Below are 288,358 nucleotides of genomic sequence, written 5' to 3' on the forward strand. Positions count from 1 at the left end.
GGCCCAGGAACCGTCACAGGGATCCTGAGATGGGTACGTGGTCAGTTTTTCCTGGCTTGCTGGTCCCTCCCCTGGGCTCAGCCATGGCCGTGAGGGTCACAGCAGCCTACCAAGGAGTAGGGAACAGACCCCATTGCATCCGCTATACAGAGTGCACAGAAGTGACGTGATTTACCTGGAGCCCCTCCCCCTGAATGCTGTGGCCGGGTGCCTCGTGGACGTAACCCAGCCCCGATGCTGCTGGTAACACTCGGCGAGCCTCGGTGGAAGCTGGAGGTGAAACAGGCTAATTACTGCCTCAAAAATACCAAGAAGCCAGACTTCCAAACCCATTTAGGTTGTCGCTTCTTGCCGGCAAAGAAAGGTGGCATCCCCTGGTTCCTAAATTCACGGGGCCGGTGCCAGGTGAGGCACATGGTAGCTGGAGATGAAAAGAAAAACCAGTGACTCTGATCCTGTCTTTACTTAAACTTTTGGTATTTGGTCACCATGGATTTTTGCATTAGTTTAATTTTTTAAATACTGTTTTAAACGTTAGTTATCTCAAGGATTGATTTTCTCATTGCGTCACTGTCCTCACCTTAGTCCCAGCCCTGGGGGGCTGGTTTGGCTTCAAAAACATTTCTTTCTTTGAAAGGATGACCTGCCATCTTCCCCCAGCGTCCACGCTTTAAGACGATGAAACTCACAAAAAGATAGAAAACCAGACTTTTTCAGCTTTCCTGTGAAAGGGTGGGGCTCTTCCTTGGCTGTGGATGGGTCACAGTTCCCCTGCAACTTCTCTCCCGCAGCGGCTGCCCTGGGACCTCGACAGCTTTGCTCCTGCCCTGGGCTGTGCCGGCAGCTCAAGGCCACCCCGCTGAGCCCTGTTGTCACTGTGAGGTGGAGCTACCTAAGGGCCTGAGGCCGTGGAGCCGCTGGCCACATCCACTCCCCGTGGGCTGGGAGCCCCCTCTGTCTCTGTCACCTAAAGACACCTGCACACGTCACTCCCGCCTGGCGAGCCTGTGTCTCTCCCTTTATCGCTCCTGCACCGTCGTGGCTGTGGATTCATCCATTTTCACCCAAAGCCAACCTCAAACTTCTGACTATGATGCAGAATTCCCTACAGTGTGTGCATGGGCTTCCTAGGGCCGAATTTCCAAATAAGGTACCGTTTACAGGTACCAGGGTTGGGCTTGGGCACATCTTTCTGGGAACACAGTTCACCCTATTATGAGAGGTCAGGCTGCGTGTTCCTCCCACGCGGGGGCTGCAGCTCGGACTCCGTTTGGGGCCCAGAACCGGGAGGGAGGCACCACAGGAAGAGCTGCCACCAGAGGGCACTGCTGCCCAGGGTTTGTGCCAGGCCCGGGTTCCCTCCTTGCTGTCAGCCAGGAAACCTAGGGAAACTGATCGGATATGGAGTGGAGACGAGGGGGAGCCGTTTGCCTGTCAGGCTGGAGGGTCTGCTCCCCTGCATCCTGTGAGGAGAGCAGCGGGTCTGGCCTTGGCCTCAGTGCTGGTCTCTGTGTCCCGTCTGGGTCGGGGCAGGTGATGGTCATCGACAAGGGGGCAAGGAGGCAGCCAGGGTGCAGGAGGTCACAGGAGGGCCTAGGGCAGAGCAGAGGGAGGGAGCTGGGGAAGATGTCGGGGCCAAGGCGCCAGCCTTGCTCAGTGCCCCGAGGGTGCGTGCACACACGTGCACACAAGCGCACACATACATGTACACGTGCATGCGGGCATTGGGAGTAGACTTCAGCCCTTGGCCCTGTACAGTGTGTACCATCTCGGCGCTTGTCACCCTACAGTGTAGACCGTCCCGGCCCTCGTCACCCTGCAGTGTGGACCTTCTCGGCCCTTGGCACCCTACAATGTGGACTGTCCAGGCCCTTGGCACTCTGCAGGGTGGACCGTCCCAGGCTTTGGCACAGTACAGTGTGGATTGTACCCCAGGGTACAGCCCGTCGGAGATGTAGGGTGGGAGACAGCCCGAGCCTGGGGTCTGCCCTGGGGGCCTGACCTGTGGTCTGGAGCCTTGTCTTGGCTGGTGGTTCCAGATCTATCTCCCAGCCCGGACCTGCTGGTAGGCTCACGTCTCTCTCAGGACTGACACATGCCACCTGACCAGGTAACAAAGCCCCATTCACCCCACATTCACTTTTATGACCAATATGTGGTTTCCTTGAGGATCCAGCCACTTTGATGTGAATGTTTGTTCCTGTGGATCAGACACTGTTGATCTGAGCAACGGTCCATCCCCTACAGGCTGAGCTTCCTTGACTCCCTGTCCCGGCAGCAATTCCAACAGTCTTTTATTGCTTCACAGGTGCCTGCAGCCAGATAAACGGGGCACAGAGCAGTTATTGATAAGGACATTTAATCCCTAACAAGGCTGGGGAGCTTCCGCAGGGACTGGGCAGGGGCACGGCTGGACGGGACCCGGGACCCGGACCCGGAGAGCATGAAAAGGGTGATTGTGAAGGCAGGAAGCCGGCTCACCTGTGCCTCAATTAGAGACACCTGTGTTGACTTGTCCTGTGAGGGGAACTCATTTCTCAACCAGTGCGATGCTTATTTACCTGGGAAGACCAGCATCTGCACTCGCCCCTTTTCATCAGGAGCCGACGGCACCCAAAGACGACTGTTTTCCTTTTAATTTGGGAATGTGGCTGAAGCGAAGCAGTCTTAGCTGTGGTTCAGCTCAGACGGCGGTGCTGGGGCTGAGCTGGGACCAGAACCACGACGTGGGCTCCGGGCCGAGTTCCGGTGGGCAGGTCCCCGGGGGAGGGGCAGGGGTGCAGGCGCCCCTCCTCGTCACCTTTGTGCAGGAGTCGCGGAGCAAAAGCGGCCTCTTCTGGACGTCTTCACTGCTGCTCCTCCAGGTGGCTCTTTCTTTTCTTTGTGGCTCAAATCTGCCGGGGTCCTTAAACCTCGGACAGCCCCTGAGCTTCTCCTACGTGTGATGATGCAGAACTAGTTGGCAGACCAAGGCTTTCCCCTTATTTTTATTACATAGCCTCCAAGTAAAGGTAACAGGTTCAAAGAACGGGCAGTGAGGCCCTTCAGCCCATTTCTGACAGTCGACGCACAGACCATTTCGTGGCAGAGGTGGCTCAAGGCCTGCTTTCTCACATGCTCATTCAAGTTGAGGGTGGGACGTGCGTGGCTTCTCCAGGTACTGGTCCGAGGTGCTCCCGGTGGTGAAGAAGGAGCTGGGCCACCAATGCCCACACGTCAGGGAACTGGCCCCTGGCTTCAGCGATGCCCAGGGCTGGACCAGCCATGGGAGACACCAGTGTCCCCAGCAGTCCTGCGGGGCGCCAGCCGTGGGAAAGGCGGGGAGGTGACGCAGAGAGTCATCCTGAGGACCTGCCCCCTCCCCTGGTCCAGCTCCGGACACACACTCCCTGTCCCCCAGAGGCTGCTGGGCCTGAACTGATGGAGAGCCGGCCCAGAAGGGATGCAATAACCAGCTTGAACGTGCACCCAAAGCGGAAACAGCTCCAGGCGCCAACCGCGAGGAGGGAGGGCATGTGCTCCAGATAAGGGGGGTCAGGAAGGGAGTGGACACGGGTCGCAGCGGCCCGGCTCCCTGAGCCCCACTTCCTGGGTGACACGTGACCGCGACGCGGCCACGCAGAGCCCGAGGACAGAGCCGCCCGGGGGTCCAGCCCTGACCTGCCTGCCCCCGGCAGTGGGGTGGGCTTCCCCTCCCTTCTTCTATCCAGAGGGGACAACTCGGGGACGGACACCGATCAGAGGGACCCCGTGAGGCTGGCTGTCGCTGAGGCAGCAGGAGGGTCTCCTTTGTCCATCAACGCTGGTCACTTCCCTCTTCCTCAGGGGACCTAGAGCACACCTCTCCTTGGCCGGGCGTGAAAACCGAAACCCAGCACATCCCTCCTGGGTCCCCTTTGGCAGTGGCTGAAATGCCAGGACACTACAGTCTGGGGATTCCAGGCGGAGGTCTCGGGCTGTGCTCTCTGAGCCCTCGGGGTGCTCAGGGGCCTCAGGGTCGGTCCCTGGGCGAGGGCTGCCCCACCTCCAGCCTTACCCCAACCAGATCGCCGCTGGTTGAAGGGAAAGCCTTGGTTGCTCATCACAGGTCTCAGGCCTGAAGGAAGCCCCATGCTGACCTTGGGCCAGCCAAGCGGACGACCCGCAATTCCCTGGGGGAGGGGCAGGGGCGCAGACCCACCTGCATGCAGCCCAGGTGCTTGATCAGAGCCCTGTCCCTGTGCAGGTGACAGTGTTGGGACGCAGGTCCAACCGGGTGGATGTGAATCTCGGTGCTTTCCTGCTGTAGCTTCGGGCATTCGGGCGATCCTCTGACTCTGGAGGGATCAGTTTTCTTATCTGCAAAATGAGCACAATCGTACATGCTTCCCAGGAGTGTTCCAGTTAAAGAGAGAGATGTTCCCTGAACACCTTGTGGGGGCTGAGGATGGGAGGGGTTGCCCCCGCTGGCGGTGGGCCTCCTGAGCTCCCGCTCCCCAGGAAGCCTGGAGCAGGAACCCCTGGAAGGGACCAGAACAGCCCTTCCCAGAGGGGTCTCCGCTGGACCACCCCCAGGCTCACTTGCTTTCCCTTCTCGGGGCCCCTGAGCCCTTTCTCCCCAGGCTGGTGTGGACGGGAAATCTGGGTTGCGAAATCCACAGCCCTGTTCTTTCTGTAACAGCACAGTCAACAGGCAACCGTCGGAGGGATATTCGAGACAGAAAATGTTAGAAGCGTGTTCTGGAAGGGCAGCCGTGGACATTAGTCCTCGCCCAGGTGAGATACCACGTAGGGAGGAGCTAAAACGTGTGGAGAGTTGTAGAAGCCAAGGGGAATTCTCAGGTTACTCATGGTGGTGTTCTTGTTTGGAAATGGCCTGTGGATACCCAGTGATAATTCAGTTGTTAGTCTGGTCTCATATCTTAAAAGCCGAGCTAACCACCTTTAATTTCAAGTTTCCTTTTAAAATTTTAAAATGAGGAGTTGTCTCGGGGTGACGTGACACAGACCAGATCCAGGTGTGGTCACCCTCCCCAGCTGGCCTCTTTGCTCAGCCTTGACACTTGATACGTGACCGCATCCCTTGGCCATGTGACGTTGCTCCTAACAAAGTGATTCAACATGAACATTCCCGCCTGCATTTCAGAGCCGCATAGAATGAAAGGTCTGATGCCAGCCCCAGACTCTAGGTCCATCTGTTTCTAGAAGTGGGCGATGCAATTGAACAATTAAAAAAAGCAGTTTTCCCTTCTTTTAAAATCTTCCTCTCCATATGTCTGTTTGTAAACATCTTATCAAGGTAATGGTGTCCATACATTGGTAATTTATGATATCGAAGCTAATACATCTTCTCCCAGGGCCTCATAAAATCCGACATTTGTAATCTCCCTGTAGTTGCAATTCAAAATGAAAGGCGGTACCGCCGAGCGGCCGGCACATGTGCAGATGGTTAAATGCATTTTTTAAATAAAGGCATTTCTCAGGGTTTTTTGTTGTTGTTGTTACGTTTGGTTTTGCATTTTCATACCACAGGATGCTAAGTAATCTGTTGATTTAGTAAAGTATGTATTTAATCCTCAAAGAAAACTCTAAAAGGGTTAGCATAAAAAGCAGTTAGGGCATAGGACTCAGTTCAGAACCAAGGCCCTCAGGGCTCCCATCCCCTTGGAAGGGGCTGTGTGTGCAGAGGACGTGGTGCCCTTTCCAAAAAATCTGGGGTCACCGCACTGCACCGACGCAGGTGGCCTTTCTCTGAAGGTTCTCTTGAATTGGGTGGGCGGAAAACCCGTGTTCCAGAGGGGACGGAGGCAGACAAGCCAAGGTCGCTCTACACGTGTCGTCACGCTGACGTTTCTGGTGGGCATTTCTGCTCTTTCCACCCACCTTCAGCTGCGAAGTGAGGAAGAAACCAGTGAGTTCTCGAATGCACTGCTTGTGTCTCCTCTGGACGGTGCCTTTCCCACGCTGGATGTTGACAGGGATGTGTTTCTCCTTGTCCTTTGACACCCAGGTCACCTCGGCCAGCACCCACTGCCCTTTGCTTAGCAGAACCTCAACGTCTATATGGTGCTCACCCCTGCACCCCACCAGGCCACACACCGAGAAAGTGTCAGCTGGGCAGAAAGGGTCCCTTCGGCTCACCTGGCCTTTCAGGTGGGTCATCACCCACAGGCAAGCTGTGGACTTGTCTGTGGATTGAGATGTGTGAGAATTCTCTTTCTTGCTGTCTAGTTTGATGAACAGACCTTTCAGATTTTCTCTTGTCCTTGAATTAAACATGTACACGTTTCACGCACCAGCGTTGCCAAATCCTGCCAGGACTTGGTGAGCTGAGCCTCTCTTGCGAGGTCGTCCTGTCCCGTCTCTGACCCCAGCTGATGCACGGTCTGGGGGACGTCAGCGGCCCCGGATGCCCCTATTCCCTTGTGGGCGAAGCAGAGGACGTCCTTGCTGGCCTCTCACAGAGCCGAGAGGACTGTCATGAGCAGCTGCTTTCAGCCAAGTCTGCTTCCAGACGCCTTCCTTGACCACCGGACACATCAGCATCAGAATCAGAACCAACCCCGAGATGAGGGACTTAGTTCTGTAGCAGACGCTGTGGTCACCTCCTCAGCGCCTGTCCTCCCCCTCAACACCATGTTTCCTTCCCAGCAGAGTGCAGGATTTGCTCGGACACCCCCGCCCCCCTCCCCAAATGAAACAGTATGTCTCAGAGGAAGCTGGTCTCTCCCCAGCTTTGGGGTCAGCCCAGCTTGTCCCATGCAGGGTTTCTCAAGCTTAGGAATGTGGACTTGTGGGCCAGGGAGCCCCCTGTCTGGGGACATCCTGTAGTCTGTTACATGCTCAGCAGCCTCCCTGGAGCCTCTACCCTCTGGATGCTGGGAGAACCCCCCTCAGTCTCCAGACACTGCCAGTGTCCTCTGGGGACTGAAGTGACCCCCACTGAGAGCCCTGGTCCAAGCCAATGATGACAATCCCCATCTCCTCTCCTGAGACCATCTCTGAAGGTGTTCTTGACCCATTCTGGACAATGAGATGTGAGGAAAGTTTTCCGGAGACTTCCTGGGAAAGGTGTTTTTCTCTTAAAAAAGGCATACAAGGAAATGTTCCCTCTTTCTGCTGAATTTTGTCGGATTCGGGGTGTGGCTATGTCCCGTGGGAGCCGTTTGCTGCCATCCCGACAGGACACGTGAACGGGACAAAGCCAAGCAAGTCGAGGGAAGCGGAGTCCGAGCTCACCTGGGCCCCTCCTACCGTGGACGTCTTGTTAGGTAAGGTGTATTCGTTTACAACTGCCACTGTGACAAACGGCACAAACAGGGTGGCTTAAAACCAGATGAATTCATTCTCTTACAGTTCAGGAGGCCGCAAGCCCGAAGTCTGTCTCACTCGGCTGGAGTGGGCGTTGGGCAGGGCTGGCCCCACGGGAAGCTCCAGGGTTGTCCCAGCCTCCTCCCGCTTCCAGAGGTGCCTGCGGCCCTTGGCTTGTGGCGCCTCCTCTGTCCGCCAAGAGCGTCACTTCCACCTCTGCTTCGTCCTCCTCATCACACAGCCTTCTCTTCTTTTGTGGTCACATCTCCCTCTGCCTTTTTCTTACAAGGACCCTTGAGATGACTTTTGGGGCCCACCTGCATAATCCAGGGCAATCACCCTGTCTCAAGAGCCTAAACGCCATCACATCTGCAGAAGTCCCTTTTACTGTTGAAGGTGACACTCAGAGTTTCCAGGGATGAAGGCGAGGGCACCTCTGGGGGGGCCGCTGTTCCGCTCACCACACAGGGTGAGCTCTTTCTTCAACGTTCAAGTTCGGGGGTGGGGTGGGTACCGCTGAGCATGTCCTGCTACAAACCTTCCATGTTGATTTCCTCGTGGCACTAAAATTCCAGGGGTGCCTGGCCTTTGCTGCTGCTGGTGCCTGGGGTCAAGCCTGAGGACCCTTATTTAGAAAGTTACCTACTTCCAGGCTTAGACTGTGGGCACTTAGCACAACAGGCAGCCACATCCATTCCAAGGAGATTTGGGTCACATAAAGGAGGTGTGAGTCCCTTGCTGGGGTCCCATCTGCACCAGACGCCCTCCCCCCCTGTAAACAGTAGGCATGACATGAGGTCATCAAGAACAGCGCCAGCCAGGGGCCCACGCTGTTTCCCCTGGCATCTTCACGATGCCACTGACTGGTCACTGGACCGGCCGGCATGTGGGTAATGACGCCTGTGATGGACAGGGATGGCTCTTTGCATTTTTCTTCTTATTTTTAATTTGGAGATGGACCAAAACTCATGTCGGTTGCAGGGTTGGGTTGAGGCTCCACGGAGAAATAGATAAAATAGAAATGGCCCAGGTCCCTTCTGCTGCTCTGGACCCAGCTGCAGGTGCTTGCTCTGAGATGCTGTTAAATCCCAGCACTGGGTCAGGTGACATCTCCAAGGGTTGCTGTAAACTCTAAAGTGCTGTGGGCCCGGGGCAGGACGCTCTGAGCTCTCCATGGGGGGGAGCTGCCTTGTTATGGTCGATCCCGCTGTTCTCTCCTCCCAGCACCAAGTCCAGTTCTGCCCGTCCTCCAAGGAGCCTGTGCTCCTCCCCTTAGAGGCCGTCAAGAGCTCCCTTCCCACGAGATCAGAGGTTGGCCAGCACTGTGGGTCCTCGGGGGGTCCCCACGTGGCACCCGGACGCCACACCTCTGCCTGTGCCGTCACTGTCTCCTTCCATGGGCTCTGTGGGTGCAGAGTCTCTTTCGCCTGTAGCCCCGGGGCCAGGGCCTGGCTCCCAGGAGGAGGGCAGTGACGGCAGAGTGAACAGATCAGTGAATGGAGGAGATGCGGTTCACACCTTCTCCTCCGTGCTGTGTCTCTCCAACCTCCCTCTTCAGCAGACAGCCGCCTTCTCCAAGCTTGCAAACCACTTAGGACTAAGCAGAAAGTACCTCACATCACGAATTTCCTTAAACGTCTCTGCTGCCCCGTCTGCTCCTGAAGGAAGAAGCATGTCTCGGTTTGCTCATCATCCCGGACCTGGAGCAGCCTTGGGTCACAGCAAACAGCTGGTAGACGTTTCTGGGAGGATGAGTACAAAACGGAGTGGGGTTTTGACCAGAGGTCAAGTGAGTTCATTTGATGCTGAGGCTGTGCTCTCCCTGTGTGTGTGTGTGTGTGTGTGTGCGCGTGTGCAGGTGCAGGTATATGCATGTGTGTGTGTGTGCACATAGGCTCACTGCTCCCTCCTGGAGCAGAATTCATATTCACACAGTAGATACAACAGCAGGGGAGGTCTGGTGTCATGGCAGATACAAATGGCATCAAAGCCCCCAGGACCTCGACCGGGCTGACACAGGGTGGAAGCCTCATCACCCCCACTGCGGCCTCACAAATGGTGCCTTTGTCAGCAACCCTGCCCCAGCCCTGCCGATGTGTGAGGAAGGCCACTGTCCGCGGTGGGAGGACAGCGTGGTAGCAGATGGGGGTCCCGGCACCTGGCCCTGGAGCGTGGTCTCCAGCGAGAGCGCCCGCCGGTGTCTCATATCTGCCTCTAAGGACAAGAGGTAAGCGGGCGGGCGGCGTTCGGACACGGAAGTATTGGCGCTGATGGTACATGTAAGAGGCTTTGCACGGGCACGGCAGAGCAGAATATTCAAAATATCAGCCCTGCGCCCACACAAGAGAAAATATGGCGTCATCTCTGCCAAAATGCACAAATTCCAGTCGGTCCGGAAGTAAAGGCCATTGAAGATTCTCCCGAGGTGCCGGTGGGTGTCGCCCACTGGGACGTGACCCACAGCTCAGCAGTAACATGCCAGGTCACAGGAGTGGCAGAGCCGCAGCGCTCTCAGCCGGGGGTGGGCAAGACCCCCGGGGCCTCCTGGGCACGCAGCCCCCTGCGCGGGAGCTCCGGGCCGGAATCAGGGCCACCGGGGCGTCCCTGCTGGGGTGTCCCACAGACGGGCCCACGGGGGGCCCGGCACCTCCCGTGGTTTCCTTTCCCTGAACTGCGCCTGGATGAGGGGCGGCCAAGAAGGCAGTGCGGGGGCAGGGCCGGGGGAGAACCGGCGAGGAAAACGGGCTCTGATGGCATCCGCCCGGCGCGCGAGACCCCACGGCCAGCCGCCTTGCCCGGCCTTAGACGGGCGGCCGCGCTGCCACCCTCGCAATGCGAACCCCGCTTCAGAGGCTCGGGTTCCCTCTGAGAACCCCGACGGTTCGGGGCAGTTAGAAGGCGCTCCGCCAACGGCAGCGTTTTCTAATAAAAGTGTGTCTCTCTTCTTCTTCATCAGCAGACTTCACCGATGGGCTCGGAACACAGAGATGGGGCAGACGGTGGGTCTGAGGGTGTCGAGGCGCAGGCGTCCCCAGTGAGCTTTCTGTCCATCAGGGGTGGAAGAGACCTGCTCTTCCAAGTCTGAAACCACCCGCAGATCATGGGCTCCAAGCTACAACAGCAACGGAGACTCAGTCCTGTGTTCACTGTGCACACGTTGTGGATGGTCCCGCGTGGTCACTATGGGCCCGGAAAGGATGGCTCCCTGATTACAAGGACGCCCAGTTTGGGGACGGCGTCTGTGTTGCTTGCAGGGCCCAGGGCCAGCACAGGGCACTTCCAGAGACCCACCACCCACCAGCAGCCAGCGCGGACGAGCAGTGAGCGAATCAGAGGTGCGCGGCTTATATTTCCCTTAAAATAAATGTATGCTAAAAATTAGAGGAAAATGTGGTTGGACAAATACATTTGGGGTTTTAATCAAGCCGAAGTTATGTGAAAAACAGCCTGAAATACTCAAGTAACAGAGACCCAGGAGCCCCGAACGGTCTGCATCAGCACGGACGCCTGAGGTGGGTTAAGAAACGAGGGCTCACGCACGTCTGCACTGCCCCCTGCGTGGCGGCCTCATCCCTGACCCCAAAGCGGGGGCACTCCTGCCATTTATGAGTGACAAGACAGAGGTCTATCTGAAGCAAGTGAGAAGTTTATAAATCGAAATCTGAAATAAACATACGCATTGATAAAAGTGGTGGTTTTTCCCCCAACTTTCCCTCTTCAGAGATGCCGAAAATAACCCTTTTGTGACATGAGGGCGGTCACAGGTGTCCCTAGAGAGTGCTAAGGAGGAACACGGAGCCGAGTGGCTGGCAGAGGCTTATTTCAAGGGGTAAGTCCAGCACCTCGAGTCCAGGCATAGTCCCGTGTCTGATAAAAGTAGACGGAACTGCTGTAAAGTGACCATGGAAAGGTAGTTTGCATCCCTGGAACACTCTGCAGGAAAACAGGGCATGTCCCTTGATTCATGTTTGGAGTGATGAGAACCCCTGGGAGGAAAAGTCATTTAACAACCCCCCGGCCCCAGCCAGCAGGAGGCGGTTCTGCCAGTTCAGCTTCAGACCCAAGAAGCAGGGCGGCTGCCACCCAGACGCACAGAGGCCTTTGGCCGAGGTGGCGAGGAGTTCGTGCCAGGCCAGGTGTGCAGCCCTCATGCCAGCTCTTCCGCCCAGCTGGAAACCGACGGGGACAAATAGCTCCAGGCCCCGAAACTGGGAGCCGTCACCCATTCACGGTCAGAGGAGCTGTAATCCTCGTGGGAACGGCAAGAGAGCCCTGTGTCTGCACGCGTGTGTGAGCGTGTGGGCCAGGGCACATGTGTTCCTGGAGGTGGCCTAGCCGCTCACAGCTGCCCTCTCAGAAACCGGCAGAATTCTTGACGTCAGGTTATGAAAGATCCCAGACTTGGCGGGAGCCGTGCGGTTCTCTGCCAGCGTTCGGCCGGCTTTGCTGGCAGAAGCCTCACCTCAATCAGACGCTCTCAGAGGCTGGTCGGGCAGGCTTTCAGGGACCCTCTGTCTCAGGCTGGCGATGTTTCCAGAAAGCTGTCTGCTGGGCACACCCCTGGGCTGATTCCGGCTCTGAGGGGAGCCCTGCACTCTACAGGCTTCTGGTCTCTTTTATCAAGAGGAGGGGTGAGGCCGGGAGAAAAGACGGGTGTGATTGAAAACCAGGTGAGCTTCCTGCAGACCTCCTTTCTGCTTCTGCATTTCGTGGATTCCCAGAATCTAAAAGTAGTTCCGTGGATGTGAACACATAATTCAGCGCAGGCCGGAGGAAACAAGGGGCGCACAGAGATGGGGCCCCTCGCTCCTGCGCCCGTGGAGACGGCCCTGTGATGCTTATCTAAGGGGGGCTTCCATGCCTCGCTTCGCAGGCTTTATGGAGCAGGGCAGCCTGAAATATTTTTTGTCCGGTTTTAACTTGTGAAGCCTATGTTTATAAAACAGCACAAGTGCAGGCATGGTTTGGTCTGAGCCACACCAGGCCTGGATGCTTCTGCTCTTCTCTCTGCCCACCCGTCCCATGCCCGCAACCAGCACGTTTGGGGGAGGGGGGAGGGGGGAGGGGGGAGGGTCCCACCCATGGCAGCTGGAATTTAAGTGTCATTTTAAATGTTCCCGTTCCGAGTTTGGATTCAGAGCTTACTTATGTCAGGGTGACATGGTACAGAGTTTGGCTGGGTTCCTGAGTGTTTCTTCTTTCATGGACAAATGCTCAGGAAGGGCGCCCTGCTGTGATGGACATTGGGGTATGCCACCCTGTCCCCAGGGCCGGTGGGACGGGAAGTTGTCGAGCAGACTTCAGCCGCCTCCCTTTCTGTTCTCCGTGGCTCGCAGGGCCCATGGCAGCGAGAGGGGCTGGTGGACACGGCGGGCAGGGGACCCCGGAGGCGCGGTGGCACATTTCCTAACACCGGCCGAGCCCGCGCTTTCCCTTGAGGTGCGCTGGCATCACGGCCGCCCCGCAGGGTTCTCAGAGCTTGTGGTCTGCACAGCCCCTGAGGGGCTCACCAGCCGGGATGTCCCCGAGGAGAGCGTGTGGGTGAGCCCAGACTCCGGATGGAGCAGCCCCGCTTTCTCTGTTCCATTTGTTTCCACTTCTCGGCTGGATTCTTTTGGAGAAAACAATCTGATTCTGAGGCTAAAGACGTGCAGAAAACCCCACTTTAGATTTTAGATGGCTGCTGTATACCTACTGTGCTAAAATAAACACTGTCTGCTGCGTGTCAACTGCACACACACCAAGTGACTGCTCACCCTCTGACAGCTGTGGGCCTCGAGGGGGTGTCCAGCCGCGGTTGTAGGGCTGTAAGAGCATTGAGGTGGCCTCGGGGCACTTTGCCCAAGAAGTGAGTTTTGAGTTGAAGAACCCCAAACTTGAAAGCCATACGAACCTAAAATATTATCGTAGACCATGACAGAGAAATACACACACGGGCACATTCAACCGTACTATCCTCTTTAAAAGTACCCATCACAGGTGGGCTTTGTGGGCAACACAAATCGAAAACAGTTTTGGTCTCTGCCCTTGAAGAAACATTGAATAATATTCTATTCTTTAAAATGTTCTAATATCCTATAATAGCATGCCCTGCATGCATCTGAAAAGTAAGTTGTCGCCAACAGTTATCATACAGTAACCTTCTTTCTGAGGGTTTCCCTCCCTCTGCCATGCATTTTGTGATGGGTGTGGGCGACACCCCGGCCTCCTGTCCCCCAGCAGCAGAGTCTGGGCCGCCCGTCGGGCCGAGGCCACTCGTCTGGGTCAGCAGTGCTGGGAAGCGGCCCCCGGCCCGTGAGTGGTCAGTCTGCTAACCCCGGCCCGCTCAGCCCTGCTGGGGCAGCTCTTGGGGCATCTTCGGCCCCGGCTCCTGTGGGCTGGGCTTTGAGGCCCCCTTACTGCCCCGCACCCCCGTCCAGCTCTCCCTGAACCCCTGGTTCGAGGAAGACACACAGGCATGAAAGCCGGGGGCACAGAGCCCCTCACTGTTGGCACAAACGCACAGCAGGCAGCAGAGTGGGCGCAGACAGCACAGCCCCGGCCCAGGCCTGCCGGTCGGCCGGTCCCGGCAGCACTGTGCCCACTCTCGGAGGCTGAGGACTGCACGTCCCACTTCAGAGTGTAATCGGAGTGACTCTGGGGTCCCGGGTGTGTGGGGCTGGGCTGTGCAGGGGCCGTGCTCACCGCAAGGCTCTTGCTCCTTCTGCAAGGGCACCTCAGCCGGACGCCCTGCCGGATGCCATCCACAGCGTGAGATTCCAGGATGAGAAGAGGTTCGGGGGTGTCTGGGCACCTCCCTGGCCCGCGGGGAGCTGAGGACCCGGGGGGGCAAGAACTGATCCAGGCGCAGGGTCCTCTCCTGACCTGAGAGCTTATTCTGCACCACGGACCACGAGTCGGGGGGACCCTGGGGTGCTCACTGGGCAGCTCTCGGCCTCTGATCTCACTGGTCACTTCAGCAGGATCCTCCGGAGCCGGAGGTCTGCGCTGACCCTCTGGTGGGGGTGAAGCCAGCCGATAGAGTGGTCCGCCCACCCCGCCCCAGTCCGCCAGCCGCCCCCGTCTCTGGGGCTGGGATTAAAGACTCTGCCGTCAGGCCCTCCCTGTCACCGGCCTTGTGTCTGATTACAAACCTAGCATGTTCGCTTAGGGAAACGAGGGTGTGGGGAGCACAGCAGGAAGGAGGAAACTCCTGTAATCCTGACACGGAAATTTCTTAACATTTCAGCTCATTTCCTACCCCATGTGCACACCTGCACATGCACACGGCAGGCCCACACACGCGAGCACACTTGTGTTCCGTGGCCAGATGGACTGAATTCAAGCCTCAGAGGAAAGTGCACTTTCTCTGCTCCGTTCTGCAGTTTGAAGATGGGGCGATCAGAACGGCAATGGCGCCAGGGCGCTGTTGAGAATGTGGGAGAGAAAAGCAGCGAGAAGCGGGCGCCCGGGCTGCCTGCTTCCATGGTGAACGCTGCACCCACACCTGCGGGACCGCACAGGGACCGCCTGCCCCGGCGCTGGATTTGAAGGTCGCCCAGACGGCTGCCCTGAAGTGTATCTCTTCCTAATCTTCTGTGTGATTAGAGCTTGGGGGCTTCCCTGAAAGCCCCCCTCAGGGACAGCGTGGGTGTCTCTGGCCACTCCCAAGGGCGCGTGGGCAGGGACACCCGAGGTTGCCCATCCGGCCCAGTGGCCTCAGCGAGAAGTGGACTTCAGGCCGGGCTTCAGGGTGTGGTCTTGCTCCGACACCAGGGCCTTCAGCTGGGGAGATGTGCACTGGCCCGGTCCTCCTCTGTCCAGGGGGAGGACAGCCTGCATCACGTCCGCACTCTCTCGGCCCCGTCCACCCACTCCTGTCTCCTTCTCACCAGAACCACAACTGTGTGCACGGGCCACCAGCTTGCGACACCTGGCCATGCTGGTGATGAGCATGAGGCTGGGCTTGGTGCCCCTGAGCAGGAGGCGTGAGGGTCTCCCTCCGACAGCCAGGCTGTGGGAGAGGTCCCCGGGGACCCCAGCCGGGGTGCTGGTCAGGGCACTCAGGGGGCTCTGAGTCAGCAGACCAGGCCCCTCGGGCTTGAGGTCCGGGCAGCACACACTTGGATGGAACCCGAGTTCTCCACATGTCACCTCCTCCTGCCCAGCCACCAGCGCAGCGTCCCTGTCCCTGGAAGAAGAGCAGGAACGGTTACCCAGTGAGGATTCGCCTAAACCCCTTGGCCGCACAGGGGGGTAGACACTAGGCCCTCCCCTGCCAACCTGACCCCCCAAATGCACTTGCCCCTCGTTTCAGCTGCTCATCCTTCACCGCCTCCGTGGGCCGCAGTCCCACAAGGAGAGGAGGGCGTGGCCAGGTCCTGCGGAGACTTTGGGCGAGGGCCTTCGGATGCAGCCGTGGGCCCTGGAACAGAGCAGCTGTGTGAGCTTGTGGTTCCCGAGGTCCTCATCGGGAACACAACTGACAAAGCAGCTGCTCCTGGTCTGCTTCAGAAACTGAGTTTGGAGGGTTCCTCCTCGTCAACGTGCATGTGTGAGGCTGTGCGATATGTGAGTGTGTGTGCGTGCGCACGGGGCACTGTGTGCCTGTCACCTCTGAGCTGGGACCTCTCCACAAAGGACCATCCAGGTGACTCTCAGAAAGGCACACGTCAGGCCAGTCTCCGCCCTGCATCCCATGGGCTTTGCTGGGAAATTGGACCAGGGAACACACGCGCTACATCTGTAATCCCCCGTAATCACTGCAGACTTGGTTTGGGGCCAAACTTGGACTTTTTTGATGTTTTGTGTTTGTTCATTCTAAGCAAATCACGAGGCTCTGCTTTGAAGAGAAAAGGATTAAAAGGCCATTAAGAGGCCTCTTTAACATTAGATAACTTTAATATTTCAAGGAGGTAAATGCAAAGAAATTGGAATCAGACGTGAGGCTCCCATCAGATCTACCTTAAACATTCAAGGGCTGAGCACGTGGTCCAAAACATGCCGAGGTTCCGAGCCCCCCAAGTGAGCCCATCCTATGTCCTCTGTCATCAGGAGGAGATACATGTTCTCGACAGGTCCACCCAGGTTTTCGACGTGACTCTGGGGACAGCAAAGCCACACGACGTCTCTCCCGGAACAGCCCTCCTGGTGGCACCGGCAGCAGCCACGTGAAGGACGGACTTTCTTCCGACTGAAGTTCATCCCACGGGATGCGATGCTCTCCCTCCCTCATGGAAGCCGAATTTTCAGTTCTGTTGCAAACTGAACATTTTTTCTTTGAGTGAACCTACTTTGCAGTATTATTGTTCAGTCATTAAAAAAAAATGTTAAAAATCTTAGGTGGGGGCCTTCCCTGGTGGTGCAGTGGTTAAGAATCCGCCTGCCAGTGCAGGGGACATGGGTTCAAACCCTGGTCCGGGAAGATCCCACATGCTGTGGAGCAGCTAAGCCTGTGAGCCACAACTACTGAGCCTGTGCTCTAGAGCCCGCGAGACACAACCACTGAGCCCTCGTGCCACAACTACTGAAGCCTGTGTGCCCAGAGCCCGTGCTCTGCAACAAGAGAAACCACCGCAATGAGAAGCCCCTGCACTGCAATGAAGAGTAGCCCCCGCTCACCGCAACTAGAGAAAGCCCGCGCGCAGCAACGAAGACCCAATGCAGTCAAAACTAACTAAATAAAAGAGATAAATTTAAAAAAAATATTTAAAAAATTCTTAGGTGGGAAGGAGAGCATCTCTGACAATAAGTAGCCCATGTTCCATGGTGCATCCAGTCTTCGTGGCCACAGTCAGCGTTCCTCACTGTGGCCCACTCAGAACACCTGGGTCTTTGTCAGACTGTGGGATCTCAGCTACCTGCCCACTCCTCACCTGCTGTCAGAGTCTCGGGGGCTGGGGTCCAGAAATGGCATTTTTAACACGTCTCCTAGGTGATGGACCCAGTAACATTTAAGAACCGTTGCCCTAATGGGTGTTTTCTTAGGGTTAACTCTTCCTGAGGAAGGAAGGAAGTTTGAGGTCCAAAATATCTTTGAGTCCTTGAGAATTATCACAGATTCTTTCATTCAAAAAATATGTACTCCTGTGCCAGAGGCTGGTGGGTGACTTCTAATATGACCTGGATGGGTCTCCCTCTCGGATAAGCCCCTCCACTTGGGTGAGGGCGGAACCTGCAGACACGACACGTGACAGACGTGACTCCCGTGATTAGGTCCTCAGTCAGGAGACTCAGTCCACAGGGCAATCTCGTGGGGGGCTGACCTGATCAGACAGCCCCTTAAGGGAGGATCTGGAGGTCAGAGTGCAGAATGCTGGGAAGACCTACCCCACAGGCCTGGAAGGAAGCCCAGGTCCCTGTGTGAACCCCCAGTGGGGCCCCATGACAGGGAGCGTGCAACCCCAAGACGTGAGAACCAGCCAGAAAAAGACCCAGATTCTGCCAGCTCCTGAGGGGTGTGGACCAGAATCTCCATCCTCCGAGGACACCTGAGCCCAGCGACCCCTTGACCTCATCCTGGTGAGACCGGGTTGGAGGACCTGACCTCAGCAGCCTCCTGATCACAGAAACCGTGAGATGCTGCTGGCGTTCATTACACGGGGCAGGTAACTCGAGCTCAGGCTCCAGGTGAGGAGCCAGAAGCCTGCGTCCTCATGGGGCTTGCAATCTAGCAGGAAGACACAGCAGAAAAGATGCCACGGTGGCTTTTAAAAAGGTTATGAAGAAAATAAACTCAGGTAAAAATACAGGGAGTAGCCGGGGTGCAGGTGACCATGTGAGATTCGGAGACGAGAAAGTGCCTGGAATGGTGACACCTGGTGGGGACACAGGATGAGGACATGTGCCTGGCGGGGCCGTGACAGGGGCGTGAGGGCGTGGGTGGGAGCGCAGGCTGGCCCCTGGCCCGGGCTGCAGGAGGCCGCCGTGCAGGCTGCAGCCTCTCTGGTTCACTTGGCCCCAGGGCTTTAAGCGTCTAAGAGTGGTGACTTACAGATTGCCCGCGTCTGTCACGTTTAATGCTCAGAAGGGCCTGGTGTTCGTGAGGAAAGATACAGGCTGTTGCTGGGAAGGTTTCGCTTTGTCTCGCCCCTGCCTGTTTCCTCATCCGTCAGACGAGGGGTCTCAGCGGTTCCAAGGCCCCTTGCTCTCCCCAGATGCTGTGGTTTGAGTGCCGCCTGCAAACCAGGAACACAGCCTCCCGGACGGAGGGGCCCAGGGTGACGCCAAACTTTCCCAGGGCAGGTGCCGGCCTCGCCTTCCTCTTTGCCTCTGCTTGCCCGCGAGGACGTGTGTCCCTTGGAGCCCTGCCTGAAGGACAGCGTGGACCCAGAGGGGCCCTGAGGCCTTCCTGTCCTCCTGTCTTGGCTCCGGGAACCTGGAGAAAGTGACGTGGGCTGGGTCGAGCCATGGGCACCAGGGCCCTTGCAGCTGCCCAAGGGTCCCCCAGCTCTGCTGCCTGGGCAAGGCCAAGGCCCTGGGGCTCCATTTCCTGGGTCCTTGTGTTTCCTCACGAGAAGCAGGGAGTCTGGTGCCCAGACAGAGCACCTGTCCCTCGGGGCCAGCAGGCGGAGGGGCCCGGGGCTGGATGGGCATGTGGACATGCAGCCCTCGGACGGGACCTAGCATCGGGGCATCCATTTCCTCCACCGACAGAAAGGAAAGTGAAGGGCCGGCCTCACGCTATGTCCTGGCCAGAAGCAGTTGGAAGTTTTAAACTCTGGGTTTAACCTGCACATGCCAGGCCGGCTCCATCACTCCCTTCCCTGCCCCGACTCCAGAGACCCAGTCCCCCCAGTTCTCTAGATGTAACTAGATAACACAGGTCCTGCTGGGGTGGGGAAGCCTGACCCAAGGTGACCAGAGTCCTGATGAGGTCAAGAGGGACGTCTGCGGGGGTAGGGCAGAGGTGCAGAGAGGCAGATCCCACCCCCGTGTCCTGGGACGGGGCCCCGCTTCTGCACCCGCTCTCACACTGGGAAGGAGAGGGCCCCCCGCTGAAGGGGAGCCGGGCAGCCTGACGCCCCCTCCGTCGGCTCCACGTTGAACTGCTGTCCACACCCTTTGGCACGTGGTCCCTGGTTTGCCCTCGTGACGATTCTAGATCTCTTTCTTCTTCTCCACCTGCCAACATCTGACATCCTCAGAGCCTCGTCCGCTCATTTGTGAATCTGCTCCAAACTCTGCAGGCAGGTATTTCTTCTTTGGCTCCCACCATGACGTGGGCTCTCACTTTCAGGCTGGAGTCTAGTCTAGTCGTTACGAGCGTCCTCACCCCTCGCTCCAAGCCCTATCGTCCCACAAACGCACGGGCCTTCCAGGCACTGGTGGGTATGCTGGTGCCGCCCCGGCCCCAGCTCTGATGGCCTAGCTGGGCTGCTCGTTCGCATGCCTGGCGGGGCCTACGGAGCCAGAGAGCAGCCATCGGGAGGTCTGGGATGGGCCTGGAGGGCGAGTCCCCGGGACCAGGGCCATCACCTCTCAGAGGGACTTCACCCCGAGCCCTGTGGGGGCGGCAGGCTCTGGACTTTCACCGCTGTCGTCTAAGCCCCCGAGACCTCAGGCAAGTCGCCTCCCCTGTGAGTTTGCCCAGCTGCCCGTCGAAGTACCTCAAATGACCAACAAAGGAAACAACAGAAACGTCCCCTCCCGTGAATCTGGAGGCTTCGAGTCCGAGATGCGGGTGTGGGTGGGCCCAGGAGGGTGCCCGGGCCATGCTCGGCCCTGCTAGGTTGGCGGCCACACCCTCCAGTGTCCACGGAGCGCGCTCCCTGTGTCTGCATAAGAACCCGGGTCGTGTCGGATTAGGGCCCTTACGACCTTGTTCTGACATGATCCCTCAGACAGGCCCTGGGCCCAGGTAAGCCCACAGTGCCAGGAGCAGGCTGGGGTCAGAACTCCAGTGCTTCTTATCTGGAGGGACACAGTTCACCCCACAATGCCCTCCAGTCTTCAGTTTCTTCCTCCGAAAAGATAAATGGTAACTAACGCATAAGACGGTTCCAAGCATTTCTTGAGATAGTGGATATAAACTCTTTAATTCTGTTCTGAACCCAGGAATATAAGTGATTCTCTCAGAGAAGTACTCAGGTCTGGAAGGTGGTCGTTGCCACAGAGACTCTGAGGCCACATGGCTGGGTTTCTGCCGCGAAGATCCAGAGCTTTAGGCCACACGCCTGATTGAGCCAAGAGCAGAAGGAACTCGAAGGAAACGTTTTAATCTGAGGTCCGATAACTGGACTCGCAATTTCCTCCTCAGGGGCTTAAGAAATTCTTGACAACATGGTTATTGCCAGACAGTACAGTCGTGGAAATAAAAATGCAATCAGGGGCTAGGACTTGTATATAAAGATAAACAGATCGGCGGGAACACATGTGTCATCACGCTGAAATGAATCTATTGAAAAACGAGAGGCCTGCGAGGAGACGAGGAATGTAAATAGACCTTGTTTTATAAATGACACATTAAAGGTCCTTCAAATAGAGCTCGCGGGCCGCCTGCGTGGGAACTTTTCCCAGGGGTCTTTCCAGTCCTGTTGAGATCAGGCCCCGGATATTTCCTGTTAAATAAAAACCCTGGGATGTGCAACAGATTTAGTTGAGCAAACAGAAGACATTGTTGAAGCTGATAACTGATTCCCGGGGGGCCGTGTCTCCGAGTGGATGGAATTTTGGATGGAGGAGCGCAGGCACAGCCAGGACGCATTGCTGCCAGAAGAGCACAGACTGCGCGATGGACCGTGATCTGCTTCTCCAGTCTCCCCAGTCGCCTCCCAGCAAAGCCCGGTGCCTTCTGAGCTTGTCTGATGGCAGTAACCTGAGCAACCAGATACGCAGAAGGGCAAACGTGTTCTCACTACGCCTGTGGATGAATGCAGCAGCCTTGCTAGTCGCAAACAGATGTGTCCTAGTTAGGCCGGTGCAGATTCATCATCATACGGGCATGAGCTCCCCGAGTTTTATCCAAGAGCAGAAATGGACATGTTAATCCATCTTCATTTTCACATCTTATGTCTCTTGTGGTCAATGAAATGCGTTTTCCAGGTGACTGACTGGGGTTGGAAGTGTCAGCTGGGGAGCAGAGGGAATCCATCGTCCCTCTGCAATGCGTTCAAGATGTTACAGGAAATGAGTACATGCTGATTCGCCTACTCAAAACAACTGATACTCCACTTTATGCTTTAACCTAGGAACCGACTCCCAGACTTTCTGTGGAGTGCCATGTTATGTATCCCCAGAGAGAGAGAGAGCAGAACCCCCTACCCCCCGCCTTGAAATCCCTTTCTCTATGTGAAGCCAAGGCAGGTGTGCCTTTCCAGTTCACTCACGGTGGGCCACCTTTTGGTCCACGTTTTAGTCACAACTCACCCAGCAGGCTCTCAGAGTCCTTCCTAGCTCCCTGAGCTGTGGCGTGGAATGCACACTCTGCTCAATGGGCCCTTATCCATGAATTTGGCCGGATCTAACTTTGTGTTTTTTCCACCATTATCCACATGTTCCCTGGATTTCTATCTGTATAATTAGAAAACTCAGGGAGGGAGGGAGGAGGGAAAGAGGAAGAGAAAGAGAGAGAGGGGCCAGTGAGTGACGGGAGCCGTGGTGACTGGTGGCCAGGGTGCAGACCGCTCAGGCTCCTGAGGCCACAGCAAAGATGTGGAGCTTCATGCTGATAGTCCTGGAGTCACTGAAGTGTTTGACCAGGCGACTGACAGTAGGAGGCTTGTGTGCCTGCTGTGTGGACAGACAGGGCTCATGGGTACAGAGCATGGGCACAGGTAGGAACAGCTGGCTAAGATGTAGTCTCGACAATCCTGTGGCTCAGGGCAATGTGGCAGTGAAGGTGTGAGCACTGGTTAAAGCCTGGATCAAGTTTCAAGGCCGAGCCAAGAGAGCATCCTAACTGATGGGGTGTGGGATATAAGACAAAGCAAGGAATCATGAGTAACTCTGAGATTCTTGACTTAAACAACGGGAAGGATGGAGCCGTCCGCAGATGATGGTGCTGTCCATGGATGGTGGAGCCACAGATGATGGTGCTGTCCATGGATGAGGTGGGTTAAACCATGGGAGGAGCAGCATGGGGGCTGAGGAGGATCGCAGGTTAGGCCTGGGTGCCGATAGACCCGCAGGGAGAAATATCCCTGGGCAACTGGGTGTGTCAAGAAAGTGGGAGGGAAGCTTGCTTCCCATCTGGTGCCTTTTGCATGTGATGAAATTTTCTTATTCTGTGTTCATTATTACTTGCATAATTTTAAAAACTGAGAGTTGTAAGAAAACAGGGCTATCTAACCCACCATTTGTTTTCTCGGTTGTACGATGAGTTCCTGGCACCCAGAGAACTTCATTGCGAGACCTACTGTGTGTGAATGCCTTAGCTCTGGTTGATTTCAGAGGAAACTTAAAAGGTAAACTAGTGACTATAGACCGAGAGTGGCTAGCGAGGTTGATTGGGGCTGGGAGTCAGCCTCAGAGTCAGAGAACCTCTGCGGGGCTCGGGAGGGGGGGCCCTGGGGAGCACCTAGACCTCGGGGAGGAGACCCCAGGATAATGGGGCAGAGGGACCCCTTGGTGCCCCCTGGATCCTTCGGGGGGGAGAGGCCCTCACTCTGCTCCCTGGAGGTGAGGCCGTGTGGGGACGTAAATGTGCTCACAGTGAATCAGGCTGGACGTCCAAGACTAAGGTCCGCAGGCGTCATTTCTGGTGGGGCCCCTCCTTCCGGCTTGCAGAGGCCGCCTGCTGGCTGTATCCTCACGTGGCCTCTCCTCTGTGTGTGGAGAGAGAGCCTTGGTTGGGGGGAGCTCAGGGTCTCCCTTCTTCTCACAGGGACACCAGTCCTATTGGACCGGGGCCCCACCCTCATGACCTCACTTAACCTACTTACCTCCTGAAGACCCAGCTCCAAATACAGCCACGATGGGGGCGGGGCTTCAACGTGAGAATTTTGGGGACCCAGTTCAGCCCATAACAAAGGCGCTAGACGTGAGCAGGAGCCCTGCTGTGGTGCAGCGTCCGGAGCCCAAGGGCCTGGGTTTGACTGTGTGAACCAGGCAAAGTTTTCTCCACAAAAGGATAGCTCTGTCTTTCACCTCATCATGATTCTGTTTGGAGGACGAAATGAATTTCAATGCAGATAGGACGCTCAAAACCAATGCTAACGCCCACAGGCCGCTGATAACAGCAGCGATAATCCAGCAGTACCGAGTGTGCAGTCGGCTGTGTGTGTCCGTCCTCTCCCCCCTCGCCCCACCTCCATCCTCCTCGGGTCACAGCCGTCCTGGTCACAGACACGACACAGCCAGGCCTCTGCTGAGCTGCAGGGGAGGGCAGTGCACACGGGAAGCATCGTTCAGACCAGGAAGCCTGGGGATGGGGACGGATGCTGGAGAGCTGAGGTGGGCAGAGTGGCCTTCCTTGCACTGGGAAGCTGGGGAAAGGGGACCCGGGTTCCCTCACAGGCATCCCTCTGGCTGGCGGGCCTGGCTGGGTTGGGGTTTGAGCTGGGCCTTCTCTCCCCAAATGGGGGTCTCTGGAGATCATCAGCCTTTAAAACTGGGGAAAAACAGGATCCACCTGGCTTTTCTTTTTAGTTATTATAAACATATGACTGCCTTTCCTAATCTCTTCAGAAAACTGCTTTCCCCCTTCCCATGGAGAGGGCTGGGGGTCGTGATCTTTGTGTGAAGAAGCAGGAGGAGGTGGTACACAGGGTCCCAGAGACCCCAGGGGAGAGCAGTGCTCGGCCAGCCCCACCCAGTCTGGGCAGTGTGATTTCACGGTGGTTCAGGCCTCTCTGTTGTAGGCACTGCTCCTGATTTTACCTGAAGGTTCTCTTTTACATCCAGAAAATATTAAACACTAAACGATTCACTGAGAAAACTGAACCATAATTACAGAATGAATCATATGCAATTTAATAAAGACTTAACTCAAATATTTATGAGAAAAGCTAAAAATATGCTGGTAGCTGCTGTGTGGTTCTGATATTCAGCCAGGAGGGCGAACGGAGAAATCTCCCCCCAACTCTCGCTTCTGTGTCTCCTGGGGGAGGGACCAGGGATCCCCAGGGTGCTGACCCGTCCCCCTCACAGGTCTGGGAAGATGCTCACACGACTCTCCAGCTCTCCAGCAGCAACCACGCGAAGTTCAGACCAAGAGGTGCCTGCCATTCAACATACTGCATCTCTCTATCTCGGTCCTTCCGTCTCTGCATTAAACAGGGAGCAGTTTCTCTTTACGAAAAGTCTGTTTCAGAATGATTCCTTCCTTCTATGTGCACAGTGAGACGAGATTTTATGGTTTTCCTGGATTCTGACAGAAAGATAAATGATACTTGAAACAGCCTGGATTCTGGAAAATGCAGAGAACTACACTAGGAGCCTCTTCAGGGCTAATCCCAAGCCAGGTGCTGGACAATTGGGCAAAAATGTGGCCAGAGAGGTGAGCTGTCTGTGACTCCTGGGTCACTGCTCACAAAGGCCACCCGCCCTCTAAAGGCGACACGGTGCCTCTGCTCGGCTCCAAAGCAGAATTCCACAGATGGGCGGCTCCCGCGACAGACAATATTCCCCCCACATCCTGGAGGCGGGATGTCCAAGACGTCCAAGACTAAGGTCCGCAGGGGTGGTTTCTGGTGGGGCCCTTCCTTCCGGCTTGCAGAGGCCGCCTGCTGGCTGTGTCCTCACGTGGCCTCTCCTCTGTGTGTGGAAAGAGAGCCTTGGTGGGGGGGAGCTCAGGGTCTCCCCTCTTCTCACAGGGACACCAGTCCTATTGGACCGGGGCCCCACCCTCATGACCTCACTTAACCTACTTACCTCCTGAAGACCCAGCTCCAAATACAGCCACGATGGGGGCGAGACTGTAACGTGTGAATTCTGGGGGCCCAGTTCAGTGCATAACAAAGGGCTAGGCATGAGCAGGAGCCCCACTGTGGTGCAGAGTCCTACCCCGTAGCTGTCTCCTTGGACTTCCCTCCCCACACCTGGGCCAAGGACTCCGTCCTTTACTGGGGTTACCCTCCTCGGGCTGTCCAGCCGACCAGCCCCCAGCCCCGCCCTGCCCTGCCAGCCGATCTCTGTGTGCCGAAGGCAAAGGAAGGCCCACAGAAGCGTCCTGAGTGCCGTCGCGTGGTCAGATGGGCTGCCCTCTGTCCTCACACGTGGGCGGCTGTGCTAATGAGGCTGTCTTAGGGGAAGGCCTGTCCCACCTGACTTTACACACGAGAGCCTTTCAGTGTCCAGTTCAGCTCTTACTTCTGGCATTTTCTTCCTCGGAAAAGCGAAGAGGGTCTGATATTTGAGGAACAGCACCAGTATTTTGGGGAGAGGAAGAACAAATCTGTAGCCCTTTGGTAGATATAAATAAAGACCGTGTCCACAAATAAACCAGGCCAGTCACTGGGAGAGCCCAGACCTGCTCCAGAAGCAAATGAAATCGAAATAATTTGTCTCCACCACTTAGAAATTATGTTGGAGGGCAAAGAAGACTATTTTTTAAAATGCTCTCTCTCATGACTCAAAAATAAAACACAATTGTTGTTCAGTCTTAAGCATGCACACAAAATCACCTCTTCGGAGGAAAAAAAAAACAAAACTAAATGGTTTCAGCCAAAAAGTTTTCAGAAAGTTATGAGTCATGTATATCGGGTTATAATGAGAGTCTGTGAGTAAACTTGAGTGCAGCACAGTATTCTGTCTTGTGTGCGACGTCACACGTGCACAGAGAATAGAGATTCTGTGAAACTGCTGCTCACTCAGGGCTTGTGTTTATCTTGGCCTGTGGTGCCTTCTGCTCCTGGCTTTACCAGTTCCTGCCTGTTGCCTGAAGACCCAGCTCCAAGTTCAGCTCCTTCAGGACCCTTTGCAGGTTCATCACCCTCACCCAGATCCGTTCATACCCACACGCCCTCAGCAACAGGCTGGTTTTTTACCGTATCATCTTGCAGCTGCTGACATATGGTCTTGTAAATATTTTCTCACACGTCCACAGGCGTTCTGAGCTTTAATCAGACTCGGACTCATCCCTGGGGTCCTTGTGTCTTTCCCACAGTGCTGATGACGCCGCTCTGAAGACAAGCGCTCCCTATGCCTAAACCAACTGCCGGCGGTGTCCAGATGTGCCGCCAGCTCCCCAGGGCAGAGGGCAGGCACCGCTGCAGCTCCTGCGAGGTGAGAACAAGGAACAGTGGTGGCAACAATGTCCCAAGAGGGAAAACAGGGTTTTTCCAGCAGATCCCCCAGCGAACCCAGTGGACAGCACGATGGGACTGCGGTGGCTTCTGCAGGTGGGGCCAGGTTCGGTGATGCTGAGCGGCTGCCCAGAGAAGGGCGCTGTGGGTGTGAGCCCCCAGGCAAAGGTCAGGAGGTCCTGGGGCTTTGACGGGGGGCCGTAAAAGCCTAATTGTGAACTGTAATCAGAAGCCAAGGCGGGGGCCATGCCTCCTGCCCTGACACATGCCTCGTCCTTCCACTCTGGGTTCTGGTGAGCCCGGGCCAGACCCAGCCGACCTCTGGAGGGCAGGGAAACATAAGCTCAGCAGGGAGGAGGGAGGTGAGGGGCTGCTTCCTGTCCGAGACTTTGGGGGATCACATTTCATCTTCACAAGTGTGCTTCAGGGGGGTGCAGCCTCCTTACTTTATACGGGGGGAGACTGGTGTCACTTGCAGCGTCCAATCTGGAGGGCATTTTGCGTGGCTTCAAACGGCTGCCCGAAGCTGCCTGGAAGTGCTGTATGATCAGGCCTGCCCCTCACGATGATGTCCCTGGCCCCCGCTCTGCCCTAAGTCTCTGTGCTCTCCTCAGGGACCCAGGGGTGGACTGAGGGAGGCGTTTGGCCGATGGAAGCAGCTCCGGGATGGCATGGTTCGGATGCACACGGTGGGCCTCCAAGTCAGATGCCTGCCTCTCCTCCCCGTGCTGAGAGCCGGACCCAGATACCCTCACTCACATCTGGCCCCATTCCCGGCCCCCTAGCTGTTCCTGGCAGCCCACCAGATGGCTCAGCAGCACCCGCTCAGAAACCTAGATTTGGGGTTACATGGCAAGGCCCTAGCGAAGAAGAAACACGTCTTTATAATAAAAGCACAAAAGGTTTTCTGGCACATGACCTCTTCCTTAGAGATATATCAGGTATGTTAAAAGTTGGCTTGAAGCAACATGTGATTTACCAGGAGGCTTCCTTACAGCCGGAGGAAAGGAAGAGCTCGCAGGACGGGTCTGAGATGACTTTGCCCACAGCCCACGTTGCTGGCGAGCGAGCGGCCGAGCCCACCTCTCACACGTGCCCACGTCCGGGTTCACGCATCCTCCCCAAGACGTCTGTTCAGCTTCGGAAGATGCCGGGGTCTGGTGCCTGCAATCTGCATGGACTGCGGGCCCCGGGCCTGTCTCCAGTGTCAGGAAGTACGCTTGGCTGGAAGGGTGGAGGGCAGGGCTTTCTCCACGTGGAGAAGCTGAGCTGGCCAGGAGGACGTCAAGTGTCCTTAAGAGAAATAAATCCGCAGAAAGAAAAATTAAGTGCCCGTGTGAGTCAAACATGCTAACATGTAGTTGCACCATTAGGGTAGATTTCCGCATTTCCTCTCCTCTTCCCCCCCACCCCCACCCCAATCTATCTTTAGAGGAAGAGATGTTAGGCCTCTGCTGAGGATTAATTCAACACTGACTTTGGAAATGTTCTATGAAAACGCGGAGACTGGGTGTTGCCAAAGACGCTCAGCACATTTTCCTTGGGACCATGTTAGAACTTTAGGCTGAAGGAGGCACTGTGGCTGGTGCAGAAACGGTGGCCTCAGAGTGTTCCGTTACCCTGGTGCACACGTGGAGCAGGCTGCAGTGTGGACAGCAGGCCTGGAGGGCCGAGGGCCAGCGCCCCGGGCTCCACCCCCAAGCTCAGCTCTGTGGACACAGGGAGCCCCCGGTGTACAATGAGCTCTCATGAATCCTGTCTTTCTCCTCCTAAATCCCCCTCCATCTCGCAAAGCAAACTTTCTTTAAGAGATGTCAAAAGCTGTACACGTCCCAGGTGGGCCAAAGAAGAGGCAACATTGGCATAAAACGAGCCAAGAATTTTCATTTGTTGATGAAAGGCAAGATTACGCACCTGGCCCTTGCCGTGCAGCTGAGCCAGCGAAGAGCTGGTTTTCTCCGGCCTTTTCTAAATACATTTGCTGTGCTGGGCTTGAACAGAAACGCTATTCACATCTGGCTGAGCAGACCTCATTTCCACTTTCTCTGGATGTGCTCTGAGCCTGGGCTGCAGGCGATCCGGTCCCAGGGAGCCCTTGCCGACTCCAACCAGATTGCTAATATTTTAGAGAGAATAAACATCTTCTAAAGTCTTTTGTCGCCTACAGCCAAGACGTGCCCAGGAGCCTTCCGAGAGGATGTGAGAGGAAGGAAAGGCATCCACATGGAGGAGAGACCAGAGGAAGAGCCGAGCAGCTGCAGGAAGCATCAGGCTCAGGTCCCAGGGAAGGTGACATTCATTGCCAGGGGCTTACCCTGAGCTCAGCTGTAGCCCCACTTGGATGCTGCCCAGGGATGTTTGATGTAGCTCAGGGACCAGGTGAAAGGGCCCCGCCTCTGCGTTCAAGGACCAGCTCACAAGATTCCTGAAATTTAACCCTGGGCTCTGCAAGCTGGAGGGCTCCTTGGCATCCAAGTCATGAATGTGCTCCCCTTTAGAGGAGGAGGAGATTCAGCAGGAGCTCAGGGACGACCCTGCAGGCACCTGGCATTTGTATTCCAGTGTATCTGCGAGACTGATGCTGTAAAGAGAAAAAAGTGGGAAAAAACTGGTCAGACTGACACAAATTCTGTGGTACGGCAGAGAGAATGAATTTTGCCTGCATTTTCTCCCCTTTACAACAAACTCCCAATGTCCGGGGAAAACACTGGGGCTGTGATGCAATGCAACAGTCACAGGACAAGGAAGAGTCAGACGCCTCCTTGGTTCTAAGAAATGGGCTGTCTTAGTCATTTTAGGCTGATAAAACAAAAATAACCATAGACAGGGAGCTTAAACAACAGACATTTATTTCTCGCAGTTCTGTAGGCTGGAAGTCCAAGATGCAGATGCCAGCAGATTCCATGTCGGGTGCGGCCTCCCTGCCTCCTGGGTCCCGGACAGCTGTTTTCTTGCAGTGTCCTCGCATGAAGGAAGGGGTGAGGAGGCTCTTATAAGGGCACTAATCTCATTCATGGGGGCCCCACCCTCCTGACCTCATCACCCCCCAGAGGCCCCACCTCCTGACACCATCACATTGGGGGTTAGGGTTCAACATGTGAATTCTGGAGGGACTCAGACATTCAGTCCATAATGAGGCTGATGTGATATTCACGGTGGCACATTTCTCATGAGGCCTTTGGGGAAATGAATCCTTGGAGTAACATGGTGTGCTTGGCTTCATAATTTAAGATGAACAGTGACGACCTGGAGTGAAGTCCCTCCCAACCCCACAGCCTCCAGCCCACATCGGGGCTCAGAGGAACCCTCCCCTCCTGTGGCAGGAGGGACACAAAAGCCCATGAGACCCCAAGGCAATAGGATTCCAAACAGAAGAAGACAGGGAAGGGCCGGCATCCTTAAAGTCTTAAAAGTGCAGGGCCTGGGAGGAGAGAGGGGGAAAGTAGGCAAGTCAGAGGGCCCAGTGAGAGGGTGTGAGGCGGCAGACTCCGGGACCCGCCGCTCCAAGTGACACAGATGATTCAGTGCACGAGGGCCCGGCCTCAAGGCTACCTGCCCTTCCTCATGTCCCCAGCGAGACTTCATGAAACCTCGGGAATGCATTTGTAAGGACTGCAGGGCTCCGGGGGGAGCAAAGAACAGAGGCCGTCAGCACAGGTCGTGGCCTCTCCACGGTGACCTTGCGGGCATGGGCATCTGTTCACCTGCACCGTGGGTTCCCCGAGCATCCCATTCCCAGAGGGGCCCAGTGACTCTGCATTACTGGACTAGAGCCACATTAGGTGTGTGTGACTTCAGCACAAGAGTCAGATCTGTTCATGCACACCTGGTCCACGCGTCCCCTTCTGCCTGGAACGTCCTTCCTCACTTTATCCACCAAGAAACTCCTGCTCGTCCTGACGTATCCACTCGGTGTCACCTCAGGCCACGTTCACCCCACACCCACGGGGGCTTGGATGCCCTCTTATAAGCACACACACAAACGTACAGGGCGTCTACTCCCGTACACCAGCCGGACATCTTCCGTCCTGGACATCTTGTGTCCTAGAATTCCCTAAAACTTGGAGGTTGAGGTTGTATGTCTTTGTTAATGATCCACTTCTACCTTACTAATCCATCTTACAAACACATTTTGAATGTCTGCAGCATGTGGTCCCAAGAGCTGGGACCATCAGGGACCCGCACAGGCAGAACCCCCTCTCAGCCCAGAGCTGACCTCCCTGTGCGTCCGCTGGGCCCCCCGGAGTGGGCGGGGCTTCTCAGGGGGCGTTCTGCACTGCAGTCCCCATGGGGATGCTTGTTCCAGACGAAGATGCCTTGCTCAGCCCAGATCGACTGAATCGGAGCCAACTCTGCGGATGGTTCCCAGGGCCCTGGAACGCTGGCCAGCCATCCAGATGGACCGGACACAGGCTGAAAGCTGGGAGCTGCTCCTCTATGGGCTCAGAGGAAGGAAGGATACTAAGGAAAGATGCATTTTCATAAACTACCTTCTCCCAGAGGTGGGAGAGCATCACAGGAGTAACTGAAGACCGGAGGAGCAGACCGCTGTGTGTGGGGCTGTGGCAGGTGCCCGGGGGCAAGCAAGCCAGGAGAGCCACCGGCTTGAGTCCCAGAGTCTCGAGCCACATGAAACACCCGAGAGGAGCAATCACTGATTGCTCCCCCAAATCTGATGTACAGTTAGCTTGTTTTTTGGTTTCGAATGGGTAATATACATGCATAGTACAAATATTAAAGAGGCCCTGTGGAAATGACACTTTGTTCTTTAAGCCAATGATTTCTGGGGTTTCTGGTTACTAAGCAACCCACCCACCCTAACTAAAACTTCCCTTAACTGAAGCTCCTCTTTCCTCTGAGAGCATCCGCAAGATACACAGAGTGAACCAAGCCATTTCCAGGACGACGTGTACTGGATGCTACCGTCTGCTGAAAACTATGGCGAGTATCTGGGGGAAACTGACCCACTGGGAGACGGGGCAGAGGGGGAACAAGGTGACCTGTCGCCGAGGGCTGGCACTCATGCCAAACCCTGGGACTTTGAACTTTGTACCATGCAATCTGTAAAACACTCGAGCTGAAGCTAGAAGGTAATGAAGTGTAGAGAAAGGACAGAGGCAAAATGGTGAACAGTGAGAATCAGCCTCCGCCAGTCCTTTACCGCCTTAGAGATGCAGTACTGTGCGTGGTGCCCGCAGCCTCTCTCCACGCGGTGCACCCCAGGGTGGGCCTTCAACCTGGGCCTCAGCTGATGGAGAGGGAACCGACTCAGAGGAAGAAGCACCAGGCGGGGGACACCGTCTGTGCGGTGGGACAGACAGAGGAGCCGGCGGACAGGACAGTTCAAGTTCCCTACAGCGGCTGGACATAGGGTGTGGCGTGGGGCACCAGCCGGTGACCTTAAAGGGAAAAAAGTCAGGGGAAATACAGGGGCCAGTGAGCTTGATTCGTGGGTCCGGGAGGAGACGGCTGGTGCTGAGCTGACTCTGTCTTTAGAACATCAGGCGTCAGCAGTCAAGATAATGAGGGAAACTTTCAAAGTTTCTGGAGGCAGGAATCTCAGATTCGGTCCTGTGCCCTACAGAGCCAGGCAGGGAGACTGGGGGCAGGCGAACTGTCACACCTGCCCTCCTCCTCAGTCGGTGTTCCAGAGGGTCCACCGTCTACCCCTCCCAGCGGCGGTGACTGGCCACCCTCCTCCTCCACGTGCTCCCTGCATGCCCCCTGTCACTGTCTTTGTCTTTCATCCCTCTTGATGGTGTACTGTTATCTCGGCTGGTTTTACCTGGCGTCTCCCCGCTGGCGGATGGCATAGGACGTCTCTCCTTGTGCTTATGTGCACTGGCCTATCATATCCTCTTTGGTGAAGTAGCAACTCATGTCTTTTGCTTATCTCTTCACTGGATTTTTTAAATGGTTCTTTTGACAGTTCTTTGCATATTCTGGTTACAAGTCTTTTCATTTGTTGGATATGTGATTTGTAAATATTTTGGGGGGGGTCGAGTTAACTCTTTTTCTCCATGATGAATTACCACCAGTGCGACATCCTATTCATTATACATTTCAGCAAACATTCACAGACTAAACAAAATTTCAGTTGATAAATGGACAGGAGTGACTGAAACTCTGTATGAATCGCACACGTACAACATGTGGCTGGCTGAAATTGTCTATCACGTAGCGTGTAGATACGAAAATCCTCATCCTGGCTGTTGAACTGCTCTCAGACAAGGCTTGGCTCCCCAGATTTTGGAGTAAACATGGGGCTTTCAGACAAGACACAGAGATTGCACTGGGACCAGAAACCCAAAGACTAAAGGGAAACTTGAATGAAAGGGCAGTGGTAAATGATGAGCATATACATAGAGTTCGAAGCGTGATGAACATGTACACAACCAAGATCCAGATAAAGACACCCTCCCGGCCCCCAGCGAACCCTCCTGTCCTGCTCATTCCCTCCCCTGGGAGAGGACAGCATTCCAAAGTCTCTGGTCTGCACTGCCCTGTGCTTCTCTAAATATGACCTTATGCCACGCAGCTTAGTTTCATGGCCTTCACTTTTATACACTTAAAACCATGTATGTTAGTACTTAGGTTGACTGTTCTTTGCTACTACAGCCAAACCTACTTATGAGTTATAAAATAATGCAGAAGTAATGCAGAGTGGGTGCAACCATCAGTAATGAGCTAGTCGAAACTTCAATTTTCCTTTTCATCTGGTCAAGGCTTTCATTGCCTGTACCTCTGACAGGACCCATAGCGATCCTCCCTTGATGAAATCCTTTTACTCCCTGTCCTCCCTCTCGACCCTATTAAGAAGCAGGAAACATCAAAATGAGGAAAAAGCAAAGGATGCAGACAATTCATGGAGTGAGCTGTCCACTCTGACTTCTAAGGACTAGATTGTCTTATCTGCTCTATCTTTCCTTTGGAGGCGGGATCTCCCTTGGGGCGAGGGCCTCATGCAGTGCCAAAAAAATAGTGGTCCTTTTATTGTGTTTGTTTATGATGCTGTTAATAAAACTCTGTTCTGTCAGAGAGCCCTTCCTAAAGAACCACTTTCACTATGTGCCAGTTCTACAAGTTTATTGTTGATGTCACTTCTACCTCAAGAACATAGAGTGACTGGGATGGTGAATTTCACAGGTCCACTGGGCTGGGCCATGGAGCCCAGGGCTTGGGCAAACAGCAATCTAGATGTTGTTGTGAAGCTATTGCTAGATGAGATTAACATTTAAATCAGTCGACTTTGAATAAAGCAGAGGACCTGCCATAATGTGGGTGGGCCGTGTCCAAGCAGTTGAAGACACTAAGAGAAAAGACTGAGGTCCCCAAGGAGGAAGGAATTCTCCTTCAGACTCAGCTGCAGCATCTGCTTTTCCTGGGTCTCTGCCTGCTGGTCTGCCCTGCAGAGTTCAGATGTGCCAACGCCCAAGATCATGTCAGCCAATTCCTTCAAATCAATCTCTCTCTCTCTCTCTCTCCCCTATATGTGTATATATATATATATATATATATTTTATATATATATATATATATTTATATATATATATATATACATATGAGCATTTGTATATGTTCCGTTTCTCTGGAGAATCCCAATTAATACAGGCAGACCTCAGAGATAGGACAGGTTCAGTTCCAGACCACTGCGTTAAAGCAAATATCACAACAAAGCAAGTCACAAGAACTTTTTGGTTTCCCAGGTCATATAAAAGTTATGTTTACACTATACTGTATTCTACTATGTGTACAATAGCATTATGTATAAAAAACAATTTTTATACCTCAATATAAAAATACTTTATTGCTAAAAAATGCTAACCGTCATGTGAGCCTTCAGAGAGCCGGCATCTCTGTGCTGGGGGAGGGTCTGGCCTCGACGTTGAGGCTGCTGCCTGGTCAGACTCGTGGTTGCTGAAGGCTGGGGCAGCCGCGGCAATTTCGTAAAGTAGGACAAGAGCGGAGTTTGCTACACAGATTGACCCTCCCTTTCTAGAACACTTAGGGGGCACTGTAGCGTTGTTACTGGGTCTGATTTCAATTTAGTCATGTCTCAGGGAACAGGGAGGCCCGGGGAGAGGGAGAGATGGGGGAACGGCTGGTCCGTGGAGCGACCAGAACACACACAGCATTGTCGGTTATGTTCACCATCTTATATGGGCGCGGTGCACGGCGCCGCCCCAAAGCGATTACAACGGGAACATCAAGTATCACTGACCACGGATCACCATAACAAATACGATAATGAAAATGTTTGAAATAGCGCGAGAATTACCAAAATGTGACACAGAGATACAAAGTTAGCAAATGTGTTTGGAAAAATGGCCCCGATAGACTTGCTTGAGGCAAGGTTGCCACAAACCTCCAATTTGTAAAAATGCAGTATCTGCGAAGCACCATAAAGTAAGCACAATAAAACGAGGTCTGCCCGCACAGTGACTCTCTACTGTTTGCTACCAAAAAACAGAATTTTTTTCCTGAGATATAAGGCTCACCACAATTGGGTCTGACCTTGGACAAGGAACTTGACTTACCGCTAGCCTTGCATGAATTCTTCTATCTGGTCATGGAACCACGATCAGCTCATACTTTCATGAACCATTTTCCTGCTAATGGGAATGCCTCTCTTTTCTTATCTAAACACTAAAAATAGAGCTACAATATGATCCAGCAATCCCACTCCTAGGCATATATCCCAAAAAGACAAAATCTCTAATTCAAAAAGATACATGCACCCCAGTGTTCATAGCAGCACTATTCACAATAGCCAAGGCATGGAAGCAGCCTAAGTGTCCATCGACAGATGAATGGATAAAGAAGATGTGGTACATATATACAATGGAATATTGCTCAGCCATAAAAAGAATGAAATGATGCCATTTGCAGCAACATGGATGGACCTAGAGATTATCATACTAAGTGAAGTAAGTCAGACAAAGACAAATATCCCATGCTATCACTTATATGAGGAATCTAAAAAAAATGATACAAATGGTTTATTTACAAAACAGAATTAGACTCACAGACACAGAAAACAAACTCACAGTTACCAAAGGGGAACGTGTGGGGGGGATAAATTGGAGTCTGGGATTAACAGACACACACACACTACATATAAAATAGATACACACCAAGGACCTACTGTACAGCAGAGGGAACTATATTCATTATATATATATTTTTTAAGATGTTGGGGGTAGGAGTTTATTAATTAATTAATTTATTTTTGCTGTGTTGGGTCTTCGTTTCTGTGTGAGGGCTTTCTCTAGTTGTGGCAAGCGGGGGCCACTCTTCATCACGGTGCGCGGGCCTCTCACTGTTGCAGCCTCTCTTGTTGTGGAGCACAGGCTCCAGACACGCAGGCTCAGCAGCTGTGGCTCACGGGCCTAGTTGCTCTGTGGCATGTGGGATCCTCCCAGACCAGGGCTCGAACCTGTGTCCCCTGCATTGGCAGGCAGATTCTCAACCGCTGCACCGCCAGGGAAGCCCTCACTATCTTGTAATAACCTATAATGAAAAAGAATCTGAAAAAGAATATGTGTGTGTGTGTGTGTGTGTGTGTGTGTGTATAAAACTGAATCACTTTGCTGTACACCTGAAACTAACACAACATTGTAAATCAACTATACTTCAATAAAAAATAAAGTTAGGGCCTCCCTGGTGGCGCAGTGGTTGGGAGTCCGCCTGCCGATGCAGGGGACATGGGTTCGTGCCTTGGTCTGGGAAGATCCCACATGCTGCGGAGCGGCTGGGCCCGTGAGCCATGGCCGCTGAGCCTGCGCATCCGGAGCCTGTGCTCCGCAACGGGAGAGGCCACAACAGTGAGAGGCCCGCGTAACGCAAAAAAAAAAATAATAATAAAATAAAAAAAAAAAAAAATAAAGTTAAAAAAAAATCCTTTGCACCCTTTAAAGTTAGTTCAAGTTCCATGCCCTCTGTGACTGTATCTAACTTAATCCACAATGGTACCTACCTTCCACTCCTCCCTTTTTTAAAAAAATAGATTTATTTATTTAATTTATTTATTTTTGGCTGTGTTGGGTCTTCGTTGCTGCACACGGGCTTTGTCTAGTTGTGGTGAGCCAGGGCTACTCTTTGTTGTGGTGCGCGGGCTTCTCACTGTGGTGGCTTCTCTTGTTGCAGAGCACGGGCTCTAGGCATGCGGGCTTCAGTAGTTGTGGCTCACAGGCTCTAGAGCGTAGGCTCAGTAGTTGTGGCTCACAGGCTTAGTTGCTCCACTGCATGCGGGATCTTCCTGGACCAGGGCTCGAACCCACGTCCCCTTCATTGACGGGTGGATTCTTAACCACTGCTCCACCAGGGAAGCCCCAGTCCTCCCTTTATAATCCAATAATCACTCCCAGAGAAACCTCATGTGTGCCTGGTGGGGACACGAAGACACAGTATCTGTCATAGCCTCCCAGCATAGAAGAAAGCTTGTGCTATAACGAGGTGGGATGGAGTGACAGGGGGCAGGGGACAAAAAGATGAGCTGCTGGGGGGCAGGAGGGGTGTGAGGGGCTGGCCTTCGACCCAGGCCTGGAGAAGCAGGGGACCAGCTGGGAACCAGAACAGCAGATGTGTTAGTCAGAGACATTCTGGGGAAATCCAGCTGGGTGTCAAGTTCGATGAGTGCCTAGACAACTCGGAAACACGCAAAGGACCTGATCTTCCACTTGGTCAGCCAAAGACACTTCTCCCAGGGACACGGATGCCTGAGGAGCTCAGACCAGGCTGACAGTGAGACCAGACAGGCCCACAAGAAGAACTGTTCCTTCGAGCAGGGATGTAGACAAGAAATGAGGGCCAGAAAATGAACCCTGGAGGGACATGTAAATTCTAGACAGATGCCCAACTGCAGATGCGATTGTATTTGTGACTGTCCGCAGCTGAACATCACTTGCACAGGCAGCTCTGAGCTGAAGGAACGTCATGCACTCCAGATGCCTGTGTGCTGAGCCCACGAGCAGGGGCCAGGTGTAGTGTGGACACTGCTGTCCCTGTCACAGCCAGCACCCAGCAGAGCAGTCACTGGTCCTGTGCAAGACTTAACAACCTGGGGAGCAGCTGCGCCCTGTCAGCCATCACGAGCTGGGACCCCTATTCTCTTTTCCTTTCCTCTCCCTACGAGAGACCAACTGACCTGTCATTTTATCCTCACAGTGTCTCAAGTCAGTCTCTATTTTTAACCAGGTGCTTTTTATCCTGCCCCCGATTCTGTGGAAAGTTATTTAAAATCCTTTTTCCCCACTGACACTTGTGACCAGCAAGGTTGCCCTCTCATTTCCTTGTCTGAATCCTGTGCAGTGGGCGTCCTTGTCAAGGGATCCCATGGGGTGGGGACAGCCCTGGTTAGGGACAGAGGCAATGACACTCTGGGACTACCCAGCATGCTGGACATGTGACATTCTCAGAGCAACCTGGTGGAGACACAAGTGTGTGTGTGTGTGTGTGTGTGTGTGTGCGTGTGCATGCAAGACACATATAGACACATATGCACTTTTGTGTGTCTATATGTGTGTCAGTGTCCATGCAGGCATGTGTGCATGTTTATGCACTTTTGTGTGTCTATGTGTGTGTGTGTGTGCATGTTTGTGTGTCTATATGTGTGTGTGTGTGCATGCAGGCATGTTTGCGTGTTTGCCCACTTTGTGTGTCTATATGTGTGTGCGCGTGTGTATGCATGTGAGTGTGTAACTCTCTTATCTCTCGTTACCCTTGCATGGCTGAGCAGCCCAAGGCCAGCCTGACTGGTGCTTCCCTGTATAAAATCTCCTTTTCCTATGGCTGTCTGAGGGGCTGTGTCCTTGCTTGTCTGCTCTGCTGGCTCCTGGGGATATGCCTGAATTTTCAGACTATTTTCCTTTATTTTTTGAGCCCTTGGAGGTCCTTTCAATCTCAGAACGTGTTTGGGGGTTCCCAGGAGAGTGTGCCGAGAGCCTGTCACATTAGCGGTTTGGAGGGCTCCCTTTTGTCCACTCTGTTTCCTGGGAAGGATGCTCAGCGCTGAGGGGTGGGGGAGGGGGTGGGCGAGCCACTCTCTCTGCAGCTGGGCATTTGTTTCCATTTCTTTATTTAAATTTAAAATGTACTTAAAATTAAATTTTATTTAAATGACAGAATCACTGCTTTCCTCAGCAACCCCATCCCAAGACCCTGGTTTCTAAGGAAACTTTGAAGACCCCAGCATCCCCCCCCTTCTCCTTCCTGCCCACCCACTGCCCACAGTGTGGTCCCAAGAGCACCCCTCCACCCCACACTCCCCTCAACAGGTCGGGGTGGGGCACAGCTGGAGGGAAACCAAGAAGGAGGTTACCTCTGCTGCTACTTTTACAAAAGTATCTTTGGTGGCGACAATCTTCTTGTCCCTCTGACTGTGAAGGACCTAGTTTTGTGTCTGTAAATATATTAGCCAGCAAGTCAGACTTGGGTAGATCAATTCCTGCCGTTTGGGCAGCAGGATGCCTGCTGTGATTGCACCGAAGGGACTTTGGGCAAGGAGTGCAGCAGTTACAGGAGGAGGCCCTGGGGTCAGCCTGCCCACTGTGGCGCCCTGCAGAGGCTGGGGCCCCCTCCTGCCTCCATCCTGCTCCCTTCTCTGACTTGGTCTGGGGGCTGGGGAAGCGGGAGCATCCTTTCAGCTCCTGGCCTCAGAGTGCCTGTCTTTCCCCAGATCTTGATGGGCTGAGGTTCCCAGGAAGCCTCCTTCCTGGGAGAGCCCCACAGAATGTGCTCCCTGGTTGCTGTGGTGAAGGCAGGGTGGGCTCTCTATCGCGACTACCCCAGGTTCCCTCCCAGTGGGGGAGAGAGAGGAGGTTTGCCTCCCTAGCCAGCTCACCTCCTGGCCCCGGGATGGAGGGGACAGCGTTTGCTCTCAGGACCAGTTAGGAAGTCCCAGGTGGGTTCTGCCCTCAGCTCCCCCACTGCCATCCCCCGACCCACCTCCTGGGGGCCAGGCGAGGCTTCTGTGACCGGGCAGTGGGGCAAGAGCAGAGGTGGCCAGACTTCGCTGTGTGACCCTGCCCTCCATCCCCTGCTCTGGGCAGTGTCAGGAACACAGCAGTCCCCAGGCCCTGGTCCTGTTGCCTTGAGGTGGAATAGTTTTGCTCTTCTGCGGGAGAGGATGGGCTTTTTGGGCCTGTGAGTTTTCAGCTATGACCAGAGCTTTCTCTGCAGACTCCAGCCTCCCGAAGGTCCCCTGCCTTTCCCTCTGCCATCAGTCAGGTCATTTCCACATGGGCATTTGCCTTCCCACTTTTGCAATCTTCCCCCACATCGTCTCCTTTTCTGCTCTCTTTTCCCTTGTAAATCTGTGGCTTCAGAAACTCGACTGCCCTCTCTTTGGAGGGATTTCTGCAGAGAGCAAGGAAGTCCCGACCACAGTCGCTGAGTGAACTTGGACTGAGGATTGGGCTGCTCTTTTGTTGGTTTCTTTTTTTTCTCTTTGCTCTACTGGGTATGTATTTCTCTTATTTTGACCAAAATTGATAAACCTAAATATAAAACAAACCCATCATTAGCTATTGCCATTGTTCCAACAGCAGAGAGCAGACACCCGATTTTATACATTTGGGCATCTCTGATGGGGATGGATCCTAAACCATTTGTAAGACTGTGTTGTGTCATGACTTAATTGGAAACATTTTTTCCTTTCATAATGGTAGAAAAAATAACAGCATGCTTCCTATTGACTGTGTTTTCTATGTTCCAGTATTTTATAGGTGGAAAATAAATTAGGAATGTAAAAAAGTACTGAAGGGTTATAAAATAACCTGACAAATTCTTAAAATGACAAAATAATTCTACAACTAAAGGACTAGAAACAGCCCCTGGTGATCCCCATCACCAACACTAAAAAATAAACAAAAAAATAAAATTTGAGGACATTCTTTTTTGGCTAAATCTTTTTAGGCATACTTTCATGCTGACCAGCATTCCAAATGATGTTCTTCAAAAGCTCAAGCACTTATAAACTCTCCCTTAATTAAACATTAAGTGGATGTTTAAGAGATTGTAATATTAATTGCATTGTCTGATTAAAGCAGATTTATTTAGTATCCTTGAACCTCCTTCTAGATAACAGATTCAATCTGAATAGTCAAGATTCTCTCCTAGTAAATCAAGATGTGTTTCCATGGAAATAGTTTCCATGGAGATATATATATATATATATATATATATATATATATATATATAGAGAGAGAGAGAGAGAGAGAGAGAGAGAGAGAGAGGTCTCCTGTGAAAATGAATGATGCACATCTTCTTATGTCGAACATCTCATAACCAAGAACCCATGTCAAGCAGCTTACCATCTGTTTTCTTCTAGGAGTTTTAGGGTTTCAGGTTTTATCTTCAAATCTTTAATCCATTTGGAATTAATTTTTGTGGAAGGTGTAAGATAGGGGGCCAAAGTCATTCTTTTTCATGTGGCTGTCCAGCTTTCCCAACACCATTTGTTGAAGAGACTGTCTTTTCCCCATTGTGTATTTTTAGATCCTTTGTCATAAATTAATTGACCATATATGCATAGGTTTATTTCTGGGCTCTTTATTCTGTTCCATTAAACTATGTGTCTGTTTTTATGCAATACCATACTGTTTTAATTACTATAGGTTTGTAATATAATTTGGAATCAAGAAGTATGATGCCTCCAGATTCATTCTTCTTTCTCAATATTGCTTTGGCTATTTGGGGTCTTTTATGGGTCTGTGCAGATTTTAGAATTGTTCTATTTCTGTGAAAAATACCATTGGAATTTGGATAGGGATTGCATTGAATCTGTACATTGCTTTGGATATTATGGATTTTTTAATAATATGAATTCTTCCAATCAATAAACATAAAATATCTTTCCACTTATTTGTGTTTTCTTCAATTTCTTTCATTAATGTCTTGTTTTCAACATATAGATCTTTCACCTCCTTGGTTAAGTCTATGTCTAAGTATTTTATTATTTTTGATACAATTGTAATGAGAATGTTTTCTTAATTCTCTTTCTGATAGTTTGGTATTAGTGTAAACAAAGGCAACAGGTTTTTGCATATTGATTTTGTATTCTGCAACTTTACTGAATCATTGATTAGTTCCAATAGCTTTTGATGGAATCTTTAGGGTTTTCTATATATAATATTATGTCATCCACAAATACTGGCAATTTACTTTTTCCTTTCCAATACGGATGACTTTTATTTCTTTTTCTTGCCTAATTGCTGTGGCTAAGACTTCCAGTACTGTGTTGAATAAAAGTGGTGAGAGTAGACATCTTTGTCTTGTTCCTGATCTTAGAGGAAAAGCTTTTGGCTTTTCATCACTGAGTATGATATTAGCTGTGGGCTTGTCGTATATGACCTTTATTATGTTGAGGTATGTTCCCTCTTTACCTACTTTGTTGAGAGTTTTTATCATAAATGGGTGTTGAATTTTGTCAAAGCATTTTCTGCATCTATTGAAATGATCATATAATTTTTATCTTTCATTTTGTTAAAATGGTGTATCATGTTGATTGATTTAAGGATGTTGAACCATTTTTGCATCCCTGGAATAAATCCCACAATCCTTTTAATGTATGGTTGAATTAGGTTTGCTAACATTTCGTTTTGGATTTTTGCATCTATGTTCATCGGGGATATTGGCCTTTAATTTCCTTTCCTGGTGGCGTCCTTGTCTCGTTTCATATGAGGGTGATGCTTGCCTGGTAAAATGAGTTTGGAAGTGTTCCCTCCTATTCTAATTTTTGGAAGAGTTTGATGAGGATTGGTATTAATTCTTCTCTGAACATTTGGTAGAATTCACCAATGAAGCCAGCTGGTCCTGGACTTTTGTTTGCTGGGAAGTTTTTATTTACTGATTAAATTCCCTTGTTAGTAAGATTTTCTATTTCTTCATGATTCAGCTTTTGTAGGTTGTATGTTTCTAGGAATTTATCCATTTCTTCTAGGTTGTCCACTTTGGCATATAATTGGTCATAGTAATCTCTTATGACACTTCGTATTTCTATGGTATCAGCTGTAACTTCTCTTTTATTTCTGATTTTATTTATTTGAGTGTTCTCTCTTTCCTCTTGGTGGGTCTAGCTAAAGGTTTGTCAATTTAGTTTATCTTTTCAGAGAACCAGCTCTTAGTTTCATCGACCTTTTCTATTGTCTTTTTAGACTCTATTTCATTGATTTCTACTCTTTGTTATTTCCTTCCTTCTACTAACTTTGGGTGGCTGCATTTTAATATTCAGCTTAGAGTAGGAGAGAGGAGGGTTTTAATGGAATACCATCCTGGCATGTGCACTAGGCTGAGGAAGGGTGAGGGGTTCCTGAAGGTAATTGAAAGTTTTCTTAATTGGAGTATCTTCGTACACTGCTTTCTGTTGGTATACCTCACATCTGTGTGGTCCACAGGCCATGGAGTGCTCCTGGCACTCATATTTCCGTTGCCATTTAAAAACTTTTTCCTTCCCCCTAAAGGCAGGTCTCACAAAAAGAAAAGATGCCTCCATTGTGGTTAATAAGGAGGGAGACTCCAAAGGTAGTTTAGGTCATCTGAGTTAGGAGGAGTTTGGCTGCTATACATTTGACTAGCTCTGCATCTCTCCACTCTCACACGCCTGCCATCATTAGTCTTGGTAGTGATGGGCTCTTTAAATTATTATTACTTTAGCTCTGTAGCTGTTATATTCTATACATTTCATATACTAATAAATATGATTTCATGAATGAAAAGGCAAAAATCGCTTCTGGATGTTCTGGATACAAACAGGTTTCAAGGAGCCTGTGCTGGCTCTTGGCAGCTGTGCCATGTTTGACCTGATGGAAGGTTGGTTCCTTAGACTGGGTTTGTCTCTGGCAGCAGAAATACATCCTTTCAGAATGATGCAGTCGTGTCCTGTCAACTTTAGAGGGAACACGCTCACCGTAAAAGTAGCAAATTTGTGTTTGGCTTTCCGAAACAGAACTTTCTTTGAAAACGTTAAACCTTACCTTGGAAAACACTGCAGTGGGATTGAAGCATCACCAGTGAATAAAAACAAATGCAAAGTGCTTTTTTTACTTGTTTGGTGGTGGATCTGAAGCAATATGCCAAGCAGCGCCAGGCGGCGATGGCGTCTCTGTGGCTCGAAGGTGTGGACGGTGTGGAGAAGGATCCAGCACTGCGGGGTCAAAGCTGGGCTAGGGTCCTTCTCCCACCACTACTCCTGTAAACCTGGGCTGGCCCTGTAATCACCTGGGCCTTATTTTTATCATCTGTAATATATGGGCTTTGCTGACTTTCCATTGAGTTAATTAGATGACTTGTATCGAACACCCAGCACATTCCAATCTATTAAAAATTTCCATAAAGTGCCTGAAAAGTGTTGTCATAATACATATCATAAGGCATCGTGAGACAGCAGAAGAAATTTGTCCACGTGATTTTATTGAGAACAGAGTCAGATTCAAGTTATCTGTTACTTAAATGTCTACAAATAGGGACAAGAGGCTTGGGTCAGGCTAAGGGTCCACCCAGTCTGTGCCTTGACAGAACCTAACCCGCTGACTTCGTCTCACGGTCACGGTGAAGGCCAGCTCCCCGAGCACTGTCTAACTGTGTCAGACCACAGTCAGCTCTGTCTGTCGGTGACCCCTTCCTTGGCACTCGGGTTTCTGGAGTTGGGGGCTTGGGCTAACAGCCCAGGACTGATGTGAGGGTCATGGGTTGAAGAGAGCAAACTTAAGGGAAGACACAGCTCATCCAGGTGAAGAGGCAAAGAAGAGGCCAGAGAGTCCAGAGACCACTGGAAACTGCCAATTCTCTTGTACAGAGGTAAACTCTGGGGGTAATTCTGAGAGTGGACAGGACACACAAGGACCCAGAGGGGACAATTATCCAGAAGTTACCCAGGGGAAAGAGAGTGAACCTCAAAGACTCTTCTTGCCAGAGTTAAGCAGAAACTGGGAGAACATATTAATAAGTGATTGACGGTGATTGGTGGGTGGGGTGACATCCAGGGCACACACACTGGCCAGGGCTCGCTCATGCCCACTCAGCTGACCCTCCGGATGAATGACTCCCAGGTAAGTTCTGTGAGACACCGAACCAGCAGGGACATTTGGTTAAAGATCTTATGCTTTGCCTATTGAGGTGGGAAAATGAGCTGACAAAAATTTTCTGGCCAAACACGACTTAGCCAGAAATAATAATTAAATTATGTCATGCCTACAGCAAGAAAAAAAAAATCCTTTTGCAATTTTAACATAGTAAAATAAATAAAAAAGTAAGCCAGTATGCCTTATACAGCATTTTGCTAATGGCCTAAGAGGGAAAGTCAGTTCAGAAATGTGAGGATGGCTGGAGTAGTGGGTCATTAGTTTCTCTTTATCATAAGGTTCATCAGTGACAAAAATTTAAATTCTGAATCCATAATCCACAATTTAGAATGGGCCCTTATCTTCACATTTCCAAGAGAAGGGAACTTCTTCAACAGGCTTGTCTGTCCTGTAGGGACTGTTTGGAAAACACTGAGCTGATTATTTCCTGTCTTAATTTTGAACTAAGTGAATGTATTCTTTCTAACACTGCACCCATCTGGTATCCATGCCAGCAATAACTTTCTTGGAGACGTAAGAATGACAGACAGACATAACTATTTCCCAGTGTTTTTAATAAATGTATTATTTTTCTCCATAAAAAGGGAAACTGCTTGTCTCCCAACTCTACTTCCAGCTTCTCTCAGAAACTAGCACTTGGCATTCAGGACCCTGTGAGAACCTCCGGCCTTAACCGACAGTCTTTGGACAATACATTTTGTTTATCTTTCTGGACTCCCTGAGGTTTTGTGGTTAATACGTGAGAGATGTGTTGAGCTTCTTGAAGAAAAAGCTAGAGAGCCACGGGGGTTTCTTTTGCCCCCTCCCCTGCTTCTCCCTACCTCAAAGGAGGTGCAGTAGAAAAGCCAGAATTGCAAGTTTTGGCATCTGGGGTCTGGTCCTGCCTTTGTTGCTCATGTGCTCTGGCTAAGACATTTGCCCTCTTTTGTTTTGTTCTTCATCTTGAAGTTGTGAGGGTGAATGAATGAACATGCTTTCAACCTTTTGACTTCTATAGAAAAGTGCGCAATAGCAAATAAGTATTTCAGCTATCGGCTTGTAGTTCTCTCAATAAAGTAGAAAGTAAAAACAAAATTTTTAGCAGCGAATGCTTTTAAAGGTTTCATATGCAAATTTTCCTCTTTGGATGATCTTAGAATTAGCAGTATGCGGTATTTACTTTGTATTTTTACCTCGATTTTTTATTAACGTTTCCCACCAGGATTCCTTAGTTCCTTCGCCATCTACAGCCGCTCTGCTCACCTGTTTCTCAGACCCAAGAGCAGTCCCGGTTTTATCATAATTTCCTTCTGAGCCCTCAAGCCAGGAGGAATGTGTTTAAGTATTTAATAGATTTTCTGGGCTCTGGAATTTGAAGGAGAATTCACAGAGCAGCCCTCTTTCAAGAGGAGATACTTTTCTTCCCCATCCTTCCATGGCTCTATGTGTGTCGTTTTCCTCCTGAAAATACCAAGATCTCTACTTCTCTTCCCCGTGTGGGACCCAGTGGTTGGAACAGCGCCGCCTTTGTCTCAACAGCCAGGCCCCAAATCTGCTGATACAGCCCTGCCCACCCCCCAACTCATTGCCAAAGCTTCGGATTAAACATGGGGTTAAAAAATCCGATTTGGATTTTCTGTTTTGTTCTTTTTCTCAGTGCCCCTGACAAGTCAATCGAAGCATTGTTCTTGAAAATCTTCACTCCTTTGGTTTTCTGTGTGAGCTAGAATTAGGGCTTTTTCCTGTAAAGCTGTAAGCCAAGGAGAAACTATTTCAGCAATGTTGTCTGCAATGGATACTGTCCAGAGTGCAAAATTCTCTTGGTTTCCCACCAGTCTCCACCGACGAGTCTGCAACCTCTACACCCCCTGTGCTTGCTTCATAAACACCTGAAATGCTTTAAAAGCAGCCACATTCCCGCCAGCCACACTTGCCCCAGGTCACTGCTACGTGCAAGTCAGACCCAAGATCTCTAGGTCCCCTAAAAGCCCCCGAGAGGATTCACCTGCAAAAAGATGCTGTAGGTGCGCCACACTCCTTGAATCTTCTGGACGGTGTTGCGTGTTGTGCTGACAGCTGCCCTTACTGGAGAGCCAGCTAATCAATCAGCAAATTTGAGAGGCGACATTCTGGGCTGGACGAGGTAGCATTAGAGCCCAGAGTTCCAGGAGACCCAAGGATGGCTGGGGACTGACCTAGGCTTCGAGTTAACTCTGTGGGATGAACCGGCCACTAGAGCCGTTCTTGCGCGGACCGGGTCAGGGCCCTGGGATGGGAGGAGGGCGATGCGCATCTTGTGGTCGTGCTGGGAGCTCTCCCAGGGTGCGCGCGCGTTGGCGTGGGCACGCGTGTGCGTGTCCGCGTGTGTGCATTTGTGTGCGTGTGTGCACGCGTGTGCGTGTGTGTGCGCGCGTTTGCGCGCGTGCAGGGAAGGAGTCAGGCGCACGCACCACCCACGGGATACAGCACAGCCCTGGGGGCCCCTCTCCATCTCCTGCTGCCGCAGACCCGCGCTGGGGCGGCCCCTCGGCAGAGCGGGCGTCCGAGCCCAGCGAGCGGGGCGCGGCGGCGGCGGGCGCGGGGGGTGGGGCTGGGGGGCGGGAGGGAGGGAGGAGGGCGGGCGGGCGGGCGGGAGGAGGATCCGGGAAGCTCGGCAGTTATTTGACAGGAGCCAGGGAAGCCGCAGAGGACGCGGAGGACCGCCGGGTGCCGGGAGGGCAGCTGCTTGAGTGCGGGCCGCCCGGAGCGCTGGGGAAGAGGACCCCGAGCAGCCCCTCCGCCGGCTCCCCGGCCGCCGTGCCAGCGCGCAGGGCGCGGCCGCTGCTCCAAGCGCCGCCCTCGCCCTCCGGGGCCGAGAGCCCCGCCGGCCCTGCGCCCGGTCACCATGCTGCTCCCCCGGCTCTGCTGGCTGCCGCTGCTCGCGGGGCTGCTCCCGCAGGCGCCCGCGCAGAAGTTCTCGGCGCTCACGGTGAGTCCCGGCCCTCGGGGACCTGGCGGTAGCGCCGTGCCGTCTCCTGCCCGGGTCCAGCGGGGTCCCCGCGGTCCCCCGCCGGCCGAAGCGCCCAGGCACGGGGAGCAGGTGACCCTCGGGGAGGTGGCGCCTCCTTCCGCCCGCGCGGGCGAAACAGGTGGGGCCTGGGCGGGTCGGCGGCGTGCGCGCGCGGGGCTGTTGGGGTCCCCCCGGCACGGGTGACGGGCCGGGGGTGCGATCGGGGGTCCCGTGCCGCCCCAGCCACGGGGGGTGGGCAGGGCCGCGCGCGGAAACCAGGTCTTGGGACGAGGGCGCCGCCCGGCGGATTGTCCGAGGGCGGCCCCGGCGGGGCCTCGGCGCCCACTCGGCCCGGTGTGTCCCGGGCTCGGCTCTCGGCGGGCGGCCGCGCGGACCGCGTGGCTCTTGCCTGGCGAGGGGGCCCTGCTCATGGGCCCCGCAAGTTTCGCCTGACCCTCCCGGAGACCCTCCCTACGTGAACTTGGAGGAAGCAGATGACACGACAAGTGAACATTGTCTTCCTTCCTGATTAGAGCAGGCAGAAATTGGGGGCCCCCGGGGGCTCCGTGTCCTGCCATCCCCGGCCCCGGGGCCCCCGCGCCGGGTGTACCGAGCGCCAGGCTCACCGCGCCGACCGCGGCGGCTTTTGCTTTCTTAGCTGCGACTTCTCGTCGGGGCCCGGCCGCCCGGCGCGCAGTGCCAAGCGCGGAGCTCCGCGCAGGGGCCGAGCCAAGCCGCCGGCCGCCGGCTGGTCCCTGGTGTCCCAGCCCCCGGCTTGGGCAGACCTCGTGGGCTTGCAGTGTTTGCAAACCCATAATTAATGCAATCTGCAGAAACGAAAACATTCCACTTAAATGTGTTTTTGAACAAGTGCTTGAGAAAACACGAAGGGAGAGAGAACACCTCTGGTGGGGAGATGCTTTTAAGTGGCCGGGGACTCGTCCTGAAGGCGTTTATTGTATCGAAAATACCGATGGGTGAGATGGGCTGCAGTCGGGTTCTGCTTTTCAGCAAAGCTCAAGCAGTCCCCGAGCCTCTTTTTTTTTTTTTTTTTTTCTCCTTTCCAGCAGTACCAGGAGGGAGTTAGTGAGTTCACGGTTCATACCTAAAATTCTTCTGGGGTCCCTGCCTTGTGTCTCACAAATGACTTGTAGATTAGAAACTGCTAACTGGAGCTTGAAGGAGGTTTTCACACGCTCAGCTTTCCCTGTAGAGCCTTTATCTCCGCAGAGGGGCGGTGGAACAAGACTTGCTCTATGTATCCGTGTGTCTATCCATCTATACACACATAGGCTCTTAGACGCCCTCCCCCGCCATAGCGCATCCAAGGCCGCAGAGAAACTGAGACCAAGTCTCAAAATGAGACCCCACGTTTCTTCCAGAGATGAAGCAGCAGGTTGTCTATGGTGGCCACAGATGTCCTGAAAGTGCCCAGAATAAACGTCATCTGGCTGCCCCCCTCAGGGAACCCCCTGGGTTGGAAAAGCAGAATAGGGCGTTAGTTATTGGAATAACTGAAATCTCTACAGGTTTTCTTCTCTTTTCTCCCCTCCACTCTTCTTAGTTAAGCATTTACTTTAAGCCCCTCGTCCTTTGCCTTCCCAAGGCTGCTCTCAGGAGTTCCCGGGTGGCAGTGATGCCAGCTACAGGTGGGCTTCTTGTGCGGAAATGGTACATATGTGGCCCCCTTTGACTGTACTTCCTGAGGAAACATTTTGCCTTAAAACTGCTTTTGCAAATAAAGCGCTGTGCTGCTTTTGCGCCCAGGAGAAAAGCTTAAAGCCACAACATATCTGGCAAACTCTCCCCCCTCCGCCACCATCTAAGACATGAAGAAGTTTTGCTGATGGGCCGTGAGGGAATGTCGGAGGTGCTGGATTTTCTGTGGTGCTCATATCTTTTCAGATCATTTCCCAGTATTTGGGGATCTCTTGTTTCCAGAGCAATGGCTTTCTCTCTGCAAGATTTACATCTGATCTTTAATAAATCAGAGAGACAGCGCCCGTCCCTGGGAGCCTGGGAGTGATCACTAGGAGTCTTCTGGATGTGTGACCCGAGGCGAGTTACTTAGCTTTCTTAATTTTCAGTGTTCTTCTCTGTAAAGTGGGGATAAAGCAATACCCTCTGTTTAGCACGTTGCTGGGATTAAAGATAAGGCTTTTAGTGTACGTACCCGGCATGTGTCTGTTCTGTAATTCACCTTATTTCTGATGGCAGCCATGCTGTTGGTCCCGATGCCATAGTTTTCACCGGTGGCTGTGTCATTCAGGTGTGGGGACACTGGCCTCACGGTGGTTCTGTCTGTCAGGGATGTGTGTGTAGAGCACAGGGCTTTGCTCTGGGTGAGTATGAGCTTTACTGAGGTGGATGGTGTCTGCGTGGACAGGCAGGTGAGAAAACTGGCCTGTCTGCCCCCTTCTGTTCCACCCTTTCTTCTCACGTAGAGACAGGAAGATGCACTGCCCCTGGGGGGTTAGAAACTTGGTGCTGGCTTCCCTGGATGACGCCTTTGTCTTCCTCTCCCTATAGTGAAAGGTCTTAGTTTGGGGGACAGTGTTGCCAGAATGTGTCAGTGGGTTTGATCACCTCTGCTACTTGCTGTTTAACTCTAAGAGAATCTGCTTTGCTTGATAATTGTGGGTTTTTTTCCCACCAAAGTTATTCTTCAGAAATGGCACCTTTGTGTGTTTTCCTAGGACTTTCTGAGGGTTTGCATAATCTCCTGGTCATCCATGAGCCCCATGTTGTTTTCAACCAGCAGATGGTGGTGTGAAGTGTATCAACACTTCCCGAATCTTGGGTCCCCCTCTATTTCTTTCTTCTTCTTCTAAGGCCGGATCATGTCCATTTTTCATGAGAATGGTTGACTTTTTAAAAAATTTCTGCTCATGGCTGAGACTAGGGAGTAACTGCCAGTATAAGTCGTCTGGTTACACAGCATTATATTCCTCAGAGGTGATCACAGTCTTACTCTGTCATAGATGCAGTTGTACGGATTTGGACAGACAGCCAGGAAACCCGGACCTGGGTGTTTCCTTCCGGGGTGTGAGGCACAATATGCCCCGTGACCCCTTCCCCAGAGTGTTTGTGGGGGGGGGGCAAGTGGATTGATTTTAGAGCTGCCCACACTGAGAACGCAGAGGCCAACGGCCCCCCTTCTCATGTGGCTTCTGGCCACCCTGTCCACTACCTGAGCTTTCTTTGCTCCAAGGGCACTTTGTGTGTGTTTTCTCGTTGATCTCCCAGCAGCCTAACCAGCAAGGCTCTGCCGTATCCATATTCCAGAGGCCCTGTTGGAGCCCCGGACACTGCCCTGATCCAGATGCTTAGAAATTCAACCCGAGGCTGTTTTTCTTCCCTAGGCAGGGCGGAGGGCTTCCCTGCACTGTCTGCTGGGTCTCCTCTGAGAATGGTCCAGCTCGACCCTGCCCCCTCCCTCCCAGCCTGGCTGGCCTCCAGCACACGGTGAGGGCAAAGGACTTGTCAGTCGGGGAGACGTGTACCGACAGAGTTGAAGTGGCTGTTTTCCACCCCTGTGTGGATCTGTTTGCTTTGAAAGAGAAGGAAGGGGATGGGAAGGCAGGATTTGCTCACATATACATGTGACAATGTGTCATTGTTGGCACAAGAGGGTCTAATGTTGATGATGCTGGGAGGTTGGCGTACCCCTCCAGCTCCAGGGCGACTGTGGACCATTCTGCTTGATGCTGTTCTCACTCACTGCCCAGGCTCTCAGGGAATGATTATGTTTTCTTTCTTCTCCCACTGCAAATGCTCTGAGTATATTTGCTGCTCTGGGAAGGCTGCGTTTCATTCATCAGCAGAAGACGGACCACGGAGGTGGTTAAGGAAAAGGAAACTAAACATCATCAAAATTTTCCAACCTAGAAGCCCATTTACATGGCGACTACAAACCCAAACATCTGGAGGAGTAACTTTAATTTTGATTTGAAATCAAGACCATAAATAAAAGTATAAGCAACTTCAGGCTATAACAAGATTGTGCAGTAAATGGGCATTGATCTAACCAACACAGGTTGCGATGGTTCAGAACAGAGCAGATTTCTAAGTAATTCTATATCAAAATAAGCCTTCCTGAGAGTCTAGGAATTTAGAATGAGGCCGTTATTAAGATTGGCAGTGGAACACTGGCGTAGAGGGCAAGGGTAATGTTTCATATTTTTGAATTAAAAGGTATGTTATTGCACACATACAAGTCACAGACTCAGACTGATGAACTTCCAGGTAGATTTTGGAATTGGAGAAGAAAAATTAAGAAATAATTTTCTGAGTTCATTTATAGGAAACTAGAACTGTCACCTTTATGTTTCCCCAGTTGATGGTGTTGGTCATGGCACAAGATCCCCCTATTAACATTTGTACATTTCTAGAGCTTAAATAACACTTAATATATTGAATATTTAACTGAAGCCCCAGAGAGGAAGGATTTCAGAAAATGAAATCTTAGTTTCATATAGGCTAAGAAGAAATTATTCTAAAAGTGATAATCATAGGCATTCTTATGTGGTTTTGTAGTCCCAGGCTGAAAATCAAAGAGCAGAGATTTGTAATAAGACACAAATAAGTAGAACCCAGTAAAATGGTAACTCACATTTATATTGTCATGATTGAAAAACAAGAAATTATAACTGGAAACTTGTACTAGCTGTCCAGATTTAATCAGAATTTTCAACATGGAGGCCCTCTCAGAATGTCTAGTAACACTATAATTATATTCAGATTTTTATTATGTAGGGCATAATGTGGGATATTAACCAGTTAAACTGGCAGTTAAGGGAAGGTGAAATGTCAGTACAGTAAGTGAACTTTTTCTTCCTTCAACACATATCTTCCCTCTTTTTACTTTCTTCTTTTCCCTGGTCATCTTTTTTCTTTATTTTTTATGCCTCTGCCCAAATTACAATTAACTCCCTTTGCTTCTCCTATGACCATTAATGTTACTATTTCTATTTTAGCCCTAGCTGAGATCCATAAGAGGTTTTCTAGTTTCTTCCCCTCATACTCTTTCCCCTAAAAGCATCTGTAGGCCCCCTCTGCCGCACTCTGTCCTGGTGGCTGCGGGGAGGCCCCTGCAGTCACTTTATCCCCAGCATCACGTTACCGGCCCTGTCCATCAGCAAGCCCACGCCGATGGCAGATTTTTAAAATGATTTTGTCGGGGGGGGGGGTAAGCCAACTCTTACCATTTGAGGTTGCTGGCAAAGAGTCTTCCAATAATAATGAAGTCCCAGAAAGCATGACGAGTTTAGATGCACACAGTCGTCTGTGGTGTGTTTGATCCCTGGTCCAGAACACTTTAGGATGCACGGCAGGATCTATTAGGCCCATTTCATTTGGGACGTTCTCACATCTGTTGGGTTTTAGTCACTGCTGAAAGAACAAGTTCATCACTTTGTTAGCCCCAAAATGCTCTAGTCTATCGGGTGATCTTGCCCAAGGTGGGTTGTTTTGCGTATTTATCTTTGTATCAGGGTATCTTGATCATACTCTGTTCTGCACAGTCAAGGCTCCAGGAGCAAATGGGTCCGGCTTACCTAAGAGATAACAGCATGGCGGACACGAGAGTTCCTTCTCGGGATTAAGAAAATCCATCTCATTTCCTGTGGCTTTGCCTGCCCTGGTCAGGTCTATCCCATACCAGCCCCCAGCGGACTGAAAAAGACAGACCCTTCCCTAGCCCAGGCCACGGTGGCTCGCGAGGAGGGGCCTCGGGGCCTTGGAAGAAGGTGGAACTGGCTCTTGTCTGATCCAGACGTGAGTGCTGACGACTGCTGGGCAGTGGACCCCTTACTCCTGCCAGGGAGCCACATTTCTCCGTTTCAATGAAAAGTGCCTAAGAAGTGTTTTTTTATGACTCGGAGGAATGATGAAAACTACATTGCCCAGTGGGAAGACCGTTGATTTTCATTTCTTAGGGCACCTTTTCAGTTGAGGACGGTGAGATTTGTGGTTACCATGGTTACCTCTGGCGTGGCTGACCAGTCTCAGGACAACTCTGAGCATGTCAGGTGGTGTCGCTCTGAGGCATAACTCACGACTGAACCCTAGTGTTGAGGTTTTTACATGGAATTGCTCTTTTCTCCCTTTCTTTGCTCATATCTAACCGTTTTTGGGGCCCGTCTTCATCTTCAGAAGAACCTAGCGTAGACTTGCCTTTTCCTCCTTGTATCTGGTTAACTGTTTCTGGTTACTCACATAACTAACTCAGGCACAGGTTCATCTCTCTTCACATGAACTCCATCCACGTAATTGCACCTTCCTTGCGCTATGATAATTTTTCTTATAACGTTGAGAAAAACAGACAAATGCAAAGACACATCACAGAGCTGCTCTGGGTCACTTCCTCAGTTTCAGACGTCACTGGGGTCCTTCCCTACGTTACGTATCAGACGCACATAAAGAGACGTCATAAGATACAGTTACGCCATTGATAAGAAACACTCGTCAGTATGGAACAGAGTACAAAATAAAAATAAAATACTTCCGTTTATGCTTATCATTTTAAAAACAATTCAGGAGATCTGAATGAAGGTATCTAGCAGAATTCAGCGCATTGTCTGTTTTCAGTTGTCCATTAATTCATTCCGCAGAGGACTTGGGTCTGTGTCATCAAGAATTTAAAAAAGAAAAGGACATTTAAAATTAATTTAAAAACTTGACCTTTGAAAGACAGAAATGACTGTCCTGCAGTTTTGTGGTGGCTGCAGGCTTAAGATGGCCGAGTGAGTGGCATTTGGGAATTTCATGGCCAGTTTTGGGGCCAGGGTTCTGGGCAGCATGGCGCCCGGTGCCCTTCCTGTGACGCGACATCAGCTTTATACAGCAGGAGATACATGTGAAGGTTTCCCTCACTCCTTCTCAGAGATCAGCCACTTAAGTGTTTACTGCCCCTGTTTTAAGGGACTGTTACCTTCTTCACAGGGAAGTGGCCGAGTCAGGGGCAGACGGACGGAGCCCAGTCCCTGTCATGTCCACCACTGGTCAGGGCTCTGCTCTCAGGGCCAGGCCCGTCTGTGCCAGAGGGGCAAGAGCTGTCGGCCAGGCCACTGTGGCTCTTGCGTTGCACGTGCTTGTGTCAGAGGAGGAGGAGAGGAAGGTCCCTTTCTCCCGTGGCACCAAACTGACCGTGACATCAGGGCCCTCGCCAAGGAAAGTCTAGGCCAGGGAGACCTTTGTCTTTGGTAAACAGATACGTGGAAAGTTTTAAACATTAAAAAGAGAGATAATGAGAAATTCTGGTGCCCTGCACTAATGCCGTTGACTATGGAATAAAATCTGTCATCAGGAGGGTTCTCCTTGGACCTGGGTACACTGGAGGACCTTGCTTATAATGCAGGCTGAGAATCATATAATCTTTAAAACTGTCGTCTACTGATGAATCAACAGTTCACATCATCTGCTTTCCTTGGGCCACGTATTTAGGTATTTAAGGAAGATCACTAGGTCTTTGTAGCCCAGATGCCCTCCGTGACTCTTCTGTATCTTCCTGTCCCGACCCTTTGCTCCCAGGCCCGGTTCTGTCTTCCCGTGTTGGAGGGACTTGGAAAGCGAGGTGCGTTACGGACATCCGTGCCCACCTGCTCCCACTTCCCACCCTCCCTCTTAAGGCGTCCCCGCAGGTTCCCCCTCTGCTTTCTGAACCAAGCTCCGCTCTGAGCTCTGGTTGGTCCACACCCTTTGACGAGCCCTCAGGACCAGACACAAGATCTCAACAGGGGAGCATGACCTTGCTTGATGACACTGGGGTGTGGTTGGCCCACTTGCCCAAGTCACTTTCTGAATCTGAGGTTCCGTTAAGCCAATTTCCCCCGTCACTGTTTCTTTGAATGTTTTGAACCCGTAAGTGGTGTATACGTTATTCCTGTTAAAACTAGATTTGCATCCTGACCCCGTTACCAGGTTGGAACTAGCCCCTCAGGCTCCCGTAAATCTGCTAAGCACTCCTCCACTTTCCTGTAAATGGGTTGGCCTGGGGACATTGAGGGATGGGCTGGGACTCACTCCCAGGAGATGAGACCCAGGGCCTTTTCGCTCTGCTGCATGGATTCCCTGCACCAGGAAATATCCCCAGGGGATTTGGGTACGTGCCCCCCCCAAAAAAAAAAGAATCGGTGACTTAAAAATCATCAAACACTCACTTGGACTCCCAAGTACGCCTCCTGTGACTCTTACTGTGTCCCGGTATTGACGCTTTGTGAAGGAAGGTGTGGGGCCCGCTGCGAGCACTCAGGCAGCACTGGCCTCCACCCGCGCAGCACTGGCCTCCACCCGCGCAGCACCGCGCAGGGCTGCCGTCTCCTGGGCACACGGACTCGGTCTCCCAGCACCGGCCTGAGAACGTCCCGCACGCGGACCGAGACTTCAGTGTAACGCAGAAACTGTCTTTACAGCCTGCACTTTTCTCTCGTAAAGTAGAGAGCTGGTTTCCGGTGCTGGTAACAGCCCTGCCAAGCTGCCCTGCTCCTTTCGTGGGTGCGTGTGTTTTAAAGTTTTGCAAACACCTCAGGTAAGGAAAGTGAGTAACACCTCTGACCTGAACGTACACGTCGGCTAAGCTGTAGCTTTGCAGGATCCACACATGATGGGCTCGTGCTCATCAGGTCTTCATTCTTCAGAGGTTTATTTTTGGAGGGAGTTGCCAAAGCGAGATCTTTCTTTTCACTCGGAGATATAATCCAGGTGGAGTCACGAATCCCTTTCTCTGGGCCCGTGGCATCTCTCCGCCTTTTACACCCGGTTTGAGACGCAGGTGCGGCTCCAGGGGAAGCGCCTCTTCCTACTGTTCCCTCTCCGGCCACACGGGGGAGCCCGAGAGCAGCCTGCTCCGCCGAGGCGGGCGGGCAGGGGTCCGCTTGTGGGCTCGGGCTCCACCCCCCGCAAAGCTTCTGCCACTTGACGGCTTGGGTCGCCACTTAGCCTGGGTTCCGGCGCCACGTTCAACTTTCCAGTTTTAGAGGTTTGACTCATGATGCAGGGACACTAAATTAGGGAATTAACAACCAAGGGCCGTTTTTATTTGAGGTTTCCAGCCACTTTCTTTGGAAGTCTGGGATACGCAGGTTAAATTCAGGGCGATTACTCAAATGCCAGGTAAGAGTGCTGTGTACCCGGGGCAGAATTTTGGCTTTAATAAATGAAGCCAGGAGAGATGCCCCAGTGGGCTGTCTGCTGGGCCCGGCTGCCGGCAGATGCAGTTCCTTTTCTGCTGCAAGTTCTGGTCACTTAGTGAATGGATTTTACTTAAAGCAGTGGCTTCCCTTACTTGCAGGCTGAGTTAATATTGTATTTCAGCGTTCTTCGGGGATGGACGTTCTCAGACATGTCCATTTTATGATGGATTTTAACCCGAAAGAACATTAACTGCAGAAAATCAACAGTCTGTGCTCAGGCTTTCAAAGCCTCTCTTCCAGCAGAGCCTTTTCCCAATAAAACCTGCAAACTCGTTTTGTTGGGGGAAGGCTCCGGGGAGGTGCGCCCCGACCCCGCTTCCCTCAGACACCTTCTTACCGACCTCTGGCCAGAAACCGTTTACATTTCTTTGCATCCAAAGATCTGAAGGCGGTTTAAAAAGTCCTAATCGGTCCCATTCAAACTCTCACCAACGTTCCCTCCCCTTGCCTCCACTCCGCGGCCGTTTTCTTCCCTTGTTCTTTTCTTACGTGACAGAGGAAGGCCAGCCTCACTGCCTGCAGCCGAAGACGTTGGGCGGAGGGGCCATGCCCATGTTCTGAGGTCCCTTGGCCGCTGTGACCTCTTCAGAACCTGGTGCTTATTTCCAGGCTCAGCCCGGCCTCGCCGTGGTCCCTGTGTCTATGAGGGGGACTCGGGGAGCCGGCAGGTGCTGCTGGGCCCCAGAGGCTTCCTGAGACTCTGGGGTCCTGGACGCCCGGCAGCGCCCCTCTGTCCCCAGATGGCAGCACAGTGGCGAGGACACACCCAGGACGTCCTGTTCTGTCCCTGAGTGTGGAATCCTCGGTGTGGGCGCACGTGCAGTGTCCCCCGAGTGCTGAGGTCAGGACGTGGGCTGTGGGCTTAGGCCTGGGGAGGGGCCCCCTCAGGCCTTTCTTCCTGGGGGCTGTTGCCACGTCAGCCCTGGTGCTCTTCTTATCCAACCCCCTAATTTAACAAAAAACGGTACAAGAAGTCCATTGGCCAAGAAACGGTAGAGAGTTCGTTAACCCCGCTGCCCCTCCTTCTCTGTGTGTCTCTGCCTCTCTCCAGCCCTCGGGCTTTCTGCGGTCTTGCCCCGGGTGCACGTGGTCACTCCCAGCCGGCCTCGCCCTTCGTCTGCGCTGTGACCCGGCCAGGCCGCCTCCTGCCCACACCAGGGAGCTCGGGTCTCCGGTCAGGGCAGGGAGAACAGAGAGGCCCGAGGACCGGGGCTCAGTGAAGTGGAGGGTCTGAGAAAATATGTAAATTAACCCAGAACTTGACTCAAAACCAAATTCTAACATTTTTTTAATAATTTACAAATGGTTTTTTTTTTCACTTTTTCTCCTTTAATACTACTTGCTGGGTTTTCCAGTTTCACTGAGCGCTCAAAACAGCGCTCTGTACCTTTGCAGCAGTGAGATCCAAGCTCTTAGGACGCAGCATCCCTCGCTGTCCTCGGAATTCCCAAGGTAGAGCAGGGGACGGGGATTGGAGGTGTGCCAGTGGGGCGCCCAGCTGTGCCTGAGGACGGGTGCAGGTAACTGACTCATCCTTCAGCCCAGCGCTCCATCAGTTTGCTTTTGGGATTCCCTTAACGCACATCCTGGCGAACGGAGGGGCTTTGATGGAGAAAAGGTAAACAAGAGCACCATGACCTGTGTAAGTAAAATCATCGAACGGCACTCGGGCTGTGTCTGGACGTGCTCGGAGGAGTGATGGACCTGACCTCTCAGCTGGGTGCCCGTCGTTGGCAAACAGGTCACTGTCCAGCGTCATGCGTCCTTTTGTCCAGCAGACACAGCAATGGACAAGGGTTGGGGCCAGTGTCCAGATGTCACTGTCAGAAATGTGGCCCAGAAGGTGGCTCTCAGCTGAGCCCTGAGGGTCTGGGAGGCAGCCAGGGGGGTGGGAGGGGGCTGGGAGCATCCTGTGCAGAGGACCACCCACCAGACAGGTGGGGGCCTCATTCGGGGCCCTGGAAGGATGCAGGGTGTGAGCGGAGCCTGAAGGGCCCTGAGGAGGGCTGGGCAGCCAAGAGGAGTCTTCCCGGGTGTCAGAGCAGAGGTGCAGGCGGGCTCCTGGAGCAGCCCTGATGCTGGGCGGGGGGCAGGCTGGTGGTGCAGGTGTGACGCTGGGCGGGGAGGCCCTCGGCCTTTCCAGCTGTTCCGCTGACTCGTCTTTACTGCAAGGCCATGTTCTCTCCTCCACCCACACCCTGGATGGGAACAGGGCAGCTGGCTTGGGGCTGGTATATGAGTTTCCCTTAAGGTGTGAAAGAAGTACACGGCGAACTTTGTGACAGGCGGCAGTCTCCCCCGAGAAGGAGCTGCAGTGCCGGGAGCCTGTCAGCCCTGGAAGGTCCCATGCGCGTCCCACCCAGCGGAGGGACCGAGGGCAGTGGCCGTGCTTCCTCCTGGCGACATCCTCCCTTGTGCTGACCTCCGTCGGGTTGGCCTCGTTTGAATTGGCAGCAAAGCCAGGCAGCCTGGTGCCAGATCAAGGTGAGATGGGAGAGAGAAGCCTCATCACCTTTTCAGGACAGTGCCTTGGAATCTCGGGCGACAGGTACAGTTGATCAGAGGAAGGGTGAGGCTTCCTGGGAGAAGAGCAGAGAGGAGGTCCCCTGAGAGTGACGGGAACGGCTGGCTGGGCCCTGGGGAGGAGCTGGCGAGAAGCAGAGGGGGCTTTAACAGCCCGCGTGGGCACCAGGCAGGGAGGTCATCACGAAGTCAAGTTAACGACCGTTGTCTTCACAGTTGTGCCTGCGAGACGTGCGCTCAGGGAAATAAAAGCGAAACCAAGGCAACAGGAATTGTAAGAAGACCCGACCAGGGGCACGATTACACATGGGAACGTAACGTGGCTATTTTTCCACGTCATGCTGGAATTTTTGTATCTGGACAAACGGTACGAAATTCGGAAGAGTGGTGCCACTCCTGGACGGCCTCGGTCTCATGAGATTTCCCCGTCACTCAACCCCACTTGCGAGCTGTCATAACCTGGGCTCTCCCGTGGGGCGTCGAGCGGGGTAGATGCTTAAACACTTTGAACCAAAGCATGCGAGGCTTCGGGTTAACTGCATCCCAGGAACCAAAACCTCAGAGCAAACGCAGCCACCGCGTGGCCGCCGCCTCCACAGCCTGTGTTTCAGGGAGGCCACGTCCTGGGTGAGCCTGGAGGCCTGGGGACTGTGACAGGCAGTGACAGTAACCCTCCTGTGGGACTCGCTAAATGACAGTGATTCATGCCCTGTGTTTGCCCCTGAATTATAAAGTGACCCGAGACACCATTTGTAGAGACGCAGGATGCTGGATTCCAGTCTTACATATGTGGTTGAAATCATCCTCTCACGGCACTGCGGTGGCCGAGGACACGTCTCCCAGCCGCCTCGGAGAGCCCTGCGGGACGGGGGTGGGATGGCAGTCTGGCCTCTGCTCCCGGAGCCCGAATCCCCTCAGGGTCTTGCTGGGACTCCGTCTGGACAGTAGGCCCGGCGGAGGGAAGGCGTTGGCTTTTCCAGAGCTTTGGTTTTCCAGAAGCTCTCTCCTTCTCTTCCCTTTAGTCTAAGAGGAGCATCCCTGATCTGTTTCGTCTCTCATTGTAGCTGTTCCTGGCTCCCTTGCCTCAGGTTTGCTGTCCTTCTCTGATAGACACTGTAGGTCCTGTCATGAGACCCACTCGGATGTGGGATTTAGGACAACTCGGGCCTCTGGGACTTGTTTGGAAAAGACTGGAGAGACCTTGTGATGATGAAATCCTGCAGGTGTGTCCCAAAGACAAGGACGTCACAGCTCTGGTGCAGGAGGAAGCCTCGCTGCGGCCCCGTCTCTGGTCCTCAGAGGTGACTAGTGGTCACGGCAGGAGGACTTAGCCGGCCTCCCCGGGGGGCGGTGGTCTCACGGTGCCCACCCATCCTGGGGATCTGGGGCTCTGGGGCCACCACTCTGGTTGTGATTCCTGGATTTGCGGATCCTGGAGGGTTGGGTGAGCCATGGGCTCAGCCTCCTGTGCTGCAGGAGGCGGACTGTCCTCTTCTGTCACCACGTGGGTGACCCAGGCTGCCCTGGTCACCTTGTCCCCCCTGGGGCTCTGGCAGAGAGTCCAGCTCCCAGCAGGGAAGCAGGGCCCCGGGTTGGACCAGCCCCCCCGGAGCCCTCCCCCCGCCTGGCTCTTCTCGGCCTGGAGGTGCCACGTGCCGTCCCTTCTGCTGCAGCGTTGCCCGACGCCTGCCGTGAGCCTGTGGTTTGCAGGCCTTGGCTCGCTTCTGCTTCTCACTCTCCACAAACGCCAGCTCTTTCCCCAGGAGGCCTTCCTGACCCTGTGGTCGCTCAGGCCAACTCCACGTGCAGGAGCAGAAAGCTAGGGGTCTTCAGTTGTATACTGTGTATACAATATTGTATGCATTCCCCAATATACAATATACAACTGTTGTGTCGTTGTGTATTATTATTACCTTTCTCCTCTTATAACTAAGAGCTCATTTGTTGGGTGCAGCTTGGGGATCAGCACGATGCAGCAGGTTAACTTGGGGAGCTTGTGAAGGGCTCCCGCTGCCGTGGTTGGTAGCGTGGAGGTCAGGGTGGAGGTGACGTTTCCTGCGTCCAGGGCCTCGTTCGCAGTGACACGCCCCCCCGCCCCTCCGCTCCCCATGCAGTGGGCGCTCAGTTCTTCCCATTTTGCAGATGAGGAACTTGGGACACGGATGATGACGGGAAGTGCCGCCTGGGCCGGGTTAGCTCCCGGCATGAGGGCTCATGTAAGAAGGTGCTCTCAGCTCAGGTTCTGTGAGTGAGGCACTCGGGCCAGAGGCTTGAGCCTGGCCGGCCACGGCCAGAGTGTTTGTGGCTGATTCCACTGGGTCCTCGGACGAGGACTCTGGGTCATGGGTGGGAAGCAAGCTTAACTTGCCTCAGACTTACAAGGCTACACCCATGCGATGCGTGCTTGAGACGCGTACAGTGAAAAACCCTAGGACTCCTCAAATGGAATAACCCCTAAACTCCAGTCCCCCAAGCAGTTTCTTAGGAAGAAATGCTGGGCTCTCCTTCTCAGGAGACGCGGGAGTTAGAGGGAGCTTTTGGGGATCTGTTCATCAGCCCTTCATTTTATAAGGAGAACCCTGAGCCCCCTGGCGGCTGGGGGCAGCCAGGTGTGCAGCCCAGGTGTCTGGACTCCGCTTCACCCGATTTCTGACATCCGCCTCTGCTGGCTGCATGTTTAAAGTGAAATTTAATGCCAGATTTTAACAAAAATGATATCAGCCTCTAAATCTTCCTCGTGTCTTACATTCATTATTATAAAGAACTGATTTTGGTGGAAACGTGGTAATAGACAGCGACAGTACTGTTTAAAATGAAAAGATGCAAAATATTGTGAATGTCATTGTGGCTTTTCTTTGGCTGAAACGTTGGTTACGTGGCAAAGTAGTGACCTGTGCCCTGGTGGATGTGGGGAAGGGCTGGAGGAGCCCCTCGGACCCTGGTTCCGACTCTACGAGTCCTGCACATGTCCCCAAGATGCCTCACACGGTGTGTGGTTGAAAGGATAAGGAAAACCTAACTGCATCCCCGATGGTGTTGAGCCCACTGTGAATTTCAAAGAATTTCTTGTAAGATCTTAGGCACTTTTTAGAGGAGACCTAAAAACAAGGTGCGCAGGATAACCTTCAGGTGTCTCCCCTTAACTGGAAGCAAAGTAAGGGTTAATCTGGTGGCTTTTCATTTGGCTGTTGTGCTCCATGTCTAATGCTTTCTTTCGATATTTAGTAAAAACCTGATGTTAAGTTTCAGTGCAACTGAAAACGTTTTGGATGTTAACTAAAATCTTTGCTGTAGTAGCACCTTTAATGCAGTAGAATCTGCACCTTTAATTCCACAGAATCCATCTTTACATGGAGACCTACAGTTCTCATCGTTAAATTGGGTAAATTAGCAAATAATAGACACGCCCAATGGGAAGCTAGGCAAGAGGTGTTGGAAACACGCCCCCTCCCATGACATTGACTCTCCGCATGGGTATAGGGTGCTCAGGCCGTCCTGCTGTTTTCTGGGTGCTGGTACTTGAAGCTGTGATGTTCCAGGTCCAGGATGTGATAGGCATTGAGATGACACATTGGTTTCTCAGAAAGGCGGTCCCATTGGCCACCACCCACCCCTGCTTTCTCTCGCCTCGGCACGGCTTCCCTTACAGAGGATCCTGTGGCAGTTTTTGTCCAGTTGACCAAGAGGCCTGAGCTGTGCCCTGCCCACACCCACTAATCCTCTGATTTCCCCCCTTCACTGTAGGCACTTCTCTGTTGCCTGAGTGACACGGGTCCCCAGAGCCCATCAGGGTAGCCTGCTTCTTGGGCAACCTAGGGATCCAGTGCCCTGAAGTGTAATGAAGTTCGTGCTGACCGACCTATGATAGGTTGCCCTCGGGGAAGCTTGGCTTTGCCATGAGTCGTGAACGCACTGGGGTCTGCGGATTGAACGGTCCTTCCTCTGCGAGGTGCGGCTCCCTCTGTCCCAGGCCCTGCCCAGGCGGCCTTGGTTTGAAGGTTTGGGGCTCCTCAAGCTAGGGCTGGGCCCTGTCCTCCCTCCCAGTGGGTCCCTTGTGGCCCAGGCCTCGCCTGCCCCGTCCAGTCATGGTGCTGGACACACATGAGGCTCCCACTGGGGCTCTGATGACCGACTCCGGTGCCCACCAGGGACGGTAAGGAAGAGGAGTGGATGGTGGGCTCAGAGGACATGGGAGGAAAAGGCTCGCCAAAGAGGCGCCAGTGTGGGACACGACCTGAGCTCAGGTGCTCCCCGGTTGTCGTGTGCACTCAGGCTGTGGTGTCCTGACGCCGCGAGGCGCCGAGAGCAGGAAGTACCCTTGGAGAAGGGCCAAGTGGGTGATGGGGAAGTAGGAGAAGCTGATGTTCCTGCAGTGGCCAGATCCACATGACCTCGTTGTCGGTTACCTGTAATACAAAAAGCCGTCTGGTACAAAGGTCCCCACGTTCATCTGAGGGCGCTCTTTGAGTCCCATGCCTGCGGAGAGCAGACGTGGGCCCCCAGGGACATGCGCTTCTGAGTCCTCGTGTCCTCAGGGGGTCACCACCGCCCTCCCCGTCTACCCAGGCCTCAGGTTCTCTGCCCTTAAAATACTCCACTGGCCCAAACCAGAAAACAGAAAATATCAACATGCAGGGGGAAATGATCTGCATATCGTTCGATAGCGTGCCCCTCTTCCCCCATATTTACCGTAAGGATAATCCCATTTAAGCGCATGGAAACGTTCGTTGTGAAGACATCAGAGCTGAGGATGCTCGCAGTTCTCGGCCGAATGAAACAGGGTCAGCAGTTGAGGCGGTGGTCTGTTGACCGTTCTGCATTCTAGCACGCAGGAAGAGTGTTCCTAGTGATCTAAAGGGAAAAGCCATGATTTCGAGTGGTTTGACAGGTTACTAAAATCTGGTAGTTTGACTTTTCCATTTGATGCGTGTAGACGGTGGAAGGCATTTGATATCAGAATATGAAGGAACATGAGGAGTTGGGGAAGGAACGTGGCCCCAGAAGGCGGTAAATTTGATGAAGTGAAGTGAGGTGTCTGGACAGGGATGAAGAAGATTAATGTCCTTCTGGGTAATATCCTGCACTCTGGGAAAGCACCAACCTGAACGTTTTTGTCTTCCCTAACCCTTCTCAGACGACCTCAGGACACAGCAGCGGGCCAGGCGGGGCTCCAGGGTGTGTGCTCAGATGGCGTCACCCGACGGGGTGGCATGAGGGTGGGGAAGGAGACTTCCCATAGTGGGGCCAGCGAAACAGAGCTGGGATTGGGTTGTGCTGTGCGTCAGTTTATCCCTGGTATTTGAAATCTGCTTCCACGTTGATAACAGCTCTGGAAGCTGGCCCTGCAGTAATTCCTTCCTAGACAATTAACTGGCATATGTCCAAAATCCACCCACAAGGCCACTGTACAGGGCCGTCTGGGTGTATTCTTGTCATCGTGAAGCAATAGACAGGTTCTCCAAGAAGGAAACCAACACTTGGGGATGATTAGCACATGACTGGCTCAGACATCATCAGTTCTGTGAATATTCCATTCCCACTGTTTTCTAACCTACCTATTCTATGTAAGGTTCAGAAACCCAAGTGTCAGGTATCACTGGCATGATGTACCACCAGCCACAAGTAGGCGGACCTGCAGATATCCTGTATCCAATGTGTAACAGACTGTTACACGTTGATTATTGAACTGGTAAGTAGTCATATTTTGCAGGTTTCCAGATTTCCCTCAGGACCGTACTAGTTACCTTTATTCTACCATCATAGAAAAGGTATCTCTGGGATAACTTTGTGTTAAAGAAAAGCGTTTGGGAAAAGAATAAAGAGCATAAAAGTACCAGAGAGCGAAATTCCAGATAAGCTCCCCAGAAGCCTGAAGTCCCTTCAAGCTAATCCCAAAATGGATTAGCTGCCGTCCTGCGGTCAGGTCACCAGGACCCCAAGGGTGCCGTGGTCTGCACAGACGGGTTGAGGGACCAGTGTTCTGAGGAGGGCAAGGGCTCCCCAGCCCACAGGGAAGCCCGGCCCAAAGGGTGGGCTGCTTATTTCTGGAAGATGCCCTCCCCATCACTGCAGTTATCAGCACTAGCCGCCCCCCCCCATCACAGGAAGGGAACCGACCAGCTTGCCAGTGTCTTGCCGCTTCATTTATTCTGCAAAAAAGTAAGCTATTTGCCAAAGCTTCAACACGCTCATTCTTCTCTTTTTTTAATAAAAACGATTTTCCCCATGGGTTTATATACTTTTTACTCAGGAAAATGCAGGCATAAATCCGGCAGCTCTCACTTTCCGGAGTCTTTTTAAAAAAATTCTTTTGGTTCCAGACCGAAGGCCAGCTTGCTCTTAACTTCTGGACGAGTCCCCCCCAGAAGTGCTGGGCTCCCCGTGGAGAGATGTGCTCCAGTTGTCAAGGTTCAGAAGCTTCTGGGCCGTCAGCTGAAAGAGTGTTCGTGGTCAGTGCCAGCTGGGGCAGAGGGTCACTCGGCTGCTGGTGGACCGGCGACCTCATGGCTTTGTGAGCTTTAAAAACCGCACTCGTTTCTCATCTCGACATTCTTTGTTCAAAGGACGTGTTTTGTGAAGCCTGATATGAAATGAGATGAAGTTGGGGTCCTTGGGAAAGTGGGGCGCCCCCCGAAGCCAGCAGCCAGGGCTCAATTCGGGGCCTGTGGTGTTGGTGGGGAGGGGCTGAAAGGACCTCTGGGCAGCGTTGGAGGGAAGGGTGAACGTGACCGTGGCTGGGTCACCACCTGCTGCATCTGTGGACCAGGAGGCCACTTTTCTCATTCAGAGTCAGGGAACCAAAGTCTGGAGGAGAAAGCATGTTTTTCGGGTCCTGTGCACACGCCCTGTGTGTGCTTCCGGCCTTTGTCCCGAGGATGAACTCTTCACCCCTGGATGCGGGCACACATGCCCTGTTCACCCCTGTGTGGGTGAGGCTCCCACAATCCCCTGCGGCTGCAGCCTTCTGTCCTGAGCCAAAGGTTCAAACCGAATAGAACTTACGTCTCATCCACGTGCGTCTCATGGCAGGTGAACTAGGCTTAGCACACCTTGTTGTGAACAGTTGTGTTTTACTTTCAGATGCCCCCCTCCTGAGTTTATTCGGACCTTTCCTGTGGACCAAGGATGCTTTTCCTTTTGATCTGCTGAGCATGGTATTGTTCTTATTTAGACTTGTCTTAAATTCAACGTGACGCCTGTTATGTGAAAGGGGTTACTGTGTATGTAATGAAACTACAGCAAAAAGTTGTAAACTAGTCTATGTTTCTGAGGAAGCACCACTAATTTTTTTTTTTTTTGTCTAATGGATGCATTTCATTAGTAATTATTCCTGAAAACCACTCCAGGGAGCTGGTAGGTTTGCAGCCTTTGACATTCCCTGGCTTAACTAAGACGCTCCCTGAATCAGTATCAACAACCCGGAACAAAATAAGGAGCTGGAAACAAAATGCTTGGAATACTGACCCGTGTTTGTCTCCAGGCAGATAAATGAGAAGCTCTAGGGCTTTCACGTCCCAGGCGCTGAGAGCAGATACGGAACGTGTGAGGTCAGGGCCCTGAGGGTCCTGCCGTGATTCTGGGAGCCAAGGTCCTACAGGGAGGGACGCCACTAAAATCACTGAGTGTTGATGCTGATAATGAAGTTTTCTAACCACAAAACCCATTTCTGCATCACAGGCTAAATGTTTCCCAAGCGCTATATTAATATTTTCACAAGTCAAGCAGTTTTATTGATGATTCTGCTTTCCTGTGTCTCAGAAGGAAACCGTAGTCATAGACAGCTGTAACCATCAAGCCTTATAAGTTAGCATTTTGTGCTAATTGCATAAGGCGGGCCTGGCTGCCCTTCCCTGGTGGGCCTGCTCATCGCTGGGCTCGGGCTTCGGCTGCTCCAGGACCAGCGCAGGGACAGGGCTACCCCCAGGCCTCCCAGGGGCCAGGCTTCCTTTCCCTGACTGTGGGCTGGCTCTTCTGCGGCCCGACTGCTAGAAGGATCTTATCCCAGGGTAAGAGCTGCGTCTTCCAGAGTTTGTCTCTGCTTCCTCCCCGCCTCATTCTCTCAGAAATCCCAGAGCAGTGCATTCCCCAGTGAGGCACATTTGGCCAAACTGACAGCAGGCGGGTTTTGCGAGGGGTAATTGAGCGTGTTTTGTAAACAGATCCTGGGTCACTAGTTTATATACACATGAAGACTTGGTTGGTTGAGCATAGAGCGGCAGTAGGATTCTAAGGGTCAGGATTTGAATACAGAAGCAATTTTCTGAACCTTTCTTTTTGTCAACGGTGTCCTGAAATCAATTAACTAGCAATTCAGAGCGTCATGCAAGTTCAGACCGGCACCAAACGCCAAATCGCATGCCTCTGTGGTAAAAATAAGCAGAGCGTTTGGTCCCTACTGGCTTAGCTGGTCACTGCAGATGACATTTCAAAGACAAAGACCGTTTACCACATTTGAATGTTGCCAAGATGCCCAATTTGCAGTCTCATCAGAAATGCTTTCTCATCTCTTCAAGAAAATGGAACGGAAATTTCCAGTTCGTTCAATGAAATTGTGCTTACGTCTTTTTCCCTTGTCTTTGGGATGGAGGACTAAATTAGAAACAATAATTTTCTCTGAGCTTGATCTGTTCATAGGAAATACATACGGAATTTTAAATATATTCATTTTCTCAAAATTGGCCTTTCTAAGTGACCGTGTGTGTGATTTAGTGCAGAATCTCTCATAGTGCGAGTCAAGGCTGGCGTCCATCAGGGCCACCTACTGTGCCAAACAGAAATGTGGGTTTGCACCCACTCTCGGTCCCCTGAGTGAAGGTCTGCAGGGTAGAGACATGCTCTTTTTGAAGCAGAATCTCCAATGATCCTTAAGGACACAAAGTTTGGGAATCACCGACTTATATTAGTTCTGTGGAAAGTCTTCTAGATGTATGGCATCTTTTCTTTTTCAAGAAAAATGATTTGCCAGTTAACCTATTTTGCCATATCTGTATAGTTTATTGTTTAAAAAAGTCCAATTTTTAAACTTGGCCACCTGTGACAGGACTTTATTTTACGTTGAACAGGGATGGCCAAACTTGGAAAGATATTTCTATTCCAGTATTCGATAAAGTGTTTCTCTGACCTTTTATTTCTTAATGAAGCCATAGTCGTTGCATCTAAGGCCACAGATGCCAAGACCCTGAAAATTAGCGAGAAGTCTGAATTTTCTCTTCCGTTGCCATTTGACGTACTTCCGGGATAAGTTTTACCAAAATATCAAAAAAGAAAAATACCAAATGTGAGATGCTGAGAGTTCATCATATATACATTCTGCTGTATCTACTTTATTTTATAATAATACTGTGATTTCCACTTTACAAATCATCCTTAAAAACCTTGAATATATGTGATGCACGTTGTAGGGTGGACCACAGACTCCCACCTTGGATTCTGGGTGTGGGCTGTTCAGGGTAATAACCCTGCCTCCTGTCTATGTGCAAGGAAGTTTCCACATCACGGTGCTATTGCTTTCGGGCATCTTGACTTGCTACTAACAGTATAAGCCTTTTGCCCAATAGATATCATCACAGATCGCATTGCTCATGAGAGAGCAGACATACAGGCATCCTTCCCTCCAAGGCTTGCATGAGGCCAGGCTGCAGAAGGAGGTCAGTGTCCTAGGAACGAAGCCATGTTTCCACATTCCATTTCTCACAGCTACTGTAGAGTCAGCAGAGAAGTCCTCACAGCTTATTCAAAAGGCCAGGACCGGAGTGTGCGTTGCGTGTTGGGAAGCGGTTCCCTCGCCTCCGCTCTGCCCCACATGGTCTCCTCTGTCCTGTGAGCATCACGGGCAGGTGGGCGGGACATCTCAGGGCACCTGGGCAGACGGTGACTCACGCACCCAGACAGGCTTCAACTCCCCCCCGGCTCTTGCCCAAGCCGGCAGGACACTCTGTCTTCTGGCGGAAACGTGCTTTGGCGTGTGGGGTTGTCAGTCCAATCTCGACACCTCAGTGTGACTACAGTCCAGGTGCTGCCAGGTTCTGGGGGACGGGACGGGGGCCGAGGATGGCGGCCTGCTGAGCAGGTGCCGGGGGGTGGGGGCGGTGTCCGAGATGCGAAGTCCTGCGCTCTCACCTGGACAGTGAGGTCGCGGGTTCAGAGGTCAGGGCCCACAGTCACAGCAATGTGGTTCCTTGCTGACCGGCTGGGCTCCTGTCCTGCATCACGGCCCTTCTTGCTATTTGGGTCCCTTTAGTGAGTCTGGGGGCTCAGCACCAACCCTTCCCGCCTCCTCTCCCAGGTGGGGAGGATGGCCCAGGCCTCTCGTGCTTCTCTCAAAGGAGGATGCTGCGTAGACCCCGAGTCTCCCTGAAGCGGCCCCCAGGCACCGGCTGGCTGGGTTGCGCAACCTTTGGAAGGTCGCAGAGCTGTGAGGTAGGGGCCATGCGACGAGCCCAGGACCCTGGCGCTCGGGGGACAGTGGAGCAGCTGGGAAGCGGGTGTGGCGTGTCCAGCCCTGCCCCCTGGGAACTGGACGGCGGCGGCTGAGCCCGGCTGATGGCCCTTCATCAGTTCATGCTGTGGGTAGGGGGTGTCCTGTAACGGGGGTGAGTGCACCCCAGTGAGTGTGTGTGTGTGTCTGTGTCTGAGCACGTCTCTGTATCTGGCACCACACGCACACACGCAGCCCAGGCTGTGTCAGGATCAGGGTGCCCCGTGTGCCCCCTGCACCGTGTCCACACCCCTGGATTGGCTGAGGCCTCCTTCCCACGCATGGGCACTTAGCGGCGTGGGGAGGGGTGGCAGGTGGCCGGGAGGAGGGCGGCCTGGCTGGTCCCACCATGCCACCCTTCCTGAGTGTGGGCTCCATGCCTTTGTGCCCAGGGGAGGGTGATGCTAACGGCCCCCTGGGCCCTAGTCCTGAGTTAGGGGGGCTTTGGGGCACCTTGGATGAGCACACAGCTTCCCTGTCACCAAACATCCTGCTGGGTGCCGTGGCCGCCACCCGCTCCTGGATTGTGTCCCAGCGCTGCCTGGTCTTTTCTGTCCTTCCCTCCGGTGCTGAGCTCTCTGTCTGTCTGCCTGGTGCTGGGCGGGGCCCTCTGGCCTCCCCACACCTGCCCTCCTGGTAAAGCCGCTCCAACCATGCCTTTTAAGACCACCTGCACTCCAAGTGTTTCCAAGTGTCTCTGTCCAGCCAAATTCCAGACATAGTACCACTGTCCCCCTGGTCTCTGCATGGCTGAGGCCACTGTGCACAGTCACACAGGCTGCGTACTGCACAACTCTGCGGGTGTCATGAGTATGTGTGACAAAGCATGTGACCAGCCTAGGGTCACGGCCCAGAAAGCATTAGTTATTGGCCCCGTTGTTGGATTTAGAAAACGTGGAGCAAGTGACCGGGTGTCAGTTGCGCAGCTCAGCTCCTAGGGCATGTTAACTCTCAGCACTTGGACATGGATGCGTCTGAGGGGGTTCAGGCTGTGAAGTGCGGCTTCTTAGGTTGCTGGGGTGTGTTAACGTGTTACTTTTAAATGATAGAAAACTAGCTTCTAGCCATAGGACTAAGGATTCAGGTACATCTTTAAAGAAAAGAGAATGTAGGATAGATGTAGCTGTAATTTCAGATTCGCTTACTTATGTTGAGTCGACACTCATGGTACAGGATTCCATCCGATAGTTTCCCATGTAAGAGACCCCAGAGAGCCTGGAATCAGGAAGATCACATCCTGGCTCTGCCGCTGGGTGGCTTTGGCCAGTCAGCCTCTTCCGCTCTTGGTCACCACTGTGAATGCGATGCTGCTCTGGGCATGCTCCGGGGAAGCTCCAGGGATGGCCCCCGGGAAAGCCTTTTCACCTCTCCAGACGTGGATGAAGGCACTCGTTTACTTGTTTATTCCTGAGACGTCTGTGAAATGACTGCCACGTGCCCGGCACACGCAGAAGTGCCGGATGGATAGACTCTGCCCATCCCGCTCCAGCCTGTGACTCTCAGGGGAGTGCCTGCCGTCCCACCCACCAGTCGGATGTGCAAACCAATGGCAGCTCCTGTAAAAGGTCCATGGAAGCCTTGGGGAGAGGAGATGAGGAGCCTGCCAGGAAGGGGATGGGCAGGAGGCTGAGGTTACGTGGGGGGAGGGGGAGGGCCCCAGGAGGCTCCCAGACCTGCCACACACAGCCACCCGGGCTGGGAGGCTCGACACGGGAAGGACGGTGGCCAGGCCGGGAGGAGGTGAAGATACACCTCAGATATGCTGCAGTTCGGGTCCAGACCACCACAATAAAGCGACTATCACAATAAAGTGAGGCACATGAAGTTTTTGGTTTCCTGGCACACATAAAAGTGATGTTTACCCTACACTGTAGTCTATTAAGTGTGCAATAGTATTACATCTAAAAAGGCAATGTGTGCACTTTCATGAAAATACTTTATTGCTAAAAAAATACGAACCATCGTCTGAGCCTTCAGTGAGTTGCAGTAGCAACATCAAAGATCACTGATCACAGAAACACAACAAATATAATACTAACGAAAAAGTTTGAAACATTTCAAGCATTACCAAACTGTGACACAGAGACACAAAGTGAGAAAAGGTTGTTGGAAGAATGGCGCTGATAGGCTTGCTTGATGCAGGGTTTCCTCAAACCCTCAATTTATCAGAATTGCAGTATCCACAGTATCCATGGTAAAACAAAGTCTGCCTGTACCGACCAGAGGGGTGAGGTGGAGGCAGGAGAGAGAGGGGATGGGCTTGGAGAGGGTGGGGGTGAAGGGGTCGGGGTGTTGGTCCCTCCAGGCATGTAGAGGTCATCCATGGTGGGGCTGTTGCCCTTGACCAGGTGGACAGGCGGGAAGAGGGGAGGTTTGGGACAGGGTGACCTTGAGGTGTCAGGATGTGATGACTGTTGTCTGCTGAGTGACCGTGCACATTGACCCTTCACATGTTTGGTGTCCTTAAACCTCCTACGAGTGCCCTGGAGAAGGTATTGTTGTTTCAGTTTTATGGATGCAGGACACACAAGTGGATAGTCCAGGAATTTAAGTATTTCTGATCCAAACTATTTTATTTTGTTTTTAGCTGTCCTAAACTGTGCAGAGGGCAGCTGGAAGTACATGAGAGTCTTGGCTACGTTTCAGAATTGGGGGAGTCAACACAGATACGGTGGTGATAGTCATGGTGGAAATTTGTTTTCGACCCACAGTTTTCGTTATATGTGATCGGTCACTCATTAGACGAGAAAGTGACATCCAAGCTTGTCCGAGGGGCATAGAACATATGTTTTCTGTGTCTTGTTAGGTGTTTGGGGTATTTACTTTCTGTTATTGCTTTTTGTAATTCATTCTTTTTTCTTTTATTACTATTGACGCGTCTATTTGGGTGATGGGCATATAGTTATATATTTTCAGTATGTTTTAAGTGTTTTATAAGTTAAAAATAAAATATATAAAACGTGATTTTTTAAAAAGTAGCTCAGGTCCACTATAGAAATTTGAAAATAAAAGAGCACATGAGGAAAGTACCAGTTTCCTGTAATACTGTTGCCTAGAGCTTAAACAGTGATACAACTTTGCAGTACTGACGTTTTGCAATCTTTCATCTAGGCTGTGTGTGTGTGTGTGTGCTTGATATGGGTATATATGTGTATGTGTGTGTGTATGTAAACGTGGGATCATGTTCTACATTTTCATTTTAAATAATTTTGTTTAAAAATATCTTCTACCTCTTTTATATGATTTTTAATGGCTTAACACATTTCTGTTGTATGGATTTAGAGTAATTTGTTTATCCAAACCTCTATTGTTGGATATTTCATTTCCTTCAGATTTATTTTGCTATTAAAATAATACTGCAGAGAACAGTACTGTGCATACATAGTTATATGCTCTTCTGATGTTTTTCATCACATATACTTTGGATGTGGGATTCTTGGGCTTCAAGATTGTAAAGGCCTCTAATACGTAGTATAGAATTAGCCAGGGTTTCTGTGAGATGGAACTTTTGGCTCCGATGGGACAGACTGCTGAAGCAAAGCACTCCTGAAAGTTCAGAATCAGCAACTTTATTTTCCCTGGTTTCTGATCTAAGAATCTATGTTCATTATAGACTTTTGTTCGCAATAATACTGATGACTCCAAACCTTTAACCGAAGTTGAATTAAATTAGATGCTTTTTGAGTCTCAATTAAGGTTGGTTCACTTTAAAAGCTCCAGGATCGGCAGTTTCATTTTCCTGTGATTCTGCACTTTTCAAATCCTCGTGTGGCCTAGGAGCAGATGAACCCAGATCCTGGAAGAACCGTCTTTCCTGTGGATGCTCCAGCTCCGAGGCGAAACGGAATTGCCCGGATCGATGGCCAAACCTCAAGCACATGTGTGACCACCTCTGAGATCACCGACCACAGCCCGCCCTGCCCTCCCCTGCCAAGCCTCCAAATCACTGCTCTTCACCTTTTCAATTTGCGGAGCCTGGAAATGCATGCTTTGGGCTTGTCACACGATCCTTATTATTAGACGTGTGCTTAGATGGACTTCCAGGCATCTGTTTCTCTCCCCTGGAAAGTCTGACCAGTTGGTATTTTTCTAACTTCCTTTTTCTGCTGCGAGAATGGACAAGCATGTTTGGAAGCTTTGGGCTTTCTTCTGTGATACCTCGAGGCCCAAAAGGAAAAAGATGATGGGACAAGAAGTGATGAAGTGTAGTTTTGCATATTGTCTGTGAGACCTGGCTGTTTGAGGTTGGGTGGCAGCTGGTGGAAGTGTGTGTGTGTGTGTGTGTGTGTGTGTGTGTGTGTGTGTGTGTGAAGGTATTGGAAGGGAACTCAGGGAAAGTACTTTCCTGTGTTGTTCTAAAGAGTTATCTCCAAATATACTTGCCTTTTTGGGATCTACTCGCAATGAAACCCAAAACACACACCAGAGCTACCTGGCAATTCTCCAGCACTGCATGTTCTGCAAAGCGCCCCACCCCACTTGGATCTTCTCAGGACGCAGTGACCATGTGTTACTGCTCCAGCTTCTCCCATTTTCTCCCAGAATAACTGAGCGTGTGGGAACGCGTGAGTCTTTGCTGAGTGGATCTCAGGCCTGCCATACCTCTGATGGCCTGCAAGACCCGTGAAGCAAAGTGGGGCCTTCGACAGCTGCTGCGTGCCCACCCATTGATGGATATTGGGGTTGACGTCCAAGAGTCACCCGCCACAGTTCCTGGCCTCGGGGGTTCAGGCCAGTTGGGAACACAGGGACAAGAGGAGAGGCCAGAGCACCAGTTGTACCAATGCGCTGGAGAGATGGGTTGTGTGGGATAAAGGATATTGTAGCTGGGGATGTGACCGTGGCTGGGGCAGCCTGAGTCTGAGTGAGTCCTCAAAGAAGTGCAGGATCTTCCCTTGCAGAAGCGGCCAGCATGGCATCGTGAGATGGGTGGGAAAGTGGTTTTAAAATGAGTGTTTCTGAAGGAGGGATGAGGGCCGTGTGCTGAATGGGGTCTCCTAGTCCAGTGCTGCGACTGGCAAGGCAGACGGGGAAGGGGGTTCACCTGAGGCAGAGAGCCTTTCCTCAACAGCCCACCCCACTGGAGCTTCAGGTGCTGCCATGTTGAGCGTGTCTCTGTCCATCTGAGCCCAGAGAAGGGTGTCAGGAGCATCTGAGGAAGTGTAGTGTCTGGTTTTGAGCAGCCCTGGTTTATAAATGGTGTTGCCATTAATTTGCAGTTCAAGATACAATACTTGATTTATATTTGTGAGTCCTGGCAATACTCTTATGTATAGCTGATCATTTCTAAACATATTAAAATGTATTTATAGACTACATTTCAAGACACCTCTGTCCCATAGGGTGAAGAGTCAGTCAATTAAAAGTGCTCGTGGTTTCCGTGTATTAATAGCAGTGAAGTTCGGAAGGCAATGTGAGTCTTCATCAGATTCAAGAGTACTCCGCATAATAGAATTATTTCCTGATATTCTGAGCAATCCGAAGCCCATGACAACTGAGCCCCAGAACACGTAGACAGTTGGGGCAAGAGTGAGGCAGCTCCTCCCTGGGTATTCTGGACGCGGCTCCTGCCTAGGATGTCATAACTGAACTTCTTACTTCTTCCTTTCTGTATGTGCCTGTAGTTCTTTTTTGTTTTCTTTTAAATTGAAGTATAGTTGATTTACAATGTTGTGTTAGTTTTAGGAGTACAGCAAAGTGATTCAGGTACATATATATATATATATATATATATATATATATATATATACACACACACATACACACACATATATCTATTCTTTTTCAGATTCTTTTCCCTTATAGGTTATTACAGAACACTGAATAGTGTTCCCTATGCTGTACAGTAGGTCCTTGTTGATTATCTATTTTACATGGTAGTGTGTATCTGCTAATTCCAACCTCCTAATTTATCCCTTCCCCTTGATCTTCTTACTTCTTCCTGTGGGTGCTATTGTTTTGGCAACTCTGGTCCAGCCGTTTCTGGCTCACTCACTGTTGACTGATCCAATGAGTGAAAGGGTTTCATTCCCAAAGTCACTGAAACCAACCGAATGGCAGAAATCAAGCATCCGGTGTCTCGATTCTCAACCCCATGGAACAGGATTCATAGTTTTTACACCCCGTCACCTTCTGTTTGTGTTCTGTGTGATGGGAGGCCTGCAGTCCCCCCGTCTCTGTGCCATGGAGCAAAAGAGAGGGAAAAAAAGACAACTTAAGGAAAAGAACTGCATTGTGTCTTTGCTCCTTATTCAAAGACTAGCAGTGAGCAGTGTCGCCGAGATCAAACTTTGATTGGCCTATTGTCAGGCTTAAAGGGCTGTTCTCTATCAAGTTCATCCCCGAGTTGCGCCCGTGGCTTCCTTCCCCAGAGCGGTACTGGCTGCGAGCATGTCCAAACCCATCGTGATTCACCATGAATCAGTAACAGCGTTTTGGAGGCTGATACATGAAAACCTATCTGATTCCCTGTTGAGTTCGTTCAGATCCTATTGTGGTTCTGCAGTGTTTTACAAAAAAAATAGTCCTGGTTCCAACTCTGCCATCCAAATCCACAGCTTGTAACATTTCATTACACAGTCAAGGTTCAGGGTGAGACCTCAGCCTACACAGAGCTGCCTTTCCTGGAAAAGAAGCATAAACAAGGGCATTGATTCCACCACCCCGCAGGGCGCGTCCATGTGTGTGGGGCCTCGTCCAGGGCGGCTCTGTGCCCTGAGGTCCTGGCCAGCTTTGGATGTGGCCGTGACCAGGTCAGGGAGGTGCAGGTACTGGAGAGTGAGCTTTTGTCTTTTTACTGTTTAGGTCACTCATTCATTCATTCATTTTTGGTTTTACCCTTTATGTACCACGCAGGAGCAGATAGAAGGCGGGCAGCTGGGGCTGGGGGCTGAGAAGGTCAGAGGACGCTGCTGGCCATAGCACGGGGCCCTTAGACACCTCCCTGCCGCCGCTGCCCCCCGCCACGTGGGCCCGTTCCCCCTGCAGGAGCCATCACGCCTGTGCTGGGCTGTGAGGAGACTTCAGGTGGCATCAGGGCTGTCCCTGAGCAGCGGTCTCTGGCCTGGACGCATCCTGTCCCCTCTCCTGGGCACGCCTGCCCGTCTCTCCACCTCAGCCGCTCACTGGTTTCTGCCACACGTAGCAGACGCATTGCCATTTGTCTCTGACTTTTCATTTCCTGCCGATGGAGCAGTCTGAGATCAAGGTGTCTGCAGGGTTCGTTCCTTCAGTGGCCGTGAGGGAGAATCTGACCCAGGTCTCCCTCCAGCTCTGGTGGTTTATTGGCATCTTTGATCTTCTCAGGCCTGTAGATGCATCACCCCATCTCTGCCTCCATCTTTATATGGCATCTCCCCGTGCTCATGTCTATGTCCAAATTTCCCCATTTTATAAGGACACCAGTCATATTGGATTAAAGGCTCATTCATCTTCCTTCAGCATGACTCAATTTAACTTATTTAATTGCATCTGGAATGACCTTATTTCCAAATAAGGTTGCATCTTGAGGGGATAGGAATTAGCATCTCACATATAAATTTTCGGGGGAACACAAGTCAGCCTACAGTGTCAGTGGGTTTGAGGTCCACTCTCACTGAGTATAACCTCATCTTAAATTGGTTCTATGTGAAAAACCCTTGTTTACAAACAAGGTCATATTCACAGGAACCAGGGGTTCAGACTGAACATATTTTTTGGGGGGACACCTTTCAATCCACAATAACACCTACACAACATACTTCCTTCCCTTAGCTTTCAAACTCTCAGCCTTGCCAAGGCGACAGTCTTAGCTTTCTGAATGTTCTTGTAGGGGGACGAAATAAGGGTCTCAACCAAGTCACCCCAGCCCCTCCCAGTAAAACTCTGTTTTAGAGTAAAAAATATTGGGGGGTGGTGCCGGGAACCAGGAGAGCTTCCTTTGGAGGCCATGGTAACGTGCATAGAGGTAACTGCTGTGGACCAGAAGGAGATGGGCTCCAGGGTGGATGGTGACCCCTGTCCAGGGCTGATGCCCCGCAGAGAGCTTCCTTCATGCCACCTCCCCTACGGTTCATGGGGGGGCACTCTGGTGAACTTGATGGAACCCGAGAAATCACTCGATGCAAGCCCCTATTTTATAAAGGCTGAAATCGGCTTTGACTGAGGGAGAGCTGTCACCTGGGTGACCAGGCACTGGCCCGGCAGAGCTTTGAGACTGCAGGTCGGTAAACACGGATGCCAGGCCGTACAGGGCTGGTCCTGCCGCACTTCACCCCACGTCTACGGTTCTCAGCGCCACGTGTCATGGCCACGGCTTCGCTGCGACCGTGGCAGCGGGGTCTGGGCTGAGGCTGCATTGGGGATTCGAACTCCCTGCTCGGACTGAGTAGGTGGGACGTGGCAGGGAGGCCGCTGCCCCTGCTTGAGCATGTTCACGGGCCACGTAGAGTAGGAACATGCCTTCTCTTGTGAAGGGTGACCCTGTGTAATTCTGGGCAGTTGATCTCTGACAACAGGACATATTTCTGGATCATCGTGTATCATTTACAGTGGGTCGGCCCAATGTATCGCATATTTTTCTCATATCGGGCCATCCTTATCATGTTTCTGAGTAATGCAGGGGTTTTCATCTGAGTCCAGTTGAAGCTGGATGAGTCTGAATTCCAAAGAGGCCAGAGGCAGACAATACTGAGCAGAAAATCGACTTTATTAAAATCACAAGTGAATTTGTGCACGTGAAGTTATGGGTGCTCAGATAAGGTAGAGAAGTTATGTCCAGAATGTTTGAAGGGTGGGGTGAGAGTAAAGGGCGAGAACTGGGAAAGGATGCTCCTGAGACCCGGACAGTCTGAGAAGGTTCTGGAAGGTGGAGGCTCCTTTGGTTTAGAGTCTTGTGATGACATCGTCCACACTACCTGTCTTTCAAAACAAGGTCAGTTATAGCCCTAAAACACTCACGGACGACTTCCACCAGAGGCAGGCCGAGCTCCAAGTGACTATCTAAAGATCAACATTATTATTACTAATAACAATAAAATGCTAATGAAAACTGAAACCAAAACATTATTTCTGTACTTGCATTAAACTATCTGCACATACTGAGACACTGCTTCTAACCATTTTAGGGCCACCCGCTCATCCTCCCTCGGTTCTCTTTCTTTGATGAACCTAATTTCCTCACTTTAGAAGCGAGTCTTCTAATTTATTGAATACCTTTTAATTAATCAATCTCTTTGAATTTTAATTAGTTTTGAATTTGCTTCTGGAATTACCAGTGAATTTATTTAAACAAAATAACGTCTCCCCCATTTTTTTACTTGCGCGTGAAACATGACAGGTTGTATTTGAAGAGAATATTTCTTGCGGAGGCAAAAGTAAGGAGCCTTCCCTTTCTAAACTGAAAAACTCAACTGTGATTAAAATGAAAGCTTCAATCTGCCGTTCATGTGAGAATACTCTTGGCCTGGAGCCAATCTTCTTAAAGACACACACACACACACACACACACGCACGCACACCCGCGCGCGCGCGTGCATGCGTGATGTTTATTTTTAATTCACAAGACTTTCATTTTCCCTACTCTGCATCCCCTTTAGTTCACCTTATATTTTAGAGGCAAGAACTATCAGAGGAGTCAAGGGAGACCCTCGTCCCCATGACCAGCAGCAGCGCCAGTGGTCAGGTTCTCCAGTGACGGGCCCATCAAATGTGGTTAATCCGAACCTGGCATGTTCCCCCTTCTGGGTTGTCAAGCCCGTGACACAGGCCACTGATGGGGATGAAACCACATGGCCGAAGTGCAAGCCTGGGCATCAGTTACACGTTTCATTGTAACCGCAGTGTGGGATGATGTTACTAAACTGCAAAGTTGGTTTATCTAAATGAACTTCTCTCTTGGTTACGAGGTGACCATGGCTGTGGGGTCAGTGACACTTTGAGGGGTAACGCGGTCTCGCAGGACAAAACGTGGACAGCGCAGGAGGCACCCGTGTGTTCTGGCCTCCCCTCCTCCCTACACGGCACAGTGTCCTAAAGGCGTCATCTTTCTCTGGTTCAGTGTCGCCACCTGCACAGTGAGGGGAAGTTTCTTGATTTGCTTGTTGAGGGCTTGTTAGGTTCCAATGAGATTATTTAGGAGAAAATTCTCTGTGTTTTGGCACGAAATCTTCCTGAGTCCTTCATAACTTTGCGTGAAGGTAGTTTTGAAGGAAGACTTCACAGATTTGAACAAAAACTAAACCAGTGGGAGATTTGGATGTGCTCAGAAGTGACCTCTTTGAAGGACAACGGGCTTGAACTTTCATCTTTATTGGTACAGATTTGTTAAAAATCCAATTTCCTTTACTTTATAATCTTACCTTGTGCAAGAAGTGGTGTAGCTTTGCACAGTGATGGAGGGAAATGTTTGGTGAATGGTGTACAAACTTGAAAGTAAGTGACAGGTTTCCAAAACCAAAGGAAAAGCCCTGTTCAGAAAATGGCATTCAAAATATAAGGGCCGAGGTATCTGTAGCATGGACCCCATTATGATAAGATTTGGTCCTGTAATAGTGTTACAATTAAACTGATAATAGTTTGATATATTAATATCAAATTTCCAGGTATATTAAATCCTGGCTCATTAAAATTAGTTTTAGATGAGCAAGTTGCCAATGCAGATATAATTTATTTTCAAAAATATATATAAATCCTAGTTTCCTTTTTCTGGTTAAAGGGCAGCTAAGGAAATCTATTTCAACTGGCTCTTTCATCAGACATGTCTTCTGGTTTTAAACTGTCTTTGTGTTGCTGCTGTTTTCACTGGTTCTTGCCCCTCTGTGTTTTCTGACGAGAACTCCTGAGGAATTTGATTCTGTGCAGTAGCCGCTTTCTGGAATTTTGCATGTCAACAGCCGTGGACTCGGTAACTTCAGAGTATTAGGAGTGTGCGATCATTCTCATGCCTTTGGAACAATCCTAAATTAAAGTTTTGTTTCTGTTTCCATTATAAACCTCATTGTTTTCTTGGTTTGAGTTTATTCCAGTCATGTTGGTTGAAATCTTGGCGAGTTTGTTCAATAGTTATACCAGATGTTATTAAGAGTAGTTTTTCCACTTAAGCATTCTGAGTGAATTTATTCTTTATGAAACGGTCAAGTTCAGGGTCTGGAACCGGGCAGCTGGACAGCAGGGAGTAGGCACCAGGGTAATCCTGTCTCTCATTCTAATTAGGAGATTTTAGGGGTACAAAATGCTAATTCACTTAGGAAATACATAAGAATAGTGGGTAGGTCTCTTCTTTTCTTCCCTCTACTCTTTTTCTGAATTTAACACCTAGAGGACATTTCTCTGGATTTTCCGTGAAGCACTTTACAAGGGTCAAAGAACCCATCTGAATCCTTTTGGTCAGTGAACACATCCTCACTGTCAAAAAGATGGGAAAACCTTATAAGTACACAGGAGATTAGCAGTGCCTCTGACCTGTTCTGCTCAGAGTTCAACTGATTTTCCTGGGGAAGACATAAATGGACAAATGTAGCTTCCTGACACTGATGTTCGGTGATTCTTTCCCTCAAAGGCGGTGGAGCTCCAGGCTGGAGCAGCAGGGGTGGAGGAGGATTTGGGAGAGCAGGACGCTGATTTGTCCTTCCCGGAGGTCTGAGCCCTGCAGGGATGGAGGAGAGGGGTCAGCTCAGCCAGAATGGGGGCACTGGTTCCGGGACCCCCAAATCCCACTGCTCATCAGCCAGCGTGTGTGTGTGTATGAGCCGGGCCTGCGTGTGTGACACAGGCTCCCTTCAGGCAGGGATTTCTGTTCCTCTGAATGAACCGCGGAATCCAGGATGCTGCAGTGAAGGGAAGGACCAGCACTGCTCCCTGTTTACCTGGCCCCCCTCTTTCAGCAGGTTCCTCTCCCCTGATGGGAGGCCATGGCTGCGACCTTGGCTAGAGTGGCCTCGGGGAAGCAGCCAGAACAAGCTCACTTGTTTAGGCCCTTTTCTCTGTCTGGCATCTGCTGGTGGCCTCACCCTGCCGGGCCGTCTTCACCTGACCCTAGGCAGCATGGTTGGGGTCCCTCCCAGGGCTCTGAGTTCTCCTCTGAAAACCCCCCGTTTGTCATCCTGTCTCCTGGGAACATTTAATTCTCTGGAAAGCATGTGATGCTTTGAGCACCTTGTGGAAAGCGGTGCAGACATTTGTGATGGGCTGAGGTGCCCATCGGGAACACCAGTTTGGAAAAGGCCGAGGGGCCTCCTGGGACAGAGGGTGGTCTCTTCCCCCTTGAGCCCCTGCCTCACCCCTGCATCCCCGCACCCATTATTCATGGCAGGGGTCAGCCTCCCCGAGGACGGGCCCATCTCACGTCACCCCCCCACCTGTCACCCCCTCCCCAGTTTGGGCTTGCTGGGCAATGATTTGTCCCCCCAGGGGGAGGGGACTTCAGGCCTGTGTGAGGGTCACACATCCCCACCCATGACTGCCGGCCCGCCCCCCCCCCACTCTTTATCACCATCTTCTTGTACCTCTCAGGTCCCTCAAAATCCTCTCTCTTCCCTCTAAGTTTCTCCTCCTCCTGTCCTTGAAGTATTTATCTTTCCTCTCTAATTAAAGGTGTGAATTTCAGGATGACTTTTTCAAAAAAATGATTCTTTCCTCAGCATTTTGTATTGGCCTCATTAATACTGTAGCCTGGAATGGAGATTGACTTGTCTTTTTGCAACTGGTCATTTAAAAATTGGGGTTTAGGAAGTGACTCACCCTTCCTCATTGCTTCCAGAGCAGCGTCTAAAAGAGCCGCCGGTGATGACAGAGGCGTGCGCTCTCACTGCCCAGCGCCGGGCTCCAGGCCCGGGGGTGCTGAGAACGTGCATTCAGCCAGTGCGGCCCAGCAGCTGCGTTTTAAATTTCATTTCACTTGAATTAATTTCAGTGCAGGCAGCTGTGTGTGGCTGGTGGTCTCCGCACGGATGGTGCCCCATGTTCCAAGGTTTGGGTTGAACTGCACGTAGGGCAAGTCGTGAGCTACCTGACCCTGGACTTCGAGTCCTACCAGCGAAATACCTCGTGTCTGGGCGACGCACACAGATGAGGGTGGAGAGCTGTCGCCCCCCGCGTTAGCACCGGGGAGAGGGCGATGCAGACGCCCGCCGAGGGCGTCGGGTGATGGACCCCAGGAGCGCTGGCAGCCCGTTTCTGCCAGTCTCCGAGATCGTGCGCGTGCACTTCGGGGACGGTGGTAACTTTGAGCAGTGATGTGCCGGCGTCGGGAGCTTCAGATGGTCCATGTCAGAAACCTGGGAAGAGAATTCCCCTCAGAGGCCCCAGGCCTTGGCTCTCTCCTAACATAAACAGGGACTCTGAAAAATGTGAGGAATCTGTTGTAACGTGTAAACCGAGGTGATGGGGGAATAGGCCATTTTCCACTTGTGCAAATGCTGACGTGAATCACCCACAGGCCCGGAGAAGGTGGAAACCTGCAAAAGAGACGACAGGGCAGAAGGGGGGCGTGCCCATGGCACCCCCTCCAGCTCCTCTTCCATGCGTCTTTCCAAGGCTGCTTTTCAAAACTGGGTCCTGTGCGCGGGTGCAGGTTGAAGCCTTTGGAGTGGGTGCCCTGGGGCAGGAAGACGCAGCCCTGACCCCTGGGTCGTGTTCACAGCCGTGCGTGATTGGAGTGAAGAGCAGGGACCCGGGCCCAGAGTCCTGGACTTGGTTTGAGTTTGTCCTGGACGAGCGGGGTGACCTCCACTGGGAGCCTCCATCTCTTCTTTGGTCAAATGCGGCAGCGGAGCTGGTGTCCCCTGGGACCCTCGGTGTCGTCATCGGTGCCCCTGTGAGCTTTTCCCACCCAGTCTCCAGACGGCATTCCATGCTAAAGGGGCGTCCTCCGCCCTTGCCCCCAGGGCGTGTGGACCAAAGGCATCTGGCTCTTATTTCCACAGAGGAGGAGAGTCAGACTTCCTGCCATGGGTTTCTTTCTCCTTGGGATTGTGGCTGTGTGGACGGTGGAGGTGCACATGGGGGAGGGAGGGTCTTCTCTGTGCCTCCTCGTTCCCTGGGGACCCCTCTCTGCCTGGCCCAGCACGGAGCGTGCACGTCCCTCAGTGGTGGACGGTGAGGTAGTGCAGCCTCCGGATACAGAGGGCTCTCAGGGCTCATTCCCTTCAGCTCCTCCACTCAGCAGATCCTCGTAAGGAACCTGCTTTGTGCTTGGACCCACGGGGAAACCCTGCAGGAACCAGACCAGTGACCATCCTGATTCTCATGAGCCCGGTCTGCAGCTAAACATCCTTACTTTCGACACCGTCCTCGGGTATATGTTTCACCCCAGAAAGGACAAGATCACGAACCCAGGAAGGAAGATGAGGTTGGGGTGTGGTTAAGGATGCAGACGATGTTTCGGATGCTGTGCAGGTCTCATCAGAGCTTGGATGTAGACTTGGAACTGAACTCTGCCCGGTCTCTATTGGGAGATCGGAGGCCCCTGGCCTTATGCGATGTGTTCATTCTCACTTTCGAAGTGTAGAAATGGTGTGAGCGCGTCCCGGTTCCTCGCCCAGGGAGCAGTTTCTCTGTACCTGCTTTGCCAGCAGACGAGACTGTCTCGCTGCGACATTTTCGCCTGTTGTTTCCTGCAGGGTTTGTCCGTCTGGTTCCCGCTTTACTCCTTTCGTTGTGTCCTCGGTGGAAACGATTCCACCCTGTAGCTCATGGTCTCCTGAGGTTTGGCTGAGAAGCCAACTATCTGGTGTCCCTGCTTTCGGATGAATTCCCCCTGCTTTGCAGGTCTCTTTAATATTCTCTAACATGTACTTTAGTGTAATTTGCTCTAAATGCTTTGAAATGAGCAGGAGCCTTAAAAAAGACACCCTGACTGAATGCCTTTGGAAACGTCACTTCATCAAGGAGCGCGTTGATCTTCCAAGGGAAGGAGAGCAGGGAGGAGCTGGGGGCCGTGTGCGGTGGGTTTGGCTGATCCAGAGACGGGGAGGCTGTCAGGGGATTTATGAGCGACATGTCGTGACAGAACCTAAAGGATTGGCCACGTCCGGACACACAGAGGCGCCAGCTTTTCTGCGTCTCTCTCCCTGTCATCCGGCCACGTGTCAGCGATGCCACCTGCAGGCCCCTCCCCGAGGGCTGGTGTGCAGAGCACGGTAGGGCCCCAGGCATCCCCACGCCCTGTCTGTGTGCACAGATGTACCAGGCACTGTATCTGGGGTGGAGACTAGGGACCCTGGGGCTGACCGGCCGCCCAGCCGACGGTGATGTGGCCAACTGCAGTGTGTTGAGTGGAGGCTTTGGAAAATGGAGTCAGACACGAGCTTAATACTTATTTTCCTGGTTGATTTACCCTTTTGTTTTTAGACACAGACAAGGGCCTCTGTATGATCTCTGTGTGCTTCAGCCTGGGGGTGTTTGAAGCACACATGAGAGCGGCGCCCGCGCAGGGGGTGGCGATGGGGGACGGGCCTTTCAGGTTGTAGGGCAGGTGTGTCTCCTCCCAACACACTTAGAGTGAGAATGCCAGGGTTTTGACATCTGTCCTAAAGTTTCAACGTCTGTCGTGGCCTCTGCTGTTTCCTAGTCCCGAATCCCTGCGCCTGTTAGTTCAGACATCTTCTCGCCCTGCCACGTGCCCTGGTAACTCCATAGCCGTCCCACCTGGTCACGTTATGACAGCTCCTCAGACAATGAACATGTATTGAGCACCAGCTGTAGACCAGATGCGGTGCTGGGCGCGAGGCCTCGGGGATGAGCTCACGCCGTCTCTACCCTGAAAGAGCTGTGGTCCCAGGTGCTCTAATGCGATCGGTCGAGGGTCCACCGTAATGTTCTCCCACATCCCAAATGTGCATTTTCTCACAGAGCTGTAGCCTGAGAAAGACACACAGCTGTTAAACATCCAGTTTGCCTCTTCCTTTGTTCTTATTGGGGTCCTGGCTGAGAACTGGCACCTAATTGTAGGTAAACTCACGAAGATGGTGCCTGCCCAAAGTCCTGTGAACCTTCCTTACACATCTTCAAGTCATCAAAAGGGTGATGGGAAGGAAGATGGTAGGCAGTTTATAGGGAGAAGTGCGAGAAATGCCACATGTTTATCAAGCTCATTTGCCAGTCACAAAGAGAAGCAGAATTTATCAATGATTTTCAAATGGAAAATAAATTTCTCCATGGCTACTCAAAAAAAAAAAAAAAAGGTGGTGACACCTTCAGAACAACTGGCATGGCTTGTATGAAAAGAGGTTCAGCTCCATTGCAGAGTTTTTAAGGCATTTGTAGAATCCACTTTCTGCAGACAAATCACCTCCGAACCATAAAAGTAACGGTTGAATGTTGTCACGTAATTTTCAAGTGAGGATCAAAGATAATTCTTGCACTAAGGTAGCGCTATCCACATGATATTTTTTTAAGAAGAATTTTAGAATAACGAAGTTCCTACTGACTCTCCAATAAACTTAAGTCTGGAGCAATCAAAACCCAGGAGTTTCTTGAATTATCTCCAAGAAGTACTAACAAGAAGAAAAAATATCTGCTTTCATCATTGAAATTAATATTGATGTGGAGACAGGGAAGGAAAGTAAATAAAAAAGAAAGGTTTGGGGGAAAGAGAAGAGATTTGCAGAGCAGGAGGTATAGCCGAGCATCTGCCCCTTGTTGTGGGACCAGGAACCGAAGCCCGCCATGCGAACGGTGACTGGAGGCCAGAGCACCAGAGAGAGGCTGGGTCTGGGACCCGAAGCGAGCAAGGACTCCGTGAAAACACTTATAAAAAGTCTTATGTCCACTCAACCAAAATGCGAAGGCAGCCCAGAAATAAAGAAAACAGTCGCAATGGCCTGCGTGCCCCGGGGGGTCACTGCCTGTCACTCCTGCCCATGAGAAGCATCTGGCACCCGCGTTTCTCAGCCAGGCTGTTGGCGCTGCATTTCTCTGGGTTTTCTCAGTCCTGGGAGGGCTGTCTTTGTGCCCTACATGAGGTGGACGACTCTCCTGTGTCCGGTCCTCCGTGGGGTCCCTGCAGCCTCTGCTGTGGCCCGTCTGCCGGGCCCCCTCTCCGAGCATGAGCACCCCCTTCCCATGGACCCTGCATGTGGAGCCGGCCTCCCTCGCTCTGTGCATCTTCCTGCAAAACCTGCTTCTTTGTCCTGACCGCCTAACTGAGCTCCCTTTCTACTTCATGCTCCGGAGTTTCGTTTTGAAAATGACCATAAATGGGAGGGTCACTTAATGCTCCTACCGTGGACTTGAACCCTTTATGACCGGGTAAAGGTTTCCCAGAGCGAATTCGCCCTGTGTTTGAATACCTGCTTGGGAAGGCTTATTCCAAGTGACAGCTGCATGCCTCCTCCAAGCATGCTCTCCTGCACTATTTCATTTCACTTTCCCAATAGCGGTGATGGGACAGGCAACAGTGTTACCACCTCCATTTCACAAATGAAGAAGCCAAGGATTATTGGGCTAAAAGGACGACCGTCCCAGGTCACATAGCCAGCTGCCCGTCTCCAAAGTCAAGGCCATTTCTTTGACCACTGAGCCCTGCGGTGCAGACCACCCGCCACACACGCTGGCATTTTCCGGCACAGACTGTTGGCCACTCTCTGTCTCTTTATTGGGTTTATAGCTTTAATCTAGTCATAAAACCTAAACAAATTCATCTCAATAGTTTGCCCTTGGTTTTTAAATTCCTACAGATGCCCCATAAATACAACAAAAAGGCCCAAAGAGGCCCAAAGTGATGATGGTGACACACGTTATCGCTACGTTGCTATCTCACTGCGTTATTTCACTTAGGGTCTTAAACTTGGTAAGACAGAGCCCCCTTTGCAGGCCCACAGTCTATTGTCTTCACTTCACATTGCTGGCTTGTTTTTCAGGTCGGGAAAGCAGGGGTGGGGACAGGCATCTAAGAGAGAGCTGAGGCCACCGTCTCTGTTGCGGTCCGGTCCTCCTGGCGCCATGCCTGCCTCGGAAAGGAGGCAGCTCCCTTGGGGGACAGACACCCTTCCCACCCGTGGTTGTCTTCATCCTGTTCTCCACAGCGTAAACCTTGTTCTTTTAGTTATTCTCACAGCTACCTCCAAGTCGGCAGAGAAAGTATTATTGCGCCCGTTTTACAGACAAGCAGATCGAGTCGACACCACACTCTTGTAATTTTGACGGTTTGCTAAACGTCCTGAGTAGCATGGAGCAATGGCAGAATCCAGTTTTCACTGGTTTCCAGTTAGCATCCATGAACGCTGCAACTGGGTCGAGTTAATTACAAAGCACTGGAGAACCGTACTAAGTGGGTTGCTTTCTGTAAGACTCTGTCCGCTGGTGTCATCTGTGTGTAACAAGGGGAACACGGGGTTGGGAGTGTTCTGGCAGTAGGAAGGGGACCAGCTACCCGGACCCCTGGCACCCCTGAGCTGCCCCGGTCCTCAGGGTGCCTCCCAGCTCGTTGGTCTGTAGGCCAGTCGCCAGACTGACCCCACAGCAGACCTGCATGAAGTCACTGTTCTTGATTTGCTTCTGGTGATCTGTGCCCTGGGATTCCAGGCCACATCCTGTCTCATTCCTGGCTTTTCCAGTCTTCTCAGATGGTCTCTTTGCGGAGCGTTTTCACAGCCCACACCAGATTCAGCGGGCTCTCCTGTAAGGCTCTTGGACACTCTGTTCTGCATCGTGTGACCTGGTGATCGTGCGTCGTCCTGCACCATACGATAGTTATTCGTTGGCCTACATGCTGTCGTGATGCCTTGTGGTGCTGGGTTTGCTGCCCTCTGGAACTTAAGCTCTGTGAGGACAGGACCGCCTTTGAACCCTACCCCACGCCCCTCCTGGAGCCTAGGAAAAAGTCCCTCAAAACTTACTGAACAAGTTCAATTCAAGCTGGACCTGACTTTTGATCTACCTTAGAAATACAACATCCTTAAAGAGTGTGAAAAAGAGGCAGACAATTAAAATACTGCAGGAGAGCATTTGTAAAACATGCACAATTGGCTTTTGTTAGTTCCAGCAAACGAATGAATGAGTGAATGAATTGATGAGAGAATGAATGAGCGAATGAATGAGTGAGGGAATGAATGAATGGGTGAATGAGTGAATGAATGGGTGAATGAGTGAATGAATGAATGGGTGAATGAATGAATGGGTGAATGAGTGAATGAATGAATGGGTGAATGAGTGAATGAATGAATGGGTGAATGAGTGAATGAATGGGTGAATGAGTGAGTGGCTGTCTCTCTCGGGGAGAACTCGGGGCAGCAGCTGTGTTTCACTCAAACGTCTCAGCTTCAGGCTCGAGGCTCTAAAACACCATCTCCATGTTTGTGTCATAGGTTTGGGTTCTCTATTCCACTAAAAAGTAGGGAACTTTTTCCTGAAATCTGAGAAAGCTCAGGCTCTAAAGTGGAGAAGTTGCCCTTTAAAGCAGGTGTGTTTATAACCGTGTCCCCAGTGTCCCCACCTTCCCCCCGAGGTACAAGATCACTTACTCTCTCCAACTCCCCAGACTCACCCATGCCCCGGACGCCCTTGCGGTTCTAACCCATCTCACCCCCAGTGTATGAGCCTCATCCTCGCAGCACGCAAAAACATGCTTACTTGGAAGCTACATTCATTTTCCGGTGGCTCATTATTTAGAAGGTTCTTGCTTTGGGGAATCTTACCGCTGCCAGATTATGTAATTCAGAAGTGTTTTTCTTAATGTTAACCCATACCATGTGTTATTCCATATTCTAATCAGATATCAGTATCACACTGAGGAAATTCACCCATATTAAGAGTGTTTTAACCCATTTCTTACATGTTTTCATCTTGTTCCCGCTTTTCCTCTGGCTTAAACCCATGCGTTTATTAAGCAGAAGACGGACCACATCTTTAATCCGTTTGCACTTGACCTACATTTCTACTGCAGGAGTCGCTTGACCTCCAGGCAGGCACCGCACATGCACGCTCTTAGCTTCCTTCTGCTCCTCCCCCGCAACGTACCTGTGCAGACAGCCCTGCTTCGTGAAAGCAAAGGAGACGGGGCCCAGGACCCTGAGGTCGTTGTTTTAATAGTGTTGTTCAAGGTGTAATTGATTTCCTTCTAAATTTGACAAAGTGCCTTTTATCTGCACTAGTTTGAAGACCCTCAACCAAGTTCTTTAGTGAACACTAAATTCTTTAGAATAGGACTATTTTATTTTCCCTCCAGGGCTTTGTTTGGCAAAGAATCCAGCTCCGTTAAAAACTCATTTTCCTCTGTACACTGTCTCCCCTGGAATTTAATTGCTGTTAAAAATGGGGAGGGGGAGAAACATGCAGAAAGTGTGAATTCCCTCATTTCTGAGAAAGAACAGTTCCATTATTTGTTCTACACCATTAAATTATTGAGAATTATGGTCAAATTCCAAGCGCCTGAATGCTCAGCTTTTTTAAAAAATAAAAAATAGAGGCTGCCTCTCTACATTTAGAGAAAATGATAATTACGACGTCTTTCCCTAAGTCATCTGCATTTCCTCACTTGGGGTTTCAGGAAATACAAATAGACCACCTCTTAAACACAAAATTTAGCAGGATTTAGGTTATTTCAGGTTTTCATCTAAAATAGAAGGGAGCTGCTTCTGGGCGGGCTCCTGTGTGCACTGGGCCTGCGAAGGTCCGGAGATGTTTCATGGTCAAGTTTGCTCCCCTGGTGGCCTCTGTCTTTGTCTCTGTCTCCATCTTTCTTTCTCTTGCACAAAACTGCTCTGTTCCAGGCCAGCTGCGAGTCATAAGAACAAGTCTATGAAAACTCAAGTGCTTGTGAGGAGAGGAACGCGGTGAGGCCGTGACTTTGTAAGGGGAGCAGCGTTTCGCGCGGATGGAGTTCCTCAGGGGCGGTGCTCTGGGCGCTCCTGTCTCCTGGGAGCTGCCGCTGCCTGGGGTGTCCCATCGTGGCTGGAGAGTTAATTCTCATGAATCAGTTTCGGGGAAAGAGAAACAAGGGGTTGAAACCCCTCAGTGACAGAATTCAATCAAATGTGCTTATGGGCTTGCTTTATCCATTTTTAGTAAAAGAACCCTTTTTTTGTTGTTGCGAAATCTTGGAAAGGTAATGATCTGTTTTCACTTGCCTCTTGGTTAAAATAACACAGATCATTTTAGCAAGTGAACTTCTTCTCAGGAAAAATGAGAGCCTGCAGAGTCTCTCTCCTGTCTCCTGGGGCCCCACTGAACAAAGAACCGTCCCCCTCCAGGCGCTCATCACCTGCCTCCTGGCTGGAGCCTTTCTCCAGAAATCTGGGAAATGGCCAGGGACCTCAGCTCCCAACTAAACACACCAAGGGATTGTCCCTCACACCCTCCCTGCCACACGCACTCGCAGCCCTTCCTCCCCAGGACCCCAGGTGGGGCTGTGAGGACCCCGCCTGGACCCCAGAAGCGATGTGGCTCCCTGGGCAGTCGTCCCCCCATGGGGCCTTCCTTGCCCTGTGGCTTCATCTCAGCTTCAGCTTCGGTAGGTCTTTACACATCACCAACTAGGTCACTCAGAGATGCAAGGGGAGAGTTTGGGTATCTTTTTAAGGAACGAAGCACCCTGAGTTTGAGAATTTCCTTTCTTTCTCTTCCTGATGAGGGAACAAGTTGATGAGGTCCCTGCAATTTTGCTAAAGTCCATTCCCACTCTTCCTCCAGCTCAGACTGGGACAGGGGAGGGGTTGCTGTGAGTAGAGCTGTCTCTACCCCTGTAAGTATTACCGGGGCAAACATGCCAAATAAACCTGTTCAAATATACACAGAGCCCAGGGCTCTACACACTGCTGTGGAGTACTGAGTAGTAACCACAGCTCGGGGTTTTCTCTCTTTCCTTTAATAAATCGCTAGGGCTTCATAAGTCAGAGCAAACGCCTGTGAAGGGCTGGTGACATTCCAGTGACCAAAGGCTCGTGATGGCTCCACTTCCCAGAGCTTGAAGCTTTATTGGATTCATCTTCGTGTTTGTTGTTTCGTCTGGGGTGAGGAGGACTACACAGGACAGAGGGTGGGACACATGGGGCTTGGGAAGCCCGGGGGGTGGGCAGGGAGCGCCATCAGCGGTCCAAGGAGGGCAGGTGTGGGAGCAGGTGGCCGGATCTAAGCCCCACTGGGAGATGCTGTGAGCTCTGAAGCCCTGTGTCTGGGTCGTCAGAGGGGCCAAGGAGAGGATGGGGACTCCAGAGCGGTCAACGGGGACTGCACGGAGGGGCCCCTGGGGCAGGGGATCCATGCTCGTACCACCCCAGCAGCCCTGGGTCCTGGGATGGAGGTGAGATTGTGTGGAACTGTCCAACAGGGAGAGACTGCCCCCCAATTCCAGGCCGGTAGGGCACTCCTGATGCCCGCGACTTCCAAGGTGATGGCAAAACCCGGTGAATGCAGGAGTCAACCAGGCACTGAATTCACAAACTCAAAGAAAAACATTGCTATTCAGACTATTAAAGGTACACAGAACACGTGCATCCCCGTGCAGACCTGGATGGTGTCCCAGGCCAGTGGTGGAGCCTTCAGGGGTTCAGCCACCAAATGCTGAGCAGAGCAGAGAACTTACCAGTTATCCAGATGTGTGAAAACTGATGGAGGTCGGAGCTTTCAGAGCTTCCCGCCATGTGTCTGGGACATCCCCTGGCACTAAGTGGCCTTAGAGAGCCTTATGCTTTCCATGGAACACTCTTTGAGATGTCTGGCTTCTTTTTTCTTTGCTCCTCCAAGTTTTTGAGAGTCGACCAAGACAAGGACAAAGACTGCAGCTTGGACTGCGGGGGTCCCACCCAGAAACCCCTCTGCGCCTCGGACGGGAGGACCTTCCTGTCTCGCTGTGAATTTCAGCGCGCCAAGTGCAAAGACCCCCGGCTAGAGATCGCTTACCGTGGAAACTGCAAAGGTCAGTTGCTTTCGATCATTTGTTCAAGAATCAGTCACTGAAATGTACACCCATGTGCTTTATTTTCATTTGGCTAAGGTTTTCTGTGTAAAATGTCAAGGGTTTATGTTCAGAGCACGTAGCGAGACGAGTCATTTCTGAATCATTTTTTTTTTCTTGTTGAATGCTCTCTTTTCTTAGAATGTTTTATGACATCATGACACAAATTTATCCAAGGATTTGAATGTTTCCAAAGTCTCTTAAAATTATTCTCACCAAAGTTTTGTTTATTGGTTCTTCCAACTCTTTCTCATTTCACCTTTTAGCCTGTGGGGAGTGTATAATAGCACCTGTGCCGTTTTCAGTGTTGTTTTTTTTTTTGGGGGGGGGTGCTGATTTCACACTTGTAATTTTCAATTTTCCTGATCTAAGAAGCAGATTTGGAGTTAATAAGCTCGCTTAGAGCAAAACATTGAAATGCTTCCCAGTTACTGGAGGGTTTGACTCAGCAAAACATGCTGATGTTTCAAGCACAAATAGAGTCAATTGCAGACAGAGGTTTAACCTTCTTTTTCTTATTATCTAGGACAAAAAGCCACACAGGTAAAGCACCCCTGAGACAGTGTCCTGCGGTGTTTAGCCGTTAGCGCCAACGAGCTGCCCAAGGGACGAAGAGCGACTGTCTCCACTCCGCGCTTGGCCAGGGTTTGAGTAATTCGCTCTTGCTTTCATAATGCAACACATCCTAGGTGAACAGGTTGGAGCCACTGCCCTACGTGACAAAGACAGAGTTTTGCCAGTCCTTGGACGTGGGCACCACTCCCGCTGACACCCCGCAGGACACTCTGCCCACAGGCGTCGGGGCAGCCCAGCACTCACCTTCCACGCGCGTCTGATTTGTGTGCCTTAAACACGTCCCTCGGAGAAAAGTTTGGATGTAACTTTATGCCTTGATTGTTGTTACACACCTCGGGTATCTGTGCTGAGAAATGAGAAGTGGCCTAAGAATGAATTCAAATATCAGGTGATCTACCTTTTAGAGAACCTTCTAGAAACAATGGCCTGTGCTGACTTAGCTTGTGAGAACAGGTGCTGTGGAGGTGGCAGTGAAGTCTGAGTTTTACGATCCTCTTTGGTGCCCTGTTCCTTTAGAGAACCCCCATCAAATGTCCTTTAGGAGGATAATTCCCATCAAACACTGCCAGAGGACGATGAGGAAGCCGCCATATGAAGCCTCTGTGTTGGCCATAGTCTCCGTGGGCGTCTGTCGTGGGTTCATTAGACAGAGGCCATAGGCCGTCCATCTGTCTGGGTGGACATTGACACCAGAGGCCTCTGTGTCCCACAGTTGAGGTCACTCTCCCGAGCCTCCCACTGCGAGCTCTGCAGAGTCCATGGTGGGTTGCTTTTGCACAGGGAGGGTAAATTGGAATTAAGTGCAGATGGCCTCTTGGTGATGCCATTGTTAGCTTATTTGTGTTTGGATCCAGCCTAATTTTTTTCTGGATAATTCCCTTGGTTGGGATTCTCACACCTCAGTGAAGAAATTTCATACCATAAATTTGTGACACAAAAAATGTGATAAGGGCCAGGACTTCCCTGGCGTTCCAGTGGTTGGGACTTCGCCTTCCAATGCAGGGGGTGCAGGCTCCATCCCTGGTTGGGGAGCTGGGGTCCCACATGCCTCATGGCCAAAAAACCAAGGCATAGGCCAGAAACAATATTGTAACAAATTCAATAAAAGACTTTAAAAATGGTCCACATCAAAAAAAAATGTTTTTTAATATGATAAGGAAGAAGTAGGTAAAAAAAAAACTTATTTCCTAAAAAGAAGTTTAATTTAAATCAAAAGGATTAAAATAAAAAGAATGCGAAGGTACCTGTAAACTTCGAGGTCAAGTTTATCTGGCGCTTCAGTTGCCAAGGGTAGCAAATATTAAAGTTACTTTAAAGAGACATTGTTAGTTGTACAACGTAGTTTGAGATAACTGGGCATCAGGTACCTCTGATACTGTAGATTTGGGGGAGTTGGAGCTCTGAAGCGTCTGCTTTCAGCCCTCATCCTGTGGGTGATCTAAGTCTGGTCCATGCTGGGGCTGCCCGGAGAAGGGCTTCCCAGTCTGCAGACAGTCTTTTCCCACAGACGCAGCCTTTCCCTGAAGCCGAGCTCTGAGTGGGAGCAGATCCTCCTCAGACAGGAGGGGCTCCTTCATTCTGGCTGATTTACTTTGCCAGTCGTTTCCCCACCCTGTCCCCCTATGTCCAGCATTTAACACCCCCCAGCCTGCCCTGGGACCACGTGGCAGGAAGTGTTCACGGTGAATGCGAGGGGACCCTGGTGCTGATGGACCAGAGACAGGTGTCCTGGCTGCCCCAGGCAGGTGCTGTTGTTGCACCCCTCTGTCCCCAAGGGCACAACCACTGCCAATTCCGCACCACACCCAGGTCGAGAGCTTTCTGCTATGAAGGTGAGAGCGGGAGAAGGAGATTGAAATGGCACTTCCACTGCACAGAATACGAATATTCATGCGCATTTGCTCTAAATTATTCCCGGTTTTGAAATTGGCCGGTGTATCGTAGTATCAGCTTGGCAAGTGTGAAGATGCATTTTTTTTTTCTTGCGGTACACGGGCCTCTCACTGTTGTGGCCTCTCCCGTTGCGGAGCACAGGCTCCGAATGCACAGGCTCAGCGGCCATGGCTCATGGGCCCAGCCACTCCGTGGCATGTGGGATCTTCCCGGACCGGGGCACGAACCCATGTCCCCTGCATTGGCAGGCGGACTCTCAACCACTGCGCCACCAGGGAAGCCCTGCTCTTAACTTTTGACCTTGAACAGAAGTGTACTGATTTACACTGATGGATTTTTCTCATGTTTCCTTAGAAATTTGTGGAGTTTGTGTTTTTAGAACTCAGCAAACACATTAATATTTTTCTTTTGATCTGAGACCATTGGGCCTGTCTTTCGTTTCAAGAAAAATCTCTGACATTGAATAAAAAAGCCAAAAAAAAAAAAAAAGGGAGAAGACGGAGAAGAAGAAGAAGAAGAAAAGTCTAGATGCCGGTAGTTCTTGGAGCTATTTTGAGATTTCTGGAAACAGAATTATAAAGGATATCTGACAGCAACAACTTCCTGGAGATTTCCGAGACCTGAGGCTTTTTAGTGACCAATGAATAAGAAAAGGAACATTGTTACAAAGTGCTTCCTGATACTCGTCGTCCCCTTTCTCATTTGCTGCCCGAGTCTCATGGTCACTGTCCTGCTCGTTATTGCAGAGCGGCCCCCTGGCAGAGATGGGGTCTCTGTGGGTCACAGCATGGCCGGCATACGAACGCGCAGGGGTCCATGATGTCGAGAAGACAGACCCCTGCCCCACAACAGGGGTTATTATTAATATCGCGGTTATGGCGAGCTTCCAGAGCCCTTGTTCTCTCCCTGCAAAAACCCTGGGCTTTCACTCTGGCCACATAGTGACTACTGGCCTAGAAACCTCAGTGTGACTTACGGGCCCTCTCTCTTTGTTGGGCTGCTGTGACCAGGCGTTACCTTAGTGCTCTCTGGGCAGGCCTGGCCCTCAGGACCGCATGACCGTCCTCTTCCCTGTGTGTGACCCAGGCCACTTGCAGGGGGCATCCTGCTGACCTGGGCCTGGTGTGCACTCTGCTGAGTTCTGCAGGGAGAGAGCTCAGGCTCCCAGCACTGCATTTCTGGAAATTCCGAGGAAGGCGTGAACCACACATGTGGTCAGCAGGGCTGTCGCCCCTGAAAGTACTGAGGTTTTCAAGCAGAATTTTCTGCGAAGCCGGAGGGTGCTTGTCACCTCCAGTTGGTATGGTACCGCCCTCTCTGAAGTGCTCTGTGTACTTTAATTTTATTAAAACACGTGATGTAAAACCTAACAGTGGTGGTGCCCACAGCCCAGCAGCAGTACCTCTGATGCGACTGGCGTGGCCAGGCAGGCAGCCGGCTGTGGATCTCCACGTGGGGCAGAGATGGGGTTGGGAGGGCGAGGTCCTGGCCTCTGCAGCTCGCAGGCTCCCAGAGGTCGGGGGACCATGGAACCAGTGCTAAGGGGCCAGGCCAGGAGGGCTCCACCTGCCTTCTCGCCTCTGAAACAGGGCGGTCGGGTCAGATGAAGACGAGGAATTCCTTCCCTCCAAAGATTTTTCTGATCATAAACGTGTGCTCCTCCCAAAGCCTTTACTCAGACTTGGAGAGCCAGGAAGTGGGCTGGAAGCTTCATCACTGGCCATTTTCCTTAGGCTTCAGATGACACTGCCTTTGAAGAAGGCAGAGCATCTAGATGTTCCCACGTAGCTTCACCTGGAGGCTTTGTTAACCCACAACGGCACCGAGGACCAGGGTGCAGTGTGGTTGCTGGAAATCAGTTAACCTGCCATCATTTTCTTCAATGAAACAGGTATTTCCATGAGAGGAGTCTATGCAGGGTGTGTGGCACGTGTGCATAGGTACACGTGTGTGTGTGTGTGTGGGCACGCACCTGCGTGTATGGGTGTGTATGTGTGTCTCATGCATGTACCTATGTACACGTGCACGCACTCCCATGTCTTCTGCCCGGTCCTCTTGGGGGTCTGTGTCCCTGCTTCCTGCTGTGTCTCATCAGACTCCTTTCGCCCACAGGCAGGCTCGGAAGTGCCCTTTACAGGTGTGGTTGCAGGACGTTTTAATCTTGCTGGCGCTTGTCCCTTGCAGGAACCGTACCCCAGTCTTGTTGACCTTAACTCCCTCACGCTGTCCTAACAGGTCTGATGGTAGAAGCGCCCTCGTTATAGACTGAAGCAGACACAATGAGAGGCAGCGCCATTGCTCTCACGTTCAAGCCAGGGCCAGAACGTGTTGAAATGTTCGTGAAAAAAATCTTTTCTCTGTTTGCTTTAGCAGCCCTGAATCCTCCAAGGTTAGTTCATCAGAGGAGCTGGGGCGAGCACAACGCGGCCTCAGTCAGTCTGCCCTGTGAAGGTTTGTAGCCAAACTTCACACAAAAGGACCCTGGGATCACTTGCACGGGGACCTAGGGTGGTGCGTTGATGACTGTGGTGATCAGTCACCACAGAGGTGCCTCTGATCAGTTGTTTCCCGGAAAAATGTTGTAAAAAACATTGGAATACTTTTATATATTTGTGCAGTCATTTGCACTTTATCTTACTCTTTTTCCTTTAGGACTTGGCCACCCCAGTTAACGTACCCTGGCTTTTCCTATTCTAATTTGTTTCTGTCTTGATGCATTTACAATGATAATACTTAAGATGAAAACTCAGTTTCTTTCTCCTCGGCTCTAAGATGCTCTCTCTGGTCAAGGGACGGTTCGGACACTTCCCGTGGCTCTGCCCAAGCTGGGCGGCTGCAGGTGGGTGGACGGGGAGCCTTCCTTGGAGACCTGCGGGTCCTTTATCACAGCACAGCCTTCTGTATCATTTATGCCATAGAACATGGCGGCACAGAGTTCTTCACTTTCCTCGGAGGCAGCCCTTCAAAATGACGGGTGGGTCAATATTCCAGCTTCTGAAACACAGGGTCTGCCTTCATTCGATGCCAATAGAACTAAAGGCCTGTCACCCTCGGGCTCTCATTTCTGCGGCCACTACCAAGGGAGAGCTGGCTTCCTCGTCAGCTTTGTTTGTTCTGACCCCAGCCTTGTCCGAGCAGCCCCTGTGCTGGCCACGGGGACCCAGCGGTGAGAACTGTGTCCCCAGAGCATTGACACCACCGTGCTCAAAACCATCACCATGTAGTCGCCCTGCTAGGTCCCGGGTCAGTAGGTCTATTGACCTGAAAAATACCCAGTGTAGCCTTTCATTGTACATTTCATACATGGGACTCTGAAGTAATTCCATATCTCCGAGGGTTTCTGCCTCAGTAAGGAGCTTGCTGAGGCTCTGTCTCTGGGGTGAGGACTCACACAGGAAGAGTTAAAGGAAACGCGATCCACTTTCTTCTGGGTAATGTTTCCATGTCATCCTGTGTGTGATGGACAGAGGACCCCACAAGAGCTCCCGGGCTCAGGGGCGGTCAGGGTCAGGACCGCCTGTAAACATCAGTGCTCCATGACCTTGTTCTGGCTGGGCCTCCTCGGGTCCTTTTAACTGTTCTTCTCCAAAATTCTTCTGCATAAAATGTGCAGCAAATCTGTCTCTTCCAATAATTGCTTAAACCTGTTTTGAGTGATTTTAGCAAAGTAGGAAACGATTTGCTTCCTGTTTAAAGGAAAACCATCATTAGAAACAACCACTATAAAACATGGCCGCTTATTTCTAGTTTAGAGCAAGCAGTGCATCTTTATAGTTTCCGTGACTAACGTATCTTGATGCATAGACACATTTTGTGATACCGTTGGAAAAGGAATCTCTTTCACTTTGCAGTTGAGAGAAAACAATTAACAACTAGGTAAATAAATTGCTTACGAAACTCATTATTACTAACAAAGAACTCATCCAAAATTTTTTATTAAAAATCTGTTGTTAGCAATGCCTTGCTAGACACAGGAAAGAAATTATTTGAAAAGCCTCTGCTCTTTCAGATAACAAAAATTTTCTAAAAAATATGATCAAATTTGCATCAAAGCAAAAGTTTTTCTTTGGTCTAGTAAAAAAATGATTGAAGTCCTTGATTAGAAGGAGCTTAATGCTTTGATTTAATTAAAATATTATAATTTTCAGTTAAGCTGGATTTTCCTATGAGGTAAAAATTGATCATAGTTTAAAAATTACTATGAACCAAAAAGTTATGTGATACCACTTCATACCCACTAGGATGGCTATCACAATTAAAAATGAAAAACACAGAAAATAAGTATTGGTGAGAATGTGGATACATTGGAACACTTGTCCATTTTGGGGCAGGAATGTAAAATGGTTCATACACTGAAAACCAGTTTGGTGTTTTCTCTATAAATTGAACACAGAATTATCATAGGACCGAGAAATTCTCCTCCAGGTATATATATATCCATAAGACGTGAAAACAGAGGTTCAAACAAAAGTTTGTACGTGAGTGCCCAGAACAGCATTACTCATAATCACCAAAAGGTGGAAACAGCCCAAATGTCCATCAGTACTAGAGCAGATACACACACTGTGGTGTGTCCGTACGATGGACGTTCTTCAGCCCTAAGAAGGAATGAAATGCTGGCACAGGTAATGCCGTGGATGGACATTGAAAACACACTGTCACACACTTTGATTCCGCTTATATGGAAAGTCTAAAATAGGCAAATCCATAGGGACGGAGAGCAGAGTGCTGTCGCTGGGGGAGGGAGGGCGACTGGCTTCCCTGTGGAGATGAGAGTGTCCTGGAACCAGATAGAAGTGGTGGTTACACAACATTTCCCATGCGCTAAACACCACTGAATTGTACACTTTAAAATGGTTAAAATGACAAATTTTATGTTTTGTGTAGTGGTCCCACAGTAAGGACAAATTATCGTGCTCATGTTTTGAGGATTTAATTCTCAAACAGTTAAAACTAAAGTGTCCAGAGTAAAATCTCAACAAGGCCCCTGAACAGTTCAGCACCTGCTTAATTTTTTTTTTTTTTTTGCGGTACGCGGGCCTCTCACTGCTGTGGCCTCTCCCGTTGCGGAGCACAGGCTCCGGACACACAGCCTCAGCGGCCATGGCTCACGGGCCCAGCCGCTCTGTGGCATGTGGGATCTTCCCGGACCGGGGCACGAACCCATGTCCCCTGCATCGGCAGGCGGACTCTCAACCACTGCGCCACCAGGGAGGCCCCCCTGCTTAATTTTTAATCTCACCACAGTAAGCGTAAAGAGAGAAAATATAATCAGGGAAGAAATGTATCACCTGTAAATTCAGCTCCAAGACTGTTGAACCTTTCTGTTCCACTTAAAAGTGATGGACAAATTGGAAAAACTGAGAATAATATAATTCTGAGGCTGTGCTTAAGATTTTGATTTCTATAAAGAAGGGCATTTAATTTAGCCTCTAGGGTGTATCTGTTAACCACATATGGTTTACAGCGATGTCAAGGGCACGGGAGCGTTCCAGCTGCTCAGGATGAGCCGTCCCGGACCTCGGCCGGGGGACACAGCACAAGGGGGCGTTAACGACAGTGCGCTGTACACGCAGAAACTTTCCGAAAGGGTCAGCCTCATGTCAAGTGCCCTAACCACAATAAAATACAGAACAAAGTAGAAAGAACACTAGGGAGATGTTACTAATTTGGGGCGACCTCCCCAGCGTGTTTCTGTATTTCCGTAGGATGGACGTGGCGGACGCTCTGCGGCCTCTTCTCAGGAGCGAAGGCCCTGCCCCTGACTAACGCTTTCCGGGATCAGGGAGTAACAGGCAGCTGGTGTGAGGCAAGGAGCGCTCCTGCCTCGTAGGCGGCTACAGACTAGCTCTCAGCGATGCTTGACACGGGCCTTGCAGTTCCTGCTGCAAAGTCTCCCTGGTTTCCTGTGGCTGAGTCCTCAGCCACGTGCCACACGTAAACCCGGAATTGAATGTGCCGTCCGTGTGAGAGGTTTGAGAGCCCTCCCGCCAGTGGCAACTGCAGAGTCTTCTCCAGAAGACTGGAGCCCGGAACGGGGCCCGTGGGTGGCTTGGGAAATGTCTGCGTTTCTGGCGTGTTCCACACTAGTTCAAATGTTAGAAGTAATTTGTAACCCCGTCTGTACCCTCGTGGAGACCTTGCAAGCTGAGAACTCATGTCACTTTTCCTTTTAGACAGTCAAACCACAGGTTATGCTAAAAAAATGAGGACCGAAGTCCAGCAGAGCAGTGATTTCTCCTCAGCTAAAACACAGGCTACATTAAAACCACATGTTGCCGAGTGCTGGCGAAAATGCAGATCAAGACGTGAGGCCTGAGCCTGCCTGGATGTGTTCCCCCTGATGCGCAGGCCCATCTTGCTAGAGGCGGCTGCCACGGGGCTTCCACAGAGTCCAAGATAAGGGTTTCCGGCAGCAGAGTCAGTATTCAGACATGGACACTGCAGGACAGGCAGCCCCGAGCCCTGGAGCTCGTGCCCAAATGGCATTTCATTGTAGCCAAGAGATTTTACTGCCAAGCTATCAGAAAGTCACCATCTAAAAATGCTGGGCAGTGGACATGTTTGAAGCACTATCTCAGTGTCCAGAGGGCCTTCCAGATCTAGACAACTTGTAATTTAAATCTGGAAACACTTAAGAAAAATGGGGAAAGCCATTCTTTTCAACTTCTAAAATTCAAAGGAGCTACATCAGATGACGGTCTAAAGAACTAAGACATGTGCCTGGGGTGCTGCCTGAGGGCGTGAGGCTAGTGGTGGCAGCCCTGGGGACGTGCTTCCCCACGGTGGATGCAGATTCTGCACAGCATGTTTTATTGGCCTGTGGTCGTGAGAAGAGGGGCCTTTATTGGGGGTTGGCCCACCTGTGTAACTCCTACCAGGTCCTGAGACAAGCATCAGGAATGAACAGGCTCTGGTACCTGCTTCAGATGGAGCGGGCTGGCGGCTCCCAGGCCCTGCCTTCCCACCATCGCAGGTCTCCACGGCGGGTCTTGGTGTCTGTTTCCTCATCCCTGCCGTCCAGAGCTGGGTTAGATGGGCTTGACTGTGTCAGTCTTTCCCTTTTTACTAGTTTACGGTGTCCCAGGGGATTCTTCCTAAGAAACAGTAGGAACATCGTGCTTTGTATCAAATCATCACGTTGTAGTATTTTCATGTGAATATGTGGAAATTTGTGCTCAGTGCGAGGACTGATAAAGATATTTGACCCTTTAATCTGATTTACTGTTGGACTTTCCCCTTGAGGTGAGAAGCGCAGGAGCCTGGTATCGCTCTGACATCCTAAGAGACTCAGATGCAGAGGAAAGAGGCCGCCGGGTGGACAAGGGTGGACCACAGATGGGACGGGTCCCCTGGGCCGCAGCCGAGGGCAGGAAGGCACGTGCCCCCAGGGTGCCCGCCTGCCCCCCTCCCTCCAGGGCAGTGCCTTCGGGCTGAGTTTCACTGTGGCTCCTAGACCTGGTCCCCACTTGGCACGTGGCCTGGCCCCTGTGCTCCGACGGCCCTCCTAGGATCCGAGTCTGTCTGTGACCGGCGGGGCTACTGCCCGTCTTGCGTTGTCTGGGAAGCAGAGTCCACATTTCACCACGGACAAGCCGAGTGGCCTTTCAGAGCCTCAGCTTCCTCGTTCACCGGACGTGGGAGAGCGTCCCTTCTCGCTCTTCCTGCCGAGGCCCGGCCTCCCCACGGGGATCCTGCTCGCCGGCCGGGTGCCCGCCGGGCGGCCACCCTCCGCGCCGGGCCCCTCGCGCGGCGCCTCTGCCGTGCATCCGCGGCCTGACTGCCGCTCTCGCCCTGTGCCTTCCCGCAGACGTGTCCAGGTGCGTGGCCGAGAGGAAGTACACCCAGGAACAGGCCCGGAAGGAGCTGCAGCAGGTGTTCATCCCCGAGTGCAGCGACGACGGCACCTACAGCCAGGTGTGCAGCCCGGGGCGGGGCTCTTCCCTTCTGTCTCAGAGTGGTTCCTCCCGAGGGGGTCGCTGTCGTAAACAGGGCGAGTCCTCCCCCGGCGCAGGTGCTCCCGTCACGGCTGTGCTTTCCCCCCTCACTGCTGGGAGACGGACCGCACGGCTTCCTCCAGGCCGGCTCACGGCTGAGCCTGCAGCTCCAGTTCAGTGTTAGTCATGGAGGAGAACGCGCCAAGGTCACGTCCAGTTTCCGGGGTCGCCTCGTTTGTCAGTGGCGGCGTCCAATCGCCCGGTGCTCTACCTGGAGTGTGTCAATAGTGTTATCGTCAGTACTGTGATTTCTTATTAAGGGAAACAAATTCCTGAAATACTGTGCTAACTGACACAGCTTCTGGTAGGGAAAAAAAACACACACACACACAAGACAGGATCTGCTGTGAGCCATCCAATAATTATGTGACTCTGTATTTTACAACAATCATTTGACCTTTGAAAGACTCAGGAAGGAGAGAGAGAGACAGAGAGAAGCTGGAGCCATGGGTGGTGCCCACGCTGGCTGGCTGGTGGTGGTGGGGAGCTGGGGCCGTGACAGGACATCCCGCCGGCAGCCGGACCGCAGTCTCCTGACTGTCCTGACTCCTTGGTGCCTGGGTTTCCCTCTTGTAAGATCCGGGCTCGGGCCCCATTGCAAACATGAAGGATTAGATACTGAACAGTTACGGGCTGGCACCCACTGGCGTTCACTATAAACACCTCTGGTCCCTTTCGTCCCTAAGGTCCCAGGTTCCAGAGCATCACAGGTTGTTTGCCGGGTGTTCAAACGCAAGGCCTCAGGAAGCATCAGGCCTCCTGGACCTGCGGTGGAATTGAGGCTGGGCTGCAGGTGGTGGAGGGGGCCTTGCGGAGGGCGGGCGCCACTCGCACTGACTGCCCCGTCCCGTCCCGTCCCTCCTGCAGGTCCAGTGCCACAGCTACACGGGGTACTGCTGGTGCGTCACACCCAACGGGAGGCCCATCAGCGGCACCGCCGTGGCCCACAAGACGCCCAGGTGTCCCGGTAGGTCCAGTTGAATTTACGAGGTGAAACTGCTACTGACATTGTTGGCTGCTTTCTGATCATCTTACCAATGTTTGCTCAAAACTGAAAAGAAATTCAGTTTAGGTGGAATTATGAGGAATGTTGGGAATGGAGTTGAGTCACTGGACAAAGCACAAAGTATTATGAAAACTTTGTTTTTAAGAGAGCTTAGGAATGGAGGATCTGGGTCTGAACCATGGTCGGTTATGGCAATTCGGGACTCTTAATGTTTAGAAATAACCACAAGGACTGTGGTCATCAGTGGGAAGGACCAAGTGCTTTCATTGGCCGAGAAAAGCGAACATTTCTGCGTTTGTATGTGGATCATTCGTCACAGACCCCTTTCCAGATGGTTTATTTGTGTTATTTTATTACTGAGGGCCTCATGTACTGAAGGTAATAATATTGGCAGGAGAAGAATCCATAAAATGGTCTGTTTTCCATTAATATTTTACCAAAAATGTTATAAAAGATTCAGATCATTTTTGTTTGAAAATGGTCTGCAGCTTGAGTTTTGATTAATTGGTAAGGGAGACCTATCAGACCATGTATGAAGAAATTTCATGATCCTTGTGTCACAATTACTAGATTAAGCTTACTAGGGAAAAACATACTGTTATGTAACAATACAAAACATCTTCCTGAATTTTCACGTAAAATACTGAAACGTGTATTTACAGTTTACTTTTAGACCCCTTTTCTGTTTCAAGAACAGGCATCTTATAATTAGAAATTCTGTTCATGATTCAGACATTTATACCAGGAGCCAAGGCACAGGTCAGAACTCATAACTGCTTCAGAATGATGACGTCCGTAATTAGCAGTAACACAAAACCTAATATTTTAAGTGACTGGTCATCACTTAAAAGCCAGGGGGTGTGCATAATGTGGAATTAAAATATACTTATTTTTAAAACTGTTTTGTCATCCAAGATCTAAAAATTGCTGTAAATATATTTTTAGTGAGCTTACATTTGCACCTAATAATTCTTTTACAAGCTCATGGAGTAAATGAAAGAGAAAAAATTAGCATAATGAATTGGCCTCTGTTTTGTCCCTCACTCTGAAAGTTACTTGCAAATGCTTATTTCATTTCAACCAAGTAACAGCATTTTGAATCAAGCTTAGCCTTATTTTACGAAGGAGACAACAGAGGAGATACCTATTTCTGTGATTTTAGTGACACCTTTGAGAAATTAAGTAGTGTCTGAAAGAACTTTCTTAGAAAACCATGAGCAAAGTTGGCTGGATTTCTTATAACTTCCCTGTAACACTTTGTTTCTAGAATCAAACCACTGTACTGTTCACTCACATTTTTTCCAACCAGGTAGCCGCAATATTTTGCTGTATAGAAATGCTCCATTTTTTTCACTGCCCATGTAGACTTTTTTGTTTCAAGTGATGGGTTATGGAAGAAAGAGTATTCTTCCCTTTTGCTTAGAATCTGGTGTTTATTGCATGGAAAATGCCAGCGGGGGCGGCGAAGGCGTGTCTCTGAGGACACTTGTGATGTGGGCAGGGCAGGCTCCCTCCCAGACCGAGACCGAGCTCCCTGTAGGAGTGCCTCCCTTTTCACCCCCGTGGCTTGGTTTTGCAGCTTGGCCAGAGTTATGGGAACATTCTATGAATCCCCAGCTGTATTCATGCTTTTATTCTGCAGAGATATGGGTGGGGGAGAGCAGGTGCCTTTGCTCGGAACACATGTGGAAACTGTGCGCTGCAGGGGGTGGTTGAGAGAATCTTGGTATTAAGGGAGAGTGTTGGGAGTCCTGAGTGCACGCACACACAGAGTTTATGATAGACTTTTGTAACACAATGTAACATAACTTCCTACCAGGTACTGACACACCCTCACCAATCTCGTGCAAGAGTGTGGCAATGAGCATCACTTTGCGAGAGATTGTGGTTAACAACGTGCATGTCAGCTGGTCACTTTCCATCTGCAAACCCCCAGGGGCGTCCTCCTCCCTTCCCTGGGACCCTGGCTGACACCTGCTGGGGCTGACAAGCTTTGTCTACTCTCTGTAGAGCGTGGGAATGATTTCCATCTAGTTTATTACAACTAGATAAACATCAGCAGTCAACAGTGGTCTTTGGCCCTGGAGTTCGCAGGGAGCTTACCATATAAGCACATTCTATAGAAATTTGAAAATCAGAAAAAGATATTAAAACTTAGCAATAAACAATAACAGTCACTTAGAATGCATGTGTGTGTTTATTATGAACTGGTACAGACACACATTAAAACTTAGCAATAAACAATAACGGTCACTTAGAATGCATGTGTATGTTTATTATGAACTGGTGCAGACACACGTTGCAACAGCCCCTGGGGAGGGCGGGGGACATCCACTCACGGCTGATTTCCGTGGAACAGAGGGGGCCCCAGCATCCACGTCCCCCAGCCCACTCCTCCCAGAAAGACCTTCAAAGGGAAGGCTTTTTTTATTTCACAGTCATGTGTTTTTAAGCCATTAACGCAAAGCACCAAATTCCTATGGATCAGTAAGAAGAATGGGATAATGAGGCCATCTAGCAGAAAAAGACAAGTCTTGAACAGGCAGCATTTTATAAATGAGGAAATTCTAGGGACCAGTGCACATAGGAAAAGGTGCTTGTGCTCATCAGTAGCAGGGAGATGCAAACCAGCCCCCCAGGGAGACTCCCTGACAGCCAGGAAGGGGCAGCAGCGGTGAACCCAGGGGGGCCCCCAACGTGCCCTCAGCTTTGCCCCTGCAGACGGGCCCGCTTTGTAGCGGGAGGCGTGTGAGAGAGTGTGCATGGCATGCTGGTAGTGATGACCAGATCCTGGAAGCCAACGAGCGTCCACTGGTGTCTGAGGGAGAGATCACGTGCTTGCTTGGCCCACGGGTAGGACAGGAACGGCGAGAACACAGAGGAGCTGCTGCAGTGAAACGCGGCTCCAGTGAGTGTGTCTGCGTGAGGGGGCCGGAGCCCGGAACACCGAAGCCCATTTAAAATTCAAAAACCAGACAACACTCAGCTTCAGTGGTCAGACTCTCAGGACAGCGGTGAGGTGTGGAACGGGGAGGACTTTGTGATGGGAAAGAGGGCTGGGCCTGGGGGTCCCTCCCCCTGCCGGGACACAGTTTCCCTGGACCGAGGGTGGTAAGTCACTGGGCTGTGCGTTTGTGTTGATGCACTTCATGTGTGAGTGTGATGTTTCACAGATTCAGAAAGTTAAAGATGCAAAGCCCATGGAAGGGGTAACACACTGATTTAAATGCTCCCCGAGGTTTTAAGTTATCTGACATCCTTTCCCGAGGATTTTGACAGAGGGAAGGTGCTGGATGTCTAGGAAGCGGAAGGGGAGGTGGGGTCAGGACGGCCCCTTCCCTGCAGGGGAGGGATGGCAGGAAAGAGACTGTAGGAGGGTTTGGGGAAGACCAGTGTCAGGGTCAGCATCTGCCAGGGGCCGTGTAGGACGAGGGGGGAGAGCAGGCCGGGAGCCCATGTCGGTGCCGACAGTGGCCGGGCTCACTCACGGGGCTGTCCTGTATCAGCGTCACGCCCCCGAGGTAGAAGTGGTATTTTACCTTCTATTTACAGTTGAGAGCCTGACCGGAGGCCCCTGTGCATGTAAGTGATGGGGCTGGGATTTAAATCTATGCTTTTGTCTCCATTGCCCACATTTTCTGCCAGATACCATAATGTGACTTCATGGGCCTTGAATTCCTTATTTATAAGAAATAATGAGTTCGAATATGTGTAACTCCCAGCTCTGAGCTCCACGACCACGGGGCCGTGTTGTCCAGGCCCCAGCGACGTGCTTGCAGGACAAGGAGGGCCACGCCCCACCCACTGCGGTGACTCCTCGGTGGCCCTGGAACCCACCACCTGCTTTAAGCAGCTTTCACCAAGTCAGCGCACTTCCTGGACCACTGTTGCTCGGGGGGCTGACAGGTAATCGCACAGATTTTCACAACGAGGGGCGACCTGCCTTGTCTCTCCTTCCAGCCACGGACTCGGACTCGTGAATCTCAGTGGAGCTCAAGCCTTAGGGGGCAGGGAGCTTCGGGGGAGACGTTGGCCCCTTTGGCCCCCGTTGGCCCCTGCTTCCTGGTGACGGGATCATTCCCACGCGGTGAGGACCCTGAGAACGGGATCAAAGCCGTCCCTTCAGTGAGCGGTAGCGGCCAGGCCCCGTGACGCTCGTCCCGCCTTAGAAACCCACCCGTCATTTCTCGTTAACGACCATCTCCACCAGCAGCATTTACCGAACCTTTGCCAGGCCAGGCGCCCACAGCCGGACCCACCCGTCGAGGACCTGGGAGTTCCGTGCGGAAGCCGTGGGCCCCCAGAGAGGGGCGACTCACCGTCCGGAGAGCGCAGGGAGGCGTCTGGAGGAGACAGTTCCCAGAGGAGAGGGGCAGAACGGTCTCCTTCCACAGCTTAGCCTCAAGGGGCCCTAGGTCTGCTCTTCGCCTTACCAAGTCAGGTGGGGAGGTGAGCAGGGGCGGGAAGGGCTTTCCCTCTTCTGGGGAAGCAGCAGCATGTTGCCCTGAGATGCATTCAGGACCAAACAGCTGCTCTTTGAGCTACATCCAGACGCACTCCCAGCCCTGCCCTGCCTGACAGCAGGCGCTCCTGGAGATGATACCCCCGGCCCTGCTGGTCTAGACCATGGGTCTGCTGTGGGGAGGGGGCTTCACTTGCACCAGGGATGCTCAGGACGGTCAAGGCAGTGCCAGGCAGCCCACTGGGTCTTCCCTCCGTCTTTCTTGCTGCTGAGGGGCCGGGTCCTCAGGTCTCCATCCGGGCACAGCTGATTTATATTTATTCTGTAGGGATTTTCTCTTGTTCTTCTTCTTTCTAAAGATTTGAAGACTGACACTGCTGGGGGCAGGAGGAGAGCTTAAAAACAAAAGACTTTTTTCCGAGGGAGGATTTCTGTAGCTGACCCATTCTCGATTAATTGGAAAGAGCTTCGGGGTCTTAATCTCATCTCCCTCTGTTACCGTGCACCCTAGCCAAGAGTTTATTCCTGGCGTGAGTACAAAGCAGTCGAAGACATTGTAAGCCGAGCCTACATGCAGGAACTCTTAATATTATGATATCCAAAGAATCTTCATATGTAACTCAGCTTGAGGTATGCGTTTGAAGTAAGCTACAGACCTCGGGTTGTAGAAGAGACTGAGCAACACCCATAACTGCGGCTTGAGATTCCGCCCGCACCGCCACGCACCCCTCTTTAAACCAAGGCCAGTCATAGGGACAATGTTTCCGGGGAAGGAGTGGAAATCTTGTTCAACCGGCCATGGCCACATCAAGTGTTTGAGGAGTTCCTTCTCGAAGTGTAGAATACGGTCTACTCATTGATTTTAATGATAGAAAGAAAGCTTTGCAGGAATGAGCAAGTCAGTGGTCGTTTCTGGGAGTTTACTCAGCTCATATGCATTCTGATGACAGCTTCTCGGACCAACTTCTAAATTTGGGTTTTGGAAGACCTGGTTATAAATGACAGAGAAACTTGGATTAGACTGAATAACTTTTCTATATGTTATTTGCATTAATTGAACTATGATCTTTGCATTTTCCTACCATGCCTAAAGTTTTGGCCACTACCTGAAATGGTGGAACTCCATGTTTGTGTGAATATCCTTATGAGTTCTGAAAATTTTCACTTTATAAAGAGAAGCTGTTTTTTTCACCAGTGAATTTCCCTGGTAATAAGTTAAGGGCCCTCCAGAGCTGAGGAACTTGAAAGAAAGATCCAGAACAACTGAATTCCCAAATATTGAAATCAACAACACAGCTGTGCCTCTGAAGTACCTCTTTATGAGAATTATTCAAATGCACATTCAGAGTCGTTTGCTTGATGGGAAAGGTTACAGATCAGAGGGAACATTTTTTCCCTTCAAAATGGCTTTTTCTTCAGGCTTAACAATTCTTTTCTTGAAAACGATATTTGTTAAAATAAAACATTTGAACACCTACTGGCGAGGAAATGTGAAAACAAACAACTGTAACAAGACGTAGAAGAGGCACTGAATGGAGCCCGCGTTTCAGACGGAGGTGAGCCCCGGGGGGAGAGGTGGGCTTTGCTGCCAGCCTTCCGTGCAAACTGCTCTAACGAAGTCATTCTTTAGAGAAAAATATATATTATCTTACTGTCTAACACCTACTGTTATGACGATTTTTGAAGTACTGAGGAAATTCATTTTACATCCATGATGAGAAAAAATAGTAATTTGATACAGCCAACGTGGGATATGTAAAATTTCTGATAAAAGTTCCAGATTGTGGAAATCTCAGAAGGTGTTTAATTGCCGCTGAAAGATTTTTTAAAAATTAAGTCAAATATTCAAGGAAAAGACCATGAGGTGCGGTTATTGTGCTAAACAAGACTTAGAAGCCTGTTTGAGAATCAGCGTTAAGGACCTCTGATGACCCCGTCTGACCAGCACCAGCCAGGAGCCGGATTTTCCCTCGGCCCTTTACTGGCCGTGGTGCTGGGGCATGTCTGCGCCCAGAGCCACAGCTGTCTGTCTGTCTGTCTTTTCCTTTTCAGTTTGGACTTCTTTTGAATTATTTATTTACCTGATGGGCAACATTTTGGTGTTGTTAGTTTTCCTTTCTGGAAAAAAGTACTTTCTGGTGTATAATAGTTGATTTATATTATATTCTGCTCTATTATTGTACTCCATTATACATTTAATTTGGTGGCTACTTTTTAACCGCATCTTTCCTTACTTTAAAAGCGTACTCTATAAACTGTCCTCTTCCACACTTAAGCCATAAATAGCTTTTTTTCTCATATTTTCTAATATTTAACAAAACTTCATAAAATAAATTAAAAGGTCTTTTAGAAGTAAATGGTCCCAGAACATATAACTCTATATAAATAACAATGGCTAATCTCTTCCAGAGGTATCCCATATCTCCGCATTAAAAAACAAGTATATGTATTTTCCTTATTTTTTTTAAACAAAACAATTTTTTATGGCACCTTTTTAAATGTACAACTGCCATGGTCAAACATTGGGAAGATTCATGAAGCTATTGACTGTGAATGACCCTGTTGCAAGAATGATCGTGATGTTTGTTTTCTCTGGCCATTGAAATACGTGAACATTCAGACATTAAAGTAAGAAATATAAAACAAAGACATTAAAGTGGACACTGATGGAAAGTAAATCCAGAAATAATCTCTCAATTTTTTAAAGCAAAATTTGTGATTTGCTTATTTCTTCTCTTACCATCTTGAGAGGGGATGCTCAGATGTGGGACAGTCAGGGTGCTCAGCTCAGAGTGAATGAAGTCTGAACATCCCTTTTGTCTGAAGCCCATGTAGCCAGGAATCCCAACTATTCAAAGGCAGAATCACTAGGTAAGACAAAAGACCCAGGGAGAGTAAACCCAAGGGGACACCCCCTGTCCTTCGGGACCGGGCGGGCCTTCTTCCAGCCCATCAATTTTGCAGCGGCTCACTGCGGGGAGACGAGCCGGTTTTGTTTAGTTTCTGGGTCCACAGAGATATAAAAGTAGGAAAACAGGAGACATCCTGGTGGGTCTGCGGGAGCCGCTGGGGCTTGACAGACAAGACATAGACAAGTTCATAATAACAAAAAGAATACAATAATAATAATCACTGCAGAGAGCGCAGGCCAAGCCCTTTTCCTTGGAGCTCTGGTGCCCAAACTTTGGTCCACAAAGGGCTTGACAACACAGATTCCTACTCCCCACCGCAGAATTTCTGATTCCATGGGTCTGGAGGGACGCCTGAGGTCTCGTATTTTGACAAGTTTCCCAGTGAGGACACTGGTGCTCCTGGGCAGAGGGTCAACCGAGAGCCCCTACCTGCAGTGGCCCATCTCCAGTGTCAGCCCCTGGCCATCCCTGGGCGAGGGACACAGGGCCTGGCTCCGTGTCTGCTCCAAGTGGCCTGACCAGCCGGCTGGGGCCCTAGCTCAGTCACACCACCCGGACGTCACCTGAGCTGAATAGGAGCGTCTGGCCCGAGCCCCTCGGGCGTCTGGTGGACGAAGATGCACTTCGGCAGGTGTGCCTGGATGCTGAGAAGGTGGGTGTGGCTGCAGGGGTTCCCCAGGGGCGGCGGGCAGAGCTTCCCCCGGGGCACCCAGGTCTCGGAAGAATGCCCGAGGCCTCCCCGGCACAGGGCTGGGTGGGCAGTCTGGAGGGGACGTGGCCTGAGAGCCCCAGCGTCGGCCCCGGAGAGGCACGCGCCTTTGCGCCTGGGCCTGCCGGCCGTGCTCCAGAGGATGCGCGTGCAGCTCAGAGGGACCACTGCTCGCCCCCCGGACTGTTCGCTTCACTGGAGACAGAGGGACCAGGGGCCCCGGCGCCCAGTCCAGATGATCCTGTCTTTGCTGCCCTGTAGGTCAGGTTGCCTCACCCACTGCCCAGCTGGACCTTCCTGGAGCCCGTCCCCCGGCCTCTGGCCTCGCAGGGCGGCTCAGGGAGGGCCCTGGTCACAGCCTGGTCACTGGAGTGTGTCCTCAAGGGTTCTGACTGCAGAGGGCAGGCTCTTTCTTGTGTCAGAAGCACTGGGTAAAAAGCTCTGGCTTTGTGGGTGGTTTCTGCCGAGGGGGAAGGCTGGTGAGGATGGGAGTGAACAATGAAGGTGGCTGAGAAGTGGGGTGAGGCGCCCAAGGTCACGGGGCGGTGTCTCACTTTACTCGGCCAGCGGGGTCCAGCTGGGGAGGGGCCGGGGCAGCACACGGCCCCAGGGCTGCCCTGATGCCGTTCTGAAGGCAGGTGGAATGGGCCACGTGGTGCTCGGACTTCCCAGGTTTTCAACTGCTTTGACCCAAACATTAACTGAGTTGCATCCCCATCAACTTCGGGAAGTAAACGGCGGGGCATAACGCCATACTGATTTATTAAAAGTCACCCCAACAGCTCCCACTGTACATGCTGCTTCAACTGTAGGACTGCCCCCAGCACCCACAGAAGGGCCCTGGGCCTGGGCTGTTTTCAGGAACTCTGGCTCCAACGTGGACTCGGCGCCTGGCCCTGGCATCCCCAGCACATGTTCCAGGCAGGGCCCTTTTCTGCCTCTGCTCTCCAGTCCCTGGGCCTGTCCACAGCCAGGAGTGCGTAAGCAGGTCTGAAGTCAAGCGCTGTCAGGAATGGCCAGGGTTGCGTTAACCTTCAGGTTACGCCCAGGCCTTCCACACGCGGGCTCTGCGTGAGGCCGCTGGTCTCTGCAGAGGCCGAGGTGAGAGGGGAGCCTGCCTGTGTCCTTGCAGACAGAGGATGTGTGTAGAAGGACACAGACATGGAGTTTACAGAGAGACACCTGGAGCCCGCACGTTGGCCAGGCTCTAAGACCTGCTGTGCTCCTGTCACTGCTGGCCTGTGCTCTTGGCTCCCCTCTGCTGTCCTTTCTGCCTCATGGGGGTTCTCCTTCCAGCCTCCTTGGGGAGGCCAGCCCTGACTGCTCAGACCAGGTTAGTTCCCCTGTGGGCTAAAAGCACAGGCGTGGACCCTGGGTCTGCCACTTACTGGCCAAGTGACCTTGGGCTGTTACACGTCTCTGTGGGTCTCAGTCTCCTCGTCTGTCTAATGGGTATAATAGTGGCACCTACTTCAGGGTTGCTGCCATCATTAGATGACTTAATGTATGTGCTGTGCGTAGAATGGTGACCAGCACACAGAAGGAACTGTATAGACTATGTACACAGCTGTAATATGAGTTATTTGAATAATTTCTGCTTAATGCCTATCACTCCAAAGTAGATGGAACTTTTTTGTGCTGTATCCCGTGAACATGTTGAATGAATGAATGAATGAAAGCAAGTGGCCACAGAGAGGCCGATGTCACGCAGGTATCCTGCCAGTGGCTGCACATTTTAACCATTTGCTGTTGAGTGGAGACAGCCTTGCTCTTTGTTGCAAGCGGCTGTTACCCTCTTGACCTATAAAATATACATACGTGAAGGGAGAGGCCACAGGAGGAATAAACAACATGCAAATACCTGAGTGTCCTGAAATATTTTAAGTGAAAAGTCATTGTGGCCTCGTATGTGTTGATTTCTCTGCTGGCTTCTTCCAGCCTGTGAGGGAGGTCCCCACCCTGCCAGTTTACGGATGAGGGAACCGAGCTTTCTGCCCAGGGCACAGAGCTGGTAGGTAGTGGTGTTTGCCCTGTCACACACGTTCCGCCCTCTTCCCACAACACACAGTCGCCGTGGTCAGCCACGTCATCCACACGTGGTCCTGACCAGACAGTGGTAGGCGGAGCAGCCAGACAGCTCCTGAGAAAAGCCCGAGGTCCTTACCCTGGAGGAAGAGCCTAGAAGGATGGTGAGACCTGGTTTAGGTGCAGAGCTTTGTGGGACCTCGGCTTTCAGAGCCCAGGGTCAACAGTCTAGTGACCTAGCTCAGAGGAGCAGGGAGAGAAATGCCCGTCCAGAAGATACAGCAGACTGCAGCCTCTGCTTCGACTCCCTTCCTTCCTTCTTCCTCCTTCCTTCTTTCTTTCTTTCTTTCTTTTTCTTTCTCTCTCTCTCTCTCTCTTTCTCTCTCTCTCTTTCTCTCTCTATCTCTCCCTCTCTTTCTCTCTCTCTCTCTCTCTCTTTCTCTCTCTCTCTCCCTCCCTTCCTTCCTTCCTTCCTTCCTTCCTTCCTTCCTTCCTTCCTTCCTTCCTTCCTCCCTTCTCTCTCTCCCTCTTGTCTCACTCTCTCTCCCTCTGGCTGAAGCAAAGCCATGTGACATTGCAAATCTGCTCCAGGACATGAGATTCCAGAAAGGAATACATCACTGCAGCTCGTTTAACTGTGCTCTGAAGGACCATCAATCTACTTGCTAAGCAAGTGCCTGCCTGCAGTGAGCTGACCTCATTAAACCCTCTCAGGGCTCCTCTGACTGCACACATTGCAGCCCCTCGGCCCCTTAGTCATTTCTAAGGTACACTGAGTGCTTGTGAAAAGGGCTCATCTTAGGCCACCAACCCTTTCAGCAAACACTGCACCCTGCTTGGCGCTGTTTTGGCAGCAAGCTGGCATTACTGAGTGTAGCTGGATTTGAACCAAGGACTCAGGGCTACAGGGCTCATTATTCTTCCGCTTGACTGTAGACAGTCTCCTCACATTGTCTTTCTGTGGTTTCCTCCACCAGAAATGCATACCTTAATTGCTAAAAAAGCCACCCTTTTAAAATAGCGTTTAAATGGGATGAGATCTCACAAATGGAATTCAAATGTGTCCTTTGAAATAGGAATCTGAGGGGCAGAGTGTTCCTGTCTGAAGGTTCAGCCAACCAGCCCATGGTCTGCAGAGCTGTTTACGGCCAGCCACGCTCCTATTTCTAGGCTCCCTTTCTGCACTTACATCCTGGAATCTCACCTGCTCCAACTCTTGGGAGTTCTTCAGCAAATTCTTACCTCCAGAAAGATGTAATGAAAGAGCAAGAAGAGGGGTGTTGTGGTTCTGGGTTCCTGGATTCTACTTTGCCCAGCAGCTTTGCTGTGTGGAGAGTGATGCTCACCTGTCTCCCGAGTCCTTGAGGACAGGGTGCTGGGGGAAGCTGGGGCGGGAAGGCGTGGGGGGGTTTCTGGTCCAGAGGCAGTTGGATGAGGAAGTACATGCCCTGTTGGGATTGCACCACCCCCCCAGTACTGTGCAGCAAAATATTTGGAGCAGGTTATCCAGGGACGCGTGGTTCTATGTTAAAATTATTTCTACATCTTAGGAACAAGGTGGAATTAATTTCGTGCGGATTTATTTAAGTGAACACTGATTGGATTGGGTGTGGCTGATGAGCAAGCCACGACACTGATTGGTTCAGAGACAGAAAGGGAGCCAAGGGAGTAGGTAGATACTTTCTAAATGTTGTCTTCAGACCTCAGCCACTAATCAAAGCGTGAACCAGCAGCTTGGAGACTTCAGGCCCTAGGTTACAAAATATTATCTTGATTCAGTTGAGAAGCTTGCTTGGTGGGGAGGGGGTTCTAATTATTATTTGGGATGTTTGCATTTAGCTCAGAAGAGTAAAACCTACATAGTCGTATTCAGAAATATTACTGAAATATTGTCATTTCCCAGTCAAAACAGAAAACATTTTTTGACTCACTGCAGAAACGCATGATAAAAATAAACCGATGACTAAGAAACTTAAGCCCTTTAAGAAATCTGGATTTGTAAAGAGATGCTACAAAGGGAGAAATGAGCAAAGTAGGATCCTGAAAACTTTGTCAGAAGGCCACACAACGAGCTCACTTTATACCTCTGGGAATTCTCACCAGAAGTAAAGCCCTGTGCTTTGACCCTGGAAAGCATGTAACATTTCACTGCATAGTACCGGCCACAGCCGGGAAATAACCAACAGCTGCTTTGGGGAGCACCCCAAATATTGTGCAAATAGATGCACCAGGAAAATCTGGTCCTTTGTATCTATTGACTGAACTGCATTTCCAGATGCCTATGATTCAGGTATTTCAGACAAGCAGCTGGGGTCGGGAGGACAGGCTGTGTCTCCTGCAGAACCCCACTCAGGCCACCTAGTGTTTACTGTTGTATCTTGCTCCTTCCTGTAACCTCTGGGCTGAGTGTAGGGGAACCCACGCCCTCAGTGTCATTTCTGTCAACATTTGGAGAGGATGATCAGCAACCCTGGCTTATACTGTCTGCCCCGCCCTTCAGGATCGCATCTACAATGAACTGCTCGTGCATTTCCTGCTGTAGAACCATGATATTTCCAAGACAAGATAAACATTCTCAAAATGTCCTGAAGTTTATATCTTTAGTATAAATACAAGTCTGTATTTCAATGTTATATTCAAAATGGAAAAAACAAGCAATGAATTTCAAGTTTTATTTCATGAAATATTTTAGCTGCAGAGTCTTGCTAGCATATGACTAGGGAAATTCTAAATGAATCCTGGATGGAATATTCTGAACTGGACGGGCAGATAAACTCCAAATTAATGCTGAACAGAATTTGCTTATTCCTTTGAGTAGGTGTAATAACGGTGAGGAAAATGTTGGTGCCATAACGGTTTCAGTCTATGGGGAAGGCAGAGCAATGCCTCCTATTTGTGATATAAACCTTTCAGTGTAATAGAATTGTTAAAATTTTGTCATAAATTACTCAGTTAACCTTAGTGTATTTGCTGTACTCCCCTTACAAAAAGACGGTTCCTCAGTTTTCCATAAATCAGAATTCAGCTGAAACCAGGATTTTTTTTATCTTTAGTTGAATAACTTTTTATTACTTTTTAAAAAGTTCTAAAAATTTTTAAAGTTTTTAAAAAATCTAATTCACTCAACTATCCCCACATAGTGATGTATGTTAAAAAGGTTAGTTAGAAACTGCTATATTTTGTACCCTAGAGGGTCTTATGTATATCACAAGCCAGGCAGCCAGAGAAATAGGAGCTAATCTTACATCTCCTAGTTTTGGGCTTGTGATTTCAGATGACAGAGTCACCCCAGGGCACTAGGTAGCTTGTGTAATTTAACTAGAAAGTGACAAAACCCTGTGAATTAATCAAAATGGAATAAAATGTCTGTGTAACAATTAGTGATGACCATTTGAGAGCCAAGAGTAATTTTATCCCTTATTTTCCTCTTTTAGGTTCCGTAAATGAAAAGTTACCCCAACGGGAAGGCACAGGAAAAACAGGTAACTATCTTAAAATGAACTTCCTTGATATATTACTACAGCGAATCCAATCTATGCCTTAAAATAACGTCTCAAGTTAAAATGTCAATGTATATCAGTGATGGTAATGGGAGCTGAAGCCCTTTGTTAATTATTTATTCATTCAGCAAACGTTCATTTGACCCTTAGGGTTGCTGGGACCTGGCAGGTGCCGGGCACGTGACCTGCTGGGTAACCCACTTGTGTCCGCGTCAGGGCTTCTTAGACGTGGCTTGTGTTGGGACCACCTGTGGACGGTGTCAGGATCATCCCGGGTCCATATCTGTGCAGGGGACTCCAGGGCTGGCACGAGCCTCTAGCGTAGCAGTCGTCGGAGGTCACTAAAGGAGCTCTGTCTGCTGCTCCTCATAAGGAAGAGGGAGCGGTTTCCATCTATGACAGTCACTGCTTCTGGGACCAGTACCCGCAGGAACCTGACGGAGCAGGGAGCATTTCCTTTGGAAATCATCCCACGGCTCCTGGAGCATCTCCGCTGGCCGCCACAAGCCCACCGTGGCCTCTTTGCCCTTTCCTCAGCTGTCACCCGTTAGTCCCAATGACACATTTTCTGTCTTTATATCAACCTGTAAAGTCAGAATTTATTTTTAAGATGAAATAAAAATAATGTACCAACATCTTAAGTACTTTTTTTTTCCTGAGGTAGGTTATAGTATATGAACCAGTAATAGAGAAAAGTGATATGAAGTCAAAAGACCCCAGTTTTATTCAACCAAGGTCTTTTAAGTGTGTATTGAAGTCACGGTGGCCACTGTCCTTGTCCTGGAAAGATTGTAGAGTCTTTGTATCATTAAGATAAATCCATGAGATCCACACAGATTGGCACACGAGTAAATGCCAGCTGTGTAGACAGCACGCAGGGCGGGCGCAGACGAGGGCGGAATTGGAGCGGTTTCACAGAGGAGGAGGAGGTGAGTGGAGCACCCTGGGTGTGAAAGCTGGGACAGGTGTGACCTGGGCAGAGACCCTCACAGGTGGGGAGAAGAGCCCAGTTTGTAGGTGAGAGAGGGACCGGCAGGTGGGGTCAGGACACTGGCTCGGGCGAGGGTTTCCGTTTGGAAGGGGGAGGTGAAGATGGGGTGAGCATTCTGGTACGTTTTAGAGGAGCGGAAGTGTACTTGTTCGTGGTGAGAAACAGGAGTCAAAGGCTGAAAGGGAGATGGAGGGAAATACTCTTTCAGGCGCCCGCGCCCAATCCTGTTCATGGTGATACAGGTTGAATCCACGGTAAAATTTTTTTAAAAATCTCCGAGGAATTGGCACGTGGGCTCAAAAGTGGATTTAAGGGAAGAACATATTCCTTCTACTGAAGCCCCTTGATCTCCAGACGTGCCTGTCAGAGGAAATACCTGAGAATAAGTAACGAAGCTGGGTTATCGGGAAAAAGAGACATTTAACAAACTCCCCTGGCGGGAAGTGAAAGGCACCAAGCTGTCCATGACTTTGCTTCATTTTCTAAAGGCTGAGCCCAGTAGGTGCCAGTGGGCTAGTTGCACCGGGACAGACTCTCCAGGGGCCAGAGCCTGGTGGTGGGTGAGGAGGGTCATGCTGCCCAGGGGCCTGCCTTTGCCAAGGCAGGAACATAGGGGCCTCTGGTGCTGGCATTAGGGGCAGGGGAGGGACAGGCGTGGGGGCCGGCACCCATCATTGTCCCTCAGGGACGCCCCCCTCACCCATCTCCTCTCGCCGTGGTTAGCTTGGCTGAGAACTCTGGACCTGGGATCTGGCCTGGACCCAGGGATCAGACTGGGGCTGCTGGCCCCAGCGTGGTGGCTTGCTTAGGCCTCAGCAAAAATGTGCAACATTAACTATGTACTTTATGGTTGTCATTCCAAAGGATGTTTAAATATGCTAAGACTTTTCTCAGTATGTTCTGTTAGGACTTTCAAATATGTTAAATATGTTTTAAATATGTTCCCCATTTCATTCTTGGAAGAAAATTATAGAATATTCAATAGCAAAATACTTCTAGTTTATTGCTACTATCATTATTTGACTTGGCTATTTCAGATAAATGATGCTACATTTTGTCAGTATTTTGACAGATAACAAGCTTTTTTTTCTGGAGATGGTTAAATGTTAAAGAATTTTAAAAATACTCTTTTTGGTTTTCCCCTAAAAAGAACTTCATTTTTATTCTTCAGAGAGCTGGGATAGTAATGAGTCACAGTTAACTACATAAGCCCTGTGGCTGCTCCGTCTCTCTACCACTGCTTACTGTATTTTGATCCTGAAAGTGTTAAAAAAAAATCACACGAATAAAAACACTAGGATGGTTCTCGAGAGCCCCCCGCAGTGTGCCTTGTAACAGCATCCCTGGCTAGGGCCCCCTTGCCTGGGGGGCTTCTAGAGGCTTGCTTACCGGGGAACCCAACAAGTGTTTTTCAACTAATTCAATAAAGACTGTGTCCTTGGAATAATGTTTTCAGTGAAATGGCATAGAGCTTTCTAATCCACACTCGTCCCTCAGAACTCTCACCCGGTTCCCCACCAGCCTCTCATGTGTCGACACAGGAGGCCTGAGGGGTCGAGAGACCCACGGGGCACAGTGCAGGGCCTGGGTCTCCATCCCTGCCTTCCACTCTGGAAAACAGGGACACAGCAGGGATGCCAGCCCCCGAGCCCCCCAGCCCCCCCATTCCTGCCATCCCTCCCTCATCCGTCCGGTTGGCTCCAATGCTTTGCATCACATCTAACCCTTCCCCTTGAGGTCTGTTTGGAGCTTTGAGCCTCTGTATGGTTTACTGAGTGCTGGGTTGTGGTTTGGTGGTTCGTGGGGTATATGCAATCCTTGGGGTCCATCCTGTATGCACACTTACTTCACTTACTCTCATAATTGTAGTCTCCTTGCAAATCTTTTCCGTTCTGAATTCAGATGATGCCTCAGCTCCAGCGTTGGAGACTCAGCCTCAAGGAGATGAGGAAGGTGAGTGTCGGTGGGGGGTTGTGTTGGGGGTAGGGCGCGGGCCTGGGGGTGCAGCTACGTCCTCTTGCGAGGACTGTGCTCAGGACGGGCTGGGTTGGCCTTTTCCACCTTTATGAGGCCCCGCCGTCCCTCCTGAGGGCCCTGAGTGTTGCCGTGGTGCTTTCACACAGCACACGCAGAGGCCCCTCTTTAAGTACAAGTCTCTAAGTTGAAATTTTATCTGGATAACATGAAATATATATTTCCAAAGGGTGCACTAGCATATGCCATTTCCCCCGCTCACTCTTCATGTCATGTGATCGCCACCTTTACAGAGACCAGTTTTGTGAAGTCATATGTGTAGAGATGTTTCAGAGGCTTACTGAATTTTGTGGTTATGAGGATAGATTGCCTGCTCTTAGCCTTTAATACATTGTTGTAGGTATTTGCCACTGTATCACCAATTCTCGGGTCGAAAGGGGGGTCAGGTTTGAAGACCAAGTGTAAGGAGTGCACACAATAAATAAATCAAAGATCAAAGGGTAGGATGACATCATACTTTGAAAATAATAATAACAAGGATAATCATAATAACTAACTTTTGCTTGGCACTAAATGCCATGGACTCTGTTACTTGAGCCCATTGAGCCCTCAGAACGCCATATCACAGATGAGAACTTGTCTGACATCACAAAGCCGATAGATGACAAAGGCACGTCCGACCAGCTGGTCGGCTTCAGTGTGGTTCTCGGGCATGTGGTATACTGATCACACCATAAATATTCAGTTACATTTGTTAATATTACCACCAAAGATCTGTTCCCAGAATGTTGTAGGCAAAAATTATGCTTTACATACTGCACTTTGTATTGAATCTTTCAACTGAGTGAAGACCCTGTGTGTTACATGAATATCCATCTTTACCACACAAGGATATGTTTCTATACTTTGGAACTTTTTGCCAAAACCTGTTCTTTCCAGTGGAGCCTGTCTGGACTCATATCACTTTTATTTATACTTTTGGATGAAGAAAGAAAGAAAAAGGGATATGCTAAAGTTTTAAAAAATGTATGTTGTCATTTCCTTTTGTTTCATGCACATAATCATTTTATTATTTTTAAAAAATATCTACAATGTGTGTTTACTGATTATATTGATTTTTGGGGCTTTTAGACTGCCTGCTGAAATCTTTAATTGAGAGACTTTGTGTTTTCATGATGAATTAAAATAATCATCATTTTATTTTGGTTCATTAGATATTGCATCACGATACCCCACGCTTTGGACTGAACAAGTTAAAAGTCGACAGAACAAAACCAATAAGAATTCAGGTAAAAAGGAGCCCAGTGTGACTTAGTTAATGGACCTGGAAAGTGGTCTTGTTTTCTGGAAGTTACATGCAGAACACATCTTTTTCCCTGGCTACCAATGAGTCATGCAAATAATGCCATGGCTTGCCCACCAAAATATAGTTCAAATTTGAGTGTTTTATTAAATATGGTAAGTTCTAGAACATATTATAGAATAGTTAACACTTTTTTCTCAGAAATTATCATTATGGATAAGTTTTCCTATTGCATAGAGACATTAACCTGTACATTTCTCTTATGAACTTTAGAAACCAAGTTAGTTTTGTTCAATCTTGTCACCGTATTTCCAAAAGTTACCTAATTTGGTTTGCTTCTGTACCATATAGACTAGTATATGGGAAATTAGTTCAAACATTGAATGTTTCAGATTTATTGGGGGACCTTGAAATTCAGGGGATTTCACTGATGCCCAGGGGGAGCATCAATGTGGCAGTACTTAAACTTAATTTGAGAAACAAATATAAAATTATTGTAAGAATGTCATTGGAAATGTACATTGTTTTAAAAAGCAGTTCTAATTGTCAGTAGGAAGCTATTCAGGGTTTGACAGAGTTAGTTCCGTATAAGTTCACAGAACAAGTACGTTTGTATTTCACCCATTACTTTCTATTACCAGATTTTCAGGCCTTACATGACCTGTCAATTATAATTAACTAATAAAAACAGTGCAGACTTGCAGTATTTAGTGGGACTGAAAATAATGCTTCAGGAAATTCCAGTTTACGTAAGTTACCCTACACTGTAATTTGATTTAAATCAGCCTAAATGTGTAGAATACAAAAAGGTGACATTGAGTTGACTTGTAGACATGGGGCAGGAAATTATGAGGTTGTATCTGTATTTAATGCCAGTTGTCCAGATACATGCTCTTTCTGAGGGTCCAAAGAAAGTCAGCCCTAGTGAGTATTTTAAGATGTTAAATATAGTATTTACTTTATTAAGTTTAGTGATAAAATGGCAAACAATCATAGATTTTACATAATGACCACCATTGTCACTGAGATTTCAATGTCAGAAGAGTTTCGTTTGTACTTAATTTTTATTTTTAAAAGATACTTTTAGTAATAATCTTCTTTGGTAGAAGTAGACACATTTATTTAACAAAACATAAATAATTTGTGACTTTTTGTTATTCTGTGTTTTTAAAAATTTACCTTGTTTGTTGGTACTCTTTCATGTTCCTCTATAGAAGAAGCCAAACTGAGAATGCGTTGCTTTTTTTCTCTGGTGTTTCTTTATATCAGTTAAAAGTACTATTCCCGCCCCCCGCCCCCAAGTTTGCACTAAAATAACATATTACTTACGTGACCAAACATGGGGAGAATAATTGCCATGCGCAGTGAGGGAGACCGTGTGGGTACGGGCAAATGTACTCTGGGGCATAAAGTGATGGTCGTTTTCAGAAGGGACCTCCTTGTAAAGGAAACAAAGTAATCCGAGTCTATGAAAATTCACACGTGATAGGCGCTCAATACATGTTTATTTATTCCACGTGTTCCACGGCCACTTTGATGGTATCATTGCATTCTTATCTAAGGCAAACTAAATGAAACAAAAAATAAATACATAAATAACTAAAAGTTTGACCTAATGTACATACCATGACAGTTTCACTGCTAGACTTTTAGTAATTGAAATTCAATATAAATATAAATGAAATATTCTTCTGTTGGTTCATTTTGCAGGAAAAGCATCATTTTCATTATATGATTCAATATACATTGAGTAAGTGACAAAAACCTAAAATTGCATTTTTCTTAAGAATGCGTGACTCAGTTTTTTTCTATTAATATATAATTGACAGTGTCTATTTCTTTATGTTCTTGAATCATCTTATTATATTCAACTTTATCATTCCATTTATAGAAATTATAAAAATTGATTACGAGATTTTACCAGATAAGAGATTTTGTGACACACTGTTTAATTATATAAAATTAATTTATATTTCTATTTATTAAACTGATACTCTTGCCCTGCAGTACATTAAATACGTTCCAGATTTCTGCCTGATTTCCTTTAAACCAATCTAGAATATTAAGGAATGCACTTTCTTTGTTAGTTGGAACAACAGTGATAATCGTAAGAGCAGCTAACGTTTCTTGTGCTTACGACGCGCTGGTACCTCACATGCCTCGCTGACCCTCTGTCCTGCTCCGCCGACACAGCAAGCCAGTGGGGCTGCTGCACGTCCCATCCCCGAATCTCAGGAGGAGAAGGCAGTCACAGCCAAGCCCAGACGGCATGGGCAGGGTCTCTGAGGATGGGGACTGCAGTGCCACCTGACCACCCGGCCCCCGGCCGTACTCCTCACGCTGTCCTTCAGAGAGGGGACACCTCCTCTGCCCCACTGAGACATGGGGGCTCCTGGCATCGCTGTCCATGCTCACCTGGGTGACACAGCCGGGCCTCTGTTAAAATGCACCCGTGCTGCCTACAGCCATTGTCAGCCGTTAAACCTTCAGTTCGAGCCGTTCATCACACTGAGGGGACGGGGCAGAGAAAGCTGGAGGAGTGGGGACACAAGGGCGTTTCCCATGGTGGCTGCGGACGAGCGATGGGGACGGACCCTGCTGTGTCTTCCAGCCTGACCCCCCGCTCGTCCCCTTTCTCATTTCCCCCAAGACCCTCCTTCCTGGCCCTCGTCCTCAGACCTCAGGCGGTTCCCCGAGCAAACCGCGCACTGTCTCACCTACATTCTTATCTCCTACCCCTCCCTGCTCCTGGGAATAAGCACTTTGCTTGGGTCACTGCCGGGTCTGCTGGGGCCCCAGCTCCTGGCGCGCAGACGGCCTCGTCTCGGCCCCCTGCGCGCGCCCCCCTGCACGCGCCCCCCGACGCCCGCCCTCTGCGCGCACGCTCAGCCTCGCTCCTCCCGTCTGCCCCGGGCTCGTTTTGCGCGCTTAGCTCTGCCCTTGTAACGGGACCCAGCACACAGAGCCCGAGAGTGCAGTCCACACCCGCAGGTCCCCAGGACAGGGCGGTGGGCGGGGGGCTCCTCCCTCCGCCCTTCAGGGAGTGGAGGGGCCGCGTTCCAGGGAGCTATCCCTTCTAGACACGGGATGGAGGCGCCCGTGCAGCCCGTTTCCCCGGCTCGCTAGCTCTTCATGAGCTGGTCAATAACGCATCCAGCAGGTCCCGACTGTGCGTCCACCCGGCCAAGCCGCGGCCCCCAGTCTCTCGGTCAAGCAGAGAGGTTCCCGGGAAGGCATTTTGTAGAAGAGAGTGACGTTTAGATGGGTGACTTGCGGCTTGCTCACCCAGCAGGAGGGGCCCCCGTGATGGCCCGTGGGGCGTGGCATGGGCAGGCGGACTCTGTAATCTTTTCCACCAGGAGAGCACAGAGGGTTCTCTGCTGTCTCATTGTTTATTTCACATAAATAATTTATCCTCCGAGTGGGCCCCTGTGCTCCTGTGCAGACACTGCAGTGCACCAGGCGTGCAGGGCTCTGCGGGGACCCAGGGCTTCGCTGGGGTCCACGGGCGGGCAGCATGCAAGGTGGATCCTGCGTCGGCGTCTCTGCCCTGCTCTGGGGAAAGAGATGCGTTCTAGCTTTGCCCCACACCTCCAACGGTTGCCCCCGGAAACGTGAGCTCTAAGGGCCTGGAGTGGATTGTCCTTTGACGTGTGCTGTGTGACAGTCCCCCTTGGAAACACCCTTGTTGGCCTCAGCCGTGATGCACGGGAACCCCCTCGTCTATTCGCTTTAGGAGTCTGCGTTCTGGGAATGCTGAGGTTCTTCCCCATCCTACTCAGGCCACTGTCACCGTCTGGGGTCACGGTGCCTCTGCAAGGCCCAGCCTGGCCAGCTAGGAGGTGGGCATTGGCCGGGGGCACAAGTGCCCGCTCCCAGCGGCTTCATAGCCGGTGATGCTTCCTGAAGACCGAGAGCGCCAATCTGGGGCATCATCGGGCGTTTTGTTTCATTACTTATTCAAATCCCAAGTTGGCAGGGGAGCATGTCTGCTTTCTCTCTCTGACTGTGGCTCTTCTGAGAGCTGAGCTCGAGCCAAGGAGATGGCCCCTCGGAGACCTCCAGAGGTGGGTCCTCAGCTCCAAGGCGCTGCAGAAGGCTGCAGACCCAGGGCACACGCAAGCCGCTCAGCCGGCTCTGATAAACAAGCCCCTGGCTTTAGTGGTCTTCTCATTTGCGGTCTTTTTAAGTTTTGCATGTGAGCTGGAGAAAACCTAGAGGCCCCGGTTTTGCCGTCTCTGAAACCCTCCTCCCACTTGGAAGAAAAATATTTCTTCCTCCCTAAACCATTTAAAATAGCTCTGTTTTATATCCAAGAGATGTTCTGTATCTCAGGATGTTCCACAATTTTATGGGACCCCCTCAGTGGAAACATTTTTCTATTTTATTCGGGGCTGATAATTTTTGTTTTATTGCACATATTAAAATTATTGCCAAAAGATTTTTATCTTTTGATTCTGCTTTAAATCATGGTAAATTGCATTCCCTGGGGGAAAAGAACACCAGTTATATTTTCTTTCTTCCTTTTTAAGCTTTAAAACATTACTTGCTCATTTCCCTTTCTATTCCATTCTTCAAACATGACATTACAAAACATCAAGATGCCAACTACATTCTTATAAAGTGTTGGTCATTTGAAGAGATTAAAATATTAAAATAAATCAAATAGCTCCTTTTAAATGGGTACTGTAAAAGTGTGCTGTTTATCGATATTAATTAAGCTACCTAAAAATGTACAAGACAATTTATCCAAGTTTCCTAACTATAAAAGGGAGTTTTAATTCCAATCATATTTAATTCTTAGATTTCAGTATTCAAACTCTGGTTAAATAATCAGGATGCAGCATTTCAACATAAGTACAGAAAAAAAGTAATGGAAGTAAGCAAATTGTATCTGAGCTGCTTGAAAACACACACCAGCCTATACACACACAGACATCTGTACTCTCACCGTGTGAAAACAAAAAAGGGTGTTCGACTTATTTATTCCCTCTGTATAAATGAGATTTAATCCATTGTTGAATTACTGAGGTCTGATGTTAAACAGTGTCCTTTGTAGAGCCATAGCTTACAATTTGTGGAAAGCTTATTTTGCATCAGGCAGAGTGCTATGTGATTTAATGCATAATATAACCCACTTCTCCCTGTCTTGTGGGTAAGAACACCTTTCAGAATCTCCAGGTGGCTGGCAGGGGTTTAGCCCAGGTCTGTGACTGCACATCAGACACGTGTCCCTTTCAAAGCCAACCACATTGCTGTGATGTGACTTTGGCCCCAGTTTCCCGAGGTGCCTCTGTTGTTGATGGTGGGTTAGGAGCTGCCTCGCCCCGGAAGCACCTGGATGGGTGCCGGCAGTTCTCGCCTGGCCAGGCTGTCCTCTGGGGAGGGCGGTGGCTCCAGAAGGGACGTGAGGGGAGGTGACCCTGGGCAGAACCGCTCTCAGGCAGGCAGAAGGGGCGCCACACACGAAGCCCCTCTTCCCGTGGGAAGGAGCACAGGGGACCAGGGCGGGGGCCAGATGGACCGCTCACGGCACGGGGACAGAGTGAGCTGAGCTGCTGTGGGCCCAGCCGTCCCTTTCCCCGAGCCCCTGGGTCTAGTGCAGGCTTCCTTCTGACTAGAGTTGTGGCTGCTACTGCTCGGAGCCCCCAGGGCCTCGGGAAGGGCAGGGGCTGGGCTGGGTTCCCACACGGCACGGCGATCCGATCAGCCTCTCTGGGCGCCAGTTCAGCACCTCTTCTCCATGGCAATGGTGAGCTGACCTCCTGGGAATCGGGGCGTGTCCCAGGGAGCCCTGGCGTCCAGTGGGGCCATCAGAGTCCAGTGTGTAGATAGGACTGGGGTTAATATCCACTTGTTCACATGCGAGCTCAGGCCTGGACTTCGCAAATAACAAGAGAACATTTCTTGAGAATCTTCTCACTCGCGCGTGTGTGTGTTCACTACAGAGGTTACTGGATACCTGCTTTGGAGAATTCAGGTTCTAGAAAGTGTATGATGGGACTGGCAGTGCCGAGAAAAGGTTTCTCTGTGGCAGTGAAGCCCATAGGGTTGTGTCCTGTACGGGGCTGGTTTGCTGCGTGAACCAAATGAAACGTCTCTTCTTGCTCTGCACACGTGTGAATAGAACGTTAGTAGACCAGGTATAGCTGTGACCCTGTTTCTGTGGTCTTCCCATCAGTTGGATTAGAGACTAAATCAGGATTGATGCGGCTCATAAACAGTGGAGGGTCTTTTTGGAAATGACTCACACAGTGAAACCCAGACTAGAATTCCTGCCTCACCCTCAAGGGCAGTGGAAGGCTCTTCCGCCAACGGCCGCCTCTTCTCAATGGGCCCTGTCTTGTCATCCTCACCCTTTAGACTGCTGACTGATGCCCGGCTCTTGCCCAAAGCATGATGCACGGCCAGTGACAATGACCTGCCTGACCTGGCTGTGCGGCCGGCGAGTTTGAGAAACGTTAATCAGTTGTTAAGGATTTTGATTCAGTCCCGGGAATGATGTGGTGTGTGCATGTGTGCAAGTGTTTGTATACAATCAAGCACATATTAAGTACTTATTTTCTATCAAAAAAGTACCTTTGCTTTTTAACAATGCAGCCTTTTCCCTTACCTTCATTCATCTTCATAGTTATCATCTTTCTCCTCTTTGCCTGCATCCTGAAGTTTCTCTCTCAGATAAGCCCTGTCTGGAAGTGTTCCTCTGGTTTTGCCTGAAAAGCACATTAGTGGCTAAAGCCAGCATACATCAGGCTCTTGTGTTTCAGATGAAAAAGCAGACCAAAGATCTGCCTGTTAAAAAAGATCTCGTTTAAGTTATGTATTTAATAAAATATCTACATCAAAACACAGAATATCTAAGTAATATTACGGTTCTGTGTACTAAGACATAGATCTGAAGATATTAGTAATTTCTCAAACTACTTAGATCTTTTGTACCAGCCTATCTTATCCCAGACATACAAAAAGAGTGCAAAAATTTACCTAAGCAACAAATCCAGGTGATTTGCTTAATGTTCCAGTTTACTTTGTATGATGATCATGGGGGCATAGGTTTCTAAATGACACACCAGGGTTTATCAGTAAGGGTAGGTGTAAATGTTGGACGAAATGCACCTGCAATTCCATGTCTAGACAAGAAGCTCACAAGTTCACCGTTGCTCCGGGGACCATCCCGGGGGATCCCTGGTTCTCTGCGGCCGTGCGGGGACCCGGGTGCCTCCTCTCCTGGGCTCTGCGGCCTTATTCCGCGGATCGGTTTCAGGAGGGGGAGGACCACACGGAGGGCAGACCCCTCCCGCAGGTCCAGCCTGGCCTTGGACCTGCCGCCCCCTCTCCCTCCGTCCTGCTGCTGGAAGCTGGTCTCTTGGCCCAAGGTCTCTGCATGTCAGGCGCTGCTTGAGCCCTGGATACAGCCTCTAGGAAAACAGCAAATATGATCATAGCTTCACTGCGTGATTAGGTCCTGTGATTATGTCTCACTGGTTAGTTTATGTTTCCTTTTGCATCATTCGTATGGTTACACACACACACACACACACACACATACACACCTATGAGTGTGTATTCATGTGATTTATATATACATTTACATTTTGCTGAAAATGCGTGTGTGCTTGGGTCCTGTCTCCCCAGCCCTGTGCTCACGGCCCGGGAAGCTCAGTGCTGCCTGGTACTTGCTGGTTCCCTGTGCTTCCCACAGCACTGGTGCTGCCTGTTAAAACTTGTGCCACCAGACCTATAATCCTGATTAAAATGCATATTCCTTATCTCACCCTCGATCAGCATACTGGAGTCTCTGGGGTGGGGCTTCTGAAGCTGCATTTTAAGCAGCTTCTCTGGTGATTTTCGTTTATGTGAACATTTGAGTCCCACTGCAAACACGTGTTAACTGTTATCAGCAGGGTTTTGGCCATCTTTAAGTGTTTTCTTGTAATTACACATGTATGTAAAACAAAGCACTGTTTCTGGAAGGCATCAGAGTACTAGGCCAAGGCCACACAAATATCAGTTGTCCTCAATGCTGTGTGACCCTTCCTTTCACACCTCCATTCTGTCCTGCCTTTGAGGTGTGTCCACGTTGTCCACTTCCCTCCGGGCCTGCAGCGCCGGGCTCACTGAGGCATCTGAGCTTCGCTTGGCTTGGATCACTGCTTGGATTCTGAGCGTCTCCAGGCCTCCCCATCTGTGTTTCTGCTTCAGTCTTTCTCCCCACTGCAGCTTTCTCAACATTGAGCTTTTAAAGCAAGAGCCACGTCTCTGTTCAGAGTTCTGCAGTGGCTTCCCGGGTCACCTCATCATAAGGCCGAGTGCCTTCTAGGGCCTCTGGTGGCCTCCAGGTAGCCTCCCATCCTGCAACCTCTTAACCCACCTCTGCCCATCCACACTCCATGCTGTGTTTTTTCTTTAAGCAGCTTTATTGAGATGGGATTCACATACCGTACAATTGACCAGTTTGAACTGTACAAGTCAGAAGTTTTGGTAAAGTCACAGAGTTGTGCAGTATCACCACAACCTAATTTTAGAACATTTCATCACTCCAGAAACCCCAAACCCCATATTCATTAGCAATCGGTCCCCACTGACAACCCCCAACCCTTGTTAACCACAAATCTGCTTCAGGCTCTGTAGATGGACTTGTTCTGTCATTTCAAGTATGTAGAATCTTACAATATGGGGTCTTTTTGACTGGTTTCTTTTTTTTTTTTTTTTACATCTTTATTGGAGTATAATTGCTTTACAATGGTGTGTTAGTTTCTGCTTTATAACAAAGTGAATCAGTCATACATATACATATGTTCCCATATCTCTTCTCTCTTGCGTCTCCCTCTGGTTTCTTTCACTTACCATTATGCTCATATGGATCATCCATGTGGCAGCGTGTGTAGCAGGACCTCATCCCTTTTTATGCCTCAGTAACTTTCCCTTGTATGTATGGACCACATTTTATTTATCTATTCGTCAGCTGATGGACTTTTGGGTTGTTTCCACTTGTCAGCTATTATGAATAGTGCTGCTGTGAACATTCCCACACAAGTTTTTGTGTGGACGTACGTTTTCTCTTGGGTTCATACCCAGCAGTTGAATTGCTAGGTCACATCGTAACTCACTATTTAACATTTTTAGGGGGTGACAAACTGTTTTCCAAAGTGGATGTACCATTTTGCATCCTCGTCAGCAATGCACAAGGACACCGATTTCTCCACATCCTCTCCAGCACTTGTTATTTTCCTTTTTTTTTTGATTACAGTCATTCTGGGAAGTGTGGAGTCGTGTCTCCTTGTGGTTTTGCCTTGCATTTCCCTGATGACTAAGGATGTTTCGCACCTCTTCAGGTGCTTACTTGTAAATCTTCTTTGGAGATGTGTCTATTCAAATCCTGTGCACATTTTATCGTTTGGTTATTTGCCTTTAGTTCTGGAGTTGTTAGACTTTATGTATTCTAGATACAGATCCCTTATCCAATATTTGATTTGCAAATACTTTGTTCCATCCTGTGTGTTATCTTTTTACTTTTTTGATAATGCCCTTTGAATCACAAGGGTTTTTAATTTTGATGAAATCCAGTTTATCTATTTCTCTTTTGTTGCTCATGCTTTTGTCGCCTAACCAAGGTCTCCCTTTGTCGCCCAGAGTTGAGACCCCCTTTTGGGGAAGACAGGAGCTGCTGCTGCTACCCACAGAGCCTCACAGAGGCCTTCGTGCCCCCAAAGCCAGCGGTCTTCCTGCTTTGCAAAAATATGCCCTTATACTGTCCTCTTCCATAGACTAGCCTGAATCTTGAGGGTGGAATTTGGTGTTAATCCTGCTGGAAAATTTCCTCCCTCTAACTTGAATTTTCTTCTTTCAGCTGGTGAAGTTGGCTAATAGTTACATCAACAGCAGGTCTGAGTGGGGAAAGGATAAGAGAAAATGTTATAAAACAAACAAATAAAAAAGAAACTTGCAGGGAATATACTTATACTAAAACTATTCTTCATTTATCTGAAATTCTCATTTCACCTGGTATCCTGTATTTTGTCTGGCAACCCTGCCTGTCAATGAACACACTTCCCTGTTTTCAACCTCTGTTGGGCTAATCTTCAGCAGAGAAAGGTTCCTTGGGCTTTCTTCAAAAAATCAAGTTTTCATACAATGTATTCGTCTGCTAGGGCTGTCATAACAAAACACCACAGACTGGGGGCAGGGAGCTGTTTATTTCTGGTTCTGGATGCTGGGAGTCCGAGCAGAGGTGCCAGCAGGATGGGTCCTGGTGAGAAGGCTCTTCCTGGCCTGCAGACAGCTGCGTCTTCTCTGTGTCCTCACATGGCCTCTGCTAGGGGTTCTCGCAGTCCTGGTGTCTGTGCCTCCTCTTGTAAGGACTCGGGTCCCATGACCTTTATGACCACATTTAACCTTAATCACCTTCTTAAAAGCCCTGTCTCCAAATACAGGCATATTGAGGGTGAGGGCTTTTACCCTGTGGATTTTGGAGGAAAACAGTTCAGTTCATAACATACAGAATAGGATGATTTTACTGTGCTTGGATTTGGATGTTTGCACTGAAAGCAAAACCTATCAGGAAAAAGGCTCAGCGTGGAGGTAAAGGGGCTGTTGGTGTGCCCCCTTTATGTACATCTTCAGCCCCCCTTCTGCATCCTTCTTTTCTGCAGTCACCCTAGGCTCCAGGGATCTTTCTCTTGAAAAGTCCCCTTACAACAGGAATGATTTTGTATTTGGATAAAGAAGTGTAATACTCATGAAAACCATCTGGGTAATTTCTCATCAACCTTTGATAAAAGTTTCCATGTTTCACTAGATTGAAATTTATTCCAGTGTATCAAATGTTGGCTGAAGACAAAATTGAGAATTTCCTCCAAACTTAGTATTGCTTCAATGGCCACAAATCTCTTATATAAAATGGATATTCTTCTGTTTTAAAATTTTTATTGAGGTATAGTTGATTTACAATGTTGTGTTTAATTTCTGCTATACAGAAAAGTGATTAGACATATATATACATATTATACATATATATTATATGATTATACATATTATACATATATATATATATATATATATATATTCTTTGCCATTATGGTTTATCACAGGATACTGAATATAGTTCCCTGTGCTCTACAGTAGGACCTTGTTTTTTGTCCATCCTATATGTAATAGTTTGCATCTGCTAACCCCAAACTCCCAATCCTTCCTTCCCCACAGCACCCCCCCCCCAACTTGGCAACCACAAGTCTGTTCTCTATGTCTGTGAGTCTGTTTCTGTTTTGTAGATTAGTTCATTTGTGTTATGTTTTAGACTCCACATATAAGTGATTTCATATGGTATTTATATTTCTCTGTCTGACTTACTTCACTTAGTATGATCATCTCTAGGTCCATCCATGTTGCTGCAAATGGCATTATTGCATTCTTTTTAATGGCTGAGTAATATTCCATTGTATATATGTACCACATCTTCTTTATCCATTCATCTGTTGATAGACATTTAGGTTGTTTCCATGTCTTGGCTATTGTGAATAGCACTGCTATGACTTTTTTTTTTTTTTTTTTGTCTCACTGTGTGGCATGTGGGATCTTAATTCCCTAATGAAGGATCAAACCCATGCCTTCTGTGATGGAAACTCAGAGTCTTAACCACTGGACCACCGGGAAGTCCCCAAATAGTGCTGCTATGAACATAGAGGTGCATTCATCTTTTTGAATTACGGTTTTCTCCAGATATATGCCTAAGAGTGGGATTGCTGGATCATATGGCAACTCTATTTTTAGTTTTCTAAGGAACCTCAATACTGTTCTTCACAACGACTGCACCAATTTACATTCCCACCAACAGTGTAGGAGGGTTCCCTTTTCTCCACACCTCTCCAGCATTTGTTATTTGTAGATTTTTTAATGATGGCCATTCTGACTAGTGTGAGGTGATGTCTCATTGTAGTTTTGATTTGCATAAAATGGGTATTCTTCATTGTGATGCTTTTTTACTATTTTTTTGAAAACCAGCCAAGTACAGCTTACATTAACTAAGAAAAAATGTCCTGTATTTTATGAGGCCACCTCAATGTCTGCCACTTCTGCCAGCAGGGATGTTTGTTTCCAGTATTCCCTGTGCCTTCTGAGACCACCCCAAGTATTCACACAGCTGTACAGGTTTTTAAGAAATACATGATTTTCATGCAGTAATGGATATTATAAATGCAACATGTAAGGTTTTATAGACTCTTGTAATGGACAATCTGCCTTTACTTTGTATACCTGTGGACTTCATATAGCAGATTTTACAGATCATAGTGTGTGGCACATTCAGTTGTGCTGGAGGATGCACACCTATTAGATGAGTAGTTGGGAAGATGTGTAGAGAAGCCTGGACAGCACACCAGCCAAGGGGGGTGGTCCAGCATCTTTATCTACAGCTGCTCCCTTGACTAAGAATGCCAAGAAACACTCTCTCTAACCCCCTGTTTCTATTGCTCATAACTTTTTGAACTTAACTTGAGAAATACATTTTCCAAGATTAGCCTCAGCTGAAAGGCATGCTTTCTTTTGTTGGAAACTTGGAAATACTTTGTTTTTCTGTTTTGGTGTGATTCTGCATCAAGAGAAAGATGGGTACTTTCTTCATTTTAGAAGTCAGTTTTTAAAACTAAAAGAGAAGAAAAGAAAGAAAAATTCCTCTAAAATTCTTCTTGGGAAGAGAGTTTTCATTAGCTCAGGAGTCTTTTTTAAAAAATTTAAGTGTTTTTCAATCATTATGTGTTCTCATGATCACTGGACTGTTTTATCTAAAGCCATTGCTTTAACTTTTGAAATAACAACATGTTACAACCAAACTGCCTAGGAAGAAGAGGACTTATGGGTTGAAGCAGATGTTAATAAATTATTGAAGATACTTCTCCTTGTTTCATGTCTTGCCTCTCTGTTTAAAAATTACTGCCTGCTATTTCCTTGTTGTGCCTTTTTATAATTTGTAAAGCCACAGTGGACATCTAATAGATGCTTAAGTCAGTACTGAATGCCTGTGAATTTCCTATGGTGACTTGTAACATTTTAGATGTGACATAAGGTGGAGATTTAGAATTTTGAGCCAATAAGATGGTAGTGAGAACCCAGAATGACTGGGGGTCTTGATTAGATCGGGGACCAGTCCTGTGGGCATAAGTGAGAAGCCACTCAAAGACTGGGGGGGAGTCAGTTTCTGTTGTTAGAATTTCACACTCACATCTTTTCAGATGTGGAACAGTATTTTAATTAATTTATTTTATTTTTAACATACATTATTTTTACAGTGCTTTCAGGTTTACAGAAAGCACAGAGTTCCCATGAACATAGGGAACTCACTTGGGTAGATACCAAGGAGTGTGAGGGTATGTTTAGTTTTGTAACAAACTGCCACACTGTTTTCCAGAGTGGCTGTGCCATTTGCACCCCCATCAGCAACGTGTGAGAGTTCCTGTTGCTCCACCTCCTCACCAGCATTTGGTGTTGTCCATTTTGGGGTGTTTTTTATTGGATTTTATCCAGCCTAATAGGTGTGTAGTGGTAGCTCATTATTGCTTTTATTTGAAATCCCCTAGTGACATATTATATTGAGTATCTTTTTACATACTTACTTGACATCTGTGGGTCTTCTTTGGTGAAGTATCTTTTGTCTATTTTTCCCTTGAATTGTTTTCTTATTTTTGAATTTTAAATGTTCTTTGTGTATTTTTGATGTAAGTCTTTTTCAGACATGTGTTTTGCAGATATTCTCTTCCTGTCAGTGGCTTCTCTTTTCATTCTATTAACAGTGCCTTTTGCAGAGTATAAGTTTTCTATTTTGATAAAGTCCAACTTATCAATTATTTTTTTCATGGATCATGCCTTCAGTGTTATATCTAAAAAGTCATCACTAAACTCAAGTTCACCTAGATTTTCTCCTATACCATCTTCTAGAAGTTTTATAGTTTTGCATTCACCATTTAGGCCTATAATCCATTTTGAATTAATTTTTGTGAAGGGTGTGTTGTCTGTATCTAGATTCATTTTTTGGCACTTGGATGTCCTGTTGTTCCAGCATCGTTTGTTGGAAAGATTATCCTTATACCATTAAAGTGTCTTTGCTCCTTTGTCAAAGATCAGTTAATTATATTTGTGTGGGTCTATTTATGGCTCTGAAACAGTGTTAAGACTTAAAAATATTCAGTAATTGGCTGTGGATGGGTTGGTGACTGGGAATAGAATTAATAGAGACCAGAAATAAGGTCTAAAAGCAAAGAAATGAGAGTTTAGATGTTGTACAGGAAGATATGGAAAATATGCAGGTTCTTGGCTGGGAACAACCAGGGGAGTCTTGACAGCTGTCAGAGCTGGTCTCACTCAGGGGCTGCTTCCCCGTCTCCATGACCCAGGTCTTTGCCGTGGACCTTCAGCCTCAGTCTCAGCCAGAAGGAAGCATCTCTCCCTGTGCTCGAGGCTGCCCACGGGCCATATTGCTGCCACTTTGAACAGAGGTGCTGAAGGAAGTTCTGGGAGATGAGAGCTTGAAATAACTTCTGTTTCCGACAAGACATTTGGAGCATTCACGAACCTGGGAGAAAGGCTCCCTGGGACTTGGGAGATATTTGAAAAGAAAACTTGGGTATTGGGGAGACTTCAATATAGCATAATTTTAATTACTAAGAAGTGTATTTTAAATGCTCTGCTGTGGATGGAAAGTGTAAGACAGGTATTATTGGTGGGAACATCTCTAATCCTTCTTTGCATTTATTTCTGCTTTATTTATTTATTTTTGGCAGCATATTTTATGAAATTTTTTCTTCTTTTCACTTTTCATCCCTTCATCTTTTCCAAGTGCCTGGGAAAGAAAGCCGAGCCAACCCATAGCCAGTGTCTCCACGGCCCTCTTCTCCATGGACATGGTTTCTGTGGCTGAATACCCTACTTTGGGGGTGACCAGTGTGCCTGGCCCCCAGAACAGCAGAAGGAGGGCAGGGAGTGGGTGGAGGATGCTGGGGGGTTGCCTGGTGCTGAGAGTGTCCGTGGTGGGGTCGGTGGGGGGATGAAGGTTGGTTACATGGGGTGTCCGGGCCCCAATGACACAGAAGGCGTGGCAGGGAGGGAAGATGAGCTAGTCCATGGGGCCTCGCGTTGTGAAGACGAGGTGTCCTGAGCCTGGACCCTGTATCACAGGCCGGAGGTCACCGTGAACCTGGGAGCCCGGGGCCTCACAGGCTGGAGGAAGTCCAGGAAAGGGTGGCTCAGAGCAGGGCCTGCACGGGGAGAGGGGGTGGGGGGGAGCACACCTTTCCCTGAAGAGTCAGCTGGCATCTGGAGCATCTCAGTTTTCTGCTTCAATCTTGCGGGCAGCCATCTGGGCCGAGGTCTGGCGTCCGGCGTGTGTGCCATGTGACAGAGCGGCTTTTCTCTTCACTGCCGACCTGGGTCTGGCCTTGCTGACCTCTGTGGAGGTCACACTCTGTCCCCCACTTGGTCCCGACAGCGGAGGGCTCTTCTCTCGCAGATACTGCAGGTTCTCAGCCAGCCTGGGGGATGGCAGGAGGCCCTCTGCATAAACAGGGCCCAAACGTGGCCTTAGTAGGTAACGTGGTACCAGGCGTGCTGTTGGCTGGGGCTTGGCTGCTGACCTGCTCTGTTTGAACACTTTTGCCAAAATGTGTCTTCAGATTTCCTCCCCCTGAAAAAGGAAGGGCTTCTAGGGAATGTTTGGCCATCAGGGCCAACAGCGGGATGAGGAGAAGCTCCGGGCGGCATGGGTGTCCGGAACCCAGGGGCCATCGTCACGGGGACCGCTCCCCACTCAGTTATTGTGGGACTTAACCCCCAGATTATGACCTGGGCACAGCCCACCTCAGTAAGACCTGCCCTGCTTAGAGTTCTGTCCAGCATCCTGTTCTCATCCTGCCGGGAGACATACACTTTGTGCTTCACTGCACAGCGGTGGGCACAGTGCCTCCTGACCAGGGCGCGGGGATCCCGCCAGCAGCAAGGATGAGGCGCTCGGAGACACGGGGAATTTGCTCTTTGTGTCTTGGTGGAAGATGGAAAGTCCCACACAGGTGTGGGCGTCTTCTTGAAGGAGGCGCAATACGCCAAGGGTCTGGCTTGACTGAGGAAAGAAAACGGGAGCAGAACCGTTTGAGCCAGCTGCAAATATCTGAACATAAACTCCCCCAAACAGTGTGAAACCATCACGGCAGCTGAAGGAAACTGCCCCGGGCCTGGGACCAGCCCCCCTGCCTGGTTCTTCGAGGACACTCAGCTCGGCCAGTTCAGCGGCTCTTCAGATGCCCCCTCCAGGTGTCCCCACCCCTCTGGGTGGACAGCCTCTCTTCTTTGCAGTCACTCATCTGTGAGGTCAGATCATCCCTGAGCATGAGATTTCCTGGATTTCAAGGCTCTCACAGCTGCCCAGCACAAAGTCGGGCTGTCCACATCTTTTGGCCACACAGCCGAGGCAGCCGGTCCTCCAGGCCCTAGACCGGGCTCCTCCCCGGCCGGCCTGCTTGGGGTCGGGGTGTTGTCTTCCTGACGTTTCTTTTCTCAACTGTCCAACGGGCAGAGCTGTGTGCAGACAGAGGAGATGTGGAGACTGGGCCTTATGTGGATCTGCCACCATCAGGAGAGTCTACTACGTGCTCCCTTAGAAAATGAATGTATAGCAGAAGGTTCTTAGCCTCAAATAATTCAAGTTTATGGTCTAAGTCGGCAGCTCTCAAACCTTCTGCTTTAAGAAGCCCTTTATGCTCCTAGAACTTACTGAGGTCCCCAAAGAGCTTTTTAAACTCAGAACTTTCTTTTTTTTTTTTTTTTCGGTACGCGGGCCTCTCACTGTTGTGGCCTCTCCCGTTGCGGAGCACAGGCTCCAGATGCGCGGGCTCAGCGGCCATGGCTCGCAGGCCCAGCCGCTCCGCGGCATGTGGGATCTTCCCGGACCGGGGCACGAACCCGTGTCCCCTGCATCGGCAGGCGGACTCTCAGCCACTGCGCCACCAGGGAAGCCCAAAACTGAGAACTTTTTAATACATGTTCCCTTAGGTGTCATCATGAGTCACTTGTAAGCCTGAGAAGACAAAGGGCACCTCAGTATTTATAGAAATAGTCCTGACCTTGTGGGCCTCCTAGGAAGGGGTCTTGGGGCCATGCTCTGAGGACCACTGGTCAGAGTGCCGAGAAGACAGACGCCTCAGAGCAAAGAGGGAAACCCCAGCTCTACAGAGTCGTCCAGGACGGCTGAGAAATAAAGGGACAAACGAAGCAGCGTGGAGCTTCGACAACAGCATGAACCCCTTGCTGGTGGACAGATGGGGAGCGTCACTGCAGGTGGGGGACCGAAGTTCTGTGGTCAGGCCTCTCCAGCCCAAGGCCCATCTTGGATCCAAACAACACGAGGACTCACATCCCTAATCGGAACACTTTGCTTCTCAGCCCCAGACATCTATATCCAGGTGATTCAGATTCTTCTCCAAAAGCAAGTGTGGAATTTCAGTCTGTATGTGGGGCATGAAGCATCCTTTCTGAAGGTTTCCATAGAAGAAAGACCCCCCAGAAGGTGAATTCCCGCCGCTCTGTCCTTGGAGACACTCGTTGGTTTCAAATGGCTGTTTGCCCATTGAAATCTGCCCACATTTCATCAAAGAAAAGTCTTAAGGCCGAAGTTCGGTCAGGGCACTTATCATGTGTGAGGTCTCTGTGCTCCCAGTTCCAGGGTTTGCTGGAACTTGGACTCATGAACTTCTCTCTTTCCCTCCCACCCCGATTATGGCTGATGGTCCTGGTTTCCTTCAGGATGGGTATTTCGGGTCCAGTGATTAGATGGAGAGGAACTGGAGAATATCAGAATTCCTCGCTGTGGGCAGTCCAGGGGGAAATACTTACCCGCAGGACCGGCCTCACTAAGATCCCCAGTGGCTGATGGAGGTGAGGGCATCGCTGTCCGGCAGCCATCCTAGCAGTGGTGCCTGGAACCCTGTTTCTTTCCAGGAGCGTCTTGCTTACCCTCAGACCTGGGTCAGGTATGGGTGCCTTCAGGTGGGGCATTGACCGAAGGCTGGACAAAGGTGAGGCTGTGACGGCACGGTGCCTCCCGTGATGGGTTGGTTCCTGCGTGTCCTCGGAGCTGAGCCAGGGCTGAGATGTTGCCCCTGGGAGACCCGCCATGGTCACGGCTGACCCCACTGCATCAGTCTTTTCTCTGTTTGGGGCTCCGTAGCATCAACTCAGGGTTGGAGACCTGGCCCGTGTCCTGCTTCTACTGTAACTGTTGTGAGGCCTTAGGAAAGTCACTTAATTTTCCACCCTGACTCGCATGAGCTGGCCTGTCATTTCTTCCCAGTTATGAGGGTTACAGATCTTCCAGTACAGGGCCTCTCATCCTGAAGTAAGATGCTTGTTTGCAGGGTCACCTCCTCTGAGCAGGCATCTCTGCTGCCCCAGTCGTCTGGGCCCTTACTTATCAATCCCGCCCCCGGGGGGAGAAAGGGGTGCCACGCTTGGAGTGGGGAGCGCTGTGTGCCAGGACTGTGTGCACCTTGCTGAATCCAGCACTCCCAGGGGCAATGCAGATGGGCCCCGTTCTCCTCACCCTGTAGACGGGGAGACCCCCAGAACACTCGGTGAGTGAGTCCTGGAGCCTGGGTTGGCATCCTTCCCAGGCCACAATGTGTCCAGGACACCAGGGTGGGCAGTGCACCAGAGGCAGTGTCTTTTGGGTCAGAATGTTGCTTTGTGTTTTCTTTTTCTCATCTCGGTTTTGTAAAACCCGCTTTTGTTTGTCCACTTGCAAAGAAAATTAGTTTGGAGAAATTTGGCCACCTCTGTATATTAGCCTGAGTGGACACAGTGTATTTTAAAATAGGTTGTCATCAGCTGCATTAGCTTAAACCACTGGTCTTAAAGTGAGACTTTCTGGACAATGGGAAATATTCTGATTTCTTTTGTAAGGCATCCAAATATAAAATCATACTGCTTAACTTCCTTTTGTCATGTCTCCTGACTCTACAGAACTTAAAGGGAAAAACAGGTAACATTTCTAGAGCACATTTTCGGTGCAATGATGTGTTTACCCCTCGCTGACTGCTCACAGCTCTGTGAGTGAGAAAAGGACGCGGCAGCTGTTGTCCTGGAGAGAGAGGGGTGCTGTGCTAGGGCTGACCCAGGTCTCGGGGTCCTTGAGCAGCGGCAGGAGAGGCTCCCGCGGTGGAGGCCTTGGTGAGACTTGCTGAGGCCAATGCAGTGAGGGTGGGGACGGGGCAGGGGTCCAGGGAGCACCCTGGAGAATTAGGGTCCATGCGGAGGAAAGAGAGGAATAAAAGGGGCCCGGATTCAGGTTTTCAAGAGTGATGTTGGTGAGACTGTCACTGATAAAACAACCTAGAAGGTACAGAGAGAGGTTAGGATGGAAGGGGGTGTGGTTTCGGCCATTCTCTGTCAGGGGCTCTGAGGTCCTTCTGGCGTGGGTGGTCTTCGCCGGGGCTCACGGTGCTGGGTCGCTCCTCTCCCCCGTCTGGGACTCGGGTTCAGGCTGGAAACGGTTACTTAGGTCTGTTGCTACAGGAATAAACATGGGAAGAAAGCAATTAGAATGGACACCCGGGGTCACTCTTCTCTTTCCAAAGAAACTGTATCTGTGAATTACATCCAAATCTTTATTTTTTTTTTTTTGAAATATACGTTTGACTGTGGGCTTCCCGTGTTACCTGTTTATACCATTTTGGGGATGTTTCTAGACAGGACTGGTATGTGGCTTCCAAGGGCAGGGGGGCAGGGGTGCCGTGCGTGGGATGTGGCTTGTTTGCCTCGGTGTGGGTGTGAATTCTCACCCAGCTTCGCCTGACTCTGCCATCCTGAGTAAGATCTAAAACTTTTCAGAGCCCGTGTTTCCTCACTGGTAAAATACACATGGTAATACGTATACCTCGGTCTGTTATTGCCAGGAATAAAGAAGAATACGCATAAAGCTTGGTTCCCTGCCCACCATGCCTGTAAATGTTATGGCAACAATCCTGGATTTAAAAGCTAATCTTAAAACTCTTCCTTCGGAATTAAATTATACAGTTGGTCGTAAACATGTGTCACTTATGCACAAAGCCTTAGCACCATGAATCCCAGTTTGATATTTTACTGAAAGTGGACATGTGAATAATTATATTCCATCAAAACTGTAAGTTTCAAGGTCTCCCCCCACCCACTCTGCCATTTCTAGAAAATCAAATTCTAAAGGGGAAACTTTTTATTTTTTTCCTTCTTTGATCATCTGTGTTGTGCAATTAAAAAGAAAACCACAGACAATTCCATGACTGATGAAGATCACATATGTAAAAATTAAGTGATCAATTCTAAGAGAGCGGGCCTGGCCTCAGACCAGGACTTTGGGGCCAGGATGGCTCAGTTTAAACCCTGTCTCTGACACTCTGTCTTTATCTTCTCTGATTCAATCACGGAACTTGCAACATGATAGCAATAATCCCACCTCACAGAATTAGAGCAAAGTGATTCAGTTATACATATATGTATTATACATTCTTTTCCATTATGGTGTGATTAGGCAAATTAATACCTGAAAAGCAGGTAGTCATAAGGACCCACTAAATGTTATCGAGTATCAATCTCCAATCTCTGCTGTGTGTAAAACTCCTATGCTTTCTTTTTCTTTTCAAAGATTTTTTTTTTTTTTGCTGTGGACCATTTTTAAAGTCTTTATTGAATTCATTACAACACTGCCCCCATTCCATGCTTTGGCCTTTTGGCTGCAAGGCATGTGGGATCCCAGCTCCCTGACCAAGGATCGAACCTGCACCCCCTGCATTGGAAGGTGAAGTCTCAACCACTGGACCACCAGGGAAGTCCCTCATATGCTTTTTATAACTGAATCCTACTTGACAGATTGTTTATTATTTTATCCCCGAAATATTTTTATATGTGAAGTCCTTTGTAAACCTCAGAATACTTCACAGACTTCCATTCTATGTAGCAGTTAAGCTTTTAGTATCCACCAGCTAAGCAATGTATAATCACACACAGCAGCTAGGTATCTATTAAAGAAAATAATGTCCATTTTATGAACCCCAATAGTAGTCATATACATTTTAAGACAAGTAGAGCGAAGGTGCGAGTCTTCCTGTTTATTCAATGTCCTGACGAGGTTAGTATGCGTGGCCACGTGAGGGCCTCTGGAGGTGATGGCATCCTTGGTCCACAGGGAAACGGTGGTCCCCCCTTTAATTTGGTACCTCGTCATTGCCTTGTGCCGAGTTACCTGTGCATTCCTATCTGCGTTTACTAACGTTCCAGGATTTGTTATTTTCTATCATGTGTGTCTGGTAGCTTCAGATTAAGCCCTCGTTATCCCTTGTAGGGACTAAAGACAGTCTTGAACTGGTCTTTTGTCTGAAAGCTTTGCCAGCAGGGTTTTAAAGCACAAATATGATCCTGGCACTCATCCTTACAAGGCTTTCCACTGCTTGTAGAGATTGCTTTACCTGCTCCAGAGACCCCACTCTGGCCCCTGCTGCCTGGCAGCCCACCACTTGCCATGGACCCTCCCTCTGAATCCCTGCTTCCTTGTGGGAAGGCCAGCCCCTCATCCACCATATTTGCTGAGCACATGTTAATGTGCCATTGACCTTGTGCATTGACCTTATACACGGCAGGGGCCGTGTACTGATAAGGGCAAGTGGCAAAATGCCAGGAGAAGCAAGGTATTTGGTGGTTTAACTAGGTGTAGTTTTTGAGAGAATTCTGAAAATACTATAAGGAAATGCAAAGAAAATAGAAGGTGCTGATTTTTGCCCTCTGAAGCTGACACCAGTATGCCTGTTGTATCTGACAGCTACTGCTTTGTAACAAATAGCCCCAGGACGTTAGTTGTGATCAGTGACAAGTGTGTTCATTTCTCATGCATCTGCTGATCATGGCTGGGCTCTGCTGGGAGGCTCCAGGCTGCATGTGGGTCTGGGTCTGTCCCATACATCTCTCATCCTCCTGGCCTGAGTGAGGAGACCGGAGGATGCCCTGCTCCTGGCAACACCTAAAGGCAGGAGAGTGGCCCACACACATACAGGTGTCCAGCCCCAGCCTGCAGACACCCCACGAGCAATGTAGTTCCCACGTCTGAGCCCAATGTCACAGGACAGGGGAGACACCCTGCCAGTGTGTGGGGGAGCCGCAAAACCCCTGGTGATGGGGAGAGAAGACGGATTGGGCCAACGTGTCATCACTTATTCCTGGAAATCAGTACATAATTATCCCAAGTGAGAGAAGCTGAGGGGGTGCAGATTGAGGGCCCAGCAGAGCGCCGTCCGGATGGACGTGAATGTTGGATGGGGAAACGATGCATTTCTGAGCCGTCCAGCTGGTGGCTGCCATGGCAACTGGAGTTGGCCAAGGCCTTCAAAGATAAACAAACCAGTCCTTGCAGGTCCCGGCAGTGCAGCAGGGTGGCCAGAGTAACAGGATCCCGTCCAGCAGAGGACACTGAGGCAGAACACGGGGACTGCACCCAGGAAGCTAGGAGGAGAGCAGGGGGACAGATGGACTCACCTGGTCATTTCTGCAGCAGATTCGGCTGGATGTGAAAACTGCCCGTAGCTTAGACGTTCCTGCAGAGCAGACTCATGCCCATTGGACGTGGGACCTGAGCAGATTCTGCACATTCTCATTCTCATAGCACAAACTGTCCTTACCCAATTAAGTCAGTACTTAGAGGCCCGAGAGCCTTATTATTATCATCATTGGAGTCCAGTTGATTTACAATGTTGTGTTAGTTTCAAGTGTACCACAGAATGAATCAGTTATACATATACATATATCCCTTCCTTTTCAGATTCTTTTCCCATATAGGTTATTACAGAACATTGAGCAGAGTTCCCTGTGCTCTACAGTATGTCCTTATTGGTTATCTGTCTTATATGTAGTGGTGTGTATATGTCAATCCCAATCTCCTAATTTACCAAGATCCTTATTATGAACAAAGCTGGCCTTACTGGTGTAACGTCAAGCTTGCTGTGTTTGTTTAGTGGGTGATGGAACACCACGTCCTATTGGACAAAAAGAAAGAAAAGACTAAGCATTTGTTAAGTACTGTTCCTGGGAGCCAGCGATGGACTCGCACATGTATTTGGTTTATCACTGAATCCGAGATACTGTCCATCTTCAGATATACCAAAAAGGAAATTAAATATATTGCCCATTAAAATGCGGTCGATGTTTTCTCATATGTTAGGATCCCTATTTTATTTTTATTAAGAGAACTTTTTACGCGTCATTTAGGTGTCGATTGTCTATCGGGAACGTGTCTGCACAGTGAGGTGGGCTGCAGCGTGTGTGTCCCCCAGGACAGGAGGTCTCCACCACTGCCGATGCTCTCAGGCTCTCCAGGGCCAGGCCTACTTGGAGGCCACCGCCGCTTAGGTTTCCATCACTTGACGATCCTTTTACCTGGGCTAGAGTTTTGTATAAATGGAATAATGGCACCATATAACTCCTGGTTTCTGCCTTTTTTACTCATTATAATAGTTTTTAGATTCACTCTTGTTGGTCATATTTGTTACCCACTTATTCTCTAGTTTATATGCACAATTGTATATTGTGTGCATATACCACGATCTGTGCATTTTCCAGTAAATGGCTATTTTAGTTGTTTCCGTTTGGGGGCTGTGATGAGTAAAGCTGCTGTGTGCATTCTGCACTCATCGCTCTGTGGATGTGTGTTCTAATTACTCTTGGGTAAACACCTGGTGTAGACTTCACATTTGCGTGAGGAATGCGGGAGGGTCCCCACTGCTCCACATCCTCGCCAGCCTTGAGGGCCTCTGGTGTGGGTCATCAGGGCCCCTCCCACAGGCCCACGGAGGTACCTCCTGTGGGTTTACTTTGCATTTTCCTGGGGACTGGGGACGCCCGGCAGTTTTCTCGCTGCTTATTGTTCAGTCACATACCTTTCATTTTGAATTGTCAGTTCAAATCTTTGCCCAATTTAAATTAGATTATTTGTCATTTTTATTGATTTGTAGGGGTTATTGACATAACCTGAATCTTTGTCAGGTGTGTGTGTTATGAACATTTTCTCCCCGTCTGGGGCTTGCCTTTTCACTTTCTTAATAGTGTCTTTTGGTGAGTATAAGTTATAAAATGTATTAATAGCATCGAGTTTTCCAAATTTTTCATTTTGTGGGTAGGGTTTTCTGTGTCTGCCATAAAACCCCAAATATTAATGGGAAACCCTTAAGAAGGAGAGCTGACCACAAAACTGACAGCTACAGTGGGCATCCTTCTGAAATACGGCCAAATCTAAAGACCACGTTTTTAGAATGGATACGATTTGTTATTGCTGCCTATAAAAATGCTTCAGGCTTCATCACACTAAAATCAAGTATCCTCCGTTTAAAGAGATCTTCATTTAAGAGGTTTTTTTCCCTTTAAGTGCATAAATGTCTGGCAGCCATTTGTTATCATCTATAATCTAATTCCCTTCGGTTGTCAGATTACTTGAACAAACTGTCAGACACCTTTTAAGTCACTAAAATCTGCTAGTTTGGGAAATAAACTAATTTTTAAATGGAACTTCTACCAAATTTACAGAGGTAGCTTTTCTAAAAGTACAGAATTGTTATATAATTGCAGAACTTAAAATTGACAGAAGCAAATTGGAATTGTACTCATGTTTCTAGTCTAATATGATAATGAAAAAATACTGAGGCAGACTACCTCAACAGTGCTAATTACTTCTCAGAAGTCTGCTCAAAATGGGGTGTGTAGTCCAGGAGACGAATATCCACGCCAAAAACTTCGACAAGCTCATAGCAGTAGAGAAGGCACAAACTCAACTGCTTGGAACTAGAAAAGCTTAAATAAAATTCATTGTAGAAGAAAGCTCAATGCAATCACCATAATCATGTTGAAGAGGTAACACATTTCCATGTAGGGTCAAGGGTCACAGTACCAGCAGGAGAGTCAGTTAACCTGAGGCAAGAAAAGAACCATCCAGATTGCTGCAAAGCCAGCGGCCTGGGTGAGAATGGATTTAATACACTGGATGGAAGGTTGTTCTTTAGTAAAGAATGTTGACATTTGACAGCATGACAAGTTACATGTGTCATTTGGAAGTGAGTAGACATCTCTCTTACCAGACACAAGCTGCAGAGCTTGTAGCTGCATCTGATCCATTTTAATTCTCGTCTATTACTGGAGACTTTGTTATATACCGTGACTTGATGGGTCAGGTAATTAGGACAGTGCAGCATAAGCATGGGTGTTAATGAATCCAGAAGTTCGACCCAATATTTCCCCATCTGGTGCTGAAGATGTGGTTTAAGAACTCTACGTCTGTGACACTGAACACACGTAAAGTTTTCTTTTGGGTTATGACTCTGGTTGGTCTTCAGAGGACCCTTGGCTCTTTGTGTTTCTATGTCTAATGGGTTATGTTAAACTTGTGATCAGTGTTGATAATAAATTCACCCAAATCCTTGCCACTTTGCACCTGTGATTCCACCAACCACAGTGACCCGTGAGGCAGGACAGGCACAGAAGAGGGCATCGGATCTGTGAGATGAGAGTTTTGCTAAAGTTCGTCAGACTAGTAATTCAAGGCTGGAGAACAACCAGAGTCTGCCTCCTGGTCCAGAACTTGACCTGTGCCCCTACGACATGACGCTGGCTCAGAAAAGCCATCCCGTGTCCCATAACTGCACTAGGAGTTTTGTATTCACTTCCTAATTCTCTAGGAACACGAGCCTCATTTATTATAAAGGCTTTTTTTTTTCTTTCACCTCAAAGTATGTTCAAGGCTCTTTCCTTAGGAAAAAAATCTTTATTCAACCCAATCATCAATTCTAAATAATTTCTCAACTTTTCCTCTGCCCGCAGCATATTCCTCAAATGGGGACTCTCTTTGGGTGGTTTTTCTTGGACAAATTCAGTGGCTTCTTTCGACACAGCTCATCTTCCTTTGGATACCCTCACATTAAAATTCCTTCTGTTCATTTTTTCTCTTTCAATTCTTCTTCTTTCACACATTAACTCCTCAACATTCAGTATAAGAGAAAATTATGTAGTTAAAGCCCTTCTGAATAGGAAAGAAGTCACGACTGGTCATACCACCCTGAACGTGCCTGATCTCGTCTGAATAGGAAAGAAAATGTAAATATTTTCATCTAACCTATGAAAGTAGATGGTATAATTTGAATTTTGTGAGCATTAGTTATTATATTTTCTTCCTGAACTATTTCCAGAATCCCAAACTTTATTTTTATCCATTGGAGGACATCCTTTTGGAATGGTTTCAAACCGAACTTTTCTTGAGATAATTACTGTAAAGCTCCAACTTTGGTGCCCTTTGCGACCCTGACCCATCAGCCAGCTGCAGGCATCTCCACTGGCACACATGCTTTCACCTGGTCCTCAGCCAGTCCTGACCAGAACTTCACAAGCGCCTTTCAACCGTCCCTCCTTCCCTCTCTCCTACTTCCACCATCGTTGTTTGGTCCTCTCCATTTTTACTTTCCCTAAAGAGTCCCTTTTTCTGTGCTCTTTCCTACCATGCGAGGAGATCTCACTGACATTTTTCTAAAACATGGTTGGGACTTGTCTTTTTGGAGTCCTGTTCCCGTGTGTCTCAGTGACTGGGTGAGCTTCCAGTGCGATGAAATACGACTTGTTGGCCGTTCATCTCCTTTTCCAGGTGCGATTAACATCCTGCACAGAGCAGGGGCATCTTTGCCGGAGAGAATCCCGCTCCAGGAGCTTTTCCCCTCAGCCATCTTGTTTTGGCCCCAGCGGGATGGGGCGGAGCTCAGCTGTCTCAGGAGGGTGACTTTTAAACAGAGAGATGGGACGGCCCTTTAGCCTCTGTTCCCTTGGACCATCATGAGTTTGTTTAAAGAAGATCTACTTCCTTCCATACGGCCCTAAAATGTAAAATGTAATTGCATTTCTCCCATAAGAGAAACTGAATTCCCCACACGGAGCCAGGTTTACCAAATAAAATTGCATAAGTGAACGGTTCTAACTTCAGCCAGGTTGTTTATATAAACAAACATGGAATCTCTTCTGACTTGGCAATGATGTCTGCCATATTTTACAACATTCTCAGCAAATTTTAAGAGGTGGTTGACTTAATCAATACTACCTTGCTTATGATGAGCCTTCAAATATGATGTAAAATCCTCAAAAGGGCCATTTCAAGAATTTTCCAGAACTATTTCTATAGATACAGTATGTTCTTGGATAGAGCATGGAAAGCATTTTGTGCCCAGATAATCACACCATAAATTCTGTTCACTAGTAAAGCTTCTGAAAAAGGGCCAAGTGCACAGGAAACTAAGCAGTGCGTCTCCAGGAGAGCTTCCTGGAGCAGGCTCCGCCATCAGCTGAGCCGCCTGCATGTGGAACTCCAGTTAGGGACGGACCAGCTACTTTGAGGGTTTCAAAAGACAGGAACCAGTTGCCTCTGAAAACACATAGCTCAGCCTCCATCCTCCTTAGATTGTCCCCATGATATAAAGCAACAAATTGGTCACTTCAGAAAGAAATGTGAGTCATTGTCCTTTTGATTCCAAGCCAGTTTCCTAGTCACAGCTGGAGCGAAAGCCTCATTAAATTAACCCTGTAACACAGGGGTCGGTTTGATTTATGTATCTACCTATTTGCTGAGCAAAATCTAGAGTGCATAGAAAAGTACAGAACTTATAGGAAACAATCAGTATGAAATTTTTTAAAAATTGGGTGGTGCTATTATAAGAAATGCAGCACCATTCATTTTTTGTGTGTATTAGAGATGAACCGTGTATTAGAAATCCCCTACACGGGTACCCTGTTAGCACCCAGAGCAGTGCCTGGTGCAATATTTGTTGAGTGCACCAATCAATGCAGTATGACTACTGATGGAAACCAAATGCTCGATCCTGATGTTGGACTGATTTAGAATCATAACTCGGCTATTTAAAATTCTTAACTTGCAGACAGCCCCGACCCCCCCCAAAAAAAGATCCACTTCTGGAAATGAAAGCCACAGGGAATTTAATGGAATTACATGGATGCCTCGGAGAGCAGAGGGCAGCTCAGACAGCTCAGGGTCCCGGAGTGGGCTCGGGACCTGGTCCCTGGTCCACATGCTCACAGACCACATTCCTTCCTAAAGGGGGCGGAAGCTGAGGGTGCAGGGCTGTCTCTGTAACAGGGACCAGGGCCCTTGCTGTTAGGAACAGAACCGCATGGCGTGGTTCAAGGGCCATTTCTTCCTTCTTCTCTCGTGTTCATTAAACAATGTAGAATGACTGTGAGATTTGAACCACCCTGGGCTTTGAGATTATCCTACGTCAATCTGGACACACAGCAATACAGCTTCCACCCTCCTCGTCCATTTTCAGGAGGCTGAGGTCAGCCAAGGAAGCACTGTGAGTGTCTTCTGAGTCGGAGTGAGGGGAGAATCCCAGGTTCCCCGTACCTTTGTGTTCTTCCAGGACGTGTGCAGGGATGCCACGCTCACACAATAGCAGCAACCGGTAATACAGTCAGTAGATGAACTAGTCAGCATTAAACGTACATGTGACTATCTTCAGATTGTAAATGGAATTACTAGGGAAAGAAAATCTAGGTGGTTTTGTAACTATTAATGTCATGACTATGAGTTATCTCAACACAGATTTATTGAGTGCCTGTGATATGCCAGGCATTTAAAAAAATTATCTTCAGGCATTTTTTCAGTGCTGGAAAAATAATGAAAATGAGAGCTAACTTTTATGAAACAGGGTTTCTGTGACACACTGCATAGGGAACCTCCTTCAGTCTGGTCACCTGAGTTGTCACTTGAGTCAGGTGCCTAACTCCTAAGTACCGTACCCCCTTCACCAGCCACAGCAGCACTGACACAGAAGCACACTCCTTCCCAGCTTTCGGGGGTTCCCCACCTGTGCAGGGTCACATCTATAGTCATAACCTCCCTGTAAACTGTAGTGAGTTCGTTTCAAAGCAGGCTAAAGCATAATTTGTGGAAAATTACTTTCTAAGCAGGAAATTGCTCTAAAGATTTTATTTAAAATATATTCGTCCAATATGTTGTCTGTTTTCTTTTCCCTTTTACGGAGAAATATGAAAACAAAAGAATCTTTAGATCCCAAAAGACAGCTCAGGTGAGGGAGAGCCTGTTCTGAGACAGCCCTGGGTCCGAGGGTGAGAGGTCTTGCGGCGGGCTGTTTGTTCACCATGGCTCTGATTCGGTGCAGCGGCCAAGCGAGAGAAACCCCACTCCAAGGGCGGAAACTGGAAACAAGCGCCCACATTTGGAATTCTTTAACACGGGTGAGGAGGAGGTTTAGTTCGCTGCTGTGAATTTTTAATGCCATGTATTTGGGCTGGAAGGATGCAGAACAGGAACATTTGGAATATTCTGTGCCCAGTGTTTTCTGGATTATATTTTAAAGCTCGTGTGAATCTCTAGTGAGGGATAAAGTGTTCTTCACCGTTATTGACTCTAAGTCATTACCATCTGAGGATCGCTGAGTAGCATGGACTCGTTTTTTATGGTTCTAAGGCATTCTCGGTCTATTTGGGGCAGAAGGGGGATCTAAGTAAGCTCATGTCCAAACGCAAAAAAGAAACTGAATTTATTAGCATAAAAACACATAAAGCTTTATACATGGAAATACCCGGTCCTAGAATTTTTTTAAGTGATCGCTTAGTTTTCATGTGGATGAGCTTCAGAGCTAGCCCCTGGACACAGCTTTAAAAAAAAGTCTGTCATCTTCTTCTTCTTGACTAATTTCCAGAAACACAGCCTATTTCGGAAATACTGCAGCTGGGATTTCCAGACTCAGCCTCAGTCAGCCCTCGGGGCAAGTGGGGACTGCTCTTCCAGGACCCTCCTGGGGGGTGTGGGTAGTGGTGCCAGCACGTTGGGGCTGCAGCGGGAGGGGCCGTGAGGACTCGCTGGGACTGGACCACGTGCCTGCTGGCCCGGGCCCCTGACGGGGACCCAGAGCAGAGGACCGTGGCCGTCCCTGGGGCCTGGGTCCCACCTGTGGCCTCCGGGGGTCCACGGGGTGTCAGATCCACCTGTGGACGCTGACCCCCCGCCCTGACCCTCCTCGCCAGCCCCTCCATCTCCTGTTCAGTCTCATCCTGCGTAGGCTCCCCGGGTGACCAGCCGCGGCCTCACACATGTCTCCTTCTCGCTACAGTGTCCTCGTGTGACCAGGAGCAGCAGTCGGCCCTGGAGGAGGCCAGACAGCCCAAGAACGACAACGTGGTGATACCTGAGTGCGCCCACGGCGGCCTCTACAAGCCGGTGCAGTGCCACCCCTCCACGGGCTACTGCTGGTGCGTTCTGGTGGACACCGGCCGCCCCATCCCAGGCACGTCCACCAGGTAAGGCCCCGTGGGGCCGAGAGACCCCGGAACGCAGAGCCCCCATGGTTCCCACCCGCCGCGGATGCGATGCCCGTGCCCCGGACCTCACCCCACTTCTCAGTGCGGCGTTAACGCCTGTGCCTGAGGGAGCCCATCTCCCTGACGTCACCAGGAGCTGGCGATGCCAGCGATGGCACGAGGGTGGTGAAGGCAGACTTGTTAGGCAGTTTTGCTCCTACCTGTATTCACGCAGGCCGGAAGTTTGAAAAATGGCTCTGGTATCCAGGCTGGGGTGGGCACCTAGAATGTATCCTCTATCACCTCAGCTTCTTTTGTCCCCGGTGTTGGCAAAGGGAACCTCGCGTTTCACAGGAACCTATTGCCCAGGACAGCTCTCTGTACTCCAGAGATACCTGTCTCCTCAAATTACCACTGAAAAAGAAAGAGAGTACTGAGGTCAGGGGCAACAGTAGTTACTCAGGGTCTGAAATACACACCGACTCATTCATTCATGTTTTGCGTGAGTCCGAGCAAAGCAAGTCATTTTATAATAGCACCAGGAGAAGACCTGATATTTGTTCCTGGAAATCGTGTGAACAAGTAAGGATGTTTTTGCGGCTCTTGGTCATTTGAATTGACCTTTGGTTTTTCATAGATCGGTACAAAAGCAGTTTACAGGTAAAGGACACTGTTACCTCTCACGTGTGATCCAGTTTAAGCCCTGGTTCCTTCTGCAGCACTAAGGCATTGATGCCTCCTAAGTTACTTCCCCCAGTTTCTCAAGGGTGACCGTGGTGCGTGTAGAAGGGGAAATGCACCCATGTAGATTCCGGGAGCTGGAAGGACAGGTAACCAGCTGACTTTTCCTCATGGGAAAGTCCAGCCACACCTGGAGCCCCATCTGGCTCATTCAGGAGACCAGGCTCCTTGGGGATGGGAACCCCAGGCCCTGGCCGCCCTGGACAGGTGGGCTGCCCTGCACACAGACGACCCCGACAGGGTGTCCAGGCCAGAGACTGAGGTTCCCTCTGCGGGTGGTCGTAGGAGATTGTTTCAAACATAAAGAGAACTTAAATCTTCCCAAGGTTTTGTGTGAGAAATTGCTTTGCTCGTACCTGAACGCATCTGTATGTAGGGAGTGCCCTTTTCTAAGAAACGTTTCTTGGGAAATGACATTTCCATTACTTCAAACTCAGGCTTGTGGACTGTGTCTTTAAGTTGGGCTGTTTGTTCCCCAGGCCCAGCTGCAGGGGCGCTAAGACCCATCTCATAGCTCCAGCAAAAGTCCTCCCACTTCAGAGCCAGGCCTCCGCGGACTGGCTCAGATGCTGAGACCAGCTTTATCACGTTGTCCCTGCAGAACCTATAAACGTTTTTTATCTCACAGTCAGACGAGAAACACAAGAAGGCCTCCTCCCTCCTGTCCATCCTGATTTCATTCTGCCCAGACTTTTTGGGAACAAAGTACCAAGTTCTCATTTTCCCTATTTTTTGTATAGGAGGGAGGGACTCCCTCTTCTTTGAGTTTCAAGAAACAGACTTAAATTAGACCCAGGGGAGGAGACCCCTCAGACTCGAGCTGTACTTTTCTCTCATTCGTTCATTCCTCTGTTCATCCTCTCCGATGCTGACTGTCATGACCCCGACACCATCAGAACTGAGGCTAGTAGCGAGAGGGGTGTCAGAACCCGCACGTTTCCCACAGGGCTCCGTCCATTGAGGCCGAGCTGTCCTTACGGCCCACCGGCCTTAAACGTGACCGCACCCAGTGCTCTCGGGGACAGAGGCTGCGATTAGTTCCGCGGTTAAAGGACGTGAGTTTCAGGAGCCAGTTTTGTTCTCTCTGCTCTGCATCTTCAGCGCACCAGCTTGCTCTGGCCTGATTCCTGTCCTGGCTTCTAGAAGCATCACACAGCCGTGACAACATAATGTGGCTTTTCTGACAGCCTCCCCTCACTCTAACTGGCCAGAATGTCACCCTCCGACGAGGCTACCGCCCATCAGGGAGGGCCGTGGGCCCCATCATTCAGCACCCAGGCATGGACGGGGCCACCCCCTGGGCCCCCGAGGCCACGCAGAGCAGGTTCTATGTGTGACAGAGTTTAACACAGAAGGGATACGATCTCTTAAAGCTCCGAGAAACACTCCCCCCCCGTCACCCAGAGGTTCACTTTTTATTCACTAAACGTTTGAAATCCCTAAATGTTTCAGGCACCGCTCTAGGGGCTGGGGGTATTCAGGGAACAAAATGGACAAAACCCTGTGCTTCCATGGAGCTTATGTGCCCATGAGGGGAAAGGGACAAAAAGCAAAACGCATAAGCAGATAAGCTGAATATGAGTTAATACGCCGGCTTGTGATAGCTGCACTGCAGGACAATATACAGGAAATAGGGAATGGAGTGGGGCAACTTCAGCGGGACGGCCGGGGGCTCCCAAAATGCTGAGGTCGGATTCAGGTCCAGAAGAATCTGGGGAGCACGCCGATGATGTCTGCGGGGGGCAGTCCAGACGGAGGGGGGAATGTGGCCCCCTGACAGCGTAGGTCCCAGAGCTAGAATCTAGTTACGTTTTGGTCAAAAGGGAGGATGTATCGGTTAGGAAACTCTTCACTTCTGTTGGTGATAAATCTGACAAATAGGCATGAACAGGGAGGGACTGTGTAATCTAAAGAAGAGGCGCAGAAATGGAAGAAGCTCCCTTTCAGTGGATGCTGTGACTTGGTGATGTCACTGAGGACATAGGGTCTCCCAAGTCTTTCCTCTGACATCCTCAGTGTGTTGCCTTGGCCCTTGGACAGACTCCCCTCATGGTCACAAGATGGCTTCAGGGATCCGGGCATCTCATTCAGACACCACATGCTCAGAGGACACACAGCCCATCTCTCTCTTTCTTAGGAACCAAACAACCTTTCCTAAAAGTCCCCTAGCCACCTTAAGTCATGGATTATTGGCTGTAATTGGATCATATGACTACAGCTAAACCCATCACTGGCAAGAAAAATGGAATTGGTTCAAACAGATTTCTACATGGATTCTGGGAAATCCGTCCAAATCATCAAGTTTAAGGCATATCTTATGAGATGCTGGCCAGCTTCACCAGCCCTCACTTACCCCTGCTTCTACTGTGATTGAGTAGCAATGTCACAGAAAGTCTTCTGCATTATTGTTTAAATACTTTCTGGTGCATAAATGCTATTTTCTTGCAATTTTTCTGAAATAAGCTGTTCCAGGGAGATACTTTATAGTTTTGATTTATATTTGGGTAGACAGTTCAAGTTCCGCCCCCCCTGCCGCCCCTGCAATCGTTCTCTATATTTTCTGATGGGGAAGAGTAATTTAAAAATCCAAGAACAGTAAGATGACATGAATATAAAATGCCTCCTCATTATAGGCTAGTCCTTCTTGCCTTGTGTCATCATGAAAGGTAATGACAAAGCACACATTTTGTTACAGGCTTGTGCCAAAGACAATAAATGCACAGAGGCAGAGAGCAGCTATGGGGCAGAATTTCTAGGTGGGTTGGTCGTCAGGTAGAAACATGAGTTGGACCGGGTGCTGATGCATCTGCTGGTCTCCCTGCATTTTTGAGTCAAAACTGACATCTTGGCCAAGGTATTCAGAGCCCCTGCAGGCCGGAGCCCAGGCCACGTGTGGTGGGACAGGACCTGGGAGGAGGGGGGCAGGTTCCAGCCTGGTCGCTGATTAATAGAGGGGAGAGCTGGTGTGAGCTATCGGGTTAAGCGTGGATCTGGCTGACTGCCAGCTACTACATTAGCGCCCAGAACGGAGGGATTTCTCTTTCACTTTCTTGATGGCCAATGAGGGTTTGTCCACCTGCCATCAGGCTGCAGGCTGCTCTGACCTGGCACGAGGACCCCGTTCCCAGCCTGTGGAGCCCACGCGGCTTGCTGGCCGTGTGAGCATGAAATCGAATTTCTCCCTGGCAGAGAGCCTGGTATCTGATGGGCAACCAGACGATTAAGAGATGTGCTTTCTTATCTTATACAAATAAGTTAAAATAAACACTCTTGAAAAGGATGCTGACAGATGTCAACACAACTTAAATGGCTTTATCTTCAAAGGCATTGATTCTATTTCTTGAGATTGTCATTTCCCCAAGTCACAGTATTCTTTACAAGGAACAGAATACTGTCATTTAAACATACATTTTTATATCAACATCATTGCTGGGGTTCTTGAGACATCTACAGCCCAGATATGGAGCAAAACCAGGATGATCACGCACTAAGGTTAATTTCCAGGTGGCTTCGAAGTTAAAGATTCAGAATGGGGTTGACAGTTTTGAGGTTTCTTATCACCACATGGGGGTACCGGCATTGACTCCAAGCCTTTGACAGGCTGTACACAGAGTTCATACTAATGGTCCAACTTCTTAACATGAAAGAACAGCTGGTGGCTGACGTTCTCACAGATCAAACATCCCAGGAATGGCTGGGCCGTTCGACCCCCGGGAGCCCCATCCCTAGTTGTACCTGCTTGGTTAGGAGCTGGGACTTCGCTTGTTCTTTCGCAGCTCACATTTCATGGGCTGCTGGCTGTGAAGGTGTCAGCTCTAGCGTGGGTACCATTTCCGACCTCCCCAGCCCCACGGACGCTGATCTAGAGTCTGAAACGAGGATTTTTCAGTCTTGAGCACGTGCTCAGTTTCCCCAGATTTAACAAGCATGAGTAACAACGAGCTCTTAGCCATCTCTCCGTTACCTGGCTTCTTTCCTGAATGTTCCCCTAGGGAATTTCTGGCTCCTTACCTACCCTACCTGTCTCAGTCCCAGGTGGGAGAGGAGACACCAGGTGGGTAAGAGGTCCCTTCACCCCCGTTCATTCCTGTGACCGTGGTTCCAATGCCATCTGCACTGAACCCCACTGCATTTCAAAAGGATATGAGTTAATGGCTTTTGGTGAAAATGTGATAGCTTAACTGTTAGCCGGAGTGTGTCGGGGACTCTTTAATTTCAAACACAACATTTCAAAAAGGCATATTAAGTTTGTGTGAGTGGGGTGTTAAGTTTTCTGGTATCAAAGAGGCTATTCAGGGTGTGAGCGGCTGGAGGAGCTCGTGGTGCCCTGGCTGTGTTTCAACCGCGCTGGACCTGACCCTCCAAGACCGGCCCCAGCTCCCCGGGCGCCAGGGAGGGACCCTGAGAAAGGATCCCTTCAGTGAGAAATTTCATTCTTTTATTTTCTGGGGTGGGAAAACAAGAAATAGTGAAAAATAAGAATCAGAAATGATCCCTATGAAGTAAACAGGATCTCGTATCTCTTTCTGAGAGAGTGAAAAGGAAACGGGCAGCAGGAGAGGGTGAGGCCTCAAGGGGACTTTGTTCACATCCTGAGAATCAGCGGCCCTTGGACCTGACCATCCCTCCTGCGCCCAACCTGACTGGCTCTGACTGTCGTGCACATTTTCCAAGAGTCTTTCCTGACCCCTGGGACTGCATTAAGAGCCCTAAGGGCAGGTTCTCACGGCTGCCAGTCACACTACTGGATTGTCGGTGTCCCCGTAAGACTGGGCGGTTCCCCCGGTGATGTGCATCTCCCTGCGTCTCCCACCACAGGGGCAGGTGCTGGGAGTCTCTCCACGTATCCCACCCAAGGAGCTTTATAAAGAGCCTTGGAGGAGGCTCCGCTGGGCAAGCTGTCCACCTGGGCCTGGATCTGGAGCCCAGCCGGCAGATCCATCCAGAATTACTGTCAATACTGGTGTCCCCGAAGTGCCCGCTGCCCGAAGTGATGTAGCCGGCAGGCACCCCGGGTCCCGCCTGCTCAGACACCAAGGGCCACCCTGTTCCTGTTGACTCCGTGGGCCCAGAACATACTCTTTATTCTTTGAGCCCTGAGACAACCTTTTGTAGCTTCGGGAGTTAGATTTTGAATTCGTTGGTCTTTGAGTAACGTATCAGTCTGGAATTCTGAGGTCCTCTCTGAGACTTTGCACTCTTTCCCGGGGGCTGTGACCCTGCCCTCACGCAGTGCTTGTGCTTGCATTTCCCCTCCTCAGCCCCTCCCCCGACCCTGAACCGTATCAAAATCCCGTCCTAGGCAGGGGCGTTTGGCAGCCACTCTACAGGTTGTGTTTCAGAACCTGGATGGAGGGACAGAGCCCTGTGTGTCATGCTTCTTCCTGCTGACTGTGAAGAATATAGTAAACTGCCACACAGGTCACCAAAGGTCATACATCCCGAGCACTGTACCGTGAGGATGAGATGCCCAGTGTGTCCCGGGACCAAGGAAGCCTGCGGTGTGAACACACGGGTATGGAAGGCAGCCCCCACCTCAATGTCTCTAACTGGCTCTTTTCTCTTTCCTTCCCCTCCTCGTAGGTACGAACAGCCGAAATGTGACAACACGGCCAGGGCTCATCCGACCAAAACAAGGGATTTGTACAAGGGCCGCCAGCTCCAAGGTGAGTAGCACGACGGGCTCGGTCGGATGCACCAGCCGCCACTTCGGGTTTTCTTGCAGGTTTAGGATGAGGAAGGGTCTCAAGCGAATTTAGTTGCAAAGAATGATTTCAAATTAACAGAGGCAGTGAGTTTAACCTTATGATTATTAAAAATATGCTCCCAGAAATGTTTCATGGATGTTCTCTTTCATCAAAAAGCCCATAAGTGTTTGTGATACACCAAAAATGATGATTTCAAGAGTTAAACCTCAAGCCCGTCCTGGACCCAGCGTCTTCCAGGAATTTATGTGAGATTGAACTTGGTCGTGGATTGAACTTGGTCGTGTGGCGTGAGCCCTGCGCCGGCCGACTCCCACCGGGTTGCAGTTATCTGATGAGATCGCGGAGTTAGAGACATGACTCCTGCATCATGGCAGTTTCCACGGCATCGGTGGGATGCTGCAAAGCTGGTTGCTATTTTGCTTCATTTCCATCCTCTTTTTTTCCTTTAAATGCCTCCAGATTGTGTACATGTAGCCACAGCCTCAGAGACCATGAAAACCATTCTCTAATGTCTTTCTTCTAGCGTGAGTGTTGGATCTCGGTCTTACACAGAGTCTGGATAATTTCCTGTTTAGAAAAATTCTGTGGTCCTTGCATGATTTATACTGTCAATGATAAAGAGGGTTTTACAGTCCGAAACATAAAGATGTTTCTCTGCTGTGAGCAGAGGTAGAGAAGACTAGAGGGTCACCCATCCACCTCCGTATCCCTCCAGCCATACCTGGCATGAAGGCACTGGACACAGAGGGAGCGGAGAAGGCAGGACCTGGTCTGGGGGTGGGGGTGGGGGGTGGGCAAAGCACAGCCATGCCAAAACCACTCTGCTGTCCCATGCTTATTCGGAGACATTTGTCCTGGGTCTTCTGCTGTTTCCCCTCTCCACACCTTCCTTTTGAGGCAGGTGGAGGAATCTCTGACACTATTATTATCATCTCACGATGTCTCTCTGTGTGCGTGGTCAGTGGGGTTTATGTTCATGAATCAGGCTGCTTTCTGGACCCTGGAGCTCCCCGAATGGTGTCCTCCAGTCAGAAGGGCGCTCTCTCCCTCCCTTGTCTGCTGCAATCTCTTGCCTCTGCAGTCAGGTTTTAACACCGGTGGACAATAGTTTTCTTAAGAGGAAATATTGAATTTAGCATATGCTTGGTCCATGGAAAGACCCCAGTGAATGTTTGCCCCTTTTAGCTAGTCTTAACCATGCCGCAGAAACTTCAGGCAATCTGTTCTTTGTCTCTGAGGTTCCAAGGCTCTCGATTTTTTTTTTTTCTGAGATGTTCTTGATGTGGACCATTTTTAAAGTCTTTATTGAATTTGTTACACGATTGCTTCTGTTTTATGTTTTGGTTTTTTGGCCACGAGGCATGTGGGATCTTAGCTCCCTGACCAGGGGTCGAACCCACACCCCCTGCATTGGAAGGAGAAGTCAACCACTGTTCCCTCAATTTTTTTTTTTTGATAATCCAAAACTGCATTACTTCTAAGTTGAGCTGCATGTGTTGTTTGCACATATAATGTGAATGTCATTAATGAAGGTGCGGTCAACCTCTGCTCTTCACTGGTTAGAGATGCTACGCCAGACAGAACACAACCCCTCCCACCTCCTCTTGGTGGGTGTGCTTGGCTAGGAGGGAATCTGTGTTCATGGTGGAATCCAGTACATGGAACCCTGGGCTGGGACTCTGGATTTAAAGGCTGGAGTGGTCATTCATCTTCTGGGACGTGCTGATCCTGGATATTGAGAAGTACCATGTCACATCATTCCTGGCTAGTCTGGGACTCAGATGGGCCATTTAGAGCAAGAGCATCTAGCTTTTTTTTTTTTCAGGGAAAACCACGTGAAGAGCCACAGAAACCACACCCCGTAGGACAGGAGGTCGGGTAGGCTGTGAGCACACAGGTGCCCTTCCTTCCCCCACCTTCAGTGAAGCCCAAGTCCCCAGGCACGAAAACCATTTTACACAAACTCGGTAAATGTCAGTTTACTTTGCAATTGTAGATGTTTGGGAGTGTACCGTTCACGACCACTTAATCATTTTGCTCTTTTGGAGATAATTATCCTTATTAGGGAAAAACAAGTAGGTCTTAAAATAACTCCTGGATCGAGGCTGTTCTTGTGGAGAGGAGAAAACAATTTCCAGAATAACACAGCACCATGGTGGGTAGGCAGACACTTGTTAAGTCACATGCCAATGCATTTTCTTCTACAAAGGGATGGTTTTCATTTTAAGCAATTTTTCTAAGTTTCGGCCTATAAGGGTCCTTAATTTTTCAAACCAGGTTGATAATATCCTCACACACAATTCACTTTTTAGGGGCTTTGTTGACTGCCAAATATTTATTTACGTGCTGGGTAGGAGAGTACACAGATTTCCCGGCTCACACCAACTGAGGGAAAGTGATCATTTAATCTTCGGAGGCCAGCGTTTTACCCTACGGAGACATCAAGCTCCAGCCTGAGGGGTCACTTCCTGAGAAATGGGTCATGATTTTGGCTCTCGAAGATTCTTCTTTTCTTCTGTAACTTTCCTCATACGACTGTCCTACCATCTTGAGAGAAGTCAAAAACCAGCGTGAGGGAAGTTTTAAGAAAAGGCATTAGACCACACCTTTCTCCCTCTACAAACCTGCCTGCCTCATTCTGCGCTGGCATCTCTTAATCTCAGTGGCCTTTGAACCAACCTCTCTGCCCTGCTCCCTGGCCTGCCCGTCACTTCCTGCATCCCCTGCCACCGTCTCTTGTCTCTGCTGAAGGGCTCCTCACGGCTCCGGGGAGCCTCTGTCGCCAGGGTCTTGCTCATCACCCCCTTCTGCATCTTCCCCGGTCCTCCGTGCACCCTGCAGGACCCGGCTTCTGGGGAGGCTACCCCTGGCTGACGCCAACCGTGTGTGCTCCCACTGCATCCAGGGTACCTGATGCTGCTTTGCAGGTGTTGAGTTACAAGCTCCACCCTGTGTGCACATGGTCCTCCTGAGAGATGGGCTGACCCCTGGGATGCCCACCAGCCAGCACAGCAAGGGGCACACAGGAGGCCCTGGGCGCCTGGAAAAGAGTTTGCAAATTAAGGGCACTAGGCAGGGTTTCTTTTCCTATTCTGAGCCTTTCTGACTCTTCTGTATTGAGTGATAACTGGTAGACTTAGATTTACCTAGTGGTTTTCCTGACTTAGAGGACACAGAGCATGAGTCTTCAATGAGTGGGATTTCTATATGGGAAGAGGGTGACCTGATAGACAGAGTTCATTGCTCTGATTCGACGTCAGGGTGCTCTCCGACCAGGAGAAAGAGGGAGAGCCCACCCTGTCCTCTCTCCTTGGTGGAGAGGCTTGCACACCCACGTGTGGCAGCTGAAGGCCACGGGAGGCCACACATGTGACCGTTGCAGGGATGAGATGTAGGCAGAGGCCATGGTGGATGGAGATGTGCCTGCACCTGGCGCCCAGAGAGCAGCCCATCCACAGACCTGGGTCCCCCATCCCTGAAGAGGAACTGGTTCTGGAGGGAGCTGGTGGGGAAGATTGGTGAGGGAGAGTTCATTACAAGTAAAGTCAAAATAAGTAAGCTTTATGGCTTAGAGTTTACCACCTCCTCTAACTTGTACCGATGAGATGATTTGTGTCTTTTACACTTAAATACATTCTTGTGGCTGATTGTCATTCTGAGGTGCAATTCTAACAGGAGCAACAGGCTTTCACTCTCCTCTGGCCTTTTGCTTCATTTAATCTCTTCTGATGGAGCAGTCATTGGTTTTGTTAGTTATCAGTTACGGTGCAACACAATCAAATATTTGCAGGCATTCGATAAGGAAGAACCTAAAGATAGGAGGGCAGGTAGAGAGAGTTCTGAGAGCAGGTGAGTCCGCAGGGAGAAACCTCCTTCCCTACTCCCAGCCTTTCTTTCCTCCATCAGTTTTGGGGGAAGCTCTGATGTCCTTCTGGGGCTTCAGAGTGGTGGTGGTATAGCCCCAGCACCAACAAGAGGGTGGTGAAAAGTGTCTGAGGATTTCTGGTACCAGAAAATGGCCTCCTTACTTTACTGCTTCATCCCCCAAACCAGAACCATCTATTGTCCCCTGCCCCACAAATCTCCTCCATGCTGGCACCCAGATCTGCCACATGTATTTATTTTGATCAAACAGCCCCGCCCATAGCATCTCTGGCGGCAGCTCTGTGGACCTCACAGCAATCAGCAGCGGTCAAAGCCCCCTCCCTAACCTAAAAGTCCCTCTGAGGGACAGTTAAGCCACCACACAGAGCCTTTTGAAGTCAACAGCCATGAAAATCTCTTTTCTCAGGGCCTTAGTTATTGCAGGCACAATAGGGTCTTTGATTCAATTAGAAGCCCTCAAAGTACCACCCGGATTTTCCAAGCACTATTTTAGCACAACTCTAAATGTTTTCAGAATTAATTATGATTTCCTGAAGCAGCATGAAATGATCCTTACCTTGCCCTAGGATACTTTCCCAGAGGTAATTAGACCCTGAACATCGGCATCTGTGCCGAGGACTGCATGGCACTTAGGGACCAGTGTTTACTCTCCTCCAAAGTGGCCTGGGCCGTTGAGGCTCTTTCAAAGACAATAGGAGATGTCAGTATTTCACCCATTAGAAATGTCAGCCTCTGTGATTCCGAGTCAGATCAAGTCCTGACTTCACAGACAGTAATGACTTGAGCTGAGCCGGGAGCCACTCGCTGGGGACCCTGCATGTGCTCTGCACCCGCAGGGAGCTCCTCACCCCCAGCTTGGGGAGGCTTCCTGGTACCTGTCTCCCAGCACGGAGCCTCGTGGAGGTGAGGACAGGTGTGCTGTGTGTAGGAGAGGGTTGTTTTTTTAACATCTTTATTGGAGTCTAATTGCTTTACAATGGTGTGTTAGTTTCTGCTTTATAACAAAGTGAATCAGTTATACATATACATATGTCCCCATATCTCTTCCCTCTTGCGTCTCCCTCCCTCCCACCCCTCTAGGTAGGTGGTCACAAAGCACCAAGCTGATCTCCCTGTGCTACGCGGCTGCTTCCCATTAGCTATCTATTTTACGTTTGGTAGTGTATATATGTCCAAGCCACTCTCTCACTTTGTCACAGCTTACCCTTCCCCCTCCCCATATCCTCAAGTCCATTCCCTAGTAGGTCTGTGTCTTTATTCCCGTCTTACCCCTAGGTTCCTCATGACATTTTTTTTTCTTAGATTCCATATATATGTGTTAGCATATGGTATTTGTTTTTCTCTTTCTGACTTACTTCACTCTGTATGACAGACTCTAAGTCCATCCACCTCACTACAAATAACTCAATTTCATTTCTTTTTATGGCTGAGTAATATTCCATTGTATATATGTGCCACATCTTCTTTATCCATTCATCCGACGATGGACACTTAGGTTGCTTCCATGTCCTGGCTATTGTAAATAGAGCTGCAATGAACATTTTGGTACATGACTCTTTTTGAATTATGGTTTTCTCAGGGTATATGCCCAGTAGTGGGATTGCTGGGTTGTATGGTATTTCTATTTTTAGTTTTTTAAGGAACCTCCATACTGTTCTCCATAGTGGCTATACCAATTCACATTCCCACTAGCAGTGCAAGAGTGTTCCCTTTTCTCCACACCCAGGAGAGGGTTTTAAACAGCGTTTTGCTCTTAAGAGCTGTCTGATGACTTTATAGCTAAACATCATTGCTGGTTCACTCGGTGTCCAAGTTTGGGTTGGATTCCAACGTGGAAGGGACTAGTCTGAGTAGCAATGCTTGGGACGGGGACTGAGGTCCGTTATTTTATTTTTCAACTGGTGAGCTTCATGATTAAATATGAAATTTTAAATATTAAATCTGGGGCTTCCCTGGTGGCGCAGTGGTTGAGAGTCTGCCTGCTGATGCAGGGGACACGGGTTCGTGCCCCGGTCCGGGAGGATCCCACATGCCACGGAGCGGCTGGGCCCGTGAGCCATGGCTGCTGGGCCTGTGCGTCTGGAGCCTGTGCTCCGCAATGGGAGAGGCCACAAAGTGAGAGGCCCACATATCGGAAAAAATATATATATGAAATCTGTAGCTGAATAAGATGACTAATCCTTTAGAAGAAAACTGCATTTTGTAGAAAGCACGACAAAGAAATGGACCATTACATCCAGTTTCCTTGAGGACAGGATGTTACAAGTAGAAACTCAGTTAAAAGCACATGTGTAATTTCCATCCTAAAGACTCATAAGACAGGAATCCAGGAACAAGGGAAGCCAGGGGAGTCCAGGGTTTGGGAATATGCGATATCCTGCAGGGGTGTCCTGAGACGCGGGGTCTGTCTCAGATGTCACAGAGAATCACCCACAAGGAACTGGGAAAAGTCTGCTCAGAGACGAGGGAACATGTGTGAAACAAATCCTTTATTTGGTACTTACTGTTTCTTTAAAAAAAAAAAATGTCGATAAGATGCTAGGATGTGCAGAGGCATCCAGAAGATGAGAACTAAAACGTAACCTTTGTACTACACTTGGCAGAAGTCTTAGATTTTTATTAGAATATTTAGTTCAGTTGATATTTTTCTCCATTTTTAAGAGAATAGGAGAAATTGGAGAAGGTTTGGAGGAGATTATGGGAATTACTCATTTGCAATAAAGTAAGAACAAATAAAGGCAAGTTGAGGAAGCAAAGGCTATTTCTTTTTTCTTAACATGAAGAGGAAAGAAAAATAAAGGTCAACTGAAAATGTTGTGACTTACAAAAAGGCGTTGGGCGCTTCTTCCACTTATTAAGACTTAGCTGAATGGAGAAAAGTGAGTGTTGAGGTTATTTCTTGATTTTTCTGAATGAACCCAAGAGGAGCATCCTTACTCTTTAGGATGTACCTGCACGGGGAGCTGAGAGGTCTAAACTCATGAAAGTCTTCAGTATTAGGTAGAAATGTGGTTTAAAAGGGGCAGGAGAATGGAGAGACCATTTGTTTCCTTCATATCCTTTCAAGTGAAATCTACAACTCGAATTCACTAAAAGCAATTTACACACTTGTCCTGTGCCCACAGCTGGTGGGCAGCCTGCCGCTTTCGACTTCATATTCTCTCTCTTTGTTGCCGGCGGCACTGACTCCCTCCAGCAAACTTCCCAGACAGGCGCTGAGCAGATTTCTGATCCCTCATCCACATCAGCAGCAGAAGCCTCTTAGGAGGTACGGGCCAGTCAGGCGTCCATCCTGATGGTAATGGCTATCGCTGCCAGATGAAGTCGAAGCTTGGATGAGGCCATTGCGCTTCACCCTCACGCCTTGCCCCTTCTGCCCACCATGAAACCCACACCTCAGCCCAGCGAGTCGTCTGCTCCAGAAAAGGGATGCGGGCGTCTGGAAGTCCGGTTCTCTCTCAGTGACTGGCCCTTCATAACCATCGGCCTTTTTGGAAAGTTCTTTACATCAGAGCTGCAGCTGTAATTTTACATTTTCTACATCGTTGTTCCCTTCATTGTAAATGCGCTGTTTTCCCAGTCTTTTCTCAGCACACGTAATGATTCCTGATTTGGCCTTGATCTTGGATAGGCTGTGGGCTCCGAGGTTACAGCCTGCGATCTGCAGATCCCCCAGGCCTGGTGGGCACACAGGCCCGAAAGAAAGTGTCCCCTGGTCCCTCCTCATCACCGAATGAAGCGGTTCAAACCCCCTCTGTTGCCCTCGTGCTGTCTGTACTCCAACCCTTTACTGAATCATTCTCATCGGTCCCATTATCCTCCTGGTTCTCCCGTGTTTTAAATCCAGAACTGGTCTGAACCCTGCAACTGCACTTACGTTCTCTGTTTTATCTTCCTGTTGTAACTTAGGATTCCTTCTTTATAAACTCAAGCCTATGGAGCAGCTGGCCCAAGGCCAGGTGCTTTGGGGGATGCAGAGCTCCTTAAAACCCAGTGCCAGTCCTCTGGAGAAGATCACAGCTTTATGATCCCAGGACTGATGCTCTTAAACAAGACAACAACGCTGTAACAATTAGAAAAATCAGGGAGATGGAGACTGGTGCATAACGAAAGTTTCCCCTTCTATCTGAAAATGTCATGCTATCATTCTTAGAAGCTCTTTTCCAGATTTTGTGCCAATGTCAGGACTATTTGCCCACCCCCTAGATAGCGCTTTTTGGGTTAGGACTCTCTTGGCAGTCTGCGGTCACCCCAATGCTGCACAGTCCTGGGGAGTGAGAGTTAAAAATCACTCCTGCAGAAATTCTGAAGGGAATGGAGACAGGCAAAATCCCATTATCCAGGCTGGATATTGGCCAGAGCACTGGGGTTATTACTCTTAGAATAGAGGCAGGACTAATGAAAATGGCCCAGTGATGGTAGAAATTGAGTTCTATTCTTCCTGATAACTTAATTCCCTGTGAATTTAATTGGACCAACCAAGACCCAGGGCTCGAATACATAAGCTGTGTGTTGGGCTGCTTGGACATTCCCCAGTGACCAATGATGGTGGAAACTTCTCAAAACCTGGTTTATAATGAATACCAGAAGTCCATGGAAACTTCTAGAATGTTTTCACTGACAGGATGATTTAATTTTTTTCTTCACTCTCTTCTGACTTGTCAAATCGAGAACAATTTTTCAGAAAAATCAAGGGTTTCTCCCTCTGAGGGAAAAAGATAAGTTGACTGCTCTTTGGCTGTTAATTAACTTTCAGAAATTCCTAAGACAAATTTTTCAAGAGTGATTTCCAGCAGAAGAGTTTTGGGTTATGAGTTCTCATCCCACTTATCTGTCTTTTCTCTGTGCTTTTGCTTATTGAATTAATTAACTTATTTAAAATGTATATTGTCCTTATTTACAGAGAATCTGAGGCACCTCCCTCTGTTCAAAGTCAGACATCTCAGAATCTGACAATTGATGCAGAATGGTATTGTCATCAGAGATTCCTTAAATTCAAGAAGTGTCAGATTTCTGATTTTTAAAAAATCTCTTGAGAAACATGCATCGTCTGTCATGAAACAGCACTTTTGGGAGTGCCCTGTGACAGGCTCTAGAAAGTGTGATTGATTGAAGTCAAGGTTTTGTTTAATACTTTGCCCTGTTAAATGATCCCCACTTGTTATCTTACAGAGGGATAAATTTGCTTATTCAAATGCAGCAGAATAGGAATTTTATCTTTGTAATTTTTCTAACGGGAAAAAAGTTTTGAAGAAAAGAAAGGAGCAAAATAGATACCAGAAATACAAAGGGATAGCAGTGCATGCCCCCATTCCCGGTAACCCTCCCTTTTTCCTAGTTGTGCCATGTCATTTGTTGACCTCACTCTTTATTGTTGAGTGAACCAACTCTTTTTGACCATCCTATTTCCCCAGAATGCACCAGTGAACTAGAGTCCACTTCTGCATGAGGTCTGATTGACCACTTAACACCTAACTCAGTAGAGGTGAGGAGGTTGCCCCATGTCCCGGAGCGGCTGCTATGCTTGTCTTCCCACCACTAATCCAAAGCCCTTTTCACTGCGTGACACTGTTTCTCATGTCAACAACTCTGCAGAGAGTCTTCTCTACTAAGGAGAAGCTGAGATACAAAATGCCTTAGGGCAGAAGTGGGTTGCTTTTATACCCTAGTCGAGGAAGTGGTGAGGATGTGATATGGGAAGCGCCCATGACGTGCTCCCTTCACCTCTGACCAAGCAGGGTGTGTGCCTGAGCTTCCTGGCAGTCACCTTAGCAAACGCTGGAAAGAGCCATCTTTTTCGGAAGCCCCTCTCTAGGGAGGAGGTTTAAATTCATAGTGCATCTATCTGACAGTGACTTCGCTCTATTTTCACATAAATGAATATGGATGAAATGACCTCTTTGATTATCTTCTGGCTCTACCATCCAGAGCATTTCTGTAGAAATTCTTTAAATATATGAAACCAAAGAGGCCAGTAGAGACTCATGCTGCAAACTGAGGTCATCATACAATAAACAAAGACAGTCTGGGGGCTCGGTGAGATTGAGACCATACCCATTAAGGAGTGTGGACTATATCCTGCAGCAATGTTGCCTGAGATGTGGAGAATTCATTTTTTATTTTAAAAAGCCACTGACAGGTTTGTGGTTGATGGGTCAGAAGTGCCCAAGACAAACCAGCAGTAGCACCGAGAACCACAGCAGCGTTCGTACTGGCAAGGATTTATTGATAACTTACAAGGTATTGTTCTTGAACCTTTACACTCAGTAATAGAGTTCATCTTCACTACAGCTCTGAGGAAGGGTTATTTTCTCTGGGCTTTATAGATGAGCATGTTGATATTAAATAGACCAGGTCTATATCATTTAGGTATCACCACAGTGATACCTAAATTACATAGGTGACACCTATTTAAGCTAGAGAAATCATGTTGAAGCCAATCAGAGTTACACACACATACACACACACACACATATATTTACACGTATCTTATTGGACCAAAATTCTTTATAGTATAGCTCTCATTATAAGGTGGACTGTATTGAACGCCTCTGTGATTTAGTGTTAAAGGAACCAGAAGAAAATTGTTATAAAGTTGTTGTGCTTCATCATGGAACACAGACAGAGACACACAAATATGCACACAGACACACCCACCCACCACAGACACCCTCTGTGTCCAGTTTGAATGAGGCTCAATTTACCAAAATTAATAGAAATGAGGGGAATCTCTCTCTACCCCTCCTCATTCCTTAGGTCTGTGAAGCAGGGCTCTTGCTTTTCTTCCAGAGGTCCCTGTACAGGGTTTGCTCCTGGAGGCCCCTGGATGCCTGGGCCCCTGGCCATGGGAGACGCAAAGTGGTCTGACCTGGTTCCCCCTCAGTCTGGCTCAGGTGTCTGGGATGGTGCTTAGGATGAGGACACGTAGGGAGGGATGATACTAGAAGGGGATTCTCCAGGAGGCCTCACCAGACCGACAGAGACAGGAACTAGAACTTGAGGGGCTGGAGCTGAGGGTGAGCTAGGGAACAGACCTCACTCTGCACTCTGAAGGGAGGGTCTGCACGAGGCCACAGCCAGTGTGGGATTTTGGACTAAAAGTTGGTCCTGCTCTCACGCCGGTGTTCTTAGGCTTTGTTTCTTCCATCTTCCAAAGCCTTGGGCTTTGGGGGTTCTATTTTTCATGCGCTTTCCTCCTACTGAGAATAAGTAGGATCGGTTCAAATCTAGGAAGCAGTTACCTTATTCGAAGTTTGCCATTAGCTTTTGTGCACCCGCTCCTGGAAAGTGTGATTTTCATTCTGGACTCTGCAAGGGCATCTTTGCAGCAAAGGCGGGCAAGGGGCGGGTCATCTAGGACTCCTGGGCCTGGCAAATGGATGTGACCTTGCGTGTCTGCTGGCCCCGTGTAGAGCGTCCACTGCAGTCCCGCCATCAGGAAAGCAGCTCGCGGCCCAGAGAAGACAGAGGTCTTTGGGCTTTCTCACCACTGAAGAAGGAAGTGAGTCTGTGTTTACAGCCCGTCACACACCTTCCCAGACGCCACAGTGAAGACACCGATCTGGCTTTCATAGTCCGTGTGAGCCAGGTAACTGCTGAGATAAGAGTTGCCTTACAAAGAAAACGAAAAATCAACAGTCTGCGGCTTTGGTGATTGTAGAAGTCTCTCAGCCCGACCAGGGTCAAGTTCTGAGTATATGACATGGAGAGATCCTGATGCATTAAAGAAGCGAGGTCCTTCCACTGGTTAGAAAGGAATCTGAATCCCATAAGCAGTTATTCTCCTTAAGCGTAGGTGATACGAGCCTACCGCCAGCTCGGTCAAGGCTGCCCCGCACAGCACGATGCTTTGCTCAGGGGCCTGAACCGGACTCGCCATTTCTGCCTCAGGTGTGGAGGCCAGGCCACTGCAGCTCGGGGTGCTGGAGACAGAGCCATCTGAATCCTTCCTCTGGCCCCTGCGATGTTTCCTCTTTGGAAAGAATTGGCCATGTGTGCAAGATTTCCATAGACAAAGCTCAGGTTACTTGAGATGGCCAGGAAAAGTCTAGGATGCAGCTGCCCTTTTATGTGCATTCTAGTAAAGAGTCAGTGTTGACACAGTTAACAGGGGAGCTTAGCCATGATATCCCCACAAGCATGCCTGCAGCCACTTGGGTCTCACCTCTGTTGGCTGCAACGCTCTACCACAGTCTTACATCTCTTGGGCCATAGGAGACAGTGTCCCTGCTCTCTAAGTGTTGCCTCCAAAGACGGGCTCTGGGTCAATCCTCCTAGCATGAAACATGATCATTTACTGGTGTATAGTTAGCAAACCTACAGAGAAACTTACCTCCATCTGGTACCTAAGCATGTGCTTTCCAACCTGCTTACCTCGGAGGGTCCACGGGGAGGCCACGTCACTTGGAATCAGGGATCTCTCCTAGCATTGGAGGCAACGGCTGAAGGAGACGTTTGGCTACACCTGCTTAAAATCTGTTAGGCTGAAAATACGGCTGTGGAAACTCAGGACCTTCTTGCCCAGTTCTCTGTGTGCTTGAGTGGAGCCCAACTGCTTCTCGAGGAGAACCCCATCCCGCCATCTCTGTAAAAAGGGGACATCCTTCTATCTGGTGTCTTATTATTAGGCTTCTTAGTTCATGTGATTCTCAAGGCCAACAGCTCCTCATGTCACCAGCTTCAGAGAAGGAGATACACTCCAGGCCCCCAGTGTCTGGGAGGAGCTCAATTTTTATCAAAATCTGAGAAAAGCATAGACGATTTGCATGAGAGAATTGCCCCCCACTCTTGGTCTTCTAGCGCCTTCTCTTCAGATTATAGCTGGAGGTGAGTATACAGACCACCGGCCTCTCCTCTACTGAGTGATTCTGTCCACTTCAGGGCTGTGCCCCAGGCCTACACTGAACGTATCTTATAAAAATAGCCCCCTGCAGACTGTTGTTTGTCAAGATACAGGTGCGTGTAGTGTCAGCCCACCTGCACAGCTGTGGTTAGGGCCACGAGGACGGGTTCTCTCTTGTTTCAGGATCAAGAAGTGGCCCTTATCTCTGTCCAGTTCAATCCGCTCGGGTCTTTTTCTTTTGATGGGCTTCCCCTCCCCGCAAACACGAGGGCCGCCTACACCGAAGGCGCGTTGACATTAACCTCTCTCTCACGTGCCACTGTCTTCTTTACCCTTATTTTGTCTCAGGGTCGATATCCTTCCCATTTATTAAATTTAATTTTATTCTGAAGCAGTGCATGTACTTTTGCCATCCTCCTGGAGTTAAGTGAATACTCGCGTCTGCACGGCGCATAGAAACCACGACTGCTCTCTGCTGAATCTGCACGTTTACAAGTGAAGACGTGCAGAGCGTAGGCTGAGGCCACAGTGAAGTCACAAGAAGACAGGCTTCACCAAGGGTGGTTGGTTGTGTCACAATTTGTGGGCAGGACGTTGAGAAGGAAAAACGTGCTTCTTCCTGACAAGGCGACTGGCACGTACAGAAGCCAGTGATGCTGACGGTTGCTCTACGTGATGAAATCCAAAGAAGCAGGAGATTTAAATTTCTTGGTCCTGTCCAGGTTCAAAGACCCTCCAGCTGCTAAGAGCCTGTGTTCTAGTGGGGTGGGGGGCACAGCAGGCTCCGTCGTACCCCCAGCGTAGACGGGGTGTGATTAGCCCAACGCCAGAGAGGGCGTGTTGCAGGGCCCGTTCCGGCTGCGGAACCATCGTGCTGAGGACACAGAAGTTCTTAGAAAGAGAACAACACGATCCTGTGACTCCCCGGAAGACAGTTAGCTGTTCTGTGGCCGTCTCCCCAGTCAAAACATTGGCTTGTAGAAAATATTTCTGCCTTCGTAGAACCTGAAAAAATATAAATAGACATTGAAACGTTGAGTCAAAGCATTCCATTCCAAAGTGACACTGGATGTCTGTTTCTCCATGTCAGTGACAGTTTGTGACAATCTGTTTAAACAGTCTCGGGAGCGGGCTGGGCCTGCAGAAGATCTGTAGGAGATAATAAACCCGGATTCAATATTCAGAAAGAAATCGAGTGTATAATTTAGAGAAGAGGTCTGAGGCTGAACACATGAGACCAGCAGTGTACCCAGTATGGCGAGCCACGTTCCTCCTTGTCATCTGAGCTTCCTCACCCCTGGGTGTTTACTTGGTGGGGTTTCCAGAGGGTTTGCGGACAGATCACTGAGCTACGAGCAGAGCTCTGAACGGGGTCAGGCCGACTGGGGTCACCTGCATGTCACAGATGCCTGTGGAATCTGCGATAGGGTTCATGGGCGCTGCTTCCCCATTGTGGCTGGTTCATCCAGGACCGCACTGCTGGGCAGCCTGCTCCTTGGGGAGGGCAGCCTCCTGACCTCCTGTGGCCGATGAGGGTGGGTGGGAGGGAAGCAGGTCCATCACTGAGGTGAAGGTCAGCGAGGGCCCAGGACAAACCCCCTGCAGAGACGTCTGTCCCAGCCTGGGCCAGTGGACGGGGGAGGGCGTTGGACCATTTATGTTCCCCCCTTTTCCACGGTAAACGTCTTCTCACAGCCCAGCTCGCTGCCTTGAAAGGAGTGTCCTCAGCTCCTAGAGCCGCGTGCATCTCGCTGGGCTGTCTCCTCGAGCTTCGTGTGCTCAGTGTCTGATCTCGTTCATACTCTGGGAACAGGCACAGTGTGGGGAGCCTCTCACCCAGGCTTCGCTTAAGCCCTCACTTCCTGTTTTTGCTGTCCCTCTGGTCGCCCGCACATGCCTTCTCCTGGTTCTTCCCCTGTAAAAACCAAGCAGGAACCGGACACCTGGAGACGCCCTGGACCACTTTCTTCCCAGCATCACTTGCTCTCAGTGCCTCTGCACTCAGGTGGCTATAGGATGCTGTGCCTCGTGTCCTCAGAGGGTTTGGGCTGATCTGGGAGGTGTGGGCTACCTGAGCTCTGCTTTCTGAGGATATAATTAAATTGGTGTTTTGTTATCTGGGAAGTTTTCATCCAGCCTGGCTTATAGTACACAAATCATTTGGCCAGACTTTCCACAAGAAGGAATGCCTTTACCTATACACCCCCTTTTAGGGTTAACAGCGCTGCTCTGTGTTACAACCTTGGGCACCTGAGTGTCATCAAGTTCAATCGATTGTTCAGACCTTTTGTTAAACAGATGCACTGCTAAGTGGGCAGCTGGACATGTGAACGGATGAGTAGGTGGAGCCGTGGAAGACAAAGTAGGTCCAGAAGATTTCTTTCGTGTGTGTCGTGTCATGTGCTTGAATGTCTATCGTCCTATCATCGTTCCCATAGTTTGATGTAAGTAATTTTTAAAGCCCTGCTGAAGAGCAGGTGTTTCCAGTGCTTATGCAGCTGACTTGCTGATCCTTTCAAAGCTTACTCATTTGCTTGAAACGGGCAAGTGACCCGGCAGAGGTCGACTTTTGGGAAACAATAATTATGCTGTGAGAAGGTAGGACTCCCGTGCTTGTTCTGCAGTGAAACCTCACTGCTCAGGGCTCCCTGGGTCAGGAAGCCGGGTAAATCTCTCACCAGCTGCACTGTCTTATTCCTCTCCAGCTCAGGGCTCTCTTCCCTTCAACAGCCGTCCTTGTCAAAGATTTGTAGGGTGGAAAGACGAAATATACACAGCTTGGTCTGATCCCCTAAACTCGACAAAAACCTGTGCTAACAAAACTGACCTCTGTAGCCTTGGAGATGACCCGTGGAAAGCATCTGGCACTGAGCTCAGTTCCAGGAAGTATGAGGTTGCTGGTGGTGTCAGGACGTCGGAGGAGAAGAGGGCCCATGCCCGCTGGGCTAGGCAGTGGGTGGTCCTGGAGAAAGTGGGCTTTGAGCTAATTTATTAAGAATGAGAAAGATACAAGTGGGCAGAGAATGGATGATGTTTCAGGTGTAATAAACACTTGGACATAAAGCAGAAGTAAGAACTATGCGATTAATAAACCTAACAGCATGTTTGGAAGAGCTTATATTCCAGGAGGAGGTGGATGTTGTTTCTTTGGTTTTGTCTTCACATCGAATCATATCGTTATATTTTTCTAATGAGGATAGGATTTCCAGTTACAGTCGATTGTAGATCCAAGTGAAAAGCAAGTATGTCATCTTTTCTTCAAGGATCCTGACCTTTACCTGAAACCCTACACTGGAGCCATGGCTTCCTGGATCAGGCTCATACTTGTTTATGGTTTGGGTGATGCTGAAAGAACAGGTGAAGGAGAGAGCTGCTATCTGTTTAACCAGTTAGCAAAACAGCAAAACCAGTTAGCAAAACCAGTTAGCAAAACAGAACCTGGGTTGCAAATGTAGTTGTAGGAGATCGATGCCCATCATAACGATCACGAATGACCACCGTTCCTCTCATCCAGCATTTCCAGACTTGAGGCTTTATAAGCATGAAATAGGATAATTCCAGAATCTTAAAAACATCTTCATTTGAATCTTTCGAATGACAGGAGGCTATTTAACACCTAGTTGATTAATGTTAACTGGGTTGGTTGGTTAATAGTTAATGACTTAACTCAGGAACAAAAGAAATAACATCCCATATTAACATTCCATACCAATAGCCAGTGCTTCCTTAATTATTGGCCAGAAAGTTCGTTCGGGTTTTTCTGTAACATGTTACATTTGAATTTCCAAAATCTGTTTTTAGCCTTACACAGTACTAGGACAGATTTTTCACAATATACTTATGCCAGACCTCAGTGACTTTTCTATTTCTTGACAATTTATTTGTGAGACATTGTTTTTAAAGGTACAAAACCAAAACCAAGCATGGAAATGATCACTCATTCCTTACCCTTTCCCTTTGTTTCTTGCTGGATCCGAAGGTTCTTCCATGCTGCATAGCAGATCAGATTGTCCAGGCATTTGTCTCTTGCTGGGTGTTAAAAACCAGTGATTATCTGTTGTGTAAAAAACTGTACATCCTGAACCTGCACAATTGAAGTGCAGGACTTCAACTTTCTTGGTTATGTTTCTTCTTGGTATTGGCTCAATGTCCAGCCGCCATGATCGTTTTGAATCATGATTTTTAAACTTCTGCTCTCCAGCCTATTATAGTCTATCCTCACTTATGTGCTCGTTCCAAGCTTGATATGAGAGCATTATAGTCTTCTCCACCCACGACATTGCATAGATTTTTTGAAAATGAGAAAACCAAAGACAGGACCTTGCGGCCCTTCCTCAAGAAGCTCCCTAGAGATTAGTGCTATTCCATTGACTTAACACCTTGTTCCTGAAGCCTTTGGACCAGAGGCAAGTCCACTGACCTCTATCTCCGAGGAGACGTAACAGGTGGTCAGAGGTGAAGCCTGGGAGGTCCCGTCCATTTGGATGCACGTCCCCTTGGAACAGAGGTTGCTCCAAACCGCAAGAGTTCATTCCCTCTCTCTTACAGTAAAAGTGTTGGTGAGAAACCAGACCAATCCAATTCCCACTTCTCTTTTAAGAATGTGAACTAAAATACCTTCATCCTTCTTCTTTGGATAGTTTTCTTTGTGTTTCTTCTGCCCAGAATAAGCAGGGGTGTGGATGATCTGGAAAATAAACTTTGGGAAATTTGCTATATTCAGATAATCATTTGAACATTGAGAAATGCATATGTATGAAATCTTTTGATATTTGAAACCTTCAGAAACCATATCAGACTTGCTTCCTCCCCAGAGGTTTGAAATACATTTTCCCTATTTCTTCATTTCTGGGACAAACACCCCCATCTCGGAAACGACAGGAAGGTGAGCCCAGGACGGTGTCCTCGGTTAAGTGATGGGTGCAGGCATGCCGTAACGTAGACCAAGGGTAAGGGGACATAGACACACTGCCCTCGTCTATGTGGATTTGGGGAGCCTGGTGTGGCCACTGTCCAGCAGCGTGTCCTGTAATCGCTCCCTTCTGAGTCTCTGTCTGCTCATCAGAGAAAAGGGGGTGATGCACACCCGCTCCCCCAGGGCTCCTGCAGGTGGAGCTGAGCCCATGTTTGCTCAGCACCGGCTCAGTGCCTGTAATACTGCACATTGGCTGAAACGAGCTGCCGGCCACCTTCACAGGGACCTTTCCCTCAGGGACCCTGTAGGCTGACAAGTGGGCAGGAGGCCCCAGGACCCTGCCACTTCCTGCCCAGGCTGTAATGGACATCTCCAATACTTAGCTCTCACCAAAAAAATCCTGGTTTTATTTTTTTTAATTAAAGAAACAAATTCGGGGGTCCCACTGGATTATAACGTTATATAAGTTTCACGTGTTCAACATTATATTTCTGCTTCCGTCTACACGACCTCGTGCTCCCACCAAAAGTGAGTTTCCATCTGTCACCACACAGTTGATCCCTTTACCTGTTTCTCCCCTCCTCCCTCCCTTCACCTCTGGTACCTGTTCTCTGTATCTGGGTGTTGGTTTTTGTTTTGTTTAGCTTGTCCATTTATTTTGTTCGGTTTTTGTTTGTTTTTTAGATTCCACATATGAGTGAAATTATATGCTATTTGCCTTTCTCTTTCTGACTTATTTCACTAAGCATAATACCTTCCTGTTCCATCCATGTTGCTGCAAATGGCAAGATTTCATTCTTTTTTATGGCTACATAATATTCCTGTGTGTGTGTGTGTGTGTGTGTGTGTACACCACATCTTCTTTATCCATTCATGTGTCGTGGACATTTAGGTTGTTTCCATGTTTTGGCTATTGTAAATAGTGCTGCTGTGAACATTGGGGTGCAGGTATCTTTTCAAATTAGAGTTTTCATTTTCTTTGGCTAAATACCCAGAAGTAGGATTGCTGGATCATATGGTAATTCTATGCTTAATTTTTTGAGGAACCTCCATACTGTTTCCATAGCGGCTGCACCAACCTACAAGGAATCATTCTTTTGCAAGTATTCAAAATATATGGTTCTCAGAAGGGCCTGTAACTGAAATGGGAGGTGAGCATTTTTAGCTGGTTCTCAAGGGTTAGGCTTCTAGACTGAAAACTGGTCGACCTATGAGCACCCCATCGTTTGGGGAGTTTCCTTGGGGCAGTTGTGCCATTTACACCTTACACAGCATCAGGGATGGGGGCTGTCTTGGGCCTTAGTGTGTGGCCCCTCCTTGAATTCCAGGCACAGCAGAGACATCAACGCTGTTGGCTTCCTTCCTGGTTCCCTCCTCTCATTTGAAAACGTGTGTGGCTCTTGGTCTGTTTGTGAGCATTATTCCAACATGACTTTATGTGATGTTTGACTCAGGGGTCCATTACCGTCCACTTTTCAGATGCTCACTCGAGAGCAACTTAGAGGCACGGCCCCCTCCAAGGGCTGGGAAGTGAAGGTCCTGAGTGGAGGAGGGCAGAGCAGTTGCCCTGGAGCAAGAAGGCGGCCCCCAGATAGCTGCCTTGGGAGTGGGGGCGTCCCCTCAATGCCCCGGGGAGAAGCCCCGCGAAGACCTTTAGGCCAGCCTTCAGAGCTGTTTCCCTGGGGTGCAGGTGGTGCTCAGACTCCATGAAGGATGTTACCCTGCTCTTCTGATGGCATCCAGGCCCTGGGTGGTGAAGAAGGTCGCTCAGAAGACATGTCACCAAGCTGGGCAGAGCCAACAGGCATGGTGCTGAGGCACAGCCTGTGGGGGTTTGGAGTTCTGGGCTGTGTGGGGTTCCAGGGCAAAGAGCCCCTCAGCTCACTGCATCCCCTGGACCGCCCTCTCAGTGGTGCTTTGGTCCTCATGTGGCCATCCAGCCCTCCCGGTCAGCATTTCATTTTGTAAGCCTTCATTTTCATCAGTGTTTTGTGTTAAAACTCTCTCTCTCTCTATTTTTGGAGGTAGTTATGGTGTGAGTTCATCTGTTTCAAGGCAGCTTTGAAAGCACAACACTTCTACATATAATGTTCACTGGTTTAACAGACAGTTTTTGGTGAGATAGGCCCAGGGCTTTTGCTTCAAGTCATTCCAGGAGGTACGGGAGAATAAATACAAACATTTGCTCACTAATTAATGCGTATCCTAATTTGAAAGCCGTGTTACATAGAATGGACATCTGGCAATGAACCCTGGGCGTGGACTCTGCCCGGACACACAGATCCGGGGACGATGTCTGTGCCCGGGCACTTGCCTCTTACCGGAAACCTCAGCTGAATTTGTCCACGTAACATGTGATCCCATGGTTCCGGTGCAGCCACACCAAACCCCAGAGGGGTGGGGTCATCAGCTCTGTTCAGTTGCGGGTGAGTTTCAGGGCCCAGCGTGGGTGTCCTGCTCCCAGCCGTACCCCTACCCCCGCTGCCCGGACAGGAGCTTGCGGCTCCACCAGATTCCACCTGATCAAGACCCCTGGACCCTTTGGGACCTTCCGTGTGGACACTTACGGGACAACAGACTTTAGTCCCAAGAGAAATGATGCTACCTTTGAATGATGTTATTATGCATTTTATGACAAAAACAAAGTATGAGCACAGACATCTTTTGACTTTGTGTTCACTCCCAAAAGCCAGCTCTATCACGCCTTGTCAACCCCAGAAAACCCCGTATTGTTGGACCATAGCTTTAAAAAGTGCCTGCCCCTGAGTTAGACCTGAATTAAATATGTTTTTTCAGTGTTTCTTGTGGCAGGGGTACTCAAGTAGCTCTATTTTACAGTAAGTCTTTCTTTGTTTTTGTTGGGAGCTTGGAGGGAGGATGGGGATTCTAGCTTGGAGGGTCCTGGCAGACATGGTGGGAGGAGAGCCCTGGAGGGAGGCTTCGGTGGGGTGGGGGGGTAGGTGGGCACAGAGGACCCTGTGTGCAAAGGAATGAAGCAGAGGTCGGCTGTGGAGCTGCAGGGCTGGTGATGAAAGTGGAGAATTTCCATCAGGAGGGCACGTTGGAATCAATGTGGTCCTGAGCCGCACACTACCCATCTCCTCACTGACACGATGCCAGGAAGACGATGCATGATTGGGTGAGAGAATGAGTCTGGTGAAAAGTGTAGGGTCTGTAATAGTTTAGGTCACAACATCAGAATGACTTTGAAGTCTGCAGTGTTGTTTTGTTATCATTCTATTTGTGACTCAAACAAAGAGAAGGATTCGAAATTTAGGCAAAGATTAAGTGATATGAGGAAGAAACAAACTTTTTTTTGAAAAAGAGAAAATGACTCCTGTGTGCTTTTGTTTGTATACATTTACTTTGAGCTGGACCCAGCAGACCTTGGGGGCCTGAGGGCTTGGCTCCATTGCCCTAGAAATGTTTCAGAAGTTGACACTGTCAGGATAGAGTATTCTGTGTTTAGATTCAGCCGTAGTTTCTCGTCTCGTTCATCAAATTGTCGACTGCATTCATCATTTTTGGCTCTGCTTGGCTGGTCTAGACATAGAGAAAAAAAAAAAAAAAACAACTTGTTGCTTCCAAAATGTGGCCAGACCTTCTGCTTCTGCGAGACCCCACCTTCGGTGATTTGCCCAGATTCTGCCAAGTGTATAACTGCTTCCATTCCACAGGGAAGAAAAAGAAAAATCCTTGAGGCAGCCAGTTCTTCCTGTATTTATCTGTGAAGGTTTACAATAACCTTTGCATTGAAAATTGACTAAAATTGGGACTTGTTCCTAAGATGCAGACATTCTAGCAAATTCCTGGGATGAGTCCACTCTCTGATTCAGCTAAGCAGGGCCGAATTAACCGCAGGGCCATTAACCTGCACAGAGGGTGAGGAGGGCATTTCCCCAGAGGTGGTGTCATTTCTACCTCTTGTCCCTCACGTCTGTTTAAAATTCCCCCCAAATCATGAGATTACAGAGCTTGCAGAGATGGCCCAGGTCCCTGTTCTATTTGATGCCTGGGGCGGGGTCCCTGGAAACGTGAGCGGGGGCGACCCCAGCCCACGTGGAGAGCCCTCGGCTCACGGGGACCATTTCCCTCCCTGGCGGCAGCACAAGAATCCCCCTCTGTCATCACCTTGGCTTTGTTTCTGTGTCTGGGGCTCTGAGGAGGTGATTGTGGCATGCATTTGGGTGATTAAAACCCCAGATGGCCCCAGAGATTGGCTGGTGGTCGCTGGCCCTCAACGGCGCTGTCCCTCGCCTCCTGTTTTCTCTAATTCATCAGGGACCGTCATGTAGTTTTGTTGCTGCTGTTGGTATGTGGTTCCCAACGGGGATCTCCTCCCCGTGTCCATGGTAGGGTTTGCTGGAGATGGGGCATCTGACCGGCCAGCTCAATGGAGCGGGGAGCGGGGAGGAAGAGAGTGAAGGCAGGGCAGGCGCGGGGCCTCCGCTGACGCCGGGGGCACCGGCGGCCGAGCCCAGGGCTGCGTCTCGGGGCTGTGGTGACTCACGTGCTGACGGGCAGTTAGGGAAGCAGCAGAAGTCACCCACCCCATTATGGGATGGCCACGAAAACACGTGCTCACTCTTAATATTTTAAAGTTTAGTAAAGTGCAACCTCACTTGAAATCCAGTCAAGGTCGCGGGTGCTATAAAGTATAATTTGCAAAAGCACATCGTAGAGCAGAACCTGAATTTTTTATGGCAGAGGTGAATGACTTTCTACAGGTGTGTGGTCTGAGCCATCCATCTGGCTGTTAGGCCCGTGTTCTTTCCTGGATTCCTCGTACAGGATATGAAAGAGCCTGTATTGTAGAGCAAAGTATCACAAGTAAAAGTAAATGAACTAGGAGTTTGGAAAGAAAGGTTTCTCCACTGAAGTGCAAAGCAGAGAGAAAGCAGCCAGCCTGTGTCTGAACACCTGGCCTGAGTCCGGTCCTTCCGGCCTGTGTGCTGGGGGGACACGTCCAGCCCCGTCGCTGGGCCCAAACCCCCTGCTTGTTCTTTCCTCACGGCTGGGCCAAGCAGACGCTGGGCTGTGGGGTGAGGGGCACTGCGCCCGCCACGGTTCCCATGCCGAGCTCCTGGAATAGAGAAGAGCTCCCCGCACCACCCGGACCCGGCTCACCTGTACCTGGCCAGACCTCTGTCTGGTTATGCAGCCCGAGATTCCATCTGATGTTCCTCATCCATTCGTCTGACATCAGGTTAGATCCCACTGGTCGGGGCACAGGTGTGGCCCCTCCCTCCGCTGCAGGTGCTGTGGGCAGTGCAAGCGTGCATGTCCACCGGCCGCGTGGCTATCCTCCCTGGGGCTGGAGCAGGAACCGTGTTGCTGTTTCTGTTTTCCCAGGCCTAGAACATGGGGTAATTAGCAGCTGTCCTTACAGGGACAGCCCAGCTCAGCTCCCACAGGAAGGTGGTCCATTGTCTCAGTAAATATTTCAGAAATCCTCTCAGAAACACACACCCGCACTGCTGGGTCCATTGGTGGAGGGCAGGGCAGAGAATAAACAAACGCGTGTGTCCAAAAATGGGAAGCGATGCTTCCATAGCATCACAGCATCACAGCTGTCTCTCGAGTTTCACATGCACACACGCAATTCTTGGGCACAGTGACCTCGGTTTTCCGAGGGATGCTGGGACGCCGAGCACAGGCAGAGCTCCTCCCGCGGGTCCTGGGCGCCACGTGGGCCCGGCCGTGTCTCCACAGGAGCCTCATCTCTGGATAAGGATGCACTCTCTCCCCCTTCGTGGCTCCGTCCTCTGTTTTGCGGAGTTGTGTTGAGGGAGGTGCCTGCACAACCTCGGGTCACATCTTCTGGAGTGAGGACGGCTCCCCGAAGGGCCGGGGTGTCCCAACCTTCCGAGAGAAGACAGTCCACGCTTGTCCCTTCTCCGTGGTCTTAAAGATGCGCCACTTAAGCATTTCACTGTCAGTTTGGTAACATTCAAAATGCTTTGCTCTGGAGAAAATCCAAGCAAAAGTAGTTGTTTTGTTGCTCTGAGTGACAGTGAAAGGGAGGGAAGCCCCCTGAGTCAGGAAAGCCTTGAAGGGACGATCAGAAGTAACCCTAATACTGCCGACAGTATCTGTTGGTCAAAACCCCTCATTATGACGTGGACCCGTGTCCTCAAATGCTTCCTGTTCCTTGGCCGACAGGAGACCTCCACAAAGTCTGTTCTTCCCACAAAACTGACATCTGTCTTACTTTATCACCATAAACCCTCCTCTCTTGTCACCAGTATTTTACTTTATAAGCTCCTTAAGGGTAAAAACGGTGCTTTTCACCCAGCATGTGGTTAATAAGTAGCTATCAAATGAGTGTTTGAAGGACATAATATTGTCCTTGAGAAATGTAGGGAGACTCAGGAAACATAAACACTGTCTCTGAGACAAATATTCACAGTTAACTTATCAGTTATTACGAATTCCTAGTGCACATGCTGGACTCAGATGACCCACCCAAGAGAGAAATAAAATCAAAGGCAAAGAGTGTCTCAAACATCACAGCTGAGGGAACCTCAGGGCATTTAGTGAATGAGAAGGTGGATTCTCTGAGCCCTGACTCCCTCTGACCACATCTCCACAAGAATAATTTCTGGGGTCCCTTTAGGCATCAACTTTAACCCAACTCCGATATTACTAAATGTTAAGTAATCAAAGCACAACCTCAAGCCTACAAACCTCTTTGTTTAGAATAATGAAAAACTGTGTTGAAAATATGAAAAAATAAATACAGTATATAAAATATGTAAATATAGAAAAGATTTTAAAAATTAGACTCAATACATAAGGGTAGTGATTTGGATTTTATCGTAAGAGTGGAAAGTTTTGTGCTTTTTCTTTAGGGCATTTTTTTGAGGATGAATTTTACTCACTGTCTCCCATGTAGACGTTTTAAAGGATGAATAGGCGTCCTGACTATGTGCCTTCCTGCCGTGGAGGGGCCACCTGGTTCTAACGCCGTCATCTTGACCATGACACTCAAACAATTCCAAGTTGGAGGGAGGATTTATGAAGATACACTTTATGTACCTTTTATTAGCTACAGATATTTTATGGATCTTACAATAAGTGTGACCAAAGAAACTTCTAATTATCTCTGTTTAACTTTTTTAAACGTTTAAACTGCATATAAAGTTAAAAATTAAGAAAAAGGCACTTAATAATTTAAGGGAGGAACATAAAGTGTTTCATGGAGAAAGAGTATCAGGACACGTCATCTTTCACTCCTTCTGTGCCTGTAGGAAACTCGGTGTGAGCAACTTTATAAGAACGGATCTGGGACTGAATCCAAGTGCACCCTCTGCTGAGAATGTCCTCTGTCCTTGTCATGTTTGGGGGCTGTGTGACCTGCCCGTAGCCCCAGCTCTGGAGTGCTGCCCCAACCAACCCCTGATTTCCCCTGAACCTATTTCTCAGGTCTCTGGGCTCTACTCTGACCTTGGTCTCAGCAATCTTGTCCCTGGACCACAGGCCACAGCCTCAGCCCGGGCTCTCGGGGACCCCACTGTCCATCGAAAACCCACAGAATGGGCTCCGTGCCACTCATTAATCACATGGTGCAGCCCCTCCGAATCTTCCAGGGGCTTCGATTTCCCTCCAGATCAAGTCCCAGCTCCTTTCTGTGGCTCCCGGGACCCCGCGGTGGCTGCACCCCACTTCTCACTCCTGCCGTCCTTCCCCGTCTTGTTCCACGCGCCCTGGCTTCCTCACAGCCCCTCAGCACGCCTTGCCCCCATCCCCGGGGCCTTTACACGAGCTTCTCCTTCTGCCTGTTCGGGTGGGCTTGCTCCACCCTTCAGGGCCGGGTCCTCAGCAGGGAGGTGTTAATTTGTCTGATGTCACCGTCCACCCGCAGGAGAGGGCAGGGCCCTGGCCTGTTTGGGCCCCTCTGCAGCAGCGCAGTGACTACAGCCTGGCAGCCTCTGAACTCCTGATCAGTGAGGGCGATGCAGGGCCCTCCACCCCGGGGGTTACAGTTCTCCAGCTCAGCCAGAACCTCAGTCTTCCACTGATTGCCTCCTTCCCTCCCTCCCCCTCCCCCTCCTTCTTCCTTGGCAAAACCTTGCCATGATCACCGGTTTGGCAGGTTGTCCTGAGGCGGAAGCATGGGGGCTGGAAGGTGCAAGTCAGTGGAATAGCGCAGGCCCCAGGGGGGATGCATGGACCCCCCTCCGTGGACCCCAGGGGCTCCAGGTGGGATGTGTGGACCCCATGGCCCGAGATGGGCGTGTTGTACGTGTTTAAGGGAAGTCAGTGCTTGGGAAACAACCCATGAGCTCAGTGTTTAATCGAGGAGAATGTGGACTTAGAAGGAGGCCAGCGTTTCGGCCGAGGGCAAGCGCAGGGCTGCCGTGCTGTGGACTGTGGACGGGGCCTAGAGCAGGCTTCTGCAGCTGAGCGCCGTCAGAGCCCACCGCGGAGCCGAGCGGGGGGCCACACGTACCACTGGGCCAGAGAGTCTCTCTGCACCTTTGTCTCTGGGTCTCAGATGCCCTGGACTTAGTGGCAGATTCTGCAGAGCTTTTCTTTCTCTCTCCACTGGATTGTTGTGTTTTAAACGGTGAGGTTGGGCGTCACGGCAGTTTTATTTCCCGTTTCTCGAGATGATCGACCCCGTGGATGGTTTTATTTGATGCCTCGCTTTCCCCTCCTTAGCTGCACGAGGAGAGTCTTCCACCAGGAAACAAACCCGCTGTGTCTGCACGCACAGACCCAGACAATATTCAGGGTCGGTCCAGGAGGTACGTGGTTCACACCTGGAGCACTTTGCAGGCCTCTGGTTACACACAGGGAAAGAGCACAGCACAGTTCATCCTGTGTTTACACTTACTTCCAGGTAAAGGCAATTGAGAAAGAAATTACACACCACTCAGCTGCTTTTATATAGTTCAAAATATTGCACATTAAATAAAGGGATTTAAAATCTGGAGCCTAAAGTTCACGTGGAGTTAGCCTTGTGTTAGTCTTCAGGCCAGAGTGGGTCTAATCCATTGCAAAGAGACAGTTACCAGTGCTTCTCTTCATGTCTCTAGAGGAGCGGGTGTAACTTTATTCCCATTTCTCACAACCCTTGAAGGCAGCGAATGGTGGGTCTCAATTCTGACCCACACCCTCCAGGTAAAATGCGTTCATATTACTCTGGGGGAAATTGCACAAAACTAGACTTCCCCGAAAATTTCTATGATACATTCTTAAAACTTTGGGAGAAGGACTAGCCTTATACGTGTGTTTTAAATCCCGGCTTTATCACCACAAAACTTCGATCTTCAGGGATTTTGTGTCGCAGGAGGATTTTCTATCAGCCCAAGTTCCCCTCTCTGGTTTTTTTCACTGAAGACCCTGTACAGGCCTTTGGGAATGTCCAGCTCCTCCATTACAGTTCTGACCAAGTCCAGAGAAATACAACACTTCCAGGCTTCTGCTCAGCCCTGTTGTGGCAGCCATGGGCCAAGGGAGAAGGGATGCCTGCATCCCACCCTCTGCATCTGCCCTCCTGCATCCCACCTTCTGCCTCTCACCTCCTGCATCTCCCCTCCTGCATCCCACCTTCTGCCTCTCACCTCCTGCATCTCCCCTCCTGCATCCCACCCTCTGCCTCTCCCCTCCTGCATCTCCCCTCCTGCATCCCTTCCGCCCCCATCCATGTGTCTCCCTACCGCCTCCTCACAGGGAATCCCAAGAGGCCATGCCAGAGTTCTTTGACAGACGTGACACATACCTGATAAAAATTTAGAGAAATTTGTTCCCCATTGGTTGACTTCCAAATTTGAGGAGTTAAACCTATAAACAGAAAAGTAGGTAATTATAATGGAGTTAATAAGTGTGCAGGTATAATACAGACACACACAGACACACACACAGACACACACAGACACACAGCTCCTCAGAGAGATCTGAAAAAATTCAGAGAAAGGTGTTATTTTTGTTTCCATTTCATTTTATGTCTCACCTACATTAGTTTTCTAGACATTTGAAATAATAAACCAGCCAGATGAAGATTTTAAGCTGCTCACTGTTAGATGCTTGAAAGCTAGATTAATTAGTGTCATTGTCCTGTGACACTTTTCATCCCACCAAGTCACCTGTTCATCTAGTGGGATCCGCCCCCACCGCCGGTTTCCCTGCCCAGCAGCCCACAGACCTCACCTGCTGGGTGATGCTCAGACTACAGTCAGGGACCAATGTTGGCTAACATGGGTGCAAAACTACGGATTGTCACCGTTTCATGCCTTCTCCTGGTACTTTCAGGAGGACATTGCCACCCTCCGACTTCCCTTCCTCTGGTGTCGGGTTTCCTTTAGGGGGTGATCCTGAGTGCTCACTAGTTACCATATGGAGTGGGGTTCCATGATGTGGTCCAGGTAGCAGTCCTGAAAATGTTTCAATCTGTACTTTAAAGAAAAAGGGAAAAGACGAAACTGTATAAGTAAATTTGCTGAAATCAGTCATTTCTATACTGAAAACTTTTGTTTTTTAAAATAAGGATGTTTTGTAGACAGTGTAGAACACATTCATTTTAAGAGATATCAAGTAAAATAATTTTTTAAGGCATCACAAGTGAACCAGTTTCCCTGGGGCCAAGTGGCGCCTGGCATCTCGGGAACCAGCAGCCGGTTGGCTCATTGCCAACAAGCAGCCGGGGTTGAGGATGGGGACAGGCGGGTGGGGGGCTGCCCTGGGATGGGGCCGCCAGCATACTGGGGGACAAACCAGGATCAGAACCCAAGTGTTTGCACAGAAATGCAACAGGATGCCGAGTATTTTCCTTGGATTCCACAGATAAGTGAGATCAGCTAAGCATCTTCAACGCAAGCTGGCCGTTTTATTTTGCCTCAGATTTGTAAATAAATGGTTGTAGTCATTCTGCTTCTAGCTTTGAAAAGGACAGTCTGGTTTCCTCTCTCTACAGATGTTTCTTTCACTGGCTGTCAGTCCTCCATGGAAGCTCCTGGCGCGGGGCCGTCCCTGCCCCGCGTCTCCCCTGCCCCAAGGCTTCTGGGCTCTGCCCCACGTCCCGCAGGGAACAAGCTTGTGGGTGGACACAAATCAACAGCGGCTAGGTGTCCTGTCACGGGGCCTGAAGGCTGCGGTTTCAAGGACACAAGATTTATGGGTGCTTCTGGCCGCATGGAGGCCGTGCAGGCAGAAGGGGACGTGAGCTGCTGGGAGAAGGTCGGGGGTCCCTGGGCACTCGATGTCCCCCGGGGGACAACTCGATGAGCTGAGCCCGGGACATGGGAGGCTGCGTGGCCACAAGCATGGTCTGCGGGCAGGACCCAGATCTCCGCGGTCATCACGGTGGCCCGAGGGAGCGACTGTGGAGGAGCTGAGTGCTGCTTTGTGCTTTGCAGGGAGCCCGGCGGTTTGGGAGGTGCGTCCCTTTCACTGCCAGCCCCGTCATTCCTTTTCGAGGCCTGGTCCATTTCACGGTGGTGAAATTTTGATTTCATAGTACTTATGTCATTTCTCATATAATGAAAATTCACTTCTTAATAATGTGCTAATTTTTCATTCTGATTTCTTCTCATTTTTACAAACACTGTACCAGGATGAGCATGCCTGGGGCTCTCGTGTCCCCCTGAGGAAGCATCCTCTCAGGATATTTGAATAAAGGCACGTGAGCTGAAGTACAGAGAGTAAGCGAAGGCCGAGGTCCTTTCACCTCCTTGTCCTCAGTCTGGTCGGCCTTTGACCCCGCCCGACCCTGGACACGCAGGGACTGTCTTCCCGGAGTGCGCATCGCTGTGGGTGCCACCCCATCCCTGTTATCCACGCACTTATTTGGAAATGGTGTTGCTATTTCATGAGTGGTTGTCCTGAAAATCAGGAGCCACACTTCTCACAGTGCGCAGTCACCCTCCATCTCCATCTCCCCGTCAAGCCAGGTGAGGACCTCGGCCCTGAGAACCGGGATCTGACGGGTCTGGGAAGATTGCTCACCCCCGGACCCCAGACCTCCGCCTGGGTCCCAACAAGTGTTTACTCCGAGCGGGCTTTCCCATCAGCAAGTCGACTTCGTGTGTGCACAAAGCACGGGGCGGAACTCACCTGGAGACTGGTCTCAGGATGCAGCAGCTCAGTCTCTCTGAGCCTGAACCGCTTTTGCCTTTTCTTTACTTAAGTGAAGTTCAGTGTCTTTGCAAATAAATATGAAACGTATTCTTTTGTTGGACTAAAGCAGCTCTCAGCTGCGAAATACAATCCTTAGCAGAGGGATCTGTGCACTTCGCAGTCTGTAATTTATACCACGTTAGAAACACGCTATAGCAGGATTGATTTAATATTTCTCGGTTTAGAAGTAGATCAAACTTAACTGCTTGCTGTGTTAAAGCCTTCTAAAGCTTTTAGGTGCTGTTAGTCTTGTGTTTCCTGATGCATATATATCACTTTTTAATTAAAAATCTTTTGTTGCTTTACCTCCTTTGGGGGAATGTGATAAAATTAACAGCAAAGGGGCTTCCCTGGTGGCGCAGTGGTTGAGAGTCCACCTGCCAATGCACGGGACACGGGTTCGTGCCCCGGTACGGGAAGATCCCACATGCCGCAGAGCGGCTGGGCCCGTGAGCCATGGCCGCCGAGCCTGCGCGTCCGGAGCCTGTGCTCTGCAATGGGATAGGACACAACAGTGAGAGGCCCGCGTACCGCAAAAAAATAAATAAATAAATAACGGCAAAAAATAACCGGGGTGCGTCCCCACTGAAGTCATACTCACCGCACAGAACACGAGCATGATGCTTTCTTACAGCTGTTCAGCCCTGAACAGTTTCTCATCAGCTCAGCTTTTTCCCAGACACCTGCGTGTTTCCTACCTGCACCACATCCCTCCCAGGGTATCTTGATGCCAGCCGGGGTGTGGGACTTCACAGGGGCAGCTGGGACCGGGGAGGGTTATGCACACCCCCTGACACATCCCTGCCTGCCTGCTTGCTGTTCTGTGTTCCTCTTGGTGGTCAGGTGAGCTGCTCTCAGAAGCATTCATGACGGTGACAAAGGGCAAAGGGTGCTGCCCTCTCTCAGAGCTGGTGCTGACAGGGCTGCAGGAAGTCCCCGAGGTCCCCAACGGTCCCAGACACTCCTGCAGCCTCAAGTCTGCCATTGCCTCCCCAGGGAATAGTTAATGAGATAATTATTTTTTTCTTGAAAAGTAACATTCTTGCAATGGTCCTGGGGGTTTCCCTATAGATTATAATCTACCTTTCCAGTTGCCTTCAAAGGGATAAGGGGTATTTAACACAGCTGTATTTTCGCCCTTCCCCGGCCCTTAGGGATTCACATCTGTTTTCTGATATGTGTATTTAACGAAGTGGAAACTGGTGTAAATGGATTCCTGCTCTAGGCAATTAACATTTGCTTGGGCTTCCCTGGTGGCGCAGTGGTTGAGAGTCCGCCTGCCGATGCAGGGGACACGGGTTCGTGCCCCGGTCTGGGAAGATCCCATATGCCGTGGAGCAGCTGGGCCCGTGAGCCATGGCCACTGAGCCTGCGCGTCCGGAGCCTGTGCTCCATAACGGGAGAGGCCACAACAGTGAAAGGCCCGCGTACCGCAAAAAAAAACAAACAAAAAAACATTTGCTTGAATAATAATAACAAAAACTTGTGTCAAAAGGAAATTTATGAGACCCAGAGTTCTCTAACTGTATAAACACATTGGTCTTTGAAGGACTTGGCCGTCTTAACACAGCGCCACCATCCGATCCGTGTGGAATGTTCCTCCTGCTTCTCAGACTCCAGGAAAGACATGCCAAGCTGCATCTCTTTATCCTGAAACAGCGAGGAGGGTGGAGGGGACTTTAGGGATAGTTAACTTGTAGGTAAAGTATATTGTAGAATGTTAAGCTTCAAGTAAACTCAATTACAGAATTACTCGAAGGCCCTCCGCTGCCTTCGGACTCAGGCTCCCTTGACAAGACTCTGGGGCCGTATCTTCTCCAGCCATGTGAGCTTGGGGTGTTTCCCAGCATCTGGGGCCTCCTACATAATGTGGGGCAGTGGTGCTACCTACTGGGACTGCAGCTTTGGGACCAATGAGATGATAATGCCTGGGAATCTCTTAGTCTCACATAGTAATTATTCAATAAATCTTAGAGATTGTAATTTACAGAAACTGTTTTAAAATCAACATATATGGATAGCAGCGTGCTTACAAGTGTTCAAATGAGCTCATTGATATAGGGTGCCCGACACACTGATTTTTTTTTTAATTTTTATTTTATATTGGAGTATACTTGATTTACAATGTTGTGTTGGTTTCACGTGTACAGAAAAGTGATTCAGTTATACATATACATATATCTATTCTTTTTCAGATTCTTTTCTCATATAGGTTATTACAGAATATTGAGTAGAGTTCCCTGTGCTCTACAGTACATCCTTGTTGATTATCTATTTTATATTTAGTAGTGTGTATGTGTTAATCCCAAACTCTTAATTTATTCCCCCCGCCCCACCTTTCCCCTTTGGTAATCCTAAGTCTGTTCTCTATGTCTGTGAGTCTGTTTCTGTTTCATAGATAAGTTCATTTGTGTCATATTTGAGATTCCACATATAAGTGATATCACTTATGATATTTGTCTTTCTCTGTCTGACTTCACTTAGTGTGATAATCTCTGGGTCCATCCATGTTGCTGCAGATGGCATGATTTCTTTCTTCTTTATGGCCGAGTATATTCATTGTATATACGTACCACATCTTCTTTATCCATTCATCTGTCAGTGGACATCTAGGTTGCTTCCATGTCCTGGCTATTGTAAACAGTGCTGCAGTGAACATTGGGGTGCATGTCTCTTTTTGAATTATGGTTTTCTCAGGGTATATGCTCAGGAGCAACACACTGATTTCTGAATCCTACATAAGCCTTTCTTCCCATTACAGAGAAAAATCTGTTGTACTCTTTGAGTTCTGGGAAATATGAAAAGATGTCCATACTTGATTTTTTTCAGGCTGTCCTGGTGCCAAAAAGAACGAGTTTCTGACGAGTGTGCTGGACGCGCTGTCCACTGACATGGTCCATGCCGTCTCCGACCCCTCCTCCCCGGGCAGGTGCGTGCGCTCAACTGCAGAGCAGGAGGCTGGGAAGAAGCCCGGCATTCAGGGAACTCTCAGAAGCTGGAGGGCAGAGTCCAGACCCCGGCATCCGAGGCCTGATCAGCTTAGCGGACAAGGCAGGGCCTGCAGGAAAGAAGTCCCCTCCCCAAACCTGAGGTCACTTCCTTAGTCTGGAGGACATTTGTTTAGCAGGTTCTCTTGTAATGCGATCAACCCAGGGAGGATGTTGCCATCAGGGACAAGGCCCAGACCTTGGGATTTTCCCAGGTTCCATCAGGCAGGGGTGGGGGCGGGGGTGGGGGAGGGGAGGGGAGGGGAGGACCCTGGTCCAGAAGGCTTCCTGCTTTGGAATCGCATTTTAGAGCTATTGACTGGATTTTAAATACTTTGAATTAAAATATTCAAATTAAAATTCTCAAAATAGGATTTCTTTACAGTAAAATATACATGACATAAAATTTACCATCACAACCATTTTCAAGGCTGCAATTCAGTGGCATTAATTACATTAACAAAATGTTCAAAATCTGACTTCTGAAACTCTGGAAACTTGCTCTGTGTGCCTGGTGGAAATTCTGCAGCTCTGGGGCTGAGGCTTTGAGCTTTGCTTCCGGAGAGACTGTTAATTCCCCGAAGCTGTTCGTCTCTGTGTGTGACGTCCCTAGGAGGGTAGTTTGCAGTGTTTAATGGATATAGTGTTTCAAGCGTTGGATCTCCCCTGTTAATTAGTAATAATTCATCTCTCTATTTTAAGCACATTTTCTGATTGGGAATCTCACTGTCTTTATTTCCTTAGAGCACTGGCCTTCTTCCCTGCCTGCCCCAAACCTTGATTATTTCATCTTTTCTAGATGATCTAAAGCTTCCTGGTCTTCTTCAACTCAAAGCCCGCCTCTCTCTGTCTCTGTTTAAGAGTAAGATTGCAGAAGAAAAAAAGGCAGTGCTAATGAATCCAGTAGTAAATTAAATGATGAAGCAAAAAAAAAAATCACCCAATTTTCAAATTGACCTCTTATATTCTTGGAAAGATAGATCTTCTCTGTAAAACTAAAATTGAAAGCAGTAAATGAATTTCCATCCTAGAAGGTCCTCTGAAAGTTTGGGAAATAACTACTAGCATCAGAAAGCCCTAATACCTGGGAACTCTTGGTGTCTGACTCACTCTTTACACCCACGGAAACACAGAGACCAACAGCCAGACAAGGAAGGAAGGACCAGGGGTTATGTGAGCACCTGCCGCCCCTCCCGCTTGGTGAGAGGCCCAGTGTGACACCCGGGATGGTCTCCAAGGTCAGCCTCAAGGCCAGGCCTTCTGGAAGAGTTTTTTACCTATATCTTAACGTATCAACCTTTTTTTTTTTTTTAATCCGGGGAAAGATGTCTGGTTGCCACTTTAAGATATATGTTGTTTTGCACCTTTTAGTTTACCCGTGGCATAAACAACCTGCCCACGAGTCACAATTAAAGGCGCAGAGGGCCTCTGGGTCCCAGGTTGGGCAGGTGTGCGACGTGCGAGCCGATGGGCCACCCCCATGGGGCTTTGTCCTCACGACTTGCCAACGCCCAGCGCGTGATTGGCCTGCACCAGTTCACTGTGCCATTTGCCATTTTGAAACCAACTTGAAAATGTTTTGCCAAATTTCTATTTCTAAGTTATTTTTAAAAATCATTATATCGAATGGCAAAGCCACGCAGACTTAGGTCCTCCTTCCAGGAAACTCAGAGCACAGGGGCCCTTGCTGGAGGGACCAGGGCCGGGGTGGGGAGGCAGCCAGGCTGCCGGGGGCCTCTGACCACCTGTGTGTCTTCCAGGCTCTCGGAACCTGACCCCAGCCACACGCTGGAGGAGAGAGTGGTCCACTGGTATTTCAAACTTCTGGATAAAAACTCCAGTGGGGACATCGGCAAAAAGGAAATCAAGCCCTTCAAGAGATTCCTTCGGAAGAAGTCCAAACCCAAAAAATGCGTGAAGAAGTTTGTTGAATACTGTGATGTGAATAACGACAAGTCCATTTCCCTGCAAGAGTTGATGGGCTGCCTGGGCGTGACCAGAGAAGAAGGCGAAGCTAACACGAGGAAACGGCACAGTAAGAGCCTTTCTCCTTATTTTGCTCCCACGCCTGTCCACTCTAGTCTTAAGATGTGGAGACTGTCCTTGCAGTCTGAAGGTGGAGGGAAGTCTGATGTGCCATATGACTGTAGGTCACCCGTCCGTGGAAGCGCTCACAGACCGTCGTAAGCGGTCAAGGGGAAGCCGGGTGGGAAAGGTGGGAGCTGAGTGGTGTCTGGGGACAAGTCTCACTGTTCCATCTGAGGGGCACGGGGTAGGGGGTGCCCTTCTCCAGGGGCGCCTTTGGATGCTGAACAGCAAAGTGGGCACCCTTGGGAGTAACTCGGGGACTCCATGCATGACCCCGACCAAGCATTCAGCCCGGTTCATTAGCAGTTCAGTAATTCCTGTTTCCAAGCCAGTTATTTCAATGGTTGAAACAGTGTTTCAGCTGCGTTACCAGATGTGTGTGTCTCTTCCGGGAACCCAGACGCTGTCAGCAGCCCAGGGGCCGTGTGCAGACTTGATGGTTTGCAGAGACCTCTCCCATCTCTGTTAATTTATGATTCTGTTATTCTGTTACCAAACTTGTAGCATATTTGAAACATGAAACAAGTTTGATAGTAGATTCCGGAGCATCCGTAGATGGTGGTCTTTACGCTTCCTCGTAGTTGCAGCTCAGCTGGGACGTGGTAGTCCCGGCCGCTGACCTCGATTGTGGGCTTCGGGAAAGGACTGCATCTGTCTTATCAGTTTCTGTGTCCCGAGCACTCGTCATAATAGTCATTCCGCATGATTCAGCCGAACTTGGTTCCAGGCTAGATCCCTGTAATTGTGAAAGGACTCTTGCTGATTTTCCTGTGAGAAGTTACTCCTGGAAGAGTTGAGTTTTATTTTGAAGACCTCTCTATGGGGTCTCGGAAGCTAAGTGCACTTCATGTTGCCCCGAACATGTCCAGACTGCAAACAGTGGTAAAAATACGCGGCCACCCACTTTGCTGACCTTGTGGGGTGATGATGACATTTCCTGGCATGATGTGGGTCCTTGCTGCCCTCTGATGGGGATCAGACTCAGAAGACTCTGGTCGTGGAGACATTGTGTGCAGCATTTGCCGTGCTGCTGTGTGTCTGCAGGCGGGGGGAGGGGCTGAGCGGGTCAGGGGGTGACCGGCCCCCATCACCATCCTGCTTCATGGTCCCCGTGGCTCTTTTTCTCCCAACCAGGCCAGGGATGGGGGTGAGGCTGCCCTCATGCTCACTTGCAGATGAGAAACCCAAGAGCGCCGTGCGGCTTTCAAGCCCTACAGCCACCCGAGGCGTGAGACGGGTCCACCCTGAACAGCGGCCCAAGCGCACAGGTCCACCCGCAGGACACTGGCGCCTGCTGGGCTGCAGCTTCTGTCAGGTTTCCTCAACCCTGCGCAGGCCGGCCCTGCAGCCCCCGGGGGCGCCTTGGACGCTTCCAGTCCAGGCAGTCGCCCCCACCCTTGCTGTCCTTTGTTGGGGCTTAGGGTCACTGCTGCTGTCTGACACTGCCTGTGATTCTTGGATCTGGACAGACGTTCTCACTCATCCTATGCTTTTTTTTTCGATTCTGGTCCCCCATAGGGTCCCAAGAGACAAGTGACCTATTGCAGTTTTAGACAGAAATCCTGGCAGCCAGGCGTCTCAGAGGCCCAGGGGATCACCATGGGAGCCAAGAGGGAGCCAGTGGCCGGCTAGCTGGAGGCCGGGGGACTGTAGCTCCCCCCGCCCTGGGGCTCTGGTGATTGCCGGGGAGGGGGATGAACTCTGACCCGATGACTCGTTTCAGCTGTTGCCAGGTTGGCTTGGGGCCGCGGTGGCCCTTCCTCCGTTCCAGAAGCCAGCCTTGAACTTCTGAAAGAGTCCAGTTTTGTGGTTTCAATGAGCAAATTAAGTGCAGGCTCAACAGTGTGTAGAATCTGCCCTTTTAATCTGTAATCATCACCCCTTTCTGAAGGGCCCAGGCCAATCCATTGTTTGCAAGGACCCCCCTCTGGATGAGCACCCAAACCCGAGCCTCGTCCGCGTGCCTGAGGGATGTCCCTCTCCAGGGTCACGGTCCTTTCTGCACGTTTCCTAAATACAAAGGAAGTCAGCCAATGGAGATGCTTGGCAGGGAGAGTGGGCGGGGGGGGGGGCGGAGGCCCAGTGCAGGGCGGCTTTGCCAGGAGCATAATTGGCCTCAGAGCGGCGGCGAGTGTGAGGCATTTTGAGATGGAACGGGACCCCGCCAAGAGTTTCAAGATGAATTCTGAGCAGCGGAGAAATCACTATCCTGGATACCGCCGCCTGACCCAGCCCTATGGTTTTGCAGAGAAGGCCACGCTCTCCACCCGCCCCCGCTCTTCGTAGCTCAGTCCACAGTGTGGATGGGTCATTTCCAGAGCGTTAACCATGAGTGGGTGTGGTGTTTAAACACCAGCGCTTGGTGTGAATTGGTGCCACGTAGCCTGTGTTGAGCCCACGGGTTCCAGGGCATTAGGAACCACTGCGCTCGCGGGTGAGTCCTGAGCTTCTGCAAAGGTACAGATGGTGCTGAGGAGGGTGTGAACATCCCACCCCTCGGTCAGGTACAGGACTTCTGACTTTGTGGCTAACGAAGTGCTCAGTTCCTTAGTCATTCATTCGTTCAACACAGACGTCGAGGATTTGCCGTGAATCACGGGGCGGAGGTGGGAGCTCAGTCTCAGAAGCTCCCCAGTTCGTAGGGAAGATAGAAAAGCCCTAGAATGGCCCACATGTAAGGCGTGGGTGTGAGCAGGCTGCTGCCCGGGCCCTGAGGAGGCAGCTCCCAGCTCAAGGACTCGGGAAAGCATCACTGGACCGGGCACCTGAGTGCCAGCCCGGCGGCCAAAAGGATGGACGGGACGGCCCAGCCCCTGTGCCAAACACTGGGACACTGGTGGCTCCCCTGGAGCATCTCCGATGCAAAGCCTCCACACTGCCCGGTCAGAGCCCGAGGCATAAGGGGTAACTGCGTGACACCTGAGGACAGCCTCGTCGGAGAGCCCAGGGACCGTGAGAAGGGGCTCCTGGTCAGGCGTCTGCCAGCCAAGGGTGCCCTCGCGGGAGAAATGGGATCGGAAGCTGGTCTTCCTGGAAACGCGGAAGGTCGGTTGGTCTTGCTCTGCTCTGGGGACACCACATCAGCTCTCCCCCTGCACGCTGAGGCCTCAGGAAGCTGACATGAATCCAGCACCTTCAGGGTCATGATCCTGGACACCTACCCTTGGTTGTAAACAAAACTGTCTCAAACCCCACCTCCCTGTCAGCACCAGCGTTGGACCTCTGAGTTGGCTCAAGGGCCTTAGCCGATCACATGCCCTATTGTTTTATAACCTGGTTAAATAATGGAAAACTTGAGGTGTGGCCAGTCCAACAGATCAGGAGCCAGTGCTGTGGAGAAGATGGTGCCCACAGAGGAAGTGCACTACTCCAGCCCTGGCTGCTCTCGGGCTGCAGGATGCTGCCCTCTGTCCCTGGGTGGGGGGCGGAGCAGGAGCATCTCCACACCTCTCCTTGGGGCCGGGGCTGTGTTCGCACAGAGGACAGAACACACAAGGGGAACAGAGAACAGGTTCGCGGGCAGAGCGGATGCGCAAAAGGGGTGCAGGCCACGTCCTGTTGCCGAGAGGGGTCCAGGGTCTCTGCACAGCCTTACAAGGGGACACGGAGAGGGTGGGTGTGTAACCCTGCTCTCAGGGGAGCGAATAACAGAGTAGAACACCTTGATGTCATCATCATTTATTAGAAATGTTTAAATTACTGCAGAAACTTGAGTTATCTTCTTTATGTGCCTCTGACGAAACCGATGTGTCTGAATTTTATTGTCTCATTAGTAACCAGGAAGATAGCATGTATAATCCCCTCTCTTCCCCCAGATAAGCTAAATTTGGTCAAAGTGGCAATTTGGTCAAAAATGAGCATTGGGGATTTGGATACATTATTAGCTGATCTTGTAACCCTTTTTTTTTTTTTATCTTGCAGAATTTCTCTAAGAGTTTTTCAACTCTTATTTTTTTTCAACTTTATTATCATTTATTTTTTCCTACCCTGTGTAATTTGAAATAGTGAAAAGTCAGAAAAACCTAAATATTCTGGAAGAGGTTAGTTGGGACAGTCTAAATATACAAGTGGTTACCAGTTTCTTTTGTTTTCTTTATTTTTGCTCACTAGTTAACAATACATTTTTTTATTCTAAAAAATATGAGAAATTAAATAAAGAACATAAATAACACATGACCTTTTATTCTGAGACAAAATCAGACCAGATCTATAGCTTTCCAAAAAATATTTCTATGCACATATACTTATGTATTTATGTACTATGACTTTCACTACAAAATGGTGCCATAATATATATACTTCATTAATCACACTTATTTTAAGCAAGTACACAAGATTTTGCATTTAAATTTTTGCAACTAAGACATATTATTGGGAACTTGATCTCAATTTTCACCATTACAAAAAATGCAAAAATGCAAAAAAAAAACCTGAAAACTATTGAGAATTGATAGAGCCTAGAAAAAAGAACTTCTGAAGAATTCAGAAAAAAAGTTCACAAAAGATGATACCATGCCCTCATGATTCTCCAAAATGACCATTGTGCAGAAAATCAGCAATTAGGAAATATTCATTTTTGACCAAATTATCTTTTTCAGCCAGACTGCCATGCCAGCTACATTCTCTCAGGCATATTGCCTTACAGCCAAATTGCCATTCGCTGTGTCACCTGGAAACAATCACTATCATTCGATACCGATGAAGCCACCCTTCCTGCCACGCACACACATCCATCGCTGAGCTCTGTGGTAGGAGCTGGGAAATACATACTCATTTTCTCACCAAAAAGTATTTTTATTGATGTGGCATGGCTTCATATTTACTTTGATGATGTACATTCTGTTTCATTCAAATTAATTAACAGTTTATTATTTTTCTGCCCTTCATGTAATTTAAATGGAGCTTTTCCGTACTCCTTCTTGAGTGGAATATTCCATCCAGTCATTAATGAAATTTATATTCTCTTCATCTACATAGCAAAGTTCTAAACACCAAAAAATGTTAACTTTTCTTGCTGTAACCTAACTTGAATCTGTAGCTACCTCCAATGACCAGTAGACTGATATTTGCCATAAAAGAAACCAAGAAAAATCTGGCAATTGTTGATAGTGCAATTGGTTTAGATTAGATTCAAAGTATCAGTTTAAAATTCTTTAACTTTGAACCAATGGCGCCAAAAGCCTACTTTCTCTGTAAAGTAGTCATTTCAGGCAAAGCAAAGTGGAGAGTGGCAACAGAAATTATCCCGATCCTTGGATCATTCAAACTACAATGGAAAGAGATAGTCCATTTAGCTACCATTTATTTAATATTTTTTCAATTTACTTAATATGTTTGTGTTTCAAATTTTCATGCTCTATTTCTGTTTGCTTGAATATAGCAAGAGAAGAAGTTTGAACACAGAATAATTTTGCTCTTTATTTTTTTAATTGAAAGGATAGATGTCAACAATTAAGGCAATTGAGATGAGGGATGCTCCCTCCGTCTACTGATTCATTCGAAAGATATTTACAGGTGCTCCTGCTCTAAACATTGGCAAAATCACAGTAAATAAAACAGACAAAAGTTCACATCCTTCTAGAGCTTACATTTTAGTGTGGATGCAAGAAATGAGATAAATAGGAAAAATCCACTGTGTGATGGGTGATGCTAGCTAAGGCAGTGATGGGGGAGGGGAGGGCGAGGGCTGGAATTTCAGGTGGAGATTTGGGGCAGGAAAAGTGCCTCCACAGGTGATGTCCCAGGTCCCAGTCTTGAAGGAGGCACAGACGGAACCAAGCAGGATTTGGGAACAGTTATTTTGAGCCAAACAAGTTAAATGATTCTCGTGATTTAACTATAAAACCAAAAGATTTCAAAGACCCGGTGCTGGTTCCTAGACTTCCAGCTGCCTGGGTCCTCTCTCCCTGGGATAGTTTGAAAACTCGGGGAAGGAGGTCTCCACAGCTAGTGGACACACCTTTGGAGTTTTGGGTAAAATGGAACAGTCTTCTAAAGTTGGGCCAGAGCATTTGTATTGTTGGGAATTATTTACATCATGACTTTTATGATCCACTATTTATAATCTATGCTCAGTGTATGTGTAGATGCATATTTTCTCATGTAAACAAGTCTGCCAGCGGACGACACTTTCCTACAGTGATATGGATTTCTTCCTGAAACATTCTATTTAACCTTTTACTAAATAAAGAATATTTGGTTTTTAATCTTTCTTTTTTTTCCCTGTTAGCCCCTAGAGGTAATGCTGAAAGCACTTCTAATAGGCAGGTGAGTATGTCTACATTGTAGCCTTAATAATTTACTGCTTTAGTTATAGGCAATAAAAATTGAGGTTCTGTCAATTTGTAAAGTGAAGTTCCTTCCAAGAAAAGGAGCAACTTATCGTGTCTACACCCCTGTGAGGCCCCAAATAGCCATGCAAAATTTTGTCAGAAATTACCAACTTGCTGAAACATCAGCATCAACATTTTGCCCTAACTATTATTTTCTTGCTACTTGAAATTTCAATTATTTTATTATTTTTAGAAAAATTTCTGAGTCCCCTTATTTTTGGAAATATTTATTTTTAAATAGTTCTCCAGGATGTGGATTTGTAATTTATTCCTTACGTTTGGTTAAGGAGATTGCAGGGACGGGGAGTCTTCTTTTTTCATCTAGGGATCCGAGTGAGACAAGTGGCAGCTCCAGAAGGGATTTTTCACTTCCTGCCGTGTGTGCTCATAAACATACTTCTGTGCTTCTGAATCTGTATTTCTGCCTGTGCAATTAAAGGAGATAACTGTGGTGTCTCTCCCCAGCATCCCAGGCCACAGGCTCTGCAAAGTCAGAATATTTTCCAGAAGATGAACACGAGCGATTCATTTCTCCCTCTCTCAAAGCCAGGGCCACATCCTCCTTTCTTAAGACCACTTGTCAATTTGTTATGTATTTTGTCTTCACCTGCTTGATTCCAGGTCTCTGGTCCCTAAGGCAGGCCCCCGTATTTGTGGTGGGCTTGAAGTGGAGACCTCCCACGCGCACCTTGGATGCAATTTAAAACCATTTCATTAGGAAAGATGTGTGATACGGTCGGTCTTCTTTGTTTCGCAACTCTTTATGGTTTCAACTTTTAAAATCCCACTGCAAATCACTTGTGCTTTAGAACAGGGCTGGTCTGAAAGCAATGACCCGGCCCGAGCTCCGAAGACTTCCAAACGGTTGTTTTCCTAATATAACGCCAATGACGGGCACATGAGCGCTGCCTCAGCCTGAAATAAACTCTGTTCCAAACACAAGACTCACTCAGGTTTTCCCCGAAAAGGAATCCAGAGCGGTTTCCCCAGCTCTTTTTATGGTGTTTATCACTGCATCCTGGGATGAGGTTCCGCAGTGGCTGGCACGTGATAAAGTGATTGAAGACCCTACAGATTTCTTTGAAGAATCAGAGTCCCAACCACCAAAATCTTTCACTATATGAATAACCAAACACAAGAACTATGAAATGAAGGACAGCCAGTAGGATGCATGAAGCTTATATTTGATCGAAAAGTGAGCTGTCTTTTTTGGTATCTTCTCCGGTTTCTATCACAGTTCAGCAGTGATCAGAACACTGCCATCAGCCACTGCTGACATAGCTTAAAACGTTAGTGCCACCCCTCCTCCAGAAAATCTGGCCAGCTTTAGTTGCTGGTAAAATACATTGATGGCTTATCTTTATCCTCAGCTAATTAAAACAAGACTTCTTATTCACTTAATGCAGGAGATATAGTCTCTCTTCTTGTCCCCTGTTCATATATTTATCTGGGGAATAAAAGCCAACACAGAAGCCTCCTGAATGTTCAAGTGTAATTATTTTAAATAGACCAACTTGTACTGGTCAGAATGGGTCTACATGGAGAAATAAACCTGGAAGATTGTACTTTGCTTCTCCTTTTCATTCTATATTATTTTTAATTGGCACAGTGCAGAATTCCAGTAATTTAGTAAACAAAACTTTTCAAGTTGTATTTCATAGAGAGGCCAAATAGTGAATGGAAAGGATGAAAAGAAAAATGTTAAAAGAAAACATGCCTTTATCAAATTTGAAGCATCAATTAGTATTAAAAGTATTTTTATATGATAAATCCATGGTGATTGGAGATTCTGTGCAATGTTTAATATATTGAACACACTTACACTCCTTGAAATAAATGCTTTCTCAACTGATATATTTTTCCTGATATTTCTGATCATTGAGTGGGAGGAAAGTGCTAGAAGTTGAGAAGTGTCCACAATGTTTTTATTATTTTTTAAAATTCTTACACCCCAAATAAAGCACTCTTTCTTTTCACATCTATTTAAAAATACTGCTTTTTTTCCTTGTTGTTACCAGCTGGGTTTATTTTATTCCTAAAAGGCAAGTCTTCGTCTTCAGAGATGAGTGATGCAAATGTCTAAATACATCTCTTTTTTGTCTCTTTTTCAGCCAAGGAAGCAAGGATAAACGACTGACACATCCATGGCGGGTCCTAGACACGTGGTCGACTCCCTCACCAAAAAGCAATTAAAAAAACCAAAACAAACACATAGTATTGCACTTTGTACTTTAACTGTAAATTCACTTTGTAGAAATGAGATATTTAAACAGATGGCTTTAATCTGTGAAAATGGAAAGGCTGGCTTCAGAAAAGTAATCACATACAATGTATGTGTCCTTCTTTGACCTTCAAAATCTGTAGTTGGTGGAGATGTATTTTGAGTGGATTTAAGCTTAATTTCTTCCTCCTACGCATGTTAACCTGGCAGAAGCCTTGGCCTAAGGCACTCTGGCTCCAGGCCTGTATCTCCTTACCAGGGCCGTTACTAATAGTCTCACCAGGTTGGCATCATTGGAAATCTACTGCCCTGGCAGCATCGCTGAATCCATGTTGGAAGCTTCATGGCGCCATAGAAGTTTGTAATCAACTGCTATCTTCGTCATGCAGTTAATGAGTGCATGGGTCTTTTTGTTTCTTGGGATTTTGTGTTAGTTTGTTGGTTTTCCTTCCAAAGTTCTCGCTCACACAATGAGTTACCCAACCACTAAAGTGATCTTTACAGGTAGTGCCCTGGTAGAAAAGAATGTTTTTCAAACTCTTTTTGATGAGCCTGCTTTTTCCATTGCAAGCTTCTGTTTGAGTTTTGCCTTGGGCTCAGATTATTCATGCAGTAAGTGCTAGAGAATTCTTTCTGCCTTTCTGAGGCAGCATGAAGGGGTCCATCGTTCAGAAAAGTAAATTTCATCATGACCTGACCAAGCCAGCTAAACACGCTTGTCAGCCTGCTTTTTCTCTTACACCCTGCCCCTACCCATCCGACCGTGGCCCACCCAGGGGCCCCCTGGAAGGTAAAACTGTCCCCTGAACAAATTATGAACAGTCCCCTTAAAGAAGGCACAGCCAGGCGAAGCTGTGCCTGGGTCTTGATCTTGGCAGCCAGAGACAAAGGCCTGTGGGTCCCCCACCATCCCTTCTTCTTTCCTGGAGGTCTCAAGGGCTCAAGGGTTTGCCGATGGGAAATTCATCCAAATGGGACTTGAGAGGGGCAGGTGGGGAGCTGAATGCCCCCCTGTGAGCAGCAGAGCGGGCCCTCAGGGCAGCCGGCTGCCCGTCTCAGAGCTGGACCCCGGCCTCCGCAAAGGTGCCCATGGGCTCCATGAAGCATTTAGGGGACAGCCCCGGAGCTGGGGTGACACGCTGTGACGCTGTCTCGGCTCTAGCTTTTGGTTTGGGAAAAAAATCTTCACGGCCCCAGACCCCCCAACACATGTTCTGTCAAACGATCTTGAATTTGCATGAAGACGTTTCAAGAGGCGTCTCATTTAAACCGTGCAAAAGTCAAAACGGAAACTTTGGAAACACAAAACCAGCTCCAGTGTGTGTCACCATTGTTTAAGAAACAGTTAGCATCCTAAATTTATTGGATGATCTTTTATATTTCTGAACTTTGAATTTAATCATTTTTCTTAGATTAAAATAAAATATGCTATCAAAACCGTACTTGGCCTCTTGCTTCATTCTGAGGATGTTTACCATTGGAAAGCAAGGCGGGGACCCTGGGCTGGAGTGAAGTGAACCCCGGTTCTGCCCCTCTGGCCACGGGACTTGGGACAAGTTACTTAGCCTTTGGGGGCTTCAGTCTCCTGCTCTATCCACAGGGACGACAGTGGCATGCACCCCTGGGTGAAGGATACGTGTATCCATGTGTGTAAAGGGTGAGGGCCTGGCACAAAGGGTTCCAGTGTTTGCCCTCGTGATGGGAAGCAGCCGTCCACTCACCAGGTACCGGAGGCTGGGAGGACTTCCCGTCCAGCCGGAAGCTTTGTGGACCATGGAAGAGACAGAAAAGGTTCTTGTTGTGGTTAAAGCTGATGCTGTTCACAAGTCACACCACCGGAGACCCTGTCAGGCCATTTCTCTTGGTCCCCAGCCCGTCCCCAGACCCAGTGTCCGCCCTTGGTTAGACTCTCATTATATCTCACCTGGACCATTGCAGGAGCTGCTGCTTCTCTCAGTTTTGTTGAGATGTAACTGACATACGCCAATGCGTCAGGGTAATGTGCACGGCATGATGATTTGACTCCCACATACTGTGAAATAGTTGTCACAATAAGTTTAGGTAACATCCAGCATCTCACATAGATACAAAAAAAAAGTTGTTGTTTTTTCCCTGGTGATGAAAACTTTTAGGATCTACTTTCTTAGTAGTTTTCAAATACACCAAACAGCAGCGTTAACTGTGGTCAGTCATGGTGTGGTCACTTCAGCAGCTTCTTAGCTGGTCTTGCTTCCTCCAGGACTCTCTATTCCTTCCTGTAAATCTCCCTGTGCCCCACACTATTTTTTTCTCTACTCAGAAAAGTGTGATCTTTGTAAAACCTCAGCATTTCAATTGTGCAGTCAAGATGTTGCTGGAAAGGAATGAAGAGGGAACGCTCCTTGAGCAGGCAGAGGTCGGACTGCTTCTGGAGCAGGCGGGAGAGGACACGGAGCCCACGGAGGCTGAGAGCCTGAACAAAGGTGGGGATGAGGTGGAGCCACGGACGCAGCGGGCCAGTGCGCCGGGGCTGGACCAGATAGCTCTTACTGCGAAGTATTAAGATTTCAAAGCCGAAACAGAAGTTAGTTCCCTTACGTACCTGGTGTAGCTGTTTTTAGGGATAGTTGCCTCCCCACCGAACCTCCCCTCGCCTCCTTCTCATGTTTAAAAATGCTCTCCTGCATCCTTGTCAAAACTCTCCAAGTGGGAGATTATTTAGAAGTGCACTGACCAGCTCATAAATCATGCCCGTGAACGTCACATCCAGAATTTTTTAAAGTGATCGAGATGAAAGGTGTCAACTTTTGTAATCAACGTGCAGAAATGACCGACATAGTCATAAACTGCCAAGTGGACCCCGAATCATATAAACAACAGAGCTACTCCAGAGAGAAAGTAAGAATGTAGACAGCACGAAGCTCAGTGCTCTGTGGTGATGATGATGGTGGTAGTTGAAATGGCGGTAATCATGACGATGATAATGATGGTGGTGATGGGGATGATGGTGATGGTGATGACGATGCTGATGATGGTGGTGATGGGGATGATGGTGATGATGATGATGGTGATGGTGAGTGATGGTGATGGTGGTGATGGTGGTGATGATTTTCTCCCTAATACCATATACTACTACATGGGCCAAAATTTGTAAAGATTTTTGACTAATTAGATATTTAGACATTTTTGATATTTCTTCATTCTAAAAAGCTTCATTCTTCATTTACTATAAAGCTGTGAACAAGCCACCCCAAAGCTCCATGGCCTAAAACCACCCTTGTTTATTCTTGTCACCCTGTGTGTGTTGGCTGGGTTGTCTGGGCTTGGCTGGACCTGCCCCCATGCCTCACACCTGGCCCTGGACGTGTGGGCCTTTGGGGCGTGTCTCTGTCGTTGTGGCTAAAGCACAGGGTGATGCGCCCAACTGCATGAGCGCATTTCAAGCTTCAGCTTGTAACCAGTCTGCTCACATCTGTGGACCATCATGGGGCTCTGAGCAGGTCATGGGCAGGGAAGCACACACTGCCCACCCGGAGGCCCTGGTAACTCGTGGACTTAGACGCTATTGAGTATTGGAGATTGTGCCCAGCTGCAGTCAAGCACACAAGTGCATCCTGAACCTGGGGGCAGCAAAGCTCCACGCGTGGTGGTGCAGAAGGAAGGAAGGGGTGATGCGGCCTTGGACGGAGAGGAAGCAGGAGTCACGTGGGGAAGCGGATGGAACTGGGCCTCCCACCCATAGAAAGAGGTTTCCACCCCTCCCTCTCAGGGCTGTGCAGCCAGCATAGATCATACACACAGCCTGCTGTATAAACAGGCACTCCACAAGTGGCACTGTGGAGTCACACGTGTATCAGTACAGTTCTGTATCACATGGTTCTGAACCTTTCTCTTCAAAGAGTCCAAAGGACGGGAAAGCTTGAATCCAAAGCCCTGAACCCTGCACGTCAAGATAAAGCCTGCAGGTCTCTCCCTAAAGGAGGAGACTCTTTAAACATGGCAGGGATGGAAGTTTATTCAGACTCCTCTATCGTGGGGAATTGACTTCATTTATAAGAAATAGAAAATAGGAAGCCACGTCATGGTGGCAAAAGAGCCATTTTCCTCACTCAGGAAGCAGACAGACAGAAATCAGTCAGCTCAGGGTGGAGGCAGCCAGCATCCCGGGCCTTGGCCTCCCAGGCCCCTTGGGTTTGTTCTGCCATCTTTAGAGCGAGGCCTTGTCCCGGGCACTGGCTGGAGGGGCAAGTGTCTTCATCAGGGACTGGACATGGTGGAGGGCCTCGGGCCAAGACAAGGGGCCAGCTGCACATGGCACATGTTATGTTTTATTTGTCCTGAGCCCCCTTTAGCAGGTGTCTGCTGAATTTCCTTGGCCACTGACATCTCTTCTTTGCACCTCCAGCTTCAGAGTTTTAACTGTACACTTGCTGCCCAGGACAGGGTGAGACAGAGGGCTGGCTGCCCAAGAAGCAGGAGGGGGCATTGTCATGAACCACGCCCACTCTCTGACACTTAACAGTACATTCAGGACACATGGTGTTTACTCCGTCTTCTACATTTTATGTGAAATAAACGCCTACTTTCTGCCTAGGTTCCCTGGACATCTGAACGCTTGCTCTTTACTGATAAAGCTGACCAGTTAACTCAGTCCATGTGTGTTTCATAGCGGAAAGGTTTCATACACCTTGTTATTAATATTTTACCTTTAGAACAAACATTTGGTTTCTTTCAGTTAAAGCTGAAATTATGCTCAGTCAACAGATGGCTTCTTTGTTAATAAAAGATGGATTTTTATACTCCTGACCAGCCTGCCTGCATGTTGTGTTTCCAGTCTTCTGTGGCTGCTGTAGTTCAGAGGAGAAGTGCCTTTTTATCGCTTCCTAAGATCTTGTAAGTGTGCCTGGGGGAACCACCTTGAATGTTTCAGTTTAAATTTACATATTCATGATGCTATGAGTATTAGAACAGAGAAGCTAAGTTTTATTACTCAGACTATGTCAAACTCTTTGCTTTTTCATCCAAGAAAATGGTCTTTCTAATTTGGTAAGCAATTTTATTAACTGAGCTCTGTTATAATAAAATAAACATATTTCTAGAAGTAAGATAAAATAAATAATTTAAATGTGTTTTGAAATAAGTTTAGGATGTTGGTTTCGTTGGTGGTCCTGAGAGGTTTCTGCAGACAACTTCTAGACTTTCTGACACTGACTCTATACTTGCTGAGCCTTAAATTCAAGTCCTCCCCTGGCTTGGGAGAGAGGAATAAAATAAAAGCAGAACCTCTCAATTCTGATGTTCAAACCTGTAACAAAAGGCTGCTCTTTCTGGTGGTCGCGCAGCACTTACCATTTCCCAGTTTGGAACAAACCAGAAACACTGCACCTGGGTCATAGAATCCTCCCTAAATGTGCACTTGTATGTTGTCAGGTCCCTGAAGCAGAGCCTCTGACTTAGACATTTCTATTCCCCACAGCACGTAGTCATCACATGAAAGGCCAAAAACTACTTTTTGGATGGATGAAAATGGTCCCATTATGCCATGAACATTTTAAATAATAAATAGATTTTATAGTAAGATTCTGTCTTCCATTTTATCCCTTTCTCTCTAGCTTTAGTTACTGTTACTTTTCCTAATATATTTGCCTGGAAGATATGTGTATCCAAAGAAATCTTGAGAAATGAGTTATATCCTGTCATTCATTACTTCTATCAAGACAGAGAAAGGAAAGAGAAAGGAAAATAATAGCAGAAGTAGTTGGCAACTTTGGTGGTGAAGCTTTTCAGAGATCGGTGGACCCCCAGCACAGCGAGAAGTGCTTGTTGCTGTAACTCCAGCTTCTGTAACTCAGACCAGCCATCTCTGTCACAGGTTCCACAGGTTGTGGCATAAAGTCTGATCTCGGAGGCGGTTCTCCACATTGGTCAGTCAGTTTGACTATTTTGTCACCCAAATGTGAACAATTTCACTTTTCCCCCATACCTGAAACCATTCATTCCAAAACGTGCTGTTTTTGCATTGGGGGAGCTGAGTTGTAATTCACTGTAGCTCCCTAAGTGCTGTCGAGAATTCCTTTACCTGCAAATTTTGAGATGAATACATCCATCTGTTATTTCTCCTTTTAAGTTTGAAAATCCATGTGCCAACTAAAGAATATAGTTCTAGATACCATAGATCATGTTTGTAATAACATCAGTTAGGTCATTAAATCAGGTCGCGATGCCCACTGTTTTGAAAACCTCAGATTCAGCAAAGAATTGTCTGTAGGTCGCAGTTCACATCAAATCAAGACCTGCTTCATGATTAAATTAATATTTTCTTCTCAATAAGTTTGTTTCCATTATCTTCACTTATCTTCTTCTTCACATTACCTTCTCTTAGTTAACAGCAATTGTTTTCTTTTGATTTTTCTATCTTTCATATTCTTCCTGAGGCACAAAAATGCTATTTAATACATTTGCAGTGGGCTTGCTATTTTTCATGTTATTTAGTATTTCATGCCTGAAAAAAATGTACAACAACTTATCTTTTTGTTAAATGCTAAACATACAAATTTTCCAGAGTTTCCTCTTTGGAGAGTGAGGCTTGGAGGCTGTATTCCATCTTGTTGGTGAAACGCACAGTGACTATTAAAAAGAAAATCGTTCATGTAAATAAAACTTGGAAAGGAGACCTTTCACCAATACCAGCTGGTTACCTCTAGGGTGCTGAAAAGTCCCATAGATGGCTATCCTAGGGCAGTGGGCCCAAAGGGCCCTTATTTGATTATAAATTGGATGCGTTTTCAATCAATTAAAATGTGTTCGGTTTGGACACTTTCTCTTCTGAGACAGATCCACACATGCTGAGAGCGAGGTGGACCCCAGTCATATGGCCTCGGGGCACCTCTCCTGGTTTTGGATCCCAGAGCCGCTCCCAGGGCTCCTGGGAGCACCCCAGGCTGGGTGTGCCCCGGCCTGCCTTTCTCTCATCAGTCATAATATTTTCTTCTTTGAAGCATTTCTAGTATCGTCAGATGGCACAGGAGACTCTGTTCATGTGTGTCAAGTGCTACTGAGTGAATAATGCCCTTTTCTAAAAGAAGGCAGTGGAAGTCTGACCCCTTCCTGCAGGCGGACCGTTGGTTTGGGAGGGGGCTATTTAACCTGCATTTGCTCTAGTAGTTTGTGATCTTGAGCAGAATTTCTAGCCTCTCTGAATTTCAGTGTCCTCCCTGGAGAAGGAGAACATTAATGTCCGTCCCACAGTGTTACAGACGACCCTTTCCCATGGAAGGCCAGTGTTGTCCTTCTCTACATGTCCACAGCTTTCTGCCCAACCCCCTTTGTAGGGAAGCCCTGAGGATTCTACCATCTGCCCCCACCTCCGCATCCCCCGGTGGATGCCAGCCTCTTCCTGGCCACCCCTTGCCTTCCTTGACCATTTTAGCCTTGGGCCCTCCGTCTCCCCTCCAGCCAGTTCCCTCCACACCTGTATTCTCGTTGGTTATTTTCGGCTGCGAGTGTTTCTGCTCCTGCTCCTCCGTAGACCTGCTGTGCCTACAGATGGCTCCGTTCCACATCCCTAAATCCACGTGTCCACTCCCACAACTTCTGCTCCTTCCAAATTGAGGGAACCCTGGAAATAACCTTCCAATCCCATGAACAAATCCTGCCCAGCCTGTCCAGACTCATTCGGTTTGTCCCCACTTGGACCTTCGCTTTCCTCTCTGCTCAGAGCAGGGTCTCTGGCTTGTCCTTAGAACCGCCCCTTTGCAAATGACCTCAACCTTTGCAGCGTCCTCTGTGAACCTGCCAGGCAGAGCCCCAATGCTGAGCACACCCAGATGTGCTTTACCTGCGCCCAATGCCCAGGCAGCGAGGCATGGCTGGAGAAGATCGCTCCGCTTAGCATCACCCTCTGATGACACTGGACTGTTCTGACTCAGCTCTGCATCGCGTCTCCTCCAGGATGATTTTACACCTTTTTCTGGGTCCACCTTCCCCGCCCCCAGTGCTCCCTGTGCACCACGGGCAGGACACCTCTTCCCTTCAAGGCTGTGGCTGGGAGACTTCCTCTCCTCCAGCCCTCAGATCTCCGGGCTGACGGCCTTCTCCTCGCTCTGTGGGGTGGGCTGGCTCCTTCCTCCCCCTGGCAGGCCACGCCCTCACCTGCTCGGGGCCGTCCCTTCCTCCACACCTGTCACCTGGCTTCCTCCTCTCAGGTGGGACCTCTTCTCATTGTGCTCTCAGGTCTCCCAGCTGAGAAGAGCCTCTCTTGATCCTTTGTCCCTCTTCTCCCCAGGTGCTGTCCTGGGCAAATCCCTGTGAACAGAGCTCTCGACTCAGAGGTGGGGATGCTGTCAGTCACGCTCCGGCAGGACAGGGGGACGGGGTGAGGAGGGCGGTGTGTCTGGTGGGTCTCTCTGGCCTGAGGCCCCAGCTGGTGGCCGGGGTGCTTTCTGCCCTCCCAGCCCCCGTGGGTGTCCCTTTCTCTCTCCCTGGGCCTCCATGGGAGAATCAGAATGGAACCCAGGAAACACCACTTTCTCGGGGTCGGCTCTGTTTGTGAGGCCCGGGACTGGCCTGCCTTTGTCTGTGAGCTTCATTTCCACCAGCCCTGAGCACAGTCCACACCTCCTCAGACCAGGCCTGAGAAACAAGCCCCCACACACTATGCCAGCAGGTCCTGCGGCTTCGAATCCAAACCCAAACACTCCATGCAGAGACTCCCATCCTGGCTTAAGCCACTCCGGTCCAGCTGTCACACTGACTCTGGGTGGGGACTTCCCTGTGGCCACTTCTCCTGCCGTTCACATCATCCCCCTGGAGTCACCTCGGTCCTTCAGAGGCATCAGGTGTTGTGAATGGCCATCTCCTCCAGGAGCTGATGTTTTTAACCCCTTGATCCGGTGACTTCCCATTCCCAGCATCGTGGGCCCTGGAGCCGCACCCTCTTCCGGACGGGGCGTACATGTGCCGACTCGTGTGTTTATTCCTTTTGTCCTCTTCTGACACCCGCGCAGAAGCCAAGGAGGGCAGAGCTTCCCCCCATCTCGCTCATGAGTTTCCAGCTCCAAACGCAGAGGCTGGCGTGTGGAGGGCACTCGGTGAATGTTTTGGGGTGTCTGGGACCTGTTCACTTGCTTGACTGGTTGAGTGGGTGAGCACAGTGCCTTGTGCAGCCCAAACATTACCATGAAAAATCATCCTTATCACACAATGCTACGTCCTTGTCCACTTGGTTCTCTCATCCTGAGATGAGCATCTCTTTGTCCTTACAAAGAAAATCCATACCCGCCCCCCCTCGCCCCACAACTTACCCACAGGTGTCTCTATTTCTGCAGCTGGCTGGGGCAGTCTGATCACCTACACCCCGTTTTTAACACTTGTCTATTCTTCTTCTCCACTCGGGCCTGTTCTTTTTTGTGCATCCCTGTATTATCATAGATGATATGGGAAAACACAAAACAAATAGAAAATACATATCTGGTTCTGTGCTGTTATTACTTACAACACTTCTGACACCAAGCGTGTGGTGTTTTACCGACACTAACAAATGCTCCAGTGCTCTGGACCCACCTGGCTGTCCTACAGTTCAGTTCAGGTCTGACACTACCTGCAGTTAGCTGAGACCTCCTGATCCTCTCACACTGGGGGTTAGGGCTTCAACATAAGAAATTGCGGGGGGGGGGTCGTGAACATTCAGTCCATGACAGGTTCTCTAAATGGACTGTTTGTATGTCAACCCACCAAGAAGTGAGAAACATAAGTAAACTTGGGAGGGCCAGGTGAAAACCTTGGGTGAAATGTTGCAGAAAAAGCAGATATAAACTGAAGCAGGCAGGTGAGCGGGGTTTGCACGTAGTGTCAATGATGGATGAGAGGCCCAGTGGGGAATCCTGGAGTGGGGAGCGGACTGGAGAAGGATGGATGGCAAACTACGCGAGGTCAAGTGTGTGAGCAGAACCGGCGCCTGCATCGAGCCCCACCCACTGCCTGTCACACAGTCCTAAGGATTCAAGACCCTCCTCAGCTAACCTACCTCGACTCTTGCCCTCCACAGGGACAAACCATTTACATTAAAGGCCAGCTCCTGGCCCCCACGATGTACACGTGCAGGATAGGTGAAGTTCAATATGAAAAGCTAAAGGAGACACCAACGTGTATTTGCAAGTCAATAGCAGATTCCAGAAGGATGAGGAGATCTGAACCACCGCAGAGGTGAATTTCTCTTTGTATGTGTTATATACTAAGGGTTTAAGCAAAACCTAATTCCAAAATATATTTTTAAATTCCATTTCCTATAACAATAGATCTTTTGAATGTTTGGCTGATAGAGTAATTTTATTTATTTATTTTGTAAACCTAGTGATGATGAAGGAAATAGCCAAGTGTTCATTTTAACTTTTTTTGGTGGTTCCCAGAAGTCTTTGGTCTGTCGTAGTTAAAAAAAATAATTATTTCTTAAAAGCAGAAGTTCCTGCATAACTCATTTTTGTCGAAGACATCCCATTAGAGGTCCTTTCTACTGGAGCCTTATTGGAATTGAACGGCCATATTACCAACACCCTACTGTGCTTGAGACCCCTGATACCTCAGAGTCTCGGGAACTCCAAGAGCAAGATATCATTTGTGTGGATAATTTTTCCCGAATCTTCTTTCTTCTGCCCAGTCGGATCCCTGCCTTCCTTCAGGTCAACACCAAAGCTCAGACACTGAAGCCTGAGAGGCTCCGTCCTTTTCTGGAATCACACTGTTCTGCGTCTGAGCTTCAGTTTCTGCATCTGGAAACTGAGCCAAGATCAGGGGGGGTTCTGGGTGATTCAGTGGGATGTGATATATATACAACATTTAGTGAAACAATGGGTACTGGCTAACTACTCCGTTAAAAACAGCTACTGTGAATTATACCTGCAGCTGGCTCACTATTTTTCACTCTTAGATTATACATTGTCCAAATGCTCACAATAAACTTGCAGTGCAAAGCCTTTGAGGCCTCAGAGGACCAATGAACTCAGGGACTGTGGCGTCCACAAACTCACACAGGGAGGGCTTACCCGGAGCTGGGGGTACTGCGGATGTGCCCTGTTTATCAGGACTCAGCTGCCCCAGGCCACCACCTCCATGTGGTCACCTGAACTGCAGGGCCATTCCCAGGAGACCCAGTTTCACAGCTGCCCCAAAGGTCCACGTGGGGCTCACGGCTGCTGGACCTGCGCCAGACGGGGTTTGACCAACTCTGGAAAAGCTGGAGCAGTGTCTGCCCTCCTGGCAGTGCAAACGGCCTGTGGTCCTGGGAAAATCTTAGTTTCCCAAACAGGAAATAGACCAAGGAAGGAAGAAGGAAGGAGGGGGGGCAGACTGCAGAGGAAGAGAGGAGGGGACGGCCCAGAAGAAGTGAGAGGATGCAAGAAGCCTCGGGATGCTGTGGAGTCGAGAAATAGGGGAAACCGAGGCAGAAACAGGTGAGAGATGCCGGCCGAGCACCCGCTGTCCTGCAGGGTCTCACCTCTGGGTGTGTGAGTCTCTCTTATCTCCCCTGGTTTCCCGGCTTCCCACAGATGCAGAGGCCGTGTTCTCCTTGGAAATCTCCTCAGGACCCTGCTTGTTCAAGCAGACCCCAGCATGATGTCTTTTACTGGAGACCCCGGCCTGGGCCCTCCTGGGAGGGGATGCACTGTCTCCTTTCTTTCCTTTGCCCGGATCTGTCTCAGTTTTTCGGTCTCACTCACCCTGAGGCCCCTAGGCCCTGCCCGCGTCCGCTGTGGATGAGGCCACACCTCAGCCAGCACCGCGTGGAGGACAAGCATCCCGCGAGTCCTGGCCAAAGCTGAGTACGAGGGCGGGAGGTGGCCTGCCCACCATCCCGTCCCGCTTTGCGCTCAGGTGCCTGTCCTGTCACTACAACAGAGCAGTTCAGGACGACAGAGGTTTGTGTGTTTGCATCAGAAAACCGTCCTCAAGGGAAGGACTGCTCAGCCACGACCTCCACGGGCTTCTCGCTCAGTTTCCTTCACACACATCTGAACCCCAACCGTTGCCCCTGCAGCTTCTAGTCTCTCATTCGTCTTTCAACCATTGTGAATTATTCATATTTCCCAGCAAAACGCAAAAGTGTTTCCTAATGAAACTCCGGTTCCCTCCCTCTGTGTATTATTTCATTTCAGCTGAGGAACTTGGTAGGTCCTTCCTTGTTTCACCACTGTGCAAGGTTAGGAAGCCACATCAGAGCTCAGCTGGCAGAATTCTGGGCACAGAAGCAAAAACAGGCACGACTTTTCCCAGCTGGGTTTGGCCCGGTTTCCAAGGAGACGATCAGAGAGGCACATATCTCTGGTCAATCCAGGAGCCGTGCGTCCCTGGGGACGTGCGTGTCCGGGTCCCCTCTGTGCCTGGGTCCTGTGCCCGGGGACACGGCCCTCTGCGTCCCTGTGGCTCCAAGGCCGTGTGAAGCCAGAAGCCCTCAGCCGTCCCAGGATCCACAAGGCCCCCAGGATCTGCGAGGCCCCCAGCGTCTCGCGTGGATGGTGCCCCTGAGCCTGAACTGACTCGAGTGAAGCCGTCTGTCTCTGGTTAAATGAGGGATCCATCAAGAGTATCAGCTCATCGCGGATTCGTAACGGTCTTTCCTCCTCTCCGCTCTGGAGATAATGATCAGTCTTGGGCTTTGACTTTCTCGTGGTCCCAGGAGGCTTCCCCAGATACAATTCATGTAATTCCATTGTGACTCAGAAATATCTCCAACGAAAAACAACCAGTTGAATGCAAGCCTGAAGGCCAGGGTGAGTCATCCCAAGGCACACTCACTCTTGTGGGTTATTTCAAAAGCTAAGCAGCATTATGGGATCACAAGAGAAAATGGTTACAAGACAATGAGTTCCATATTTCACTGCCCTGGAATTCTTTAAAACATGCAAATGTGAAATGAGGGCTCATTGACAGCTGTGACTGTTTTAAACGGAACTTTGCTTTGGGTTAGCATCAATCATATATGTAAAACATGAAGCATACGGCTTAAATTATCACATGAGCGTTAATGTATATTTTTCTTAGGTCTATTTTCATGTTCAAATGCTCTCATGCCCTGCTATAGATCTAGAGGTGAAATAATAATAATGGCCTCTCTGTTGCCTTGACATTTTATTGAAACATTTACGTGGAAGGCATGACAAGTCTTGCAAAAAGCTTGGAGCCAGACACGTAAGCTAGGCTGACGGCAAACAAAGCTAAAAGCTTTCCCTTTTTAACTGGTTTCTCGTACAGACTCCGCACGCTTGGGATACGGAATTCCCATCAGATGGCAAGAGTCAAGGTTGAATGAGTTTCTTTTAAAGAGATGAAAGGAATTGTGACGGAAAGGGCCTATTAGGTAATGTTGCCCATTCTTCTGTTGTTGTGCTATTTACCCATAAAGACTGTCTGGACCTGTCATGTACCTAAGCCAGGCTTAGGATGCATTGGTTAAATGCTGTGTACAGTTACGTAGAGCTAAATTACGTATTCATCAGAAAACTGTGCTCAGAAATGAAGTGATGGAATAACTTTCGAAGGTCTTCATGAGTGTAAGAAGGAGGGCAATGCCTGCGTCCCTGAGCTGGGAGAGGCTCCGGCCTCATCAGTCGTGGCTGGGCTGGGCCATCTGCCTTGCCTGGAAGGGCAGGGGTTTGCTTTCTGACCCCGAGGATGGAAGCTTGGTCAGAGAGGAGGAGGAGGGTCAGGCCTGTGCTTCTTCCAGAGTAGAGAAGCAACTTCTTCCTCACCAGCCCTCTCACCAAGTGACCTTCATTTACAGGGACTGTCAGGTATCCTCAGGTAAGGTCCACCGCTGGCCCTAAATTTCCGATTGATCCATGTCCTGCTGCTTGGGACTCCTCTATATTTCTACACTTTTGTGTCATGTTCTTCCACGTTTCAAAGCAGGGAGTTTCTGTGGACACCAGGCTCGCGGGGTCAGCGAAGCAGCTGCTGTTGATCGTGTCCCGTGTCCCCAGAGCCCTGGCCCACAGCTGAGCTCGTCCGAGCAGGGCTGGGACCCCTTGAGCTCACAGCTTCCCACCAGTGCAGGGCCTCCTGCTTCTCTGCCACAGGCCGGCCTCACGGTCCATGGTAATGCCCAGCCCCTCGAGAGGTAGACCGAGGCTGCCGTGGGGTAAACCCGAAGCCAGGAAGGGCAGGGGTGGCTGGATCAGCGCCCACCTTCCACAACTCAAAGCAGGGTGATCTTGAGGAACATTTTACAAGATCCCTCAGAGGGTCCTTGGAATTAAGTGCTCCCTCCTCAAGTTGATTACCTGCCCCATGTCTTTGCTCCTAGGTCTGCTTCGAGGACCACAGATGAAGGCTAAGGCTGTGGGATCTGCACTTTGTCCTCTCGTTCAGTCAACAAATGTACATCAAGTCTCTGCTGTGTACAGGTCGCGATCGACACCAGCGAGCCGGCCTGTGGCTGGTCAGGCTGAGAACTGGAGCCATCTTCCCCTCGGTGGAGATTTTAATTGGTTTCTTACTCATTGTATCAGTCACCGTTCTCCAGAGAAACAGACCTATTGTGTGTGTGTGTGTGTGTGTGTGTGTGTGTGTGTGTGTGTGGAGCTGGAGACTCGGGGAAGAACTGAGAGTCTGAAGGCCGTCTGCTGGCAGAATTCCTTCCACTTTAGGGAACGTCCGTCTTTTCTCTTAGTGTCTTCAACTGCTTGGATGAGGCCCACCCACCTTATGAGGGTCGTCTGCTTTATCAAAGTCAACTGACTTAAATGTTAATCTCATCTAAAAATACCTTCACATTGACATCTTGGCTCCTGTTTGAACCAAAACTGGGTAGCATGGCCTGGCCAACCTGACACACAAAATTCATCTCACACCCTTTTACCCACTGACCAGGCACTGAGCCCTCACCACATCGAGGCTCCATCAGGAAACAGAGGGACTGGCTTTGCCAAAAAGCACGTGATCTTTCTATCATCTCATTTGGCTTCTCCCAGCTAAAGGCACCCACTGCACTGATGTCACCAGTAATGGCGATGGGAGCACGGAGCTGAGAGCCAGAGAAAACAGTGGCTTTGTGTCCATCCAGCATGTCCCGCCCGAGCTGCATGCTCGTAATCTGTGATCCCACATGGAAGCCCAGGCGTCCAGCGTCCAAAGAGGAAGATGGTTTTCGGGCATCTCACACTTGCACCACTGTTCTGGACTCTTCCACCAGGAGACGGCTGTAAGGGAACTCTGGAAGGATGTGGTTCACACTTACTGCATCCCGAGGATGAGTTTGTGACAGATTAGCTGTGCCCTCGGTGGGTCTGGGCACCTGGACCTGGTCCCCGTGTTCAAACTCGCAGCCCACACACCTCTCAGACCCCCGGGTCACAGAAGAAATCCAAGGTGGGCCATTTGGGGCCCGGGTGGTCCCTGCAGCTTCCTCTGCCTTGAAGTGGGGAGCTGGCGGCTCCCGGCCAACACGAGTGACACTCGCAGCTCGGGGACAACTCTGAGCTGATCGACCCATCATCTCTCTGCCGTCTCTGGGCTCCAACAGCTCATCTTCACAGGGAGGGGTGGTCTCCGGATGGTGTAGGAGCACAACAGGAAGGAGATGCAGTCTCCAGGGAAACAAGTCCAAACTCTCTCTCTTTTGCTGTTTTCTTCTCCAAACCCCCTTTAAGGCCATTGTACAGAGAAATGACTTTTAACCCAAAGGTACTTCCAGCATTTTGCACAGTCACACACAGCCCCTCTGTGGGCGAGGCACCAGCATATGAGGAACGCTGCCTGAGGGATTCATTTCCAGCTGAATGAAGAAACTTAAGAAAAAAAGAAAACACGTAATGAGCCTAAAGCGCACCATCATTCATGATTGCTTCTGGGACTCATATATGAGCTTCATAGTTGGAAGCTTTTCGACTCCGGGCTGCCATGTTTTTGGTGACTGTTTAGTTGTGAGCATCATACGTCGTCTACAAGGGGACTTCACTGCAGGACTGGCCCACCCGCTGCATTAACGTAGGTCAGGTTACTAAGCCCTGTGTGCCCCGTCACACAGCCTTCCTCCAAAGTGAGACCTTCACTCAAATTGCCCAGGATGTTTCCAATTTTGATGCTGGTGCATCTTCAGAACTTCTTTAAAAGCACTGAAGGCTGCCCAGAGTCTATGGCTGGGGTGGGGTTTGGGGGGAATTGAAGCAAACACTTGAAAACACTTTATGAACTCGGTCCAGCGGGCAGTGGGTCCTGTACTCCGTGAAGAGAAGGGCTGGCTCTTCCTTCCCCCCAAGGTCCAGGTGTGAAGCTGGCTGGCCACGCTTGTTCATTCAGAGAATTTTAATTATGCCTTGGAAATTCAATCATATCTGAAACATCGAAGTGTAGTGTTGCATCAAATTCTGTATTACTTCTCTGAGAATTGGCTGGGTTGTGACACTATCTTGATTGAAACTTCTGGTTGACCTCCCTGATCTGGTCTCTCGTGATCACCTTACAGGTCCCAAGGTTGTGTCTTAAGGAAGCACAGAACATGTCCTGTGTGGTGTTTGCACTCGTGACTCTGCTGGGGGAGGGGCATCCAGCTGTCCTTGTCCTTGGGGTCCAGGAAAGTGTGTGCTGTGCAGGAAGGAGAGTAGCAGTTGTCTCAGCGACAGTGGTGGCCGGGGCCCCATACACAGGGCCTTTGTCTAAAGCTGCACTAGTACTTCAGCTTCTAAGCATCCCAGTCATATTCTGGTGGGGAAGACTCAACACTGCCTCTGACCAGTACATTTTCAAAAATCAATGAGTTTAAATGGATCAATGGATGAGTGGACGTTCCACCTACAGACGTAGTACCACGTGCCCTCATGGCAGCTCTGACGCAAAGCGCCCTTTGGAGCCGCAGAGATGACCTCTACCTCCATCCAGACCAATGGGATTATGTGGGTGGGCAGGTGGGCGGGGGCAGGGCCATGGGAGTGGTGCACACAGATGACAAAAACAATGCATCACTTGACACTGGCAGAGCCCTTGAGTCTATGACTTCCTTTTGCAAATACTCATCAAATTCAATCCTGAAACAGACCATGCAGGTATTATTATTTGCATATTTCAAACAAGGAGAGGCAGGGCTTGTACGTTTGATTTCTTTGCCCAAAGGTCACAAAGTTACACAGTGTGGGATCCAGGACTCAAACCCAAGCCGTCTTTCCTGACACCCCCTGCCTCTGGGTGTCCAGGCTGACACAGACACAGCAGCCTGGGAGGCTGGGTCTCCATCAGCCGTCTCCACCTTTGTAGACGGAGCTCCTCGGCAGCTCACCTGGAAGGAGGTATCATTAAGGACAGTGTGCTGTGGAGACAGACACAGAGGACTAGCAAGAACCCCTGCGGGGATCGGAGAAATAAACTGGTCAGATTCTTTATTTGAAGTAAAAGATTCTGTTCTGTGAAAGATAAAAAGAGGAAGAGAAAAAGCTCCTCTCTCCATGCGGGTCACCTTTCTGTACATTATTTATTACATTAATTTTCTGCTTCTAAACCCAGGTATCCCTGAGGAATTCTAGTTTAAGGGCAACTGAAGAGAAGGCCTTTGAAGTACTTCCAGCCCCTGAGCTTGCTTTCCTTCTTCACATTTGGGAAGAAACTAGTAACATGCCCTCTCCTGTAAGGGGAGGAAAAACCCTCAGTCTTCATAATTCTCCGCAATCCTTTATCAACCCTGAACTCTCACTTCCAGAAAAACAGCATCTCTCCTCCAAACCCAACACGAAGGCATTTGGAAGGGCCGTCACCCTGCAGAGATCCAGTCCAAACACCAGTCCAGGCCGCTCCTGGGCCCAGCACCTCCTGGACCCCACCAGCCACCATTCCATGGTCCGGAGTGGCCGGAGGGAGGGGTGCCAGCTTCTCAGTCATGTCTGCTCAAATGCGTCCCAGAGTCTCAGCACAAAGCTGCGATTCCTTCTGCTCCCACAAATCTCCTTGGTCCTCACCTACTGCCACAAGGGAAAATGGAATTCCATGATTTAATCCCCAGCTATTTGTCGAGAATAACACTTGCTCATGTATAAAAGTCATTTCAAACCTTATGAGTTCAGATTTGAAATATGTAGGGTTTCGAGCTAATTGTTTTTACAAACATAAGATCTTGACTTTGGGAAAACAGTTAAAAGTTCAAAAACTCTTGAACATCAGATAAGTATTACAAAGCAACGTTTAGATAAGTTTCAGTAAGACTAAAGGAATTAGAAACATATGAGTCATAATTTCCTTTAAACCCCACTTTCATTTAAAGATTAAGGGGCAGAGAGATACTGATTAACCAAATGTGTTCAAGTACTTAGTAAATCCAGAATATTTAAAACATAATGAAGACATTTAGGGAGGAAAATAGTTACTGCATTTACTCAGCGCCATTTAGGCCATGCAAATAAAGCAGTGTTTAGAGAGTTCTTAAAAATTATTCATGACTTAGCGTTACTTAACTCGGGCCAAAATGAACCATGAAAATTTGATTTGTGCTACCTTTACATGACTTTTCAGATTTCCAGTTAGAAAACTTATATTCAGATTCTCAGAGTTAGTGATTAAAGGTGCTGATAGCTAAAGAATGAAAAATAATGTGGCAGGCTCTTTTATCATTCCCTGACAAATTAGTGCAGCTAATTTAGATTTAATAAATATTTATGGGGTACTTTTCCTTCTGTCAAAGGCTCAGTTTTTCCTCAGTAAATGCAGTCCAATATAAAACAGTTTCACAGCTTACAAAATACATCTATTATATTAGGAAAAAATAGATACAGTAGAATATCAGTGCAAATAGAATATACTTTTAAAAGAAATAAACTCAAAGCTTCAGATGAAGTTGTTGAACCAAACACACACAGAGTGGACCATCCTGGTGGGAAAACAGCTATAAACGTGGTCTTTCTAGCAACTGAGGCAAAGAGGGAGACGTGGTACTTTGTCAGTAGTGTCTGGAGAAAGGAACTCTCCATCCCAGCACAGGCCAGAAGGAGGAGAAAGGAGGCAGGTGTAAAATGGAAAATAAAATTCCTCTAATTGCACCAGTAATCCCAACAAATATAAATGGAGCTGTCTTACCTCATACAACACAGAGAAGTGTTTTGAAAAATTGAATTATGTTTTTATAAAATTTGAATGAAAAATGCAGCTTTATGTGGCTCATGAGGGACATGGGACATTAATAAGATAAAGAAGCACAAAATAATTTGAAACTAAGAGGAAAGAAAACTATAACAAAACTGTGATACAGCAATAATAATGTTAAAGTAAAATAAAAGGCAAAATCAAGAAGTAGATAAAAAGGGTATGATGGGTTGAATTGTGTCCTCCCCAAAATGAGATGTTGAGATCCTAACCCCAATACCTCAGAAAGTGGAAATATTTTGTTTTTATTATTTTCAAATATTTTATAATTTGGACATAAGTGTTGAACAGAGGTAATCAGGTTAAATGAAGTGTGACCGGTGTCCTTATGACGTCGGGATACGTGGACCTTTAGGTGGGTATAAAATTCTAGGCTGGACGCATCCTTCTGGTGCAAACATGGCTCCCCAGCCTCCTGCCAACATTTACTTCTTCAAGTGAGGGACATACACTCAGACACTAATCCTTTTCAGATTGTTTACAAAAATTTTTGTTTATAAACTTCCTAGTGAATATTTAGTTTTTTTTCAAGTTGACCTTCATGGTGTTATTGGGGGTCTGCGTTTTGAGATTCTGTCGCGTCTCACCTCTCTGGAGTCCCTCGCTCCCTCCCTCCCTCCCTCACCTCCTGAGCTCAGCTCCTTGGTCCACAGGCTTGTATCGCGGTCGGAGGACTGTCATCCCTGAGGATTGTCACCGTGTCAGCCTCCTTGGGGTCTGTGCTGCCTTCTGGTTGCTGAGCCGTGTCTGCTGTCTCTGGAAACCCTTTGCTTCCCTCCCCAGGTGCTGCTTCTCTCAACCTTCAGGTGGAGCCCCCTTCCTGAGCCCCTGAGTCCCCGTAGCTCCCGGTCCCACAGCCCATGGTGGGCGGAGAACTCGGCCAGTCCATGGGGGGATATGGATGTTGGTCGTGAGTGAGACCGTGTTCAGTATATTTTTCTGTGTCATCTAAAGTTCCTGAGTATTGGAAACACGTCTGGGTAGGTTCTCTGAAAGTCACATCTAGAAAAATAGAATTCCCATAACCTGCTTGCTGTCTCCTGGGCACAGAGCATGATGCCTTCCTCTCCCAGGATGGAACCGATCACTTCACCAGAGGGAAAATGCAGGGGAGTCTTTGTTTGCGCTTTTTAATAGAAAATTTTCTGGAGCACAAAAGTGGACTTGAGGGGAAGAAAGGGGATTTTTTTTTTTTTTTACATTTTTAGAAGAATGAACATCTTTGCACTCAGAAGGGGATAATGGTATATGCATATAATATATGTAATGTACATATAATGTGGGTGTATGTGTACATATATATACACACACACACATATCTATAAAGTAATTTTACAGTAACATTAAGTCCTTTTGTCCTCTGGTTTTAGAAATGTTCTTTCATTAACTCTCCCATAAAGTGAGGGAAATACGGAATAACTGTCAACCATCAGCACCAAAAAATAATAACTATTAATATTACATGTTTTCATTAATTAAAATTATACTGAAACCTACTGGAGGTGCATGCAGGAGCGTGAGGTTGGCTTCACAATGAGGAAGCATTTCCTGTCTGTCCTTCATGCGTTGCCACCTGTCTCAGTAAAGATATTTCCTCTCTCGTTGTTTCAAAAAAGCTTAGTTCAAAAGAATGAGTGATTCAATAGACGCATTAACCATTAACGCTACTAACTCACTTAGTCTTTTGCTCCAAAGATCTTTGTTATGCATTTTCTTTTCTTTGTTTTACTTAAGACTTCTGTGCTCTGTGTAAATTCATAGAATTATAGGGTGGGCTGTAAAACACTTCAAAACTAATGAGAAAAGGGGGAAGAGCCATCGATGGGTATGTTACACCAAGTAGCGTTAGTTCAATGTACTTAGCAGATTTCATACACTGTTGTCTGCACACTGACCTCTCAGACTATGGGTAGGAGGCCTAACTCTCCAATCCTCTCTTTCGGGGGTCAGTCTGGGTCAAATGTGGCTAAAAGGGCCCTAAGCCAGCAGGATTTGTGGATTTGTGCATCTTGTAGGAACTCACTGTCCACAGAACCTTCTTAGGGGCCCCATCTAAATAACTTTTCTTCCTGACGACATTCCCTAAAATATAACCTACTTCTTCAGAGGAAATTTGTGTCTCTCAAAGGAGTCAGCTTGCCTTGTTGATCCAGGTAGATACTCGCCAGATACATGATAGCAACAGAATGAAGAGACCTAAAATGATTTAGTTGGTAAGTTCAGCGTTACAATTTTCAGATAAAAACGTTCACGTTTATTTTTAATGTCACCATCCAGGTGGAAACCTGAGATCTGTCACTTGCCATTTGTGTGATTTTGAGCAAGTGATTTATCCTCTTTAAGCCAAGATCTTGCAGTAAAGTGGGCATTTTTACAAATCAAAACGCCATAGTCAGAATTATTGTACTGAAAAAAGATGAGGAATGTGGATGCTCCTAGAGCAATGTCTATTCATAGTAGTCAGCTGGGAACTAGAGTCTTTTCCTCTAGTTCACACAGAGCACTGCTTAGCCTCAGTTTTCCAAAGACACTCTCTAACCCCCGCCCAGCATCACTTATCCGTGTGTCACTGATGACATCGGACTCTTCTCTAGAGAACATGACCTAGTGCTGACCCTGCGGGTAGCACCACACAGGCGGCTGCAGTGTAACGAATAGTTCCCTTCCATCAGAAAACGGTTCCTGTAGCCACACAGGGAGCCAGCAGTGGCTCAGACTCCGAGTTCCAGGATCAATGCAGGATCAAGGCTACAACCCTTCCAGAATAAGGACCTTTTGCGGAGAGGTTATCACAGTTCTCAAACCTGTTTTCAGCCTAACTGCTCATCCTTCTCTGTCCAGGGAATCGCAGCCCTGACCTGAAGGAGACGTGGGGTCAGAACACCCAGGAGGGGACACAGACTTTGTGCTGGTGACTGGGGCTACCCTGGAAGGTCCCCCGTGCTCCTCCGCAGGCAGCCAGAGCAAACTGCCCAGAGTCTCTGCGCCTCCCCCAGAGGAAGATGACACATTTAAGCCACACGTTCGCCCAGCAGACTGATTGATGTGAAGCAAACGAAATCATAAAGAAAGCTCTGTTTCTTTTCTATTCAAAGGGAGTGTTCACAAAGGCAGTTACTTTCTAAAAGTAGCAAAGGGCACTAAATATTCAATAGATGGCCAGTTCACGTTCAGTTTTGGCCCCCTCCTTTCTTTTAATTCGGGAAAATCATTCCCACACCCTCGGTGGGTGTGATCTGCCACGGCTGTGCACTTGCGCACAGGAGGCGAATACAGTCTCAGTGTTTCTCTTGGGTTAGAACCCGGGGATTAGCAGCTCAATCAGCCCTTGACACTGTCCCAAGAACGTGAATGCACTTGACGTACACGCAGCGTCTATTCGTTAGGCTCTGGGGGCTCTGCTGCAGCTGGCCTTCTTGGACATCCAGCAGGCGCTGAGCTCGAATAAATGCATCTTTTTGTTCCGCTCTTGGCTTTCGGAGACCCTGGGGACCTTGCCCTCACTGTGCTCCTTGGTTTTCAAGGAGAGGCTTTTATTAGGAGCTACGGCAGAATAGTTTGCTAGTTCTTTTCATTGCGATGAAAAAAATTAATACTTTTAAAATTCATATAAAATGAGAAATTAAAATGCCATTTATTTTCAGTTTTTAATGGGAACTAAATATCTATCTTCCAATGTGTTAAAAACAATTAATTGTACCCACCTTGCTGTTGCTGTCTGCTTTGCAGGTCTGGGTGAGGGCACTTTGGTGTTCTTGTGGTCCAGGTAGAGATCTGTCTGTCCCAGAAGACAAGTTCCTTGAAGGCAAGGCCTGTGTCTTTTTCAAATGTGTATTCCCGGTAATCAGTCAAGTTACTAATAAATAGGTACATAACTGAGGAAGTGGCCCAGGTCAGGCCACCACCGACAGAGGGTCCAGATCGGTTTTAACAGAATTTTAAGGGCTTCAGATCAATTCAGCTGGTCTTCAAGCCAGACTTAAAAATGGAGAAATCAAATATACAGGCTCAGAATCCATGAAAACCATGAAATGGTCCTGCTGTAGAGTGAGAGATGATGTCGCGTCCAGGCCTTGGTCTGGGAGGGATCACAATCACGGTCAATGCCTGGCAGCGGTGGAGACGGGTCGTGGGCATCTCCCTCTGAGCTGAGCAGTCCTCCTGGTGAGAGGGGTCCCTCCCTGACAGGCGTGGGCCAGGAAAGTGAGTTCAGTGTAGCTCAAATCTACTCTCACACTGGGTATGTTTTACATTTACAGCTTACTTATGATTTTATTTCAACTTCCGTGTGGCTGAATGAAAATGCCTGCCTCATGTTTTGGTTCCAAAACCCTCATTTTGTGTGTGTGTGTGTATTCCCTCTATATATGTATCTAGAAGGAGGGTGGGAATACTTTTGTTTTCCCAGGGTGCCTTTGTGGGCACACTTAGTTTTTCCATTCCTGCTATGGGCACCATCCCTCAGAGGATGCTGGACCCAGAGGAACACGACAGAAAAGTGTTTTGAGCAAAAGGCAAAGGGAAGGCAGGCAGGGCCGGTGAGACAAGGAGGTGGGATAATGAAGCCAGGAGAGGGGAGGGGGAAGGCAGATACCTCCGGGCACCTTGTCCACCGCGACAGTTGAGGTCCCGGGACGACAGGGATAATGTGGCCGGCGAAGCAGCAAAGAGTCCATGCAGCATCTCAGAGGAGGAGGCCAGCGGCTCAAGGGGAAGCAGCTTCTCCCTTGGCCAACAAGCGCAGGGGATGGGTGGCTGGCTGGCTGGTCGCCTGCTTTGCGAGCAGCGATGACCCATCCTCCCCATGCTTCACGCAGTCCCTCTGTCCTCAGGTTGGGGCCAGGTGGGGCCTCCTCCCTGCAGAAACTTGTTGAGTTTAGTCATGAGATGGCCTGGAAATAGACCATTTGTGGTGACCTAAATGGGAAGGAAATCCAAAAAAGAGGGGATATATGTATACATATGGCTGATCCATTTCACTGTGCCGTGGAAACTGACACAACATTGTAGAGCAACTATACCCTAATAAAATAATAATAATAGTAATAAAAGACAAAGGGAATCAGTCACTCATTGATCTGATTTCAAGTATGGCTCTTAATAGAACCGGGAATCCAAAACTTTCAAGCCATCTCTTAAGGTTTTACACATCCTTTTTTGATCTTTATGTTAGCACATTTTCTTAGATTTTCTATGCTCTGTGAATTGATAGGTTCTAAACTCCTAAATCAAAACATGTTTCATTTCATTTTGGAACCTAAAGACTACTTTTTTTCCTTTGTTTTCTCCCGGGCAAACAAAAGTTCCTTCCTTTCCTTCAAATTCCAAAGATGTGAGTTTGTGAGCTGAGCGGACACATTTACACGAGCTTTCAGTCCTTGTTCTAAATTCGTTTCTTTAACGTTGAGCATAGTTATTTCTTGATCTTGGTATGAGTTTCCTTAGATTGTTCACAGCTGACTTACCTGACCTGATGATGAGAAATCAAAACACAGATCATCTTTCTGAAAACAATATGCTTTACTTATGGGTAAAATACTTTGTTTTATGGATTCTCAACTTCTTTTTTAAGATACAATTCCATTTAAGAAGTTTCAAAAGATAAAAGAGATTTCTGAAAAAATATTTTTAGGACTTAATAAACCTCGACAACATAACTAGTTACCTTTTCAATGAATCCTGTTACCTGATGCGATCACCCAGCTTATAGTCACTCACCAAGGGAGGCTCATCATCGGATGAGTAAATAAGACAAACTCCACGAACTTCTGCGACACACAAACGCAGAGGTTGGTGTCTCACTTCATGGAGGGACCTGCGTTTTGAATGTGACCTGAAAGTCTCTGCTCTGGACACTGAAGCACAAGTTCTGTGCTGCTGTTTAGCCAACGAACACGCTGCCTTGGTCCGAGGGGCCGGCTCCCTGCAGCCCGTCAGCCCCGCCGCGTCTGGCGGAATCCACCACTTTTCACCATCTGTTTCCAGATGTGGTAAAACTGTAATATTGCTTAGCAGAGTGTGCATTGCTACTTCGATCCCAGAACATTCTCTGCACACAGGGAAGAGCTGGCAGCTCCTGAGCCTGGGGGCAGGAGAGACCTCGTGAAAATCTAGGCTGAGTGACTTGTTCTAGCGTCAAAACTTCTGAGGCTGAGGTTTGCTTCTTTATTTGCTTTTAGAGAATGAGAGTCTGGGAAGTGAAGGTGGAGGGCCTGCCTTGGAAAATCAAGGGATTTGTTGATTGAGAATCATTGCAGTTCTTCACCAGAATTGGTCAAGTTACCCACTAGAAATCCTCATCTATTTTTATATTGTTGTCGGTGCCAAGTGAACAAGCTTAGTATTTCAACCTGTAAAAATATTTGAAAATGTTCAAGTTTTGAAGCATTGAGAGACAGTAGTGAATATTTAAGACTCTGCAACATACTAAGTCTCTAAGTCTGACGGTGTGTACATGCACACCTGTGACGTGGGGAAGCACATGTGGCATTGATCACCTATGTGGATGCAATGCCAACTCCATATGGCTTTGCAATCTCTGATTTTTGCAAGTACTTTTTCTTCTTGAATATATTTTTTGTTGATTAAACTGTTCATCATCCCCTGCCCCCAAATAAACATTACTCAGCATGTACCACTGATAACCAACTGAGAGAATTCTACCTAAATTTCTTTTAGAGAAAGAAAATTAAAACTCACCCAATTATTTGAGAACCTACGGGCTTTCGATGAAGAGTCTGGTGGAAAACTAGTTCTCACACTGGTCAGTTACTTCTCCTTTTTAGGTTTTTATTCTCTGCTCTCACATACAAAACCGGCTTATTGTGCATCTGAAGCCACCAAAGGAGGCCTGAGCTTGTCACCCCTTCCTAAGGCCTCCTTTGTCTGTTTGGCCTGGGAGTGACCTTCACCTGGAGTTGTGCTTCGTGTTGGACGCTGGCGTCTGCCTTCGCGCCTCTGTAATGGGGCTGCAGAGATGGCAGAGCTTTGCTCTCATTTATGAGGTAGGAGCAACTTCCATACGGCACTTAATCTCTCATCCCTTTGTCTCTGATCTGAAGTGACTGTGGATTGAGTGATCGGATGAGACCCTCGGTCCTTCCAGGCCTCCTACAGGTTCCCCGGTGTGATTGGTGTTTGCTGCAAACAGCAGTTTAGTGCGAGTGTTATTTTTCCCACTGAAGAGGCGGGCTCGGGTATGGGATGAGATTTATGTACGTTTTTCTTCCTGAGAATAGAAATCAGAGGGAACAGATGCTGGCTCTGGGGCTCAGTGCAGAGGGAGCCTGCGGCCTTCACAGAGTCCAGACAAAGAGGTGATGGAGAGTGGGTGTTCCTGGGATGTAGGCGAGGGACCGAGAAGCAGGTTACAGTGCTACCCAGTCCACCCTGGGGGAAAGGTAAAAAAAAGAAGCAAAAGTAATTCAACTAAAGTCAACGGAATAAGAGCAAAAAGAGTAAGAAAGAGACAAATTGTAATGCAGGGAGGAGCGAAGCAGATGGGAAGTGAAGAGATTATTTTTAGGGTGGCTCCAGTATGGGAAGCCAAGGCGTCATGGGAATAAGCATGAGATAACTCAATTTATGCAGCTATTTTTAAAAAGTCAGCATCATCTTTAAAAATGGTCAAAGCACTGGGTGGGCTTTAATCATCACTGAAGGGCTGTGCAAAGTCCCACAGTGTAAGCCGTCCGTGGCCCCTAGAAATACCAACCACGACTCGGTGACACTGGACCACGGGAATGACGGCCCAGGCTCGTGGGGTAGCTGGTGGGACGTGCTCACCATCGGGCTGTCGGGCTGTGGGATGAGGGAGGGCGTCCCCTGCCAGGACGAGCAGAGCGTGGGCTCTCGGCTCCGGCAGGGGAGTGGGCACCACAGGTCGTGTCCCCATCCGGGCAGGAGGAGGACAGACGGGTGAGCAGTTGCATTTCAAACCTCCGCTGTGTTGCATTTGCTAACACGGCCTTGGCTGCAGAGGCAGCTGTGGAGCCCAGCACCAGCCACGGTGGACGTCTTCACCCCCTAGGGGGGGTACCCGCAAGGTGCGTGGCGAAGCAGGAGCACCCCAGGGGTGACTCAGCCCACCTACCGGGACCCACCCTGCTGAGCATGTGCGCTGGGGCTGGACCCACCAACAGGCTCACTCCACACCCCTCCGTGCACAGTGAACACGGACGTTTGGCTCTAGGGTAGAGTAATTTCAGACACCTTTTTATTTCTAAAGCACTTGGGTGATAAAGCACGAGGCAGGAGCCTTCAGTCTGCAAACCGGTAGCTCAACTCCCCCTCTGAGCCCGGAAGGTGCCGGAGCCCAGGGTGGGCACGGGGACCTTCCGCGACGGCGCGCAACGGCAGTCATGACTTCCAGGCGGCCGTGACCTGGGCCAGGAGCAGTGGGGGGCCGGTCAGTGCTGACGACGGGCACCCTCATGCCCGCACACCACACAAAAGGTTTCAGCATCTACTGAAGTCTGTAAATAGTCCCACCGTGGTCGGCACCAAGCCACCAACACGGCTTCAGCTGAGTCACACATTTCTGAAACGTTCCCAGTTGGCTAGTCTGAGCTGGTCGGGGACCGGGCCCTCCGGGTCTTCCTCACTCTCACTAAAGTTTTAGAGCCATCACTCGGCACGTTTGCAGGTAAGGGCATCCCTGGCCTGGTTTCTCCCCCGCCCAGCTGTCCGTTCAGGTGTGGGTCGGGATCAGTAGCATCTGGGCATGTGAGTGCCTGGGCCCTGCTCTCGGACCGGGCAGCTGGCTTGGCCCCAGGGACGGGATGCTCTGATTTGTGAGGGACCACCTGGCACCCTCTGACCCTTGGAGAGGGTCCTCTGGAGGCCCCGCGGCCCGTGGTGTCAGGAGCTGGGCCCCGGGTGCTGGGGAAGCGGCAGGGAGGTCGCACGTCCAGAAAGCGGCGTTAGGGAGCCTCTGTGCTGGGCCACAGCTCTTCTTAGGTCTCAGCGCAAGAGCCCACAAAGCTGCCCTGGGGCCCTACATACAGTGATCCCCTTGAGCACAGCAGTGATATCTAGAAGGAAGGAAACTGGTGTCAAGTATTCCCTCAGTCAGTCCTTCTTTTGCTGAAGGCCCTTCAGGGACCTCCTCCAGACCCCCCGTGGGCTCCTCTGTTAAGGCACCTGCCCCTCCTCCCATCCCCCCCCCCAGCACTCGGCTTGCGGAGCACTTCGCCTAAGGGGCTCCGAGACCCACGACAAACATGTACTGTTTCCTGTTTAGAGGGAGGGGTAGCCTGGGGACCACAGGGCCACTGGAGGGAAAGCCAGATGGACGTCAAGCTGGGGACCCAGCCCTCTCCTCATCTTGGTGGTGACCCTTGGGGGCAGAGATGAGGTTGGCCAAGAAAGAGGAAACACACTTTGTTCTGTGTGTCCTGGAGGAAAAGCACAGCCAGCGCCGGCTCGCAGTGATCTGGACTCCAGGCCCACTCAGTCCATTGCCCCTGGGATTTCTTGGTCCAAATTAACACGTATTTGTCCAAACTGCCTAACTGCACCCCAGCATTATGACCTCCTGTCTCCCCACTCAACTCCATTTCAGAACCTCTACAAATAGCCATCACCCGGGGTAAGAACAAAGAAAAAAGCAAGGATGGCAGATTCTCTACTGCTGCAGAAATCCCTGAGGGCAGCTGAGGACAGCGACTGGAGCCACAGCGCGGGGAAGGGCCTCTGAGGACTGAAGAGGGGGCAGAAATGAATCTGACTGTCTGTGTTCTGCAGATGAGAAAACGGTAAGAACCTATAAGACATGTAAAGTGATAGCATGCCCCAAGGCAGGTACATGGTCCCAATAACCAAATGCAAGTGACCGGACCTCAAGGCCACTCCTTCTTTGCACTCCTTTGCCCCTGGAGGACCTGCTTCAGGCCCTTCCCCTCATTGCAAACTGGACATTTTAAGCATAATCGGGCTGATCCTATATTATGGTAAGTGACACAAAAGGCTACCAGCATAATGCCACTAAGAAAAGGACTGATTTATGCTGACCATGGTTCGTTTTGAAAAGGTACAGATTAACAAACAAACAAAAAATAGCATCACCAAATGGTCGTGGGGATTCTCACGGCCCATTGAAATACATATCACCAGAGCAGGCAGCTAGCTCTGTGCCATTGCCAAGAACCCTTAGAAGAACCAGCTTGGGGTTGACTCTTGGCTTTCATCACCACCCAGGGGCCCTGGGACGGTTACTCAGCATTTCTAGACCTGGATTTCCGGATCCATAAAGTGTGAACATCACAGAGCTGTTGGGAGGATGACAGGACAGAAAGGCGTCGAGCCTATAGCCCAGGGGCTGGGGAGTGAGAACCTGGGTTTGTATTTTTGGGTGATTGCTCTGGGGAGGTTCCCTGCTTGATGAACCGTCAGTGTTCTGGGGCTCGTGGGTGTTTGGGATTTCATAAAACGCTCTCTATGCCTCTGATTACTGTGTGGAGGATATTCACTCATCTAATCTGTCCTAGAGCCTTGGCAAAGACTGACCCTAGCAGTAAACAATGAGTTGAGTTAAGTTGAGTTAAGAGCTAAAGCGCAGTCTTGTTGTTTTGTAAATTCTCAGTTGCTTTGGATGCAAAGGTCAAGGTCAGTCTTGAGATCTCAGCCAGGTGACCCAGCAGGACGCTCCTGGAGACATAGAGGTGTGTGTCCTGCAGAGAGAAATTTATCAAACTCTTGGTCTTATTCCTCCCAAAATATGCTCTCAGACCCATTGAATGGCCTGTACCCTCCTTCCATCCTGACCAGTGTGTTGAGAATGAAGACACCCAGGACGATAGTTCAGAAAAGTTCCCTGTCTGCATGTTCTGGGCACTTCCATGAGGCAAAGAATGTTCCTTCGTGAGCATCAGCAGGTCCAAGGATCCACGTTCTTCAGCTCATGGCACAGAGCTGGCTTGTCACAAACGTTCAGGGTCTGGCATCATCTCTCCAGGCCAGGATGGGGGCCCCAGTCCTGTGCACACCCACCTCAGTCCCCTGGATGTCAGGGCCCCTGATTACCCTTGATGGGAACAGCTCGGGCAGCTTTTCCTTCAAGAGAGCCTTTCTCCTGCCAAGTCTGTCCTTGCATCCTGGGACCTTCAAGCCCAAATCTGGAATAACTCTTTGCAGACACAGTGAAAGTGAATATGTCTAGAGTGATTTATGTGTCTGTTTGAACTTACATTCCTATGTTTCGCTGCTTGCTGTGGGCAAGAATTTTCTGATGGCTTATTATGAACAGAGTTTATATTAGAAGCTGCTGTTTTACTTTCTGAGACATGAAGTGGTAATTTCATTAAGGGCTTTTATTAGATCTTGGCAACTTGCAAATTTTCTCCAGCTCCATTTGCATACAGAACGTTATAAATATAAAGGGAATTCTGTATTTGTCATTTAAAAAAAGATCAAAAGTTGCAGAATTGAGATGGATAACATTGTTTTTATATATGTACATATTGTCGCAAAGGTGTTTGTTGAAGTTTCCATGGGAAGAGTCCGTGTTCCTTAGTCGTGATGTAAGTGGTTTTGATGATCTCACAAGCTTATCCATTATCTTCAAACAGGTGAGTGGGGGAGATGTGAGATTACCGTGGAATGCGAGAGTCCCTCAGAGGGTCATGGGCTTGCAAGATTGTGTTCAGAGCCTTCTCATTTGTCTTTACTCAGATGAAATAAAACCTCCTCCACCTTGAATTCCTGGAAGTAGGATGCAGATTTTAACCCTTTCTTACCCTCCAAGGCAACCATTTTAGAAACAAAAATATGCTTGTCCTCTGGGGTAGAAGTGAGATTTCCCCACTGGCCTGTGTGTCTGAGCACACGTGCCTACAGGAAGCTGTTGCTTCGACATCTTTCTGGATAGGATCCCATCTTCATGCCCAGAAGATGACTTACGTAGAAGTAAGGCAGACAGGTGCAAGAAGACATTTAAACACTGTCCTTTGTTGCAGGAAATTTGTTTCTAAGCTCACCCTCAAGTCATTGCAAAATATGATGGGAGGAGACCAAAAGGAACCGAGGCACAGAACCATGAGACTGGTTTCAAAGGCCCTGCCTGTTTCCAGGACAAGGTTCCTTTCATGATGAAGCTTGCTGGATAATAAAGTATATGTATAGCTTCTCTGTCGGGAATGAATTTGGGGGAGGGTACTTTTCTGTAGTGAAATGACTACAGTGGCATCATAATTTTAACAAAATTAAGGAAATAATTAAAATAAACACATTTTATGCTATGAGCTTTTCTGGAAATTTCCTTTTTATTTGTCACATTGTGACTCAGTAACTAAATGCTGGAATGGTCTTGGGGGACTGTGAGGAAAAAGTGGGAATTGGAGACTATTTGCTGTTAGGTATGGAGTACAAGGATACAATAGTGATTCAGCCAAAAAAAAACCTCACTAGCAAATTTATATCTCCAGTGAAACCGAGTTCATTTCACATAACAGAGCCTGCTTCATAAGCTTATGTAAAGATTAAATTGTTAATAAATACAACTAAAATTAAGAATGTAATATTAAGATTTTAATAAAGACTGAATCGTTCATAAAACTCGGAAGAATATCTGACACAGTTTAAGTGTATCAATCAATGTTAGTTATTATGATTGTAGTTTAAAATATCGATTTATAAAAATTGGAGTATACACAGAAAATATTTGCAAATGATATGACAAATAAGGGGTTAATATCCAAAATGGATAAACAGTACGTACAACTCAACATCAAAAAAAATAAAAAATAAAAAATGGACAGAAGACCTGAATAGACATTTTTTCAAAGAAGACATACAAATGGCCAACAGGCACATGAAAAGATGCTCCACATTGCTAACCCTCAGGGAAATGCAGATCAAAATCACACAGATATCACCTCACACCTGTGAGAATGAGTATTATCAAAAAGACAATAAATAACAAATGTCGGCCTGGATGTGGAGAAAAGGGAACCCTAGTACACTGTTGGTGGGAATGTAACACTTCCTTAACTACACCCATCATTTAAAAATTCATCATAATATCAGTTCATTAAATCATCCTCTACTTTCACTTGCTACGACCTTATTTTTAATCTATCACATGTCTCTCTGGAATTATGTTTATGATTTGATATTTCTGTTATGGGAAAGGAGTCACGCTGGTCAGTCGAGGACCATGAGAGGAGCTCTAAAAACGGGTGTGTATGATAAACACACGTCAGGGAGGCAGACTGTTACATTACTTTCGGACCAGAACCTCGGCAGCACTTTCACAATTATGAAATGAAATTACTGTGTGTTTTGTTCTTTGCATTTTCTTTTTTGACATTTGTTAGGACGGTGGACACGCGTTTGACATCATTATTTTGAAAGTCTAGGCTTATCATTTCGTGTCATAAATAAATACAACTGCTATTTCAAGAAAACAAAGCACAATCAGTTCAAAATCAGAAAGCAAATCGTGGCTCCACGGAGAAAAGCTGAAATGTTGTGACGATGTAAGGTTTGGAGAAAAAGGTTGGCACTGACAAGAGCAATGAGTCACTGTAATGACTGAACTCCAGGCTGAAATCTCAGGGGGAACATGTAGGTGGCAGGACAAGGGAAGGAGCTGCTGTGGTCTCAGCGTTCGTGCCCCTCCCCACGACCTGTGTGCTGAAGCCCTAACCCCAAGGTGACGGTTAATGCGGGACGTGATGAGGTCAAGAGGGTAAAGCCCCCGAGAATGAGATCAGTGCCCTTTCAAGGGGAACCCACACAGTCCCTGGCCCCTTCCACCACCCGACGACATGGCGGGAAGATGCGGGTCTGTGAACCAGGAGGTGGGCTCCCACTTCCTCACCAGACCCTGAATCTCCCGTCCAGCCTGCAGGACTGTGAGAAACCAGTGTCTGCTGCAGACAAGCCCCCCAGTGTGTGGCATCCTGCTCTGGCGGCGAACGGACTGAGACAGGAGGTGAACGTGGAGGGGCTGGTAGGCCCACGGCGAACCCTATTGGGACCAGGTGTTTTCCTGGAGAACAGAGGTTGAGGAAGGGGCCATACAGCACTGCGGAGAGACGCAGGAGTGGGCAGCGTCGGGGCTGCTCTGCCGAGCACTGGGTCTGTGTGCGCGAGAGTGTGTGCGTGTGTGTGCTTGTGTGCGTGCGTGTTTGCGTGTGCGTGCGCATGCGTGTGTGTGTGTGACACCCGACAGCTTTCCCATCACTGAATGCAGATCCCAGCACTTCCGAAAGGACAGTAGAAGGTCCTTCCTCACCCCGTGTGACGCTGAGTGTGTGCTCGGGACACGGCCACCACGGCTCCGCAGGAACTGTCAGGATGGCTGAACACCGCCCTGCTACTCCGGGGGCGCTGACAAGATGTGATGGATGAACTGGAAACCGACACTGATGACGGTGGGGATGGGAGCCCTGCGTTCTCACCAGCACTCAGGCCTCCGCCGTCTGTCAGCGGGCAGGTTGACTCACTGGGAGGATGAGCCCTCGTCCCACCTTCACCCTCCGACCTCTGCCCACCATCGTCTGGCCCGACCTCCAGGAGGGCTTTCCCCCTGTGGTGCCTTCTGGGGTCCCCCTGAGTTCCAGCTTCCCTGTCCCCCCCACGTGAAGTCACCCACAACCTGCCTTCTTCTCCAGCCGGGGCTCAGCTGGCCGTAGACTTTGCATTTGGGCTGACAATGGTGTCCTGATTGTTCGTGTGTTGGAGGCCCAGGTCCCAGCACGGGCGGAGGGTTTACGGTGCCCCCCAAGCCCCCCGAAGCTGAGAGACAAAAAGCCGACCGCCCCGTACGCGAAGGAGGACACGCCGCACGACGCCCCTGTCCAGTCAGGTTCGAGTCAGTTGTCTCGCTCCCTTGTCCTTCCGTCCCCTGGCCTCTCCCTCCCGCCTCCTCCCTGGATGTGAGAAGACCCCCAGGTCACAGATGGGAAGGCAGGACGGCCAGCCGTGGGGGATGTGCTTTGGGGAGCCCTGGGAAAGGTCCAGGCATTAAGGAGCTTGGTTTTGAGCTCAGGGAGAGAGAGCAAAGCGGACAGACGATGATTCTCACGGGAAAGTTTGAATCTTGCGGGAAAGTGAGGTTTCGGGAAACCTTCCTGGGGCTTCGGCTGGGACGGAGGTGGGAGGGGAGCTGAGGGAGGGGCGTGAGGGGCGTCGAGGCCAGAGCCCCAGCACACAGGTGGGAGCCCCTCCTCCCATAGCCAGACCGCGTCCCTGCCTGGGACCGTCCGCGCCCTGTTCAATCAGGCGATACGTGTCTGCATTCACCCTTCTTGCTCCGGGACAGGAGTCCTTTCAGGGTTACTGCTTTAATAACAGCCCCTGAGCTGGGTGTCTGAGGTTTTGCGCACAGAAATCCATCTGGCTGAAATGTTTGGAGACCAGATTTTGATCCAAGTTCCATTTCCTCACAAGAATGGGTAAACTAAGCTTTAATAATCAAAGGTGACCTTTCCAAGGAAGCTGCAGCGTTTGGAAAGTGTCCACCAAGTATCTGAGAACAATGTCGAGGCATCTTCTCCGCTGTAGCTGGTGGGGCTGGCATCCCTCACCCCCCGGGGATCTGGACGAGTCTCGGAGGGGACGTGTCGGGTGGGAGATTCTGGCTGGGCCTGGGAATGCTGCCTGCTGGGTTTTCCTGCTTCTCGGAATATTTATGAAACCATGATTTTCGTTCATCTCACAGCACAGCCTGCCACCCTGATGGACCACAAGGCAGCCTGGGGATGGGCTCCTCTCTAGAGAGGGCAGTGCCAGCAGCAGCCATGTCACCCTGGGGTCCCGGGCTGCGCCCGGATGACCCACCGGCTGGTGGGGTCTCCAAACCCTTCATTTGGTCCCCGGGTTAGTTTTTGTCTTAATTTGCATGGTTTTGACTGAAGTCATCTGGCAATATTGAAGCCCAGAGCAAAATCAGCGATTTCATCTGACATTATTGCGTGTAGGTTCATGAGGTTTTGTGGTTTCTTCATCAAGCATGTAGTTAAATGTTACAAAATGAAACCATAAAAACCTTGTCTAGGAAAAATTCATGTCTCTCCAGAGGCGCCAAATGTGCTTTAAAGCTAAACGGTTGGGGAGGCTGGAAAAGGTTAGTCTCCAATTTAGTAAACTTGCTTAGATGAGACATTAAATCTAGCAATTAAATTGTTTTTAATAATTTAAAATTTTGAAATAAAAATAAACTTGGAAAAGAGGGCTGGTACAGAAAAACAGTGTCCTTCTGAATATTCCAGACCCTCCAAAGGTCAGATGTTGAATTATAGCTTTGACCAAGATCCATGGGATCATTTGACATTAAAAAAAATAAATCACACCTTTCCTCCAAGACTGTGCGGCTCGGACACCAGTGTCTGCACCTCCTGCCTGCCTTGTGCCTCTACCACTGGCCGTCCCTCCGTCTGCAACACGGATTCTTTCATTTTTAAACATTTTACTTTTACAGTGAAAACTTTAGACTCGTTATTGATAATAAAAATATCAAGTGCCTTTAAGTTCTAGGAACTTCTGCTCTCCCGGCCCCTCTTCTGTAAGTTAATATGCAGTGGGAAGAAATGTTTCTGCTCGACAGGAAACCAAAATGAGGGCACGAGTGCTCTGCTGAGTTGCTGAGTTGACTAATTCCTCGCCTGCACTTGCCATGCCTGCCCTGTGTGTGGGGGGGCGGGCGGGCGGGGGCGGCGGCGGCGGGTAGAGCTATCTCCCCTCCCCTTGGGACCTTAAACCCTCGGGACAATCAACCAACGCATACAAAATACCTCAGTGCTGGTAAGAACCACGGGGAGAAGTCAGGGAAGTGGGAGGCAGGGTGCTATTTTATACAAGCCCAGGGCGGCATCCCCGCCCCAGGCAGCAACATCCATCTTCCTGCAGCTCTTGGGGGAGACATGCGCCAGGCACAGGGACTGCTCATGCAAAGGCCCTGGGGCAGGGCAAGCCTGGCTGTGTTGGGACGCAGCAAGCAGCCCCGCGTGGCTGACAAGCAGCGAGGGAGGGGACGGAGCCCCAAGGTGGTGCCTCGGGGGGACCTCGAGGTCTCTGTCAGCGAGGGGTGGTGAGAAGTGCTTAAGCAGAGGGACGGGTTTTCAGGCAGGGCCTTGTCTGCAGGAGGACTGGCCGAGGCAGAAGCAGGGGTCAGGAAGGAGGCGCTGACCCAGAAAGGGACCCGGGCCTCGGGGCCTCTGGGGAAGGTGAAGCTCAGGAAGGTTCTGGCTTTAGCAACCAGACAGTGGTGGTTTTCTGGGGGGAGGAAATGGTCCCCCCAGGACATCAGTCAGAGGTCCACACCCTTCCCATATGCTTGGTCCCCTGGATGCCTGAAGCTTGCTGTCCCCGTCCGCCTCTCCGTAAGGGAGCACCACGTGGGGGTGCGGTGTGCTGGGGGAGAGTGGTGGGTGAGGTCCAGTGCTTTCATCTTCTCGCGGAAATGCGATCTTGAAGACACCAGATTTTGGATAAATATGTTCTGAAATTTCAGTATAGATAAAGATCTACTTTCCAAATGCCCTTCCAATGTTTGCAGACAGCAAGTCTTCGTGGAGCTGTGTGATGTTGTTAGAAGTATCCTGAGGAATCTGAACTATGAAGGGACGGGGAGTTTCATGTGCATTATTTTCTGGCAGCTTCTTCCCCGTGTAGGCAGCTGCACTCCTGGCAGCCTCAGCGGGGCCGGGGGCGGGAGGCGGGGCAGCACACCTGGGGCCAGGGAGTCGCAGAGACAAGGTGACTTGATCGTGGTCGCGGCGGAGTGGGATTCCGATCTGGCCTTGTGGACGCCTGGACTCCTGCTCTACGCATCTGTCTTTCCAGGTAAGAGTTTGAGAGCAAAACGCCATGTTCCTGCGGGACATGCTCGCAGCCAGACACAGGTGTGACCTCGGGAGGAAACCCACCCCCAGAGCCAGCTGTCACAGACGGCCTCAGGGCCTTCGGGGGACTTGACATCCCGGAGGCTTTCCAGTCAGCGCCTGGTAGGGAGGACAGACCTCCTTCGTTTACGTTCCGTTGTTGCCAAGCTCAGCTCGTAGCATCCAGGGAGGCGCATCCAGGGAGGCGAGGGACACAGACGGCGGCTCGCTGTAGGAGCAGTCACGTCAGTAGAGGGAGGTGCACACGCAGCTGGGGACGGTACAACGTCCCCAGGGAGGGGAGAGATTCGGGGTGAAAGAGACCGCAGGGCCAAGGAACCCTTAGTGAACAGCTCACCCTTTGAAGCAGGAAGAGGAAAGCTCTCAGCTCACCGACCAAGCTGCTGGAGGAAAGTGGTCCCCCATCCCAGGAGCAGCAAAGTGCCCATGTCCACAGAGTCGTGGTTTCCTACCGGTTTCTAGTCTCCCTCTGAAGTTTGCACTTCTCATTCTCATTGCATCGCAAAGTACACCTTTATATTTCAAAGGCCATCCGAAGCTTTACATTTTCTCTCTGCACAGTTTCTCTAGAGGGAAATGTTTATTTCTTCCCTCTAGGTTTACTCCAGATGACCAAAACCTCAGCCACTGTCCTCACCTGGTCACCTGTGAGGTCACCTGCCAGGTATGTCCACTCTGCCGCCGAGCCCTCTCGCCGTGTCTCGTAGGTCAGAGCCGTGCCCATGGCTGAAACTTCATAGCCACTTAGCCAACTAAAAACTGGCATAAATATTTGTGGTTGGCAAAATGATAAGTTCTTGCCGTTGAATAGCTAAGAAACAAACTACAAAATTATCAAATCCCCCAATAAAAACACGACCTTAAAAACCATCAGTCCCAGTGTTTTTCAAACATCCTAGCCATGCTACCCCTTCTCCAAACTCAACTTAGTGAGAAAGCCCAGAGTGAAGACACATATCACCCTGGGGCTGCACTACCTGAAGAGGGCAGTGGGTCTGGATGCCCCCCAACCCGAGCACCCCAGCCCTGCCACGGCCCCGGGGAGGCCCCAGGATTTGGAGAAGCAAGGTTTGCAACTACTGCTCAGTTTAACGTTCAAGCCAGTGCTAGACCGTCTCTATAACTGCAGCCTTGCCAAGTGACCCTGTGTCTACACAAAATCACCACCACAAGGAGGGGTTTGCTTCCTTGGATACGTCCTTGTGCTCACAAAACACAGTTGGGCAGGAAGGAAAGAGGAGGCTTCCTCCTCCAACTGTGGGCAACGTTCTGCAGGATGTGGCCCGACGTGGAGTGGTTCAGCTCTAGGTTAGAGTGTGGGACAGTCCAGGTCTTAGTAGCCACAGAACCTCAACACGTTACTTAAGCTTCGGTGCTTGTACAGAACTTTGCGGGGCTTAGTTAATAAGTGGTGGCACTTGTTAGGCAGCCAGGCAACGTGTGCTACGATGATGGTGCTGGTGATGCTGGTGATGAGGATGGCACGGAGGAGGCCGCAAACGCGGGACCGCTCGGAGGAGCCCCAGGACAGCGTCCCCGACGCCAGCTGCCGAAGATCTGCAGAGAGCTGTGCCCAAGAGCAGAGCCTGGAGAAGCCAAGCACTAGCTGGCTGCGGTTTCAGACTTTGTAACTCCCTTGTATGAGATCACAATTTTAAATCAAATGTGAAAAATGAAGAAGGCAAATAAAATTCTATTTTTAAAACTGAGAACCCTAGTTTTCACTTTGAGGTTTTGATTTTTTAAGCTCTATCGGCGTACAGGTGTTTGAGAATGCTTCTCAATAATAATGGGGCAAGCAAAAAAAAAAAAAAAGTGAACGGAGAATATATTTTGGCAGAAAAAGACCAAAGACAGTTTTCTCTTGAAGAAAAAGCCCCTGGCCCCTGGCCCTAGACACACAACTTTTGGTCCTCAAATCTCAGAAAACCACCTTTCTCTTACTGAAGCCTAAGAACAAGTCCAAAATTCGAAACAACTGAGATTTATTGGTTCACATTTTAAAAGTAGTTCAATTATCTATTTGTATCTATAATCCTTTTCTATAGCAGTAAGTGACCAGCATGAAAGGGATCAGAGTTTGAATTTTTCTTCTTTATGGAGTGATGCGGTGAGGGTTTCGCCATCGCGTAGATGTTGATCCACTGACAAAGGCTTCCCTTTTCAACCTACCCCTCCAGCTCCCCCAGACTCAGCCGGCTCTGGTCTCAGCGTCCTGGGTTTACGAGGCCCACAGGTGCTGCAAGGAGTGACCTGGTGCTCTACTGACAGGGGTGTTATGACCATCGGACCCTTTGGACAGATTGAACAATGTCTCTAAAACACCCCCAAACTGTTGTTCACTGTTCACTTTTACGGGAGAAGACGTCTCCTACCTGCAGAGGTAAAGGGGTGACGAGCTCATAAAAGCAGGAGCAGCAAAATTGTCCTGTTACAAAGGGCTTTAATAGGAGGGAAAGGTTCAGAGGTGAGAGCCCTTCAAAGGGAAAATGACCAAACCCCACAGACATCAGGGCTGGAGAAGTAACTGGGGTCCCTTGCAGATTGATGCTCTCCCCGGATGCTCCGAGACAGACGTCAGGCTCTGAGCCCACGGGGAAGTTCTGGCTTCGCGTGAAGCAGGTGTGTTATCCTGGAGTCGGACAGGGTCACAGGGAGAGGAGAGCCAGTGTGGACAGAGGGAGCGTGCACGCCCCCTCAGCGTGTCCACACCTGCTGCTCACGCACCTCACATGACCCCAGGCTGCTCCTCCGGACCTCTTCGCGGGGCCCACACTCCTACATTGCTCTGCCTTCTCTGTGTGCATGGGATACGCTCTCACGCAGCGTAGCGCCCGCAGGCTGGGCTGCGGTGCTGGCCCTGGGATGTGGGCTCCTGAAACGCACGGAGAAGGGGAGAGGGACCCCTGCCGTCACTGTCACGTCCTCTGTAGGAGGCATCGTTGTCACTCGCATCCCCAAGGCTCACATTGCTCAAGCAGCATCCCCAGAGTCCTTTGTTTCCACTGATTTTTCTCAAGTTGCGTGGGTCCGGAGCCCTGCAGTCCTTGGGCAGTCACAGAATATGCGTGTCGTGAAGAGCCCTCAAAAGCCAAAGTTGTTCTGACTGGTTCCCATTTTTTTTGTGGCTGTCAGAAAATAACCTGTATTTATTCTGAAATAGTGTTCCTGCCTTTTTGTTCTATATAAATGTAATTTCTATTTACTGTAGAAAATTAAGAAAATACATGAGAGTACACAGAAGAAATTGAGATGACTTATGTTTCTGCCACCCAGAGAGAACTCCTGTTAACATCTTGATGTATTTTCTTTCAGGATTTACATGCATATATTTATACACTGGAGATTATTCTGTATATACATTTTGAAACTCTGTTTTTCACTCAGTATTACATTGTGAGCAATATAGTCCAATCTGTGGTTACCCCATAATAAAGCGGCCCATTCCTCTATTGAACTTGTAAGTTCCTAATTTTTTAATACTACAAGGAATGCTGTGGCAAAGTCCTGTGTGCCCCTGCCTGACTTGATGGTTATTTTCTTGAATCCTAAGAGTGTTATGGGGTCAAAGGTCACAAATATGAGGTTCTTGCACCAAAGTTCGGACTCACGGCAACATCTCACACAAATTGCTGCTAAAGTGAACATTTCAGCTACTTTGCACAATTTTGTAGTTTATTAGAGGTAAAACGTTATAGAAAAATCTGCTTTCTTCTGTGCTGTTTTTCCTTGTTTTTAATTTAAGTTCAGGCGTCTCTGGGAGAGCTGTGGGCAGGACTCCGGAGGTTTGCTAAGATCGTGGCTAGAAGGCAGGACCATCAGGGCATCTACTGGGCATCCCCCAGAAAGGTGTGTTGAGGTGGGAACCTCGGAGCCTGGGAAGCCGGCTTGGTTTGGAAATGGGGCCTTTGCAGAGAGAAGCAAGTCCAGGTGCGGTTGTTAGAGCAGCCCTAACCCAACATGACTGGCGTCCTTGTAAACCGGGGAGATTTGGACACAGGCCCAGGGAGAAGCCGCGTGAAGACAGAGGCAGAGACTGGGGTCAGGCGTCCACTGCGGGCACCGGGGCTGCTGGCAGCACCCAAAGCGGAGGAGGTGAGGGCGAAACTACGGGGTCAGACACCTCGGCCTCGGGCCTCCGGTTTATGGTCCTTGCTTACCACCCCAAAGCCTAGTGCTGCAAAGCCCTGCCGCTTCCCGGATCCCAGTCCCGGAGGGAGGGGCATTTGTCCTCTCTGACGTTTAGCGCGGCCTGCTTCCCCCGGAACCTGCTCCCAGCATCCCTTCCTGGGACTGTGGAGGCTCTGGGGCAGCAGGCGAGCTGCGAGGCCTGGTCCTTCTCTGGGCATGAACATCACTCAGAAGCTTCAGGGGAAAACGCCTTCAGTTATGTTTCCAAAACAGTCCTCAGACCCCTTCGACACAGACAGGCAAGGCTCGACGCTGGCCCTCCAGGGTTACATGGGGGAAGAGAGGGCACCGGAGCGTCCCCAGGCTGTGTCCCCCCGAGGGCGTGTCTGGCAGGAGTGTGCACACTTAGGCTCACGGGAGGGAAGCGTCCCCGGCACGTGCAGGATGCTGTGGAGACCTCCGGGCTGTCGGCTGAAAAAGGAGTGACCCAGAGAGATGGAAGCATCTTCCTGTAGTTACCAAGGGGAGCTACCTCGGCTAGAATCACACGGTTCTTTATTCCGATAAAAATCCGGTTTTGCTCAGTGACAAACATTGCGAAGACAGAGAAGGAAGGATTCACGGCTCCCGGTGGAACAAACATCAGTCCCACAGACCCAGCGTCCGTCCATCCTGCTGTGGATCCCGCGGTGGCGGGCCGGGAGGGCCGGGAGGGCAGGTGTGTTTATCTCCCTGCCATTTTGGTCCGAGTCCTCCTGTCCCGCCTCAGGGGCCGGGAGACTGGCCTGTCTGCAGCCCAGTCAGAGGCCGAGGCTTCCGGTGATTTTACTCTTTCTGCCGAGAAGGCGATGGAGCGCCCGCCTGTCCCCGTCACTGAGCCGCTCACGCTGACGGGCCCACCTGCCGGGGCCACCGGCTCCACGGTCCACAGTCGTCAGCCACTGCCGCCCTGCTGGGGTCCTTCTGTGATCTGGGGTGGACCCCCACCCGGAGGCCCGTGCCCTGCAGCTGGACTGACACGGGATTCCAGGTGCGGACAGGTCAGCTGTCTCAGGGCCACGGGCTCACCGGGCTCACGGCTGCATGGCTGCCCCTGCGAGAGCAGGAATCCGGCAGGTGAACCTTGTGCGGGGGAGAAGGACGGAAGGAAGGAATGCTCCAGAGCAGGTGCCCTCGGGCTGCGACGCCGGGTCCCTGCAGCAGCGGTAAGGCTCCCTCCCCCCCCCTCCCCCTCCCCCTCCCCCTCTCCACTACGCTCAGCCTCCCCGGAGACTCCTGAGTCCAGTCCGGGCCCAGAACTCAACCCGAGGACCTTCCTGCTGCTGTTCCGGCCGCCAGTTAGACCACCAGGCCCACACCCGGTTTGCGGCACGAGTCCTCCAGGTTGGGTGGGAGGTCCCTGAAGAAGTGGCTTACCGGGTACTTCCTTCATCTTCAACTTTTTCTCAAGGGCAGGGAAGCACCTCTCCACCTGCAATTATTGTTATTGCTGCTGTTGCCGCTGTTATCGCTGGCAGCACCCCGGCGGGGGTGCGCGGGGCCCTTTGGGGGGCCCTCCCAGCCCCCCACCCGGCGGCCCTGAGACGGACGGGCACGCCCGTTCCGGCCCAGCCCCGGGTCCGTCGCGGCCTCACACGTCTGTGGGCGTCTGCAGTCGTGCAGGGTGTCGTCAGGGCACCCCGGCAGCTCGAGCAGAGGCGACTTCAGGCCCCGCAGGAACCGCCGCGCACCCCCAGACGAAGCTGGGACCCCGGGGAGGGTCTGGGACCCTCGCGGATGTCTCCCTCCGCTGCAGAGGCCCGGACGTCAAAGTGCCCCATTCACTTGTCCATCCACCCTTCCTTCCTTGGTTGGAGCACCGAGATCCCTTCCCCGGAGCAGCCTAGGAGGCAGCTGCCTGCTTTAGAGAACCAAACGCAGACACTGAGGTTGGGTGCACTGGGGTCGGAGCTGGCTCCATGCACACGGGAAAACACACTCAGCCCGTAGCTTCCAGAGCAGTAGGTCCTGCAGCAACACTGACACCAGAGTGTTCGTTACTCAAGCTGCGTCAGCCGGGGACGCCACCTGAGCACCCTGAGCGCAGAGGCCTCACCTGGGCCGTGGAACAGCGCCTGCTCCGTGGACCGTGTGTCCCATCGCGTCAGAGCCCTCACCCCCGGAACCTCAGAACGTGGGTGTGTTTGGAGACGGGGCTGCACCCCAGCTGGCTCTGCACAAGCTGAGCTCTCCGAGGGCGGCACAGGGCGCCCCGGGCCCTCCCTGTGCCGGCCTGGCTGTCGGGCGCTGAGACCCGAGGGCGGGGGACAGGTCCTGGCTGCGGCCCGCTCTGCTCTCCCGGCCTTACCCCTCCGGGGTGTCCGCAGCTGCTGGCTCGTCCCCCACGGGCATACACCAGCCTTGCCCGCCACCAGCACACCTTTGAAAACCCTCCTTTCACAAATACCCATCCCAGACCCTGCTGGGTGTGCAATCCATTTCCAAGGGTCCACGACCGAGAGACAAGCTAAAAACAAGACACCTGCCGTGCCCAGCCCCCTGTTGGGCAGGCAAAGGGCGCTGACAGCAGAGACGGCGCGCGGGCTCACGCTCTTATGGGTGGATGCTCGGGGCCACAGGGAGTGGGAACCAAAGGACCACGTGCCTCGACCATGGGATGCTTGTTTTGGCCCAAATTGTTCCGACTAGGGAGCCCATCGGGAGCACAAAGCACCCCCTGCAGGGCAGGTGCGCGTCTGGGACGGGAACACGGAGTGCCCGGGCTCGTGTGTGCTGCCAGTGCACCTGCCCATCCTCCTGCCACTTGCTGTAATCCCCAAGGTAGATCCAAAAAGGAATGAGTCTAAAAAGCTGGGTTGCTTTTTTTCGATTACAAATTCATCTTCTTAAACAAAACAGTGCAGATTTCGAATGTCTTTTCCTAAACCCATCTTTGAGAGGTTAAACATCGCTGTGGTGTTGACAACCAGGGAACGCCTCGTGAACCGCGGGGCCAGCAGTCAGCTGTCCACAAGCCTTCGAGCACTCAGCCAGATGGGACTGTGAAGAGGAGACATTGCCTGAAGGACGCAAAGCGACCAGATGCTCTCCCCGCCACCCCGCTTCCCACTGTTCACCAACGCTGCATTCAGATAAACTCTGAATTCCAGTTCTGAAACCACTCCTTTCTGCTATTGTACTATTGTCGCTATTAGTTTCCTAGCGGAAAAGTAGGTCATTGCCTATATTCTGCCAATCAAGGGTTTTGGAGAAGTCACTTTCTCCCTCAGAACGACAGGGAATTGTCAGGAGCCATGCGTTGCCTGCCTCCTGCAGACTGGAGTTACTTTCCAGGACCGAGCGGGCAGCCTTCCCTCTGGAGGGCATGAGGCCAGCCCCTCTGAGAACACGCGAGGGCGCAGCAGCTACCTGGCACCATCACCTGCGACCAAATTAATCAGGTGTCCCGTTTCAGAGCCGGCCAGTTGAAATGCCAATAAATCGTAGTGTCAGAGCCCAGATGCCAGGGAAGTCTTCCTCCACCTGGGCGTGTTTAAAACTGGCACCAGCGACCTGATAAAGTTCTCAGGGGACACCTGACAGTGACCGCTGATCCTGTGGCCTGGGGTCTGCCCTCACCGGGCACCCCGGGGGGTTAGGGCTGGAACCCCACACTGTGCTGGCCCGGGGCAGACCCCCCTTGCATTCCGGCACCTTGGGTGGGGATGCTGAGGTGCCACCTGAAATCCTACGTGAAGGGGACTGGCCCCTTTGCCTGCCGGGGGACCCGTGTGGGCACAGGTGGGGGACCCCATACAGGTGCGCTTCCCGCAGGAAGCTCGTGCGCACCCTAGGCGACGGGCCTGCTGCAAAGGCATGACAGGATGGTTGCCACAGCGGCCTCCCTGCCCGTGCAGTCTGGCCCTGGGCAGGGGTCCCAGGCCCCCTCCCAGACACAGCCAGGCTCATCGGAGTGGGTCCCGGGGGCACCCAGTGCAGGACAGCATTCCTGTTGCCTGATTAAAGGAATTTTCTTTTGTGAATTAAACCACACTACAGAAACCCCAAATTGTGCTGGTACCAGCCACACATGCAGTCGTTCTCAGAATGCTGGGGCCACGAGGCCGGGCTCGGACCACCCGGGATTTTAGCAGCTTCTGTGCCTCCATGGGGACCACTGCGTCCTGTAGGGGAATTCAGAGAATCATGGGAACAGCTACAAGAAAAGCTCCTTTCCCTGCCCTTTTCCATAATTGCCCTTTCTCAACCCAACGTGATTTAAACGGGAAAAAGCAAACACATCCACTGTGGTCAGCCCTTTTTTCTCCTCTCCCTTAATATTTCTTCTTTCGTTTACAGTCCGTGAAGGCCGGCTGTGGCCTGTGAGTGGGAGTTGAGATCCAGCGCACCTGGGGTCTGGGAGAGGCTGGGTGGGCAGAGGGGGGGCCCTGGGGGGCCCGTTCCCGGAGGGAACGGCTCTGAACTGAGAAGTGGGTGCACCACATGGATGCTTCGTGGGCAGCAGATTCCCGACTCTTCTCCCTTTAAATCAACACTGCAAGTAGCAAGTGTCTGTCATCTAAACAGAATTATCCCATCAAATAGGGTCACTGCAACTTGTTAAAAAATAAACATCAGAGAGACTCCGGCGCCTGGTCTCATCTTGAGTGGTTGGCCCGGCCCCTTCCCGGCTCACCAAGGGAGACCCTGGCCTTGGTGAGGCTGGGTGACCTTGCGAAGGTCACGAGGTTTGTCCCTGACGGATGGTCACTCCCGCCTCTCGGAGGAGTGAAGGCGTGGCGGGGAGGCGGTATCTCTAGGGCAGAATCACGTTGGGAAGAGAGTTACAGGGCGTGCTGAGAGTGTGTTTTCTCATTTCACACAAGAATAGGTGTGCCGGGCCCCTGAAACGGGGTCCAGGAGCCCACACACCCTGCGTGTGCTCAGAAGCTTCCGAGGGGCTGACCCGGAGCTGGGGCTACAGGATGAGCTTGTATTAAAATAGAAGAGGTTGGGGAGGAGGGTGTGTGGCCGCCTATGGGGAAGGGCGGTGGGCGGTCAGGGCTGCCCCTGAGGAGGTCTGGGGGTACTGCACCTGCTGAGCCAGGAAGAGCCCTGCACTGGATTTCCTCAGGAAGGAGGGTGCTGGGTGCTCCGAGGCCCTGGCTCCACCTGGAAGGGACCCAGGTGGGGAGACTGGTCAGCACGTCCTCACGCCCGTCCAGGTGGGGAGAGAAGGGGATGCGCTGGCAATTGTTCGGAAACACAATCGATGAGGCTCGGCCCGAAGCGGCTATTGCGTCACACAGGTTTAAAGACCGTTGTGTAGTGATGTTTATCAGTTTACAAAAGCGAGGCTAATTCTAGCTCCTGTAATTTTCTTTGCCCTTTATCTCTACCTGTCTCCCTGTCTCTGTCTCTCTCTCCAACCACGAGGACATTTCTGTCCTCCCGGCGTGTGTAAAGGATGGTGAGTGACGACTTACTGTAGGAGGGGTGGAGAGTGGTAGCAGTTCCTGTCCTCCTGCATTTCCAGAAAGGATCAAACCTGAGCCTCCAGCAGGGGCTGACCACACCCTCCCAGCGCCCAGGTGCTTGTATCGAGGCCTGTCTACTCCTGAAAGCTGTAACTATGGATGACCTGTGGTCACCGCGCCGTCTGTTCCGAGTCAGCGGGGCGCGTTGGCCGCGAGGTGATGGGGCAACCAGGCTGGTCTGGCTGCCGCTCTGAGAGGCCACCTGGGGCAGGACCCGCGAGTTCTCTCCTCCTGCCTCGGATCGCCAGGCGTTTTAAAAACCTTCAGATACATTTAGGCACCTTATCCTTTGAGAATCTCTGCCTGAAAAATTAGGAGCCCCTTGGAGCTCTGCCCTGGGCCATCCTTTACGAGTACACCTTTTGTGACACTGAGTCTTGACTCTGTCCGTTGTGACACAGCAGACAATTATCAGAAAGATGTGCTGAAAAGCAGGGAGAAAAAGGGGGAGGAGTGCTTAAAACACTCACAGAAAGCAAACTAGGTGCCTAGAAGCTCAGTAGGAAATGAACTACTTCCCAGGGTGTTTGGATGAGCGTAGCTACTTTTGTCACTCGTCAGTCTTAGGTAAACCTGAGACAAAATACGGTAGAATATTTTGAAATAACCTCTGGAATTGCTTAGGTCTGACAGGATAATTTTACAATTATCTCAAAGGGTATAAAAAAAGAAGACACATTCCCCAATTCTTAGAAGCTAAAGGCCATCGCGTGCCACCACGTTGCTAGGAAATGGAAAGAGAAGAGCATCTGGCGGGAGGAGGTGGAGGGAGACCCAGAGTCTCGGTTGGGGCAGAGACACCTCTCTTCAGGCAGACGCCACAGCACAGGTCGCTCAGGAGGCAGAAGCCACGTGTCTTCACGGCCCCGAGGAGTTTCCCATCTGGAAGGCTGGGGCGCGGCATCTGGCTGTGAGTCAGTGGCTCCAACCAAGCTCCCTGTGTGGCCGTGCTGCAGGTGCAGGAGGACAGCGCCTGCCCCACCCGTAGCTCCAGCTGGAGGAGCATTTCGGTCACACTCCATTGCCAAGAAGAAGTCCTGCGCTCACCACTTCCCCTTGGCGACTTGTCCTCACTGGGCCTGCTGGGCTCAGAGCCAGCTCTGTCCATCCCTCACCCGCCCATGGCTCAGGCTGGACCTTCGCTGAGCTTCCTCCGCATGTGGGTCTCAGGGCGCCTGGCCCAGAGCCCGCACTGGTCCAGCCTGTGCCGAGCTTGAGTGACAGCTCAACTCTCATCTGTCTCTGTGGTGGGAACCCAGGACTCCTCTATCATTTCCGAGGGTTTTAGGAGTTTAATGGAGATGGGAACTTGCTATATATATTTTACAGAGATGTCCTGAGATGAGAAAGAGGAGAGATTTCATGGTTACTATTGTACTGATTTAAAGAAGAGGTGGAGAAGGTAACCTTTTCCCACTGATCACCGTCGGAACTGGAAACCAGATATCAACCTAACTCAGCCACTGCTGATCTACCCACACAACATGGTATTCTAAAAATCTCCGTCAAATACATGTACTCGAAAGAGAAATATGCCTTGTTTAACCTAAAATAAATGTTCATCAATGAGAAACACTGATTTAGGCTTTAGTGTTAGCACTAAGGGGAACACAATTTCCTAATCATTTAGCTCACATGTACACTGGAGCCCAGAGGCTGTCCATCAAGAAATCCTCAGTTTCATTGACTTCACTGGGGCGGGGGGCGGAGGGCGGAGGGTGGAGGGTGGGGTTAAATTGCCAAAATCCCATCAAAAAGTACTCCACGTGTGAACGAAAAGAACCCCAGCCTCTGCTAGTTCAATAAACATTTCTAGTAATTTGTTTTTTAAAAAATCCCTTGGTTGACCATTACATGACACGTCATAAAGAGTGATGAGAAGAGTTTCTTTTAGCCTCTGGAATGCTCTTAGAACAACATATTTTATTCAAGCAGTGAGAAAAAATCCACATACTTTTTTTTTTTTTTTTTTTTTTTTTTTTTTTTTTTTTTTTTTTCTTTTTGCGGTATGCGGGCCTCTCACTGTTGTGGCCTCTCCCGTTGCGGAGCACAGGCTCCGGATGCGCAGGCCCAGCGGCCATGGCTCACGGGCCCAGCCGCTCCGCGGCATATGGGATCCTCCCAGACCGGGGCACGAACCCGTATCCCCTGCATCGGCAGGCGGACTCTCAACCACTGCGCCACCAGGGAGGCCCTCCACATACTTTTTAATGCACATTTAGAATAAAAAGTGAATATATGTATAGTAAACTACCAATAACTTCAGTATTTGAAAATTATTCAGGATGAATACAATGACTCTGTGTATGAAACATGGAAACTGTGTTCTGCGGGTGAGTGAAGAGGAAAACACAGAGCGGTTCTGTTGCCTACAACCTTCTACCTAATGTTTACATCCTGTATTAGTTTCCTGGGGCTGCCATAACAAAATACCATAAACTGGGTGGTTTAGAGCAACAGAAGTTTGTTCCTTCGCAGTTCAGGAGGTGAGACCTCCGAAGGCTCCAGGGAAAGCTACCTCCTGCCTCTTCCAGCTTCTGGTGGCCCCAGGCATCCCTCAGCCAGGGGCCCCATCACTCCAGTGTCTGCCTGGTCTTCACACAGCTGTCGTCCCTCTGTGCCTGTCTGTGTCCTAATCTCCTCTTCCTACGAAGACACCAGTTGTACCAGCTGATTGCTCACCCCAATGACTTCATCTTGCATCTGCAAAGACCTTACTTCCAGGTGAGGCCACAGTCGCAGGTCCTGGGGGTTAGAACCTGAACATGTCTTTTGGGAGCATAATTCAATCCACAACATGTCAGAGCTCTCGATGCGTTAGCTCACTGATGCCCAGCAGCTTCTACCGCCAACTCAGGGAGTCAGCTTAGTGAGAAAAGCAAAGCGCCTCCTGGACCCCGAGGGACCACCGGCTCCCCTGGAGGGGCTGGCCCTCGAGCAGCACAAATGCAGGAAGGACTGCAGCCTCCTGATGCGAGGACCACCTCGGCGGGAAGATCCGGCCTCGGGGAGCCACTGGCTACTGCTGTCCCATTGGTCAGCAACCACAGCGTCACCGCACCCTTTCAGCCCCTCAGAACCAGAGGGAAATTGGCTCCGACCACCAGTTTCACAGGCTATGGTGGCCCGGGCCCCTGGGCACCCACGTTCTCTCTCCAGCCACCCCGTCTATCAAACCCCGGTGTGAAGCTGGGCCGTCCTCCTGCTTTGCACCTAATTAAAAAATCTTCCTGTCAAACCTCGTGCAGTTTACGAATATCACTGTCAGTTTCAAGCAGGGGCAGGAAGTAGTTGTATCAAGAACTATGCAAATTCCTCCTTTCCTTGGCTTCATTCTCCCCTTCTCACCTCACACCCCAACCCCCAAGGGCAATGCATTCTCGCCTTCTTCTCACAGGGGAATGTCCACACACACTCAGAACCCCTTACAGACCACCTTCTCCACCAAAACGCCATCCAGATCTGCATGCACCTGAACACGGCTCTTGTCCACGAGGGGATGCTGGGAGTCCACTGCTATCTGTGAGAAGAGGAAAGATTCTGCACATTTCGTACTGCAACGGAAAGACACCCTACACAGGAAAATCATTCAGCTAGTATGTTCTTTAAGATAATATATACATCCAGATCGCCATCCAGCTGTCTAATCTAAACGAGCAAACACCTATTGCAAAGAATAGAGAAACTGCACCATATGGAAAGGAGTCTAGGGCTTCCAGCATAATGGGGGTGAGGAGGGGGGTGAGAAGGAAGATAAAACTTCAAGTAGGTAAAAGCCAAGTGAAGAACAGTTTAAATATTTACGGTTCCAAAGCATTCCTGAAGGGCTGCTTGTTTATTATGCCAATAAAATCATATTTGTCTTAACCACAAATATTTTCCAGTTCAACCTACATTCCATGGAAGACCAAAAACAAAACTGATGTCGCTGAATGAAGATGAGCAAGTTTTGGAAAAAAATTTTTTTTAATTTATTTCTCCATTTTTACACCAGAAAATTCTATGAGTGCATCCTTTGAAAACTCGAAGGCCTCGAAATACGTGGGAGATACAAATTTTGGCAAGTTACAAAGATCGGAAGTCCAGCCTAGTGTTCACAGAAACAGCCTCCAGAGTGAGCAGGCACCAGACACCAACACGGCCCTCAGAAATCCCAGCCCCCCTGCCAGGGGTCACTTTGGCAGCTGTGCAGTTCTCACAAGCAGCAGGCTTGCGATCAGCGATCAGCGTTTACAGACTCCATCTGAAGTTAAAATATACTGTGAGTCATTCGAAAATTTCCCTTTCATTTAGAGTCCCAAAATTTTCTCAGTGCCTTTATTAGTTTTTCTATGGATTTAAAAAGTAACAACATTACTAATGCAAAGTCTACGTGGAGCCAGGGAATCATGGGACCCAGACTGGCCTTACCAGTGCGTCTGGGTGCCACATGCACGGCCCATCTCGGGGCCATGGCACCAGCGCCCAGGCCAGGTCAGGAGTCTGTCCTGCTGCAGGTGACCCTGTAAAATGGGGCTTTGTCACTGTGAAGAAAGACTCTGAAGTTTCTTCATATTTTAAGGAAATAGGGGAAAAGCCAAGATTACAAATCCAATAACATGCCGATTCAGGGACTTATCAAAATTGCCTTTTAGAAACAAACTAAGTCATTGTAAGGATTTTTAAATAAATCTGTAATCCCGTCAGAAATGGGTAAGTGGATTTAAGATTTTGATCTTCTGATTAGGAATTTTAGTGGTTACGTGGCGTTCTTGTAAGTGGAGAAGTTGGTTCTATCAAGAAAGTTGTGATTATCTTTTGGAGGAAGCTAAAAATACTTTTCTGGAAAACATGGTCGTGATTCAATGCCAGTGCAGTGATTTGGAGCTCTTCCTCTGGAGAGTTTGGAGATCGTTCCAGGAATGTAGGAATGGGGCTGCATTGTTTTTTTTTGTTTGTTTGTTTGTTTTTTTGTGGTACACGGGCCTCTCACTGGTGTGGTCTCTCCCGTTGCGGAGCACAGGCTCCAGACACGCAGGCTCAGCGGCCATGGCTCACGGGCCCAGCCGCTCCGTGGCATGTGGGGTCTTCCCAGACCGGGGCACGAACCCATGTCCCCTGCATCGGCAGGCAGACTCCCAACCACTGCGCCACCAGGGAAGCCCCTGGGGCTGAATTTTTAAATGTCTGACTCATAGTATAAAAGCATGTGTGTATAGTCATTTTTTTTTTTAGTTCACAGACTGCAGTGGAAATAATAATTATAATTATAACATTTGCATTTTGCTAACTAAAATGATGTATTGTCAACTGAAATAGACCTTAGTTTGAAATAGGTTATACTGTTAGAATACAGAGATTTCACGGACTCAGAATTTTCTAATAAATTTGAAATTGGCAATATACGGTTGCTGATTCCACGTTTTTATGTATTTGCCAAGTAAACTTTATAAAGAAATTTTTACTACAATCTACTATCATCTTTGTTTCATTTTTTTAAAGGCAAAATCAAAAGGAATAGATTCTAAACATTAATGGTAATCTTTTACATTGAATAGATTTAGCATTTCTTGCCTTCATTTTGTCACAGACCAATTAAAATAGCACCTATTTGTTCAAGTCAGTGAATTTGAACTTGGGATATTGATTGTAAATCCTGGCTCCACCGTTTAGTACCCAGTGTGAACTAAGGCACATTACTATGTGACACGAATGTCTCTGGGTTTTATTTTGCCTCACAGATTTGGTTTGAAAATTAATTGAAGAAATGTATGTCTGCGTGATCAGCACTTGGTAGGTCTTCAGAAAATGTCATTTCCCTCCTCCTTCGCTCTTGTCTATCAGGGTGGCCCATGTGCCATAGAGCATGGCCCTCATAACGAATATCGTGGAGCTGTTCACTACATGATTACATAATATCTGCTCTTCCCCAAGCCAGCTGTGAGACAGAACAATAGGTGTTCCTCCTGTGTTAGGAATCAAAATAGAATTTATAATTTTAAGTAGTGATCTGTTTAATCTTTCTCTCCTATTATAAAATGCAATCGTTTTACATTTTGAAAAAAGAAAAATTCTTGTTGGTATTGCTTTGTTACAACAGAAGTTTACAAAATTTGTTAGAAGCTTTTCATTTTTATATGACCTGAAGAGAAGTGCAATTTTCTCATCTCCCCATAGTTTTGAAGCCTCTTATACTTTTCTCTGGCTTTTTATTCAACCCTAAATCAAATGATCTGCTTCTTTCCTCAGATTTTTGAGTGATTGCTTCATAAAAACATAGGTACTGTTATCTACATCTGGGAATTGAATTCAAGCTTCATAGATACTCTTTAAATGAGGTAGAATAGCTGCTTTGAGTTTGAATTTTAATTAAATGGAATGGATATTTATTTAGTTAAGACATGTATCGATCTTAAGCAGACTCACAGAATGATAATCGGTATAATAATAAACAAATTATTTAATCATAAATGTCAACAGTCCATCGAGAAGGAAGGATGGTATGTGCTTCCTGATATCAGAATTAAACATACTTTTTCGCTTGGGCAGTGTAGTGTCTCTAACTTTTCTATTTAATTATGCAAACACTTTTAATCTTCTGGGAACAGGAACATTTAAAATTCACCAGCAAATAAAATAAAATAAAAATAAAACAGAGCAGTATTTTTTCCAGAAACCAAACTGACATAGGGCAGATGTTTTGTTTCACTATGCAAAGAACATGGGGGGAGGGGGTGTCTAGTAAATATCACTAACTCTAGTTTTTCAAAAAGGCAGATCTTCTGTGAAAACAGAAGTCATGGTGTAATATCAAAAGCAGCAAAGGCACATCTGTGTGGCATCCCACGGTGACAAGTGAAGTAAAACGCATTTTACTACTTGACTGTCTGTGGCTCATCACCTCCCAGCTCCAAGGTGCCAGGAGAGCTACCCAATGGGCCCACTGGACACACAGAAGACAAAGGAGGTGAAGTGCCCGGATTCAGCACTCTCCCACGGGGTAGGCAGCTGTTGTTACTATTAGTTTTGTGTTGGGTAATATTATCTTCCCAGAAAGGAGTTTAAGAACTGCCTGTTCTGATCTTCATTTGGTGACTGAGTTTGGCATTTCTCTGTCTCTCCTGGTGCTTAGACTTGCAATGAAAATCCCTTCAGCAAAGCACTGCAGTCGCTCTGTGAGCAGCGTGAAGAATTCATGTTTTTGGAATGCAAGCTACATTCTCTAATCTTGCAGTTTTGTAGGCATTCTCCAATTAGCTTCCTTTTAACTGTAAATGGAAGGAAGACAGGAAATAACCCTTCTTGGCACCAGCTGAGGACTCTGCTGGGGGCTCAGTCCTTGGAAATGCTGCTGTGAGGCACCTTAATAATTGTAGCAGGAGGAAACTTTGTCCCCCAGCCTGTGCAGGCAAAGGCTTCTTCACGAAACTGTCCGTGGACTTTGCGATGAGGTACTCCATCTATTTACACGCCCTCCGCTGTGCGGGGCACATTCCCACGACTCCTCATCTCACTTCTCTGTATCCCACGTTGCAGGTCAAAGAGCATCTTGATCGATTCTCACAACCAGGCTGTCAGTAGGAGGGTTGTTTTATCATTATCGTCCTACCAAGGAGCAAACGGACCTTCTGAGGGGACAGGTGGTGCCCCAGGCCTCTGGTGGGAACTGGCAAATCCCGCGGCCAGGCTCCGGGTTCAGGACAGCACAGACTGAGCGTCAGAGAAGGCATCTCATACACACTGATGGTTTTTTCCCCTTTATTTTTATACGAGAAGAAGAAACTCCAATTTTGCTTGGTTTTACTTCTTCCTTCAGGGTGACAGGACTCTGTGCCTGCTTTCCTGTGCCCAGAGAAATAGGGCACATGTCCTTCTACGCCAAAGCTGCACATGCTGTCTTCCCTCCCTCCCTGCCTCTTTCCTTCCCCTCCCTTCCTTCCTCTCTCCCTTCCTTCCTTCCTCGCTCCCTCTCTCTCTTCCTTCCTTTCTTTCTCTCCTTCCCTTGTTTCTCCCTTTCCTCCTCCACTTCTTCTTCTCCCTCTCCTTCTTCTCCTTCTTCTTCTTTCCTCCCTTCCCCTGCTCTCTCTCTGTGTCTCTCTCTCCCCCCACACGCCATAGCCTAACTGTAGTTCATAATCACGACACAGTCTTTATACGAGAGGTTTGAAACGTGAGAAAACTTTGCCTCTGCGGCTGTGCAGGGACTAACCTCTCCTACCAATTACCGTAAAAACACCAGCTAAAACCAAGGACTCTGAACTTAGCCAGAGCTGCTGCATTAAGGAGGGAAGTCATAGTTTAAGAAGCCTCCTGCTGGCTGAGTTTCCTCTTTTAGCTCCTGGCTTTGACCTGAAGATTGCCCAGGTTAAGAACTGCCCAGCTGACATAAACAGTGCATTTTCAGACAAACTCCATCTATCCGTCCGAGGACCAGGAAGAGGATCTCCTGCAAGACTAAAAGTGTGGGAGAAAATCCCTTTTCTTTTTTTTTTGGTTATCTCTTCTCTCTCCTGACCCTGTTCTTTTGGTAGTTGAAGTCCCAGGGCTCCGTGAGAACCTAAAAACTTAAGAGAAAACTTGTCTTTCTGGCCAAAGGAAATAAACTTGATAAAAAGGACCTAGTAGTTTAAGAGTATGAAAAATACTCATTATTTATTTTTCCTTCTCTTGCCTCTGGCACACCAAGTGGTCCTTCACAGGCACCTCTAACCCCGAGGGAAAACACAGTGGGGCCCTGGGAACTGGGAAGGATCTCAGAGAACGGAGCCCTCCAATTCTGTGTGTGAAGTGACACAATCCTAGGCTCATCTCTAGACTGCACAGGTGCAGAAAAGACCCAAAGCATCTTAACAGAGCACCAGACTTTGGGCACCGAACCATGACGTAAACCACAGCCCATGTCCCGGGTAGCAAGGTGGCATGATAGTGAAACTGGAATACTGCCCACAAAGGTAAGACACTTTCAACATAACTGAGTTGCTTGCTTGTTAAAAGTGATGACAACAACAGCAAAGTTTAGTATTTTCCAGAAGATTTTAATGGGAACCAGAATTTCATAACATAATATTTTAAAATGTCCAGGATACAATCCAAGAATATTTGACATACAATAAACCAGAAAATTAAGACCAATACTCAAAGGAAAAGACAATCAACAAATGCCCATCTCAATATGACCCATATGTTGGAATTATCAGGCAAAGACTTCAGGTCAGCTACCATAACTATGCCCTTTGAGATCAAGGTAAACACTCTTGAAATGAATAAAAGTGAAGTTCTCAGGAGAGAATGAGAAACTATGAAAAAGAACCAAATGGAAATTTTAGAACTAAGAAATGCAGTATAATAAAACTGAAAAATCCCTGGATGGACTTGCTAGTAGGATGTAGATGGTAGATTGAAAAGTCAGAGAACTTATCGATCAATAGAAATCATTCAATCTGAATGACACAAAGGAAAAAACAATTGAAAAAATGAACACAGCTTAAGGAAGCTGTGGAATAATATCAAAAGTCTCACACTCACAACACTGGAGTGCCAGAGTGGGGACAGAAAAAGTGATGCTTGGAGAAAAAATTATTTGAAGGAATAATGACTAAAACCTTCCCAAATATGGTTCAAGACAAAAATTTATATATTCAAAAATTCAGTGAACCACAAACAGAATAAACTCAAAGAAAACCGTGCCTAGATGCAACCTACTTGGGATGCTGAAAATTAAACATACAGGAAAATATTTGAAAAGTGAGAAAAATAAAGTTTTTCACTAGACACATATGAACCAAAGTGTTCTCATTAAAAAAAAAAATCATCTGTTACTGTTTACTTTTGCATAAGACATTTAAATCAACAAATAAAGTGGAAGAAAGGGCATTTTGGCTCTGGAAAAGGATGTGCAAAACATGAAGTAAAATAAAAATTAGTGGGCAAATTATCTAAATATTTGGAACCTCAAACAAATATTTGGTTTGATTTTGAGGCAAATAAATGACTCCGTTGCTTCTTTTTTTATCCCCTCTGGCTCATCATCTCTGGCAATGACCAACAAATGAAAACATTGTAAGGTGAGTGATGAAATATAATTGGGATGGCTGAAGAAATTGCCTGTTATACTTCTGAAAGCCAGGGGGACTTGGAAGCTTATTTTAAAATGATCATGGCACCAACTGCTTCATTCTCTAACTTATGTGATAATCATGGCGTTTCTGAATTGAAACCTATTAACATCCTGGATGAAATCAAGGCTTAACATTGAACTAGCCTGAAAAACGTGTCTATAATACTTAGGATTTGTGTGGTCCCAAATGCAATCTTCTGCTATTGTACGAATGGCCCTACATGTCCTAGAGGACGTTGTTTCTTCATGTATCACAAATAGTGATGGTGAAATTCCCAGTGATTTAGCAGTATGGTCCATTATGTACCTGAAATCAGAACAAATCTGCTAGGTGTGTACAATAGAACTACTGGCTATATGAAATGAGGTTCCCCTTGTTGACTGAAGGCATTTTATTAGCACATATTCTTTATGTCTTTTTGAAATGCCAGTTTCCAAATTCCTAAAACTTAGCACAAAAGGGGAAAGTACTATAAAGGTGAAATGTGCATAGAAATTTAAAGAGAACATAGATGAGAGCCTTTATTTGTTGACAGGTGGGTAAAATGGAATTTACTTATATCTTCATTTATACTGGAGTCCATTTAAAATCTCCACAGACCCCCCTTAACACCTTAGGTCATGTTTTAGAAGGTCATGGTTTGACGTCTAACATATGTAAATCCAAAATAAATGAAGCAAGTTATAACAATGGTTTACTCTCATCCAAAGAAGAAAGAACAGGTAATTTATGATCCACTAAATACAGGCTGAGAAGAGAAAGAAAACTATCTCTGTCATCAAAATACAGTTAATATATGTCGTAATTACATCAACTTGAAAAAGCATTTGTTCATAGCTTTGGAGATGGTAAGAGCATTTGATCATTTTATATCCACTTTTGCTGCTTTTAGTGGTGTTTTAATAATGAAAATAGTAAATGGGTATACTCAAGAATCTTTAAATGTTTTTTTTTATCATATTTTTCCTTTTAAATTCTTATGAAGGAGAGCGTCTGAACAAGGACTTAGTGATTACCACTGAAATGAGAAGATAAAACTAAGAATTCCATGTTTATTTTGAGGAAAGCAAGAATGACTAGTAAGTCTGCCTTAAAGGTGTCTTAATTTCACTCGGCTGTGTAGGAGAGGATGGTATGGTCCTTGCCCAATGTTTTGCATTACGCTGCTGGACACAACAAACACAAAAAGCCCTATTTTGAAAATATTTATGCATCGGTTATATTGCTTTTGGAAACTGTGAAATTTATGCCAGTCAGTTATTAAAGAAAGCTCACTTTACTTTTTTTTCCTCTTTTCCCACAGCCCAGAACCAAAATGTGTACAATAATTCACCTCTCTATGCTGCTCACACAAGGAACAAGTGACAGTCTTTACTCAAAAAGAGTTTTCTCACTCTGTGCAAATACATTTCTAATATGTTAGTCATGTTGTCATTTCTACCAAATCTGAAATTTCTGAGAAGTCATCTGAGCAATAATCCTTGTTTATATTGAATAAAGTCAAGTTGGAAAGATATATAGCAAAAACAAGCTTGACATGTGATAGGCATTGATTATGACTTTGGTAGCAGTTCATCGTGAAAGAAATCAGAATATTTCTATTTTTGTAAACATGGATATATACGAATCTATATATTTTCAGTTCTTGCACTCAAATTGATCTGTCAGCATTTTAAAAGTTGCTAAACTAGACTTTCAGTAGAGAAAACGACTGGTGAAACCGAGGAGAACGTGTGGAGTACAAAATAATGCTACTATGTATGAATTTGAACCCATATGAAGGTGTTCATAATAATTCACCTTGTTAAACCTCTTCAACCCATAATTACCTTATATCTTGAATCTCACCTGAAATTTCTTTTCTAGCCTAAATTGCAGAACTACCCAAAGAAAAGCAGAGTAGGTCACTCAGCTGTTAGGAGAATTTCCAGGCCAGGACAGAGAGCCATCAGAGACCCCTTAATCTAGGAGAATTACAAAATGGGCAGGTTATTCCATAGGCCACAAGGCAAAGAATTATTGAACAAAGCTGCTTCCAAAGAGATCAATAACAAAAGCTGGCATCTGTGCCTAAGAGGGAGCAGCACGAAGGCTGATAAAGCTCACATTCCACCTGCGATTCACTCCCGAGAATTCTCTTCTCCGTCCATTGCCTTTTCTCTTAATGGGTCCCTGGCCTTCACTGAGGGTCTCAGGAAGCATCTACGGAAGGCACAGTATAACTCAGCTATAAAATTAAGAGTCGAATTCTTCCTTTTTTTTTGAAGTATAGTTGATTTACAATGTTGTTAATTTCTGCTGTACAGCAAGGTGATTCAGTTATATATATATATATATATATATACATATATATATATATATATACACATTGTATGTATATATATTGTATGTATATATATATACATACAATCACAGCAAGGTGATTCAGTTATATATATATATATATACATATATATATATATATATACACACATATATATACACACATTCTTTTCTATATTCTTTTCCATTATGTTTTTTCACAGGTTATGGAATAGAGTTCCCTGTGCTGTACAGTAGGACCTTGTTGTTTATCCAACTATATGTGTAATAGCTTGCATCTGCTGACCCAAACTCCCAGTCCATCCCTCCCCCACCCACCTTCCCCCTCAGCAACCACAAGTCTGATCTCTATGTCTGCATGTCTATTTCTGTTTCATAGATAGGTTCATTTATGTCATATTTTAGATTCCACATATAAGCAATATCATATGATACTTGTCTTTCTCTGTCTGAATTACTTCACTTAGTATGATAATCTCGATGTCCGTCCGTGTTGCTCCAAATGGCATTATTTCATTCTTTTTTATGGCTGAATAATGTTCCGTCACACATATGTACCACATCTTCTTTATCCATTCATCTGTTGATGGACATTTAGGTTGTTTCCACATCTTGGCTGTTGTGAATTCAAATTCTTCCTTTTGAGCTCCAACATAAGCTTCTGAAAACTGTGGTAGGGCAATGACTCTGAAATCCCAAGCTTGAATTTGCAAGAGCTTTACATTCTGAGACTCCATCAGTGAATCCAGGAATAAAGCTCAGCACAGAGCATAGGTTGTAAAGGTTGCAAAGCCAGGCTATCCTGCTGTCACACACTGGACAGATGTCTTCCCAGAGCGGAGAAGGAGGGACCTGGGGGCAGGAAGAGGGCTCGGGACAGGTGAGTCCCTGAGCAGTGGCCCTGCCTGCCCTGTCTAACCTCCAGCCCCGTGGCACTCTAGATAGAGGAGCCCTGGCTTAGAGAGGGGGTGATGGAAACCATCTAGCACAGGGCAGCGGGAAGCAAGCCTTAGAAGAGACGCCTCTGCCCCCTTGGTGTGGTGGCCACAGCAAAGAAGTGGCCACACAGGGGTCTAGGCAGAAGAGCTGAGATGGTCCTACTGCAGTGGTCCAGTGTCCCAAACCTCCTCAGGCCCTCGGAGGGAGAGAGGTGCCTGGCAGACAACGGAGAATCCCTCCTTGTGTCTGTGACGATGGTGGCCCCAGGACAGTTCACAGCTTTGGCAGAAGTGGAGACTGATAACCAAAACCAGACGGTGAGAATTCCTCTCAGTGGCATCCAGGATGGTAGCAAACCAGACATTTCTCCCCACTGAAGACACATGGAAGATATACAAGCCCCTTTGGAACATACAGACCACACCCTGTGAGGAAAAACAGGAGCCAGTCTCTGAATCAGTTAAGTTCAAACTGGAAATGACTCAGGGTTCAATGACTTGGTAGTTTTTACTTGGAAGTGAGTAGGTTAGATTTTCTGCCACAAGAGATTCTGTGACTCAGTTGAAAATCACACTCAGATTTAAAAGAAAATAAAGTTCCTTTTTAAAAAACAAACCTGAGGTTGTAGCTCATGGGAATACTGCATTGGCTACACGTGATGTTCTGTGGCCATCGCCGCGTGGAGCATTCAACAGGGGTTTATTTATTGTACGTAGGGTCAACCAGAAAAGGGAGGAAGCATTCTCAAAACATCTCCTGTTGCAGGAACTAGGAAACCCTCCAGAAATCCTGAGTTTGTCCTTCTTGATTAGGACATTAGCCACACGTGCCAGAAATGGTTGCCTCTGGTTTCTGTGAAGCCCTGAGGCAGGATTGTACGGCAGCCCTTTTGGGACGGTAGAGATGCTCTACACCTGACATACTGAGCATCTGAAATGTGTCCAGTGTACCTGAGAAGCTGAATTTTAAATTGTATTTAATTTTACTTAAGTGAAATACACATGTGGTGCATGACCACCATATTGGACAGCATGGCAGAGGACTGGGTTCTTGTCCGTCGATCCTGTACGTGGCCAAGATTGTGACTGCGTTCCTCTCTTTCCTTTGTAATCTAGTTCTCCTTCCTCTTAACAGTCAGGTTGATGTAAAGGATGTCAGGTTACTATCTCGGTCTTCTTTCTGGATCCGTCATGTCTGCACATCAGTTGCTTGCTGGGCTGATCCCAGTAGGAAGTCTAGAGACCTGGGTGGGTGCTGATCCAGGGCTGAGTGCTGTGGTGTAGACACCTCTGGGATTGGGCTGGGCTCCAGGACATGAGGCTTAGCAGAGTTGCAGAGGGAAAGCCAAGCACGAGAGAGCATTGCAGAGGAAGTGCTGGTGCTGTCTTGTCTGCTGTGTCCCGGGGGCCTACCTCTCCTTCTGAGCTGCTTGGTCTTGTGTAACTGAAAATACCAAGATAGCTACGTGGGCTGGGCACTTACGTCATGGTCATTGCTCCAGCCGTGATGTGTAGTGTCTTTTGAATCTATGTATTCCCTCTCCATTCACCAGTTATTTGCTCAGTACGTGTTCATTCTTTATTTGTCGTGAACTTACTAGCCGTTGGCCGGTAGGAAAAGTGATGAGCAAAACCAAACATGGCCCCTGACCTCCTGTTGCTCTTAATCTAATCAGGGAAAGAGAAATACACCAAATCGCCACTTTATTATGCTGGACAAGACAGATGTTCTCTGATTACCTATCTTTCATTACCTACCAGCCCAATGACTTCAACATAACCTTGCAATTTCTTCAAATTATTTCCTTCATGGGTCTAGAGGGGGTAATAGGAGAACAATGCTAAAAATGTCTGATCAGACACCCTGCTGAGCTTTTTCCTGTTGGAAGAGACTGGTTGCAGACACTGTTAGTTTTCTAGTCTATGTCCAACAAAACTTTGAATTTGGGGAGGTAGTGTGTCCAGGTTAAAATATTTCTTGCTGCTTGTGGTACCCATGTAATCCAGTTTCGTCAAGGATGTGTGATCTTGTCCCTCCGAGAAAGCTCTTTAAGCAGGAGAGACTCAGGTGGCAGGTCCACTTCAGCCTTTTGTCCCACCGTCCATCTCCGTACAGGTAACATATGTAGAAGCCTGGAGCTAAGGCAGCCATCTTGTGAGCATGAGGCAACACTGTGTTGTATTAGTTAGTTCGGGTAATGGCAGCTGTGGTAATACAATTTCAGTATTAAAAAAAGTCAGTAACAGTGTACTGAAAGTTCAGGGAAGGGTGTTCCCACTCTGCTGAGAGCTTTTCTTAATATGGTGCTTGGCATCCTGACTTCTTCTACTCTGTGGTTTCTCCAGCCCCAGGGCCTCCGAGGTCTTTGCACATGGCCAGCAGACAGGTGAGAAGAGCCTGGAGATGACTTACCTGCTCCTTAGGATACTGAGCTACCATATAAAGTTTAAACTCATAAACTTAGAATTCAAGGGTTTCCAAGATAAAGATATTTCAATCTGGCCAGATGACCCTTGCTTATCCACTCTACATTTCTGTCACCTAGACATACACATTCTCACTTAATACACCCTTTTATGGCTGTGCTATTTCATCCTCCCCAAATTGTCTTCTGCTCTATAACTATTGCCTCAATCACCCATTTTAAAGAATCAGCTTAAATACCACTATCCGTTGAATCTCTCAGCTACTCTTAGCTGAAAGCAATTCTCTCCTTTAGTCTCTCAGACGTCAACATACACATTTCTTTTGATAATTCATAAGAGTTATTTTAAACCCAAATTCAAAATTTAATATCCTGAGATAAAAAAGATAAAGATTGTTACTGAAGATTATCAAGCATCTTTAAAAATTCTCCAAATAGACAGCTTGAATAGCCAAGTTATGTGTTTTTTTCTAGATCAAACATATAAAATTCATTCATTGACTCCTCACATGTCAAAGTTGGAATCTATTAATTTAAGCAATATTTGTTGTCTTGGACTGCATACAATCTGAGAATTACAGCTTTGTGTACGATTTATCTTAATAATTCAATCAGCTTAGAAATATTCAATAGAAAATGGATTCTATGTAGTATAAATTTTTTAAAAACCTCTATCTGGCACTTGATTTTTCATGTTTATGAAGTTACATGTCTGGATGTCTGCAGATAAGAACTTATCACTTCATTTGTTTTTGTAACCACCACCTCGGACATTTTTCTAAATAAATTAATCTCAGTTTTGTTCCATTTGTAAGTTGTCCTTTTTTTAAAATCCTACATCTGTTTTTGAAAGTTATTCTCTTTTGTCAAAGGTTAAATATCCTCCCTCTTCTTTTTCCAGATATAATGAGAGCAAGGACCCTACATATCTACAACTGCGTGGTAAAATCTACTAGAATCTACCTTCACATCGCTTGAGCCTTTTGAATCAGTTTCCGTTCCTGCTGGTGGGTGTCAGGGATGCAGGGGTAGCCTATCTCCTGCACCCACGTTCCAGGAGGTCTTGTCTCCCCAGCTTCAAACCCTGATAAGGCCATTCGCTGTGGGGAGGGTCCCACTGCAATCTCAGCTGCTGCTCATTTCCAATCAATCACCCATAAAACACAGAGATGCCAACATTAGCACCCACGGGATGCTTGCAATGGCCTGGGAATGCTTCTGTGGCTGTGGCTAGAAAGGACAGGAAGCATTTGCACACTGGTTCCCCAACCCTTCCCCTCACCAGGGTATCATCTCTCACAGGGAACGCCAGATGTCTCAGAGACCAGCCGAGGGTCTCTGTGCTCGGGCCATGCCCACGTAAAGAATGGCTTTTCCTCTTCATCTCTGACAAGCGTTGATGAAGCCAGCACTGATCGGGCACCCGACATTGAGTTATGAGGAGCTTAGAGGCCCATACAGAGCCAGTACATTCCAGAAGAAGAGCTCATGACCTCATCTGGTGTACAGTAGGTACACAAGTAGGAGAAACAGTATTCCCAGCAGAGGGAACACCAAGAACAAGGTTGAGAGGATGGTAAGAGTGGTGTGCCTCCTTTGGTCAGGATCCAAGCCAGGGGAGTGAGATAAGAACGGGGTGGGGGCCAAGGTGTCCACCTGGGAAACACAGTCAAAGAAGCAGCCAGTGGCTGAGGTGAGGCATCTGAGGTTGATTTCGATTGTTTATGCTTTTCAGGGGCCACTGTGCAGAGCTGACTGTACGGGAAGAGAACCTGCCCAAGGTCAGGAGGCTGCTCATAGGTGGTGACAGCCCACGATGGCAGCAGAGATGAGCAGTGGCGGGATGTGGTCCCTACTTTGGAGGCGGAGCCAGTAGAACATACCATTGAGCTGACTATGAGATGTGAGGCTATGAGGAGGAGAGAGCATTCAAGACTAAAACCTAATTTGGGGTTTTGTGTTACTAAAAGAATGGTGGTACCATCCATTGATGTGGAGACTAGGGATGGGACAGGGTTTGGGTGGAATCAAGAGCCTCTGGTAGGAACACTGCATTGGCATCACTTGTGGGGTAATTACACCAGGTGGGCTGGAGATAATTCAGAAGACAGCAGCCTCTAGGAGGTGTTCAAAGCACACGCTGCCTCAGTCACTGATGGAGTAGGTGCAGGGAAGAACCGAGTGCCAGGAAGGGAGACTGCCCTGCTCAGTGTTTAGAGGGTAAATCCATAATGAAGCCTGGAAAGTAAGGAGGAAAAGAGAAAGGAGATGTGGACTTTTTAACGAAGGAGCTTGACCGCTTTTGTGCAGAGAAGCTGAGCAGGATGACAGTCGAGAACTGATTCCTGGATTAGCTTGTTGGTGACCTTGCCAAGACCTGTTGCAATGATGTGGATGGGACCACAGTGTATCTGAAATGTTCTGAAGAGGGTTAGGAGATGAGGCTCTGGGGACAGTGACAAACACATGTTCGAATAAAGTGTGCATTTGTATTATTTAATAGTCAACATATACGGTTTAAAAGAAGTATAGGCAGTTCTGATTTTCACTGTGGTACCATTCAGAAACTGCTGGATGGACAATTATTCTGCTCCATAAGAATAATGATGCATTTGGGGCCTTGTCCTCACCAGAAACTCAAGTAAATCTTACATAATACCATGATGTGGCTACAGTTATACACAAATTATGAGTTGTACAACTATAACACCACAAGATTTTGACTGGCATAATTGCACTATGCATCTTCATTGTATATTAGTTGCTAATTCAATAGAAAATGGAAAGATAAGTCTATGCCATCACATACTCATAAAATCATTAGTTAAAATCAATTTGTTAGCCAAAAGTACACTTAATTAGTTACAATTTTTTCTTGACTTCTAACTTTTTGAAAGCTTTTTTGTTACTAGCTGGACATTTTTTAAGATTTATTTTTTATTTATTCATTTAATTTATTTTTGGCTGTGTCGGGTCTCAGTTGTGGCATGCAGGATCTTCCGTTGCGGCATGCAGGCTATTCACTGTGGTGTGAGGCTCCATGGAGCGTGGGCTTTGTCGTTGTGGAGCGCGGGTTCTAGAGTGTGTGGGATCTGTAGTTTGTGGCACACGGGCTTTAGTTGAGGTGCAAGAACTCAGTAGTTGTGGTGTGTGAGCTTAGTTGCCCTGTGGCATGTGGGATCTTAGTTCCCTGACCAGGGATTGAACTCGTGTCCCTTGCATTATAGGCAGATTCTTTACCACTGGACCACCAGGGAAGTCCCTAGCTGGACTTCTTAATTTACCCAGGAATAGATGTCTTAATAAATCTCCCTTTATCAGGGGAATAAGTATTGTGCCGTTGACCACAGAATGATGTCTACGGATGGGATTGTGTTTAAAAGTAGATAAACAAAATCTCAATTAACCACCACAGCATCTTAAAGGTTTAAGGAATTCTCCAACATCTTCTGTCATGAAGATTTGCAAAGTAGTCTGGTTGTCCCTCTTCTCTTGTCTTCAAGAAAATTCAAGTTAGACTTGAAAAGAATCACAAAAAGCAGACAGTGAGATGGAGGAAGATCAGTCGCATCAATATTTTCCCCATATTAAGGATCTTTTGGGGTTGATGGTATGGACGTGAACCTGAGGATATTTTTGAGAGTGGATGGAAAAACCAGACTCCTCTCTCTGCTTCCCCCTCTCCTACGGCTCCTTTGAGTCACCTACTGGGATGTGGGTGGCACATTTATGGTTCAGGCAGCCTCAGGCCTAATAAGGTCATGGACTTTAGTTTCCCAGTTTTATGCGGAAGGGGGAAAACCACACCTGGGAAGAAACCAGAGTGGAAATTTCAACTCGTTGTGGCCCAAGCATGGAAAGAGTTAGAAGGGAGGAAAAGAGTAGCTATGAATACCATCCACAGGGAAAGAGTCAAGGCCCAGACACATCAGGACATGGCATCAAAGATGATCTAAGTGGGAGGGTTCAGGTAATAGTTCAGGTCAGGGGCCTGAGGCTGAGGATTAAACCCATTCACCATAGGATGGAGGTCAATCACTGGGGAATAAAAGGAGCAGAACTCAGTTGTCTACCTGTCTAGAGAGGTGGGCAGCAAGTAAAATCCACATCATTTGGGCAAAGGCTTAACTTTAGGTTCCAGACTCCAAAGGGACTGAGCCAACATGATGCTGGGTGGAAATCAATGTTAAGAAAATGCTTTGCAATGAGGGCACAAATTAGCAATAAATGTATAAGATTAAATTATCCCAATTAGTGGTGGGAGAGTGGCTGATGTGCCCCTTGTTTTGTGTAAAAAAGACTCAGGAACAAGTGGGGTCTAAATATCGGCAGACAGACACCATGAACTCCTTTTTGGAGTGTGGAAAGAGGCTGATACAATTGAATAGGACAATTAAATTACAGAACTGAGGAAGTGGAAAACCTCATACCTATGGGCTTGTTCATAAACCCTGACGGGCACTTTATGTCAACTACACCATCCAAAGTCAAACCACCCCAATGGTTTGTGGCCATTCCGTGGGGTCAGCTGCTTACAGTGGACATTTTGTCTCCATTAAGATGTTATTCTTCCTGTAATGTTCAACATGGCAATAACATCTAAATTTCTAAAAATGAAGTCATGAATCACTACAGTATGATTTTTTCCTACAAAATAAGTTTCCCAAGTTGTTCTGAAAAATCTTGAACATTTTGCTTCCTTTTCTACTAGGTCATATTTCTTTGTGTGGTGTTTTTCCATTACATTTTCTACTTCAGATCACTATAGGAGTGTTTCTTCAATTTAAATAGTAATGTTCTGTCCATTTTAGTTGTATTCTTCAGCTTATCTTTTTTTTTTGCAGTACGTGGGCCTCTCACTGTTGTGGCCTCTCCCGCTGCGGAGCACAGGCTCCGGACGCGCAGGCCCAGCAGCCACGGCCCACGGGCCCAGCCGCTCCGCGGCATATGGGATCCTCCCGGACCGGGGCACGAACCCGTATCCCCTGCATCGGCAGGCGGACTCTCAACCACTGCACCACCAGGGAGGCCCCTTCAGCTTATCTTTTGAGATAAAACTTGCATACAGCGAAGTAAGGACTTGATAAACAAATACACCAGTGTAATCATTACTCGAATCAACATAGAACCTGTCAATCACCCCAGAAAATTCCTCATTCCTAAATTTAAGTCCATCTCCATCCTCCACGGTCATCCACAATCCAGACTGCTGTCATTGTAGGTTAGGTTTCCTTGCTCTTGAACTTCATACAAACGGAAGCATACAGTATGAACTCTTCTGTGTCTGCCTTTTTCCACTCAATATAATGTTTTAGAGATTCAAATAAGAAGTTATGGGAATCAGTTCATTCTTTTTATTTCTGAGTCATATTCCATTGTGTAATATACCACAACTTGCTTATCTATTTCATGGATGTTAGGGTTGTTTCTAGTTTGGGGCTATTATGAATCCCATTTTGTGTAAGTTTTATTTGTGGATGGATGTTTTTATTTCATTTGTGTAAAAAAGATAAGAGTGAAATTTCTGCCAGTTATCCAAAGTGGTACACCCATTGTAGACATCCGTCAGCAGTGCGTAAGAATTCCAGTTGCCCCACAACCTTGTCAGCATTTGGTATTGACAGTCTTTTAAATTTTAGCCATACTGAGGTTAGTAGAATGGTATCTCATGGTAACTTTAATTGATTTTTCTCTGATGATAAGTGATATTGAACCCCTTTTCAAGTGTTTATTGGCAAATTCTGCCAATAAGTCCTTTGCCCATTTTTATTAAGGTTCTTGGTCCTTTTATTATTTATTTTGGAAGCTCAATATATGTTCTAAATATGAAACATTTGTCAGATACATGCCTTGCAAATATTTTCTCCCAGTCTTTGATTTGCTTTTTCATTTTCTTAATTATGCCATTCAATGCACAGGAGTTTTTTGTTTCAATGAAGTCCAATCTACCAACTTTTACTTTTATGTGTAGTGCTTTTTGAGTTTGCTCTAAGGAACCTTCACTAGTTTGAGGGATAAAAATATATTTCTCGGGCTTCCCTGGTGGTGCAGTGGTTGAGAGTCCGCCTGCCGATGCCGGGGTTACAGGTTCATGCCCCGGTCCGGGATGATCCCACATGCCATGGAGCGGCTGGGCCCGTGAGCCATGGCCACTGAGCCTGCACGTCCGGAGCCTGTGTTCCGCAACAGGAGAGGCCACAATGGTGAGAGGCCCGCGTACCGCAAAAAAAAGAAAAAAATATATATATTTCTCTCTTTTCTTCTGGAAACTTTAGTTTCAGCTTTTATGACTCATCTTGAATTCATGTTTGTAGGGATCTAAAGATGGCATTGTGGTTAATTTTTTCCATGTTCATCCAGATGGTGAAACACAATTTGTTGAATGGATCCCCTTCTCCTTCGAGCTACTTTAATGGTCGTTGTCTCAAATATAGCACCTTTGTAGTAAGTCATGAAATCACATAGTGTGATTCTCCCCACTTTGTTCTTTTTGAAGTTTGTTTTGGCTATTTTATGTCCTTTGAATTGCTAAATAAGATTGAGAATCAACTTATCAATTTCTGAAAAAGTCTATTAGAAATTTCTGGGGATTGTGTTAAATCTATGGATCAATTTGTAGACAGCTGAGATCTTAAAAATATTGAGTCTGAAAATCCATGAATGTGGTATGTCTGTCCATTTATTTAGTTCTCTTCTAATTTCTTTCAACAATGTTTAAAAATTCTCAATGTAAATGATTTGCATGTATTTTATTACAGTACACATAATTATTTATGTTTTATGATCTTGTAAATGGGATTAATTTCATTTTATATTTCAAAATTTTCACAGTTAATATATAAGAAATATAACTGTATTTTGCCCCCTAGAAGTTGTTTCATTCTAGTAACTGTTTTGCTGATTTCTTGGTATTTTATTATTTTATTAAGTATTTTATTCTTAGCATTTTCTACATAAAGTGTTATCTTCTTCAAATAAAAAAATTTTCTTCTTCCTTTTTAATTTTTGTGCTTTTAACTTTTTTCACTGCCTTATTTCAATAGGAAGAGTTTTCAGAATAATGTTGAATAAAAATGATGAGAAAGGATATCCTTGTCTCCCAGATCCTAAGAGGAAGACCCTCAGTATCTCATCATTACATGAAATGGTGTAATGTATCCATCACAAAATATAAGTAATGAGACTTGTAGGTTTCCTGTTGATTTTATATATAATATTGGCATTGTTTTCCTGTATTTCAAGTTTGTGTGTGCTGAGATTTTTATAAGCAACACATTTATATTATTGAACTTACAATTTAATAATAAATCATTGGTGCTGGAGTTGTTAGATGTTTTGATTCTGATAGTGGCAGGGTGACAGTAATCATTTGCCAAAACACAGAATGATACACAGAGTAAATATTACTGTATAAAAGTTATTCTTTAACAAGAATCATAATAAAAAATGTTAGATTGTAGGTTTCTCATTGATGATTTTTATTTCATTGAGGGATTTTTGTCATGAATAGATTGAATTTTGTCAAATGCATTCTTTGAATCTGTTGAGATAATCATATATTTAATTAAAAGAATCCAGACATAAAAGGGTAACTACTGAGCTAATATGAAGCTCAAGAGCAGACTTAACTCATCTCTGGTACAGAAATCATAAAACTTGTTTACACTGGAGGTGGACTTGACTGGAAATGGGCTCAAGGAAACGTTCTGGTTTAATAGAAATGTATACATTGATCTTGGCGATGATTACACAAGTGTGTATATTTGTATACATTTCACTGGGATGAACTCTACTTGGTCATGTTGTATTATCTATTTTAGATATTATAGGATTTAACTGTCTGATATTTTGTTAAAATTTTTCACATTTATGTTCTTGAATACAATTAGTCTGTAGTTCCCTCTCTCTCTCTCTCTGTATTATCTTCACCTAGTTTTGATATCAGGATAATGATAACCTCATAAAACAGGTTGAGAAGTATTCTCTCTTACTCTATTTCCTGAATTTTTTTTTTTAAGATTGGTATCACTAGACTGATTTCAGCCAAAGTTGAGTAACAGGGTCAGGATTTACTCTTTTGCCTGAAACAGCCATTAAAAATTCAGACAGAAATACTACATAAAAAATGATTTTCAAAACAATGAGCAATGTTTTGAAAACAAGGCAACTCTGCCGTGGGAGAGTTTCTAAGCTGTGTCACAGGAACAAAAAAACAGGCAAAACCTGAAAGACCCCTGAGTTGAGGAGAAAGGGTTGACAGTTTGGTGAGACCAAGGCAACCAGAGTGCACAAGACTTAGTGCTGGAGACACACACAGTCAACATATGCAGAGAGAATCCGGAGGTCTGCAGAGGCCCCGCTTGAGCATTCCTCAGAGGATTAGTTAGTACATATGCACAAGGTTAAGAGTGAACCATCCAAAGGGATTAGAGGAAACAGTTGGTTGAAAGACACACATGGCTAGAAATTGTGCCTATTCCCACCAGCCACACTGGAAAAACTCATAATTCATGAGATATTTGTTAAAGTAGTCAGGGAAGTCTTGTTTCAATAGTGGGTAATAATTATTCTTAGAATAAACACTGCCTCAGACTCACTTAATGAATCATAAAAGTGAGAGTAGAAAGGCTCAAACTGCTTGCAAGTATATTAACTGCAACCCAGAACAAAGCTCAAGAATATTTACAAAAATTAAAAAGAATCTAACTCCTGATAAGGTAAAAAACACAATTTTGATATCGAGTCAAAGATTACCGAGCCTGCAAAGAAACAGAAAGACAAGATTTATGATGAATGAAATTATTAATCAATTAAAACTAACCAGTAATGGACACAGATGGTAGAATTATCAGAGAAGGACATTGAAACAATTACTGTTATAAAATTCAAATATTCAAGAATCTAATAAGAAGCATAAAATATATAAAAAAGATAAAAGTCAAATTTTAAGAATTGGTAAATACAATGTCTGAAGTGAAAAATACACTAGATCAGATTAATGGCAGATTAGACATTGAAATGTAAAAGACTTAGTAAGCTTGAAGAGTTAGAAACTGCTTTCCCCCTCCAAAAAATAAACACACACACAGAGAAAAAAGAAAAATAAATAAAAATGGAAAGAACATAAGTGAACTGTGAGACATCTGCAAGCACACTAACATAAAAGTAATTGGAGTCATCAAAAAAGAAGATGGCTTGGGGGCAGAAAAAGTATTTAAGTAAATAATGTCTGAAAATTTTCCAAGTTTAATGGAAACTATACACCCACAGATCAAAGAAGTTCAACAAATTCCAGGCACAAAAAATATGAAGAAAACTACACTGAGGCACATCATAATCAATTTTCTCAAGACCAGTTAAAAAGAGAAAGTCTTAGTAGCAGAGAAAGAATATGTACAGGGCAGTGAGACAAGGATGAAAACAAACTTCTCACCAGAAACAATATTTGAAGAAATGATGGCGGAAAATCTCCCAAATTTGATGAAAAACATTAATTTGATAAGTTAAACTTGATTAATTTGATTAAAAACATTAACACATGCAAGAAGCTAAACAAATTTTGTTACAAAGCAGAAAGATCCCAAATAAATAACCTAACACCTACCTTAAGAAACTAGAAAAACCCAAAGCAAGCTTCAAGAAGGAAATAATAAAGATTAGAGCAGACACAAACTACCATAATTCACTCAAGAAGAAATAGAAAATCTGAATAGATTTTTTAAAAGAGATTAATTTTATTATCAGAAAATTTCCCACGAAGAAAATCTCAGTTAGAGATCAGATCTCATTAGAGCCAAATGGCTCTAATGGTGAGGTCTACAAAATGTTTTAGAAGAATAAACAGAAATCTTTGATAAATTCTCCCAAAAAATAGAAGAGGTCTCATTCTATGAGCCCAGTATTACCTAGATCTAAAATGAGGCAAAGATATAACAAGAAAAGAAATCTACAGACCAATAACAATTATGAATATGAAATCCTCAATAAAATACTAGCAAACCAAATCCAGCAATATGCAAGAGAGAATTAAACACCATGACCAACTGGGACTCATCCCAGGAATGCAAGCTTGACAACTAAAAATGTATTAGTATTACACATTATATTAATAGAATAAAGAAATAAAACGACATACTTACCTCAATGCATGCAGAAAACATATTTAACAAAATGCTACACATTTTCATGATAAGAGAACTCACATAACTAGGAATAGACCAAACTTCCTCAAACTGATAAGGAGCATCTATGAAACACCCACAGCTTATATCATAGTTAATGGTGAAAAACTGGATGTTTTCTTCCTAAGATTAGAAACTAGACAAAGCTGTCTACACTTGTCACCTCTACTAAACATTATACTTGAGGTTGTAGCCAGGACAATTAGGCAGGGTAAAAAAGCATCCAGATTGGAAGGGAAGATGTAAACCTGTCTCTACTTGCAGATGACATCAGTTTGTATATGGAAAACCCTACACACACACAAACACACATACACAAACACAAACTATTAGAGCTAATAAATAAGTTCAGTAAAGTGACAGGATACAAGAGAAATATATATGTTGGTTGTATTTGTATACACTAGAAATGATAAACCAGAATTGTGAAATTAAGAGAACAGTTATATTTAAAATAGCATTAAAAAGAATAAAATACTTAGGAAAATATTTAACCAAAGAAGTGCAAGACTTGTATATTGAATTCTACAAAACATTTTTGAAAGAAAAGTTTAAAACTTAAATGAAAAAACATCCCATATTCATGGATTGGAAGGCTTAATCTTTTTAAGAAGATAACAATCCCCAAACTGATCTACAGATTCAATGCAATACATATCAAAATTCCAACTGCCTTTTTTTTTTACAGAAGTGTACAAGTCAATTATAAATTTAATGTGGAAATTAAAGAGACCCAGAATAGCCAAAACAATATTAAAAAAGCACAAACTCAGAGTACTCACATTTCCCAATTCCAAAACTTATTATAAAGCTACAATAATCAAGACAGTGTGGTACCTGCATAAACTTAGACATATAGATCAATAGAATAGAGTAAAGAGTCCAGAAATAAACCCATATATCTAAGGCAAATTGATTTTCAACAACAATGTCAAGACTGTTCATTGGCGGAAAATAGTCTTTTCAACAAATTGTGCTGAGATAATTGAATATCCATGTGCAAATGAATGAAGTTGGGCCGCTTTTCACACCATATATAAAGTTAACTCAAAATTGATCAAAGACCTAAATGTAAGAGCTAAAATTATAAAACTCTTGGAAGAAAACTTGGAGATATATTTTTAAAATCTTGGATTAGGCAACAGTTTCTTAGATATGATATCAAAAGCACAAGCAACAAAGAACTCCATCAAAATTAAAATTTTGTGTTTCAAAGGACAATATCAAGAAAATGAAAAGATAACCCACACAGTGGGAGAAAATATTTGCTATTCACCTATCTGATGAGGGTCTAGTATCCAGAATATATGAGACAAACTCTTTCAACTCAACAATAAAAATAAAGAGATCCAATGAAAATAGTTCAAAGGACTTGAATAGATATTGCTTCAAAAAACATACACAAATGGCCAAAAAGCTCATGAAAAGAAGCTCAACATCATTAGTCATTAAATGCAAATCAAAACCACTATAAGATATTACTTACACCACTAGGATGGCTATAATTAAAGAAGAAGAAAAATAACAAGGGTTGGCAAGGATGTGGAGAAATTGGAACTCATACGATGCTGATGGGAATGTAAAATGATGCAGTCTCTGTTTAAGATAGTTGGACAGTTGCTCAGAAATTAAGCATAGATTTACCATATGACGCAACTATTTCCCTCCTTGGTGTATATATATATATATATATATATATATATATATATATATATATATATATATATATTCCCAAGAGAATAGAAAACATATGAATGAATCCTGGCCTTCCGCCTAGCACAGTGCCCTAAGTCTAAGGAGGATTCTCTCTAGCTTGAAGGAAGGCAGGCTGCTGCTTCTCTGTCCCGCAGCCTCTGTGGGTAGGGGGGCTTTTCCTTCCCTCTGATCCCTTCATCCTGGGTACTTAGAGGGCTTGGTGTGGGAAGGACAGTCCCAGGCCTCACTCCCCGCCGTGTTCTCCTTCTTGATTCCAGCCTCCGTATCAAGGCCCACGGCAGATGGGGTGATGGGGAGAGACAAGCTGACAACCCAGGGCCCTGGCTGGGAGGTCCTTCAGCTATAGTATCCTTTGAGCTGCAGAAAGAAGGCAGAGCTGTATGCATGTAAAATGTAAACGTACATTTTATATAAATGCATATGTAATACACACATGGCACTAAGCCGGGATCACAGGGGGCTGAGATGAAAGGAAATTTTCTCCTCAAACTTAATGGACTAATTTGTATGATAAATATGTATCTATTTCATAATCAAAAAAAAAATAAATGATAGAATTTCTCTGTTGAGCTGTAAATGCTCCTAGAAGAAGTATCCCGGAGCACATAGGCCACCTGAGCAAGGGCCACAGGTTATTCTCAAGACCAGGTTTGCCGCTGACTCATTGCAGAGGAAACACAGGAGGCTTTGTGGCAAGTGCAGGGACACTGTGATACAACAGCCAGCGGCCTGGTGCAGGTGGCCCGGGATGCCAGGGCTTCCAGATGGTGGCGGGACAGGCTGGGGACTGCTGGGGAGGGAGGGCCTCTGGGGAGAGTCCCTCTGGGCCAGTCCCGCCTGCAGGGCCACTCTTCTGCTGGAGGTGTTTTCTGGCAGGAGAATCGCTGGGGTCCACTCCTGCCCGTCAGTCTCGGAGGACACGGTCCTGATCTCAACGCCTCTGACTGCACTAGAAACACAGTTCACACACACGGCACGTTTGGGACAAATTATAAAAGCTCTTAACAACAAGAGCAAAATCTGACTCTTTTTAATTGCAGAGTTTAAACTGAATACAGCTAGCATCCTCTTTGAAAGGCTCCCCGTCTCTAGAACGCCAGGATGTCGGAATATTTATTCCAGACTGTGTTTTGAAGTGTTTCACAGGACAGTGCATGACTTAGTGTGATTCACTAATGAGAAAACATTTTCCAAGACAAAGGTCATTTCTCTTGACCATCAAAACTCGGAAGAAATGTAGCAGCTATAGAGACACATTTTAGGGGAATAATTAGCAACGAAAGAAGAAAATAATCTGTCTTCTTGCCTCCACAGTTCTTCAATGAGTTAAATTTAAATCCCTCCATGCGACAAGACGGTTATTCAGGAAAATAGTGAAATGTGGTTTTGTGAACCTGTTACGCATTTTCCTAGGACATTTAAAAGTTAAAAGCCCAGGGAGCCAACAGTCAGAATGAGTCCTCTGGCCTGGGGAAGCCACGCCAGGTCCTCGTGGAGCTGAGACCACACCGGAAAGCTTATTTGGAAGTATCCCTCTGTTGATGCGCGGTGTCTGGAGTGTTCCTGGGAGGAGAAGGGGATTCAGGGCCCATGTCCTCCCATGATGCTCACACAGGGGCCTGGAGAATGGCAGGGTCAGCTCCCTCAGGGATCCTGCCGTCTCTGTGTCCATCACCCAGCTTTGTGTTCCATTTCCAGAAGGATGCTGGAAACAGCTAAAACATCTTGAACTTGACAATTAAACTACCCAAATGCTCATTGCAGAAATGAGGTTGAACTTGGCTGAATTTGTCAAGTGCTTGCCTTGGCCTTAGATAAATGTCAATGCTTTCGTTGTAGGTTTGGAAAGCGCTTCACACCTAACACCCATGGGTGGACACAAAGCCCTGGCCAGGGTTGAACTGGAGAGAATGCAACAGAACTCTCTCTGTTTATGTGACTCAGAGTTGACCACTTTCTTTTGGGTATGTTTTTATAATTTCATCTCTCTTCATATCCACCAAGATATTCCTCATGTTCATTTTGTTTCTGAAAACTTTTGATATTTTGTGTGTTTTCACTTTAAAAAATTACTTAATACCGTTTGATATTTAGTGTGAATAAACGATCCAATGTGAAGGAGCACTTGATCAAACAAAATACTTGAATATACAGCATTTTTTTCACATGGTTTCCACACCCTTTCCTAAAACTGGATACAAGAATTTCCAATATTAAGGGGAGAAGTTTCTTTTCCCCTCTTGGATTTGAAGCTCCTTAAGACCATGTGGTTTCTGAGATGAAAATCAGACTCAGAGTCTTTTGTTACTGCTGTTGGTAGGGACCAGAAGGCTAAGAAGAAAGGCCGAGATGACTTCTTAGATGTCAAAGAGCCCTAAGAAAACAATTTGATGAGCCCAGTGTAAATGCGTGGGAAGCACATGGATTGCATTTTCTGTAGAACACACAGGGGCTCACTCGTCAGGGAAGGATGCTCGGCCAGGGTCTGAGTACAAAATGTTTGAAGGGCTGGGAGACATAATAAGATGCGATTGGGCCCAGGTTCACCGAGCTGAGATACGAACGCCCCTCTCTGCTAGTACTTATCAGACATCCGTGGGAGCTGACAAGTTATTTGAAGAATGCAAAGTCAGTATATATAAGAAAAATTTGAGTGAATGTAGGACCTGATCTGTAAGAGAATAAGGGGTAGATCAACTGTGCGTGGCGGAAAGTAACCGAGGAGCTTTCCTTCTCTGCCGTCTTAGCCCAGGTGTAGGTGGCCTGTAAGCCTGCTCTTTCTCGTCAGAGGCCTGATGAGATGAGGCTGCACATTTATGTAATTTCAGGTATCTATGAATTATTGGAGTACACAGAATTCTTAACTATGCCATTCTTTTTTACAGTGATTAGTGCTAGTGGAACGCCAGCCTTGAGCTACATTTTGGTGATTTCCAAGGAAAAGGAGCTGACTGCCCACTCAGTGAGAACAAAACAGTACTTACAAGTTCTTCAACAGATGGATTAAATACATTGACCACATTTTTATAATTATAATGACTTTTATTTATGTGGTAAAAGCCCAGCTCATGTGTGTGTGCGCTCTGCTTTCCCATTAGACTCTTACACTTTTATGTAAAATAAGAAGACAAAGATAATCCTGTGGTCAAAAATGGACAGATTCTGCCCTAAATTACTGGTACCTGTTGAGTTTTTTAAAGGGATGAAATCTTTAAAATATAGGTAGAGTAAAAGCATTTTATGGTGAAAGCTAGTTACCCCTGAATTTATGAGTGTATGTATACTTTCACCTATTTCAAAAAGGATTTAGATCACGGTCCTAATATTACCAGCTGTGTGCCTCCAGAAAATTCCACTTTTAATGGGATTATCTGGTAGACAAGTGGTTAACAGGGGTTCTGAGAATGTGCTGTATGTATTTCCATACATGAACAGCTGGGTCTAGTCAGATAGATAAGAGACTCTGCAGAACTGTAATAGTTCTTTAAAGCCAACTAGCCTCACATCGGGCAGCAAAAGCATAAGTCTGCCTTCACAGCGTTGTTCCCAGAACACAAGCCAGAACCATCGCTGGTTTTGACGGCTGAAGTGGAGAGATGCCACCAGGAGAGCAGGAAGGTGAGGCACACCACAATTCACATCACGAGCAGAAAGCTTGCTCTCAGCTCTTTGTTTTTCCAATAATTGATTTTTATTCGTTCTTACTGGCTAGATGCTTCCCTGTGAGTGTGATGGTTTCCTTCCCCACCTCTCAGGAACTGATCATTGTCACCATGGCTTGTAGAGAATCACTTTGAGAACCAGTCTTTATGGGAATGGTTTGGAGTTCTCTAGGGGAACAAAGTCCTAGTGACTGGACGGTCTGGAATGTTCCAGTTGTCTGGCCAACGGTGAGTATGGTGTCTATAATCCAAACAAGCTTTGCTACATATAGGTGTGTTTTTCTCCGTGAGATAAAGCCCTAAAATAGTTTTCCCTGAAGACGGCAGACCTTGGGCCGACGGCGCCAGTGGTGTCCTTCTGCAAAGTCAGGACCAGCCGCAGACCAGAAGACAACGTGTCATCTAGAATCTTGATACTCGAAGTATGACAGGGGGACCAGTGGCTCCTGGGAGCTTGTTAGATACAGAATCTGAGCACCCACTCCAGACTACTTCATGAGACTCTGGGTTTCAAAACTCTTCACACATTAAAGTTTGAGAAGCACTGGTCTTCTTCAGGATGCTGCTTCGCATAAGATGCAGCTATGATACTGTGTGAAGATTGGGAGCAGCATGTCCCAGTGTGGTATTTTATTTTGAAAGATGCTTGGATCCTACTCCCAGAGGAAGAAGGCAAACTGATATTCAACATTCACATTTAGAGAAAAGACCTGAGAAAATGTTCATACAATATTTTCTTTGAATCTACTTCTTGATGTTTCTTCTGTAAGCATAAATCATAACGGTTGGCCACTGACTTTAGAATTCAGGTCTTTTGTTAGAATAAGTGTGAAAGTGAAAGAAATACAACATGACACATCAAAATAGTTCTTAACAAATTAATATGATTAATCATATATAAATTAGAGGATATATTATTATAAATCAAATCTAAATAATACACTGAAGACATGGTTTATATGAATATCTGGCTATATTTTTAAAGCACTGATATTTGACCTCAGATATTATCCTAGCTTGTACATCCTCTTCATGTCAAATCTGGGATGAACATTAACAGATATTTGGCTGTATAAGCATTCTAAATATTGGCTGTTATCCAAATCTCCTGTGAAAATGCAGAAAATTAGAAATCTGGAGGATATTTTATAAGGCTTCTAGTAATTTCTGTTTCTAGATAAGAGGTGAATGGCAAGAGGCTGAGCTCTTGACATTCTCTGCTTCTAGTTCACTCACTGATGGGGTCCAGAAGGGCAGGAAGGAAAAGAAACACAAGTTAATCGAATGCATTTAGAACCTCAAAAGGTGCTTCACCCAGACCAATAGATTTCACCGTGCTGGTAGATGGAGTACATAAGACTTAGTGAGACTTAGCTTCATCCCTCTGTCCAACAACTATTGATAAACATCTACTATGTGCAAGGCACAATGCCAAGACAATACTTGGGTACAGTAATTTATGTGGGATGTGGTCCCAGGAAGTGCAGATGAAGGAGCAAGGGTAATGAGATGGGGAGAGAGAACCACGCCATGATAGAGGTTAATTATAAAGGGTGCGTCCCACCACCTGTTCACATCAGTGCTCTGATCTACATCATTTATGGGAATAGCATCACATGAATTTGCTTTAGCTGGGTTGTTGAAATCTGTGAGAATTCATACGGACTTTTAAATAGTTTATTGAGATACAACTCACATGTCGTACAATTCATCCAATTAAAGTATACAATTCAATGTTTTTCACTACATTCAAAGAGTTGTGTGACCATTCCAGTCAGTTTTAGAACTTTCTCGTCATTAGAGAAGGAAACCACTGGTTCTATAGCTATCATCTTCCTTTTCTGCTCCCTTACATGTTTCTGCAGGACTAGACAACCACTAAAATTTGTTTAATTGCTCTGGCTAGAACCTCTAGCACAAAATATAAGTGGTGTATCAGACATACCTGTCATGTTCCTGGTCTTGGGGTGAAAGCTTTCATGGATGCCCTTTATGAGGCTGAGGTTGTTTCATACTATTTCCTGCATTTTGAATGGTTTTTATTTTTTTAAGTCATGAAAGAGTGTTGGATTTTTGTCAAATGCTTTTTCTGCATCTATTGCCATGATCATGTGGTTTTTGTTTTTTATTCTATTGATATGATGCATTACATTAATTAACTTTCAGATATTGAACTAACCTTGTATTCCTGGAACTGATGCCACTTGGTCACAGTGTATAATTCTTATGTATTGCTGAATTCAATTTTTTAGTACTTTTTGTGTGTGAATTTTTTTTTTTTTTTTTTTAAAGGGAATTCTCAGATCCTACCCCAGCTCCACTGACTTAGGAATTCTGGGGCGGGACATGGCACTATGTGTTTTAAATTTATTTATTTATTTATTTAGGGCTGTGTTGGGTCTCCATCTCTGTGTGAGGGCTTTCTCTAGTTGTGGCAAGCGGGGGCCACTCTTCATCACGGCGCGCGGGCCTCTCACCATCGCGGCCTCTCTTGCTGCGGAGCACAGGCTCCAGACGCGCAGGCTCAGCAGCTGTGGCTCACGGGCCCACCTGCTCCGCGGCATGTGGGATCCTCCCAGACCAGGGCTCGAACCCGTGTCCCCTGCATTGGCAGGCAGATTCTCAACCACTGCGCCACCAGGGAAGCCCTGTGTGAATTTTTGCATTCATATTCATAAAGGATATTGGCCAGTAGTTTTCTTTTGTTGTGATGTCTTTGTCTGGTTTTGATTTCAGGGTAATACTGGCCTTAAGAAGAACCCAAGAAGTGCCCCCTCCTGTTTTATTTTCTGGAAGAGTTTGTGAAGAGTTTGTATTAATTCTTCTTTAAATGTTCAGTAGAGGTCAGTGGTGTGGCCATCTGAGCCTGAGCTATTCTTTCTGGGTAGTTTTTAAAAAAATTATTATTACTAATTTAATCTCTTTGTTAGGATTATTCAGATTTTGTATTTCTTCTTGAATAAGTTTTTGCAGTTTGTGTCTCTTTAGATATTTGGCTATTTCATCTAAGTTATCTGATTTGTTTGCATCACATGTTCATATTATCCCCCTGTTTTCCTTTAATTTTGTAGGGTTGCTAGATACATTGCCTCATTCATTCATGATTTTAGCAATTTAAGACTTTTTCCTTTTCTTTTTTCTTAGTCTAGCTACAGGTTTATAAATTTTATTAATTTTTTTAAAGCACAAACTTTTGGTTTTATTGATTTTTCTCTATTGTTTTCTATTCTCTATTTCATTTATTTCCACCCTGATCTTTGTTATTTCCTGCTTCTGCATGTTTTATGTTTAGTTTAGGTTTAGTTTGCTCTATTTTGTCCAGAGTCTTATGGTGGAAGGTTAGGTTATTGGTTTGAGATCTTTCTTCTTTTTTAATAGTGGCTATGAATTTCCTCCGGTGGACTGCTTTTCCTGAGTCTCATAAGCTTTGTTATGTTGTGTCTTCATTTTTATTTATTTTAAAATAAATTTAAATTTTAAGTAAATTTAAAATTTCCCTTTTCATAGTAAGCAATTCTCCAATTCTTGGTGGACATTAACTGGGTGTACATCCTTCCTGATCATTTGAGAGGCTCCGAGGCAGGGGATGTTCAACTGAGGGGATATAAAATGTGAATTCCCTCCTGGAACGTTTCCGTCAACATGAAAGCAAGGAGGGAAGCAATGGGGCCTCCCAGCACCAAGCATGGATCGAGAGACGGGCCTGGCCTGGGATGAAAAGCCCAGGACGGTGGCCCCTCACTGGCCCTCTGCCTTTCGCTCTCCTCCGAATCCTGTCCCTGGGGAGCGGGCTCAACCTGCTCCAGGCCGTCGCTGCTCAGGAAGGCGCCTCCTGCACGTTGTCAGGCCTCCGAGTCTGTCCATACTCGCTCACCTGGCCGCAGCCCCACCACACAAACACTTTCCCAGGGCCCAGCTCTGCTTCCAGGTCAGATCTAACGCCACCGCGTCCTTGCAAAGCCTCCCTGTGCCCCCAGGCTTTCTAAACTCCTGTCTGGTGTTTATTCAGAGTCCGGTGGGCAAGAATGTGAATCTCATATTCATAATGGGCCGGGAGAGCTTTAAAGCTCAGGCCACATTTACAGAAGATACACTCTGGGGAAAAGCAGAGACCTTCTGTGTTCCCACCCCGGCGCTGGACCACTGGAAACCCCACACGCTTATGCACACACACGTGAGGATGTCAAATAAGCAGGGCCCAGCCTCAACCCAGGTGCCATGGGAAACATAAAGCCAGGGAAGGACACGGGGCATGGGGGGCAGTGAACTCCACCAAGGTGCTCTCCAGACAGACATCTGAGCAGAGAGCTGAATGGCCCCGACGGCAAGCCATGCGGGTCCCTGGGGCAAGAGCTCCCCAAGTGGAGGGTCTCCTGGGGTGGGACCTCAAGGGCAGCAAGGACTGGCCAGTGTGGCTGCAGGGAGGGGGCAGGGGGCAGAGAGGCCCCCCTGCATGGGGACGGCTTCCAGAAGCCCCTGGAGGGTCTCGGCCTCTTTCTCCACAGGTGAAATTGAACCTGCGTTCTGTCCTAGGTCCGTGCCAGCTCCTTGACATCTGCAGCCACATTTTATCCTCCTAACAAGGTGCTCAGGGAGGTATCACAGCAGCAGATGAATTGGCGGGGATGTCAGAGACACAGGCCACGTTACTGGGTCCTCAAGGCCAGGACCTGGGGGCATCGCGGCTGCAGAGCCAGCATCCCAGGACTCCAGAGCACACTCAGCACGTGGCACCAGAAGAGTGAGCACCAGACCCGCGCGCGCTCCTGTCCCGAGCTCGGCCGCTGTGTCCACGGCCTGGGGGCCACACAGCGTCTTGCCTCCTGGTGAATCGCTCTGCGTCTGCTCACAGCGTCCTTCCTCGGACTCATCCAAGGGGACTCCGAGCTCTTTCTCTTTTTTTTTTTTTTTGCGGTACGCGGGCCTCTCACTGTTGTGGCCTCTCCCGCTGCGGAGCACAGGCTCCAGACGCGCAGGCCCAGCGACCATGGCTCATGGGCCCAGCTGCTCCGTGGCATGTGGGATCTTCCCAGACCAGGGCACGAACCCATGTCCCCTGCATCGGCAGGTGGACTCTCATCCACTGCGCCACCAGGGAAGCCCCGGGCTCTTTCTCTTGACCAAGTTCAGAAAGACCTCTTCCATTTACAGTAACAGAGAGGATACAGTGAAGAACTATCATGATGTGCATGGACTTGGGTCATTATCAACCACTCAATGTTGTTTACTTGAAATATCCCACATCTTTAGAATTTAGGGCTTGCTAAATTATTTTAGAGAAAGAAATGTGCCTTCAGAAGGTAGTAATGTTGTAGATTATCTGACCTTAGTCATTACAACATGCATCCATTCCTGAAGTTCTATTTCCTTGTTTTATCTCATACATAGTATATATGCAATTTATGTGGAAGCTTTTATAACAGCTGTGCTTTACAGTTATTATAAGAGTTGTTTATATAGTTGTTTTCAACAGTTCAGTGGATCTGTGACTAAAGCGACTCTTAAAATGTGAAGTTTCTGTTTTGTATCCTGACTACAGTGGTGGTGACGCACTTCTATTCACTTGTTGAAGGTTATAGAATTGTACATGAAAGGGAATTTCAAAAGTGGAGTTTGAACAGAGTGTCTGCTAGCTAATATTCATGGTTCTGAAAAAAGCACACACACACACACACACACACAAAACCCCCACAGCTCTTTTACATGTATGAGTCTGTAAACTCTAAAACTGCAAAGCTAATAAACAGTTATGAAATGATGAAGGGTTTATGAAGTGCTAAACAAATATCAACCCTATTTAACACATCTTGGGTTACAGCTTTAGAGCAGGTGTTTTTAGGAGTAGTGAATTAATGGGTCAAAACACAGTTCTCCAAAACAAATAGAAAAAAAGTAGGATTGTCAGGGGAAAAGAAGGTTTCTGTTGAAGGTCTCTTCTTCAGGGTCAGACATTCTCTCCTAGTGCCCATTCCCATGTCCATCATCACCAAACGACCAGCAAGGCTTTACCTCTGACACTGTCGGAGCTGACTTGCCATCCTTCCCTGCCCTGACATCCTACCTCACTCAGCCTCCTTGCCTGTTAAATCATCCCCCTGCCCCCTGGCCTCATGCCCATGTGGGTCTCTTTGTCTTGAGTGTGGGTTGAACCTGGAGCCCTGCTTTTTCTTTTTTTTAATTTTACAATAAATTTTATTTTATTTATTTCTTTTGCTTTCTTTTTTTAACATCTTTATTGGAGTATAATTGCTTTACAATGGTGTGTTAGTTTCTGCTTTATAACAAAGTGAATCAGCTATACATATACATATGTCCCCATATCTCCTCCCTCTTGCGACTTTCTAAAATTCAACAAACAGTCCCTCTCCTGGTGCTTCGGTTTGACTTTCCAACTGCTTTACTAACAATCTGCCAACTTGGAGAGACAGCCCCTTTATCCTCCTGGTTCGCACAGGTTGCCAGTTTGGCAGAGGATGAAAGGGAAGAGGGAGAACCAATGAGAGAGTAGCTGTTACTCATTTGGACGGGCACATGTCACTCTAATTTCCCAGCAGGAAGAAGAATTAACCAAAGTCTCAGCCACCCACCGGGAACCAGTATAGGTCCTGAACCAAAATTTTGGACTTGCATTCAGCTCACAAAAAACGAGTTGAAAAATGGAGTTCAGGGGCACAGCAATTCACACACTGGCAGAGAAATAGAGGACAACTATTGTCCAAAAATCTGTTGAGGGAAGGCAACGAGGAAGACCTGAAATCGAGGCAGAATAGAAGGAAACCGATTTCAAGAGGTACGTAGGAATCGCCTGTAAAGCACAGGAAGAGGGGCACAACTTCGACAATGATGCACTTGGCCAAAAAGGGCGTATGCGTTTTCTCCTGAATATATTCTATGGAATAGACAAGACCTACACCTTCCTCAGTGAAAGGGACTCAAAACCCCATATTTCCCGCAGAGGAATATATCTGACTAGTAAGAATCTTAAAACCTTTGTATTGATATGTCTCCGTTAGGGAATCAAGTGTGCCTAGACTGGCATAAACATGGCAGCGAGAATCTGCTCAAACCCACTATAAAAAGGAATTTCAAAAACAAAACAAAAAAACAGAGTTTCAACTAGGAGGCCAGGGTCAGGAGTGAAGACCGGGCAGCCACAGAGGCGGGTTCAGAGCCGGGGACAGTCCGCGACGCCACACAGGCCACAGCCCCCAACACTTGTCACACACAATTGAAGCCGTTTTACACCTGTGACTTTTTTGCTACTCACAGTGAGCCTGTGAAGAAAATCTTGTTCTTCTCTCTTTACCTAATTTCCAGTGTCAGACTGTTTAGTGATTTGCCAGGAGCCACATGACAAGTAACAATGCGGGTCTGGATCATGGTGTCGGATGCCAAACACGTGCGTGTACACGTTTCTGGCCTTCCCCAGCACCTCTGGCATCATTAGGCCCGAGACTTGCAGTTCTTAACCCCAGCTGTACTTTGGAATCTCATGTGGGACACTGAGACGTCTGAACCAGGCATCCTGCTTAAATTGATTCTTATTCTGAATGTCATTTCAAGGGTCTGCTTTGTGTGGCTCTCCTAGAATCTTTGGAATGACAGTAAATACTATTTTCAGATCATCGCAGGAGGAACAGAGATGGTTGACTCAGGAAGGTAGGATTAAGACTTCCCACCAAGCAGGGGACCATAGATGACCCGAGAGACAGCCCTGGTGAGAGCCCTGACCTCTTCCTGCACGAAGAGGCTTCCGAGTGATGTGGTTTCACATCAGCAACCGAGAGTCATCCGACAAGACTCCCGTTCTTCCAACAAACATCCACCCTTTGTTATGATCAACATTAAAGTCTTCATCTGTTAACTTGGAAAATTGATAAAACACAGTACAGTTATGAAAATTTGGTAGAATTTTTGGTACCAAATCAGCAGCAGCTAGGACTTTATGTTTTTCATGCAGTAAGAATTCTTTTTACTTTTCTGTTTTCCTTAACAGTTCTGTTTCTCCTTCTTAAAATAAAACATTATACCAAGAAAAGCTTCTCTTTTCCTTGTTCTTACTGATTATTGACACAATGAGAGACTTCTAGAAATTTCTGCCTTTAAAGGCTTAGGTTTCACCTGGAAAGGCTTGTCTGTCTTAGAGCATCATTCCGTCCTGAGTCTATCTTACACAGGCCTGTGGTTTTAGAACAAAGTGAAATAAATGAAAGGATCTCCAGAAAGTAAAATTAAAGAATTAAAGTTTCTATGTGGATTAGTTGTCATCTTAGTTTATGAGCCTTTCCCAGAAAATTGAATGTGGTGACAAAATGAGAGAAATAA

The 288,358-nt window shown here is 48.6% G+C and overlaps 1 protein-coding gene across 1 annotated transcript; it reads left to right on the top strand.

Moving 5' to 3' along the window:
- Positions 1–47,229: 47,229 nt before the first annotated feature.
- SMOC2 (SPARC related modular calcium binding 2) lies at positions 47,230–203,542 on the top strand. The gene is made up of 13 exons (XM_081250874.1): positions 47,230–47,480; positions 92,352–92,523; positions 102,842–102,948; positions 103,896–103,995; positions 117,577–117,624; positions 120,536–120,586; positions 121,822–121,896; positions 152,081–152,267; positions 158,592–158,674; positions 191,308–191,407; positions 193,226–193,500; positions 199,783–199,820; positions 201,997–203,542. The coding sequence occupies exons 1-13, from the start codon at positions 47,397–47,399 to the stop codon at positions 202,012–202,014; spliced, it is 1,338 nt and encodes a 445-aa protein (XP_081107000.1). The 5' UTR covers positions 47,230–47,396; the 3' UTR covers positions 202,015–203,542.
- Positions 203,543–288,358: the final 84,816 nt, after the last annotated feature.

This window comes from Mesoplodon bidens (assembly GCF_964165515.1).
Source record: "Mesoplodon bidens genome assembly, chromosome: 12".
Lineage (NCBI taxonomy): Eukaryota > Metazoa > Chordata > Mammalia > Artiodactyla > Ziphiidae > Mesoplodon > Mesoplodon bidens.

Excerpts from the sequence above, each read along its gene's own strand:
- SMOC2 (XM_081250874.1), top strand. The coding sequence starts at position 47,397 with ATGCTGCTCCCCCGGCTCTGCTGGCTGCCGCTGCTCGCGGGGCTGCTC. Across the intron at positions 47,481-92,351 it reads AGAAGTTCTCGGCGCTCACG|TTTTTGAGAGTCGACCAAGA; the intron begins GTGAGTCCCGGC and ends TGCTCCTCCAAG. Across the intron at positions 117,625-120,535 it reads GGAAGGCACAGGAAAAACAG|ATGATGCCTCAGCTCCAGCG; the intron begins GTAACTATCTTA and ends TTCTGAATTCAG.